The sequence below is a fragment of the Schistocerca americana genome, chromosome 10 (assembly GCF_021461395.2).
Source record: "Schistocerca americana isolate TAMUIC-IGC-003095 chromosome 10, iqSchAmer2.1, whole genome shotgun sequence".
NCBI lineage: Eukaryota > Metazoa > Arthropoda > Insecta > Orthoptera > Acrididae > Schistocerca > Schistocerca americana.
The window spans coordinates 192,238,586-192,482,378 of NC_060128.1; the positions used below are offsets into that span (position 1 = coordinate 192,238,586).

General features: G+C 41.4%; 2 protein-coding genes across 2 annotated transcripts; one reads left to right on the forward strand and one right to left on the reverse strand.

The window, feature by feature from the left end:
• Positions 1–122,889: 122,889 nt before the first annotated feature.
• Positions 122,890–142,104, reverse strand: LOC124552551 (phosphopantothenate--cysteine ligase). Its single transcript, XM_047126869.1, has 6 exons — positions 141,870–142,104; positions 141,665–141,795; positions 141,477–141,574; positions 140,380–140,594; positions 126,936–127,121; positions 122,890–123,379 (listed from the first exon to the last, which is right to left on the reverse strand). Exons 1-6 carry the CDS (start codon positions 142,014–142,016, stop codon positions 123,197–123,199), a joined length of 960 nt encoding a protein of 319 aa, XP_046982825.1. The 5' UTR covers positions 142,017–142,104; the 3' UTR covers positions 122,890–123,196.
• Positions 142,105–142,367: 263 nt separating this feature from the next.
• On the forward strand, positions 142,368–243,254 carry LOC124552544 (protein unc-45 homolog B). The gene is made up of 15 exons (XM_047126861.1): positions 142,368–142,982; positions 144,230–144,406; positions 146,524–146,691; positions 152,367–152,504; positions 159,786–159,940; positions 173,702–173,911; positions 188,907–189,009; positions 196,940–197,137; positions 200,156–200,366; positions 210,357–210,619; positions 218,441–218,713; positions 219,934–220,128; positions 225,801–225,971; positions 234,401–234,529; positions 241,778–243,254. The coding sequence occupies exons 1-15, from the start codon at positions 142,707–142,709 to the stop codon at positions 241,976–241,978; spliced, it is 2,868 nt and encodes a 955-aa protein (XP_046982817.1). The 5' UTR covers positions 142,368–142,706; the 3' UTR covers positions 241,979–243,254.
• The last annotated feature ends 539 nt before the right edge of the window (positions 243,255–243,793 follow it).

A 243,793-nucleotide genomic window follows, 5' to 3' on the forward strand; every position in this document is an offset into this window, starting at 1 on the left:
CCCCTCCTACATGCACTCGCCTTAATATTGCGTATCACATCACTGACTGAATGACTGTCAACCACTATAAAAATGAGCCCACAACATGGTCTCTCCATTACTCACATGAATAAGGGAAATGAATGTTTTCATTAGGAAACAATTTATGTCGGTTACACAGTCAGAACAGAAGCATCATTTAGACTACTGGCCATTAAAATTGCTACACCACGAAGATGACGTGCTACAGACGCGAAATTTAACCGACAGGAAGAAGATGCTGTGATACGCAAATGATTAATTTTTCAGAGCATTCACACAAGGTTGGCGCCAGTGGCGACACATACAACTTACTGACATGAAGAAAGTTTCCAACCAATTTCTCATATGCGAACAGCAGTTGACCTACGTTGCATGGTTAAATGCTGTTGTGGTGCCTCGTGTAAGGAGGAGAAATGCGTACCATCACATTTCCGACTTTGATAAAGGTCGGATTGTAGGGTATCGCGATTGCGGTTTATCGTATCGCGACATTGCTGCTCGCGTTGGTCGAGATCCAATGACCGTTAGCAGAATACGACGCTGCATCATAGACAGGAGCGCCTGCGATGGTGTACTCAGTGATGAACCTGGGTGCACGAATGGCGAAACGGATGAATCCAGGTTCTGTTTACAGCATCGTGACAGTCGCATCCGTGTTTGGCGACATCGCGGTGAACGCACATTGGAAGCGTGTACTCGTCATCGCCATACTGGCGTATCACCTGGCATGATGGTATGGGGTGACATTGGCTACACGTCTCGGTCACCTCTTGTTTGCACTGACGGCACTTTGAACAGTGGACATTACAGTTCAGATGTGTTATGACCCATGGCTCTACCCTTCATTCAGTCCCTGCAAAACCCTACATTTCAGCAGGATAATGCACGACCACATGTTGCAGGTCCTGTACAGGCCTTTCTGGATACAGAAAATGTTTGGCTGTTGCCCTGGCCAGCACATTCTCCAGATCTCTCACCAATTGAAAATGTCTGGTCAATGGTGGCCGAGCAACTGGCTCGTCACAATAGGCCAGTCACTACACTTGATGAACTGTGGTATCGTGTTGAAGCTGTATGGGCAGCTCTACCTGTACACACCATTCAGGCTCTGTTTGACTCAATGCCAGGGGTATCAAGGCCGTTATTACGGCCAGAGGTGGTTGTTTTGGATACTGATTTCTCAGGATCTATGCACCCAAATTGCGTGTAAATGTAATCACATGTCAGTTCTAGTATAATATATTTGTTCAATGAATACCCGTTTATCATCTGCATTTCTTCTTGGTGTTGCAATTTGAATGGCCAGTAGTGTAAAATACAATACAGTTTACGTATAAGTGTGGTGGCTCCCTGAAATCATACATGAAGAAGAGAGCACTTCCCCAATGACACCTGTGTGTGGTACCTGATCTAAATTATACTGAGCATGTATCTTCCCAGACATATTTCCTTTAACACTATCCAGTTGGCTTTAGTTCTTTGTAACTTTCAGCGCCCAGATAAAAGTTCAGTTACTGGTCACTCTAATCTCAGATCTGTCACACGGGTCTTACTCACTAATTCACATCTTGCAAAATCTCATAAAATATCAGAGGACTTGTACAGGTACGATATTAAATGCTTCGAGGTGACCATTGGTAGTTTATATATAATTGTAAAGAAGATGCAGTAATGAAGTGCTAGTGCACCAAATACTTACCAGTACTTGAGAAGTGAGTCAAGCTGCATGGCCATCTCTAACACTGGTGGATAGGATTACATCAGATGCCGGAATTCTTTAACAATGTCGGAACTGCTCTCAGCATAATAACAGGTGCAGCAGCAAAACAGACAATTTTTAAACCTCCACCAGTGATAAAAATTTATTCACATCAATATAAAAGAAATACAACACCAATTTACAAAGCTTGCAATTTAAAATACCCATGACCCAAAAATGATATCACATAGGTGCTCGCCATTTTATTTTTTTCATACACATTTCAAGCCTTTTACAGAAGTCAGCAGTCACATATTGTAGGACTGACACCAGAATTCCCTTAACTTCCTCCCGAATTTGATCCCTCCGTTTCTGGATGGTGTGTGATACGTCAGACTAGCAGATCTGTGATTTCAAAGGCCCCAAAGGAAGAAATCACATGCTCAAAGCTCAGCGTAGGAAATATCACCACTCTTGTAGGTGATGCACATAGCGCTGTCTTGTTGGAAGAATGTGTCTGCAGTTACAGGAAGCTCAGCAGGTTGTCGCACTAGGAAATGGTTCAATATGTGAACGTAATGTCCTGTAGTTGCAATAGCAGTGTTGCCACAATTGTCTTAAAAAATAAGGCCCTATGATTGCAAATGATAATACACCAATCCACACTACCACTTTGTGACTGTGAAACAGCGTTTCATGAAGCATTTCAGGATTTTAATGTGATCAGTATCTAAAGGTTTGCTTGTTAACAAAGCCTGACACACAAAAATTGTTCTCATTGCTTATGATCTGACTGTTGTACATGCCTCAGATGTTGTTCACAATTTCCTACAACTCCCAGCAAAAAAGCAGTTTTTTATGGGAGGTCATCCACATTCAGTCTTTGCACTGTCTGAATTTTATGTGGGGTGTATTGCAGTTCCTCATGCAATATTTGCCATTCACCATACAATGTGATCTGATATGTCAAGTTGCAGTGCATGCTCACGTCCAGAACACCTGGGACTTTGGCTGAAGACAGTATAACAGCTTCTATGCAACTCTTGGACCTTCGGCAACATTTTTCTGTCCGGCACTCCAACACAGAGACTTTTGTCGAGTGCCCGATCGTGATGCCTTCTCAAAATACCAGAAGGCACCCCTACTTAGGCTCTTTTGAATCATCGGGAGCCATTACTATGAATTGATTTTTGTCTCAAAATACCTTAACTAAAGTTCATTTGTGCACTTTGCCATTTCTTCTGTCCTCCAACTCCTACCACAGTGCTTGAAAAGTATAAAAATTTTGCACAATAGTTTGCATCTTCCAGCCATCTGAGTTATGCACAGTCCCAAATTTGCAGTAAAAGAGTACCCATGCAGAGAATCTGCCGCAATCTAAAGGGCACTGTAAATGAACAATGTCAAACTTCACTAGTATTGTCAAATTATTTGGCAGTATGCAGCTTTGTCTGACGTGGTTTTTGATGATGATGATGATGATGATCGGTTTGTAGGGCCTCAATGATACAATTATCAGCACCTGTACAAATTCCCAATCGTTACACAGTCTGGCCTCACCATTTCCCTGAATGATGAGGAAATGATGAAGACACGACAAACACCCAGTCCCTGGGCAGAGAAAATCCTTGACCTGACTGGGAATCAAACCCAGGTCCACATGAATCAGAGGCAGCAACACTAACCACTAGATGATGAGCTGCAGACTCCAGTGTGTTTGTCAGACTTTTGTGCTTGACCGTTTGAGGGATCGAAGTTGTCGGTGTTAATGTTTCGCTGCAGATGTTTAGCGAGAAAGAGTTTCTGCCACAGCGTAGTGAGTTTCCGTGATTGTGGAAGTTATGGTCGAAAGAGTACCAGTATATAGAAAAAAACAAAAGAGCACTGGCAGTTAGCAAAATGGTAGAGTTATTGCATCTTTCCCAGCCATATATTATGCAGGAAGATATAAGAAGATAATCAATATTCTATGCACAATATATAAGTGAGAGTGCTATAAAATAAAGAAATTGAAGCTCTCTGGTTCTTCCATGGATGATGTATATATTTTTATGCTGTGGTTTTTTAATAAACTATCATTACAGTTTCCTGGATACAATTATCTCTCAGTTTCAAAAATTCCCTCGACCAGCATCTTGTTTTCTTTTTCTTCTTTATACACAGTGCTACAGTGAAAGCAAGAAATGCTTAGGCTACATTACCAGCCCTTCCCACTAATGTCAAAACACTGTGCAACATGATACACATAGTTTGATGGCTCTTTCAACAGTGAGATTAAATTTTACAGACTTTGATGATACGCGTATGTGCTTGTTTGACAAACCAGTGATCAGAAAACAGTGAATCCGACGAACATGTTTGACTGTTACCATACCGCGGGTGTTAAGAATTTCACAGAGGTAACGATGTGTCAATGTTCTTCTTGACATGGAACTCGCTGTAACCAGTACCCCCTGTGGCACCAGCTAGAAATCTTGCCACCTGTATCTCTCCAGCAAGACTTGCAGTAAAGGTGCCCATATTGACTCTCACTGCTCATACACACTCCTTTTGTGCTTAATTCAAGCTCACAGTAGCTCATAATATCAATTACTTAAACAGAATTATGCAATAAATATTTTTTCCTACATCATTCTTCATTGTCTTAACCGGTATTCGTAATCAGATTAATTACGCAATAACTATCGTGAAGGTGGAATGAGGGCGGCACGGAGTTTGGATTCCAACCCAGCGTCACCCTAAAAGCTGATGATGAACTTTGATAGGAGAGTCATTATGTATATTAAAAAATTTCATTGTAGCCTTAGTTCACACGCCACAGTAGCCATTTTAAGTTACTGAAATATGCCAGCTGTCCTTTCATCATGGTGGTGTGTTGGTACTGGTGGTACACGTAGGGCAATCAGTGGTGCGGCCATCAGCACCTGTACTAAACCAGTTGTAATTCTCGGCCATCTTTATAATTCACTACTATTCTCATCTCAAAATGGTTGTTTCCGATTCGATTTTTCTTTGTACCATTGAAAAGAGCTCATTTTGTCTGATCAGGAAAAGTTTGTTTCATTTTTGAGACAAACCAGTTAAAAGTAATAAAGAAAATACATGTCTTGACTGCTATTACCAGTGAAGTATATGTGGACTTTTTGAATATGCACATTTGAGAATGATGTAAAATCTGTTGGAACTGTCATTAGTTGTCTTTCTTTTTCTTCAAATAAAAATTAAATTGTGCAGCCTTTGACATTTAGAAGTATTCATCTGTTCATTTACGTTGTTTCTCGCTGCATGGGAATTTGTCACAACACTTTTCACAATCTATAAACGTACAATTATTTTCTGGTGAAAATGTCTGGTGAGTTGTGTGCAAAGTCAAGTGGAAGTAAGAACCAAACTGTACCTTGATGGATGTTCAAGCCAACATTCCAATGCAGTGTGGCATTGGTGTTTCAAACATTTCTGTGAGTCATCTGACAACAGTTTACCTTTCTTTCTGAGCCACCAAAGCCCGTGTCATTCTTTTATTGTCCAACTTCTCAGGTGAAGCATCTTTGCTACAAGTGTACAAAATAAGTAACAAGCAAAAGTCTGTTATGCCAGTCCCAAGCCCAGGGCCTCATCGTGCAAGTGATGAGGAATTAGGGGGGGGGGGGGGGGGGGGGAGGGGGAGGAGTAACAATTTCGTAAAAAAACCAGGGCTCACCTGGCCTGAGAGATAGCACCCTGTGAGTGCTCCACACTAGGATTACAGTGATGACTTCAATGGTAGCAAAGACAGAAAGAATGATTCTGGAATGGCAGAACTAGCAAAAAAAGCAATACGAGGAAAAAATGCACAATTCACCAGAGGTGCAGCTGGAAACATATTCCACAAGCTAACATCCCTGAGTAATATTTTTGTTCCCCTAACTCAACACGTAATCGACAACGGAGACACATTTTGTAACAGATTTTACCCCAGGGAGCTCCCAGTCTCCCATTTCCAACCAAATGAAAATTAGACATATTGATTCTGGGGGCCTATGGCATCATACAAAGAATAAGTCAGAGGATTCTGAAACCTGCTTCAAACAACAAACCCACACAATCAAACAAACAGAATTTAAACCAATTAATGAAAGACTTTCCACAGTAACATTTAAAACATCAAAAAAATTTTACATTATTTTAAGTATGCATGCACCAGCAACTGAGAAATGCTTAACACAGAAAGAGCAAACAGAAAATTTTTGGGAAACTGTGTCAAACACCCCAGACCACATTCCATCAAAAATACAGTATTATACTACTTGGAGACTTTAATGCAGAAACTGGCATAGAATGTCAGCATAGATCAGTAGTAGGAAAATTACCTGCACATAGAAGAACCAACACGTAGCTGAGTGGCAGATAGGCACAACAAAAAGACTTTCACACTTGAAGCTTTTGGCCAATGACCTTTGTCAGCAATAGACACACACACACACACACACACACACACACACACACACACACACACACACACCCGCGCGCGCGCGCGCGCGCGCGCGCGTGGGCGAGTCGTGTGTGTGAGTTGCGTTTGCATGTGTGTGTGTGTGTGTGTGTGTGTGTGTGTGTGTGTGTGTGTGTGCGTGTGCACGCGTATGTGTGTCTATTGCTGACGAAGGACATTGGCCGAAAGATTTAAGTGTGAAAGTCTTTTTGTTGTGCCAATCTGTGACTCAGCATCTCCGTTATATGATGAGTAGCAACTTTCCTTTTCTTAATATTGTTACATTCCATCCTGGATTTTTTATTGTTTGAAAGAACCAACACAAATGGAGAAAGACTGTTAAGCCTATGTGGGCAGCATAACATGGTACTAAAATCTACATTCTTCAAAAAACTTCCTAGAAAACAAACTGCATGGGTATCACCAATTCCAATCTGTGGTGAAAAACAACTCGATCACACTGCTATAAGCAGATATTCTGCAATGGAGTCACTAAATATAAAAGTTGCCAATTTAGATTCAAACCCCTATCCATCTATCATTAAGTTCAAGGTTAGACCAATATTTACAAAAAAGAACCAATAACAACTCAGAAAGTTTGACATTCAGAAGTTATCTAGAAAACATGATTACAAAATGCAGTTTGCAAAAAGAGTTCCTAAATATTGGGAACAACTTCAAAAAGAAATTATTGAGACTGCAGATGAAACTATTCCTCATAAAACGAAATAGAAACATGCCTGCTGGAATCATGATTGTGATGAGTTAATTATAAAGAGACAAGGAACTAGGACTATCTGGAATGCAAATAAAAATGATAAGAACTGGAAAATTTTTGTAGAAGCAAGGAAACATGCATCAAAAGGTCTCAAAAAGATCAAAGTATGGCATATATCAGATCGACTAACATCAATTGAGAAAGACTTCAAGTAGAACAACACAAGTAACTTCTATAAGACATTCAAAAATAGTTTAAAAAAGTATACACCACCAAGCTTACAGTTTATAGATCAGAAGACTGCATATTATAACATGGAGAACTGAGGAATATTTGATGGCTACTTGAAGGAACTACACAATTGTGATACACCAAAAAAATTTCATTTTGATAATGTAATCCAATTACAATCAGACTCAAAGCCGCTAACAACAGAGGAAGTCAAAGAAATCATAAATTAACTTAAACATAGCAAAGTGTCAGGAGAAGATAACATAGTTGCTGAATAATGGAAACACTCTAGTGACAGCGTTATTATAAGTTTAACAGATGATTAGCCTTCCTACCACGACCCTCACACACTTGTTCCATTTTGTATCACTTTGCAACACTATGTCCAGATATTTAAATAACGTGACTGTGTCAAACAGGGCACTATTAATGCTGTTTCCAAACATTATTGGTTTGTTTGACTCTCTTAGAGACCTCATCATATGCAAAATATGCAATGTGCTAAAAACTGATGCAGAACTGATTTTCACATTTCCCACATTCACTTGAATTTGATACACAGGTCATCAAGCACTTCTGTTGCCGTTTCTGCTTCTTAACAGACAGACAGTGCATCACTCGGTTCTTTGCCAGTCGTCTCGTTCGACCGCACCGGAGGCACCTCTGCCTGTTTCTGTACTCTAGCTCGTCAAATGGTGACTCCAAAACTAGCAAGTTTTCATTCTTTTGTGCGTGCCTATTGACAAAACGTGAATTGTGCAACTCTATCTTTCAATGTGATACTTACAACTTTATGACTACCCACTTGTTCCAATCCTTTCATTTTCTTCCGTCATCTATCTGCAGGCAACTGTTTACAGACAGGAAGGAAGACTAGGACTGACACCTATCTGCCACTGCAGTTGATTGTGGCACTTCAGTCGATTCTGAACGTATATACTGAGGTGGAAAAAGTAATGGGATACATCCGAATATTGTGTCAGATCATCTTTTGCCTGGCACTGTGTAGCAGCGTGGTACGGAAGACTCAACAAATCTGCAAAAATACTGAGCACTGCTGCCTCTACAGCCACCTACAATTGTGGAGGTGTTGCCAGTGCACAAACTGACCTCTCAGTTATGTACCACAAACGTTTGACGGGATCCGTGTGGGGTGATAGGGTTGGCCAAATCGTCCACTTGAACTGTCCAGAGTGTTCTTCAAACTGATCGCAAACAATTGTGGCCCGGTGAGGTGGCGCAATGTCATCCGTCACCGTTTGGAAACGTAAAGTCCACGAATGGCTGCAAACGGTCTCCGAGTAGCCGACATAGCTGTTTACAGGCAATGGTTGATTTGGTTGGACCAGTGGATCCAGTCCACTACAGGCAAACACAGCCCACACCATTACGGAGTTACCACCAGCTCGCACAGTGCCTCGTTGAAAACTTGGGACCGTGGCTTCACGGGACCGACACCGCAACTGAACCCCACTATCGGCTCATACCGACTGAAATCCAGACTCGTCTGACCGGGCCACAGTTTTACAGTCATCTAGGGTCCAATCGATATGGTCATGAGCCCAGAAAAATCACTGCAGGTTATTTCATTCTGTCAGCAACGGCACTCACATCAGCTGTCTGCTGCCGTAGCCTACTGACACCAAATTTCACCACACTCATTTCTGTGGTTATATCATGTATTGTCACTCGTCTGTTACCACTGACAACTCGGCACAAACATCACTGCTCTCAGTCGTCGAGTCGAGGCCGTCGGCCACTGTGTTGTCTGTGCTGAGAGGTAATGCCTGAAATTAGGTATTCTCTCTGCCCTTTTGACACTGTGGACTGTGGAATACTCAATTCCCTACCAATTTCTGAAATGGAGTCTCCCACGAATCTAGCTCAAACTACCATTTCATGTTCAAAGTCTATTAATTCCTGTCGTGAGCCGTAATTATGTTGGAAGTCTTTTCACGTGGATCACATGAGTACAAATGAAGCTCCACCAGTGCATTGTTCTTTTACACCTGCCTGTCTCGGCTTTGCTCATCCCTTCCCAGAAGTACTCAGTACATTGCGACATTTTCTAGGCTGGCACAACTCTCTTCAGTTTGTCAGAATTGTGGTGTCAGCGCTGTTTACCTTCCACTATTTGTTCGTGGTGTGATGGACGTTCGCAGAGGCAGTCTAGAGATATATCGTCACGAGTTTTTAAAAATGGTTGGGGGATGACAGAAGAGAGGGATGATATTATATGGTCATGTAAAAGACAGATACTGCAAATTTGCTATGAAATGATACGAAAATAGTATACACAAGCCATTTAAAGGTTTAGTTGAGAATAAAAGAGCAAAAAATTACAATGACCGACAGATGGAATTGGTCATTCAGTAGGTCGAGAATCACTCTGTACTAAATTTGCCAAGATGCAGCATGTGAAGACATTGGTGGTACAAATAGTAAATTTTCTGGAATTGCATGCATTATTACACTGTCAGTTGCAACAGTTTTGTATGGAACTGAACAAAGAGTGTAGAGACTTTACATATTACTGCAAAATATCTTGGTTAGTCCAAGGGCATGCTGGAACAATTTTTTGATTTGAAACTCACTATTGTTCAATTTATGAAGGAAAAAAGGAGTGCAGGAACGAAAATTAGAAGATTCAGAATTGATTGCAAGCCTCACATTTTAAGTGCACTTTACTCACACTGCCCACAGTAAGACTTGCAAGGTGAGAAACAACTTTATTTGATGGGGTTGCATTTAAGAAGAAAATCACTTTATGGAACACATTCTGACAAACACAGTCAGTTTCCTAAGCTCACTGTCATTAAAGGAAATGCAAAATTTGAAGAAACAATTTTGGCCTCAATAGAATTACAAGGATATTTTCCGAAATGTTTCCAGGACACTACCATTCTTACATTTGTTTTCAAATTGTTTTTAAGATTGTTTGCCATTCAGTTGAAAGCACCTTGTGAATGTGCACATGTAACTGGCTGTCCTCCAAGATGATTCCCATTTTAATCACAAATCCTTTTCTGTTAAAACTGTCCAGGACACCTTCATTGCTTTCTTCAGGTAGAGTTTCCATGTCACCACAATGAGGTTACAAAAGTGCCACAATATTTTGACTAACATTCTTGTGAAGACAACCGTTTTTATTATAAAACTAAATAAGTCATCATTAAATGGCAACTTCAGTGGGAACATCTGTGAAATTGTCTGCATCTGTCCATATACCGACAGTTTGTACCAGGTAAAAACTATATTACTGAAAATTTGTTTTTTTATGATCCACGTCCCCCCCATGAACTGTGGACCTTGCCGTCAGTGGGGAGGCTTGTGTGCCTCAGTGATACAGATAGCCGTACCGTAGGTGCAACAACAACAGAGGGATATCTGTTGAGAGGCCAGATAAACATGTGGTTCCTGAAGAGGGGCAGCAGCCTTTTCAGTAGTTGCAGGGGCAACAGTCTGGATGATTGACTGATCTGGCCTTGTAACACTAACCAAAACGGACTTGCTGTGCTGGTACTGCGAACGGCTGAAAGTGAGGGGAAGCTACAATAATAATTTTTCCCGAGGGCATGCAGCTTTGCTGTATGGTTAAATAATGATGGTGTTCTCTTGGGTAAAATATACCAGAGGTAAAATAGTCCCCCATTCGGATCTCCGGGCGGGGACTGCTTGGGAGGATGGCGTTATCAGGAGAAAGAAAACTGGCGTTCTACGGATCGGAGTGTGGAATGTCAGATCCCTTAATCAGGTAGGTAGACAAGAAAATTTAAAAAGGGGAATGGATAGGTTAAAGTTAGATATAGTGAGAATTAGTGAAGTTCGGTGGCAGGAGGAACAAGACTCCAGGTCAGGTGAATACAGGGTTATAAGTACAAAATCAAATAGACATAATGAAGGAGGAGGTTTAATAATAAATAAAAAAATAGGAGTGCCAGTAAGCTACTACAAACAGCATAGCGAACACATTATTGTTGCCAAGATAGACATGAAGCCCTCACCTACCACAGTAGCACAAGTTTATATGCCAACTAGCTCCGCAGATGACGAAGAAACTGATGAAATGTATGATGAGATAAAAGAAATTATTCAGATGGTGAAGGGAGATGAAAATTTAATAGTCATGGGTGACTGGAATTTGACAGTAGGAAAAGGAAGAGAAGGAAACATAGTAGGTGAATATGGAATGGTGGAAAGGAATGAAAAAGGAAGCCACCTGGTAGAATTTTGCACAGAGCATAACTTAATCATAGCTGACACTTGGTTCAAGAATCATAAAAGAAGGCTGTATACATGGAAGAACCCTGGAGATACTAAAAGGTATCAGACAGATTATATAATGGTAAAACAGTGATTTTGGAACCAGGTTTTAAATTGTAAGACATTTCCAGGGGCAGATGTGGACTCTGACCACAATCTATTGGTTATGACCTGTAGATTAAAACTAAAGAAACTGCAAAAAGGTGGGAATTTAAGGAGATGGGGCCTGGATAAACCGACAGAACCAAAGGTTGTATAGAGTTTCAGGGAGAGCATTAGGGAATGATTGACATGAATGGGGGAAAGAAATACAGTAGAAGAAGAATGGGTAGCTTTGAGGGATGAAACAGTGAAGGCAGCAGAGGGTCAAGCAGTTAAAAATACAAGGGCTAGTAGAAATGTTTGGGTAACAGAAGATATATTGAATTTAATTGATGAAAGGAGAAAATATAAAAATGCAGTAAATGAAGCAGGCAAAAAGGAAAACAAAAGTCTTAAAAATGAGATCGACAGGAAGTGCAAAACGGCTAAGCAGGGGTGGCTAGAGGACAAATGTAAGGATATAGAGGCATATATCACTAGGGGTAAGATAGATACTGCCTACTGGAAAGTTAAAGACACCTTTGGAGGAAAGAGAACTACTTGTATGAATATCAAGAGCTCAGATGGAAACCCAGTTCGAAGGAAAGAAGGGAAAGCAGAAAGGTGGAAGGAGTATATAGAGGGTCTATACAAGGGGGTTGTACTTGAGGACAATATTATGGCAATGGAAGAGAATGTAGATGAAGATGAAATGGGAGATATGATACTGCATGAAGAGTTTGACAGAGCGCTGAAAGACCTGAGTCTAAACAAGGCCCCGGGAGTAGCAACATTCCATTAGAATTATTGATAGCCTTGGGAGAGCCAGCCCTAACAAAACTCTACCATCTAGTGAGCAAGATGTATGACACAGACAAAATACCCTCAGACTTCAAGAAGAATATAATAATTCCAATCTCAAAGAATGCAGGTGTTGACATATGTGAAAATTACCAAACTATCAGTTTAATAAGCCACAGCTGCAAAATACTTACATGAATATTTTACAGACGAATGGAAAAACTGGTAGAAACTGACCTCAGGGAAGATCAGTTTGGATTCCGCAGAAATGTTGGAACACATGAGGCAATACTGACCCTACGACTTATCTTAGAAGATAGATTAAGCAAAGGCAAACCTACGTTTCTAGCATTTGTAGACTTAGAGAAAGCTTTTGACAATGTTGACTGAAATACTCTTTTTCAAATTCTGAAGGTGGCAGGGGTAAAATGCAGGGAGCAAAAGGCTATTTACAATTTGTACAGAAACCAGATGGCAGTTATTAGAGTTGAGGGGCATGAAAGGGAAGCAGTGGTTGGGAAGGGAGTGAGAGAGGGTTGTAGCCTATCCCTGATGTTATTCAATCTGTATATTGAGCAAGCAGTAAAGGAAACAAAAGAAAAATTTGAAGTAGGAATTAAAATCAATGGAGAAGAAATAAAAACTTTGAGGTTTGCCGATGACATTGTAATTCTGTCAGAGACAGCAAAGGACCTGGAAGAGCAGTTGATCGGAATGGACAGTGTCTTGAAAGGACGATATAAGCTGAATATCATCATCATCATCATCATCTTGGACAGTTTCCAGCCACTGGCTGGGTCTGTCGGGAACACAAGCCTCTCCATCGTGTTCTGTCTTTCCACCATTCCCCCTCTTCCACCTTCGTCCAGTTCTCTCCTCTTCTCGCTACACATTCCTTCACTCCCTTCACCCATCTATCTCTTGGTCTTCTCCTGGGCCTTTTCCCCTCCAGTTGCAGGTCAAACATCCTCTTTGGAATTCTTCCCTCATCCATTCTCTTCATGTGTCCATACCACTGCAGTCTTGATTTTTCTATCCTGTCCTGTACTGGTTCCTCCTTTAGTCTTTCCCTCACATACACATTTCACAATCTGTCTCGTCTTGTTACACTCAACCTGCTCCTCTGGAACTTCATTTCACTAGCTTGTATTCTACTTTTGTCGCTATTATGCATTACCCATGTCTCACTTCCGTATGCCAATATGGGGACAAAGTAGGTTCGGTATATAATTCCCTTGGATTTCTGTGGCACCTCCTTGCTCCAAATAAGCCCCCTAATGCATTTGAAGAACTGCCCTGCTTTTCTGCACCTTTCATTTATTTCCATTGTGTTTCCCCCCTTACTTTCAATCATGCTTCCCAGGTACTTGAAGTTCTCTACCACTTGTAGTTTTACCCCTCCACAAGTTATATCCACATTTGGCCTATTCTTCTTCCTTGTTGTGACAATTATTTCACTTTTCTTTGCAGAGAAATGCATTCCATATAGTGCTGCCGTTGCCTCCCATACATCTAACTGCTCTTGCACCTCCTTCTCGCAATTTCCCCATAACATCAGGTCATCGGCAAAAAGCACTGCTTTCATTTTATGATCTCCAATTGCATCTGATACTTGCTGTAGGATTTCATCCATAACAATCATAAACAATAAAGGTGAAAGTGCACTTCCCTGTCACAGCCCATTTTCCAGCTTGAACCATGCAGTACGTTCCCTCCCCACTTTCACACAACTCTCACTTCCCTCATACATTTTTCTGACTTTTTGTGTTATCTCTTGATCTATCCCTTTTGCTTTCAGCACATCCCAGAGCTTGTCCCTATAGATACTGTCATACGCCTTCTCAATATCTAAAAAGGCCATGATTAAGTCCTTCCCGTACTCATAGTGCCTTTCCTGCAGTTGCCTTACCGCAAATATGAGGTCCGTTGTTGATCTTCCCGGTCTGAAACCATACTGCTCCTCTTGCAGTCTACTTTCAATACTGCTTCTTATTCTCTTCTCCAGGATCTTTTCGTAGATTTTTCCACAGTGGCATAGCAGGGTGATTCCTCTGTAGTTCTCACATCTCCTTTTATCCCCTTTCTTGAAGATCGGGACTATAATTCCTTTCTTCCAATCCTCAGGAATTCTGTTCTCCTTCCACACCACCCTCAGCACTCTGTATAGCCACTGGGTTCCTACTTCTCCTGCTGCTCGTATCATATCCACTGTTACTTCGTCCCAACCTGGTGCCTTGCCCCCTTTCATCCTCTTTATGGCTTCTTCCACTTCATTCCAAGTTAGATCATCAATTTCCCCACTATTATAATCGTCTGCTGCCTTAGGCTCTCCATCGCTGTTAGTTACCCGCTTGGCGGCATTCAACAGATCTTCAAAGTACTCCTTCCAAATCTTTTTGAGCTCATGCATTTCCTCCACAACTCTTCCATTATTATCCATGATCCTCAGGCACTCACTTCTGTCGTTCCTCTTATTTCTTACCATGGTGTAAAGTACTTTTTTGTTCCCTTCACTGTCCTCTTCTAACATTCTTGTCCATTTTTCCATCCACTTCTTCTTCTCCACCCTTACTATGGTCTGTGCCGCTTTCTTGCTTTCCTTATATTTTACCCTAGCTTCCTCTGTTCAGGTCTGGAACCATTCTCTGAAGGCTTTGTTCTTTCGAAGTACTGCCTCTTTACATATGTTGTTCCACCATGGGGTTTCCTTATTTCTCCTCTGTGCTAGTTCTTCCGCACACAGTCTCAGCTGCCTCAACTAGAGCCCTCTTAAAATCTCCCCATTCTTCTTCCACTGTTCTCTGATCTTCCTTTGGCAGCTTCTTCCTGATCAGTGTCTGGTACTGGGTCCTCCGTTCATCCTCTTTCAGCATCCATGTCTTCAACCTTTTCTCCTGTATATCTGTTGCCCTCCTATCTTTTTTCTCTCTCAGGGTGGCTACCAACAGCCGATGGTCACTGTCTAAAGCCTCAGATGGAATGACCTTAACATCTGTGAGGCTGCTCATCATCTGCCTATCCACTAGTACATAGTCTACTACTGAAGTTTGGGACCAGTCTCCACTGTACCAAGTTATTTTGTGGCTACTTCTCTTCTTGTACCAGGAATTTGCGATCGCCAGCCCATTCCTCTTGCAGAATTCCAGCAACAATTTTCCTTCTCTATTTCGGTTCCCCCAGCCCTCTGGTCCCATTATCTCCTCGAATTCTTTCCTGTCTGTGCCAACATGTGCATTGAGGTCCCCTATTATAATCTGATTACCTCCATTTAGCTGCTTTTGCATGTCATCTTCAAATTCCTCCTTCTCCTTTTTTGTACACCCCACCTGTGGGGCATATGCTTGGATGATTTCAATGCTTTTTCCTTTCACTCGTACTCTGGCTTTTATCGTTCGATCATTGATACCTTCCACCTCCTCCTGCAGACCCTCTCTGACCACTATTGCCACTCCATTTCTTCCCCTCTCATTCCCTATCCAGTACAGTTTACATCCTTTACTTAGTGGTTTTTCACCAACTCCTCTCCACCTAGTCTCAGCAAGTCCCAAGATGTCCAATTTCCTCCTTTCCATCATTTCTACAATTTCTTCTAACTTCCCAGTTAGAGTCCTTACGTTTAAGGTGCCCAGTCGTAAACCATCTCGTAATCCTTTTCCATTGCTTGGTCGGTTTCCTTCAAATCCGTTCCGTGATCCGAGGCATGTTCCCTTTTTGAAAGCAGTTGATTTATCCACTACTGGCTTGCTAGGCCTATCGCAGCTTCACCAGAGCCCCGTTAGCCGTCACGTTTCAGGGTTCCCATAGGGCCTTCCCAGCTACTGTAGCGGTCCTGGGGCACACGAAGTCCCCGCTGTACATCGCCCCTATAGGCAGTCCCCTACTTTGTGCCGTTGCCCATGTCCCACGACTTGGACGAGGGGTTGGACTTCTGGGAGCTGAATATCAACAAAAGCAAAATGAGGATAATGGAATGTATTCGAATTAAATTGGGTAATGCTGAGGGAATTAGATTAGGAGATGAGACACTTAAAGTAGTATATAAGTTTTGCTATTTGGGGAGCAAAATAACTGATGATGGTCGAAGTACAGAGGATATAAGATGTATACTGGCAATGGCAAGGAAAGCGTTTCTGAAGAAGAGGAATTTGTTAACATCAAGTATAGATTTAAGTGTCAGGAAGTCGTTTCTGAAAGTACTTGTATGGAGTGTACCCATCCATGGAAGTGACACTTGGATGATAAATAGTTTAGACAAGAAGAGAATAGAAGCTTTCGAAATGTGGTGCTACAGAAGAATGCTGAAGATTCGATGGGTAGATCACGTAACTAATGAGGAGGTACTGAACAGAATTGGGGAGTAGAGGAATTTGTGGCTCAACTTGACTTGAAGAAGGGATTGATTGGTAGGACACATTCTCAGAATCCAAGGGATCACTAATTTAATATCATCTAGGTTGGAGGGTAAAAATCGTAGAGGGAGACCAAGAGATAAATACACTAAGCAGATTCAGAAGGATGTAGGTTGCAGTAGTTACTGGGAGATGAAGAAGCTTGCACAGGACAGAGTAGTATGCAGAGCTGCATCAAACCAGTCTCTGGTCTGAAGACCACAACAACAACAACAACAACAACAACATGATCCACATTGTTGAGAAATATGAAATACAAAACCAAGTCACATGCAATGAGTTTGTGCTGCCATTTAAACGTGGTTCAATGTTTCCTCTTCACCCCTCACTGACACTGAGGTTTGGTGGTGGCTTTTCTTTTTTTAATTTTTTTCTGCAGGTATTCATGCTGCTTCTTTGGACTACCACATTTACTTCACCCTTCATATTCTCCTGAAATGGCCTCCAGTGATTGCATCTCTTTGATTGGATGAAAATGGGTCATCAGAAGCATTTTGACAATGATGGTGCCATTTTTAAGTGGACTGTTACTGAACAGTCAAAACAAAGATTTCTGCTGAGTGGTTATAATTAACTGATAATGTTCCAAGTGCTGCAGTGTGGGCTGTATAGATCACAGGTTGTGGGCTGTACACAGTACAGGATGCTGAAATGTCATAGGTAAGTTCATTAATAAATGTGCCCGTGGAGATGCTGAAAAAAAAAGAAGAAAAAAACAGTTCCACATTTTGACACCAGGTGAAAATAGGGTGCTGTAACCAGCCAGAATCTGGTGTTGGTGCAGGAAAATGCAAGGAATGATCAAACACACGATAACCATTGTTTTGACACACTTATTAGGATACAGTCACATGTTATAACATGTGTTCTATACTGCCTCCCAACTCAGCGAGACATTGTATTTGTTACATGGCACAGTTGACAGTTGCTTGCAGTGTATCCAGTGTAATAATCACAATATCTCATCCTATGCTATCTTTCTGATTGGGATGAGATCAGATATGTCCCATACAGCAGACAAAATCTCTTAGATATCCTTACAACCAGAATCACACGGGTTTAGGTTGGGGAATCTGGAAGGCCACACATCTTGAAATTGCCTAGACATGCTACAGTTGTTACCATAGGTTTCTGTAAGGAAATCTTTTGCCTGACAAGCAGCATGTGCTGTTGCCTCATCTTGCATGAAAATAGTGGTGAGGACACAGTTGCTTTTTTTCTTTGATGCGGCCAGCCACGAATTCCTCTCCTGTGTCAACCTCTTCATCTCAGAGTAGCACTTGCAACCTACGTCCTCAATTATTTGCTTGACGTATTCCAATCTCTGTCTTCCTCTACAGTTTTTGCACTCTACAGCTCCCTCTAGTACCATGGAAGTTTTTTCCTCATGTCTTAACAAATGTCCTATCATCCTGTCCCTTCTCCTTTCCTCTCTGATTCTGTACAGAACCTCCTCATTCGTTACCTTATCAGTCCACTCAATTTTCAACATTTGTCTGTAGCACCACATCTCAAATGTTTTAATTCTCTTCTGTTCTGGTTTTCCCACGGTCCATATTTCACTACCATACAATGCTGTACTCCAGACATACATCCTCAGAAATTTCTTCCTCAAATTAAGGCCGGTATTTGATATTAGTAGACGTCTCTTGGCCAGAAATGCCTTTTTTGCCATAGCGAGTCTGCTTTTGATGTCCTCCTTGCTCCGTCCGTCATTGGTTATTTTACTGCCTAGGTAGCAGAATTCCTTAACTTCATTGACTTCGTGACCATCAATCCTGATGTTAAGTTTCTTGCTGTTCTCATTTCTACTACTTCTCATTACCTTCGTCTTTCTCCGATTTACTCTCAAACCATACTGTGTACTCATTAGACTGTTCATTCCGTTCAGCAGATCATTTAATTCTTCTTCACTTTCACTCAGGATAGCAATGTCATCAGCGAATCGTATCATTGATATCCTTCACCTTGTATTTTAATTCCACTCCTGAACCTTTCTTTTATTTCCATCATTGCTTCCTCGATGTACAGATTGAAGAGTAGGGGCGAAAGGCTACAGCCTTGTCTTACACCCTTCTTAATACGAGCACTTCATTCTTGATCGTCCACTCTTATTATTCCCTCTTGGTTGTTGTACATATTGTATATGACCCGTCTCTCCCTATAGCTTACCCCTATTTTTTTCAGAATCTCGAACAGCTTGCACCATTTTATATTGTCTAACGCTTTTTCCAGGTCGACAAATCCTATGAAAGTGTCTTGATTTTTCTTTAGCCTTGCTTCCATTATTAGCCGTAACGTCAGAATTGCTCTCTCGTCCCTTTACTTTTCCTAAAGCCAAACTGATCGTCACCTAGGGCATTCTCAATTTTCTTTTCCATTGTTCTGTATATTATTCTTGTAAGCAGCTTCGATGCATGAGCTGTTAAGCTGATTGTGCGATAATTCTCGCACTTGTCAGCTCTTGCTGTCTTCAGAATTGTGTGGATGATGCTTTTCCGAAAGTCAGATGGTATATCACCAGACTCATATATTCTACACACCAACGTGAATAGTTGTTTTGTTGCCACTTCCCCCAATGATTTTAGAAATTCTGATGGAATGTTATCTATCCCTTCTGCCTTATTTGACCGTTAAGTCCTCCAAAGCTCTTTTAAATTCCGATTCTAGTACTGGATTTCCTATCTCTTCTAAATCGACTCCTGTTTCTTCTTCTATCTTCACGCTCATAGAGGCTTTCAATGTATTCTTTCCACCTATCAGCTCTCTCCTCTGCATTTAACAGTGGAATTCCCATTGCACTCTTAATGTTACCACCGTTGCTTTTAATGTCACCAAAGGTTGTTTTGACTTTCCTGTATGCCTGAGTCTGTCCTTCCGACAATCATATCTTTTTCGATGTCTTCACATTTTTCCTGCAGCCATTTCGTCTTAGCTTCCCTGCACTTCCTATTTATTTCATTCCTCAGCGACTTGTATTTCTGTATTCCTGATTTTCCCAGAACATGTTTGTACTTCCTCCTTTCATCAATCAACTGAAGTATTTCTTCTGTTACCCATGGTTTCTTCGCAGCTACCTTCTTTGTATCTATGTTTTCCTTCCCAACTTCTGTGATGGCCCTTTTTAGAGATGTCCATTCCTCTTCAACTGTACTGCCTACTGCGCTATTCCTTATTGCTGTATCTATAGCGTTAGAGAACTTCAAACGTATCTCGTCATTCCTTAGTACTTCCGTGTCCCACTTCTTTGCGTATTGATTCTTCCTGACTAATGTCTTAAACTTCAGCCTTAAACTTTATCACTACTATGTTGAGATCTGAGTCTATATCTGCTTCTGGGTATGCCTTAATATCCAGTATCTGATTTCGGAATCTCTGCCTGACCATGATGTAATTTAACTGAAATCTTCCCGTATTACCCAGCCTTTTCCAAGTATACCACCTCCTTCTGTGATTCCTGAACAGAGTATTCGCTGTTACTAGCTGAAGTTTATTGCAGAACTCAATTAATCTTCCTCCTCTCTCATTCCTTGTCCCAAGCCCATATTCTCCTGTAACCTTTTCTTCTACTCCTTCACCTACAACTGCATTCCAGTCCTCCAGGAGGATTATATTTTCATCTCCCATTATCCACTGTATTATCCTTTCAATATCCACGTACCTTTTCTCTGTCTCTTCATCTTCAGCTTGCAATGTCGACATATACAGGTATACCTGAACTATCGTTGTCGGTGTTGGTCTGCTGTCGATTCTGATTAGAACAACCCGGTCACTGAACTGTTCACAGTAACACACCCTCTGCCCTACCTTCCTATTCATAACAAATCCTACACCTGTTATACCATTTTCTGCTGCTGTTGATATTACCCGATACTCATCTGACCAGAAATCCTTGTCTTCCTTCCACTTCACTTCACTGACCCCTACTATATCTAGATTGAGCCTTTGCATTTCCCTTTTCAGATTTTCTAGTTTCCCTACCACGTTCAAGCTTCTGACATTGCACGCCCCGACTTGTAGAACGTTATCCTTTCGTTGATTATTCAATATTTTTCTCATGGTAACCTCCCCCTTGGCGGTCCCCTCCCGGAGATCCGAATGGGGGACTATTCCGGAATCTTTTGCCAATGGAGAGATCATCATGACACTTTGTAACATTACGAGTCAAGACAGCTGTAACGGAACTTGAATAGCGTAAAGTTATTGTTAAAAACGCACGCCGCGCGATTTGTTACGATTTGGTCGGTCATAATAGTAGTAACATGCTTTTGAATACAATTAAAATATAACGGCAATACCTGTTTAGCGTTATTGGAAATAATATGTAATAAATTAATGATTAAGGTAGCCAATCCTTTAAGAAGAGGTAAAATTGGGCATATTAAGGTGTTTTGCTTTATATCGACTAAGCCGATGATACGGCGTCTTTTTTTTCCGTTGACTCTTAGAAGAAAAAAAAAAAAAGAAACCAGTAACAAAGTGCTATTTGTGCGTTGTGAAAAATATAGGGGCGAATCTTAAATAGCTACAGTGTATAATCAGACTAATGAATGGACATTCAGTTACGCGAAATAGCGGACAGTGTAGTGTGGCCATTAAATTGAGTACACCTACAGGGCGGTCAATTCCAGGATAAGTCTATTCGCGTCTCACGAGGCACGCGGTATTGAGACCGGTTTTTTTTATTATATCACGGAGAGCGGGCTTCAATTTATAAAAAGGAGAAAAGCTGTATTATTATCATTGACTGTTGGTGTTATGCAACCAAAACTGTTCATCAAAGGGTTTCGGTGAATGAGTGGTGAATGCGAAATGAAACTGTGAACGAAGTTATGTTAAATAAAGCAGACGAGACAAGACAGTTTGGTCGTATCTGTTATTATTCCATAAACCGTAACATTTATTCTCGTTGTACGAAGCCTTTATAGACGATCGTTACGACAATTTGCTTTGAAGGGATCTCGTTACGAGTTAAGTTTTGGGGATCTGGTCAACAGGGGATAGTTCGTAGATCTTAACTACTGCATCTATTCAGGAATCAGGTGCTACCGTGACCGTTGTGTGTTGTCAATGGCTTAAGGTCATCATATCTCATGCTCTAAGATCGACACGCCTTTCCTCTTGGTATAACGGTGTCTCACGGTAACCACGACAACGCCGACGGCGAAGGAAGATACGGTAGAAGTGGTGCCACAACGTGCGGCTCGATCGAGGAGGATTGCTGCATCGAGTCGAGTGTCATCCGGATTCACGAACCCTCGAGTTGGAAAATATTGTAGCAGCCAGTGAGTCTGTCCAATGAAAGAGGTATTCTTCAATAATCGCTAAAAGTGAGCGATACTACCAGGTATGATTAAAATAACTGTATAATTATAAAACAAAAAAGGAAGCTGAGACTTGTGATTTCGGTAGATAAATATATATAAATACATAGTGAAAATAAGTGTATGTCTTGGTAGTGAATAATCATGTCAAAACAAACGAAAAGAATACATGATAATGTGCAGTTGAGTAGAGTAATGAGTAGAGAGAGAGAGGAAAGTGAAGAGGAAAGGGATGATGCATCCCATGAGCTCAATGTGGGACAGGAGACATGTACAGATAATAATACAGTTATTGATTTAGAGCCGTTAGGAGATTCAAATACAATGATAAGTAAGGTAAGCAGCGTGGGAGAACATAAAGATCTTGAGGTTTCGCAAGTAGATCAGCAAATTTATCCTCAAAATGGAAATATTAATCAAAAAATGTTTGATATGCTGGTATCAATAAATACTCAAATGGATGTAATGAATGGAAGACTTGGTTCACTAGAAAAAGATAATAAGCAATTAAAAGAGGACAATCAAAAGTTAAATGAAAAATTTGAGGCCAAATTTGGTTCATTAGAAGTCAAAATGGATTCTTTGGAAAGCAAACTGAACACCTTTGATTATATACTGGAAAATACTAAGAAAGAATTAAAGGCGGACTGGGAGACTCAATTAAATGCGAAATTTGGAGAACTAGATGTAGAGTTTCCTAACACCTTAGAAAGGCAATATAATAATTTAATGGGAAAACTTCATGACGTAGAAAAGAAATATGAGGTAGTTTCGAAGAGTTATGATGGCCTGTCCAATAGGATGGTTAAGTGTGAAAGCAGCTGTTTCAATGCTAGCACACAGATAGAAGAGCTTTCGAAACAAATAGTCGAGTTTGAGTCTGATGCTCGTAAGGGGATTGACAAGTATTTAGTAGATCAAACTAAAAGACCTGACGAAGATCTATCTGAATGCATAGAAATAAAAGGAAATGAAATTGTAGACAAGGTTAAGACTACTATTGGATCCCAGCCAAATGAAAATATCAATGAGCACCTAAGTAGAAATGATGAATTAATTAAGCTCTTCACTAGCGAATTTCAGAAAATAAAATACAAAATAGTTGATGAGTTACCTAAATGGCAAAAGGAAAACAATCATAAATTGGTGGAGTTAGAATGAAAGTCATCACAAAATTTGTTGACAGAGGACGAACGTTCGGAGAATAGGTCGAAAAACAACCGAACATGTGATAATACGAAGTACAATTATGGTGAAAATTTGCATTGGGAAGTTGATGATTCGGTTGGTAAAGATGATGATTCTTTTGGTCAGCGAGGATATTTGTCTTCTTTAAAGGTGGAGAACAGCATTTTTAAAAGTAGACAATTCCCAACATTCTCCACTGAAAAGTACAACCTGCATCCGAAAATCTTTATCAATAATTTCAAAAGAATATTTCCGCGTAGCTGGTCAGAACACGACCGACTTCAATTTATAGTATCCAAAATTACCGGAGAAGCCGCATTATGGGCTGCCGAAGTAAGTGAAAGTTGCCATACTTGCGCTGAGTTTGAACAACTTTTTTTGGCTAAATACTGGTCGTCGAGTAAACAAGAGAAATTAAGAAAAGAGGTTTACCAACTTGAGTATTTTAACAGTAAAAGGAGTACTTTAAGGCAATATTTTGAAAAGTACATAAATAAGACACGTTATTGGAGTGATCCAATTTCTCACAAGGAAGTGATCAGAATTTTGAAGGGAAGGTTGCCCATAAATATACGTGAAAAGTTAATAAATGTTCCTGACCACGATGTAGAACAGTTCTTGTCGGTGATTGACTCTATAGATATGATTATGGAAGACGCAAGACAAATGAGTAGTAATCAAATGTCGACTCACACTCATAGTAATACGAATAATTATAATAATAATTTAACGTATGATAATAATAATACCGAAAACCAGGTCAAACCCGCATCACAGGAGCGTGGACAATCTTCATCCTATGGTTGCAATAAAAACAATGATTATAATAAATATAGAAGAGATACTTACTGTGCTAGAGGTAAACCTCGATATGGTGACGCGAATGTGCATAGTAGTGATATTAATAAGGGTAACAGGTACCCAAGTGATGAACCCAATTGCATTCGACCTTGGGAAGATAATTCGAAGCATAATGTTCATCGGCAGGATGGAACAAATGCCTCGAGTCCTCATCCAGCACAAGGAGTTATACCAATGGGTGAAGGAGCCTCCAATGTGCGACGGGGTGAATACCATAACTCGGATCATACTGTACGGATTGTGGAAGTTCATGAACCCCCACCGATGACTCAACGAGATAGATTAAACTAATACCAGTCACCAAATGCCTTCCTAGGATGACTGGAAAGGAGAAGGAAGGCAGGCATCAATTTGAACTGAGAGTATTAAGGTACAATAATGATCAGGATATAAGGAATGAATTAATTGAAGAAAAACCTGAAGTTTCTAATAAATGTGGACAAATTTTACAGGCAATAATTCCAACAAGTATAAATAATGTTGATGTTGAAATATTAATTGATACTGGAGCAACTATTAGTGTCATGATGTTGGACTGTTTAAAACAGATAAGCCGAGGGGTAAAAATGCCCACTTTTCCTATCACAGGATGTACCGTGTCTGGCGCGTTCAGCGCAAAAATGCAAAAAATTGTGAAACAGGTACGTGTTGACGTTACAATACAGGGGGCTCAAATAGAAAGTACATTCCTGGTTGTTCCTAAAATGACAGTACCATGTATCTGGGGTTTGGATTTTTTATGTGAGACTAGTGCAATCATTAATTTAGAGAAAGGTGAATGTATATTTAATTCAAATGGTAATGTTTTGACAGCCACCCTGAGAAAGGGCCGATTAATTCCAAATCAGTTGTGTATGAATCTAATGGTAAAATATGTCAGTATTGATGATGAAAATGTGTATGATATATGCCTTATTGAATGTTCTGAAGAAATGATTGATAAAATGTCAATGCAGGAAAAGGTGTTAGAATCAGAATATTTATCTGTTATCCAAAGGGATGAACTGTACTACTTGTTGGAAGCACATCAGTCAATTTTTAGTAAACGTCCGGGTATAATAAAAGACTTTGAATACCATATAAAGACGTATGCACATAAACCCTTTTGTCGTACTTCCTATGGACAAAGAAAGAAGTAGTCAGAAAGGAAATCAATAAAATGTTAGAATGGGGTATTATTGAGCCCTCAGATTCTGAATATTGTAACCCTCTTGTGGCGGTAATTAAACCCAATGATGACATCAGATTGGTGTTGGATGCCAGAGAGATCAATAAGATCATTATACCTGTACAAACGCGACCGGAGAACCTAGAAGAGTTAGTACAAAAGTTTTATGGTGCCCGCTTCTTAATTTCTTTGGATATGCGTAGTTCATATTGGCAAACTAGAATATCGAAAGAATCTAGAAAATATACTGCATTCGTTTTTCTGGGCCGAAGTTACCAGTTTACTGTCATGCCATTTGGGTTGAAAATAAGCGGTGGTGTTTTCATATCGGCATTAGATACCGTACTGGGCAGAGACCTTTTGAATGAAGTTACTTTATATGTGGATGATTTGCTAATTGCTTCTGAAACTTGGGAGGAACATTTGGACTTATTAAGAAGAGTTTTTGCGAAATTTTTGGAATACGGAGTTACTGTAAATTTGAGCAAATCCAAGTTTGCTCATAACCAATTGAAATTTCTTGGACATATAATCACTCCTGAAGGGATAAAACCAAATCCTAAAAAGATGGATGCGATTAACAGATGTGCTTATCCAAAGAATAGAACGGAATTAAAGTCATTTATCGGCTTAGTTTCATTTTTTCGACGATTTTTACCCAATCAGTTAGGAAGCCAAGACAGTTTGTTATGGCTGTTAAGAAAAAATGTCATGTGAGAGTGGAATTCCGAATGCACGCAAGCTTTTGATAACATCCGCAATGCTTTGACTAATGCTCCACTGTTACATCATCCGAGACTTGATCAAGATTTTTATATTGCTGCGGATGCTTCTGAAACCGGATTGGGTGCCACTCTTTTCCAGATGGACAATCCAGAAGATATCAGTACCATCAAGATAATTGGGTTTGCCAGCAGAACACTCTCTAGCTGTGAACGTGCATATTGTACTACTGAATTGGAAGTACTGGCCGTGGTCTGGTCACTTAGAAAGTTTCGCTATTTTGTATATGGAAAGAAGATCATTGTATTCTGCGACCACAAAGCTTTATCTTTTATTTTAACAGGAAGGATGTTCCATTCACGTTTAACCCGGTGGGCCTTGCTACTGCAAGAATATGATATTACGCTCAAATACATCAGAGGGAAAGACAACATCATAGCCGATGCTCTTTCAAGATTACCGAAAAGAAAGAATGCTGACGAGTGTGAAGAACGGACTATTGACTTTAAAGTCATGAATTTATCAAGGCAATATTGTGAGAGGCAGATTTCACAGCCATCTCGAAGTCTTCCACAACTGCAAGAAGATGATAAGTTGTGGAAAGCCATTAGGCATGCTGTTGAAAGCAAAACACTAAGTCACTCTCAAGAACAGTATCAATTAAAATCCGGAATATTGTATCGGAGGAAGGATGAAGAAGATGTTTGGAAAGTTTGTGTTCCAAATAAATATTTAGAATCACTAGTATGGTACACTCACTTGAATTGGGGTCATTTTGGTGCCGCTAAATGTACAGCCAAAATAGCACAATACTGCTATCATCCAAATTTGGGACGTATAGCTACAAATATTATTAAGAAGTGCAAAATATGTCAGAAGGCGAAACCCATAAACTATTGTCGGAAGATAGAATTACATCCTATCATCCCACAACAACCTTTAATGTTGGTGTCATGTGACGTCTGTGGGCCATGTCCCATGACACGTGGACGGTTCAAATATGTATTGGCTTTCTATGATCTCTTTTCAAAATATGTGAAATTATATCCTTTGAAAAATCTCCACGTTCGACCCATGTTACGCAAATTTATCAACAACTATATAACTGAGCTTGGCAAACCTATAATGATCTTGACAGACAACGCTGCTTATTATACAAGCAAAGCATGGAGAGACACTATGAAAGAACAAGGAATCCAGCACATTTACATCTCAAGATTTTACCCTTGTGGAAATCCGGTTGAAAGAATCTTCCGAGAGTTGAACCGATTTTTACAGACGTACATACCCAAACAACATTATAAATGGATCGATTGGATTTATGAATTTGAGAAAGTGTATAATGACTTACCACACTTATCGACAGGTTATTCACCTAACCAAATAGTATTTGGTGAAAGTATTGTGCCAGAATGGATGAAGAAATTACCTGCAATAGAACAAAAGATTACCAAGAAAGAAGATATGGTGAAGAAGGTCTACGAAAACCTGAAGCATCAAGCACAATTGAGAAAAACCCGTTTCGATAAAAATGTGAAGAAAGTAGTCACATATGATGTAGGGGAAGAAATTTTATTGAGAAATCACCCAAAAGCATCAACCAGGAAAAGACTGAATAAGAAATGGCAATATTTATATACAGGTCCATATAAAATAATGAAAATACCTCATGAAGGGCGCTACCTCCTGACAGATTGTGATACTGATGTAATTAAAGGCTTGTTCCCTCACATGGACCTGAAGAAGTATTATCAATAATGAGCAAAATATAGATTCAAGAAACACTGAATGATACCAAGACTACACTCAGTGGACTAAATAAAAGCACCAATGGATAAATACGTACTTATACTAACTTACAAAGAAAATTAAAGAATGTACCGACGATTTCCATGAGATACCTTCTTGGTATCAGCAACAATGACGACGCTGAAATACGATTTATCCTCTCACCGAACAGCGAGGATGGATGATTTAAAAGTAGAATTAAGAGGAAAAGAAAAGGACCAAATCCTCTCTGGTTAAACAAGTGGCCTGATAAGGGTTTTGGCCTAGGATGCCAATCGTCGAACCCGGCTGTGATCCCTGCCTTGCACAGTCGGTTGAAGAACTGAGGGCTTCATCCAAAAAAAAAAAATGTGGTGTGAATATGAAGTGATTAGTGCGAAGTGCTTCTAAGACAACCTATAACCAAATGTGGAATTTAGTTAAGGGCATTTTGTCTAGGCCCATTAACTCAACTTAAATATTGTAGAATGTATGTACTGACTTGTTGAGTGAATCTGAGAGTGAGTGTATTCGCCGAAACAAATACCCTCTCCTGTCACAGTACACAAAAAAAAAAAAAGCCTGTTCTGTCTGGAACCCTCTTCAAGACATCACAGTCTGGGGGGCCGTGTAACATTACGAGTCAAGACAGCTGTAACGGAACTTGAATAGTGTAAAGTTATCGTTAAAAACGCACGCCGCGCGATTTGTTACGATTTGGTCGGTCATAATAGTAGTAACATGCTTTTGAATACAATTAAAATATAACGGCAATACCTGTTTAGCGTTATTGGAAATAATATGTAATAAATTAATGAGTAAGGTAGCCGATCCTTTAAGAAGAGGTAAAATTGGGCATATTAAGGTGTTTTGCTTTATATCGACTAAGCCGATGATACGGCATCTTTTTTTTCCGTTTACTCTTAGAAGAAAAAAAAAAAAAAAAAAACCAGTAACGAAGTGCTATTTGTGCATTGTGAAAAATATAGGGGCGAATTTTAAATAGCTACAGTGTATAATCAGACTAACGAATGGAAATTCAGTTATGCGAAATAGCGGACAGTGTAGTGTGGTCATTAAGTTGAGTACACCTACAGGGCGGTCAATTCCAGGATAAGTCTATTCGCGTCTCACGAGGCACGCGGTATTGAGACCGGTTTTTTTTATTATATCACGGAGAGCGGGCTTCAATTTATAAAAAGGAGAAAAGCTGTATTATTATCATTGACTGTTGGTGTTATGCAACCAAAACTGTTCATCAAAGGGTTTCGGTGAATGAGTGGTGAATGCGAAATGAAACTGTGAACGAAGTTATGTTAAATAAAGCAGAAGAGACACGACAGTTTGGTCGTATCTGTTATTATTCCATAAACCGTAACATGTACTCTCGTTGTACGAAGCCTTTATAGACGATCGTATGACAATTTGCTTTGAAGGGATCTCGTTACGAGTTAAGTTTTGGGGATCTGGTCAACAGGGGATAGTTCGTAGATCTTAACTACTGCAGCTATACTGGAATCAGGTGCTACCATGACCGTTGTGTGTTGTCTATGGCTTAAGGTCATCATATCTCATGCTCTAAGATCGACGCGCCTTTCCTCTTGGTATAACGGTGTCTCACGGTAACCACGACAACGCCGACGGCGAAGGAAGATACAGTAGAACTTCTTCAATTACAGGTCACATGTCCTGTGGATACACGTTACGTGTCTTTAATGCAGTGGTTTCCATTGTCTTCTGCATCCTCATGTCGTTGATCATTGCTGATTCTTCCGCCTTTAGGGCCAATTTCCCACCCCTAGGACAAGAGAGTGCCCTGAAACTCTATCCGCTCCTCCGCCCTCTTTGACAAGGCCGTTGGCAGAATGAGGCTGACTTCTTATGCCAGAACTCTTCGGCCGCCAATGCTGATTATTTATCAAAATTTAGGCAGTGGTGGGGATCGAACCCGGGACCGAAGACGTTTTGATTATACCCCTAGACCACGGGTACCCTCCCTCATCCCTCATCCAAACAATATTCTCCAGCTACATGTCATCCATTTCTGTGTGTGCCAAAAATAAAGGGCAAAGCCACAGTGACATAGTCTAATTTGGGACTTCATTCGGTGCACATTTTGAGTCTCGAAGGGACACTTGCGTAAAATGTGTCACAAAATCATTTGAACTATTGACCGTGCAATAGGCAGTTCCTGTGACACAGCACAGGCACTGTCTGCAGAATCTGAGGCACGTGCTGCACAGTCGGCTAAAGCTACACGAACTTTATCGACAACTGGCACGGCTATGGGCCACCTCCCTCTCCCTGGTCCACCACCTAATTCATCTGTTTCTTAAAATTTTGTGATCATATTCTTTAGCCTATTTATTGATATGAGGCCTCTACATAGCTGTTTCTGTCAATGCAGCTCTGCAATTGCTGCCATTCTGGTAAAACAATTTTACCAGGCATGCACTGTCTTTCTTCTCAATAGCCATTCCATTTTGTATTTTGGAAGAAAACTTGAAGTCACTTACAGCACCTTATTTTCACCTGGTGGCAAGGAGTGAAACTATTATTTTTTCAGCACATTTCACGAACATATTGATTAATGAACATACCCGTGATATTTCAGAATCCTGTGATGTACACAGCCCACACTGCAGCACTCGGAACGCTGTCAGTTTAGTGATAACAATCGAAGTCTCCACTGAGTCATCCACTGTCGAGAAAAATGTGCGGCACCGTACGACGAATACAGAGAGAATGTCTATCGCCGTCACCGAGCTTCATGATCGCAGCTTAATTTTTTTTGAGGTGGTAATTAAAACACTGTTAGACTGCCTCGCCACAATAGTAACACCGGTTCCTGCCATTTCCTGAGTTAACTGCTGTCGGGCTCGGCTAGCTCTCGAACAGATAGCTGTCCGGTCTGCCGAACACTGTCTGCAGTCAGGGTGCATTCGTCCCCCGCGAGGTAAATCGAGGACTACTCGGCTGAGAAGTAGTGACTCCAATCTCGTAAACTGACAGAGTCCGGGAGAGCATTGTGCCGAACACACGCCCCTCCGTATTCGCATCCAGTGACACCTACAGGCAGAGGACGACGTGGCAGTCAGTCGGTACTGTCGGGCCATCCGGTGCCCGTTCGGATGGACTTCAGTTTTTTATTAAAAATTTGACTAACCCTCGCAAGTGCGGTTTGAGAAGGGGTAGGAAAGAGATTCGGAAGTAGGCAGCTCTGAGTGTCAGTGGAAAAATTCTGACTAATTATTGTAATGGCCTGAAAATAGAGGTCAAAATGACAGGAGGAGAAAGAAGAGGAGTACAATATAAGAACAGTGCAGAAAGAAGGAAAGAGTGAGGCATATGGGGGTACAGTTGAGGAATGGAATGACAGTCGACCCTTCACAGTTCAAAGAGGAGAGGCCCAAAGTGCACAAAAGCAGACGTTATTGTGGTGTTTCACAACTGGGAAATCAAATTGGCAGTTACATACAGTTTTGTGGTGGCCTTACAAGTACACGGCTGTCAATCTGCTACTTGCACGTAAAATATTATACTGAGCGGTGGAAAGTTCAGGTTGGAATATCAACAATTTTAAATAAATGATAGATTACTACTTACTGTAAAGATGACACTTTAAGTTGCAACAAAAAGATACTTACACATTAGCCTTCATCATAAAAAGAAACACACAAGCAAGCACACCTCACACACATGGCCATCATCTGCCTGTCCAAGCAGCTGGAGAAGACGGTGTGTGTGAGGTGTGCTTGCTTGTGTAAGGACAAAGGCTAATGTGTAAGTGTCTTTTTGTTGTGTCCATCTGCAACTTAACGCGTCATCTTCACAATTTGTAGCAGTCTATTTTTTCCTTATATTGTTAATACAATACTGTAATTACATCAGAGTTGGTGTACAGTTTCCCTCCTAAGAGTCATCAGGCTCATTATCCCTGGTATTTCAGCAGATATTTGCAATTTCATTTCTGCAATGATTAGCTGGACTCAGCCTAAAAATATACTGTTCATCACATTTTTCACATGATGCTCGGTAATGATGGAAAGTTTCAGTTTGTTTCCCATTACAGCTCTGCCCTGGATCGTGCTGACCGCTGCTGCCGTGTACCGACACTGCTCGGTTATCACTGGAGCACTCAGTATTGTTCGAGTTTTACTGTTCCTGATAGTACGTACTGATAAATCAGATATTGTTTATCTTTTACTGTTCCCGATAGTACATACTGATAAAACAGACATTGTGCTACATTAATTAGGAACTGTACTCTCAAATGGGCATGTAAAATTCTGCTTTAAATATCATTTTGATTACAATGGGAAACAAATTGATGCTTTCCATTGATAATGATGTGAGGTGAAAGATGTGATGAGCAGTATTTGTCTGGACTGACTTCAGCTGCTTGTGACACATCCTTCTATCGGATAAGAAATTCCTGTGACTGGACTGCAGAAGCAGGTGGTGTGTGGACAGAATGGACCCACAACGTGCGAGATTGGGAGTGAGGACCGCAGAGAGATAAACTCAGATAATGTACAATTTGGCTCAGTTACAGAATACCACTTTACAGTATGAGGACGGCACTTTGAATGGAATATCTGTTATCTCAGGGTACGATGAAAAGTTAGTCATAAAAGTAAGTATGTAGTCTGTTTCTTCCCGATACCTGTCTTTAAGTCGAAACAATTCTATCTGGCATGTTTTTTTTAAAAAAAAAGAAAAAAAAAATTTATCGTATATCATCTGATGAATGACTGGCTGTAACGAATTTGCTTCTGTAGGTGACTAACAAAGTCATTAATAAAATTCCTGAAATAGATCCATTCACACAACATAAGAATGACATGTTCGTACTTATTAAATAATTATTTTCTTTTCCATGCTTAGGCAGATGAAAAATTAAATACATCAATTCATACGTGAAATAAATTAATGTTATCCAATATTTTTTTTTTACAGAAATTAATCACCGTGTATTACTGTTACCAAGATATATTTACCAAAAAATTTTCAATTTTCCAAATATAATAGCAATCATTATAAAAGTTGAGTCGCCACTCTTAAATAATTTTCAGCACGTGTACGGAACCGACAATGTTGCTGCATGCTTCTTAAGGAAATCTTTGACTTTCTTTACTGACAGCAGTCTCGCCATACAGTTGTGGAGAGTTATAACCTACAAATAATCAAATATTCCAATATGAAAAATACCTTTACTTCAAAAACATTGAAGCATTTTATAGTTAAAGGTTACATTTTAATGAAAGTATATTGTTTGCAAAAGTAATTACAATTACGAGGTTCAAGGTGTTCTCCCCCCGTCCACCCCACCCCCGCCCCTACTTTTTTTTTAAGTCTCCCATTTGTCCATAGTAAGAGTATGTTATAAACAATAAAGCTCAATATACCCTGCCAGAATAAAATAAATAGTACTCCCTTTTAGAGGTTTCCAGTTCACTCAAGATTTATTGTTGCAACAGTGCATAAAAAGTACTCGAAATATTTACATTTAGAGATGAAGAGCATAAGCAGTTCTGAGGTCCGGGCACTGAAACACCCATATTAATATGTGGTGTAACCTCCACAGCTGGCAATGCAGGCACTGACTCTGCATCCAGTGTATCATACAGATGGCAAACACTGTGCCAGGATACGTTACACCACATCTGCTCGACCTGTTCACGTAGTTCCGTAAGAGCTTTCAGTCGAAGAGTCGCACGAATCACTTCTCGTCCCGTCGTATCCCACACGTGCTCAATTGAAGACGAGTCCAGAGATTGTGCCGGCTAGGGAAGTTGCTGCACGTCTCGCAGAGCACAGTGAGCTCGTCGGCATTTTACGGGCCAGTGTTATCCTGTCGGACTGACCTGTCACCTTCTTGTTGCGAGAATGGCAAAAGAATGGGTCTGACAATGTTTTGCAAGTACAGAGTCCCAGTTAGTGTCCCTGTCAGAAACATCAAAGGTGAACAAAGTTGGAGCTTATTGCACCCCAGATTGTGAGGCCCGGGGTGGGGCCAGTATGTCTCAGATGAATGCACTCCACGAGACAGCACTCGCCAGGTCTACGTCATACGCACAAACGACCGTCACTCGCATGCAGGCAGAATCTGCTTTCATTGCCGAAGACCGCGGCACACCGTTCCATCTTCTGAGTGATCATCTGACGGCACTGGTCGAGCTGCACGTGTTGGTGCTGTGGTTTGAGTGGAAAATGAGCTAGATGTGTGTTTGCCTGTAGTCTTACTGCAAATAATGTTTGCAACATCTGTACTGTGGTAGCTGTACGATCTGCCACTGCTGTCCTTACAATAAGACGATTCTGTCTGGCATCTGTGCTTTGTGGACGTCTGTAACCTCGTCTACAGGTGTGAGAATGTTGACGTGACCACCGGTACCAGAATCGTCGCCCTACTGATGCAGCACGTCCAACCCATGTGGCAGTTCTCCGAAAGGACCGTCCCGCCACTCGTAAGGCCACAATTTGATCCTTCTGAAACTCGCTCAGTTGGCTGTAGGAAGCAAGAGTGCATCTCTGTGGCGTGCTTGCCTGGTTGTGTCACACATTTACACCACACTGGGCCTTCTGTTTGTGATCATTCCCTATTAAAGGGTAGACACGGGTGGCACTCTCATCGCTGTGCCATTAGGCTATGTGATGGCGGATGATGTCGAAACCGTTATTAGTACATCTCCTATCCCCCACGTGGCATATGCCACATCAGATCAAAATCAGTGTCATCTTTCCAGGTGTACTAATTTTATTTCTGGCAGTGTATTTCTTGACAAGTCCAAAACAACAGACACCACATGGAATCAGCAGCAGTGAAACAAATTATGCAAATTGAAGGAGGAGGGGGGAGAAAGGAACGGAAAGGGAAGGGATTACTGAAATCAGCTGAATCAGGAATTTGTGCAGCATCGGTGGCAATGAGTGAAATGGCAATGAGTGAAAATGTGTGCCAGACTGGGATTTGAACCCATTATCTCCTGCTTACCGGGCAGTTGTGTCACTCGGACACAGTGTTTATTGCAACTGTGCAGACTGTTTGCGAATGCCTCTCACTCAACCCACAGTCTCACTGAGTGCTACCTATCTGCAGTCCCCATCTGTGTTCTCCATTTTGCTGTTCTGAGAGTTTCCTGCAGGAGGTCAGACGTAACTGTGCATCTGCACGGAATGTAGTAGATTTGATCGTGGCGAATCAGTTATATGAATGTGTGGTGTCTGTCCTTTCAGATACGTGGGTCAGCTGAGACGCTTGCCGAGATAGTCTGCACAGTTGTAATAAACACTGGGTTCAGGTGGCACAGTGGTTAATGCAACTGCCTAGTAAGCAGGATGTACCCGATTCGAATCCCTCCGGCACACATTTTCACTCGTAGCTGCACGAAGTGCTGATGCAGCTGATACTGATAGTCCATTCCCTTTCCTTTCACCCCCTCTTTCAGTTTGTACAGTTTAACTTTTCCCTAATGGATAACAAGTTAATCAAATTATGAGGCCTGCCTTTCCGTGTCACTAGGGTGTAGAAAGCTGATAGTAAGATGAGTTGAAGTGGCCTGACAGGAAAAGTGTCCTTTAAACATTTTTTTTTCGCTTCCTGCCAAGAAGTGGTGACACTAGTGCTAGTACACTCATACATCAGTAAGTTTGACAGAGAGAGCTGGTCCTATTATTTTTTAATAAGAACTTTTTTGATTTCCACTCATACGATGTAATGTAAGTCATTTATGTTATTCTTCTTACTTCACTTAAATAGAAAGTAATAATTTTATACAATACCAATGTGTAAAACAACATCTTTTGGTTAACATATGTAGTTCCTTATTGTTTCTTTCAGTCTGTGAGCCGCTAATGGCGATGTGGCACAAAATCGGGAAACTTGCCCACACAATCCGTCAGTTCAAAAATGGTTCAAATGGCTCTGAGCACTATGCGACTTAACTTCTGAGGTCATCAGTCACCTAGAACGTAGGACTAATTAAACCTAACTAACTTAAGGACATCACACACATCGATGCCCGAGGCAGGATTCGAACCTGCGACTGTAGCAGTCGCTCGGCTCCAGACTGTAGCGCCTAGAACCGCACGGCCACTCCGGCCGGCAATCCGTCAGTAAAAGTGGGCATCCTGAACAGTTTATTTTTAATTTATTTACCCCAGTGAAAGTTGTTACACACTGATAAGCCAAAACATTATGACCATGTGATTAATATCTTGTTTGTCCATCTTTGGAGTGAAATAATCACTGATTCTGCATATCAGGAATCCAACAGTTTTAAGCAAGTTTCTGGAGGTATGTGGCATTAGAAGTTTATGCACAGATCACGTAATTCACACAAATAACAAGCTGCCAATTTGCATACGCAGTGACGGTGCCCGATAGTGAACGAGACGGTCTCCGTAGGATTTACGTGAGGCAAATTTGGTCACCGAGACATCGAAGTGACTTCATACAATGATCCTCGAACCGATGTACCACAGTTCTGGCTCCGAGACATGGACAATTATACTGCTGAAAGACGACATCGCCATCGGGGAAGATGATGAGCATGGAAGAACGCAGGTGATTTCAACTGTGTCTCCGACTACTACCGCAGGCCCCGTGCGAGTGCAGGAGAATGTCTCCCACAGCATAATACTGCTCCCACCGACCTGTGTCTGTGGCGCACTGCACATTTTGAACCATCATTTCCCTCAACGGTGGCATTCGTGTTGACGACCCTCGAACTAGTGTAGCAAAAATGTGAATCATGTGAAGAGCTGACACGTTTCCGTTAATCCCGACAGTCTCGTGCCTGTCACAGTTGTAATTGATGATGTCGTCAGGTTAACGTGTCAATGTGTGGGGGATGATCTGCCACAGAGCTCCACATTCGACAGTGTATGATGAACTGTGTGTTCTGAAACACTTGCGGATGCACCGGCATTGTGCTCTTTTGGCAGAGATGCCGCAGATCCACAGAGCAGACAAATTTCCAAACCCCACATTTTGTGGAGAGGTGTGGATGTCCAACCATTTAGCACCTAGTGGTAGTTTCACTGTCATTCTACCTCTTTCTGAAGATGCTCACAGCAGTAGCATGTGAACATTTGGCCAGCTTCACTGTTTTCGAGATACTCGTTCATGGGATCTGTGTAATAATAATCACCCTGTTGTCAAAGTCACTTATCTCAGTGGATTTCCCCATCTGCAGCACATATCTTCACTAGGGTAGTTCCCCGTCTGTGTCTGCTCTGCTTACATACTTTTGTTTCCACATCACCTGGCCGCAAGGCCACCAGGCAGCATCCGACATCGCTGTGGGCACCGGTCATAATGATTTGGCTGATCGGCAAATATCATTTATACACTGACATGAAAAAAGTCACAGGATACCTCCTAAACAACTCAACAAGTTGCTGGAAGAAATATTGAGACTTGCTGCCTCAATACCTGTCCATAACTGCAAAGGTGTTGCCAGTGCAGAATTTTATGTCCCATAAATTTTGGATGGGATCCAGGTCAAATGATGTGGGTGGCCAAACTGTTTGCTCAAATTGTGCAGAATGTTCTTCCAATCAGTTGACAACAATTGCGACTTGGTGACACTGGCACTGTCATCCGTAAAAATTCCATCGTCGTTTGGGAACGTGATATCCATTAATGGCTGCAAATGGTCTCCGAGTAGCTGACATCCAGAGGACTCAGTCCATTCCATATAAACACAGCCCACACCATTAAGGAGCCACCATCAGCTTACACAGTGATTTGTTGACAACTCGAGTCCACAGCTTCACGGGGTCTGCACCACACGCAAACACCACTGTCAGCTCTTACTGACTACAATAGGGACTCATCTGATTAGGCCACTGTTTTCCAGTCATATAGGATCTGAGCAATACAGTCACAAACCCAGGAGATGCACTGCAGGCAACGTTGTGCAGTCAGCAAGGTAATTTCATCAGTCATCTTCTGCCAAAGCCCGTGCCAAATTTCATTGCACTGTCCTAACTGACACATTTGTTGTGTGTCCTACAGTGATTTCTGTGATTATTTCACACAGTGTCGCTCGTCTGTTAGCACTGACAACTCTACGCAAATGCGGCTGCTCTCGGTTGTCAAGTGAGGACCTTTGTCCACTGCATTGCCTGTGGTGAGAGGTAATGACTGAAATCTGGCATTCTCTACCACCTTGACACTGTGGATCTCAGAATATTGAATTCCGTAATGATGTTATTTTCATCGTGCAGCCACAATCACAGCGGAAACCTTTCCACGTGAAACACCAGAGCACAAATGACAGCTCCACCAATACAGTGCTCTTTTATGCCTCGTATACACGATACCACTGCCATCTGTATATGTGCATATTGCTATCCCATGACTTTTGTCACCTCAGTGTAATATTACATGTTGACTTCTAAACCCTTTCACATACAAAGCTGTCATGTGTAATTCCATTTCTTTGTGGCAATTCTGAATTAATTAATTAGATTTAAAATCATCTCTGTTTTGTTTGGGGTAGATACAAAAACTTGATTGAAAACAGTCTACTGCAGCTGTTCAGTACTAGTTTAGATATGAGGGCATCTAAATGTCATTAAAAAATGCAATTCACATGATGAAGAGTGATAATGTGGCTTTTTTTACAGCAACAACGCAAGTTAATGTTCCGTGCAACACGTTGAGAAGCAGAGTTATAGGGAAAAAATTGGTATACAGTAAGTGGTAAAAAGGTTATGTAAAGCTTAAGGAGGGTGTCCAAAGAAGAACAAGAATGCAAAGTCCTTAATAATATTTTTGAAATTGAAAATAGATTTTATGGATTTACAGTAAATAACCAATGGAAATCAGTATTTCAGTTGGCACAGCAGAACAAAATACCATATTGTTTCTGTACTAATATCCTGTCTCAAAAAGTTGTGAGGCACTGCCCAGGTTGCCCGATTAGGTAGGGAAAAAGACTTCAGAAAAATGCATATAGTTCCTTTCCACTTTAAAATATCTTGTGTGATACCTTATACTGTGTAGATTCAAAATGTGTAAGTGGCAAGCTCCCGTGAATAATGATGGTTTGGTGAAAATTCATCCTTAAGAGTGGCTGCTTTACCCTACACTTAACGATTCAGATATGATCAAGTTTTTATTCAGTCCGAGCAGTCTGGCAAACTGGACAGTTTGCACGATGGTAAAAGCCCCAATGTTAAGCACTCAGATCTTCCAGTAAGGGCATAAGACTGATCTGCTCAGAAATTGGGACAAAAGTAGGCACTACTCACATGTGGGTCATGAGTTACTCTTTACCCGTAAGTAAATACAAGGGTGATTCAAGTGAAAACCTAAAAAGTGCTGTAATATTTTTAGTTGTAACAATGAACAAAAACTTACAGTCTCCCTGATATTGAATGCACATATTCCACCATTTTGGAACTGCACAGATTCCATGACAAAAGAATTCTTACGGTCATGTGTGTAGGCAGTCATACATCACAGTTTTCACCTCTTTGTCACTTCTGGAAATGCCTGCTTCCCGTTGCTTCTTTGAATGCACTGAGCAGATGAAAGTCATTAGGAGTCACTAGTCTGGTGAATAAGTAAGACGTACCAGCCATTCAAATTTAATTCCTCGAATAATCTCACCATCTTACGGGCTGTATGCAGTCGGACGTTGTCATGCTGTAGCAATACTAAGAAGTCAGAAGTCCTCACAATTTACTCCTGATTGCAGAGCAAAGTAGATTTTTCACCATGTCTCAATAAGAAGTACGGATTACTGTCGCTCCCCTATCCACTAAATGCTCCAAAATTACTCTACTTGCATCCCAGAAGAGAATAAGTGCAACTTTTCCACCACACAGTCGATGCGGAATTTTTTAGGTTTCGGTGATGAGCTGTGGCACCTTTCCTCGTTTGACCTTTTCATTTCTGTTTGGTGATAGTGGACTAGAGTCTCATTACCCAGAACAATTTTTTCCAGAAATGCATCACCTTCGATGTGGAAATGGTGCAAAAGTTCCTCACAGGCACCAATACTACGGTCTTTCAATTCAGCAGTCGACTGATGTGGCGCTTATTTTGTGTGCACCTCACTGAAGTGCAGTACATTGTGAACAATATTATGTGCTGATCCAGTACTAATCTTCAAACTTGTAGTCATTTGGGTCAGAGTTACACAACTGTTCTGCTTTACAAACACCTCCACTAACACAATATTCTCGTCCGTCACTATGTGGTGAGCCTGACCTGGTCTTGGAGCATCCTCCACAAAAGTTACACTGTTTTTAAACTTCCTACACCACTCACACAGTTGCTGCAATCACAAACATAAATTACCATACTGCACTGTCATTCACAACGAATTTTGATCAGCTTGACACCATCACTGCACAAAAATGCATCACAGATCGTCGCTCGACTGCAGTGCATGCTGACAGTGGGACGGCCATCTTGTTGTGGATGCTGCTGCCTTCTGGTGTGTTGTAGCACCAGTCTGCCACCTCTTGATCACTTTCTTAACCTCAAGGAACACTACTGCTGCCTACCAACTCCATCACACAAATTTTTGAAAAGAAATGGAACTTTTGAGGTTTTTATTTGAATCACCTTCGTATTTTAGGAATGTATGGCTGCTGCGTTTGTACGGCTATCCTGCATACGTGCATCTCACTTCTGAGGCACAGGTGAATGTACCACAAAGTGAGCAGATGAGAAAAAGAATTTCAAAGTGCCGGTTAGTCCAGTGAGACAATGTTCTTGTCAAGTGACTACTACTGCCCAGAGTGCACTTTTTTCCCTCGACAAATGCTAGTCAGTTGGAAGGTCCTCATTTAATTTCTGAACAGAGTGGAGTCCCAGAGTTTAGATTCTCCACAACATAAATTTATCTGCCAAGGCTACCACCAAATACGGAGAGGCATTTCCACTGTTTTCGAGAGCAGAGTGTTGGTGAATGTCAAAGGTATCACTCTGGTACAGATTCCAGTGCACCGGCAATGTATTTTGTCTAATTTGACAAGTGCGAACTCGATGACACTGCAGCAGAAGATCATACCGTAATCTAATGACATCGTACCAGTGACTTACACAGGGAGCACATTGTCACAGAGTTGTACCCACTAAGTACGGGCTAGCACAGGAAAATATGACTGCTCATTTTATAGCTTGAATAAAATAACTGTGATTGACAGCTTGCAGTGGTGGTGGTGGTGGTGGTGGTGGTAGTGGTGGTGGTGGAGGGGGGGGGGGGGGGGGGAGGGGGGCCACTGTTGCCACATTGACAAGGTCTTGCATGTACCTATGAGACAGGCATTGCAGTGAACATGTGATGTTCAAGAAAGCTATGAGATTTGCCATAACATACCCTTTAATTTACTGGCATGTCAGTGGTAAAGTTATTTGAATCAAAGTATATCCACATAAGCAGATACAGGAAATGAATTTGCAGTTGCAAATACGGACAACCATCAGCTCTATAACAAAATGGCGACAATGAAAATTTGTGCCGGACTGAGACTCGAACCCGGATTTCCCACGTATCGCAACTGGCTGCCTTACCGTTTGGCTGTCCGGGCACATTTCACAGCCGAACCCAAACTTCTGTAAGTCATCAGCCATGTGTCTACAATCTGCACTTGTACATCGAGTATATATAATCTCATACAGGAAAGACATTTTAATTGACAATCGCTTCCCTGGTGTCAGTGGGATAAACAGTACAATATGCGCGCATGTTTGAATGAACATTGCACTGTACTTTTGAAGAACACAGGCACTGCAATATCATGAAACTTCCTGGCAGATTAAAACTGTGTGCCGGACCGAGACTCGAACTCGTGACCTTTTGCCTTTCGCGGGCAAGTGCCCTACCGAGGTAGAAAGGCAAAAGGTCCCGAGTTCGAGTCTCGGTCCGGCACACAGTTTTAATCTGCCACGAAGTTTCATATCAGTGCACACTCCGCTGCAGAGTGAAAATCTCACTCTGGAAACATTCCCCAGGCTGTGGCTAAGCCATGTCTCCGCAATATCCTTTCTTTTGGGAGTGCGAGTTCTGCAAGGTTCGCAGGAAATCTTCTGCTAAGTTTGGAAGGTAGGAGACAAGGTACTGGCAGAAGTAAAGCTGTGAGGACGGGGCGTGAGTCGTGCTCGGGTAGCTCAGACAGTAGAGCACTTGCCTGCGAAAGGCAAAGGTCCCGAGTTCGAGTCTCGGTCCGGCACACAGTTTTAATCTTCCAGGAAGTTTCATATCAGTGCACACTCCACTGCAGAGTGAAAATCTCATATTGCAATATAATATTTATCTCCCCTGTACGGGACTGCTGTCAGATGATCGGCAGCTGCTACGAATAGGTGTGTCGGAAGAGCTCCCGAGAGTTGTGTACCTCTGATACTGGCACCAGAGATACCCTCTCCCACTCGAGTGTCAGTGCCCTGTCAGTGGTAGATCCAGGCATCCGGTACAGGGTGGACAGGCACCAGTGAGGACTCGGGGTGTTGTACCGATCACTCTAACTGACGAGTTTGAGGTACTGTCTTTTGCTGAAACTGGAGGAGCCAGTGGGACTCACTTCACCTGTTTTGTGGAGGAGGCAAACACAAAAGGTCAGGAGCCTATTAATCGTCAGCAGTTCAGACGTACAGCGAATTACGGTACCCCTCAGAAAAATGGCAACGAGGGACGGGGAAGGACACCAGATGTGCTCAGTGTGTATGCTGGGGGTCGGTCTAATTCGACACGTTGGAGAGGCTCTTACAGCAGCCACTGAGGGAACAGGCTGCAATTGACTGCAGATTCTGGCACTTGTCGGAACAAATGATGCCTGTCGTACGAGCTCCACAGTCATTCTCGGGTCATTCCAGAGACCAGCAGAGGAGGCTGAAAAGACCAGCCTCGCGCACGGAGTCACCGGAGCTCTCAATTTGCAGCACTGTCGCCAAAACTAATCGTGGCCCTGTGGCTCTGAGTCGAGTGGAACAGCTGAACCAGAGACTCTGAAGGTTCTGTGATGAGCTAGGCTGTGACTTCCTGGTCTTGCACCATAGGGTTGAGAACTGTAGGGTCCTTCTAAATGGGTCAGAGGCTGCTACTCAGTTAGCTGACTGTGTATGGGGTGCAAACAAGGAATTTTTAGATTAGGCAACTCTCCATCCAATCCAGATAATGATAGCTGTAGGAAACCCAGAAGTAGCAGTATGAGATCAAAAGAAATTCCTCCCACAGGTGAAAGTATTAAAATCCTAATGGTAAACTGCCAAATCATTCGCAACAAAGTGCCAGAGTTTGAAGTAACTTTGTGTGTGCCCCAGAGAAGTGTGTTGGGACCCTTGCTGTTCATATTATATACGAATGATCTTGCAGACAATATTAATTACAAAATCAGACTTTTTTGCAAGTAATGCGGTTATCTACGATGTATGTCTGCAAAATAAGTTCCGTTTGGTTATATAAAACAAACGTGTACAGATACAGAAAAAAAATATTTATTGTACAAAAATCTACAGCTGTTACCCTACTTTTCTACGTAGCTTCTGAAATTTTGTAGGCCCTTGACATAGTGTGGCACAAGTTTTTGTATGCCTTCTTCATAGAAGTGTATTCAACCGTGTGGTAACATGTTCTTTCAGCTCGTCATCACCGTTGAAGTGTTAGGTGTAAGAAGAGATGAAAGTCGCTAGGAGCGAGGTCCGGGCTGTACACATGTCCCGGTGAAATTCCCGTAAGAATTGTTCGGTCACATTCGCTGTGTGAGGTCGGGCATTATCGTGGAAAAAAACAACACCTTTTAGCAGTAATCCTCGGTGCTTGTTCTATATTGTGCGGTGCAATTTATTAATGGTCTCACAGTAACTGTGTGCACTGATTGTTTGGCCTCGTGTAAGGAATAGATCATCAAAATGCCTTTTCTGTCCAAAAAAACTGTGCACGTGACTTTTTGAGGTGTCAGGATCTGCTTAGGCTTAACCTTTATTGGGGATGAAGTATGCCTCCATTCCATTGATTGCTGTTTTGTTTCAGGGGTGTCATACGATACCCGAGTTTCATTGCCCGTGACTATCTGAGAAAGAAAACCATTGCATTCTTCATTGTAGCACGTCAAAAACTGAAGTGCACTGCCCAACCGTTGATTTTTGTATCGTTCAGTAAGAATTTTGGGTACCCAAGGTGAGCAAAGTTTTCGAATTTTCACTTTTTCAGTAAAAATTTCGTGAATTAGTGATCGTGAGATTTGCGGAACTTCCATAGCGAGGGCACTAAGTGTAAACTTACAGTTGTACTGAACCTTCTCTTCAATTGTGTGAACCAGTTCATCAGTAACCACAGACGGGCATCCACTTCGTTCATAATCGCACACTCGATCACGTCCTTCATCGAACAGTCTGACCCATTTTCTAACCATCGAATCACTCGTATCATTTTGTCCGTAAACCTCGCAGATTTACTGGCAAATTTCCTTCGGTTTAACTTTCTTTGCATTTAGAAAATGAATCACAGATCTGATTTCACATGCGGCGGCATTTTCAATTATGGCTGACATTATAAAGAAGCACTACAAAGAACACATCGGTGGCAGCGATCTGAAAATGGCGTACACATCTTCTCAAGTCACAGTAACTGCCACGCATGCTTGGAACTGCGATCGTAGCACTGCCGCAGATAGAAATAGAAATGGAACTTATTCTGTGGACGACCCTCGTATAATTAAGTACTATCGGAAAAAAGCTGCATAAATATTTAGTCACATCTTGATAAGATCTCAAAGAGGTGCAGAGATTGGTAACTTGCCTTAAATGTTGAGAAATGTAAAATTTTGCACTTTACAAAACGAAAAAAATGTAGTATCCTATGACTATAACATCAATGAGGCAGTGCTGGAATCAGCCAACTCATACAATTATGTGGGTGTAACACATAGTAGGGATATGAAATGGAGTGATCATATTGTTTCAGTTGTGCATAAAAAAGATGATAGACTTTAGTTTATTGGCAGAATACTGGGGGAGTACAATCAATCTACAAAGGAGATTTCTTCCAAATCAATTGTGCAACCAGTTCTAGAACACTTGCTCAAGTGTGTGGAACCTGTACCAGATAGGACTAACAGGGGATACTGAGAGGGGTAGCACGAATGGTCACAGGTTTGTATAATCCATGGGAGGGTGTCACAGAGATACTGAAGGAACTGAACTGGAAGACTGTTCAAGATAGACGTAAACCATCCTGAGAAAGTCTGTTAACATAGTTTCAAGAACCAGCCTTAAATGATTACTCTAGGAATATACTACAATCCCCTATGTATGCTCACATTTGGTCACAAAGATAAGATTAGAATAATTACTGCACACACAGAGGCATATTCTTTCTGCACTCCTTATGTGAATGTAACGGGAGGAAACCCTAATAACTGCTACAGTGGGATGCACCCACTGCCATGTGCCTGACAGTGGCTTGCAGAGTATAGATATAGATGTAGATGCAAATGTAGGTGTTGAAATACACGTAACGGATGTACAAATTCATGTTGTAGACACACAGCCGATGACATGGGGAAGTCTGGGCCTGGCCGTAGTGATGCTCGTGCGGCCTAATTGTAAGGAGACTACTTACAATAAGAGGGAAATCCTGGTTTGAGCTTTGGTCTGCCACAAATTTTCATTGTTGTCACTCCATTTTACAGCTGGTGGTGGTCCATATTCTCAACTGCGAATATATTTCACGTACTTCGTAATGGCTATATAGTCACTGCAGTGCCCGTCCCTTCGGACGTGCGTACATGTCCTAAAGAACATTCCGTCATACTTCCGAATGACAAAGGCAATGGAATATTGTAACTTCATAAGCAGATGTCTGATGTGGGCACACCTCGTCTGTCATAGTTTAGTCACAGTGGCCGTACTGTTGAGGTTACTGTTATTGTACAGTCCACCAATTTCAACTGCAGAGCAAGATGCTGCACACATTTGGGTGTAAATAACACTGATTGTTTACAGAATGAAAGGAAAGTAGGAGATGAACTACCAGTGGAAGTAAAGCTGTGAGGTCGGGCCGTGAGTCACGGTCGGTTAGGTCAGTCGGTAGAGGACTCGCCTGTGAAAGGCAAACGTCTCAGGTTCGAGCCCCAGTCTGTCATTTAGTTTGCCAGGAAGTTTCACCACTAATTGTGATTTGTTAGGTGATGTCACTAGCCCATTTTTTACCAGCACAGTCTACAGCAGCACAATCTAAATTAAGTCATGTATCGTGGAGAGCTGTTGTCATTTAGTAGAGGCATATATTGTATGTATATTTCAATAGCTTAAGAATCATTGGGAGAGAAGTTTCAGTATCAGCAGTATTTATGGAATATAATATCGGGCTGCGGAATGACCCTCGAGGTACACCTCGTGATTGCGATATTCAGTGTGGGCTGACTGTCTCGTTGCTTATCCGAATGTAAGCGCAATGAGTGTGGAGTATCTTGCAGCTAAAATCTGTGAAGATATCTGGCATTCTAAGGGCACAAAGCTGATGTATTAGTATAGGAACTTCACAACATGTACGAGAATCATTCAGTAAGTAATGAAACATGCATTTTTTCTCAGCCAGTTTCGGCTGAAAAAATGCGGAATATATTGTGGGACATCACGGAATACTTCCACTTTAGCCTCTATTATTTCACGAAGTTCCAATACGTGGTGGCAATACAGTAGCCTTCAAAACGGTATACGTAACGGAGGTGCATTCTGAGCAGAGAACTGTCACCGAGTTCCTTTTGGCGGAAAACCACAGTGTTGCAGATATTTTTAAGTGCTCGCAGAACGTCTACAGTGACCCGGCAGCGAACAACGGCACAATCGGTCACCGAGTGAGGCACCTGTCGTCGCCGCGGCAATCCGTCGAGTGGCGCCACTCCGTCTCTCTCGAGAAGTAAAAGTCCAAAGCCGCTCCTGCTGCCGGTAAAGTCACGGTGCCGATCTTCTGCATATCTGAAGTGGTTATTTTGTTCAGTGTCCTCTCTCGTGGTGCAGTGGTCAACTCACAGGTGTATTGTGCTACCACCAGGAAATTGAAATCTCTGTCACTACAAAAATGCAAACGAACTTCCCCTTCTCTGTGACAAAGCGAGGCCTCACGTAAGACGGCATACCTGAGAAGGGCTCACTAAACTTCATCGGGCTGTTCTACCTCGTCCACCCTACAGCCCAGTGACTAGCACCTTCCTACATCCATCTGTTTGGCCCAATGAAGGATACACTCCACAAGAAGCAGTGCATGGCTGACAGGGAGGTTATCAGTGCGACAAGACCGTGCCTGTGATGTCGACCGATAGAGAGGTACCTCGTGGGCATACACACATTCCCACTTAGGTGGTGTAACGCCTTCCCACCGAACAGAGATTATGTTGAAAAATAGGGTTTTGTAGGCAAAAGAGTGGGGAACAATACGGTATATCTGAATCCCAAATAAAACCGCCCCGCTTTCAGAAAAAATGTGTTGCATTATTTATTGACCACCCCTCATCTGAAGCCAAGAAACTGAGGAAAACTACAATGAAGGAACTGTGCCAGGCAAATATGGGCAATACATCAATTTCTTAAGTCAGAAATGCCGTGCGGTTAGGGCCCCCCGTCGGCTAGACTGTTCGCCCGGTGCGAGTCTTTCGAGTTGACACCACTTCGGTGACTTCCGTGTCGGTGGGGACGAAACAGTGATGGTAAGGACGACACGACACCCAGTCCCCGAGCGCAGAAAATCTCCGAGCCAGCCGGGAATTTTACCCGGGCCGACGGATACGGCATTCCGTCGTGCCGACCACTCGGCTACCAGGGGCAGACAATTCTTTCTGTTGCGTGATAGCCTTATGTCCTCGTTCCTTTTCTGAACCCTTTTTAGGTGATCGACAGTAAATAATTGTGTCTCAGTCACAATTACAGCTGTGCTCTAACAATCAATTCCAGGGGTCTACTGCCGGACAAACTTAGTGCCATCGGCCTATAAGACCAGGTGTCACTGGGCTCATTTCCATGCTTCAGAATCGGGACAACGACCCGTAGCACTAGTAGTGGCTCTGCAGGCCACATTTCGTAGCAGCTGTCGTAATACCTCCGACGGCAGATTTGGGATCATTAGGCGACACATTTTGTCGATTGCAGGGGCAGTATTTCAGATTTGGACGATTACCGGTTGAAGTTCTCTCATTGTTATGAGGGTATAGGGAGAGCAATCCTCCTTTACCACAAGATCAAATGAAATTCCTCAGAGATTAACAGATGTTGCAGACATTGTGTTTGTGTTTTATCTTACCTTTGAATGTATCTCCAAGGTTATGAACAAATTTTTGTCTCCAAATCTCTTGACTTTCCACCAGATGTTTAAGTTAGCATCACAAATCACTCAGGTACAAAACAACTTCCGAGTGACACTTTTGCATCTCTACGAGAACCACTTCACCCTGTAGTCATAATGTTCGTATTTCAGTTATATTTCTTCTATAGGCTGTTCTCAAAGTTTTATCGATGCTGACCTTCTTAGAGCAATACTCTCAGAGCTTTTCAGTTTCTACCATCTCGTGGGCTCTTTATTGTGCAGTGAGGGACAGTTTCTTTTGAAACCGTTGTGAAAGCCACTTTCTCCAGCTGATCGACAGGCCAGTAATATGCGATACATCTGGTGAGATGGTGTGTGAAGTGGTTCACTTCCTGTTTTATGCAATCTGAATAACCTTTCCAGTAAGATTTATCGCAGTTCCAGTGAAGAAGGTGAGTTTGCTGTCAAATGGATCAGAATGGGAAAATGATGTGACCCCACAGAGTCTTTCCAGATTTCGTTGACATATGTCAGAGTGATATGATGTGGTGAATACATGAATATATCAACTGCTCTGACAAGGTCAAGTGTGTGCTTAAGGTTGTTTCACACTACAGCATTTTAGTTTTCTATTAGTGAATAGCCACACTGTTTTGTCTGCTGCCTCATGGCCCCATGCTGTGCCCAGGCATAAGGTTGCTGCAATAAGTAATGTGGCCAACTCTGTGAGAAGATTTCCTGCAGATGTCATTTTAAATGACTGTTGTTGGAGGGTGGTAAAGTGACATGATTGTAAATGAGACATCTGGTAGTTTTATGCATGCTGTCAAAAGCTGGAATGATGTTAGCAAAATATGTAGTGCCATTAAGTGCTCATATGCTACAGTTACATAAATGAATGGGGCAGTCTTCTCAAATTATGTTGTAAGTTACATTATATCTGGAGAATATAAATTGGGAGCTGGGAGTTGGGCCTGATCTATGCCTCTGCACCCGTCAACGAATGAATGAAGCTTCCTGGCAGATTCAAACTGTGTGCTGGACCGGGACTTGAATCTGGGATCTTTGCCTATCATGAGCAAGTGCTTTATGTACTGAGCTATGCCAGTGCTACTCACAATTTTACTTCCACCAGTATCTCATCTCCTACATACGCTGCAGAGTGAAAATTCATTCTGGAAAGAATCCTCCAGTCAGTGGCCAAGTCATGTCCACACGATAACCTTTTTCCAGGGGCCCTAGTTCTGCAAGGTATGCAGGACACCTTATGTGAAGTTTTGAAGGTAGGAGATGAGATACTGGCAGAAGTAAAGCTGTGAGGGCAGATCACGAGTTATGCCGAATAGCTCGGTCAGTAGAGTACTTGCCCGTGAAAGGTAAAGGCCCCAGGTTCGATTCCTGGTCTGGCACACAGTTTTAATCTGCCCAAAGTTTCATATCAGTGCACACTCTGCTGCAGAGTGAAAATTCATTCTGGAATGGATGAACAGTATCCATCACACGGAGCATACTTTCTCCATCAGATGTCACAGATCACCCATTCTATCGGAACCATTTGTAGACACAAAGAAATGCACGATTCTGCCTCAAACAGATAGTGTGGCATTTTTATCTAGCTGGCTTCAGATAGCCTAATGTACAACAGCAGTGGTAGTCAATTTGTTGCCTACCGCTCTCTAGTCGGCATTTCAACTTTCGTGGTGGGCAGAAGGTTGTGGCCAGTGGTGGTTTAAAAACCATTTTCCTTAGGTTTTCATAAAATTTTGTCATACAGTATTTAGTGACTAAATATTATTACATGCTTTAACTTGCTCTACCTCTACTTTATAAATTTTATGAAGTAAAGTTACTTCCCTACTTTATAAATCACCATCACTCTGCAACCACTGGGCTGTTAGAAAATTATACCACTAACAGAGATACGAGGTGCAGTACACTGAACCATCTCCCACAGGATAGATGGATGTGAAGAGGCACTCAAAAGTTCACAGAATAGTGCTGCCCTGGGTGGAGATTGCACGGTAAGCATTTTTCTCATCAGGTGCATGTGCTGCAGCTTGTGAGTTCATTACTACCTGTGGTGTCAACCAAGTACATTTTGTTCACCGATAGTGAATTTTGTCATCACAGTTGTTCTGCCATCCTCATTTTTTATGATTTCAGGTGTAAGTGAACAATGGGCAGCTTTGTAAGTTTGCATCCTGCCCGAGAAAAGATGCCAAAGACACTGTTGTGTTGATGAAAACAGCTTACAGACTTGACACTATTGGAAAAACTCACAGGTACAACAAATCTGTAATTTTATCATTTCATAAAATACAACATGCCGACTGATGACAAAACTCATTCTGGACACCTGTTAACTGCCCCAACCGGGAAAAATATTGAGAAAATTTGTGAAATCGTGTCCGAAGCTCGACAAATGCATGAGTGCCATTATCTAGCTGAACTCCACAGGCAGTCGGGATATGAGCCCGTACACTTGGGTCATCTGGGTTCAACACAGATTGTAATTTACGAGAATTCTCTATAATTTTCAAGATTCTTAGTTATCATGTTACTTCATTCTCTGAAAGTTATCTGAAGAATTTGGATATTGGCAAATGTAAAAATGTAAATGCTTTTTTTGTCAATTTGAGGCACGCTGCCACAGGACGGTAGGTCTGCAGCTGTTCAGTACTGAGGAAATTTAATGATTTCTTCATTTTGTCCATCTCAGTCGCACGAGTATACAAGTTTTGCTGCAGTGATTACCGGTTTCGAGCTGACACGTCCGTCCTCAAACCGCACACCTCGTTGTTAACTGTAATTAGTCATACAGTATGGTGCTGAAAAGTATGAATAACTTCTGTACAGAAAGTCAAACTGTGGGCAACACTGTCATTGATATTAGCCTATGTGTCTACTGTTGCACCTGACTGACTTGGTTGTGTCAATCAGGTGCAACACTAGACACATAGGCTAATATCAATCAGAGTACTCGTTGCTCACAGTTTGACTTTCTGCACAGAAGTTATTCATGCCTTTTAGCACCATACTGTACGACTGGTTATGGTTAATAACAAGGTGTGTGGTTTGAGAATGGTTGTGTCAGCCCGAACCAGGTAACCACTGTAGCAAAAATTGCATATTTAAGCAACTGAGATGGACAAAATAAAGAAATTATCAAATGCCCTCATATGTGCTTCACCTGCCCCCACCTCATACAAAGCTAGGGCCACTCATTTTGACATTCCAGTCACTGGGCAACGTACTGCCGAAACCAGTCCACGAGTCCTCTCTTACCTTTGGAGCCTCTCAATTTTGCACTGTGTCGCTTGGCAAGATTCTCATTCTGTCACTCTAGATTCTGGTCTTCTGGGGTCGAGCGAGACACAGTGATGTCCGTGGCACCCCTCAGTGGGAGACTAACTTGCCTGATGCTCTCCAGTCAGTTGACAGCTTTGTGGGTCTCACCTAATTCTTTCACTAGATAGTTTCAGAGTGTCCCTGCTGATAACTGTTGCGGTGAAAGGAACCTCAGATCAAAGTTTACACCCTCCCCGTATCACACCAAACATGGTGCATTGTTTCTGTGAGTTGTGGTGAGCTGGCTAACAGAATGCACTCAGGATTAAAGCACACCCTAACATTTCTTGAATTTATCCATATGTAAGAAGGCAATTAGAGCAGCTAATTTCTGTAGTACCTGTATCAATGTTGCACTCATGTGTGTGTGTGTGTGTTTATGAAAGAGAGAGAGTGTTGAGAAAGAGAGAGAGGGGGGGGGGGGAGGGAGAGGGGGAGAGAGAGAGAGAGAGAGAGAGAGAGAGAGAGAGAGAGAGAGAGAACACTAATTTTTTGAATAGCTAGACTGTCAGAGGGGTCCTAAATCTAAACATGGTCTCCACCTTACTCTCTTCAATTTTGATGAGGCTTTTTTCCAAGATATATACATAAACCATACCAAATTATAAACTTATAAGTAGCATGTTGGAGCTACTAACCATACTTTCGATTAAGGCAAGTTCTTCTATACACAGAGGCGACAAAAGTCACAGGATGGCAATATGCACATATACGGATGGCAGTAGTATCATGTATGTGAAGTATAAAAGAGCAGTGCCTCGGTGGAGCTGTCGTTCGTACTCAGGTAATTCACGTACGAGGCTTCTGACACGACGATAGCCACACAACGGGAATTACCAGACTCTGAACGTGGAACAGTCATTGGAACTAGAAGTGTATGACATTCTATTTCAGAACTCATTAGGGAATTCAATATTCCGTGATTCGCAGTGACAAGAGCGTGCCAACAATATCAAATTTTAGGCATTACCTCTCACCACAGAGGTAAGAGCAGAGGCCAACAATCTTCACTTAACAACAAAGAGCAGAGGCATACGTGTACAGTTGTCAGTGCCAAGAGACGAGCAACAATGTCTGAAGTAACTGCAAAAATCAATGTGGGACACACGACAAACGTATCCATTATGACAGTGCAGGAAAATTTGGCGTTAACGGACTACGGCAGCAGAACGACTGACACGAGTGCCTTCGCTAACGGCACGTAGTCACCTGTAGCAGTTACCCTGGGCATGTGACTGTATCAGTTGCACCCTAGATGCCTGTAAAACTGTGGCCCGGTCACATTAGCCTCAGTTTCAGCTGGTAGGAGCTGACGGTAGGGTTCGAGTATGGCACAGGCCCCGTGACACAAGTTGTCGACAAGGCACTGTGCGAGCTGGTGGTAGCTCCAGAATGGAGTCGGATGTGTTTACACAGAATGGATTGGATCTCTGGTCCAACTAAAGCGATTCCTGGAAATGGTTTTGTTCAGCTACTGAGAGACCATTTGAGCTATTCATCGACTTCACGCTGCCAGACAATGGTGGACTTTTTACAGATGATAATGTGCTATGTCACTGGGCCACAATTGTTCACAACTGGTCCAAAGATCATCCTGAACAGTTCGAGTGAACGATTTGGCCACCCTTCGAACATTTACAGGACGTAATCGAGAGGTCAGTTTGTGCACAAAATCCTGCACTGACACTTCCACAGTTGTGGATGACTGTAGGGGCAGCACGGCTCAATATTTCTTCGAGGGGCTTCCGACAACTTGTCGGGTCTGTGCCACAGCGAGTTGCTGCAGTACACCAGTCAAAAGGAGATCTGACACAATTTTAGGGGGTATTCCGTGACTTTTGTTACCTCCGTGTATTGTGACAAACTTGAAAAAATTAAAAAGTTTTGCTTTACTGTTGCACATGATCTAAGGGGACTCCCAAGATGAAACTTGTTGATTCAGCTCAACTTTTGAAGTACAACAGCCTGGTTGCTGAACAAGTGCTCAATATACTGCCGATTTGTCACAGTTTGATGTCAAAGTACTTCATAACTATATTCGTGCCAAATTTGGATCATGTTTTGGCAGCTTGTATCGTATGGCAGAATAACTTTCTGATGCTACATATTCAAAACATCAATACATTCTTCACTTGTAATAGCAGTCAAAGCATGTTTTTAGCCTCTTTATTACCTAAATAAAGTAGTAAATACTTGGGGATTTTAAAATTTTCCCGGCCTTTTGCAGCCAAGCAAGTCCGCTATTGCTGAACATTGTATTTCTACTGGACATTCAATGGAGTATGAGAAAACAATGATTTTGTCCACAGCAACGTCCTTCTGGGACTCCATTATTAAAGAATCCATAGAAATACGACTGGCAGAAAATCTGTTAAACCGTGACAGCGGCTGCCAGCTGGACAGTGCATGAAATCCCATCATCTCCATGATTTGCTCAAATCGAAGACAACAGAGTGCGTCGACGGCCATGGCAAACAGCAACGCAGAGGGCGACTGAGTTCCGCTATTCCAACAGCGAGGGCGCTGCCGGCGTGCAGTGTGGTTCAACTATCAAGTTTTCGACGCGTGCGTAGAATAGTTACAGTACGCTATATATTGCGGAGCGGAGGACGTTATCGCCAGTCTGCGACGGCTCACCTGAAGATGACTGGCAGGTGCCCAGTTGAAATATCGTGCGAAGTATTGAACGACGACTGGCTGCAAGCTAGAAATTTGTTTGAATAGTAAATACTTCTCTGAAAACCACCTCCAACAGATAGTTCAGAATTCCACTCGTGATTAAAATATATTGGATCTAATGACAACAAATAGACGTGGCCTCTTTGAAGATGTCCACATCAAAACTGGTATCAGTGACCGTGACACAGTTGTGGCAACAGCGGTTATAAAAGTACAAAGGACAACTAAAACAATCAAAAAGACATATATGTTCAATAAACCAGTAAAAAATCAGTAGTGTCATACCTCAGTGAGGAACTTGAAACTTTCAGCACAGGGCAGGAACATGCAGAGGAACTACGGCTCACATTTAGAAGAATAACTGATGTGTACCCAGCAGAACAGTTTACAAGGGGAGGGACCCTCCATGGTATGCAGCCACTGTAAAGAATATTTTAAAGAAACAGAAGCTACTGCATAATATGTCTAAAACAAAGTATAGGACTATCGATAGAGAGATGCTGGATGAAATGCATCTGGCTGTCAAAAGAGCAATGCGTGATGTCTTCAGAGATTACTGTAGCAGAATATTGTCAAACAATCTTTCGCAAAACCTAAAGAAATACTGGTGATATATAAAGGCTGTTAGTAGCACTGAAGTTAGTGTCTAGTCCCTAGCAAATGAGACAGGAACTGAAATTGATGGTAGCAAAGCAAAAACTGAAATGTTGAACCCCATTTTCAAATGTTCCTCTACAAAGAAAAACCCAGGAGGAGTGCCACAATTTTATTCTTGTACCACCGAAAAGATGAGTGAAATAAGCATTAGTGTCAGTGGCTTTGAGAAACAGCTGAAATCATTAAAATTGAACTAAGCTTCAGGGCCCAGTGGAATCCCTACCAGATTCTGTACTGAATTTGTGGTTGAGTTAGCCTCTCTTCTGATTATAATCTATCATATATCCCTCAAACAAAAGACCATCTACAATAAATGTAGTAGAAATGATCCACAAAACTACTGTCCAATATCTTTGACATCGATTTGTTGTAGAATCTTAGAACATATTCTGAGCACAAATGTAATGAGGTATCTCAAACAGAATGACCTTCTTCAAGCAATCCAGCATGGAGTATGAAAACAACTCACACTTTTCTCACATGCCATACTGAAAGCTTTGTATCTAGGCCGTCAGGTAAAACCAGTATTTCTTTATTTCCAAACAGCATTTGACTCAATACCACACCTACACTTATTGTTGAAAACATGATCATAGGGGCAATCAAGTGAAATTTGTGACTGAATTGAGGACTTTTTGGTAGAGAGGACCAGCATCTAATCTCAGACGAAGAGTCACTACCAGATGTAGGTGACGATGTAGAAGTAACTTCAGTTGTGCCCCAGGAAACTGTGCTGGGAGCCTTGCTGGTCTGAAATTTTGCCGATGATGCAGTTATCTATAATGAAGTACTATCTGAAAGAAGCTGCATAAATATCCAATCAGATCTTGATAAGATTTCAAAATTGTACAAACATTGATAACTTTGTTTAAATGTCCAGAGATGTAAAATTGTGCACTTCACAAAACAGAAAACATAGTATCCTATGACTATAATGTCAAAGGGTCAGTGTTGGAATCAGCCAACTCAAGTGAATACATTGTAGGGATATGAGCAGAACCACCACATACGCTCAGTCACGGGTAAAGCAGGTGGTGGACTTTGGTTTATTGGTAGAATACTGGGTAAGTGCAATTAGTCTACAAAGGATATTGCTTACAAACGTCCGGCACTGAAGGCGGTGAGGGAGATGGCAGTGAAATGACGGGGACGTCCACCTCCAGAGGTTGTAGCAGCAGGGACCACTACGGGAGGTTGACACGGAACTCCTGTCGGTCGTGTGGGTGGACGAGGCGTCGGCTGCATGTGAGGACGGAGCGGTGTGGGGAGGGACTGTGTCCCCTGTGTGATCGGCTGGCAGTGCTCGAAATGTAACTCTCCGTAGGTGGGTTACCGTAGCTCAGAGGTGCAAGTGGTCGACCCTGCACGGGAGCGGGCAGGAGCCGGCGATCGACTGATGAACCGGGTCCCCGGTCGAGTGGGGTGAGCTACCTTGCAGCAAGATGGTGACGTCCTCTCCGTGTTCATGTGGGATGCCAGTTTGCAGAACCACCAGAGAGGGTAAGGGGGAGGAGGTAGAGAGAGAGGGCAAGACTCGAGGAACGGTGTCGATCGTGATGCAGTAAAGCAGACGAGTGTTCGGGTGAGGGCTGCACCAGCAGCTCTGAGGGTTCATAGCTCGAGCACGAGTGCTCAGTGCTGGGAAGCTACATAACATCTGTGGGCGTGAAAGACACTGGGTCGAGGTGTGCCGGTTTCACACGGTGGAGAGAAACAGTGAGCGGTGAACCTTTAACTCGGATGTCTGTCGTGTTAGCGGTGTGGTTTACGACCTCGTATAGGCCTGAATATGGTGGGGCAAGTGGGCCCCAGATGGTGGTGACACAGAAAGAAACGAACTTGCACGAATGGAGATTCGAGGGCACACAGAAGTGGGGTCCAGGGAACAGGGAAATGTTTGCAAAATACGTTCAGATCCGGTTTACGAAATTGGGAAGTGGGGTGAAATTGTCGGGGGAGGTAGGTTGTAACAGCTACCCAGGGAGGACAGGGTTTTTACCGTAGACAAACTCCCCGTGGTGCCCTCGATATCTGGTTTGTACGACGTCCGTAGGCAGAGGAGTAGCCGAGGGAGGGTCTCAGTCCAAAGACCGCAGTGCTGTCTCGAAAGTGCAATGCCACCATTCTACAAATCCGTTTGTCAATACCGCACAGGCAGTAGAGTTGGGTGAAGGGTACCGATTTGGACCGCCGGCCCTGGTCGGTGGTGACAGTAGGGGGGGGGGGGGGGGGGGCAGCTGAAGTGGGAAATCCAGGAAGAAACAAAAGCATTAGCCAGGGTTTCAGCAGTTACGTCGGTGAGAGGCACAGCCTCTACCCACCGAGGTAAAAGATTGGTGCAAGAAAGGACACAACGGAAGCCCTCTGAGGGGGGAAGGGGACCAATGAGGTCCAGGTGTACGTGGCGAAAGTGGCCAGATGGAATGTCGAATTTGCAGAGAGGTGGTACAGTGTGCCCGGTGACTTTGTTGCGCTGGCAGGTGGTGCAGTTCCGGGCCCAGGTCTGACAATCGCACTTCACGTCTCGCCACGCAAATCGTTCAGACACGAGGCGTGTCGATGACTTAATTCTGGGGTGTGCTAGAGAAACCGATGTGTCAAACACTGAATGGCGGAGGAGGGTGGGGACGAGGGGTCGGAGGGTTCCGGTGGAGGAGTCTCACCAGACTTCCTCTCAGACACTGGCAAATTTTGCTTCGGTGAAAGACAGCGAAATGCAGGTGCTGTCGAGAAGTGCTGCGTATCCTCGACCCGGTCCCGTAGGGACGTGAGGTCGGGAAGGTTGACGACCGTCGAGATGGTGCTAATGCGGGAAAATAAATCTGTAACGATGTCGCTGGTGCCTTTGATATGGCAGACGTCAGTAGACAACTGAGACTTGAAACCGAACTACTGAAAGCGATGGGAGGGTTGGGGGGGGGGGGGGGGGGGGGGGGCGATGCGTACGGCATCTGCTACTGGTTTATAGTCAGTCAGGATGTGGAAAGATCGACCCTCGACATCGGGGCGGAAGTGTTTCACTGCCTCGTAAACTGCTAAAAGTTCGCGGCCAAAGGCTGAGTATTTTTGTGGAATACTTGAAAGTTTCTTTGAAAAGAACTGAAGTGGCATGACCACGTCATTGTGCTGTTGTTGTAGGACTGTGCCTACCACGGAGTCACTGGCATCTTTGGTGACGAAGAGTTCAGCATCCGAGATTGGATGAGCGAGCGTGACGGCTCGCGCGAGAGAGTCTTTCGGGGCCACGGAATAGGGCACGTCCCTGAAGCTTGTTTGCCAGCGAGAGCATTAGTCAGGGCAGCCTGGGTGTCAGCTGCTGCAGGAAAATGATGACGGTAGTAGTTTATTATTTCCAGGAACTGACGGAGCTCTTTGTATGTGGTAGGGAGTGGCACGGATAAGATTGATTGCACCTTTGATTCAGAGGGGTGTATACTGGTGGCTAAGACTGTGTACCCCAAGAACTGAACAGATTGTTGGCGCAGTTGCAGTTTGTCAGTGTTGATCTCGACTCCATTTGATGAGAGAGTGTCCTTTACTATTGTGATGCCGCGTTCAAGATCTTGTGCGGATTTGCCGAAGATCAGGATATTGTTGAGATGCACGTAACAGAAAACGAACTGGAGCAAGAGAGAGTCAATAAAGTGTTGCCACGTCTGGGCGGCATTTTTTAACCCAAATGGCACGAAATGGTACTCGTATAACATGACAGGTGTGATAATCACCATTTTCGGAATGTCTTCGGGTGCGGGATTTGGTGACAAGTGCCTTTTCAATCCAGTACGCTGAAAATTGTAGCAGCCGTGAGAAGGTGTTTGAAGTTGGAAATGTTCAGTATAGGATAACTGTCCGTCACAGTTCTAGCATTCGAGTGTCTGTAATCGCCACACATATGAAAGGGGCCATCCTGTTTAAGGGTGAGGTGTACGGGTGACAACCAGGTACTGTCAGAGGGCTGTAAAATTCCTGCCTCAAGATGTTCCTGTATTTCCTGGTGAGCTGAGTGTAACTCGGGTGGGTCAAGGCAGCGAACCTTGTGGCGAATAGGTGGGTCCACGGATGTGATGATCCGACAAACAGTTCCGTTCGCAATGGTGAAAACCGAATGTTCGATCACTGAGCACGGACAGGTCACGGTGTCCGTCCGTTTATTACGGTCGCACGGCTCGGAAGCGGCGTAGTCATCTCCTCGAGAGGGGAACGGCAGCGAAAAAGTAACATTTTGTTACGTTTGTGCCGGCGTGGATGGCAGTTTGCGAGTGCAGAGCACGAGGCAGGTGCGAGCAGTGCGCGTAGAGACTGTCCATTATCCACAGTGTGCGGGAGAGATGCGCTCGGCAGTGACGGTGCTGGTGGCGTACGTGAAGCCCCGGAGCGAGCCGTGCGAGGAGGCGCCAGAGGGGGTGGATGTTTACCGACACACCGGGCAGATGCACGCGTGGCGGCAGGGAGGCGCGGTCGGAGCCCAGATGGCTGGATTGTCACGAGGCACGAGAGTGTCAGTTTGCAAAACAGGTGAGAGAGACATCGAGCAGAACACACTTGACGGGGGCGGGGGTAACACTGCGTGGTTGAGACTGGAGTTTCACGAGATAGGTGTGTCGTTGCTAACCTGTGTGCTGTTGTCGGCAGAGCTTTCAGGTGTGGCAGACGGAGGTTCGGGTGTCGGTGCTGCCGAACAGTGTGAACTGATCGGGCAGTGATCGTGGCAACCTCATCCTCGGCGCATGCAATGCGATATTTCAAAACGGCATTCTCACAGCGGAAGGCACACGTCTCGGCACTTCCCGCCAGGAAGTGATTCACAGTTGCACAAGTCCTGCTCGTGAGAATCGTGCACTGATGCACTAAACAGTTAATGCCGTTTACACTCGGAGCAGGTGGTGGAGCACGGTCACACGGGATGTGAGAGTTAGAGGTGTGGTGAAACAGAGAACCTTGAACGACGTTCGGAGACAGGTAGTGGTGTGATAAGAAGTCGATTCCCGGGATCAGTTTCGTGATGTCTCCCACACAGAAGATCCGAGAGGGAGAGGCTGTTGGAATGGCGGGGCTGATGCTCGACGGAGCCACAAGTCTGGAGTGTAGACGAGTTCACGGCTCGCAGGAGAGAGTGTGTGCGTGTGAGGGGGCGTTTGACCGTCGATTTATGTACGACTGAGACGTCGGCGCCGGTGTCCACGTGGAAGTTGCAGCTCGAGGATTAGTCTCTGGCGTAAAGGCGGCCATTCAGTGGGACAAAGGCGTGGACAGAATGTAGCGTGGGTCAGCACTTATCGGACAATGGGCTTTTCGGACGCTCGCATGGCAGACGGCACTTTTTTTGTGTCGTCACTGAATACGGTGTGGTACTAACAGTGAGAGTATGTTGGGAGAGGAGGCGGCGGATCGTCCTCTACGTGTTTGGGTTCGTACACCGGGACGGTTGGCGCAGGTGCAATATGCAGCAGCTCGACGGGCAGAGAGTACACGTGCTGCATTCCAGACGGCCCAGCAGTCTGGGGGTCGGAGGGCGACCTACCCCTGCCTGCGGCTGGGCGAGCTACCGGTGCAGGAGTGCCAACCTGTTGCGTGAGTGAATAGACCTGGTCAGCCATCTGCAGATGTGAACTGACGGATTCCAAGGTGTGGCAGAGGAGATGAACCTGGAGATCTGTAGGCCACAGGGTTTCGTTCGGCATCGTCTGCTCGCTGACCAGGAGGCGTAGCCAGTGCCAAAGCTGGGACGAAGTGCAGTCACCGAGCTGTTCCTCTGACAGTATTTGTAGAATAACCTCTTGTGGGGAAAGCGAGAGGTGCTCGACGATAGTCTGTTGTGCGAAATTGAACTTTGAAGTTAGTGGCAGTGTCAGAAGTAGGTCGCAGATCAGGTCTGTGTGCTCGTGCAGTTGAGTCACGAGGCACACGAATTTTGGATATTGTCGGTGACGTGATACAGTTTGGACTAGTTCTCCACCAGTGCAAACCACATTGCTGGGTTGTCCTCGGATAGTGGGGGGCTGGGTCAATAAGTGGCCTGGTGGTGGCAATGAAGGGGCAGCTAGTTATGTATCTGAGTCCCTAGTATCACTCGTATGACGTGGATGCCGGACCGGCGTAATCGACGCATACGGAACTGCGTAGGGTGCGAGCGAGCAGTCTGTCGGAGCAGATGAGAACGGCACCGGAGCTCTAAGAAATGATGTTGCAGAACTGTCTGATAAAACATTCACGGCACAAAAATCCGACGCACATGTCATGAGCGGCAACATTTGACAAGTGAGTTGGTGAACGACTGCAGCCGAAACTCCCTGCAAGTTTACTTGTGGTGGTGGGGTGAGTGGAAGAGCAGGCACGCATGGAGCAGCACAGTAAAATGTTCCCACTGGGCTGTCAATGTGACGAGCCGGAGCATGTTCTGAAGGGTGGAAACCACAGTTAGTATCACTACATGGCACATTGTTCACATCAGGTGGGGGCCCGTAAAGTACACTGAAGGCCCGAACAGTCACTGGGGGTGGCATCTGGCCTGGAAATGTTCGTGATATACACTGGGCATTGTCCACTTTATAAACTGATGAAGTGGTAAAGCACTCGGGTGTCGCGGAAGCACTATCGGTACACATGGTCTGTTCTAACAAATGCGAGGTTGCACACGGCACTGTTTTAACGGACACCCCGGCAGCCAGTGCCTGATAAATAGTTTGTGCACGAAATGCAAAATCCATGTTAGCATGATGAAATGCGGGAACCTTGCTCTGCTCGTTATTGTTTTCAAAATGCACATGTTGAAGCACATTTGCTGGAGAGGTTCAAATGGCTCTGAGCACTATGCGACTTAACTTCTGAGGTCATCAGTCGCCTAGAACTTAGAACTAATTAAACCTAACTAACCTAAGGACATCACAAACATCCATGCCCGAGGCAGGATTCGAATCTGTGACCGTAGCGGTCGCTCGGTTCCAGACTGTAGCGCCTAGAACCGCACGGCCACTCCAGCCGGCTGCTGGAGAGGCAAAGCCCGGGTCTGCAGTCACATGTTGCACGTCGAGTGGTGAAAGCGTTGAGGTGACGAAACTGCAGGAAATGTGTTGTAGAATCCAGGTGCTGGTGAAGTGATGAAATGTCCCATTGTAGGTGCAGGAGCTTTGATATCCACATGCTGGACAGCACAATACACGGCCAAGAACTAAGGTGTAAAAAAAGCCGGTACAGTAGCTGCGAAAATACTTGCACTACGAGGAAACAGCACACGAATTCTTACTTGGGGTCACCACTGTGTGATTTCTGTTGGGTTGTAGCCCACAGAAACACAATCATTTCTGTAAGACTGGGTATATTTCATGCTGACATATCCACATCACAACAAATCATACAGCGAACTAAACGAGCAAGGTGGCGTGGACTGTTAGGTTACACAGTCAGAGAACTTGTGACAGCAGAGATATGTCGTCTGTACTTGTCGATGCCACAAACTGATTTGCCTCAAAAATGAAATAAACATTTCCCGATCAAATGAAATGAGCCCTTTTCAATGGTGCAATGAAAATTCAAACCTGATACAACTGTTTTGAGATACGTATAGCCTTTTGGAAGTCTGACAAAACTGATGAACAACTTTTTTGAATAGACACTAATTTCGGATAACTCAGTAATTACCTTAGTAATCAAGACACCACTAACAGGGCATTATGGTATGCTGGCTGTCTGCAAATGAAAGGAGAAATCAGTATCAGAAAGTCATTCTATCATAAGATACAAGCTGCCAAAACATCATCCAAGTTTGTCACAACAAGATTTTTGAACTACTTTGACAGCAAATTGTGATAAATCAACATCTACATCTACAGCCATACTCTGCAAGCCACCTGATGGTGTGTGGCGGAGGGTACCTTGAGTAACTCTTATCAGTTCTCCCTTCCATTCCAGTCTCATATTGTTAGTGGAAAGAAAGATTGTCGGTATGCCTCTGTGTGGGCTCTAATCTCTCTGATTTTATCCTCATAGTCTCTTTGCAAGATATTCGTAGGAGGGAGCAATATACTGCCCATCTAATCTTCAGCATTCTTCTGTAGCATCACATTTTGAAAGCTTATATTGTCGTCTTGTCCAAACTATTAATCGTCCATGTTTCACTTCCATACATGGCTACACTCCATACAAATACTTTCAGTAATGACTTCCTGACACTTAAATCTATACTCAATGTCAACAAATTTCTCTTCTGCAGAAACGCTTTCCTTGCCATTGCCAGTCTACATTTTATATCTTCTCTACTTCGACCATCATCAGTTATTTTGCTCCCCAAATAGCAAAACTCATTTACTACTTTAAGTGTCTCATTTTCCAATCTAATTCCCTCAGCATCATCCGACTTAATTCGACTACATTCCATTATCCTCATTTTGCTTTTGTTGATGTTCATCTTATATCCTCCTTTCAAGACACTGTCCATTCAGTTCCACTGCTCTTCCAAGTCCTTTCCTGTCTGTGACAGAATTACAATGTCATCGGCAAACCTCAAAGTTTTATTTCTTCTCCATGAATTTTAATACCTACCCCGAATTTTTCTTTTGTTTCCTTTACTGCTTGCTCAATATACAGATTGAACAACATCGGGGAGAGGCTACAACCCTGTCTTACTCCCTTCCCAACCACTGCTTCCCTTTCATGTCCCTCGACTCTTATAACTGCCATCTGGTTTCTGTACAAATTGTAAATAGCCTTTCACTCCCTGTATTTCACCCCTGCCACCTTCAGAATTTGAAAGAGAGTATTCCAGTCAACATTGTCAAAAGCTTTCTCTAAGTCTACAAATGCTAGAAATGTAGGTTTGCCTTTCCTTAATCTTTCTTCTAAGATAAGTTGTAAGGTCAGTATTGCCTCACGTGTTCCAACATTTCTACGGAATCCAAACTGATCTCCCCTGAGGTGGCTTCTACCAGTTTTTCCATTCGTCTGTAAAGAATTCGCATTAGTATTTAGTATTTTGCAGCTGTGACTTATTAAACTGATAGTTCGGTAATATTCACATCTGTCAACACCTGCTTTATTTGAGATTGGAATTATTATATTCTTCTTGAAGTCTGAGGGTATTTCACCTGTCTCATACATCTTGCTCACCAGATGGTAGAGTTTTGTGAGGACTGGCTCTCCCAAGGCCGTCAGTAGTTCTAATGGAATGTTGTCTACTCCCGGGGCCTTGTTTCGACTAATGACTACTCCCAGATAATTTATGGAATTAACTGCTTCCAGTTGCTGACCTGTTATTGTAGCTAAATGATAAAGGATCTTTCTTTCTATGTATTTGCAGCACATTACACTTGTCTACATTGAGATTCAATTGCCATTCCCTGCACCATGCGTCAGTTCGTTGCAGATCCTCCTGCATTTCAGTATAATTTTCCATTGTTACAACCTCTCGATATACTACAGCAACATCAGCAAAAAGCCTCAATGAACTTCCGATGTTATCCAAAAGGACATTTATATACATTGTGAATAGCAACGGTCCTATGACACTCCCCTGCAGTACACCTGAAATCGCTCTTACTTTGGAAGACTCCTCTCCGTTGAGAACGACACGCTGCATTCTGTTATCTAGGAACTCTTCAATCCAATCACACAATTGGTCTGATAGTCCATATGCTCTTAGTTTGTGCATTAAATGACTGTGGGGAACTGTATCAAATGCCTTGCAGAAGTCAAGAAACACGGCATCTACCTGGGAACCCATGTCTATGGCCCTCTGAGTCTCATGGACGTACTGTTGTGGACTGACAAGGCAGCCAGTCCACAGTGACAGGTAACCGAAAGGCACGCGTTTAACTCACGCGGATGGCGTGCGGTCTGAAACAGGATACGTAATGAATGCTATAAAGAAAAGTACGTAGCTTCTGGAATACTTAACTTTAATCCATCATTTGTATACATCGTTCTTGATGAGACATGCTTCATACGATAACTATCAATTGCTATGGCGCCTTGCTAGGTCGTAGCCATTGACTTAGCTGAAGGCTATTCTAACTATCTTCTCTGCAAATAAACGAGGCTTCGTCAGTGTTGCATCGCTAGCTAAGTCGTCCGTACAACTGGGGCGAATGCTAGTAAGTCTCTCAAGACCTGCCGTGTGGTGGCGCTCGGTCTGCGATCACTGACAGTGGCGACACGTGGGTCCGACATGTAGTAATGGACCGCGGCCGATTTAAAGCTACCACCTAGCAAGTATGGTGTCTGGCGGTGACACCACACGTACAGCGCGAGCTGGGTTTCACACGATCATCTTTTTTGAAACCTATGCTGATTCCTACAGAGTAGATTTCTAGTCTCCCGAAAAGTCATTATACTCAAACGTAATACGTGTTCCAAAATTCTAGAACTGATCGACATTAGAGATATAGGTCTATAGTTCTGCACATCTGTTCAATGTCCCTTCTTGAAAACGGGGATGACATGTGCCCTTTTCCAATCTTTTGGAATGCTACGCTTTTCTAGAGACCTATGGTACACTGCTGCAAGAAGGGGGGCAAGTTCCTTTGCATACTCTGTGTAAAATCGAACTGGTGCCCCATCAGGTCCAGCGACCTTTCCTCTTTTGAGCGATTTGAATTGTTTTTCTATCCCTCTGTCATCTATTTCGATATCTACCATTTTGTCATCTGTGCGACAATCTAGAGAAGGAGTTACAGTGCAGTCTACCTCTGTGAAATAGCTTTGGAAAAAGACATGTAATATTTCAGCCTTTAGTCTGTCATCCTCTGTTTCAGTACCATTTTGGTCACAGAGTGTCTGGACATTTTGTTTTGATTCACCTACAGCTTTGACATAAGACCAGAATTTCTTAGGATTTTCTGCCAAGTCAGTAAATAGGACTTTGCTTTCGAATTCATTGAACGCCTCTCGCATAGCTCTCCTCACACTAAATTTCGTTTTGTGTAATTTTTGTTTGTCTGTGAGGCTTTGGCTACGTTCATGTTTGCTGTGAAGCTCCCTTTGCTTCCATAGCAGTTTCCTAACTCAGTTGTTGTACCACAGTGGCTCTTTTCCATCTCTTACGATCTTGCTTGGCACATACTCATCTAATGCATATTGTACGATGGTTTTGAACTTTGTCCACTGATCCTCAACACTATCTGTATTTGAGATAAAACTTTTGTGTTGAGCTGTCAAGAACTCTGAAATCTGCTTTTTGTCACTTTTGCTAAACAGAAAAATCTTCCTACCTTTTTTTAATATTTCTAGTTACGACTGAAATCAACGATGCTGTAACCGCCTTATGATCGCTGATTCCCTGTTCTGCGTTAACTGTTTCAAATAGTTCAGGTCTGTTTGTCACCAGGTCTAATATGTTATCGCCACAAGTCAGTTCTCTGTTTAACTGCTCAAGGTAGTTTTCAGATAATGCACTTAAAAAAATTTCACTGGATTCTTTGTATCTGCCACCTGTTAAAAACATTTGAAAAAATTTCACTGGATTCTTTCTACCTGCCACCCGTTATAAACGTTTGAGTCTCCCAGTCTATATCTGGTAAATTAAAATCTCCACCCAAAACTAATACATGGTTTGGAAATCTACTCAAAATATCTTCCAAATTTTCCTTCAGGTGTTCTGATACAACAGCTGCTGAGCCAGGGGGCCTATAGAGACATCCAATTACCATGTTTGAGCCTGATTTAACTGTGACCTTCACCCAAATTATTTCACATTTCCGATCTCTGTCAATTTCCTTCGGTACTATTGCACTTTTTATTGCTATAAACGTGCCTCCCCCTTCACTGTCCAGTTTGTCTCTGCAGTATACATTCCAATCTGAGTTTAGAATTTCATTACTATTTACATCTGGTACACTGCTGTACAATGAGGACATCTTCAGCAATTAAATTATTGTGCATAAAAAGTTGAGCAGAGCACCAAGTTGCAGCATACGGGTCCCCTTAGACCATGAGCAACAACACAGAAAACTTATCAATTTATTCACAACTGTATACACTACTTAGTGGGCTACAATTTTGTATGGGTTCATGTAAGACCTATATGAACATCCTGCAAAAATTTCATCAAAATTGGAGAGCATCTAGTGGGGATCCTTATGTTGGCTGACCAGATGTCCTCGTTATGCTGGGACAGTCCCAGTTTTTACATAAATATACTGGTGTCCTGAGAAAATCATTCGGAACACATAATTGTCTCGGTTTTTAACCGAGAGACAAAATGTGTGCAATGATATTTATCATTTAATTAATTTTTTTTTTTTAAACAAGTTTCATAGAAGTAGAGCGTTATACAAATATGTATTTTCACAATACCACTCTTTAAATTTTGTTATAAACAGAAATAGAGGAAGAGATTTGTTGAAAAGAAAAGCGGGTATTACTTACCCCCACCTCTAACTTGCCAGCCTTCTACTTTACAGTCCTCAACACAAGTAAAACATAAACCGAAGGAGGTATAAAGGAGCACCACTTAAACTATTTGCCCTTAACGGGACTGCACCCATACGGAATGTGAGCGATGTAGCATATGTTAGCACTGCTAACTAAATATTGTTTGGCATGTATGTACGCATACCTTAACACTCTACAGTCAATTGAAATCTTAAATTTTAGTATGAAATATATAATTTGTATCTGATTACTGATTAGTAATATTATACTGTTTTTAGAATTAGAAACTGTACCTAAATACCTACTAAGTGACGAAACATTGCTGAAAATATATCCAGGCTATTACAATAAAAAATATACTCGTATCTCAGTATTTTATCACTTCTAAAGAAAAGAATTTTATTTACATGTGACATACCTACACGTTCCTTTCCAACTCACAAAATGAAGATAAATTCTCGTTGTGGGGTTTTCTGCTGCTGCATCGACACAGGTGTATTATCGATTTCAAAATATCACTATAACTGAGAAGAAATGCAGGCATAAGTGTAGAAATGAAGTTAAGTATAAAAGTAAAAACACAAATGTCCTGGTTTTCTCTCTTTGAAATCTGGTCAGCCTATCCTTAGCCCACTTGACACGAAATGTCAAATAATTTCCACTGCATGTACCGCAGGGCTGACTGACAAACAAATGTCGTTAATACAGCTGCCAGGATACACTATTATAACTGCAGTTGTTATTGCTGCATTTTATGTACGACTGAAATATTCAGAGCTACGATTTAATGAGCCTGAAAATAATGATTTTAACATACTGCCTCTATGTATATAAGGGATGGTCAGATACAGGATGATATAAATATCCTCACTATTATAGTGGCGAGCAAGTAAGAAGCTGGTCGTGTGTCACGTTCTGCACAGAGGTGGCCGCAGCGTATTCAGATGGAGTGCTCTCGTTCCTATCACACACCACAGCATCTGGCAGGTGTGGGTGGAAAACTGGGCTACTGTTTCTGCTTCCGAGTTTCCCGAGAAAAATCTAAATACTCAGAAAACTAGTGCCAGCACTTGTAAACATAATGGACACCGTGTCTGTTTTACGTCACCCGAAACGAATGCTGCGTCGGGTGACTACCTTCACCGTACCTAAACTAATATAAAAATTGCTGCTAAATGTTTGAGGCAGAACAACACTATCAGCTGAAGTGTCGTGTAGTACACTGCTCACACCAGCCACCTTCTTACGTTTAAACTGCTACAATAAGAAGTTACAGTACTGGTGACTTACCGGAAGGGTTTTAGCAGTCCGATTTGCACGTCGGGGGACAGATAACTGGCTTCGGACAGGGGCCGGGTCTTATTTTCGGGCAAGGATCGTCTACTCTACAGTCACTTTTCTTCATTTCTTTCTTTGGGCATTTTTCCTTCTCCGCACAGCCAGTTTTCGGACACTTTTCTTTCTGCAGGCAGGGGTCTCCTGCCGGCTTTCTGCAGGGGTCCGGTTTGGGTTCCGGTTGCTTGGGCGGCTTCGAACAGGGCGGAGGTCTCGCACAGGGATCGCACGATTTTGCTGGCGGGGGCTTTTTCGGTTCGCACGGGTCTTCCTTTGGGCATTTATTTTCCCTCTTCTTTTTGGGACAGTGTTCGGGCTTCTTCTTAGGACACGGTTTCTGGGGTTCTTTCTTTGGGCAGCTGGTGTCCTTCTTTCCACATCCGTTTGCATAGTGAGCAGTTTGTGTGTTGGTGACAGCCTGAAAAAAGAAGGTAATACTGAATTTATTGTGTTTATAACACGCTTACAACTACTCAATCAGTTTGATGCACGGAATACTAGCTCGTGTTTGGTATGCCCTTAGAAATATTTCTGATTATGTTGATCTAAAGAAGAGGTTCCCCTCCCCCCTCCAACTGCCCATCCCCCGCCATCCTCCCTCCCCACAAGTTGTTGTCTTACAAAATTATTTCCTGGGGCAGCATATTTAAAACAAATAAAGTGTCTATTAAGCTTAAGTGAACAGTAAGAATACTGTGTAAAGTGGGTAATTGTACATCTTGTGAAAGTCCTTTTAAGAATCTTTGAATTCTCAAACTCATTTCCCAATTCATTTCTTAATGGTTTTGTCGACAATAATAAAAACTGGTTTCAGGTAAACTGTGATTTGAGACACAAGAACAATTTTTGTATAGACTTTGCCTCCCTGTCTAGTGTTCAGTCTGCAGTTATGTACCATGTTGGTAAGATATTCAAAAAACTCCCATCAAACATAATGCAAAAAATTTTGAGCCCTTCCCAGTTCAGAAGGATATTAAAAAGATACCTCATTACCCACTCTTTCTACAAATTATCTGAATATCTAGAATCAGGGATAGAAAAGCACTGTTGTATGGCAAATACTAGCATCTGTCACGAAGCTCAAGTGCGAAAGTAATGTATTGAAAATAGGACTCAGTATTTAGAGGTATAGATTATTATTATTATTATTATTATTATTATTATTATCATTATTTTTGAAAATGCCAGTGTAATTGAGTAAATGTTGAGCTACCAATATCAGATAAACAGCATCTTTATAGCATAATTGAGGATACAGTAACTTTTATCAACATAGTGGCTTTGTTACCAATTTGCTTCATTAAATTTAGCTGGCATAAGCACGAATAGTACTAGGCAATATAGTCACAGTTTGGTGTTAATACAGCAGACAACTCAAGTTTCTGTGATTTCTTTGTCTTTTGTTAATGTACGTCTTGACTTGTTCCACCTCTCTGAAGGTTCTCATTTTCGGTGAATGAATTAAATGGAGCAGTGAGTGAGAGGGGATCGAACAAAAAATTACAAAATTCTAAATTGTCAAAGATAATTTTTTTTTTTCAGTTGATTTAACACAGAATGACTCAATGGCAACGTTCTATTGCAAAACTGTATTGATGTAAGTGGTTGCCACGTTCATCACTAACAACACAAGTTTTGTGGGAAAAAATTGAGGTTAGAATGTAAAACAGAGTAATTTTAATAACATTCCACACCCCACCTTTTTATATTTATCAAACAATTCAGTTACTATAAAAACATAATTCTCTTCTCTTTCGTTACCCAAAAAGTGACACACACTAGCTTCAAAAGAAGTACAAGTATGTAACTTGAGATTCGTGAGCTAAGCATCAAACATCTTGTAGATTACAAATTAAAAATCACATGTGTGACCCATTTTGGAATATTGCTCGAATGTGTGTGACCCATACCAAATACAACTAACAGCGGATATTGAATGTATACAGAGGAGGGCAAGCACAAATGGCCACAAGTTTGCTTGACCCATTGGAGAGTGCCACAGAGATGCTGAAGAAACTGAACTGGCAGATTCTTGAAGATAGATGTAAACCATCCCGAGAAAGCCTACTAACAAAGTTTGAAGAACCAGCTTTAACTGATTGCTCTGGGAATATACTACAACCCCCTATGTATCCCTCACACAGGAACTGTGAGGACAAGTTTAAATTATTTACAGCAACACACAGAGGCAATTAAACAATCATTCTTCCTGTGCTCCATACATGAATGGAATGGAAAGACACCCTATGACTGGTTTATTTATTTTTATTTACTTATTAATTAAGTAATCCATCTGTAGACATTGTAAATTTTATGGTTGTCATCAACACATAAATACATAAAATACAGACACAGAGATACATTAACATACAGAATTACAACCATATAGATACATTCATTTCTTGTCTACTGGGTTATGCATTTGGACATTGTATTTCACTATTCTATTGAACATACTGTAAAATGCCTCTTAATTGCAGTAACTAATCATTAGCACAATTGGACCAACAAAATTTACACATCAGTCTAGGTCATCCTTTACAGTATAAAAACACTTTTTTAACAAATAATTTTTAGGGTATTCCTGAAGGCATGTATTTCACTTGTCTTTGATCTCTTGCGGTAGTTTATTGTATAGTTTAATTCCGTTATATAAGACACTATTTTGGATTTTTGTTTTGTTTTTTCTATTGAGATGTAAGTGGTGCTGGATTTGGTTTCATGTTCATGTAGAGACTTGTTTGTTGGATACTGATCAATGTCTTTTTTAATGTGGATTCTGTTTGCAAAATGTACTCCCACGGAACAGTCAAAATTGCCATAGATTTACACACCTCAGTGCAGAGAGTTCTCTTGCTACTTTTTGTCACAGTTCGTACAGCCCAGGATAGATGTAGATGTTAATGTAAATGCACAGATCAACAACTTTGTGATCTGTGTTCCAATAAACATACCTTTTTTCGACACGGATCCACTGACCTCCGAAAAAGTTCTTTCAAACGATTGAAAATCTTAATCCATTTATCAAGGGCATTTCCAAAATTCTCTGTCACACATAACTTAGTATGAAGCAAAGGCAGTATGACTTCATTTGCACAGATAATGACTTGTCCGTAACATTTTCCTATCCTGTAATAGACATTTGTCTCATATGTCATTTGTACCAAAAATATGTAGAAACTGATACTCCCGACACCAGCTGCAAAACGGTAATTATCAACAAAGTTACAAACCGAAAAAATACACAGTCATTTAATATATTAAATTAGACAAAACTTTTCTCCCTTGGGATAAACTAGTTAAAATATCAGCAGTGTCACATCTCAGTGAGGAACCTGAAACTTTCAGCACAGGGCAAGAGCATGTAGACAAACCCTGGCTCAAGTTTAAAAGAATAATTGATCAGAGAGATACTGAATGAAACATGTTCGGATGTCGAGAGAGTAATGTGTGATATCAAGAGAATAATGTGTGATGCCTCCGGTGGTTACTGTAGCAGAATATTGTCAAATGACATTTCACAAAATCCAAAGAAATTCTGGTCGTATGTAATGACTGTCAGGGGGACCAAAGTTAGTGTCCAGTCCCTTGTGAATGAGACGGAAACTGAAGCTGAGGGTTGGAAAGCAGCAATTGAAATGCTTAACTCTGTTTTCAAATGCTCCCTTACAAATGAAAACCCAGGAGAACTTTCCGGATTTAATCCTCACATCACTGAAAAGATGAGTGAAATAAGTATTAGTGTTAGTGGTGTTGAGAAACAGCTGAAATCGTTAAAATTGAACAAAGCTCCAGGGCCCGACGGAATCCCTGACAGATTCTATACTGAATTTGTGGTCGAGTTAGCCCCTCTTCTAACTATAACCTAACATAGATCCCTCAAACAAAAAACTGCGCCTATTTCTTGGGAAAAAGCACAGGTGACACCAGTCTGCAATAAGGATAGTGGAAGTGATCTACAAAACTACTGTCCAACATCCTTGACATCGATTTGTTGCAGAATCTTAGAACGTATCCTGAGCTCAAACATAATGAGGTATCTCGAACAAAATGACCTCCTCTGTGCCAACCAGTACAGATTTCAAACAGGTCAGTCGTGTGAAACACAACCCGTACTTTTCTCACAAGGTACACTGAAAGCTCTGGATCGAGGAAACCGTGTAGAGACTGTATTTCTCAATTTCTGAAAAGCATTTGACTCAGTACTGTACCTACATTTATTGTCCAAAGTATGATCATATGGGGTATCGAGCAAAATTTGTGACTGGATTGAGAACTTTTAGGTAGGGAGGGTGCACACAGATGGAGGGTGATTGTCAGATGTAGAAGTAACTTGGGGTGTGCACCACAGAATTGTGTTTGGACCCTTGGTGTTCATGTTGTATATTAATGACCTTGCAGACAATATTAATAGTAAAATCAAGCTTTTTTCATATGATGCGGTTATCTATAATGAAGTACTAAATGAAAGAAGCTGCATAAATATTCATTTTGATCTTGATAAGATTTCAACAAGGTGCAGAGATTGGCAATTTGCTTAAAATGTTCAGAAATGTAAAATTTTGCACTTGACACAATGGAAAGATGTGGTATGCTATGATTGTAACATCAATGAGTCACTGCTGAAATCAGCCAACTCATACAAATATGCAGTTGTAACACTTTGTAGCGATATGAAATGGAATTATCATATAGGTTCAGTCGTGGATAAAGCAGGTGGTAGACTTCAGTTTATTGGTAGAATACTGGGGAAGTGCAATCAGTCTACAAAGGAGATTGCTTACAAATCCTCTTGTGTGACCAGTTCTAGAATATTGCTCAAGTGTCTGGGACCCATACCGGATAAGACTAACAGGGGATATAAAACATATACAGAGAAGGGCAGCACAAACGGTACAGGTTTGTTTAATCCGTGGGAGTGTCACAAGGATACTGAAGGAACTGAACTGGAAGAATGTTGAAGATAGATGTAAACTATCCCAAGAAAGTCTACTAACAACATTTCAAGAACTGGCTTTAAATGATCACTCTAGAAATATACTAAAATCCCTGGTATTGCTCTCACAGGGATCATAAGGATAATATTAGAATAATTACAGCACACACAGAGACATTCAAACAATCATTATTCCCACACTGCATACGTAAATGGAATGGGAAGAAACCCTAATAACTGGCACAATGGGATGTACTATCTGCTATGCACTTTATCGTAGTTAGCAGAATATATATGTAGATGTGGAACCGAAGCATATTTGAAACTAGCATTAAAGTAAAACAACTGCCACACGATGGATGCGCAACTGCCAGTCATTACCAGACCCTATCACAGGTCAGACATAACTGAAGAAAGGGAAAATGAGAAGAAGGCCCAGTGATCAGGCCCTGAAGACTGTGTACTAATCGACTGACCACCGTATCGTCCTCAGCTATTCGTCACCGGTACGGGGGAACGCAGTCAGAACACGGCACTCCCAGCCGTTGTCGACATTCCGACCTCGGATTCACTACCTGTCAGCCGGGCAGCATCTCGAGGCCGAGTACACCCACTCTATCATTCCACCGAGGACCGATCCCTGACAGTACCGAGAGTCGAACCCCGGTCCTCCGTGTGAGAGTCTGTTGTGTCGATCACCCACCTAAGGTGGGGGACAACAGAAGAAACAGAAGAAATTTTATAACATATTTATTCCCATTTCACAAAAGGTGTCAGTGGTAGAAAGTGCTAACCCTCAGTTTACAGAGAATTACTGTGAGTACACTAACTGTCGTGGTTTCAAATGCATTACGTGCTAGCAAAAAGTAGTTCCATTTGAACTGCTAGAATCATTTGTTGGCTATATACATTATTTTATGACCTCATTCTTTGGAAGAAAACAGTGTCATGCCACAATGTCAATACAGCAGTGGCATCAAAAATTGTTAATCGAGTTAGAAGATGACTGCTCAATGGCACAACGATTTCGAGACATCAGAGAGAAACTGGCCACGTTACAGAGAGGAGCAGAAGTTGCAGGCCTCCAGATAAATGGTCACAAAACCAAAGAAATGCGGATAAATTTGACCGTCACGAATAGGCTGGCCATTAATGGAACGGACGTAGAAACTTAGGGAAGGTGACTAACCACATCAAAAACCAGCTCCAAGTTTTAATCCACCACTGTCTCCGGCATATTTTAAATGTGAGATGGCCATATATTATGACAAATGAAGATCTTTGGAGGGAGACAAATTGGCAACCAATCAATATACAAATCAAAGAAAGAAAATGGAACTAGATCGGGCATACATTGCGGAAACCAGATGGAGCTTTTGAAAGGATAGCATCGGATCGGAACCGTCGAGGAGTCAGAAAATGTGGTCAGCCCAAACAGAAGTGGAAAAGGATGATCGAGAGAGAAGCTGCGGAGGATGGGAAAACCTGGAGTAAAGTGAAGAGACTTGCTACAAATCATACCAGGTGGAGAAATTTTGTCACGGCCCTACGTTTCAGAGTGAACGACAGGAACTGAGCTGAGCAAAGCTAAGAAGATGACTGTTTGGTTAGGTTGGTAACAACAATAGTGATCCAGTTTTTTGTATATCATGACTACACATGTGGGAACACTGCTTCACAAGGTAACACCGCCAGTGAGCAAATCTGAACATCGATCGGTCGGATGACTTCACTGTGTTCAGATGATTGTTTGTATACACTTGTATCATTGTTCTTCAGAGTACTAGGATCATGTAATAATTGCCTCCTATACCCCATGGATCCATACACAAGAGAAAATTCAGCAGATGTTAAAAATACTGCAAGTGTGACTTAGCAATGTATTGCTACCAAATGGTTTACATACGACATTTGTTAAAATGTTGGGGACTCCTTTAATGTTAGTAGCGTATGAATTTAATTTAATGTATATCAGTGAACTCATAAGGTTGTTACAGTCACTGTTTCATTTTACATTGTAGCGACAGGAAAACCTAAAATAATCGTGTTTGAGGGTTAGCATTATTTTGGCTCTACTGTTGAACATCTTTAGTCTCTTTGATTTTCCTACAAATGCTCGTGTGTGTTTATAATTAAGAAGGAGCAATTCCACGTCCACTGAAAGAGAAGCAGGAGAGAATGTCACCAAAGGCGAAACATCAAGTGAATGCAGATTTTGTAAATTTTTCATTACAAAAAAGAAGTAGAAAGGCAATTTCAATTACCTCGGCATTAGCGAGAAAATATGACGGACCGCATTCTGTCGACAAAAAGTATGTATTTGTTATAGTCCTCCTGTGAATAATTACTATTTGAAAAGCCTTCGAGTGAATAATGAGGAAAACTGAGATTCAAAATTGCTTTATTAATGTTGTGACTTCAGTTAACCATAGCTCACATAAGTTCCTCTTTAATGTCTTACACATGTTGAATTATACTTTATTTACACGTACGTTTATTATGTCGTATCCTGTTTTCTAATGCACAAGAAAAGAAACACGAGGGTTCAGAAATATGTGGTGTATTAAATCAGTCACTGACATTCAGAACGAACATCGTTACTTTACAGATGTTACTATAATTTTCCCCCTTACATTTATTCTCTCTAATGTAGGAAACAAAGAGTCACATATTTGCTCTCAAAACTTTTCTAGGAACTTTGTGGTAAAGACAGTGCTAACCCACAAAAGCAAAGACAGTGTTACAAGTAAATAATTTTCTGTGACTTACTAACAATTTTGCTATACGTGTGGCAGATTACATAGCTAAAGAATGGTGTAACAATCTGTAGGAAAAAAATATTATGAAAAGGATTGGTTGTTACTCTCTGTAAAGATGACATGCTGAGTTGCAGACAAGTACAATTAAAAAACTGTTACAACTGAGCTATCAGCCGAAGACTTCTTCAGAAAAGAAAAGACACACATTCAGACAAGAAGGCACACCTCATGCACACATGACCATTACCTCTGGCTACAACAGCTGGAGATTGTCTGCAGCTCAGCATGTCATCTTTACAGAGAGTAGCAGTCTGCCATGTTCATAGTATTGTCGATATTCCAATCTAGATTTTTCATTATTTAATTTGTAGAAAAAGTTACCAATAAGTCCACCTCAATTTACAATTTACAGATTTAACCAAACAGATAACACGTAATATGTAAAAACTATGCTCTCATGTGTTAGCACTTTCTTCCACCGTCACCTTTAAATATGTTACTACATATATGGACACAATAAAAAACACACAAACACACACACAGAATTTCAAGCTTTCGCAACCAACGGTTGCTTTGTCAGGATGGAGGGAAGGAGAGGGAAAGACGAAAGGATGTGGATTTTAAGGGAGAGGGTAAGGAGTCATTCCAATCCCGGGAGCGGAAAGACTTACCTTAGGGGGAAAAAAGGACAGGTATACACTCGCGCACACACACATATCCATCCACACATATACAGGCACAAGCAGACATATTAAAAGGCAATTGCCTTTGTGTGTGCGCGAGTGTATACCTGTCCTTTTTTCCCCCTAAGGTAAGTCTTTCCGCTCCCAGGATTGGAATGACTCCTTACCCTCTCCCTTAAAACCCATATCCTTTCGTCTTTCCCTCTCCTTCCCTCTTTCCTGACGAAGCAACCGTTGGTTGCGAAAGCTTGAAATTCTGTGTGTGTGTTTGTGTGTTTTTTATTGTGTCTATCTAGCAGCGCTTTCCCGTTTGGTAAGTCATGGAATCTTTGTTTTTAATATATTTTTTCCATGTGGAAGGTTTCTTTCTGTTTTATTTACTACATATATGGGTCTGTATAGAATTATCTAAAAGAAAAGAATAACAATAAATGTGAAAAAACTGGATGAGTTCTTGAATCCGTGTCCACCAAATTGATCTTTGGTGCTCTTACACAAGAACTACCACATATAATAAGTTGTGAGGTAGACTCACTTACCTTTAGGAGGTGAATATACGACATTGCCAATAGACCAGAATAACATTGCCGTGGGCGGAGCCCGTGTAGTACGCATTTATACTGCTAGGTGCATACAGCACAACTCATTGCCAGTTCGGTGTCATTTGTGTTATCGACCTGGGTCGTTCTGTTTGTATGCAGTGATTGTTTCTGCTAACACTGTTTTATTCTCGTTTCATTTTTTACGGTGGCAAGTTTAAGTGAACAATGTGCAGCATTGAAATTCTGTTTTCCGCTCGGTAAAAATGCTGCCAAAACTGTTTTAATTTCGAAAACAGCTTACCGAGATGACGCTGTGGGAAAAACTCGAATGTACGAGTGGTTTGCTCAATTTAGAAATGGTGATATGTCGAACGATGACAGACCTCATTCTGGGACATCCATTGACTGCCTAAATATTCAGAGTTTCTTCCCCCCAGGTCAGAATGTCAATCGAACCTTTTATTTGGAGATTTTGAGAAGATAGCGCAACAGTGTCTGTCAAAACAGACCCATTTTTTGGCAGACAGGAGACTGGTTCTTCCACCATGACAATGCACCTGCACACACAGCCGTCTCTGTCAGGCAGTTTTTCGGCCGAAAACGGCACCGTTCCACAGCCCCGTGCACCGTACTCACCTGACGTGGCTCCGTGCAATTTTTTGTTATTTCCACACACGAAAAGGGCCACAAAATGACACCAATTTGACAACATTGATGGAGGAGCTGCCAGACATTTCTAAAGATGACTACAAAACATGTTTCGAACAGTGGAAGCACTGATGGTACAAATGTATAAGTTGTAATGGGCAGTATTTTGCAGGAGACAAGATAGTCAAAATATACCTCTCTGCTCCACAAGGACTAACTATAGTTCTGAAAGCTAGAATAGTATCCCTTTCATTTTTACACATGTCCACCAGCAGTACTTTATCTTCTATAGTAAAGTTCAGAACATTATTTCTGTCTCGTAATTTATTAGTTTTCTCAACTGAATGTGCCTTCGATGCGTACGATATGTTGCTATTTACACTGCCTGACTGAAAAAGTGAAGGACACAAAAGGGGAGGAGGAAACTAAATGAAATTGCACAAGTTGAGAGGGGTCGTGAAGTTATCCCAATGATTAAAAAACTGAGCCTACTTTACAAAGAACTAGGAAGTACGAGCCCACTTATCGATACGACATTGCAGCTCCTCCGCTCCGGATGCACGAACTGATTCTGTCAGGAAGGGTGTCATAAATCTGCTATATCCTCTCCTCTCCTCAGCATCACAGAGCTGGGCACTGTTACAGATTTGATGTGAGGGCTGGTCCCACACGTGTTCTGTCAGGAGCAGAACTGGGGATATCACCGACCACAAAAGTACGTCAGCACCGTGCCGTGTGCGGACGAGTACTGTTCTGTCAAAAAATGACACCACGATGCTGTTATATTAGAGGTAATGCAGAATGTCCGTGACATACCACTGTGCCACCAGAATGACCACCAGCTGTGACCTGAAGTCGTATCCGACGGCTCCCCATGCTACGTTGCCAGGAGTAATGTACTGTGCCTCTCTGAAACATTGCGAGACTGGGACCTCTCCACAGGTCACAGCCACAGTCGCTGATGAAGTGCATCCGGGGCAGTGCAGGCACGCAGTTCATTGCCGAATGCGGTGCGGCACCGTTCGTCAGTGGCCCGTGCTTCCCGGCCGTGGCAAAACTCGGAATGCCTGTGTCTGTGTTGTGGTGCCTGTGCTGTGTTGCAGCCTGCACACAGGAAGGTAATTTCACAGTCTGGCTGCTGCCACTCCCTGACTGATAGTGCGGGATGACACAGGTGTTGGAGGGAGTGCATTACTGGTTCTCGGACGGCAAGTGCAGTACGGAGAGGTTACGGTACATTCGGTGCACGGTACGGTGACGGTCCTTCACTGCGGTCAGTCGGAAGCTCGGTGATGAGTACATCCGACCTGGCGTTCCCAAGTGGTCTGACACCATGCCACTGTCACCTCTAAATACCTCGTAAATGTGGATATTGCACAAATCGACCAGCTGGCCGAATGGAGACCAACGATGTGGCTCCTTCCAAATTCTGTCAGGTGCCGAAAATGCCGTCTCGACATCTGAAGCTGTTCGCACCCCTCGTATATCCTACCGGGGGTTTTAACGATATCCACAGCTGCGTCTATACTCCGCAAACCACTGTGAAGTGCATTGTAGCGGGTACTAGTTGTTGGGTTTCTTCTCATTCCATTCACATATGGAGTGTTGTAATTAATCTAATCTTCTTCTCACAATGTAGAGGGTTGTAGCAGGGGAGACAGGGGTGGAGTGGACTACCAGGCAGAACAGTCTCAGTCATCTAACTTTGTCCAGAGACTCCAGGGTGCACTCAGACAGACAAGTATTTAACAATCTGACTTCTGTGACAGTTCAGTAAGGTAGCAACTGTTGTTGCATATGAATTATGTAGTCTGCCTACAAAAGTGAGTGAATTCACTGTTCTATTATAACTTTCCAGACCCATTTTCAAGAAGGGTCATAAATCAGATGCGAATAATTATAGGCCTATTTCGCTTACGTCAATCTGTTGTAGAATAATGGAACATGTTTTGTGTTCTCGTATTATGACGTTCTTAGATAATACAAATCTCCTTCATCATAACCAACATGGATTCCGCAAACAGAGATCATGTGAAACTCAGCTCGCCCTATTTGCCCAAGAAATTCACAGTGCCGTAGACACTGGCGAGCAGATTGATGCCGTATTCCTGGACTTCAGGAAGGCATTTGATACGGTTCCGCACTTACGTTTAGTGAAAAAAATACGAGCTTACGGAATATCGGACCAGGTTTGTGATTGGATTCAGGATTTCCTAGAAGAAAGAACACAACATGTCATTCTTAACGGTTCAAAATCTGCAGATGTAGAGGTAATTTCGGGAGTACCGCAGGGAAGCGTGATAGGACCTTTATTGTTTACAATATACATAAATGACTTAGTTGACAACATCGGTAGCTCCGTGAGGCTATTTGCAGATGACACGGTTGTCTACAAGAAAGTAGCAACATCAGAAGACTCGTACGTACTCCAGGAGGACCTGCAGAGGATTAATGCGTGGTGCGACAGCTGGCAGCTTTCCCTAAACGTAGATAAATGTAATATAATGCGCATACATAGGGGCAGAAATCCATTCCAGTACGATTATGCCATAGGTGGTAAATCATTGGAAGCGGTAACGACCGTAAAATACTTAGGAGTTACTATCCGGAGCGATCTGAAGTGGAATGATCACATAAAACAAATAGTGGGAAAAGCAGGCGCCAGGTTGAGATTCATAGGAAGAATTCTAAGAAAATGTGACTCATCGACGAAAGAAGTAGCTTACAAAACGCTTGTTCGTCCGATTCTTGAGTATTGCTCATCAGTATGGGACCCTTACCAGGTTGGATTAATAGAAGAGATAGACATGATCCAGCGAAAAGCAGCGCGATTCGTCATGGGGACATTTAGTCAGCGCGAGAGCGTTACGGAGATGCTGAACAAGCTCCAGTGGCGGACACTTCAAGAAAGGCGTTACGCAATACGGAGAGGTTTATTATCGAAATTACGAGAGAGCACATTCCGGGAAGAGATGGGCAACATATTACTACCGCCCACATATATCTCGCGTAATGATCACAACGAAAAGATCCGAGAAATTAGAGCAAATACGGAGACTTACAAGCAGTCGTTCTTCCCACGCACAATTCGTGAATGGAACAGGGAAGGGGGAATCAGATAGTGGTACAATAAGTACCCTCCGCCACACACCGTAAGGTGGCTTGCGGAGTATAGATGTAGATGTAGATAAGCCTGTCTCTTTTTTTCTTCACAATCGACATTTAGTCCACCTAAATCGGCACGGTCACCTTTTATTCTCCGTTTGATGAATTCTACCACATGGTTTACCTGTCTTGTTTGCAGATGGTATGCCATTATGTATGGAAAATGGAGAGACAAAAGTTTTCCACAAAAAAAAGGACCAAGCTGTTGAATCAGTAAATTTGACTGTTTTAAAATGATACATAAAAATGAAAATGTACAGTCCCCTTTCAACAATTGATAAAACCTATGGAAAATAAGGAGCAAAAGTCAGAACTTTTCAAATATCTTACAGACATGCAAAATTGACATTTTGGTATGACTATGGAAGAACTACACAGATTGACGTATCAACGCAAAGAATGACATGGATGCCCACACCTATTTCACAATGAAATGAGAATGGCTGCAGGAATTGGGTCCTTGGATTTCTGCCTCACCATCCAGACTTAAGTTTCAGGAAGTAGTGCAAGCAGTGGGCTCATAACTCATGTGCTGACATAAATACGGAGGACGACGAAGCCCAGCTTACTTGTAAGATGTTTCATGGGAGAGGGGGTGGGGGGTGGATGGAGTCCATTGAGCCGATCTTCTTCAGGACACCATAATGCAGAACAGTACTGCACCTGTGTTCTGGAGCCCTTCCTAAGTGAACTGAATACGGACAAAATTGAGAATGCCTGGTTCCAAAAGAATGGGGTGACTGCACATACCGCATACAAGGCAATGAACATTTTAAAGGACATCTTCAGTGACTCTGGCCTCCACTTCACCTGACTTGGCTCCACTGGATTACTTTCTATGGGATATGTTGAAGGGAAAGGCCTATGAAGACAATCCACACACTATACAAGAAGTCCAAGCTGCACTGACATGTCACATTCAGAACATCACTCCCAATGTTCTGTGCAAAGCCTTAAAGAACGTGCAGAAATGTGTGCAACTGTCTCTTCAAATTCAATGGGATCGCTTCCAGGATCTCTTATAACTTCCATGACTTTAATATGTAAGAATACCAGAGAAGGAACACACACACACACACACACACACACACACACACACACACGCACACACACACACAAGCGCGCGCGCGCACGCGCAAACGCAAACGCAACTTGCACACACGTCTGCATTCTCAGAGAACTGAAAGTGTGGTTTCACTTCTCTGAGACTGCAGACGTGTGTGTGTGTGTGTGTGTGTGTGTGTGTGTGTGTGTGTGTGTGTGTGTGTGTGTGTGTCTACTGCTGACAAAGGCCTTAATGGCCGAAAGCTATAATTGTGTAAATCTTTTTGTTGTGCCTATCGCGACTCAGCATCTCTGCTATATGGTGAGTAGCAACATTTCTTCTCTGGTATTGTTACATTCCATCCTGGATTTTCGATTGTTTGATTTTTGCATGACTTTAATATGGCAAGTTACGAACTGCATTGTTACTTATTGAACACCCTGTATAATGTAATGGATAGATAAAAAATTTGCTTACCAAGCAGTGGTCAGTTTTTACAACCTTTTGAAGCCAATGGCTCCTTCTTCTGGCAGAAGAGTTGAAGGGGAAGCAAGAGGGGCGAACGAAAAGGACCGGAGAGGTTTAGGGAAAGGGGAATAGTTAAGACAGGTCACCCAGAACCCCAGGTCAGAAGGGGAGACTTACCGCGGGAGGTGAGAAGGAAAGACTGATTCTTGGGGACTGGACCAGACAATATTTGAAAACCTGAGAGCTTAAAGGTGGAAGTGATAAAACACAAGGAGCAAAAGGCTATTTACAGAAACTAGATGGCAGTTATAAGAGCCAAGGGGTACAAAAGCCTGTCCCCAATGTTATTCAATCTTTAAGCAAGCTGTAAAGGAAACCAAAGAAAAATTTGAAGTAGGAATTAAAGTCCAGGGAGAAGGAATAAAAACATTGACGTTTGACAATGATATTGTAATTCTGTCAGAGACAGCAAAGGACTTTGAAGAGCAGTTGAATGGAACGGACAGTGCCTCGAAAGGAAGACTCCTGCCGTCTGGGTTCAGAGGTCATCCTCAGTTCGTACAGGCGGTTGGCGGAGTTGGTGAAGGTGGAAAGCCTCACTCGTGGGGTGGAATCAGAGCTAACTATTTGCAGTATCGTTCCCAGAACTGATCGCGGTCCTCTGGTTTGGAGCCAAGTGGAAGGCTTAAACTAGAGGCTCAGACGATTCTGCGGAGATCTGGGGTGCAAATTTCTCGACCTCCGCTATCGGGTGGGGGAAATGTAGGGTCCCCCGGGATAGGTCAGGCGTGCACTACGCGCAGAGAGCGGCTACGAGGGTAGCAGAGTACGTGTGGAATGCACGTGTGGGTTTTTTAGGTTAGAGAATTCCCTCCCTAGGCCCGACAAGAAGCCTCCTGAGACGCGACAAGGTAGTACTAGGCAAAGAGCAACAGGGAATAACAATATTAATGTGCTAATAGTAAACTGCAGGAGCGTCTACAGAAAGGTCCCAGAACTGCTCTCATTAATAAACGGTCACAAGGCCCACATAGTACTAGGGACAGAAAGTTGGCTGAAACCATATGTAAACAGTAATGAAATTCTAAACTCAGATTGGAATGTGTACCGCAGAGATTGGCTGGACAGTGAAGGGGGAGGGGTATTTATAGCGATAAAAAGTACAATAGTATCGAAGGAAATTGAGGGAAATCTGAAATGTGAAATAATTTGGGTGAAGTTCACAGTTAAAGCAGGCTCAAACATGGTAACTGGATGTCTCTATAGGCCCCCTGGCTCAGCAGCTGTTGTGGCAGAGCACCTGAAGGAAAATTTGGAAAATATTTCGAGTAGATTTCCCGACCATGTTATAGTTCTAGGTGGGGATTTTAATTTGCCGGATATAGATTGGGAGACTCAAACGTTTATAACGGGTGCCAGGGACAAAGAATCCAGTGAAATCTTTTTAAGTGCATTATCTGAAACAGTTAAACAGAGAACTGACTCATGGCAATAACATATTAGACCTTCTGGTGACAAACAGACCTGAACTATTTGAAACAGTTAACGCAGAACAGGGAATTAGCGATCATAAAGTGGTTACTGCATTGATAATTTCAGCCATAAATAGAAATATTAAAAAAGGCAGGAAGATTTATCTGTTTACCAAAACTGACAAAAAGCAGATTTCAGAGTACTTGACGGCTCAACACAAAAGTTTTGTCTCAAGTACAGATAGTGCTGAGGATCAGTGGACAAAGTTCAAAACCATCGTACAATATGCATTAGATGAGTATGTGCCAAGCAAGATTGTAAGAGATGGAAAAGAGCCCCCATGGTACAACAACTGAGTTAGAAAACTGGTGCAGAAGCAAAGGGAACTTCACAGCAAACGTAAACATAGCCAAAGCCCTGCAGACAAACAAAAATTATGTGAAGCGAAATGTAATGTGAGGATGGATATGCAAGAGGCATTCAATGAATTCGAAAGTAAAGTTCTATTTACTGACTTGGCAGAAAATCCTAAGAAATTTTGGTCTTATGTCAAAGCGGTAGGTGGATCAAAACAAAATCTCCAGACACTCTGTGACCAAAATGGTACTGAAACAGAGGATGACAGACTAAAGGCCCAAATACTAAGTGTCTTTTTCCAAAGCTGTTTCACAGAGGAAGACTGCACTGTAGTTCCCTCTCACAGATGACAAAATCGTAGATATTGAAATAGACGACAGAGGGATAGAAAAACAACTAAAATCGCTCAAAAGAGGAAAGGCTGCTGGACCTGATGGGACACCAGTTCGATTTTACACAGAGTACGTGAAGGAACTTGTCCCCCTTCTTGCAGTGGTGTACCATAGGTCTCTAGAAGAGTGTAGCATTCCAAAGGATTGGAAAAGGGCACAGGTCATCCCCGTTTTTAAGAAGGGACGTCGAACAGATGTGCAGAACATAGACCTATATCTCTAATGTCGATCAGTTGTAGAATTTTGGAACACATATCAGGTTTGAGTATAATGACTTTTCTAGAGACTAGAAATCTACCCTGTAGGAATCAGCATGGGTTTCGAAAAAGACGATCATGTGAAACCAGCTCGCACTATTCGTCCACAAGACTTCCGCAAGGTGTTCGATATAGTTCCCCACAGTCGTCTAATGAACAAAGTAAGAGCATATGGACTATCAGACCAATTGTGTGATTGGATTGAAGAGTTCGTAGACAACACAACGCAGCATGTCATTCTCAATGGTGATAAGTCTTCCGAAGTAAGAGTGATTTCAGGTGTGCCGCAGTGGAGTGTCGTAGTACTGTTGCTATTCGCATTATATATAAATGACCTTGTGGATAACATCGGAAGTTCACTGAGGTTTTTTGCGGATGATGCTGTGGTATATCGAGAGGTTGTAACAATGGAAAATTGTAGTGAAATGCAGGAGGATCTGCAACGAATTGACACATGGTGCAGGGAATTGCAATTCAATCTCAATGTAGACAAGTGTAATGTGCTGCGAATACATAGAAAGAAAGATCCTTTATCATTTAGCTCCAATGTAGCAGGTCAGTAACTGGATGCAGTTAATTCCATAAATTATCTGGGAGTAGGCATTAGGAGTGATTTAAAACTGAATGATCATACAAAGGTGATCGTCGGTAAAGCAGATGCCAGACTGAGATTCATTGGAAGAATCCTAAGGAAATGCAATCCAAAAACAAAGGAAATAGGTTACAGTACACTTGTTCGCCCACTGCTTGAATATTGCTCAACAGTGTGGGATCCGTACCAGATAGGGTTGATAGAGGAGATAGAGAAGATCCAACGGAGAGCAGCACACATCGTTACAGGATCATTTGGTAATCGCGAAGGCGTTACGGAGATGATAGATAAACTCCAGTGAAAGACTTTGCAGGAGAGACGCTCAGTAGCTCGGTACGGGCTTTTGTTGAAGTTTCGAGAACATACCTTCACCGAGAAGTCAAGCAGTATATTGCTCCCTCCTACGTATATCTCGCGAAGGGACCATGAGGATAAAATCACAGAGATTAGAGCCCACACAAAGGCATACTGACAACCTTTCTTTCCACGAACAATACGAGACTGGAATAGAAGGGATAACCGATAGAGGTACTCAAAGTACCCTCCGCCACACACCTCCATGTGGCTTGCGGAGTATGGATGTAGATGTAGATGTAGAAGATATAAGATGAACCACAACAAAATCAAAACGTGTATAATGGAATGTAGCCAAATTAAATCCGGTGATTCTGAAGGGATTAGATTAGGAAAGGAGACTCTGAAAGCAGAAAATGAGTTTTCCTATTTGGGCATCAAAATAATTGACAATGGCTGAAGTAGAGAGAGTAATTGACTGCCAATGGCAAGAGAAGCATTTCTGAAGAAGAGGAACTAGTTGCCATCAAATATAGACTTAAGCGTCAGGAAGCCTTCTCTGAAAGTGTTTGTATGGAGTGTAGCCACGTATCGAAGTGAAACACGGACAAATGGACAATAAGCAATTTAAACAAGAAGAGAATAGAAGCTTTTGAAATCTGGTGTTACAGAAGAATCCTGAAGACTAAATGGGTAGATCATGTAAGTGATGGTACTGAATAGAAATGGGGAGGTACTGAATAGAAATGGGAAGAAAAGAAATTTTGTGGCACCACCTGATTAGAAGAAGGGATCGGGTGATAGAACACATCTGAGACATCAAAGAATCATCAGTTTAATATTGGATGAAAGTTTGGAAGGTAAAAATTGTAGTGCAAGATAAAGAGATGAATACAGTAAGCAGATTCAGAAGGATGTAGACTGCAGTAGTTATTCAGAGATGAAGAGGCTCGCACAGGATAGAGTAGTGAGGAGAGCTGCATCGGGCCACAACAACAATGTAGGTGTCCACGAGGCAGCACTTATTCCCTCCTGGAATTTGGGTACCTACACTATTCGTATTCATTACGTAATTCTCAACAATGTTCTGAAAAGGACAGATTGCTATTTACCGTAAAGAGGAGATGTCGGAGTTGACAAAGATTTAAAAATAAAAAACTGACACGATAAGTTTTGACCCCACACCTTTCGTAAGTGATGACTCTACATTAACCATTACACTACACAACCACTCTGTGCAACTATTAGTTCTTAAAAAGCTGTAGAGCATCACGTGAAAGCCTGAAAATTTTTTCGGCGGTTAGTCAAAAATGAGGGTCCACCAGAGTGAATACTGCAGGGTGGTATTCCTGTGACCTTAACCTACATTACCAGATAAATGGTTTCAAAAAATCAATCCCACAATTGGGGACCTCTCCCTATCAGCCCAGGTACGGCCACCAACAACTTATATTGGGTGGAACACATAGAAAATGTTGTGGGGAAGGCTAACCGAATACTGCGTTTTATTGGCAGGACACTTAGAAAATACATTACTGGCCATTAAATTGCTACACCACGAAGATGATGTGCTACACACGTGAAATTTAACCGACAGGTAGAAGATGCTGTGATATGCAAATGATTAGCTTTTCAGAGCATTCACACAAGGTTGGTGGGTGTACAAATGGCAAAACGTCATTTTTTCGGATGAATCAAGGTTCAGTTTACAGCATCATGACAGTCACATCAGTGTTTGGCGAAATCACGGTGAACGCACATTGGAAGCATGTATTCGTCATTGCCGTACTGGCATATCACCCGGCGTGATGGTATGGGGTGCCATTTGTTACACGTCTCGGTCACCTCTTGTTGGCATTGACGGCACTTAGAACAGTGGACGCTACATTTCAGATGTGTTACGACCTGTGGCTCTACCCTTCATTCGATCCCTGCAAAACCCTACATTTCAGCAGGATAATGCACGACCGTATGTTGCAGGTCCTGTATGGACCTTTCTGGATACAGAAAATGTTCGACTGCTGCCCTGGACAGCACATTCTCCAGATCTCTCACCTATTGAAAACGTCTGGTCAACGGTAGCCGAGCAACTGGCTCGTCACAATACTCCAGTCACTACTCTTGATGAACTGTGGTATCGTGTTGAAGCTGCATGGGCAGCTATACCTGTACACACCATCCAAGCTCTGTTTGACTCAATGCCCAGGTGTATCAAGGCCGTTATTACGGCCAGAGGTGGTTGTTCTGTGTACTGATTTCTCAGGATCTATGCACCCAAATTGTGTGAAAATTTAATCACATGTCAGTTCTAGTATAATATAATTGTCCAATGAATACCCGTTTATCATCTGCATTTCTTTTGGTGTAACAATTTTAATGGCCAGTAGTGTATAACAGATACTAAGGACACTGCCTACACTACGCCTGTCCGTCCTCTTTTAGAATACTGCTGCACAATGTGCAATCCTTACTGGATAGGACTGATGGAGTACATTGAAAAAGTTCAGAGAAGAGCAGCACGTTTTGTATTATTGCAAAATATGGGAGAGAGTGTCACGGAAATGATACAGGATTTGGGCTGGACATCATTAAAGGAAAGGCATTTTTCGTTGTGGCGGAATCTTCTCACAAAATTCCAGTCACAAACTTTCTCCTCCGAATGAGAAAATATTTTGTTGACACCGACCTACATAGGGAGAAACAATCACCACAATAAAATAAAGGAAATTACAGCTCGTACGGAAAGATATAGGTGTTTGTTCTTTCCGCGCACTATACGAGATTGGAATAATAGAGAATTGTGAAGGTGGTTCGAAGAACCCTCTGCCGGGCACTTAAATGTGATTTGCAGAGTATCCGTGTACATGTAGATAGGCGTCCAGACACCTCATTGAAAATGTTTCCAGCTGAGTTCCAGCCTCCAAAAATGTTAAGGGTGAACATGTCCAATGTTAATGTCCACTAACACGTCTCCAGATGCTTTTAATGAAATAGTGTGTATCTTAGTATTTTTGCTTACCACACTATTTATAATAAATTATTTCCTTTTTTGGTGTGACGGCAGATTCAATGAAGTACTGCAGCTGAGACGGATTACAGACCAGTGCTGAAATAGAGTCCTCAATCTCCTCAGCTACTTCTTCATAAAGGTCTTATTGAACTGCAGAAAGGAACCAGTCCTACACCTCTGTGCACAGATTCCAGTTATAAACCACAGCACAATATAAACACGGTCGCAGTACGAGTGCCGACCACCTGTCTCTGATTCTCACAAGCACACTCTCTCTGCTTGATATGGAGTGGAATCGTAACAGTTGTTTCCTGTTTATATGTGGACAAAGAACACTCACAATGGCTTGCTGATTCTAAATACAAAAATCAAAAATTTTTGAAGAATGGAAATCTTTTTTGAGTACAGGTTACAGCTCACCAATTACTAGTATTGAGAAATTGGCACGGTTATAAATTAGACTGGAAACTTTGGTAGCCTTTGACAGCTCCTTCTTTGAGTTTCAGTGCACATACATAGGTACAGCTACACCTTTCTGTCTCACAAGCTGGTGTGCATTACACTGTACGAGCAGGTCTGCATTCTGAATGTTTGTTGTAAATGTTGACGCATTCAAACGGTCAAAATTCCCTTAATTACAGATTCAGTTTACAAAAGCTGTTTTTCATAATTCAATAATTATTTTACTGATGTGGGATGTACAGGACTTCAACAACTCAGAACTGCATGAAAACAACAAACTGTTGCTATTGACCTGATATGCTATTGACGTGTTAGTACTGAACAACTATTCAGTGTTCAAAAGCATAGGCGTGGGATTTCAGTGAAGTGGTCAGAGCAAAGTGCACTATACAATAAACTTTCTGCACCAAAGTACAAGCCTACATTACACTATGCTCAGTTATAGGCAGATTATGATATTGACACACCAATAGCATCATTTTAAAAAAGTAATTAGTGCGGCATTTGATAATGTACTGCTCGATCGTAGAAGTGATGTCGAATGCAAAGAAGTGGATTTAGTTAGATGTGCCTGTTGTTCTGTTCCACTTTGCTTTGACCGCTCCAATGAAATCCCACATCTGCACTTTGAAGACTGAATAGGTGTGGCAACACTATCAAGTCAGTGGAAAAAGTTTGCTGCTGAGGTAGCACAATTATTTTAAGTCTACAGAAAGATAATAACAAATCATAACATTGAAACATGTTTGTTTTCAGTTCTATTGTATCGATATTTTTGTTTCTTTGTGTTATCAAAGTTACTCCCTTAGACTTTGAATAGGTGATATTCAAATATTGCTCAAGGTAAAATGCACAGTTTTGCATCTGAATGGCTCATCTCACTGTTTTTTGAAATGAGCGATTTGTATTCTAAGCACGTGTTCAGCCAGTTCTGAAATTCAGTGTCATGCTCTCCCCATGTGAGTAAAAGCCCTGTTCCATTGAGGTTCTATTTAATGGTATTTCTATACTTCTGTTTTAAATCATGATTAAAGTTATATAGACTGATTTCAGACTTCTGAAGTTTTAGCACAGCAAACCATACCACAACTGATGTGGTTTGGAGAGGTCTTTCATGTGATGTATCATTGGAATTGCATATTTTCATAATATACTAGTATAAACACAAGAACCACTAATTATGGCACATTTGCTTTGGAAACCATGAAATCAAAATGGCAGCTGCTCAATTTGTATCTGACAAACAAATCGAATCGCAACATCACTTTATGTATACAAATGTTATAGTAAGTGTCGCTTATGGACCGTGACACAACTTGGACATTAGTTCTTTCTATTGTCCTCCTCAGCGTGTGAATCACATATAAACCTGACAATGATTCTTTGACTGTGGAGCTAGTAAATGGAGAGATATGAGAAATTGTGTCTTCCTGGTGAAATCATTGATGCCTATGTCCTGCATACATCCACACAAGACCAGCTAGAATTCTTATGTTCAAAAAGATTTTGGGCATGCAGCCAGTCGTAATAAACTTTACGTAAAGTTTACGATGACCAGCCGCAAGTCCCAAATTTTTTGAACAGTTGATTCGCCGGGAAAATTTCAAATTAGAATTCTTATGTCATCTGTGGGATCATATCACTCAGATCTGGCCTTCAAAAACTTCCTGTCGCGGCACACCACCTTCGTATGTGCATTGAGATCTAGACAGCTGTCCACATGTCACGCTCTGTACCAACACCATGAAACCACCATTCCAACCACCGTACACTGGCCCATACGGTGTGTTACAAAGAGTTACATAGAATGTTGGACATCTCAGTGAATGGCAGCAAGACAACTGTTTCCCCCAACAGAGTCAAACCTGTCTATATGTTCCAAGAGGCATCACCATCCAAAATGCCACAAGAGGCATCACCATCTAAAATGCCAAGAAGACATTGGATTCTTCCAGAGCCTGGCAAGCAATCTCTCGAGTGTGAGGTCGCAAAAGGCCAGCGATGCTTGCAGCATTTGACACCCTACATATTGTCTTCTGTGCAACCACAATATTGGTGCTAATGGCAACGGGGGGTGAGACCGGGGATATCCAATGGTGAACACATCATGAAGCTATGGAATGTAGTTGAACTGTTTAGTTGATGACTAACCCACGACAGTGCTAGAGTGGTAGTGGTGTTGTTACAAGGCAGAGCAATGGCAATGATAAACAAGCAAACATTACATTATATCTACTTAACAGTTGCTGAAGTTGACATTTCATCAGAAAAGAACCCAAGGAATTTCACAGAGTGAGAAAGAAGTGGCAAATGAAATATTAGCATTTCTACAAGTTGAAGCAGTGGAATGGGTGTCGTCATATAACCTTGACTGTGCGGACAATATACTTGAGGAGTACAATGACGACGATACGTGCTTAATAAATGAAAGTGATACTGAAACAGGTGTTGAGCCATGTAGTTTATCAAGCTTGTCAGACAGGGAACCACAAATCCTGTTTCCAGTGGACTGTAGTAAAAGACAATCATTGTCCAAGTAGCGGGTACTAAACATAACTAAATACATGGAAGATCATTCGCACCATAGTGAAAAGATAATTATGAACAGATTTCAGATAGCTCCACAGCAGTACAACAATTGAATGGGTAAAAAAAACTATGGATATTCAAGGGAGGACATGCTGCACTTTTTACAAAAACTGGTGTTTCCGTGTTTCAGGGGTGCTCGATACAATTTACAGGATGTGTATAATAGTGACCTGATTCATTATGCACATCAAATTGCACACCATATAGATTACAGCAACCTCAAGGGAAGCAGTGGATGATTGCATAACTTCAAAAAGTGCTACAGAATTAGAACATGTAAGATAAAAAATTTTCAAATAAAGTGTCAACTTAAGGATGCACAACAAACTGCAGAATCAGTCCAAAAATTTGTTGATGAAGTAAACAAACTTATCTTATCATTCAGTAAGGAATTTGTTTTCAACTCTGACCAATTGGAGTTTGAAGAGGAGATGCATATGAAAGGAACCCTGGAAATTAGAGGTACCACGAAAGTTTTATCAAGATTAAATACCATCACTTCCTTAATGCATTTATATACAATTACGCCGACTGGTAATCTGGATGGTAAATTGGCTGGAAGTTATTTGTTGTGCTGTGAGAAGTTGGAGGTGCTCTGCTTCCTACATTCTTTCTTGTGTGCACGATCTAGCAAGGGCAGTTGGGAATATTTATGTCACAGCAAGCAAGAGTGGAGAAATGGGCATAAGAAAACTTCAACTATGGTATAAGACTTGCTTTTGGCTAGTACCTGGTCAAAATAGCTTGCTTTTGCCTGATTGATGGTCTGAGTATAAAAATCATACTCTGTAAGGACAAATTATCCATCCTGAAAAAATGTGTGACATTGCAATTCGTACCACCTGGATCCACTGGATGTTTGTTTTTCCATGTTTATAAAACATATTATCGCACTATCTGCAGCTACATCTTAAAAGATAGCCAGTTTCACAACAAGTTCCTGGCAGACTATTTCACATTCAGTTGCATATACTGTCAGTTCTCATCACCCCGTTACACCAATATGATTCTATATGCATTCCTTAAGAGTGGATACCTAGCTGGCCGTCCTACACGGTTTATTACTCCCGAGGAGCTCATCTTCGATCTTGACGGTGCGAATCTCTGCAATTACTGTGGCACACCATTTCTCATTTGGTATTCGTGGTGTAAGTTAATGGTCTATTTTGAACATTTCTCGAATGTCGACACTGTCCATTTCGTGAAGTGTAATACGTACACCCAAAAGATTAATCTCTGCACCCCCTTGGACACTCGTTTTCTGTCACCCTCCTGATGCACATGGTGAGTCATTAGCAGCTAGTATTTTTCCAGTCAAAATTGTTAACACAACACTTTCAAATGAGCCTTACTAAAAACCAAACTTGTGATTGCACTCAAGTACCACAGAGTACGCAAACTCCCAACGCAGAATGATCACCAGTGTGGAAAACTTGTTCCGGATGATGTGTCCATTTCTCTGTTCCTTTCCTCAACACTGACATTCTGCTTTCGTCGAGTGTCATCACACACTAGTGCAGGATTAAGTGTTCGCATAGCGCACGTGGTGGAGTCCTGCGTGATGTAGTCCAGTGAATTGCGGCTGCCGAAACAGTCCTGAGCTCAGCCACCAAGGAAGCTGTTGTTTTGTTAGATATTATATGCTTGTTCAATGTATTCCTTGTTTTTGTGAATTTATTGTGTTGTGTTTGCTCATTGCTAATTAACTGTTGCTGTGTTACTGTGGGTTACTTGTTCCCTTTCAGGAGCAGTTCTGTCTTCTGCAAGGGGATCAGAACATTAAATTACAACATCTCTCTTCTATCGATTAGCGAGGGTGTCGGTAGACAACACATTCGTAATAAAACTCTTATACCCACAGGCGAGTGTTTGAGTCAAGATATGGTGTGATATGTAAACTACGCTCTTAACTTACCACAAACACATACGATTCCTATACACGCTGAGATGACAAAAGTCACGGGATAGCGATATGCACATATGTAGATGGCAGTAGTATCATATACAAGTGGCACAAAAGGACAGTGCATTTTTTGGGGTGTCATTTGTACTCAGGTAATTCACGTGAAAAGGTTCCGATGTTATTATGACACGATGGGAATTCGTAGACTTTGAATGTGGAATAGTAGTTGGAGCTAGATGCACGGGACATTCCATTTTGGAAATCATTAGGGAATTCAATATTCAAAGATCCACATGTCGAGAGTGTGGTGAAAATACCAAATTCAGGCATAACCTCTCACCACGGACAACACAGTGGCTGACAGTCTTCACTTAATGACTGAGAGCAGCAGCATTCGTGCAGAGTTGTCAGTACTAACAGACAAGCAACATCGTGTGAAATAACCACAGAAATTCATGTGGGACGTACGTCGAATGTATCTGTTAGGAAAATTTGGCATTAATTGGTTACGGCAGCACACAATTGACACGAATGCCTTTGCTAAAAGCACAACATTGCCTGCAACCCCTCTCCTGGGCTCGTGATCATATTGGTTGGACCCTAGACGACTGGAAAACTGTGGCCTGGTCAGAAGAGTCTCAAATTCAGTTGTTAAGTGCTAACAGTAAGGTTCGAATGTGGTACAGGCCTCACAAAGATGTGTACCAAACTTGTCAACAAGGCACTGTACAAGCTGGTGCTGGCTTCATAATGGTGTTGGTTGTGTTTGCATGGAATGAACTGGGTCCTCTGGTCCAACTGAACCGATCATTGACCAGAAATGGTTATGTTCAGCTAATCAGAGATCATTTGCATCCATTCGTGGACTTAATAATCCCCCCCCCCCCCCCCCCAAAAAAAAAAATGGAATTTTTATGGATGACAATGCGCCATATCACCAGGCCACAACTGTTCACAATTGGTTCGAAAAACACTTTGGACGATTCGAGTAAATAATTTGAGCACTCAGATCGCCCGACATGAATCCCATTGAACATTTATGGGGCTTAGTCGAGAGGTCAATTCGCGCAGAAAATACTGCATCGGCAACACTTTCGCAATTGTGGGCACCTATAGTGGCAGCATGGCACAATATTTCTGCAGAGGGCTTCCAACGTCTTATTGAGTCCATGTCACGGTGAGTTTCTGTACTACGCAGGGCAAAAGGAGTCCGACACTATGTTGGCAGGTATCCCATTTTTTGTCACTTTTGTTTATTTCAATAAATTCATCAATGAACTCCCTATTGCAATGGCGCAGTTCGGCCACTTCAGAATTCAGTGTACTGAAGACGAGGAGGTAGACTGAATAAGTAGCCAGTGCAAACGGGTTTCACCGACAGATTTGCGGTGCTCTTCTGTTCAAATGCTACGATATAGCTGCGCAGAGGTGAATCGCGCTCAGCAGTTGGAGCGATTTTGCTCACACCTCCGTCTAGCATGTCTGCAAACGTGTCATACCTGCGCCAACTGTCGAACTATTCGCTATGATCTGCCTGCACAGATATGTTGGGGGGCACAGATCATTCCGCATCGACCGGCCAACGTTTATAATCTGATTTTCTAGGATTCTTTCTATTTGTTAAGAGGAACACCATTAAGACCGAATCAAACAAAAACGAATGCCCATCGCAAAAAATGCCCAGGGGATGCGCACTATCTTAATTGTACCTGCGAATAAGAATTTACGCTGAAGCGAAAGAAAGACAATGCGAGGGAACTAAGATCATAGCATATGCTGTGCATTGATTTTTGACGCTAACGTCGCGGTTAAGTTGCTTAACTTACAAGCCGTACAGGGCATTGTCGTCGCAATGGAGAAACGAAGCGTGCAACTTGGCGCAGCAAAGGAAGAATTTAGGTGTCTCACTTTGTACGTAAATGTGAAATATGTGGCGATAAACGTAGTGGTCAGAACACTGAATTGCAGTTCAAGTTTTCCTTAGCATTATTCGTCCAAAACTTTGTATATTTTTTCGATTGATGCTTTTCGCCGGCTTCTCATTACAGCTGAGGAGAAAATTCAAAAGCATAACACTGATTTCCGAAGACCAAGACAACCTGAAGATAGGTTAACATTTGCACTGTGATTATTAGCAACCGCAGACATTTACGTTGGTGCTGTTTCGCATTTTAGTACTGTAGCTGATTTGTGTAAGTTGGTTTCTCGTCTGTAGTGAAATACTCGAAGCACTTCCAGGGTTTTATTAGAAATACATATAAGGAAGATAATGTCAATAAAATATGATTGATGAAATGTGAAATATGCATATGATTTGTCGCACAGTCTAAGCACTTGATAAAATCTGCTATCAAATTTGTTAGAGGGCAGATAGCGTGATCGTGGGTCATTTTATCAACGGTTTGTAACATATATGGATAGAGATAGCAACGAGGATGATGAGGCCTTTCGTTATTTTAATCTGCATAATTGCACATGTTTACATTCAAGGACATATTCCCACTTGTTTACTTTCAAGAAAATTCACTGTATTTTTCTCTTTTAATATAAAGAACAACGAAGCTTGTTCTTATTTACTCCGTTCCCGCCTAATACAAGCATCTAATAATTTGTCGTCTTTCCCGTGTCTCCAGTAGGAGCTTTTGTTTGATTCGGCAATTTTTCACTAATCATTTTTCTTTTCCTTCGGCATTTGTGCTGTGAATCTCTTAGATCTGAGAAGGGCGTATGAGCAACATTGTTTACATTCCCCTCGGACCTCAACATCGTTCGCCCAACTCATGACATCGATAAAAAAAAGTAGACGAGATAACAGAGTAACAGACGGAAGTATGTGTGTTTCTAGTACCGAAGCGGAGGTGGTTCGCTGAAAAACTCGACAATTTATTTACAACAGATTACTGGTTATCCGTCAGAAATGTCGTATATAGTTCTAAGTCTTACAGAACATTGCATAATACTGAATACTCATTAAAAAGGCACAAACGAATTAAAAATACTATCACATTCCACCCTGTATGAAAAAAATCATATGTTCGTAATCCACTATAGCGTCAAGACCAAATATGATGAGTTCTGTAATACCGATACGGAAATCTACGTCACAATTGCACTCTAATTTTGTGTAATGCATTCTGTTTATCCACTCCGACTGTAACCAAACTTCTTATCAACAAAAAGGCGAAGTAGTGCAGTTACTATGCGCTATTTCGCGAAGATAGGAGTTAAAGCAAATGGAATATCGAATGCCGTTCACAGCGCAGATATTTCTAGTAGAAATAAATTCCCTTTTCATCAATTTTGAAGACGAAGTATTCTCTTGTACTTGTAATAAACACAAAGCAAACTAAAAATGGTTCATAATATAAAGGAAAGTCAAACTCACCTCTACAAATACTGGTCTCAATTTAGAAGCAAAACCAAAAAGTTTGTTCATTTTTTGGTTTAATTCCCACAAGAATTTTGATGTAGGCCGAAAATAAAATGTTACCAGACGCCGATAGGCGTTTGTTCCGCCCCTCCTCTATTAAACAATTCTTGGAAACTCTATTTACTGCTATAATTTCCATGTAGCTGTTGCCCAGGAATTTGCCTACATATGAAAACTTGGTGCATGCTAAACTTTATTAGCGGTTAGAGATATTTGCGGTTAATAAGTTGCAACGTTGCACTTCGAATTAGATACTAAGTACCAGAAACCTATTTGTTACGCAGTAGTAGTTATAAGTTGCGGTTATAAGCTTCCCTGTGAGTGATGAATTACAATTAAACCAGCGACCTAGTTCATTTTACTGTATTAACATTTTCTGTTTCATGTCGTTAAAAATCATTGTGAATGTTGACGAATTTAAAACCTAAAATGATAAACTAAACTGTAGAACTTTCTAAATAAGGTATTTATATTTTCTTCAAAGAGAGAGAGTGTGGTGGTATTGAACACCCCCTCCCCCACCCCAAAATATTAGATATTGATATTGGTGACAAATTGATGTTAGTGTAGCCCGAGGTCTAAGGTCAGGTGGAAAATTCTAATTTGATTGTGAATTGTGAAACCAATGGCTGTGAGAAAAAAGAATCATTTCTACATGCTTTGTGGTTTACTTAACATTGCTGTGGTATCTTATGTTTACACAATAAATGAAAAACTACTTTTTCGCAACACTCTAGGAGCTGTGAACATACCATAGCGAAACAACTGCATCATGGCATTACGGTACTAATGGCAATCCTCTGTTGTCCTAGCTGATAGGCACGATCAGTACCTTAATGACTTTAATATTTAATAAATGTTTATAGTCTGCAATTTTTCCTGATTCCTCTAAAATCTGAAAAGTGGTTCCAAAATTTAGAAGGAAGGCAAACATCTATGCCAAGCTATCACACAGTATCAATTATTTCAATAGAGAATACTGAAAAATGTAATGCAACTCGTCAACTTTAACCAATGACGTACGGTAACGGTCAGTCTGGATTTTGGCACGGTAGCTTCTTTATTGATGAAACATTATCAGCCTTTGAAAATAAGAATATAATGACACTTGTATTATGCTATCTAAGGAAAGCACTTGACTGTATTTCCATTGACATTCTAATAACAAACCTGAAATTTTAAGGTGTGTATAATCCTGCTTCAGTACAAATTATGGTACTTCTCATCTTAACAGTAGGGAACAGTTTTGCGTCAGTAAAATGTGAATCTAGGACTATATTGGACCATGTCTTAATTACTTTACTCATTTCTTGAAATTGTTACACAGGAAAATATTCAGCACTGATGTTTAGTAAAAGGTGCCTGAAACCTAATGTTAGATAACGATAGAAGTCGTCACAGGTATGCCCCAGAATTATTACTCTCACTGATTAATGATGGTAATGTATATTTCTTACTAAAACAAAGGAAACACCAAGTAGGAATATCAACAGTGCAGGAAAAGATAGATTGCTTCTTACCGTAAAGAAGACACGTCAAGTTACAGACAGACGCAATTAAAAGACACTTACAAATAGCATTTGGCCACAGTCTTCATCAGTAAAATAAACACACAAATACCACTCACACCCACAAGCAAGCACACCTCACACATATGCGACCACCAACTCCAGCATCTCAGGCTAGAGTGGAACATCACGTGGGATGCGAGCAACAATCTGGAGGGGGCAGGGAAGCGGAAGGGATGGTGCACGGATGGGTAGAGAAGCGAACCCTGTTTGGTGGAGTGTGCAGGGACTAGAATGTCAACAGGCACAGCGTCAGGAGGTTGTGGTGCAGGGAGGTTGAGAAAAAATGAGCAAAAAGGGAGAGGACCAGGGAAAGATGGGGGATGCGTTGGTAGAGGACTGCAAATAAATGTATGGGATATGCGATGAGAATGAGAATAGAGGGAGTGGAAACTGTCGAGTGGAGGGTGTGGGTACAGCACGCTACCGTAGGTTGAGGTCGGAATAATTACGGGAATGGAGAATGTGTTGTAAGGATAACTCCCATCTGTGCAGTTCAGTAAAGCTGTCGGTGGAGGGAAGGATCCAGATGGCTCAGCTAGTGAAGCAGCCATTGAAATCAAGTGTATTGTGTTCAGCTGCATGTTGTGCCACTGGGTGACACACTTTGCTCTTGGCCACAGTTTGGCAGTGGCCATTCATCCTGGTGGACTGCTGGTTGGTAGTCATACCAATATAAAAAGCTGTGCGGTGATTGCAGCAGATCTGGCAAATGGCACGGATGGTTTCGCAGGTGGTCCGGACCCTGATGGGGTAGGATAAACCTGTGAAAGTACTGGAATAGGAAGTGCTGTGGGGATGGATTGGACAGGTTTTGCACCTGTGTCTTCCACAAGGATACGACCCTCGTGGCAAGGGGTTGGGATTGGGAGGGCATAGGGATGGTCTAGGATGTTGTGTAGGTTTGATGGGCAACAGAACATCACTTTAGGAGGGGTGGGAAGTACCTCGTGTAGGATGTCCCTCATTTCAGGGCACAATGATACGTAATCAAAGCCCTGTCGAAGGCTGTAGTTCAGTTGTTCCAGTGCGGGGTGGTTCTGGGTGATGAAGGGGACATATCATTATGGCTGGTTCTTGGGGGTGGTGGGAGGACTGGGGGGTGGGGGTGAGGGGAAATGGCATGGGAGATCTGTTTGCAGACTGGGTGTGGGGATAGTGCCTGTCTGTGAAGGCCTTGATGAGTCCCTCAGCATACTGAGCAAGGGAGTTTTTGTCACTGCAGATGCACCATACCCAGGTAGTCAGGCTGTAAGGGAGAGATTTTTTTTATGTGAAAGGAATAACGGTGGTCAAAATGTAGGTGCTGCTGGTGATTGGTGGGCTTAATGTGGACAGAACTGCAGATGGAGCCATCACAGGGGAGGAGGTCAACATCTAGGAAGGTGACACGTTGGGTTGAGAAGGAACACGTGAAGCAGATGGGAGAGGTGTTGAGGTTGCGAAGGAACAAAGGCAGGGAGGCTATCTTGGCCCTGAGTCCAGATCATGAAGATATCATCAATGAATGTGAACCAGACTTGGGGTTTTGGGAGGCTAGGAAGGTGTCCTCCAGATGGCTCATAAACAGGTTGACATAGAAGGGTGCCATGTGGGTGCCCGTGGCTGTGCCGCAGATTTGTTTGTATACATTCCCTTCAAATGAGAAGTAGTTGTGGGAGTTTGGAGAACATTCGAAAAGGTAGTGTTCAATAGCGGTAAGACTGTGGGCATGTGGGATGTTGGCATATAGGGAGGTGGTGTCAGCAGTGATGAGTAGGGGGCCAGGAAGTATAGAGGTGGGGATGGTGAAGAGCTGGGGAAGGAAGTAGTTGGTGTCTTTGACATGAGAGGCTAGATTATGGGCAATTGACTGGAAATGTTGGTCAATGAGGGCCACAATTCTTTCAGTAGGGGCACAATAATTAGCTACAATGGGGCATCCAGGATTGTTGGTTTTTTTTTGGGGGGGGGGGGGCATGTAGAAGGTGGATTTGTGGAGTGTCACAGAGGTGAGGAGGGAAATGGATTCAGGAGAGATGTTCTGGGAAATGACTAAGCTTTTAAGCAGGGATTGGAGTTTGTGTTGGACTTCTAGGATGGGATCACTTTGGCAGAGATTATAGGTGGAGGAGTCAGATAAATGGTGGAGGCCTTCTGCAGGTAGTCATTGCAGTTCATAATAACAGTGGTGGAACCTTCGTCTGCAGGTAGGATGATTAGATCGAGATTTGTTTTCATATTGTGTATGGCTGTTCTTCTACTGAAAGGTTGGTGTTCTGAGGAAGGGGCTGGAGAAGGATGGTAAGGCTAAGCTGGAGGTAAGGAATTCCTGGAAGAGACCAGCAGGTGGTTAGGTAGGGGGAGGGGGGACAGGGTAGGGGGAGGGGGGGGGGGGAGATCACAGTTGGATGGTGGTATGAACTGGAAGAGGCAGGATTCATTGTTGGAATTAAGGTGGTATTGGTGGTTGTAAGTTATCGCTACAACACATTCTCCTTTCCCGCAATTATCCCAGCCTCAGCCTACTGTCCCCCACACCATTGACCCAGCAGTTTCCACCCCCTCTACCCCTGTCGTATCTCCAACTCTGCTTATTTGCAGCCCTGTACCAATGCATTTGCCTGTCTCTTCCTGCTCCTCTCCTTTTTTGCTCCTTCTTTTTCCCCATCTCCCTGCCCCAAAACCTCCTGATGCTGTGCCCGTTTACATTCTAGTCCCTGCACACTCCACCAGACCCATACACCATCCCTTCCCCTTCCTTGCCGCTTGCATCCCACGTGATGCGACACTCCAGCCTGAGATGCTGTAGTTGGTGGTCACGTGTGCATGAGGTGTGTTCACTTGTTTGTGTGAATGGTGCGTGTATCTCTCTTTCACTGATGAAAGCTGTGGCCGAAAGCTATATGTAAGTGTCTTTTAACTGCAACTGTCTGCAACTTGACATATCTTTTTATGGTGAGTAGCAATCTGTGTTTTCCTACATTATTCATATTTCATAGTAGGAACATAAAACTGGCTGAAACAGGAAATGAAGGGCAGTGACATATTAAAGTCTGAATGGAATACATACTTTCCAGTATCTAGGATATACACCAATTATTGAAATGTCTTTACTCGCATGAAAAATCTCATAGTGCATCACAAGGTAAATACAGAATATGGATGTGAGATACTTAGGGGGAAAGTAATCTTCAAGGTGAATATAAAACAGTATTCAGCATTTTCTTTTATACACCTACATCAACAATCAAAATGTTGAAATGTTTCACAGAGAGCTTGAAAAACATTGGTCATACTGGTAAGTCCTCAAATCACACCACAGTAATCTGGGGAGATTACAATCTGGCATCTACAGATCATGAGAAGCACACATTTAGAATGGAAGAAAAATCTCATTATATTACACTGAATGTATTTACCAAATGTTATTTTAAGAGACTGGTGAGACAACTCAACTGCAAGGGAACAAAACGAAGAGTTAGCACTGGATGCTACTACGGGACTAGATCAAATAACTACTTATTTCCAGGATCAAAGCTTGAAGGTTAACATCAGCAAATCACGGCTATTGCCATTTAAACTTCCAAATTTACACTAAAACTCTTTCACTATTATGGGTGGAATTGAAGCAGTAGAAGACTGTAAATTTCTCGATATTTACCTAGATGAAAATCTACGATGGGAAACCGTATCAATTTTATATGTAATAAAAGCAGTAGATCACTACATCTGATTAGCCAGCTATCAAAAGTAGTTTTCTGAATAGACACTAAAAACGGTCTACTGTGGGACAATTTTTACATAAATTAATTATGGGCTAATGATAAGGGGCAGTGCTGCTAACATACATTTGAGCAGAATATTAACCCTGCAGAAAACGGCAATCAGGATTATTGGTGGAACAGGGTACAGTGACTTCTGCAAAGAAATCATGAATACTTCACTGTCTGCTCACTGTGTCTTTACAAATTAATTACATTTTTTGTGATACATAAAAACAAACCTATAATACAAGAAAGAAAGACTGATACTACAGACAAAGAACTAAGCTGAAAACAACAGATCACAGTCCACACATTAGCGTCCAAATACGGTACAAGAAAGCGTCGAGCTCTATAAGGTGTCGCAACGGGAACTTATTCAAAGTGAAACTGAAATAATTCTCGATTGATATGTGCTTATACTCTTTGAGTGAATACTAGTATTAAACTCAATTGAAATCTCCATATATTTTGTTACATAAAATTTGAACATTTGCAATAATTATGAAGTAATAAATGCATCTACTCTGTTTGTATGAAACTTGTAAAAAATTTCTACATTTGCAAAAGTCACCAGTTCATGGTTCCACAAAAAAAAGTACAACAAATAAGTAAATAAATGTATTTGATCTGCTGATGACATACAGTTCTCAAATTTTCACATTACTAATTTTAGATATATGTATCAGCAATAATGAGGCTCTTACAGCACCATCAATCACTGGTGTTGAATGAAAATTGAAAGAAGATAGAAACACATTTCTCTCAATGAGTACAACATGAAAATGAATAGAAACAAACTGAACTATCAACGGCCAACATTCAGCTCTGGGGAGGTAAACGTTGGGGATACATGCCACAAATTAGGCACATTGTAAGCTAAGTGTTAGTGAGAGACAGGAAGGCTCCACGAGGGTTCAATAACAATATTAGAAAGTTTCTAGAAAAGCAGATCTGCATGGCAGGTGAGAATGAACTCAAATCCTAGCTGGCAAACAAAAGCCGAACAAATTCAAAACTAGTGTCAACACATCTGTGCAAGAAGTTGTCAGTGAATTCAGAAAACGAGATCTTACATACCGAGATGTCAAAAACACATAAGAGTTTTGATTGTGTGCGGAATCAGTCAGTAGGACAAAGTCATCTATATCTAATATCTTGTATACAATGGGATTTTCACAAACCAACCTTCTGAAGGTGTAACATGAGTACCGAAAATCCACCACTGCTGCTAGTGGTAGTAGTAGTAGCAGCAGTAGTAGTAGTTAGAGTTTTATTCATCCATAGATCATTTTTGCAAAGATATCGGACATGTCTTGGTATTAAAATTTAAGACCAACAAAAATAATGTAATACATACACGGAGCTGAGAAAAGTCATGCGATAGAAATAAGCGCATATGCAGATAGTGGTAGCATTGTGTACACAAGGTTAGAAGGGCGGTGCATTGCCAGAGCTGTCACATTTACTCAGGTAATTCATGTCAAAAGATTCCCAACGTGATTATGGCTGCACAACGGGAATTATCAGACTTTGAATGTGGAATGGTAGTTGGAGTACCTACTGCAGCCTACATCCTTCTGAATCTGCTTAGTGTATTCATCTCTTCGTCTCCCTCTAGGATTTTTACGCTCCACGCTGCCCTCCAATACTAAATTGGTGATCCCTTGATGTCTCAGAACATGTCCTACCAAACGATCTCTTCTTCTAGTCAAGTTGTGCCACCAGCTCCTCTTCTCCCCAATTCTATTCAATATCTCCTCATTAGTTATGTGATCTACCCATCTAATCTTCAGCATTCTTCTGTAGCACCACATTTCAGAAGCTTCTATTCTCTTCTTGTCTAAGCTATTTATCGTCCACACTTCACTTCCATACATGGCTACACCCCATACAAATACTTTCAGAAACGACTTCCTGACATTTAAATCTATACTCGATGTTAACAAATTTTTCTTCTTCAGAAACGCTTTCCTTGCCATTGCCAGTCTACATTTTATATCCTCTCTACTTCAACTATCATCAGTTATATTGCTCCCCAAATAGCAAAACTCCTTTACTACTGTAAGTGTCTCATTTCCTAATCTAATTCCCTCAGCATCACCCGACTTAATTCGACTACATTCCATTATCCTCGTTTTGCTTTTGTTGATGTTCATCTTATACCCTCCTTTCAAAATACTGTCCATTCCGTTCAACTGCTCTTCCAAGTCCTTTGCTGTCTCTGACAGAATTGCAATGCCATCAGTGAACCTCAAAGTTTTAATTTCTTCTCCGTGGATTTTAATTCCTACTCCGAACTTTTCTTTTGTTTCCTTTATTGCTTGCTCAATATACAGATTGAATAACATTGGGGATATGCTACAACCCTGTCTCACTCCCTTCCAAACCACTGCTTCCCTTTCATACCCCCCGACTCTTATAACTGCCATCTGGTTTCTGTACAAATTGTAAATAGCCTTTCGCTCTCTGTATTTTACCCCTGACACCTTCAGAATTTGAAAGAGAGTATTCCAATCAACATTGTCAAAAGCTTTCTCTAAGTCTACAACTGCTAGAAATCATTAGGGAATTCAATATTCTGAGATCCACGAGTGTGCCGAGAACACCAATTTGCAGGCATTACCACTTGCCACAGACAGTGCAGCGGCTGACCGCCTTCATTTGGTGACTGAGAATAGTGGCATTTGTGTAGAATTGCCACTACTAACAGACAAGCGACACTCCATGAAATAACTAAATAGATCCGTGTGGGCGTACAGTGAACATTGCCAGTAGGATAGTGTGGTGAAATCTGGTGTTAATAGGCTAGGGCAACAGATGACTGACAAGCATTTGCTAACAGCGTATCACCTGCAGTGCCTCTCCGGGGCTCGTGACCGTATCGGTTAAATCCTAGATGACTGAAAAACGGTGGTCCGGTCAGGTGAGTCCCAGTTTCAGTCGGTAAAAGCTGCTGACGGTAGGATTTGTACATGGCGCAAGACCCCGAGAAACCTCGGACCCGAGCTGTTGACAAAGCACCGAGATAGCTGGCGTTGGCTCCGTAAAGGTGTGGGCTGTGTTTACACGGAACAAATTGGGTCCTCTGGTCCACGGACGTTGACTGGAAATTGTTATGTTCAGCTACTTGGAGACCATTTGTGGCCTTAATGTTCCCAAACAACAATGGACTTTTTACAGATGACAGTGTGCCGTGTCACTGGGTCACAATTGCCCCCGACTGGTCTGAAGAACATTCTGGAAAACTGAACGAGTAATTTTGCCCGACTCGAACCCCGTCGAACGAGTCGGACGTAATTGAGAGACCAGTTTGTGCACAAAATCCTGCACCACACACACTTTCACAATTACGGACGGTCGTAGAGGCAGCTTCACATTCGACGACTCGTCGAATCCATGCCATGTCGAGTTGCTGGACGACGCCGGGCAAAAGGAGGTCCGACGTGGCATTAGGAGGTATCCCGTGACTTCTGTCACCTAAGTGTATACAGACATTTACATCTTTACAGGTCTAGTTTGACAAGGAGGGGACAGGTAATTGGCTGTGGCCCGATAGTAGGGGCCATCCCGGCATTTGCCTGAAGTAATTTAGAGAAACCACATAAAACTTGCCACCAGATGGTGACCGGTGCTTCCACCCTTCCGAGTGCGAGGCCCATCTGTTTCAAACAGTGCTACCTCTCTAGGTTTGTACCTAGTCCACAATACCGTTTTGCGAAGAAGCTAAAAGGCTAGTGCTACACCATCCATTCATTTCTCACTCGCAGTGACTGCACACGCTACACACACATTGCTCCACAATGTAACACTACACAGCCTATTGGGCTGACTTCAGATCCACAGCACTTATGTTTGGACCCCTTTTGTGTGCCATAACTTCCCATTTGCTAGCCTGAAAAAGTGAATCAGTATCACTATATAATGAGTGACATGTTGAGGTCGGAAATAGGATGTGAGGTTTTAGTATTATTATTTGCATAGCATAAGGAATAAGTTATTCGAGAAAAAAAAAACACCATAGTGTGAAAGTGTTACTTGAACTTACAGGTGTTTTATCATCATTTTTGGGCCACAGCCATGTAATAATGTTTGAATAACATTTCTGCCATTTGGCTGTACAAAGTTGTTTAGTTTATATTACTATAATAATTTTAGCCTTAAGATATTATGTGTAAATAAATACAAAATCACTGAAATGTATGTCAGACGGCTAGCAAACATGTCAGACAGCTAGCAAACATGTCAACCAGTAACTTCCATAGTTTTCTTAAGCATCTGACTGCAAATAATAGGTTGCCCCAGTCACAAGTTCTGATATAGAGAAGGATATGTCCATACAGTGAGAAAGTACTTAATTCATTAGGTAACAATTTAGAGGCTACTGGCATTTTCTATGTACTGTCAAAAGTCTTTAACTTTGTGAATCACAGCAGTAAATTAGAATATTATGGTGTCACTGGCAGTGCTGCAAAATGCACCTAACACAAAACATAGAGCGTCATTGCAAAATACCCATCGAGTAAGCAATCAGTCTACATCTGATTGGGAATTAATTGCATGTGGTGTTCCTCAATGTTCCATATTGTGTCCATTGCTTTTTCTTGTTTACATTAATGACTTCTCGTGTGTTACATTGCAGATGCTAAGTTTGTTTTGTTTGCAAATGATAAAATCACTGAAATTAATAGCAAGTCAAGAAATGGCTGATAATCAAAGTTTCTCTGGCAGTAATAAATGGTTTAAAGCTGTTTCACTGTCATTAAACTTTGAAAACACCAACTATATGCAGTTCAAGACCTGTAAGCAATTTCGTTCCAGTATGTGTATAACAAAAGACGACAAGCAGATTGAAGAGGTCGAATGTGTTAAATTTCCAAGATGACAACTCAATAATAAATTCAATTGGGAATTGTATACCTCAGAATTGCTGAAGCGCCCAAACAAGTCTGTTTTTGCAATACAAATGATGTCAAGTGTAGGACTTATATATATATATAAAACTTGCACACTTTGCTTATTTTCATTGTACTATGTAATTTGGGATCATATTCTGCGATAACTCGTCAAACCATGCAAAAGTTTTTAAGAGGGCAAAAATGTGTAATAAGACTCATTTGTGGTGTAAATTCAAGAATATCATGTAGAAACTGTTCAAACAGCTGGGTATTGTAACTACTGCTTCTCAGAATAGAATAGAATAGAATAGAAGTTTATTGTCTTATAACATACAATTTCAAGCCATTGGCTTAATGTACAGGAGACTCGTCAAAACACGAAAACTGGTTTACAATTTTCCTTATAATTCCAGTAATATAATACACGGTGTTGCATAATTACTTAATTAAGCAATTAATATTTTTTCTTCCAAAGTAACAATCTTTTATAAATTAACAGTCCTAAGTACTTGCTCTCTCCTGAGTAGGAAGGAGTGATTCACACTATCAGAGGCCTTTGATAGGTCACAAAATATTCCTGTGGCATGCAGTGAGGTGTCTAGAGATGAGCTAATTTTATAAACAAAATTATTTATAGCAGATACTGTGGTTTTGCCTTTTTTAAATCGATACTGATTTTTTGAGATTATTTTAATTTTTTCTATGAAATTTTGCATTTGTATAGTGACTACCTTTTCAGATATTTTTGGTAGTGATGGAGGAAGAGAGACTGGTCGATAGTTTCCCATATGTTCTTTTGCGCCATTTTTGAATAGTGGCTTAACTATTGCATACTTCAGTATGTCTGAAAAGTAACCTTCTTGAAGGGACTGGTTAACTATTGTAGTTAGTGGCTGCACAATTATTTTAGAGACTGTTTTTAGCACTTTGGTTGGTATCCCATCTCATCCTGCTGATCTTTTACTTTTTAGTGATAGTATCACATTTTATGTATCTATTACAGAAGTTTTGGTAAATGTCCTGAAAAATTCAGCTTCAGATTGCTCACTGTTGAAGAAATTTACCTTATCTGGGTACTCTGCTATATTGATGTTACATTCATAAAGAATTCAAATGGTTCAAATGGCTCTGAGCACTATGGGACTTAACATCTGTGGTCATCAGTCCCCTAGAACTTAGAACTACTTAAACCTAACTAACCTAAGGACATCACACACAACCATGCCCGAGGCAGGATTCGAACCTGCGACCGTAGCAGTCGCGCGGTTCCGGACTGCGCGCCTAGAACCGCTAGACCACCGCGGCCGGCCATAAAGAATTCATTAAATAATTCAGTAATATGAGCAGGATTTACAATAGTTTTATCCTCTATTTTGATTTCGGAAATATCATGGCCTCTACCTGTGGTACCTGTTTCAGCTTTGATCACTGACCATAATGCCTTTGATTTGTTTTCACCATCCAATATAAACCTATTATTTGACAGTTCTTTGGCTGACTTTACAAATTTTTTAAAAATATTTTTGTTATCTTTTACATAGGTAACAAAATCAGGACTTTTGTTATGTTTTAGTTCCCTATGTAGCCGTCTTTTTCTTGCACTAGAGATTTTTATTCCTTCAGTAGTTTACTTCACTTTATTTCCTACTTTTTTATGATGTACAATAAGGGGAAAGTTTCATTAAAATATGTAGGAAGTTTTCCAAGAAAGTAGCAAAATTTTCAGAGCATGAAATACTGTGATCTATAGCCCACTCCACATTATTTAATCTACGATAGAATAACGTTGTATTTTCATTGCTGAACTGACGTTCGCTGTAGGATTTTTTTGACTCAGGTTCTATTGCTTTTTGGTAACTCCATAAACAGAGCACAATGATCAGAAAGTCATAAATCTAAACAAAACTTCTTTAACTCGTTATAAGTGTAGTTGGTTAAAATATTATCTATATGTGTTGAGACATTTAGTTTACTCGACTAAAATCAGTGAAATTTGCACTGAAACCCAGTATCTGAATCATATCAAGGAATTTATTCAGTTATTGGCTTTCCTGGCTAGATCTATGTTGAAATCAGCAGTTATTATGACTCTTATTTTGGTTTCTTTTTGAAGTTTTAGCAATAGTTACTGGAATTTCGACAAAAACTGTTATGTTATTTCTGCACCTGTAATTCTATACACAGATAAAAACCATTAACAATTTGCTTTCAAATAAAGCAGTATTTAAATAGAGTTTTAAAGACTTTTCGGAAGGCAACTCTTCCTACCCTGTAACTGAATATCATAACAGGGACTGTTAGACAAGATTAAGTAAAAACGTCTTGTAGGTTTCAGTTCTGGCAGTACTTGGCCACAACAGTCAAGATTAGGTACTTAGTGCCATAGTGACCATATGTCACCTCTGACTGACAAAATAAACATCACTGTCCTGTGCAGTAGAGTGAACAAAAATATCTGTGATGGTTTAGTATGTGTCAAACTGCTGACTAGTGCAGACCATGATGTAATTCTGTTGTATACCGCACACCATGTACTATTTATTACATACACATTCCTGCCGGTTCCCCATTTCCTACAGCAGTTACCCTGTCTGCCATTTTGCGTTGTGATTTTGTGCAAATCTGTCATGCCAGACAGGTACCTGACACTGCTGCCACCATTCGCCGCATCGTCTCACCGTGACAATGACGGCTCCGAGAATATTCCACAAACAGTACCACAACCCGATACGAACATTTGATGCAATAATTTAGAAAGTAACATTTGACCTGGACTAGAGGAACTTCACTGCAATGACTTATACAGAAACAATGCCGAGTGGTGTAACGAACACTGGCACCCAGTTTATCCTTCAACTCTTATCTTGTGTGCTCCTAGGTTTTCCTTTGTTGCAGCTCCTGCACCTACCTGTGGACTTCCGAACCTTTCCAGTGACTTCTTGAGCGATATTTTCCGGCCACAATGCTATACAGGTGCATCAGCAATGGACTCTGTGAAATAATCGTGCCGTTATTTTGTCTGCCGCACATACAGACGGCAAATTACGGTGACCAAGCCTGCCACAGTGTCCAAGTCTCATGTCACAACTATTTCCGCACCATTCGTTTCCCCGCATTTCACACCTCTCGGATGCATTCTGCAGGCCTGGACTTTTGCAGAATTCACTGCTTCAGGTTCCATCTTCATTGCGCCAACCCACGTCTGACATCATATCTGTGCCACACAGTTTTGACCTCTCATATGCCACTGACTGAGATGGGACGCATCCATCTGATTACCGAGCATTATAAGTCTCGTGACTGCCACGTCGGTTTTCGAGTCACACTTCCACGACTGCCTCATCGGTACAGCGTGACGCCCGAGGTCTACGCTCCGTACCACATTATGTCTGAGCGTCTGCATCGCACGCTTTGTGTTGCTGCAAGACGGGCATTTACAAGAGATGCAACAACTGCATACCACGTGCTCTGTCGCTCCAGCACCAGCCCCGTCAGTCGACACCGTGCTCTGACGCATTCTGCGTATACAACTGACGGACAGTCTCCACATCACCCATTGTGTACCGAGATTCTGGTAATTTGGTTTGCTCTATGCAGGTACTCAATGCTTGCACACGGGATTGTCGATGGTGACATACGGTTTATGACCTTACTCAGCCACCTCGGTGACGACACAGATGTGACCGGGGACCTATTCCTGGCAGCACCCACTCACAATAAGTACGAGACGACTACGGCTTTGCTCCTCTGGCACCTTCATGCTCTCTGGAACAGCAACTACATGTAGTTATGCACAAATAAACTCTAAAAGACAAACCCCCCCCCCATCCTTACTCTGTTGACACCTACAGACACAGATCGATCCTACATTGCTGCCTGACCACGTGCTCTGGACACTGTGGCTGGCAGAGCTTCCCACACGTGACCAGACTGTCACACAAGGATGATTCTCCAATGCCATACTTTGTCTTCCTGCCCTGGCACAGTATTGTACTCTCAACAAATTCTCAGACATTGGGAAGGCCATCATCCAGCTCGAACTCGAGATGACTGAGGCTAACTGACTACTGCCGCCCGAGCTCCCCCACTCGCCACTGGCTGACATCACTGCCTCTGCTCCGTGCAGCCGTGACACGTCCGAGGTCAACCGCCTCTGGCCGATTCGGCCTGGGCCCCCTCCCACTGCTGTGCTGCACAAGCTTCACAGCACCCCCTTCCCCCGGCACTGTTTACAAAAGATGCCACTTAAGAGAACAATGCTGCCGCCTCTGCCCCTTCCATGGCCGAGCAATACTGTCAGTTGCATAGCAGATTCGGACAGGAGGCTAGCAACTGCAGAGCACCTTGTGCTTACCTAAACTAGCACGGCAGTCTGCCATAGGCACACCGAGTTCCCCTACGACAAGAAGATGCCTTGCCTTAATCAACCGCACCTGCACAATTCTGCCACATCACGTTGCCCTTCCGATGGCTCACGCTTATTTGTTTACGGCTATCTGATGCAAACCTACTTCCTTGTCAACACAGACCTTGCCCGTGGTTTGTTATTACGCCGTGACAGTCAGCAGCCGATCATTGAAGTTATCGGCAAAGTTCTCACTAAACATTCCCATCCACCTCTCACCTCTTCATCACACGTAGATACACTGCTGGACCTCCTCCTAAAGTGCTCAGTGCCCTACAGTGAACTTCATTCTCTGATGTCTGACTGTTCTTCAGGAACACCACAAATGACATCACAAGATACAAAAACACCGATTTTGGCAGCGGATTGCTGACACTGCAGCACCACTTCACACTGCCAAGCATAATCTTGCCATCCTACAACGTTCGCAACAACCACGCAGCACGTCTGCCTCTTCAGTGGATGCCGACGTACTTCCAGAGCCTTTCTGAAAGGAGTACCCAACTTCAGTGTGTGATTCTGACAGTGTACCTAGAGGAGGCAGGCATCGTCTGCCCCCTGGACGGTCCCTGGGAGTCCCCTGAGGAGCTCGTTTTAAAGAAAGACAAATTGTGGCGGTAGCACAAGCGTAGCAACATTTTATTGAAAAAGTTATTGTGAGTCTACCACTCTGTTATGCCTACATAGACGATGTCCTTATATTCCCTCCCATCAGTGGAAGAGTATGAGGCTCACTTACAAGTCCTTGGCAGACTAACTGCCCGTGGAGTTGTCATCAACGAAGACGATTGTCAGTTACGGCAAGCCCGTGTGACATTTGTCAGCCACCACATAGATGCCTCAGGCATCCGCCTGACACCAGAGAAGACCGACCAGATATGACTCTTGCCACTGCCCTCCACCTGTTAACAGTAACACTGATTTTTAGGCATCATAAATTTCTAGAGGGGAGACATCCCATGTGCAGCTGAGACTCTCCTTCCCCTGACCAAATTCTTGTGCAGCCGCAATGCACTTCATCTTTGATAAAATTGAGGACGAATTACTGCATACGGCTACACTGGCTCATCCGTCTCCTGATGCCCACCTTATTATAACAGCAGATGCACGCGACCTCGCTATCAGTGCCGCGTTACAACTGGAGATAGCTGGCGTTCCCAAGCCTCTGCAGTTTTTCTACTGTAAACTTTCAGGTGTGCAGCATAAGCGGTCCACCTTTGATCGCGTGTTACTTGCCATCTACGAAGTCATTCACTGCTTTCGAGAAGCAATAGAGGGGAGACCTCTTACCATTTACACGGATCGCCATCCACTGACTGACATGTTATGCAGCCTGTCTGAGGACCTCTGCCCCAGGCATTTTAGATACCTCGATTTCATTTCACAATTCACAACTGATGTGTGCTACATCAAAGGTGCCGACAACACTGTTGCGGACTATTTGTCGTGCATCACCCGGCTCACTTACAACTGGATCGTCAAGGCGCAAGACTTAGATCGAGACTTATAGAACCTACTCCGTGACCCGTACACGTGCTTCAAACTTGAGCAATGTACCGTTCCTGCCTTCATCAAACTGGTTTGGCAAGAAGTGTCACGGGACCGGGTCCAACCGGTCGCCACAAAATCTTTTCGTAAACAAATCTTCGATCTCACCTACAAACTTGCACACACTGGGGTACAGTCCTCTGTACATTTAGTGACAGAACGTCTCGTGTAGCCCCACGTGCAGAAAGGCTTCACCACTTGGACCAGAGCGTGCATCCCGTGCCAACAGAGCAAAACAGGCCACCACACTCAGCCCCCTCTCGGCAAATTCCCGATCCCTGAGGGGTTACAACATGTGTATATTTACAAAACAGGACCATTTCCAGTCTCAGACAGACAGCATTACGTTATATCACTGATCGATAAGAGTTACGTGTCGGGTCGAGGCGACACCTACTGCCGATTTATCCGCCGAGACTGCTGCCGAAGTTTTCGTCAACATGTGGATTGTAGGTGAGGGCTGCCACGTGTTGCTCACTACTGACCAGGGCAGACAAATTGAGTCCTCTCTATTCAATGACCCGTGTCATCTTCGCGGCTGCCACCGTTTCTGTACCATCGCTTATCACCTGCACCAACCAGTTTCGTCGAAAGATGGCACCGCGTGTTAAAACCGGCTCTAATGTGCCATCCCGAATCATGGGCAGAAGCCCTTCCCTCAGTATCGCTCGGCGTCTGCATCGCCCATAAGGAAGACCTCGACGCATCTTTAGCCGAGACCCCATACAGCGAGACATTACCTCTTCCCGCCGACTTTGTCGAACAGACTACATCCCCTACTCGTCGTGACCTGCCACATCTCACTGCCCGTGTCGAGACGCCGCATACAGAACCTGTATATACCCGTCACACCGTGCAACGTTACGAGTCTCCATCTGTAATGACCTGTCCATCTCCTCGCACGTGCTGCTACACATTGACACTGTGAGGCTGGCCCTGCACTCGCCTTATACGAGCTCTCAGAAAGTAATTACTCGCGGCACGAACACGTTCGACATCACGAATGGGGGAAAATTGACAACACTGTCTGTTAATAGACTGCAGCCGGATCGCACTATCGCAGAATGGCCTCTGCAGCCCCCATCTGGCTCTGCACCTGCCCAGTGGTCTTCTATCCGTTTCACACTGCAGCTCAATCTCTCCGACATTCTCCCCGAGGATATATCTGTGATGCTCTTACACCGAAACCTGGGCACCTTCGCGCAGTACGAAGACGGGAGATCTGGGACCGGCACGATTTTGTACCGTTACCACCACGCCTCGCCTAGCTGGGAAAGTTGCCCTGTAGACCGGGGCAGTTATGACGAGGGAGCCCTCGGTAGTGAATTGGGACATCAATTCCACCGTGGTCACATTGGTATCTGGGCTCTCCACTCGACATTTTCACCCCCTCTGTCATACTGTTCTATCTCCTCCTCCCTGTACTCGTTTCCCAGCTTCTTTGTGTGCTACCCAATAGCAACACACCCGCCCATCTTTAACTTCACTGCTCTTTTCCTTTTTCACTCCCAGTTCCAGTCCCTCTTCCCACCTCCCTGCCACACAGCCTCCCAATGCTGTGCCTGTTGCCAGTATAGTACTACACACTCCACCCTGTAGCTCTCTTCTCTCCCTCTGGCCGGTATTCTGCTATCTGCACAACCACCCCCCTCCCCCCTCTTCCTCTTGATCACTGCTTCCATTCTATATAACAGTTGCATTCTGGTCCGAGCTGCTGGAGATGGCACTCATGTGTGCATGAAGTGTGCTTGTTTGTGTGAATGTATGTGTGTGTATTTCCTTTTCTGATAAAAGCTTTAGCCAAAGATAATGTGTAAGTTTCTTTTCGTTGACCCTATCTGCAACTCAGTATGTCATCTTTAAAGTGAGCATCTGTCTATAATTTCAAGGCTTACAATTTTTTTCCCACAATTATACCATTCTCTTGCTATCGTTAATGTGATGAGGCCTTATTTTGCAAACATTTTACTTTCGAGCCTAAACATTTTTAAAATCCACACAAGTGCGATTATAAGGTAACATTGCACATAGCAACATCTGGAGCACACGAACTGTCGGCACGGCAGGCTTCACCGTGGCTTCCCTCGACACGGCAGGAGAGAGACGCACTGATAACAGTGCAACTGATCGCAACACTGGACACGATACCAGCATTGTATCCCCTTTTTGGACGACTCTCAGTTCTGTGAAAAGCACCACAAAGGACATGTCACCTATCTGTGGAGGCTCTAAGGAGAATAAATATGGTTAGATTGCATTTGTCACCATTGTACGAGCCCAGTATCTGGTGTGACGGTACAGAGGTTCCAATACAATAAATTTCCTGGAGACCGTGAATCTCGTGTCCACGAATCAGTACAGTTTTAGAAAACGTCGCTCATGAAAAACTCAGCTTGCCCTTTTCTCGCATGATATACTGTGAACTTTGGATGGAGGGCAACAGGAAAATTCTAAATTTCTAGATTTGCGGAAAGTATTTGAAACGGTGCCCCACAGCAGACTGTTCATGAAGGTACGAGCATACGGAATAGGTTCCCAGATATGCGAATAGCTCGAAGACTTCGAAAGTAATAGGACCCGGTACACTGTCTTCGATGGTGAGTGTTCTATCAGAGATGAGGTTATTGTCAGGAGTGCCCCAGGGAAGTGTGATAGGTCTGTTATTATTTTTTGTATACATAAATGATTAGGTGGACAGGGTGCGCACGAATCTGCGGTTGTTTGCTGACGATGCTGTGGTGTACAGTAAGGTGTCGAAGCTGAGTGACTGTAGGAGAATGTGAGATAACTTAGACAAAATTTCTAGTTAGTGTGAGGAATGACAAGTTTTAAATGTAGAAAGATGTAATTTAATGGGATGATATAATATTGTCTTTATTCCAGCCTGGATTTTCCATTGTTTAATATATCGTACAGTTGTCGAAACACTGTGTGCTGTTTGAGGTATCCAGAAAACAGGGCAGTGGAGAATGAGCAGTGGTAGGTGCCGAGTCCGTGGGAGTGGTGAGGACAATTAAGCCCTTCAAGGGCACTGAAAACAAAAAAAAAAAAAGCTGCAATTCTGTACAATCAGACAGTACGACATGTTTTGTTCAGTTATAGGAGTGAACTGTAATTATCATTGTAAGATCACTCTCAGACTGTTATGAATCCCATGTTATACATTAATCTAGAAAAATTAAACTGAAAGATTATTGAGAGTATGGATTTATAGCCCTTTATTCCAATAACTTTCAAATTAATTTATGTTTGATAAAGATAGCATTTATAAAAATTCACTAAAAATGTGGGAAAGCTTCCACAGTGAAGAAGCAATAAAGTAAAACACACACGTAGGAGTATGGGCAGCTATGGCCACGTATGTGTGTGTAAAATTCACACAAAAAAGGAGCAACTTTGATACACTGGTCTACGGCACTGGGCCTCAGCGTGACACTAGATCTAAGATAACTGGGCAGTAAATGGGTTAATAATAATAATAATACTAATCACATACAACAGGTGAACGAATGTATTTACTTATTTGATTCTGACTGACTTTCTTAGTACTGGTTTACGGAAGTATATCTATTCTGATAGTATAGCTGGAAAAACAGTGACATATAATAAAAGGATGAAACATGAAATTGCTTTGCAAAAGTAGAGTAACAAAAATGAATTCTTTGTTATTGGCGATTTTATATTAAAAAATGTATTTTCATCAAACTGTGAAATTGACATTTGCTCTGGTATCTGATCTCATTGACTCAACAAACATTTTGAAAATCTCCTCAGTCTACCATTTACAACTAAAAAGGAAATAATCCAAAGAGTCTGGGATGAAGTCAATATGAAGCAGCAGTGAGGAAGAAATTGTCAGTGGGACCAGGAACATCATTCACTCTGCTATGCCACTGTACACAAACATGAGACTGGTTATAAGAAGAATTCCACACAGAAGGTCAGTAAGTAGTTTCTACATAAACAAAATAAACAGTAGTATCAGGGAACAGTGCGATGAACTCGGCACAATATTTGTTGATCCTAACAAATTTTTAAGTGACAAATGCCTGGGAAAAGATGGTGTGAATTTAAACAGACTAGGCTCACTGAATTTTAGTAAAATCATTACAGACATCTGTAAAATCATTAAGAACAAGAAAAACTGATACCGTGTGAAGGGGGTGAAAATTCAAAAGTGACAAACGAAATTAAAAATTATATCCCAGACAGAAATTCCAATGTAAATATAAGTATTAAGGATAGTAAGTTTCAGAACTCAGATTTAACTCCAAATATGACAGTATTTCCATCAAAATCTACAACCGCTGTCCAACAAACCAAATGAATGGCATATTTTGTTAGAAAATGACATGAAAAACACTTCTGCATTATGTTTTACTTAACAATGCCTTGACAAAGAGAAACTTCATATGGTATCCATTCCAAATTTTGTATCAGGTAGTTATTTTTGCAGGGTCCGCCCTGATAGCTGAGTGGTCAGCGCGACGGATTGCTGTCCTACGGGCCCGGGTTCAATTCCTGGCTGGGTTGGGGATTTTCTCTGCTCAGGGACTGGGTGTTGTGTTGTCTTCATCATCATTTCATCCCTATCCAGTGCACAGGTCACCCAATGTGGTGTTGAATGTAATAAGACCTGCACCAAGGTGGCCGGACCTGCCCCGCAACGGGCCTCCCGGCCAATGACGCCAAATGCTCATTTCCATTTCCATTTCCATTTCCATTTTGGTAGGAAGCTATATAAACATGGCATAGTTGCAATTGTGTTAAAAATGGCATACATTTTACATGTATACCTTACTTAGAAAAATTACCCATACAGGAAGATATTGAAGTAAATGGAGATGAAATCACTGATGAAAAAATAGCTGTAATTTGCCTATCTAAGGAATCACCTGATTAACATTATGTTAAAAAAATCTTGAAAATATTTTACATAAGGCTACATAAATAATAGAAAATAATTATATGTGTAGATTTCAATATTAACTTTGCAAGCTAGTCCACACTAAAAACTGTTTTACTGAACCTCTTAGCAACTTTCAATTTAAAGGCTACTGAAGAAGCAACAACCCACATCACAGAAACCCCAGTCACAATCTCTGATCAAATATTTATGAATGTGCCCTTGAAATATTCAACACAAATGTTCAAAACACGTTTTGGAGACCCCACAGCCTAATAAATTAATATAGATTAGGAAAACAGCTTAGTTCAACTGAATTCCTAACAACTACACATAAGAAGTATAATGACCAGAACATACAGCCATTTCCTTCATTGTCTGAGTAAAGAAACTTGGGAAGAGTTCTATGAATGTAAAAATACAAATGATATTTTCAAAAAATTCTCAAATAGTTTTAACTATTATTTTGTAATTTGCTTTCCACCCCATAAAAAGACAATCACAAAAAGCAATTTGAAGCTAATATGGATCACAAAAGGGAAGCAAATATCTAGATAGTACACCACATCTCCAGAATATGATTCCCACCTTAAGAATTACAAAAAGATTTTAATTTAAAATGTAAAAGAAGCAAAAAGAATGGCAAATAGTTCCTTCATAGCAAACTCACCAAATAAAATGAAACCACATGGGACATTATAAGACAAGAAACAGGAGTAAAACAGAGAAAATACCATAACATCAGACTGAAAGAAAACTCATCTGTAATATCAAATACTCATCATATTTCAAATAATTTTAAGTCGTATTTCACTAAGGCAGCCAAGATTCTGGTGAAGCAAAACATTCAATATGCTCCCACCGCACATCAGATAAAATCTGTCCATCTTTACACAGCCCCTGCTCCCAACCCATTACCTCATTGCTCATACCCCTGTAGTAGACCTAGATGCAAGACCTGTCCCATACATCCTCCCACCACCACCTACTCCAGTCCAGTCACCAACATCAACTATCCCACCAAAGGGAGGGCTGGCTACCTGTGAAGCCAGTCACGTGGTGTACAAGCTAAGCTGCAGCCACTGTGCTGCAGTCTACGTGGGCATAACAACTGACAAGCTGTCTGTCCGCACGAATGGCCACCGACAAACTGTGGCCAAGAAACGAGTGGACCACCACGCTATGAAGCGTGATACCGTTCATACGGATCCTTCCCACCGACACCAGCTTTTCTGAATTGCACAGGTAGGAACTTTTCCTGCAATACATCCTATGTTCCCGTAACCCTTCTGCCCTCAACTTTCAGTAGTCATTGTCCTCACCCATCCAGCCCCCTTCCTGTTCCCATTCCAGCACTACACAGCCATCGTATCACCACCACACCCAGTCTTTTTACTTCTCTCCTTTTCCGCTACTCCTCACATCTCCCCTGCCCTCTGTCTAACCTGCAGCACTTCACCATCTGCCACCCCCAACATACTATCCATCCCCCTCCCCACCCCAGCCTCCTCCTTACCCCCACCCATTCACCACTCCAATCATGCCATCATGCTCTGGTGCTGCTGCTTGCAGTGTGATTTCAGTTACCCGAGACTGCAGTTGTGTGTGTGAGTTGCATTTGTGTGTGTGTGTGTGTGTGTGTGTGTGTGTGCGCGTGCTGACAAAGGCCGATGGCCGAAAGCTTTAATTGTGCAAGTCCTTTTGTTACGCCTATCTGTGACTCGACATCTCCGCTATATGGTGAGTAGGAACTTTCCTTCTCATAATATTGTCACGTGCCATCCTGGATTTTCCATTGTTGGATTAAAACTGTCCCTCATAGCAAGTCTCTCTTTTTATACACTACAGACAAATGGAAAATGTTAAAACAATATCTTCCTTGGTACTGACAATATACCATCCCACATCATTAAAAAATGAGCACCCTAGGCAGTTAGGCCCAGACTGACATATGCAATAGCTCACTTTCTGAGGGAATCTTCCCAGAAAAGCTAAACATAGCTAAAGTGAAGTCACTGTACAAAAAAAGGTGAAAAATAAATGTAATAAATATGGGCCAGTCTGTAATATCAGTTTTTTTCTAAAATAATTGAAAAAACCTTTTACAAGAGTCTCACAGATTTCGCTGAAAGAATTAAACTTTTCTCGCCCAAACGGCACAATTTTCAGAAAGGTAAATCCACCGAGACAGCTATTATCGATTTCCTAAAGGAACCTATGAACGTGTTAGACAAAAAAGAGCATGTAGCAGCAATATTCTTGGATCTTTCAAAAGCCTTTGATGTCATTAACCACTGTCTATTGCTAAGAAAGCTAGAAAATACTGGTGTCAGAGGCCCAGCCTACGAATGGATAAAGTCATACCTACAAAACAGACAACAAACAGTTGAAGTCTTTTACATAGAAGGCGAAAATTTAATTTCCTATCACCCAGAAAAGCACTCTGATAAATACGATGTGCCACAGAGTTCCATTCTGGGTCCGAGCTTGTTCTTGCTGTTTGTAAATTACTTGAAACCATCCGACCCTAACTATAAGTACATTAATTATGCTGATGATACAAATATTCTTATCAACAGACAGACCCCATTAGAGCTCCAAAATGAAATAAAAATGAGCACTTCACATACAGCAGAAGGGTTTGCAATGAACAACTTAATAATACACACAGAAAACAACCAATATGCAATTACACACAGCACAGAACAAACAGCCTCTAGCTGCAACCACAGAACTTTCAGACAAAAGACTTGAAACCGGGAATAACACCAAATTTCTAGGAGTCGGGATCTGAGAGGGCCTAAGATGGCAGAACCACACACAATAAAATATGGCATTTCAGTCTTCGATCGCTATACTGAAACGCCATATTTTATTAATGAATGATCGCGGAATTCCCATTGAGACAATTATGTCTAGTTTTGAGAACCGCACACAACTACGTAGAAAATTATATGCCATTTGTTGTTTGTTGTTGTTGTCTTCAGTCCAGAGACTGGTTTGATGCAGCTCTCCACGCTACTCTATCCTGTGCAAACTTCTTCATCTCCCGGTACTTACTGCAACCTACATCCTTCTGAATATGTTTAGTGTATTCATCTCTTGGTCTCCCTCAACGATTTTTACCCTCCACACTGCCCTCCAATACTAAATTGGTGATCCCTTCATGCATCAGAATATGCTCTACCAACTGATCCCTTATTATAGTCAAGTTGTGGCACAAATTTCTCTTCTTTCCAATTCTATTCAATACCTCCTCATTAGTTATGTGATCTACCCATCCAATCTTCTCCATCCTTCTGTAGCACCACATTTCGAGAGCTTCTATTCTCTTTTTGTCTAAACTATTTATTGTCCACGTTTCGCTTCCATACATGGCTACACTCCATACAAATACATTAAGAAAAGACTTCCCGACACCTAAATCTATACTCGATGTTAACAAATTTCTCTTCTTCAGAAACGCCTTCCTTGCCATTGTCAGTCTACATTTTATATCCTCTCTACTTTGACCAACATCAGTTATTTTGCTCCCCAAATAGCAAAACTCATTTACTATACCATTTGTTACAGTATTAAAATTTTTGCTGAATGCACATCAATGCAAGGCATAAAAAATGTGTAGTATGCCCGAGCAGAATCGCTACTAAGATATGGTCTGATTTGGGGAGGAGGAGGAGGAGGAGGAGGAGGAGGAGGAGGAGAAGAAGAAGAAGAAGAGCCATGGAAGGCACAGCACATCAATCTTCGCACATTCATTTAAAACGCTTCATATTCTTCCATTACCGTGATTATATATCTTAGAAACTACAATGTTCACAAAGAAAATAATAGATGACAACAGCAAGATTGCTTCAAACAACCAAAATATCCATTCATACAACACAAGGAATAACAACGATTTACATGTGCAGTTTGCACATACGGTACTAAAACAAAAAGGAGCCCCTGCAAACAGAAAAAGAACTCTACAACAAAATACCTAAAAAATTAAGGCAACAACTAGCTCGCAAAAATTCAGAACTGCAGTCAGTGACTACCTACTACAGAATAGCTCCTCAAGTGGTGATGGATTTTTATCTACTATGTAAATATGTGAAAAACTTTAAATAGTTTATATTAACAGAATCTTCCGTCGGTTCTTGGTAGAACAACATTATAATAATAAATGAAAAGCACCAGTTTGTTTTTGTTCTACAATATTGTAGAACAAAAGCAAACTGTTGCTTTTCATTTATTATTAAATAGTTTATACAACTAAGGCCAAAATAAGAAATGTGTATGTATAAATTTATTTGTGTATTCTGCAAATGTGTAAGCTGTCATACCTGTGTGTGTGTGTGTGTGTGTGTGTGTGTGTGTGTGTGTGTGTGTGTGTAAAATTTATTTGTGTATTTGTGGACTGTGTTACATCCTGTAAACCATACAACAGTTTCTGTTCAAAATTTATTGCAATTTTTGGACTTGTCCTATACCACTATGTACCCCTGTACAATGTATGATGCACAGAACCAATAAATATACAATACAATACAATACAATAATACATCAGGTAAACATTTGTATGCTAACCAACAGGTACGCCATAGCAAAAAATAGCTTGTAATTTTTCCAGTTTTTTAACATTATGAAACATTCTGATTTATTTTGTAGGCAATGTTTTATCCAAAATACATCATTCTCACAAAAACTAGGCACATTACAAATGACACCAAAATTCCCCAAAACTGCATCTAATGACTGCATATTACATCAACTGCTAGCCGCAGATTCGATGTGTGCGCTATGCTTATCCGCGAGCACGGCCACTATCTTGCTCTCTATCTCGACACCGGCCGACTGCTCCTCTGGTGAGAGTAGTATTTCCTTTTCACTGTCTGGTGTTATAATCAGCACTCTGTACTTTCTGGTGTTCAGAATATTTCCAATCACCATCTGAAACAATGTGGAGACTGTATCAGGGCTCAGGACATTTAACAGCTGAGAAGTTATCGTTTATTGCACATTTAAGATATGTGAAGTGTACAACAGGGATCGTAGTACATCTTATTATACGTCTACAATGCTGTCAGTTCTCAGGATGAGGAACCATTGTAAAGTAAACTAATCAGAGTCTGTGTCCGTATGGGTTAAAGGTGCTCTGAACTGTGCTAAGATTAAAGTTGTTGGTGATGTCACACATTATTACAGGAACTGAAATAAAGTATTTATCCTTTCCTTATCTCATATATAAGTGCATTATAAAAGGTATCTGAACTTTCAAGCAGTTTCTTTATGTAATTGTCCTGTAGTAGGGGTAATATAGTAACTGCAAAGAAATACTTTTCTTGAAGCTCAGGGAAAAAACAATTTTAATCATCATAAATAACCTGTACCGTTCTTACACACAATATTGTTCCACAGATTTCATCAAAAAGTAGAGCCTTCCAGTACGAAAAACAAGTCAAATTTTACATTAATAGGCAGAAGGAGCTACTGCAGTATGCTTCTCTGAAGTATACTAATTTATTTATTTATATTAATATAATAGAGGGAAACATTCCATGTGGGAAAATTATTTATTTATTTATCTTACAGCTCGAAACATGTATTTAACATGCATGGGCAATGTTACAACAATTACATTTAGATTATTGATACACAATATATATAGATTACATGCTATTAAGTAAAAGATTATATAAGTATATTTAACATAGCATTCCTGAGGTCAAATCATGTCAGCACCATACTGTATGGGCACTTCAATATAAGCCATTTTTTTATCTCATTTTTAAAAATTCTACCAGACAGCTGTTTCAGGTTGTTTGGCAGAGAATTATAAAATATTGCTCCCTTAATGAATGGGGTATTTGTTGTTAGATTCAATCTTCTACTCACCATATGAAAGTCTGATTTGTGTCTTGTACCGTAATCATGGCTTTCCATATTCCTGTTTGTCCCTTTTTTGTCTTTTTTCACTAATAATATTGATTGAAACATATATACTGCATAGACAGTCATAATATTAAAATTAATAAACAGGTTTTTGCATGAAGTTCTGGGTCTTACTTTTGCCATAGTTCTTATTACTCTTTTCTGCAATACAAATACCCTTCTTATATAGTATTGGCTACACCCACCCCACAATACAATTCCATAAGATAGATGGGGATACACCAACCCAAAATACGCTATTTTTATTGCTTCAATATCTAGATATTGAACTAATCTCCTAAGTAAATACAGACTAGATGTTATTTTACCACAGACATGATGTATTTGCTGATTCCACGAAAGTCTGTCATCTATATATATCCCCAGAAATTTACATTATGAACAGGTATTTTCCTGAATGTCCTCATTTACAACAGTATTTTTATTTGAGCCACTTGTCTTAAAATAAATTAAATTAGTTTTGTTAATATTGACACTCAGGTTTTCTTTTTCAAAATGTGTTTGGGCTTTTTCTAGGCAATCATTACTACGTGCCCAGCAAACCCCAGAGATGTCATCAGCATACATAGTAATACGATGACTGGTGTCTAATACATATTATCACTCGTGGTAATGTGCTCACATTACTTAATTGCTCAGCTGATTTTTTTACATAATATTTCATACTAAGCATTTATATAACTTAACAGATTTCAGATAACATCATCAGCTGCCTGTGTGCAGAAAAAGATAAACAAGAAGTTCAGGTATGTTTGCTCTTTGTATAATAGCTGGTCCTGGAAACAAATGACTCAACCTGCTGAAATATTTTGCATATTTCCATTGAGTAATGTCTTATGGAATAGTTTTCTGGGGTAACTCATCACTCAGGAAGGAACTATTCACTGCACTAAAGTGAGCAGTGCAAACAATGTGTGGTGTTCCCCAGCAGTTGTCACATAGGAACCTCTTCAAGGAGATGAGCATCTCAACTGCACTGCCACAACACAGATTCGCTGATGAAATTCATCATAAATAATCCATCACAGTTTGAGAAGAACAGTGATATTCACACCTACAACACTAGAGGAAAAAAAATGACCGTTGCTACCTATTATTACAGCTTCCTGTCCGGTAAGTTTCCCTGACCTCGGGGTTCTGGGTCACTTTACCATACCTCTCCCAATTTCCTAAACTTCACCACTCCTTTTCCTTCATCCAACTTCCTTCGACTTCAACTTGTCTATCAGAAGGACCCACGGTTCCAAAAGCTTGCATACTTCCTTAACTTTTGTATGTGTTTGCTCCTGCCACAGTCTGTTGAGTAGATTTCTTTATCTGTTCAATTACACTACATTTAAAAACGTACACCACTAATGACATTCTGATAGCTCAAAGGCCCATTTACACTGAGTTCGAAACATGTTCTGCAACGTTTGCAGCTACTACTGGGCTATCGACATTTCCAACGTGCTGCGACCACGAAAATGGCGTCCCGTAGCTGCGTCAGCACAGATCGAAGGAATATCACTCCCGGTCTGCTACTACTAAATGCTGCTACGCAGTGCTAGTGTTTGTTTCTGCTATTGTGTGTAGTGTTGCACGTCATCTTACGTTGCATCGTTTATTCCTATTTGAAAATGGAGTGGACGAGAAATAAAATATAAGAACTTGTCACACACTACGGACCAGAAGAGTGCCTCGGGAATGTATGAAGTACCATTTACAAAAATACTCAAGTCGTGCGTTATTATCTACAAAAAATCACTGCACTACTTGGAACCAGTAATAGTGATGTGGATAGTAAAACAGGTGTTTTATATTTAAGTACAGACACAAGAAATGAAAAATTGAAGATAGGAAGAAAACTGAATTACCTTCACATATTTGTTCAACCAAAGCTCACACACTACAGGAACTATATGAGATATGGTTGGCTTGGAAATGTGGAATACATATGCAAGGCTTTCACTGGAATCTGCAGTTGCCAAAAATGAAGAGTAACAGCAAGTCTTTGCTTCACAGGAACTGCTTTTCTGAAGTTTGTGTCTTTCTTTTAAAAAAACTGGCTCCATAACATTCATTAGAATTTCAGAATGAAACGGCAACATCCTAGTGAAGTCGCAAAAACTAGAACCATCTTTCAAATGCAGCTCACACAGCCTGTCATTCTCACCACGTCTTCTACAGTACGTTACTGTCCGTGGAAGACAACTACGCTTCTCGGTCCGCTTATTTCGTCAAGTATTATTAATTACCATTAATTCTTCCTCTTCACTTGTTGTAGTATAGCTCTCGATGTGAACACACAATGTGAAACTTCGAACTTTGGTACCAGTTCAGCGTAGCAGACGCTCCAAATACATATGTAGAAATGTTTGTCACTAGAGAAGACGGGAATGTGAAAAATTAACATTGCTGTCAAAATATAGCAGCCTTCAATGGAATAATATTATGAACTGAAACATGTTTTAAGTTCAGTGCAAATGTGAGTTAAGGCAGCACAGTTTAGTCATCAAAGAAGCAATAGAGTCAGCTTCTCACCAGTACACCCTCCTCCACTGCATCGACTCACCTTGTGTTTGTACCTCTCCAGAGCATTTTTCGCCTTTGGCACCAGCAGCCCCTCATCGGTTTCCAGCTTGAATGAGACGATGTAGGTGCTCACCGCCCACTTTGTTGCCACCTCTCTCAGAATCTTTGGGGCTACACGTAGCTGGATTTTTGGACTGCCACCAGATGACTGAATTTTATGTTCGGGCTGCAAATCAAAATTATATTCCAATAAATTTCTCTGTAAATCCACTAAAAGGTATTTTCCTTCTCTTTGGAAAATTATAAGAATGTTGAAAAAAAAAACAATGTCACAGGAGGAAAAGGGAACATTATTTTGTCTGGTGTGTCCCTTATATGTGACTCAAAGTACTCACATCTTCTATTAGTACCATAATTTAAAAAAATAATAGTATCCTGTATCCAAGACGATAATCATACCAGACAAAGTAAGCAGGCAAGAATGTTACTTTTTTGTTGGAACAGACTGCAAACAGCCACGATAAGAAATATATTTAATGCAACTGGAGCTGTTATTTATTTAAAATGAATATTCCAGAAAGTAAAAAAATGGGTCGTAATGTCGACGTATGCGCTACTCCAAATATTTGCAAGATAAGCTTTCAATGAGGTGCAAAGATTGGTATAATGATTATAAGTGCGTCAAAATGAAGCACTGAGTAGACATTTCATTGCACAAGTTATCACTAAAAAGTAACAGATTTTCACTAATGCAGAACACACGAATACAGTGAGCATTTACAATTTTTAGCAAGTTTGCTCCTGTTGCTATTTGAGAACAATTTGAGGATGAACTTTACTTCGGGCCATCCGTGCGCTGCTCTCGTTCACGGTATAGCGCAAAAGTTGTCAACGCCTGTGCTCGTACCTTTAATGGTGGCCAATTGGATACAAGCATTTATAGAGATAATGACTTAGCCAGAAAATGAGAAAATACAAATGGATTGCTTTATTTTTACTCAAGTTTTGGCTGGATGTCTATGTTTCTGATGTAAATATAAGTCGGAATACGAAATTTCATTTGTGGTGACGGACACACAAGAGTTATTTACGTTGTGTAGATGGTCCTTTTTTTTAAATTTTTACTATAGGAGCATATTGTCGTTTCTATCATTGACATATCTAGCAATTTGTATGATGAAATTTCACAAATAATTTTTTTTTCTTAAATGTGGAATGTTGTGCTGGTGACAGACAGCAATGTATTATTCGTGTTTTATAGACGGCCCTTTATTAATTTTCTACTTATGCTGCATTTTGTCATTTCTATTATAGATGTATATAGGCAGATTGGCATTTCTTATGTTGAAGCAGTTATTACTGAGCCTGTCTAAATTACGGAAATTTGTTTTGTGACAGTCTGGCGGCAAGTATAGTGAATTCTTGTTCCAATGAGAAACAAATTCCATACGTAGTGTAGCCTGTCGGCTTCTGTCTCAGATTCTTCAGCCGACATCTGTCTGATGGTTTTCTGAAGTTTCACCAGAAGAGTGGCTGGCATTGTCAAAGCTTCAGCCTCATTTGCTAGTGGCAGACCGGAGCCAAGCTCGAGCCACAGACTATATGTACCTGGTGTGCCAACGTCCGAGGGCTTTTCCGTGGTCATTTTCCGTGCAGTTCTCCTCTTGCTACCTGCAACAGTAGTTTGTTGCTGCACAGGAATCCAGGATCTGTTTACCTTGAGGCTTCTTTCAATTTTGATGAAGCTATTCTCGTGTTTGTGTATTTCTATAGCTTCTCTGAACGAGCGGGTGTGGTATCTCTTCTCTACAACTATAACTTTCGTGTCGGCGAATTTTACTATGTGGTCAGCCTCATACAGTGCACGCTATGCCATGGCCCATTTCTCCACCTGCCTCAACCTGCAATGTCACTTATATTCTGTTATATTCTATGATTCTCACATTGGTTGACCGTCCAGTCACTCCGACATAAACATTTCCGCACGTGCATATGTGGTATATTCTCAACATTGCAAGTGAGTTCCTTTTCTTCTTTGCTGATTTGAGACAGTCTTTGATCATCTTTTTCAGTTCGTAAATAGTCTTTACACGGTGTTTGCGCAATATACAGCTGATTCTTTCCATCACTTGGGGAATGTACAGCAGAAAGGCCGTACCTGACATTTCTTTTTCCGATGTGTCACTCTGCCGAGTGTTCGATTCCGTTATACTTCTAATATAGCTTGTGCATTTTCCAGGTGTCGCATTTCGCATATGACGTGCTGCGGATTTGTTTTACTGGTTCGGTTGTAGATACGGGCTATCGCACCCGGTTGTCCACAGAAGCTATAGAAATACACAAACATGAGAATAGCTTCAACAAGAAAGAAGAAAGCCTCAAGATAAACAGATCTCGGATCCCCGTGCTGCAGCGAATGACTGTTGCAGGTAGCAAAAGGAGAACTGCACCAGAAATGACTGCGGAGAAGCCCTCGGGCATTCGTGCATCACGTATGTATGTTATGAGGACCCGAGTTCGGCTCCAGTCCACCACCAATAATGGAGGGTGAAGCCTGGACAATACCAGCCACTCGTGCTGCCAAAAGGTCAGAAAAGTCGTCAGAAAAATGTTGGTTGAAGAACCCAAGACAGAGGCCAACAGGCAGTTTGCAAACAAAGTGTCCACGAAAGCCTTCACAATTTTGTGTTTTGTAGATGGCCTGTTCTTCAGTTTCTGCAACTATGATATGCTGTCATTTCTATTATTCATATATATAGCACTTTATATGGTGAAATATTATTAATACCCGTGGAATGTGGAATGGTGTGTTGGTGATGAACTGTTACAAACAATTCACATTTTATAGAAGACCCATTATTAATTTTTTACTTCTGCTGCATTTTGGCCCTTCTGCTGTCTTATAATTTTCAGTGTGATAGGGTCCGCAGCTGTGATGAATTTTTTGAATGATTTCTTAAACAACTGCTCGAAAGTAACGTGCTCCTAAAATAGCTTGAAACCTCTAATTTATAAGCATAACATGATGTCACAGGAGCAACGACATATATAACAAATTTGCTACCAAAAAATCATCTATGAAATACTTGAAGAAGGCCTAAGGCCGAAATTGCACAATCTTACAGGAAATAAGTAAAATGGCAGCTGAAGGCTTTTTAAAAAATCTGTTATGGTTGTATATACGCAGTTTGGTGTTTTTTATGTTGAACTTGGTATGAGATATGTCTAAATTACAGATATTTTTGTTTTGTGACATTCTGATCAGAAGCAAATTGTATACAATAGTGAATTTTGATTGTGATGAAAGATGAATTACAAGCATTGTGTAGATGACCCTTTCTTTATTTTTTGATGTTACAGCTTACTAGTATTTCTATTACGACCTGTAGCCTATTGATGTCTATATTATGTGGGAATGAGACATTTTGGTTGTGGAAGCAAGAAAAACTGGTTGTGGTGACAGACTCACCCATAGTGTAGCTTGAGGTCAAGGTTAGGTTGGAAGGCAACAGTTTGGCTTTGTGTTGGTGAAGCCAATGAATGTGAAAGCAGAAAAATTAGTTGTGGTGGCAGACTGACCTGTAGCATAGATTGAGGCCTAGGTCAGGTTGGAAGGCAACAGTCTGACTGTGAGTTTGCAAAGCCAATGAATATGGAAGTTGGAAAACTGGTTGTGTTGTCTGACTGACATGTAGTGTCACCCACGGTCTATGCAAGAGCAATGTGTCTCAACCCGTAACAATATTGGTACCGATAAATAGATACTAATGTAGGTTCCATTCAAAGTTTATCTTGTAGTGCACAGATTATTCAGATTGGACCATATCAAAATGGGGTGTGTTTGCATAATGGGGGATATTTCGCCCTAACCAAAAGAAAAATTTACTCGGGCATATTTATTTCCAGAGAGAGTACCTTTTAATTTTCTGACATGAGTGTCTCTCATCACCTTATAACACAACCGTAGACATTAATGCTGCATTTGGTATTCTTGTAAGTAACCTATGATGAGAAATACAAAAACAGATGACTTCAGCCTCTTTTCAGCGAATAATTCAATTTGACTCCACTGCGTTTTCTCATATGGCCTCTGAATGACTTTGCTACAGGAACCTCATCTTTATGGAACATGAAGGCACTGTAGTTAACTGGTGTATGTTGCACGGTTTTATAGTCAGTCTAGGAAGTGTCCAAAGTGTGGTGGGAATGTGACCTTTACTTCTTGTACAAAAAGTACAGATGGCATACAGTGGAGCTGCAAACAGACTCATCGCAGAGTTAGTTGCTACATTAGAAAAAAATTCTTGGTTTCAGGGAAGGAAGTAAAGTATTGTAAAAATTCTACAGTTAACTTATCTCTGGGTCAAAAGGTGCACACACTTTTTTACTGCCAGTGAACTACAATTATCCGAGAAGACAGTAGTGGACTGGAAATGCTTCTTCATAGAAGTAGACCTATGTGGTGAAATGCGCTTCAACAAAAGTGAGAAACTCAGTGGCAATGGAGTCGCTCTTCAGATCAATGAGGCTATGTCTGGAAGAAGAAAATACAGCAGATTGGGGGGGATGAATCCAAAGAGAAACCCACAAATGTTTTTCCAAAGTTGTTCCCAGACATATGAAGAAGGTGCTGCTTCAGGGTCATCAGGAACGACTGTCTTTCCAACTGTTTTAGGTCGTACAGTTGCTTGAATGAGGAAGGATTTGAGCATTTTTCAGTGTACCGAAAAGTGACATTTAGGGATCTCGAAACATGTGGACATGCTAATAGTACTGATGGCACCTGGTCAGCCACGACATCTCTTCACCACATCAGACAGTGCAAAAAACTTTCTGACAGTTACTTGTTCATGTGGCACAAACAGTACTCTCAAAAGCAGGATTTATTTATGCATATCATGAAGAGTGCAGCAGCAGTGTACAATGGTTATTTTCAATAAAATCATGGTCTTATTATTTTTATGTTTTCCATAATTCCTTTGTTGTTCCTATATTTTTATTTTGTTGGAGATGTGGTACATCCATATAACTGCATAAAAGGCTGTTTGTTTTTATCACATGTTTCACTTCCTTTTATTTGTGAAGTTTCATTAGTACCTTTTAACACACAGCCTTTCTTAAATAAAAGGAAGTGGAACCTGTATGTGATAAAAATAAAATATTGTTCCCCTCCCCACAGACAGGTCACATCTCCAGGTTATAATGATACCACTTGTGCTAAATCTTTTATTTGTGTTTTTATGTATCCGTGTTTCTCTGTAAAACTTAAGGTGCATTGTGTAAACAACACGTACAATGCTAATGGATGTTGTGAAAAATGCAATATTTGTTTTGCCCACATTTGAAACCCAAACATCATTCTTATTGGCTACACAAATCAGCCCTTCCACCAACTTACATTTCCATCACCACTCGGGAAGGTATTACCAACATACGCTTTAAGATAAGAGCACTGACAGCCCTCTGTTAAATTTTACCCAATTTGAAACTTTTGTAACTTCGAGTAAACAGTTTTTAATTTTAACACATTGTTTGAAACTGGAGGACTGATTAATGAATGCTTCATGTGAATGAGGAGTTGAACAGTATGTAAAGAAATGTTGTGTTCTCATGATCTACAACAAGCCCACAACAGCTTTTGCACTTACTCACATATGGAAAACATCCAGAAACCATCTTGATTTTGGAGACAGTGCATAATAACTTCATTTTAGCATTGTGTGGTCCATGAATGCACTACAACAAGCAATACAACATGTTCTGACAGTAAAAATGTGCACTGGAGTTGGTTGTAGGGCATTTGAAAATTTGTAGCAAACTGTTTAAAATCAATTGTGAACTTCTGTAAATTTATTGTGGGCCGTTAATGATGTTTTCTGAGCTACTGGAAATATATTACTAACCAACTACATGCTTGTAAAATGGCAAATAAATAACAGCTTATACATGAAAATAAGTAACAAAGTAAAAGCATTTCAAAATGTTGAAACATTCATGTGCATTTTTAATTGAAGTAAAGCATATGTCTGGCAGCTTTTTTTTTTCTTAAATGACCTGTTCTGTTGTCTTTCAGAGAATTGATCTATGTTTCTGGGACACACGTTATACAGATGTCAATACAAATTGTCTTGAGAAGTCAACGTACATGCAGAGGATGAATTATATTATTGGCTTATAAAGTAAACTATATAACTTCAAATGAATCAAAAAACGTAATCGGCATGTTAATACAATCACAATGCTGTCATTAAAATTAAAGCTCTAAAAAAGTTGTGAGCCATCTCAAATAAATTACTTGATAGAGTTCCCATCAAACGGAGAGGGAAATGACTATAATAGCAGCTCTCCAGAATATACAGAATAGGCATAAACTGGTATTATGCAGTCACGCTGTAAGGGGCTGCCACAGATTGAATCTGGTTGTCTATAAGGTATACTCATCCATCCACCCATACATTTTTCATGTTCTGAAGGTCATTAATGAAAGATAAACTTCAGGCACTCACAAAGCTAGACCTCCTCCTGCTTCTGCACTGCAACTATCAGCACATTGTGTGCATCTGCCAATAGTGTGGACAGCTGTTGAAGAGAGCAGTGTTAAATGTGGACTTTACCGCTTCTGTCTCGAACTGGCAGATACGTAAATTCTTCTGTCGACAGACTGAAAATGACCCCACCCCACTGACACTATCAGAGCTCCCAACCACCAAATAAAATGGGAGCAATCAGCCCACAACACTGTGGTGTGGTGCTTACAAGCAGACAGAATCTGTCTGTGCCTATGACAGTGGCAATGTTGTGATGGAAAAGTCACAATTGGTTAGACTGATCTGAATCTGGACTGCTGCCACTTGTTAATGTGTGACGGATCACATTTTCTGGCTCACTGGTACACGTGGGTGCAGCATGTTTGGTGAGAACCACACTGTGCAAAATGAGCATAGAACACCAGCATTATTGTTTGTGAAAAGTTTGCACGCTATTCTCTAGGAGAATTATTCCTTGTGCAGTACACCTACATCCGTACTCTGCAAACCACAGTGGAGTGCACGGCAAAGGATATGTAGCACGTTAGCAATCTCATTTGAAGTGTGGTAAGAATGATTGCTTAAATGTGTCCGTGCAGTCTGTAATTAGTCTAATTTCATCTTAACGGTCCCTACGGGAGCAATATGTTGACAACTGAAGAATTATCTCCAGATTCTTCACATACTACTGGTTCTTGAAACTTCACAAGTAGCCTTTTACAGGATAATTTGAAGCTATCTTCAGATTTTTCAATATCTTTGTGACACTCTCTCGTGGGTCGAACAAACTTGTGGCCACTCCTGTCACCCTTCTTTCTGTACATTCAAATCCCCTGTTAGTCCCATTTGGTATGAGTCATTTACACTTGAGCAATATTCTAAGATAGGAAGCCCAAGTAATTTGTAAGCAGTCTCCTTTGTAGACTGGCTGCATTTTCCCAGGATCTACGCAAAGAACCAAACTCTGCCACCTGCTTTACCTAGAATTAAGTCTATGTGATTGTTCCATTTTGTATTCCTACAAACTGTTACACCTGACATTTGTATGAGTTGACCAATTATAACTGTGACTCACTGATACTGTAATCACGGAACACTACTTTTTTGATTTTGAGAACCGTACAATTTTACGTTTCTGAACATCTGAGCCAACCCACCAAGCTTTGCACCACTTTGAAATGCTACCAAGGTCTGACTGAATATTTTCACAGATTTTTTTCAGACAGTACTTCATTACAGATAATTGTATCATATGCAGAAAATTTGGGGTTTCTATTAATATATCCATTCAAGATGACATTGCTGCATCCTCCCTAGCAAGAAATCCTAAATCCCTTAACCAATTTTGTTCAATACCACACACAATCGTACTTTTGATAATAAGTGTAAGTGTGTTACTGAGTCAAATGCTTTTCACACATCAACAAATACTGCATCTACATGACTGCGTCAATCCGTGACTTTCAGGATGTCGTGTGAGAAAAGTGTGAATTTGGCTTCACTTGACCAATGTTTTCTGAATTCATGATGGTTTGTACAGAAGATATCATGCTGTTCAAGATACATCAATACATTTGAGCTCAGAAGAGAGATTCTACAACAATTGGATGTCACGGATATTCGATGGTAGTTTTGTGGATCACTCTTGCTACCTTTCTTATAGATGTGTGTGACTAGTGCTTTCTTCCCAATAGTGGGCACAGTATTTTATCCGAGGGATATATAGTACACTACTGGCCATTAAAATTGCTACACCAAGAAGAAATGTAGATGATAAACGGGTATTCATTGGACAAATATATTATACTAGAACTGACATGCGATTACATTTTCACGCAATTTGGGTGCACAGATTCTGTGAAATCAGTACTCAGAACAACCACCTCTGGCCATAATAACAGCCTTAATATGCCTGGGCATTGAGTCAAACAGAGCTTGGATGGCATGTACAGGTACAGCTGCCCATGCAGCTTCAACACGATACCACAGTTCATCAAGAGTAGTGACTGGTGTGTTGTGACGAGCCAGTTGCTCGGCCACCATTGACCAGACGTTTTCAATTGGTGAGAGATCTGGAGAATGTGCTGGCCATGGCAGCAGTCGAACAATTTCTCTATCCAGAAAGGCCTGTACAGGACCTGCAACATGCGGTCGTGCATTATACTGCTGAAATGTAGGATTTCGCAGGGATCGAATTAAGGGTAGAGCCATGGGTCATAACACATATGAAATGTATCATCCACTGTTCAAAGTGCCGTCAATGCGAACAAGAGGTGACCAAGACGTGTAACCAATGGCACCCCATACCATCACGCCGAGTGACACGCCAGTATGGCGATGATGAATACACGCTTCCAATGTGCGTTCACCGCAATGTCGCCAAACACGGATGCGACAATCATGATGTGCCGTAAACAGAACCTGGATTCATTCAGGGGAGGGGTGAATGCCGTTTTGCCATTCATGCACCCAGGTTCATCATTGAGTACACCATCGCAGGCACTCCTGTCTGTGATGCAGTGTCAAGGGTAACCGCAGCCACGGTCTCCGAGCTGACAGCCCATGCTGCTGCAAATGTCATCAAACTGTTTGTGCAGATGGTTGTTGACTTGCAAACGTCCCCATCTGTTGACTCAGGGATCGAGACGTGGCTGCACGATCACTTACAGCCATGTGGATAAGATGCCTGTCATCTCAACTGCTAGTGATATGTGGCCGTTGGGATCCAGCATAGCTTTCCATATTATCCTCCTGAACCCACCGACTCCATATTCTGCTAACAGTCATTGGATCTTGACCAATGCGAGCAGCAATGTCGCGATACGATAAACCGCAATGGCGATAGGGTACAATCCGGCATTTATCAAAGTCGGAAAAGTGATGGTATGCATTTCTCCTCCTTACACGAGGCATCACAACAATGTTTCACCAGGCAATGCCGGTCAACTGCTGTTTGTGTATGAGAAATCAGTTGGAAACTTTCCTCATGTCAGCACGTTGTAGGTGTCGCCACCAGTGCCAACCTTGTGTAAATGCTCTGAAAAGCTTATCAGTTGCATATCACAGCATCTTCTTCCTGTCGGTTAAATTTCACGTCTATAGCACATCATCTTCATGGTGTAGCAATTTTAATGGCCAGTAGTGTAGATCATGGCTGAAGGGGACTAACTCAGCTGCAAATCTGGTAAAGAATCTGACAGGGATTCCACTCTGTCCTGGATCTTTGTTTAATCTTAACGATTTCAACTATTTCTCAACACCACTGACACTAATATCTACACCACTAATCTTTGCAGAGGTGCGAGACAAAAATTGGGACAATACCCCTCGAGTTTCAATTGTAATGGTATAATTGGACACAGAATTCAGCATTTCTGCATTTTCTCTGCTAGCCTCAATTTCACTTCCTGTCTCATCTGTGAGTATCTGGACACTAACTTTGGTACCACCAACACCCTTCACGTATGACCAGAATTTCTTTGGATTCTTTATGAGATTTGTTCAAAAATATTCTGTTACAGTACTCACTGAAGGCTTCACACATTGCCTTCTTGACAGCCAAACATGTTTCATTCAATATTTCCTCTGTTTTACACTTATGCTATAGTCTCTGTTTCTTTAAAGTGACTGCATACCATGGAGGGTCCGTTTCCTACAATAAATTGTTCTTCTAAATGTGAGCCATAATTTTTTTCCACATGGTCCTCTTAAGAGCTAACTTTTATGAGTTCCTTACTGGGATACAACACTGCTGCCTTTTTACAGAGTTTGCTGAAAATATGTGTCCTTCTACTTGCTTTAGTTGCCCTTTGTCTTTTTGTACCCATTGTCGCTACAATTGCCTCACAGTCACACCCACCATTCCCTAGTTTCTATGAAAAGAGCCTAATAACTGCTAATAAATCCAACAGATTCCCATACCCGCCAGTATAGCTGTTTGTGGGATGGTTAGGTGCACCAGCCCCTGGCAGACTAACGGTGACAGCTGGTGCGCCAGTGACCTGGATGTGTAGCGTAGGTGGTTTCCCACATCCCACTTTGTGAATACTGAGCTGCTTCTCAAGTCCCATCTCAGTTCATGATTTGAAAACTTTTGCTCAATTTTACATGAATAACACTACACATAGGCAGTTGGGGTGGCAACAGGAAGAGCATATCAACATCCCTTAAATTAAGCATGTCAAATCCGTAAACAACCGTCCCAGCCCGGTGCCGATATGGCTCAAAGGAACAGGGAAAGAAGAAGAAATCCAATATAATTCCATCAAGAGAGCACTTATGAACCACTTGTTCTAGATAGTGCTCAGAGAATGCATTTAATAATGTTTCGCAGATCACTTAAGAAACAGAATTTTTTTTCCAATTGATTGTTGGCCAATAAAAGTCTCTTCCGATATGACAGTATGGTCGGGTACTTACACACTAGCAAACTGAGGTTTTCTCTAAAGTTTTTGATTACATCAGGAGTTGTGTTCTGGTGGTCGCCTGAAGGCTCCAATTACCACGTTGTGCCCACCCCTAACATTGAGTCTTGCCCAAATTATATCATATGCAGCTTTAATTTCTACCTTGGTGGATTTGAGTTTGTCTACTGCAAAAAAAAAAAAAAAAAAACACCTCTGTTTACCATTACCCTATCATTTTAATATATACTTAAATTTTCCCCAAAAATCTCTCTGCTGCCAATTCAACAGCTTCCTGTACCTCATATCCTAGTATAATACGAACTCCACATCCCTGGCACTTTGTTGTGGATTTTTTAGCAGTTAACCATTAGGATTTTGACACAATTGATCGTAGAGGGCATTCTCACACTGCCCGGTCGCCTACACCTATTGTTATCAGCACTGGACAGAGTTGCCAAATTAAAAAAAACCTCTTAGGTGCAACCCCCCCCCCCCCCCCCCCCTCATCACCCATCTCACACACTCTAATACAAAAAAATATATATTATAATAAAAACTAGTGTGTGTGGCTTTTTAGATATACTGAATTAATGAGATTATTTTTTCGGCACTCAGACAAGTGCAATAAGCTGGGCAATGCCTGGTAACGAGTAAGGTATCCTTTTATATTAGTTTCAAATAAATGAAATTGTCTTTCTCTTGTGGTATATTTATGCTCATCAATTAATAATATTATGTCCAACCGCCGCATTCACCTACAAAATCTACGTTAATCGGATCTTCGTAAATTTTCCAAAGTACACAGGTGGGCTTCAGTTACCTTTATTACATTACTACTTGAAATAATAACTTGTACAATCTTTCAGTTAATAAAATAATACTATATTCTTCTGTTCGATGCACACAGAAAATACATACTCTTCACTTATTCATATCGCCCAAAATGGCTACCTCCATTCACTAGCAGAGAGCAAGTCCTTCCTCCTACAGAGGGAAAGGAAAAACATCTGCGTTTTTAACATTTGAAAATCAAAAATATACGACAGTAGCCACAGTCTCTATGCTGGGCTACCGCTTCACCTTTTCTCTTTGTCTTTACAGAAAACGAAAAGAAATGCATAAGGTTCATCATAAAACACACACACACACACACACACACACACACACACACACACACACAGAGAGAGAGAGAGAGAGAGAGAGAGAGAGAGAGAGAGAGAGAGAGTCAGGATATCAGCCTCAGCCTCTGATGTGTAGTGCACACCCAGCCTAGTCAAGGTTGTCGCAACCTAGCTTGCTGCAAACTTTTGAAGTCTCTAGTCCAGTCCTCAATTTAGAGCTGTGGGAGCACGATAACTTCTGGGGACAATGCTGCAGACTGTGAGCTTTCTCTACTAGTCTCTGGAATGGTCCACGTGTGATCTCAGAGCCCAGACAACAGGAATCATATGTTCCAATGTGCACCACATTCTTCACCTGATTGCACCCCCTTCTCTCAACGGCTGCCAATCACAGTCTATGCCGAATAACAACCCCAGGCATAAACATTGATTGTATCTGGTGTTCCTTCCCATCCTGTGCTGCTATTTCCGTGAGGAGTATCATTATTTGCTGTATATTTGAACACCGGTGATTATCATATTAACTAATCCCACAAACAACCTGTGTAATAAACAAAAGCACATAAGTTCTTTTGGAAATATGTATTACGTGTTTTAGTTTTGCAGGCATGTCCCACGTCCTCCAGGATTCCGTCAGTGTAAGTCTGTGGAACAGACAGTGTACTTTATCTAACCTGATCAACAAAAGACCATGATTCTTTACAGATATACCTATTAAAGGGGCATGATAGTGCCATCTCCAGTTGTCTATACTCCAGTACAGCACAGAAGGGCATACACAAGAGCAGTGATGGTATTACAATAATTCAACAGTACAAATTTTTCAGATGTGAGGTAAAGAATGTTATACTTTATCAATAATAACTAGTGGCATTTAACCACTTAAATCGTATGTTACACAATTCAACAATGCACTTTGACAGATCTTGCTCTCCTCATCAGGTTGTCAACACCTGACACATATTATTAAAACTTGAACAACAGCTTTGTATCCTTCACAAAATAAAATACACAGGACTATGAGTCCTTCTCTTATACTAAAATCATTCACTTCTGTCTTCGTCAGTCTCGTACACACGGCTACTGTGCATCGGACAATGTCCCCTTCGTCAGCTGTGCTTCCAAGAGTGTTCAGTTGACACTTATCATGGCTTAGTTGTGAGCTGCTGTGCCCGACGTATCACTGCATGGTAACAGAGTGTGATGAGGACAGAAGTGTACAATTCTAATGTGACTAGGAACTGTAGTCCAAATATTTTTTAACTTGATAAATACTGTTGATTTTTCTTAAATAAAGTGCTGAATGCTATCAATTATATCTGATTACAAGGACTATATTCATGATATGCTACAGCAAATTGGAACATCAAAAAGAAAGAATCAGTAGCTCATTTGACCAGTTTACTGTTTCATAAATCTTTCACCCTTACCATCTCTTTCGCAGGAACATAGAAGTCAGCCACAGCAGCAGCCATATACAACATCACACGGTTACCGAGAGGTTGTACAGCATCACATGCAGCATGGACCAACCAAGCGTAGTCAGAGAGGGTTTTGAACTGAACTCCCAAAAATCTGTTTGACTCTATTGCATTGTGGTAGTCTTGCAGCACTGGCAACAGCTTTGGTATGACCTCCGTACGCACTGCGTAACACATTCAGAAACTAATTATAGTGAGTCAGAAACCTGTATTCATTACTGACTGTTTGCACTGAGACACTTACTGATACATAATAATACTACAGACAATAAACGCACTTAAAATCTTAAAAAATCAAAGAAAATGTTGTGAAGTGGAGGCTAAAACAGTTGCACGAAAGCTGATTGTATATTTGCACTAAAATATAATCAACAACATAAGCAAACAGAAATGTCATAATTTATTATGGACTAACAGCATTCACTTGTGTATCTAGTTCCTGGTAGCCAATAAGATGAATGTATCTCTAACTTTATGTGCTAGTATGAAATCACAACTATGTACATTAAAGTTACTACTGTCGGGCACTAGTTAATCTGGGAAAGAATGGGACAGAAAATCAGTATGGCTCTTTTGAGGAAAACATTACATTTGTCTGAAGATATATGGGGAAACTGCAGTGAGCATTAAGCAGGATTGGCAGACTCTGATTTGCAACCGGCTCTTAAAATATAAGTGTTACTGTATCTTAATGACGGTGCCATTTCACAGGATACTTCTGTTATACCCTTTCCTACTTGTTACATCATTTATATTAACACTGGACAACTTACAATGCACACTTCAATAAACTGAGATATGTAACTTGTGTAGTATGACGGTGGATAACAAATCACAATGAATCGTGGAGTAGGAAAAATAATGTAGCCTGAGAAGTTTTTGTATGCCTCTCACACACGAAAACGTCTATAACAACTGTTCTTTGTTACAGTCTCCCATGGTTTTCAGTTTGTCTGAGCATACATTATTCATTGTTCCTGTAGGTAAAAAAAACGGCTTAAAAACGTTGCAGATCACTATCACGGATGAGAAGTCAATCAACTAACCTGCTATATTTGTGTTTTCTCCTTCGTAAGAAATGTCTAGTGCATCAAGTAAGGTATGTCCTGGGAAATGTCGAGTAAATGGTTCCAAGGAGCCTGACCTAAACAGAACAAAATAAAAACTGTTGCACTTGAAACTGCCGGAGAAAAATATTTGATCTTTGAATTAGCAAGTTATGATGCTACACAACCTGTACAAGAAAATAACAGCATATCCGCTTTTCAGAAAGTATTCAGCAGACGATGCCCCTCTAGTGCCGGCGCTAAAATTGTCAACAAATCGGACGGTATTTTGTTCCAGCGGCACCGTTGTACCCCCAGACTGCAAAATAAAAGTTTATCTGAGCAAACACTACGACAAATACTATCAGTGTCAATATTGGCCAGGTCCCGTACCGTGATCAAAACAATTTTTGTTTTCAAATTGGTGTGGTGCTGACAGAAGTCTTTCATTCGTTTCGATTGCTTATCATAATCGGATGGCTTGGGATTTGTCGCGAAAAATTCATCGCAGGTATCGACGCCTTCTACTTTATCTCCCATTATTGCGCAACTGTCTTCACAATTTATATCTCCACCCAAACGATACAACCCACTTGAGGCAACAAACTAGTGCGAATTATACGTTTGTAGTTTGTACCTTGCTCGCAGCATGTTGACATAACAATTAACAAGAGAATACCTACAGTACCAACATAGCGACACTAGATATCAAAACATGCTAGATATCAAAACAAGTAATTTAAAAATATGTGCTACTGTCAACCATCTTAATTGGCTTGTAAATACGTAAAATAACAAGTACTGCAGAGGAGTATCTCATTTAGAATTACAATTTGATACAATCAACATATACCTAATAATAACCCACATTTGACAACGTTGGCTGCTGGATCCAAGTGTCAGGGCCCAGTTGTGATTGCATTAGGGTGCAGAGCTTAGTAAGTGTTTATTTTGCCCTGGATATTTACAGTGTTGTGTTGACATACGCTAAAAAATATTCCCCGACATTAATATGCGTTTCTCTAATTAGTTTATCGTGGTTTATATGTCTCGAGAACAAGCTAAGTGTTGTACGTGCCGTGTTATGAAGACGCCGTAGATCCGAGGATGCTCAATTTAAGTGTTCAAAAATAGAACAGAAGCGTGTTTGGAGCCAGAATATTCTAGCGTGTCCGAAGCGTCGATCGCAGAAAACAGTCGTTGCGTGTTTGTTGAAACGGAATCTTCAAAATGACGAATCTACCGGCAACAGAAAAGAAAAATAGCGCGGAAGACGAGAAGCAGGCGAACCAGCTGAAGGAGGAAGGCAATGCCGCTTTCAAGGAAGGCGAATGGGATAAAGCAATCAATTGTTACACTAGAGCCATCAATTTAATAAAAGGAGAAAGTCCCGACAAAGCTGTCTATTACAAGAACAGGGCTGCAGTCCACCTGAAAAAAGAAATGTTCAGAGAGGCGATGGATGACTGCACAGCATCACTCGAAATTACCCCCAACGATCCCAAGGTAAGTCAGTCAAAAATCTATGAGGGGAAAACTTAATAGAAGGCCATCAGTCAGCACTATTATTAAGTCTTCTCTTGCGGTGCTGTAATATTCCTGGATATAACAGTGCTCCACTCAGAAACTCAGGTTCTTTTGTCAGCACCATTGACTGTTGAGTGCACCTCTTTACCTAATCCAGTGTAAACAGTGTTTGATTGGTAGCAAATGTGTTTACCTTGTACCATTTTTGTGATCATGGGAAGCCTAAAAATATTTATGTTTGGCCGCCCTCATTTTTAGGTTTGTACCATTTTTGTTGACTTCTTCTAATTGCTATAGTAATGTTGCTTTCAACAAAATCATGGTTTCATTTTTTCTCCTACCTTTGTACGATTAGTTTTAATAAGAAACGTTTGTGAGTAAAATTGAATGTGTGGCTAATGATACAGATAGGCTGTGTATGCTGCTGGGGTACACATAGAGTTGTACCATCTTCTTATTGTGTATGATACTGCAATCACATTTTAATCTTAGATTACATTCGCAGCCTGGAAACTAATCATATGAGCGTACACTAAACATGCGCAGCTAACTCCTATTGGGTGTGGTCACAGCAATTGAGACAATGGGTTTTTATGCAGAAGGTATGGTTTCAGATTCCTGTCCTGTAGTTCGGATTCCTGTTGTCGGTAAAAAAACAGTTTCGGTGAACCTGCACCCTCCATTGCATGCTGCATTTGGTAACCCTGCAATGAATTATTGGAAGTGAACATGAAAATATTGTTGAGATTCGTTGGCTTCACCACCTCACAGCCAAGTTATCCCATTCTAACCTAATCTCAGCCTTGGGTTTCATTACAGGTCAGTCTGTCACCTCATCAAGTTTTCTTCCTGTTCTTCATATAAAATGTTATTTAAACTGTTTCAGACCAATTTCAATAGGTAATGGTTCATTTTCCTCCCTACACTTTTCCATCTTGACAAGTGTTGCAGCCATAATAGCTTCAGTCTTCTCAGGACATTAAATTGAGACCATAATTCCATTTTACAAGTTGCTGGCACCACTTTAAGAACCTTGACATCTGTCACTGGGAACTTATATTATAACTATGCTTTAGAAACTGTTTTTGGCTTGGTGTGTCTCCTGTATTTTTGCAAATATTGTGTCATACAATATGAGAGGTGTCTGCAGAGTGTACATTGAGACATAAATACTGAAATGTATGTTACGTATGTATACTGGTTAATGTGTGTCTTACTGATCACAGGCCCTTTTCCGACGCTGCCAGGCATATGAAGCATTGGGACGGTTTGAGGAGGCATACAAGGATGCACGACAGGCGCATACAGTGGACCCGGGAAATAAAGCTCTGACCCCAGTCCTGGAGAGGTTGCACCGCATTGTACAGGACCGGCTCAGAGAAAACGCTCAAACTAACAACAAGGTAATTTTGCACATATTATGTTAATGACGCTAACACAGGGAGTAATGAAAATGCGTTACAGTGCATCAGCTTCGACCAGTGCATCAGCTTCGACCAGTGACTCTTTCAGCAAGGCAACTATTCAGCAGCACTGTGTAACCAATATGGTTACTTCATACAATTTTGCACACTTTAACAATCAAAGTATCAGGATCTCTGTGGGAAAGAGGGAATTTTGGGCAGGGACTTCCTGGTTGGTAACATTTCAAACAAAAGTTGAAAATCAGACCACAGTGGGGAAAATTGAGATTTTCGTTGGGGACACAAATATAACTAAGGTGGGGGAAGGGGGGGGGGGCAATAAAGAAAAAAAAATTACTGCCGTGGCACATTCATTGGCTTCACAATTCACAGACAAACTTTGACTTTCCAAGTAGACCACCACCTTCATTTCTAAAAACTAGTGTCGGTGGTGGCATCACTACTCTAAGCAGAAGGACAGCTTATTAAACTTTACATTCAGTGAGATGTGTGTCTGTTTAAAATAAATCTGGATTTACAGTGAAAATTCTGTTTGTATGGGAACACATAGCAGAGTTACCAACTGTATTTGCTTTCTGTTTCGTGCACAATGTTTCCAAAAGTCATGTACTGTGAGTACTGAACATGGAATATTGTTTTTGTGTAAGTTTCTTATCGTAATGATACTGAGGGAACGCACTTAGATGCAGTGAATCTACTTAGATTGTTCATTGCTCTGTCAGATTCTTTTCACATCATCATATCTCCCATAACATCATTCTCTGCTGCTTTCACTTTCACCTCTCAAAGCTATGCATTCATCTTTATTGCATTCCTTTCCCATGTTTCAATCATTCATTTGCTAATACCTCATTTGAAGTTCTCAACAGCCACTGGTATTTTCAATTTATCATGCTCTACTTTTATTAATTTTGCACCTTTTTGACGTTTCTTAAGTTTTAATCTGCAGTACACAACCAATTAATTATGGTAGGAGGCCACATCTGCCCTTGACATGTTTAGTGGTTAAAAAAAAAAAAAGAAAAGGAAAGAGTTTTCAAATTGGTTATATAATGGCAGGCCAGAGATTTTGCAGCCAAATTTTAAATTGTAAGACGTTTGCAGGAGCAGATGTGGACACTGACCACAATTAATTGGTTGTGAACTGTAGATCGATACTGAAGAAACTTTGAAAAGGCAGGAAGATGATGATGATGATGATGATGATGATTGGTTTGTGGGGCGATCAACTGCTCAGTTCAAATGGCTCTGAGCACTATGGGACTTAACATCTGTGGTCATCAGTCCCCTAGAACTTAGAACTACTTAAACCTCACTAACCTAAGGACATCACACACATCCATGCCCGAGGCAGGATTCGAACCTGCGACCATAGCAGTCGCGCAACTGCTCAGTCATCAGCGCCTGAAAAAGGTAGGAAATTAAGGAGATGGGATCTCTATGAGTCGAAAGGATGAAAGGTCATTGAGAGTTCAGAGGGAGCACTGGGCTGTGATTTACTAGAACAGGAGAAAGGAATACAGTACAAGGTCAATGGGTAATTTTGAGAGATGGGATAGTGAAGGCAGCGGAGGATTAAATAGGTAAGGCCTATAGAAATCCTCGGATATCACAGGAGATATGGAATTTAATTGAGGGAAGGAAAAAATATAAAAATTTGGCAAATGAAGCAGGCGAAAGGGAATACAAACATCTAAAAGATGAGATCTCATATAATATTTTTTTGCTATATGTATCCAGTATCCATGTTTCCCCTAGTGGTACATGCTTCTAAATCCTTACATTTGTCGTCCAGCCTTTGCTGCGTAGCCATTTCGCACATCCTGGCAGTGTCAGCTTATTTCCCCCATCGGACGGGTGGATCACCACTAACAGTATCACCTGCCCTCACTTCATGAGACACTGCAGGAAGGTTCAGTATTTAAACCAGGAAACTGATGCAAAGCCAGATGATCAGGCACTCTATGCCACTGCTTCTCTACCTCTTGCAGCCCAAACACTGGCAGTGAAATTTTTTTTCCACCACCAGGATTTGAACTGTTTTACCCCAGGGTCCTGGCAGGCAGATATTTAGTCACGTTCCGACAATATTCCAGGTGTCGCAGATGATGAACTACGTGTGTGATACGGGCACCGAGAAGGAGAAGCGCGAGACGGCCGCCAACAACCTGGTGGTGTTGGCGAGGGAGCGGGCCGGTGCCGAGTGCCTGTACGCGGCCGACGCCCACCGGCGCCTCGCCCAGGTCGCACACTCGGAGCCGAAGGTCAGTACGTGGCACGGAAAGTTAAGTAGCTACGAAAAGCGGTGCCGTCTTCGACATTGTATTTGTCCGATTATTATTTATTTCTACTCGTTGACAAAAAAAACTTAAGTACCTAAAAGGAGAGGAGAAAATGAAATGAAATGAAGTGTCAAGTGGTCATAATGTCGTGGTCTCCGGCCCGAAGACTGGTTTCGTGCAGCTCTCCGTGCGAGTCGATCCCGTGTGAGTCTCTTCATTTCTGAATAGCTATTTCAACCTACATCAATTTCGACCTGCTTACTGCAGTCTAGCTTTTTTCTCCCTCTGTAGTTTTTACCCCCTGCACTTCCTTCCACTACCAAATTGGTGATCGCTTCACATCTCAGAGTGTGTCCTACAACCGATCTCTTCTTTCGGACAAGTTCTACCATAAATTTCTTTCCTCCCCAGTTCGATTCAGTACCTCCTCATTACACTTATTCGATATACCCACCTAATCTTCAGCATTATTCTATAGTATCACATTTATAAAGCTTCTGTTCTCATCTCGTGTGAACCGTTTGTCATTCACAGGTCTTTTCCACACGAGTCTACGCTCCGTGCGGTATACTCGGCTGGCATCCACACCGCAGATACCAATTGCACGGCGAGCTGTCCGTGCCGTACCTGTAGGGAGGAGGGGCGTAGTAACCGTGACCGGTGTCTTTCGAGCTGGCCACCGACCGCACGTCAGTGTGCCGAGTGTTGCCGCCTTTCATGTCCCGGGGCGAGGGAATGAGGGACTACGGACAGAAGTGTCGAGTGCCACAAAAACTGTCTGTTATCGATATTGGAACAGAACTCAAATACAGAGTCTGTGGATGAATGTCCACACATTGTACACTGAGGTGACAGGGTCGAGGGATACTATCTAATACTGTGTCGGATCTTGTTTTGAGTGGTAGTGCAGCAGTTTAATATGGCACGAACACAACAAGTCGTCAATAAGTCCTCAGCAGAAATGTTGAGCCGTGCTGCCTCTATAGCCATCCACAACTGTGAAAGTGTTGCCGGTGCTGGATTTTGTGCACAAACTGACCTCTCGACTACGTCCTATTCTTGAAATGGCTCCAATGCAGACACTGTGCTGGTGTGGTTTACAGGACACTCTGGAGAACAACAGTTGTGTGTTTTTGCAAATCATACCAAAGTAAGACATACTGCACAAACTTTCAAAATTCCGCAGCTGATACTCCTGTGAGGTGCTGACATCAGCGATAACCACTTTCTGTGTGCCACTTTGTGACCCTGTTATTTAAAGTTGCTTAATGTCTTTCATTCCTCCCTAACTGTACAGAAACAGATTGATTCACGAGTTTCGGGAACAAGTTTGCAGACTCCAGTATTCCCGCCAGCAGAAGTCCTGACGGAGACCGATGAGCTGGCACCCGTGTAATGGCGGAGTAGTTCAGAAACTGTTCACGGAGGGTGGGCAGAACCACTGACAGAGCTGTTTACTTGTAATCAGCAGGTGCAGTGTTAAAACACTGTGGACGTAGCCTCGTACTCGTACCGAGAGTTGTCGTGTGCTCAGCCGTTAAGATGCCTGCAGCGGCCACGTGCCTATTTACGCGTGTTCGAATGCTCCACTTCCTGTAGTTCAGTTAGCGTGCCGAGTTCGTTCCACACACGGTGTTCTGTCCACTGGTCGTTACAAAGTCACGGTCGTCCCGTATTGTACCTGTGCAAACTGTGTCGATTAGGGTGTTGTGACACATACTGCAGATAGTAAACAGACTGATATTTCAGTTACGGTATATTGATAATTTTTACTTGTGGACCATCAAACTGCAATTGAATGAAAAACACACACACACACACACACACACACACACACACACACACACATACACACACAAAATTGTAATGATAATAATAATACATAGCTCACCAAAACATGTACTGTTTCTCTCTCTCTCTCTCTCTCTCTCTCTCTCTCTCTCTCTCTCTCTCTCTCTCTAACACAGATACACACACCACAAATATCTCAAAACTTACCCTCGAATGGTGGCAATAACACTTGATCTTTGGCAATAACATCCGCCAGTCAGCAACACAAACCAAAACATTGCATCAGAAACAAGTGTTCAACCCCTAGTACTGTGAAATGTGGAAAACAAAAACCCCAAGTGGCAATTATAAGAAGAGTTACAGCACCAAAAATGGAACATAAACACAACATGTAGAAAATTGACCATGCAACCTGTAAGTAGACTTTAAAATATTACTAAGTCATAGAAAAAAACCAACTGCCAGAAGTGTTTGAGGTACATTGTCCCAAAATGTAAACTAAATAGTAAAAATATGTACATATTCCAGGTCACTGAAGATGCCTTGCAGAGAATAAAGACGAAACTCATATGGCAAAAACAAAAAAAAATAATAATAATTAATAAATAAATATTGTGTTTCATTCAGTTGTTGTTAGATGGTCCAAAAGTAAAAATTGTCAATATACCCTAATAATACCAGAGAGGGAAAGTTGCTACTCACCATATAGCAGAGATGCTGAGTCGCGATAGGCACAACAAAAAGATTCACACAATTAAAGCTTTCAGCCATTAAGCCTTTGTCAGCACTACACACACCCCTTGCACACACGTCTGCAGTCTCAGAGAGCTGAGACCCTACTCTTGTGTGTGTGTGTGTGTGTGTGTGTGTGTGTGTTTGTGTGTGTGTGTGTGTGTGTGTGTGTGTGTGTGTGTCTACAGCTGACAAAGGCCTTAATGGCCGAAAGCTTTAATTGTGTGAATCTTTTTGTTGTGCCTATCGCGACTCAGTATCTCCGCTATATGGTGAGTAGCAACTTTCCTTCTCTGGCATTGTTACATTCCATCCTGGATTTTCCAATGTTCAATATACCGTAATATTACATGCAACTGAGAAGAACAGGATACAAGTTGAAGATGTTGATATTTCAGTGTTTGCCACTGTGACTTTGAGCGAAAAATGTAGTAGGTATGTGATAAGTTGAAAGTGTGTTATCAGGTTTGTGCGGTAGCTGGCTTTCAGAGGCAGTGCCGTTCGAACTGAGCAGGTTGCCAGAATGTGCAGACCGGCTCGAAGTTTTGAGCTGTGAGTGGCTCTTCTCCGTTCCTTCAAAGTACCTCGGACATCATCGCATTATGCTGTGAGACTAATCCCCCTGGGACGGGGTGTGTGGTTGGTAGTGTGGCTCAGTCAGTGCCTCAGTGGTTTTGCTATAGTTATCTGAAACCAGCACACTGCTTCAACTTGACACAAGAAATCGTCACATTAAAGTGCTTCTTATGTGAACAGAATGATACTTTCTTACTGAATGCTACAATTAATGCAGCTGCTGCAACTGCTGTTGCTCCTTTTCATATTAGTCAGGAACTAGCAGGGAAGATTTCATGTTGCCCTGTAATTTGCAGTGTTTTTCAGAGGTTTGTAATTTAATTTGTCTGCATCGGACTTCAGAGTAGTTCGATGCAACATCATAACTATGAATTTATTTCCTTTTAGAAGTAATGTTATTTTTCTTTGCTCGTAAAGTATTTTTCGTATTCTTTGTAGGTTCTTATAATGATGTTTGCTTTTCCTCCTAATTGAGCGAAGTAGAGAACAGGATGTTACTTCAAGAATTTCAGGTTCATGGATGTGAATAATATGTAGTGCTCGCGAAATAAAAAATATGATAACCCTAATATTTGTTTTCCCTAAATCTTCTCACATTATAGTTTACCAAATGCACAATAGATTGGTCAACTGCTCTCTGACAGTGTACAATGCATGTAATATGAGTATGAATACCATCAACTGATTGAATGAACAGTGCCATTTACATTAAGCTAATCACAGAGCTCATTTACAAATTGGTTAAATTTCATTTATTGTCAATATTATAGTAAATTATAGCAAGGCTGTCATTGGTGCAGATCCCGTCTTCTCACAGTCTCTGGGCATCAGCTAAAATATCGTGACGAACAGGACTGTAAAGACCCGGATCTGCAGAGAAATACAGTGACACATTATTACAGTCTCATTATCTTTACACAAAACAGAAAACAAACAAATTGTGTGATTATTTTGAAACATAGCTAACACAATTTTTGTTTAAGTCATCAGTCTTGTGACCGGTTTGATGGGACCAGCAATGAATTTCTCTCCTGTGCGAACCTCTGCATCCCAGAGTAGCACTTCCATTCAATGTTCTCAATTATTCGTCAGACATATTACAAATCTTTGTCTTCCCCAAGAGAGGGGCTCCTCCTATACCACAGAAATTATTCTCTGATGTCTTAATGCATGTACTATCATCCTGTCCCTCTGTGTTTTCCAAATATTCCTTTTTTGCCAATACTGCAGAGAGCATGTTCATTCCTTATGTTATCAGTCTGACTAATTTTCAACATCATTCTGTAGCACCACATCTCTTCTTTCCTGGTTTTATTGCTGTCTACGATTCATTGCTGTACAATGCTGTGCTGAATTGTACATTCTCAGAAATTTCTCCCTCAAATTAAGACATTCGTTTGTTACTAGTAGGCTTCTTTTGGCTAGAAATGCCCGGGTTTCCTTGCTGTGGTCTCTTCTTATGTCCTCGATTTGTCCCTTGCGTATATTTTTCTGCCGAGATAGTAGAATTCCTTCACTTTGTCTTCTTTGCGATCACAACGTAAATGCATCGCAATATAAATTTGTAAATACTTACCTGATGTCGTTCGGGTTGGTGTCAGTATTTGATCTCTCATGCATTTCTACAGGGGCACCCTGCATACTACAGTGAACTCATCCCGCCGACAAAGTTGTGAAACTGATAGGAATTGGAAAACATTACCGTGCCTCACACCTTCTGTAAAATAAGAAATTTTGAAAAATCCCGTAAACAGTAATGTTTTAAATTTGACACTGGAGAGAGCAGGTTGGAATATAAGCCTTATTATGAAAAGGATACATTGCTACGCACCATAAAGATGACACGTTCAGTTGCATACAGGTACAACAATTAGGCTGTTACACATTGTGCTTTTGCCCAAAAACTTCTTCAGAAAGGAAAAGGAAAACATATAGCACATTCAGACAGGCAAGCAAACTGCACACACACATGACCACTTTGTCTGGCCAGGCTGCAGTGGTAAGGCATCAAATGGAATGGAAGTAGCAATCCAGAGAGGGACAGGAAGGGATCATGGACCCTTCTATCCCTGCCCCCCCCCCCCCCATACCCCCTTGTGTGCACGCGTGCCGCCCCCCGTCCCCTACTCTCTCTCTCTCTCTCTCTCTCTCTCTCTCTCTCTCTCTGTTTCTCTCTCTCTATTGCTGCTTCCATTCAGTGCCTTACCATTGCATTCCGGTTGGACATAGTGGTCATGTGTGCGTGAGATGTGCTTACTTGTACAAACGTGTTGTGTTTTCCTTTTCCTTCCCATAGAAGGCTGTGTCCGAAAGCTCACCGTGTAACAATCTTTTCACTGTGCCTACGTGCAACTCAATGTGTCATCTTTACTGTGAGTAGTAATGTATCCTTTTCATAATATTGTTAATGTTTTAAAACTTGTATACTTACACCTACGTCTACTTGTTTCTGTCCAAGTGACGGACAACACTCCTATTTCATCTCCAATGCTATTGACAGTTTTGTTTGCACTCGTGTTTTTTGCAGCCAGTTTACGAATCACGTTCTGTTTACGCAGGGCAGTGCCGTGTGCCTGGCGATAATACGCTGCATCGGCGAGCTGTGCCGCAACCACGAGGACCGGACGGATGGCATTCTGAAGTCGCTGGGTGTCCCCTGGTTCCTCGACATGCTCAACTCGGCAAAGGAAGAGCAGGTATTTGGAGTGGCGATTTGTGCAGTGCCACAATATATCGCATTTCTGTACGTGTATCCTCGATGTCCCCACACCGACGCAATTGTAATATAGCTTTTTATAAACACTGACCTGCATTAGTTGGCAGATAGAGCTGGTTACTGGGCCAGAGTGTTATCAGAGAGTTAGAGGTTCTTTATTTCCAAAGACGCAAAAGACAGTGGCCAATGCAATCAACAACAGTTTGTGGAGAAAATTAACGGTGTAAGTACACGTAAAAGGACTACTGCTGTAAAGTTTTGTGTTCCAAAAACATAAGTATTTAGTTATTGTCAGCCTCAGTATACTCTACTCCTCTATCCCTACAATACTCCGTGCGAATTTTCTATTGACGGAAGCAGTGCTGGAACTCTTCCTCTTTGAGCTCCTCGATGATGCGAGGTGCTTTTTCTTTCGCCGTTTCAGTGGACTGAAATCTTGTTCCCTTGAATGCATATTTGCCCTTGGAGAATAGACAGAAGTCACATGGGGCTATGTCAGTTGAATAAGGCAGGTGGTCTAACACTGCAGTGCTGTAGTAGGGTAGAATTGTTGATTCATAGTTTGACCTTGAGGAATCAAGATACAAAAGTCTGCGAATGTGAAAAAAATCGTCATTGCTTTCAATCTTGACATGCTCTTTTTTTCTGTCTCTGTGAAATTGGCCCCTTTGAATGAATGGACTAGTGCTTAGTTTCTGGATTGTAATTGACAAATCAAGATTTGTCATAAGTTACCACTCTTTTCAAGAAATTAGCATAATTTTCAATGGTATTGAAAGTGTCAGTACAAACATTTTTGTGAGCTCCTTTTTGTTCAATAGTGAGAGTTCTTGGCACCAGTTCCACACAAACTTTTCTCATATTGAACTGGATATGCAAAATTTGCCTTACACATTCTTTGTCAATTCCTACAGTTTCAGCAATTGATCAAATATTCGATGACAGTCAGATCAAATCGTATTACCAACTTTTTCAATATTTTCATCTGTTTCTTATGTTGAAAGGTGCCCTGGGTGTGAGTCATCTTCTGCTGCCTTCTCAGCCACCTCAGAAACACCTTTATAAACTCATGTATGTAATAAACATTCCTCACTGTACACTTCTTTTAGTAAAATATAGGTTTATGAATCAGTTTTCCCAAATTTCATGTGAAACTTCGTAACAATTCATTGCTCTATTATTATATTTTTCATCTTTCCAGCAAAACAAAGTAACAGCTTTTACACAAACAAAGGCCATGGCCACAATGATTTGTCTAGAGGCAACAGATATGCCGCATTTGACTGAAAAGGCTTCATGCTTCACAGTTGTTGGTCATTCATCTGTGGCACGTGCATACTTATTCTGCTATAGCATCAGTCCTATTATTTTATGGCCACACCTTGTATGTGAAGCATTTTGCATTTTACTTTTCATAAGTTTATAAATTTATGTATAAACCAGAACAAATTTACAGGTTTGTTCATACATTTTCACAGAAATCTGAAAGAAATGACACGAAAAACCTCACACATAAAGTTTTTCAGTAGATTTGTAATTCCAGTTCTGACGTACGGAGGTGGACCACTTCTATAGCTGAAGGATTAGTGTAAATGCCTTTGGCGTGGAGGGACCCAGGTTCAATTCCTGCTACCTCCTCAGGTTTTCCTGAGATAGAGAGGTGTGGAACTCGGTGTAGTCAGCATCCGGGGGCCAAACACATAGCTGCCCGAAGAAGAAGCGGCGGCATTGTCAGCGTTCACCTGATAGCAGTAACATCTCGAGGGATCGGTGACGTGCCGATCACAGTCCCACAGTCACTGATCGATCCTCGCACTGCCCTGTAGGCAGCAGTCGGCCAGTCGGAACGAGCCCGAGGTCTGATCTGTGAGGAGTGCTCGTTTTACATATGAGATCGAAAGTGGAGTAATAAGTGCTAAAGCAGAGACTGGAATCGAGGTGTCAGATACCACATTTGTCCGTACTTACATGGATAGGAAAAGAAGGAAAAGAATCACTCGCATATAATGTACCTGTAAACAACATAAGACGGTTTTAGTGTAGACTTCTGTGGCCGATGTTGTTTTCAATAGAAGTTATTTGGGTACATTTCCGTGTAGTCGTATTGTTTTAAGACCGATCTCTGTGCGTTTCATCGGTGTCGAGTATTTACTGCTGGGCCAAACCTGCATTCAGATGATGTGTAGGGTAATGCCCTTCTGCTGTGAGATGCAGTTTGTCAAAAACATCAGTGACCTGTGTTTGTGATCAGTGGCAGAAGTGGGGCACGTGGGAGGGGCATAGGGAGGGACTGACACATTTGCTGGCAGTAGTTTTCATTTTAATCGTATTGGCTCGCATTGATAAATGAGCGGCGAGCCGTTGCAGTGACGTGATGTCACATTCCACAGTGCTCGGCAGCAGCTGGGGTGACACGGTTAATTACGTGCCTTCGGCAATGTGTCGGTTTGGCTGCCACCTGCCACTGTGAGAACCACATAATACACTGTCGGAAAAAATATTTCAACACCAAGAAAGACTTCTGTGCCATAAACAGAAAGTTGATATGCACGTTTCTGTATCTGAAAGATGGTGTCTTTTCAAATTTAACGCCAGTGACACGAGAGTGGCACTAGTAGTGCCACTATTAGGATGGAAATCAGTTTTTTTCTTAAAATATATGCTGTAATGGTCGTGAGCACTAGTTACCTCTGAGACTGGGTGCGGTGTTGTGACAGTAGTTTAGAATGCCTCCAAAGCCATTATCACATCTCACTGGCTTCGAAAGATGTCACGTAATAGGGCTTTGAGAATCCGGATGTTCTTTTTGTGATATTGGCAAAGGGCTCGGCGGGAAGGTAGCCACTCTTTACGTGATTGCTGGCAGTGGTGGTCACAGGAACGTGTGGCTGCGAGAGGACCGGGCTGCGAGAGGACCGGGCTGCGGACGGCCACGCGGCGCTACCGAGAGGGAAGAGCGTCGTGTTCGGCGTACGGCTCTGGCGCACCGAACTGCATTCTCCGGAAGCAATTTGAGTAGCAGTCGGCACCACAGTGACACTACAAACTGTAAACAAATCGGTTACTTCGAGGACAGCTGTGAGTCGGACATCCTGTAGTGTGCTTTCCAGTGACCCTAAACCACCTCCATTTTGTGACTTCGGTAGTGTCGAGCGAGATCTTTTTGGAAGGCAGGGTGGAGGTCTGTCGTATCGTCTGACGAAAGCTGGTTCTGCCTCGGTGCCAGTGACGGCTGTGTGTCGGTTAGGAGGACACCGCTCCAGGACCTGCGACCGACCTACACCTGGAGTTACAGTCTGGGGTGTGATTTCATATGACCACACGAGCACCATCGTGGTTATCCTGTGCACGCTGACTGCAAATGTCTGAGTCCATCTACTGATTCGACCTTTTGTTCTGCCATTTGTGAACAGCAATCCCGTGGGTGTTTTCCGACAGGATACTGCTCACCCACACGTCGCTGTCGTAACACGGTGTTCTCTACGGTGTGTCGACGTATTGCCTCGGTCTGCTAGATCGCCAGATCTGTCTGATCGAGCAGGTACGGGACACCGTTATGTGACAACTTCCGTGTCGTCCACAAACGGCATTAACCGTCCTCGTATACACTGACCGAGTGCAATAGGGACGGAAGTCTGTCCCACAGACGGATATCCGGCAGCTGTACGTCACAGTGCATTCACGTTTGCTTGCTTGCATTCAACATTCTGACAGTTACACCAGTTATTAAGGTACTGGCATTTCACATTTGCAACGGCTTATCGGCCCCTTACACTAACCTTTGATCTCGCTATGTTAATCGTGTAAATACTTTACCTAGGTAAATTTATTTCCAAAATTTTGCTACCCTTCATTAATTGTTTTTTGGTGTTGCAGCTTTTTACTGTCAGTGTATGTTACTGAAATGGTTTGCCACATTATTTGCCTATACCAGTCCATAAGAATTTAAATAAAAACTGCTATCAGTAGGGAATGATGTCTGTTCCTATCTGCCAGGCATCCCCATCCTGCACCTGCACCCTCATCCACTCCTACCAGTCGATCAGAGATATAGTTTATGACGTTATTGACCGAACGACTCTAAAGCAGCGTGAAATTGTGCTGTACGAGATGTTAATGTGAAATTTGTTCAGCAGTAAATACACTACTGTGAAGACAAACAGCTGCAACTGCGGCCAAAACATTAGTCTGTGTAACATTGTGGCAACACACTCGCATATCTGGAACATTATGTTGTTGGCGTGCCCACCTGATGCACTACTGCAGTGTCTGTATCTGGCACCGGTGGCAACCGGACAGAGTGAGCGCTCCACCGTCACCCACAGTCAGTGCTCGGCCGTCAAATACGGACACGTTGGCCTACTGCCGGCTGGGCCTCACCACTTGCATTACTCTGCTATACGCATATGTTCTCAACTCGAGCCAGCTCTGTGGTGGAGTGCATCCTGTTCTCAGTGATAGAACTCTGCTCAGACGGTTAATAGTCATGGTAGTGTTTCCCTAACAGAGCGAGATGGCAGCACAGTGTTTAGCACACCGGACTCGCATTTGGGATGACAGAGGTTCAAACCTGCATGCATCCATCCAAATTTAGGTTTCCAGAATGAGATTCTCACTCTGCAGCGGAGTGTGTGCCGATGTGAAACTTCCTGGCAGATTAAAACTGTGTGCCAGACCGAGACTCCAACTTGGGACCTTTGCCTTTCGCTGGCAAGTGCTCTATCATCTGAGCTACCCAAGCATCACTCACACCCCATCCCTCCCCCCCCCCCCCTACACTCCCCCCCCCCCCCCCCCCCCAAGCTGTGGGTAAGCCATGTCTCCACAATGTCCATTCTTTCAGGAGTGCTAGTTCTGCAAGGTTCGCGGAAGAGCCTCTGTAAAGTTTGGAAGGTAGGAGACGAGGCACTGGCAGACGTAAAGCCGTGAGGATGGGGCGTGAGTCGTGCTTGGGTAGCTTGGATGATAGAGCACTTGCCCCCGAAAGGCAAAGGTCCCGAGTTTGAGTCTCAGTCTGGCATACAGTTTTAATCTGCCAGGAAGTTACACATCAGCACACACTCTGCTGCAGAGTGGAAATCTCATTCTGGAAACATCCTCCAGGCGGTAGCTAAGCCATGTCTCCGCAATATCCTTTCTTTCAGGAGTGCTAGTTCTGCAAGGTTCGCAGGAGAGCTTCTGTAAAGTTTGGAAGGTAGGAGATGAGGTACTGGCAGACCTAAAGCCGTGAGGATGGGGCGTGAGTCGTGCTTGGGTAGCTCGGATGATAGAGCACTTGCCCCCGAAAGGCAAAGGTCCCGAGTTCGAGTCTCGGTCTGGCACACAGTTTTAATCTGCCAGGAAGTTTCAGATTTAGGTTTCCGTGATTTCCATAAATCACTCCAGACAAATGGCGGGACGGTTCCTGTGAAAGGGCACGGCCCGTTTTTTTCACCTTCGTCGACACAATCCGAGCTTGTGCTCCGTCTGTAATGACCTCAATGTCGACGGGACATTGAACCCGATCGTCTTTCCTTCAATGTTTCTCTGACCTTTCATTATTCGGCATGCAGTTACCGGCCGACAATTTTTGTAAATGTAGTGGTTGTCAATAAAGGGATTCCCAATAGAAGTCATAAACTTTACTGAAATAGAGGAAGGGAAACGAAAGAGGAAGAAATAGGTGGGAAACTGTGACTCCCAGCTCCACGGGGCATTGCAATATTCCAGTGGCAAAAGTTGAAAATTTGTGCTGGACTGGGACTCGAACCTAGATGCCCTACTCCTCTAGTACGGCTTCCTCGACTGTCTCAGCCACCCAGGTACACCTCCCGTCCGACCAAAATCTCAACTTATTGCACATTGCAGTGCAGTGTCTTTTGTCAATTACACCTCCCAATCGCAAATTCACGATTCCTGTAGTGGTTCTAATGCTGTTTGTGTGTGTCCACTCCAAAATATACCTCGTGGAGCAATCACATTTGACTACATTAATGTAACTGCACATTTTCTGTTCTGTCTGTACGACAGAACAGAAAACACTGGTTTGCATTAACAAGTCATGAAGTATGCTCCAGAACGGACCTAGGAAACCTAGGAAGATAGAGGTAGGGATTGGAACAGGATTTTTGTGCTTAATGTTTGAATGAAAGTAGATGGAAAAGGAAAAATGTAATGTAGGATGTGTTAACAAGTTTGTCTGATTGAATGTCATCCTGCATTTGGACATTCAAAATATTAAGTATTGTGGTTTCAGTTTCAATGTATACTCATTGTGAATCACCCTGAAAGCAGTCACCAAATAAAAGGAACACATTCACCTTAGCATGTCACGTGCATGATATAAAACATCACCTGTGTCTGTGTGTGTGTGTGTGTGTTTTATGCATGTGGACTGCTGCCTTTAATTTACAATTAAGATTCTTGACACTGTTACATTTGTGTTTTAAGATGTTGGCAAATCACTTCAGTTTTACAGTATGATGCGTCATTTAAGATGTTCTTATGTATGTGCCTACTTTTAATTTATATTCTTGGTATCATTTATTCCTTTTACAATGAGTATATGCATCTGTCACGTACATCCTTTGTGTGTACACATTCTACAAACCAAATGGTATTTGACTCCTTAGACTAATATCTTTGTACTTTCAAGCACAACTCTCTGTATCTTTACACCTTCGCAATTTTACCACCATTGTAATCCACCCGCAATGTCGGCTACATGAGTGGTTTACTTTGGTGTATGTGATGGTGTTTGTCTACACTTTTACACTAGCTGTTTGCTGTTGTTGTATTAGTTGCACGGTGTGTGGGGTAATGTGTAGATTTACACCACCACACACATTTGGTTTCAGACTGCTGGGAACTACGTTCTAGTATGTCACACTGTAATGTTGTAGAGTGGGCTAAACATCCCGTGTAAGTACCCTGATGTTTCGTGTTTCAAAGATATGCTACTTAATTTTTAACTGTAGCGTATCATATTTAGTGACTGTTTTCAGGTTGCTTGGCAATGACTGTGTGTCGAAATTTCCGATCACAGTAGTAATATTTTCAACAGCCAAAAGCAGAATGGCTCCATTCGATAATTACACTAAAGCTGTTGACCCAGTCCTCATCAAAATTGTAAGGTTGTCCAATATGTCACATTCGTTTACACTGAGAGCAGGCCCCCAGTGAGTGAGACCGTCACGATTCTCTCTCAGTGCGGCCGGCTCCCCTCGGTGAGAGTGCAGCAGTCACCTTCCACGTCTGAGACTGCATATGGCCGGTGTTCCAGGTGAATGCGGCCCAGTACATGATCCAGACAGTGCTGAACGCACTGTCCGGCAATGCAGGGGACCTGGGCTCGAACCCGGAGCAGAAGACTGTGGACCGGCACAAGCAGCAGCTGGACACCGTCCTCTCGTGCCTCGTCTACAGCACCACCAGCAGGTAAGCTCTTACGCAGAAGCTACACTGCAACCACAAGAATAAATGCAAACAGTCGCCAAATACAGTGGACAGCCCTCGTGCACTCTGAACAGTTGTGTAGATAAACACAGTCCAGTCACACTGATGTGATGTGCAAATTTTATATTTAAAAAAAATATAATATAATTAATTAAACAAATTGATATTTTCTCGCTTTTATCATTTTGATTCCTTATAGAATTTTAAGGTAATGCAATGTCCTTCACTTTTCACTTACATCAGTTCTTGTATAATTAGCTCTCCTTCTTGTCTGTGTGTACAATATTGATTCTTAATCGTGCTTCCTGTTCAGATGCAGGCAGCTAGTGACATGACATTAGCATAATGCGCGGAAGGAAATGACAACTTTCGTGATTTTGCACAAATAAGAGTCCTCACACTTCATATTTTCATAAAAATTGCCATTCAGATAATACAATGTCAACTACACACTTCTCACAAGAATATGTCTACTCACCACGAGAACTAACAACAGATTCTCTGTAATAATTGTCAAAAAAAAAAAAAAATGAAAAATGTTTCCATCATTTGTATTTTGCCTTCCGGCGTAGCAAAATATCTCTCTGCCGACGATTACGGTGGCCACGCTAGTGTTTATCGTAGCATGTTGGGGCTTTTCCTTTATGTACCTATACAGTGACCGACATCTGTGTTTGACATCTACATGCAATAATCACTCACAGACAGCAGGTGGCATACTAGTAGTGGAGAGTATATAAAATGTGAAGGGGGGGGGGGCATGGGAAACAATGCAGTCGTTACAGTAAAGGAGCGATTTATGTGATGGCTGAGAAGGCGTGATCATTGCCTTTTGTGTCAAGGTTGGAAGCATTTCTGAAGCAACTAAGTTTTTAAACCGTTCACGTGCTGTCGTGGTTAAAGTATACTGTGCACGTTAAAATGCTGCCATCCGAAATGTGCACTGAGGCAACTGCGGTACACGGCAGACTGTAGATGACGGGGATGAACAACGGGGGTGGAGATGTGTACGAGCGAATAGATGTGCCACTGACTACCCAGATAAGGGGCTCCCTGCAGTGTCTCCTCAGTGATCGATTGGTGAACGTCGCTGCGTATGGCCCTCCACGGCGGTTGCCCGGTTCTTCCACCCGTGCTAACTGCGGTTCGTCAGCAACGGGGACTGGAATTTGCACACCAGTACAGCTACTGGGCATACGTTGAGTGGCAGAAGGTGGCCTACTCAGACAAATCCGTTTAATACTCCATTGTGTAAAATTCCAGGAAGCAGACACACTGCAACAATCCTCGGAGGGGTCCGAGCTGTAGACGGGAGCATTACGCAACGGGGAATGTTTTCGTGACATTCCCCGTGTGATTTCATCATTCTGGAAGGCACAGTGGTACAACACGAGTATGCGTCTATCCTCGAGGATCACGTCCATCCCTACATGCAGTTTGTTTTTCCCCAGCACGATAGCATCTACCGGCAGGATAGTACAACGTGTCGAGCAGCTCACATTATATGTGCACGGTTCAAAGAGCAGCAAAATCGAGAATCTGTGAAACCTCCTCGATTGGCCTGTCGGCACTGTGGATCGTCAGGCGTCACTGCCTCTGGATCGCAGGGTTCTGGGTTCAATTCCTGTCCGGGTCAGGGATTTTCTTTGCCCGGGGACTGGATTCTTGTGTTGTCCACATCATCTGAGTATCATCATCATCATCGTCCTTTGTGACGGTGGCTAGATTGGATTGTTTAAAACTTGGACTGTGTAAAAATTGGGACTTTATACGGGCGCTGATGACCGCGCAGTTGAGTTCCCTACAAACCGAACATCATCGTCGAGCGACAAAACTCAGTGTAACTGGCCACAACACTGGATTTGGCGCGGCTCCACGTGCCTGTCGATATTTTCCAGAACCACACTGACTTCCTTCCCTCACGCATTGCAGTGTTCCACATTGCAAAAGTTGATTATTCGGGCTTTTGACAGGTGATCACATTAACGATAGTGGACAGTGTATTTGAAATGAATTAAATACACTGAAATGATGTGAATTTATTGGTAGGGATGAAATTCGTGAAAATTCAGTGACAAATGATATCAGTGTAGACCATTCAAAAACTCTGAACCTGCAACGCTTTCATTTCGATTAATGTGATTTAGTTTATGATAATTTAGGCTGTTTTTTTATATGACTCTTAATTTCAGCAAAAATGAAGTTATATCAAATTAAAATAATTTTACGGCGGATACTTAAGAAAATCGAGTGATAGGATCCTGTCACCAGTTGATCACAGTACTTTCTTGACAGTTCTTGTTGCGCAGGCGGAAATGGATTACAAATACCTTTAATTAGTCAAAAGTTGTTTGAGATGGAAAAAGTCTTTCTGTCTATGTGAATGTATTCACTTAAGTTTATCAGTTTCCTCGGAACAGTGGCCTACCCTGAAGCTTTGTATAATGTGCTTTAGCTACGGATAGCTGTTTAAAAGACACACTATGCTATACGTATCGGCAGGAACACGTAAATGTTTTATTTCCCGATGCAAAGGAGGCTTATTGTAACGGGTCTGGCTGAGGTTGCTAAATAAAACAAGTTTTGTCTAAGTTGCTGTCCTGTATTCTCATCTTAACAGTCCACATGCTGCTACCGAGTCGACTCTTAACACACAGTTCTCGATTTAAAAACATATAATAGCTCATAGTTTGCACTATCACATTCACTGACATAGCATATTTTCTCAGTAGTAGCCAGGAAAAGTAAGTAAGTAACTCGTGACCTGATGTCCGGAGGATCACAACTTTTATCTGTCAATAAACAGCTGGAAAGTTCACACAGTAGTTACCAGTACTGTGTGCTCGCTCAGTACTACACAGTTCACCAGTATTCGGTAACCTGAAATTTCAGAACTTCAGCTACACAATACGTCACATGAAATTACACTGTCCTTTCACTTTAATGTGGTGGCCTGTCAAAAGCCTCGATAATCTCCTTTTGCAGTGCCGATTGTTGCGAGATGCACCGGAAGTGTGTCAGTAAAGTTGCGGAAGGTACTGACGGGGGCGTTGAGCCATGCCGATCCCGGCGCCACGGCCAGACGCACTAGATTTGTCGATCGAGGATCCCCGGCGCAAATGGCCCGGTCGAGGTCGTCCCGCAGATTCTTGACCGGATTTAAATCTGGCGAGTCGAGTGGGCGTGGGAGTATGGCAAACTCGTCCTGCCGGTGCTCTCTGAACCGCGCACACACACACTGCGAGCTGTGTGACATGGAGCGTCGTCCTGCTGATGCGTGCCGCAGCTCCGAGGAAAAATAAACTCCTTGTAGGAGTGCACTTGGTCCCCAAAGGTGGAGGCATACTTGTCTCGATCTGTTGTGCCTTCCAGAATGACGAGATCACGCGGGGAAATGCCCTGACTCTCCTCCGACCTGGACCCTTCCGACAATTGTTGCAGTTTGTTTGCTTTCAGATGTTTTATGCTGTATGTGCCGACAGTAATTTGTCTGACGGTGCATAAAACGTGATTTGTCTGAAAAGGCCACCTGTCACCACCCGGTGGATGTCCACTTGTGGTGCTGACGTGGCAGATTCTGACCTTCGTCACCGGTGAACGGCAGTGAGCGCGACTGCACGAACCGGGCGACTCCTGCGGACACCCGTATGCGGCGACGTTCGCCGGACGGTCATTGAGGAGACACTGTCGGTAGCCTCTTCCTCCGTCTGGGCTGTCAGCTGAGCAACAGTTGCACATCTGTTTGCCCGTACACTTCTCTGTGGCCACTGTCGGCCCCTGTCATCTACGGCCTACGGTGCACCACATTTGCCACAGTGCCTGTTTTGGATTGTGACATTTTGCCGTGCGCAGTGTATTTTAACGGCAGGGGCACACAAACAGTTTAGGAAATGATTCCACCCTTTGCCGGCAAGCTGACGATCGTGCCATTTTGGACATCTGATAAATCACTCTGTTTCTGATGTATGACTATTACTGAACTGTTTTCCGCATCCCCCTGACACTCTTTTTTTTTTTTTTTTTTTTGCAGATGATACATTGTAATAAGCAGCAAGTCGAGTACAGATTTAGAAATAGCTGTTAATCAAATTTTCAATGACATTAATATGTGGTTTAAAGGTAATTCACTGTCTTTAAACTTTGAGAAGACCCACTATATGCAGTTCAGACCCTGTAAAAGTTTTTCTTCCAGTACGTGTATAACGTACAAAGATGTGCAGATTGAAGAGGTCGACAGTGTTAATTTTCTGGGATTGCAACTCGATAATAAATTCATTCGGGAAGGGCGTACTGCAGAATTGCTCAAGCACCTAAATGAGTGTATTTGCTGTGAGAATGGTGTCAGATGTAGGAGATATAAATATAAAAAAACTTGCATACTTTGTTTACTTTCATTCTATTACGTCATATGGGATCATATTCTGGGGCAACTCGTGAAACTGAGCAAAAGTTTTTAGGGTGCAAAAGCATGTGATATGAATGATTTGTGGTGTGAATTTGAGAACGTCACGTAGAAACCTTATCGAGGAACTTTGTATTCCTATCTACTGCTTCTCAGTATATTTATTCCTTAATGAAATTTGTTGCAAGTAATACATCTCTATTTCCAACCAATAGCTCAATACATAGTATCAGTACTAGGAATAAGAAAAATCTACATAAAGATCTAAAATCACTTACCTTGGTCCAAAAAGGGGCCCAATATTCAGGAACATATTTTCAATAAGTTGCCAGCAACCATTGAAAACTTGGTTTCAGATAAAGTACGGTTTAAACAGAGTTGAAAGACTTTTTGATAGGCAACTCCTTCTACTCCATAGATGAATATCTTAACAGAGACTGTTAAGCCAGCTTAAGTAAAAATGTCTGTTAGATTTCAGTTTTGACAGCACTTCGTCACAACAGTCAAGATCAGCTATATTTTGTGTATGATAAATTTTTCATTCTGACAGCATGTAAATTCTGTAAATATTAGCTGTCCCAGTTTACTGCACTGTATTCACCTATTTCTACAATCTCCTGACAAATGATCAGGGTAGTATTCAAATGTTTTATGTTATACTTTCTGACATGTTCCACAGCCGCAAGAATCACCTCATTTTTTGGGCCTACGGAACAAAAATTGAACCTAATCTAATCTAATCTAATCTACCCTGTAGTGCTAGTCATGACACCTGCAGTCTGTCAGTGGTTGTTGGACGTTGACACTGAATGTGGGTGGTGGTCACATTAATGTGACTGGACTGTGTGTTTAATCCATTGGAAGAAAGTCGCAAAATTCTCTGAAAATTCCAAAACTTCCAGAAATTTTGTTTACACCTGATCTCATTACTTACCAAACATCTCAACTTGTCACTGGAAGCAAATTACAACATTTTACTAAATTACTGAAACACCAAAAAATAGGACATCACGTTACTGAAGCTAAGCTGTGACTCCTGAAGGTGAGCACACACGAATCTCACTCTTTGCAGAACATGTCAAGTTTCCCCTCTCTGAATGGCTATAACATTTTGTAACTAATCAGCTTTGTAGCTGTTTGCAGGCAGTGCAGTAATTTTCGTATTTGACCGATGCCCGACTGAAAATTTACTTTAATGATTTTCCTAACACTGTATCTTCCAAAAAGCAAACGAATTGCAATCAACTGTTGTCAGCGGTAGTGTGGCTGGAAAACCTGGGACTTAAACAGAATGTGAAAAAGTCTCAAGTAATTTCACTATCCCATCAGAAATTAATAATTTCTGAATTTCGTGAACAATTGCCTCCTATTTCTCTGAGTGCCATGCTGATGCCTTATCAAAACACCACTGAAGAACTTGAGTATAAAAAACTTCCTGGCAGATTAAAACTGTGTGCCGGGCCGAGACCCGAACTCGGGTCCTGCAGGTTCGCAGGAGAGCTTCTGTAAAGTTCGGAAGGTAGGAGACGAGGTACTGGCAGAAGTAAAGCCGTGAGGACGGGCTGTGAGTCATGCTTGGGTAGCTAAGTTGGTAGAGCACTTGCCTGCGAAAGGCAAAGGTCCCGAGTTCGGGTCTCGGTCCGCCACACAGTTTTAATCTTCCAGGAAGTTTCATATCAGCGCACACTCCGCTGCAGAGTGAAAATCTCATTCTGAGAACTTGGGTATAACTTTTGACAAGAATCTCTGCCGGGCAGAAATACTGTCGCAGAATGTCGGAAGATTTCCATTCGCCTCTGTGTCCTTTCCACAGTAAGCGAAACTAAAATTTCGGAGTCACTCATCCTATCCGACCTCCACTATTTTGACGTAATCCGATACTGCACAGGTAGGGAGAAAGCTAGACAATTAGAATTAATCCCGAATGCTCGTGTGCACTACTTCCGCAATATCCATCTGTGATATCCTCGTGTATGACTGTGTTGGTGCTTCATATACCCAGTTAGATTGGTTGTGGCTACACAATTTATGTGAGTACCATATGCTGTGTCTACTTCATCTCCTCAGTGCAAGATTACCCCAGTACCTTGCATCTTATCACAACTGAAACACAAGGCCTCATTTACCTAATACCCTCCACGTGCCCACCTGAAAGTAAAAACATTTGCAAATTCCTCCTCTGTTTCAGCTGTCTGACTCTGTAACAATGTACACTGAACTCTGTGCCCAGTGAAATGCCCTGTTGCTTTTAAGAAGACACGAGTACATTTCATGTGGTCACCCTCACAACTATTCCACCAAAAATTAACACATATGACCAGTTTTCCTTCTGTCAAACACTAAAGTCAATGGTCCCATAGTCTCCCTTGTACACTTAATGTCCTTTTCATTTCCAGTCACTCCTATTGCTTTCCTTTCCCCTATCATCATACAAATGAAACCCGTTTTTACATTTTCATGCAGTCCAGACGTAAAAAAAGGCAAAATTGAGGAAAAATCAAAATCACGGAAAATGTTAAAACCCCCCAAATATGAGCAAAAACACATGTAATTGACATATATGACTAAAAATTGCAATTCTCTCCAATACTATGTATAAAATCTGTATAAGTGAAGGAAATGAAATTTACAATACAGTGTTCATACAGTAATTTGTACTGAGCGAGGTGGCACAGTGGTTAGCGCACTCGACTCACGCTCAGGAGGACGACGGTTCAAACGTGCGTCCGGCCATCTTGATTTAGGTTTTTCGTGATTCCCCTAAATTGTTTCAGGTAAATGGCAGGATGGTTCCTTTGAAAGGACACGGCTGATTTCCTTCCCCACCCTTTCCTGATCCGAGGTTGTATTCCGTCTCTAATGACCTCATTGGCGATGGGACCCTAAACACTAATCTCCTCCTCCAATAATTTATGCTAATGAATTTTTGTCTCTTGAATTACTTATATTTCTGTAGAGCCTATTGAGTTGTAAAGCTTAGCCAATATTAACTTCATAACTTGTAACTTAGCAGGTTACTTAACATCATAAATGTTGAGCACTGTTTGTCAAAGGACAAAAGTTTATCCATTTGTGGGTTCTATTTTTGTAAAAAAAAGTTACTGTAGAAGCAATGCGATGAGCCGGACTTCAGCGGGAAGGAATTCGTCCGGACACAGAAATTTTGAGCAGCTACAAACTGTCTTTGTCAGTTTTGTAAAATAAGTTAGGAGGTATAGTAATTTTTATTTTATGCACTGTCTATTACTGAAATAAAGTAAAAATATAAAATATCACAGCAGCTCCTCCTCAGTTGACACCGCCTTAACGAAAAATTGTCTATGTGGGTAAGGGGGTCTGTGTGATCCAATGAAGTGGAGGGCTTCACTGACAGTCGTCTAACTACTGGCAGGGCCTCCCAAGTCAGACAGGTCTCCATAGGTGATCCAGACAAAGTGTGTCTCACATCCTGTCTAGTGTCCTGTCCTGTCCTATCATATCATATCCCATCCTATAATCTCCCTTCCTTTCCTTTTTCTCTCTGTGACTGTGTGGCAGCAAGCACATTCCCCTAATGTGGACAGCGGAAGATCCTCAGAAACCAGGACAATTACGAAGGGATGGCTCATGTTCTGTAGTTGCGGTGAAGACGAGCTGTCTAAGGGGTGAGGCCCTGAAATAAAATCTTGGCAGGTGTCCGAGCCATGAGGTGGCAGCCCCACCAGGACACTCGGGGGCTGTGGGCTGATAACCCGCATCACCAAAAACCACGTATCTCAGAAACTAAAAGGAGAAACAGCTGTATGGATCTTAAGGATATGACCTTTGGCCTGAAAAGGAAAACCCATATTGGTTTTTGGAATGTAAGGATGTTGAGGGAGGCAGGAAGGCTAAGACAGGTTGAAAAAGAGAAGGAGAACTGCTGACTAGATATATTAGGGCTAAGCGAAATAAGGTGGCCAGAATCTGGGGAATTCCAAAAACAAAATGGTGGAGTGCATCTGTATGTGGGTCAGACAGGTGAGGATGCAATGTGTAGGAATGGTGTAGGGTTCTTACCATCTAAAAGCAGCAAGCAAAGTTTACTGGAGTGGGAACCGGTCTCGGAATGGATAATAATTGCACTCTTTAAAACAAAAGTGCAATATTTCACTGTAATTCAATGGTATGCACGTACTGAAATAGCTAAGGCAGAATTAAAAGATGCATTTTCTACAGACCTTAACACTGTCTTTAGACAAACAAATTCTGGGGACATAAAAATTTTCATAGGTGACTTGAATGCAAAAGTTGGTTCAGAAAATGAAGGGCTTGAACATATCACGGGTGTGCATGGTATGGGGATCAGAAATGTAAATGGCAAACTGTAGATAGATACGTGCGCAGAACGTGACCTAGTCATTGGAGGAACGTTGTTTCCACATCTTAACTGCCATAAGATAATGTGGGTTTCTCCAGACCATGTTACTGAAAATCAAATAGACCACATAGCCGTAAGCTGCAAGTTTTGACACTCTCTATTAGATGTCAGAAGTAGAAGAGGAGCAGAGTTGGAAGTGAGCACCACCTAGTTTTGGCGGAATTCAGACTGAAGATACTGGCAAATAGAACTGAGTTCAATCACAGAAGCGAGAAAATAGATGTGGCAAGGTTAAAAGACCAACAGATCAAAGAAACATTTGCCCTTGAGCTACAAAACAGACTCCAGGTCCTCTCTGAAGAAAACTTTATGGAAGAGGGAAGTGAAACAGGTTGGCAAAACATCAAAGACAGTTATTTAGATGTGGGAAAAAAATCTTAGGATTTAAGGCCCATGAAAGGAAGGAATGGATCTCCGATGCTACACGGAATGAAATCAGCCACAGGAAAGAACTAAAACGTAAGTTAAATCTTTGTAAGACTAGAGTGTAGAAGAGCGAGGTGCATAAAGAATACACGGAGGCGAAAAAAAAAAAGAAGATATAGCTAAGTCGAGATAAAAGGAAATGGATAGGTGAGCAAGCAAAGTTAGCAGAAGAGGCAGCAAGACCAAGAAATATGAAAGAGCTCTATAATATAATCAGATGGCTGTCAATGAAGAACTTAGATGTGAAGGACCAGTTAAGAACAAGGATGGGATGATGCTTACAACTCTACAGGCATACCTACAGAGATGGGAGGAGCACTTGAAGGAACTGTTAAATTATGGAGACAACCAAGAGGAACAGGTAAGAGATGTTCCAGAAGAAGTTGAAGAAGACCGAGATACAAATTTGCATTGCCCCACAGTGGATGAAATTAGGATTGCTTTGAAAACCCTAAAGAATGCAAAGACTCCAGGCCTAGGCAATATAGCCCCAGAGCTCTTAAAAGCTGATATTGAAAGTACTGTTAAAATGCTCCATCCCTTGCTGAAGCATATTTGGCATGAAGAGAAATCTCCAAAGGAGTGGAGAAATGGTTTGGTGGTAAAGCTCCCAAAAAAGGGAAATTTTTCAGACTTTAACAACTGGTGTGGTATTACATTGCTGTCAGTGCCCACTAAGGTCCTCATCAGAATTATTTTAAACAGAATTAAAGAGTCTCTCAAAAATCGACTGCATAAAGAACAGGCTGTTTTTAGGGCACAATGCACTTGTGTTGATCTTATTAACACTCTTAGGAACACTTTAGAGCAAAGCAAAGAACTCCAAGCAACTGTGTATCTGGCATTCATTGATTTTCAAGAGGCCTGCGATTCCGTGAAACATAAAGTGCTCAGGCAGGTGTCGCAGGAGTGTGGTGTACCACAGAAGATCTTAAACATCATAAAAGATCTGTACGATGGCTACAAATGTTGCATACTCCACAAGGGAAATATGACAGAGTTCACAAAAGTAAAAACTGGAGTCTGGCAGGGTTGCATTTTATCACCAACACTTTTCTTACTTGTTCTAGACTCAGTTACGAGAAGAGTCACAGTAGGCAGGAGACGAAAAATCCGATGGGGGATCGGTGAACATCTGGAGAATTTGGATTTTGCAGACGATATAGTTTTATTAGCTCAAAGGCTGACTTATATGCAAGCTAAATTAAACTTGTGACAGAAGAAACAGAGACTGTTGGCCTCAAGATAAATATAGGCAAAACAAAGGAAATGAGAGTAAATTCAGGGAACATGGAGGTGCCACTATTAATAGGGGAGCAGCGGTTGGAAACTGTCAACTCATTCCTGAGTCTGGGTAGTATAATGGGGGAAGATGGTGGATCTGGAGATGATGTGAAAAACCACATTAAAAAGGCAAATGGTGCCTTCGTGCAGTTGTATCCAATATGGAAAAACAGAAATGTCAGGTACAAAACGAAAATTCGTATTTTTAATACAAATGTGAAGGCTGTCCTTCTGTACGCAAGTGAAAGCTGGAAAATGGATAAAAAGATATCATCCCAGTTACGAAGCTTCTCAAATAGATGACTCCGAAGCAACACGATTATCTGGTGGCCAGAAAAAAATATGTAACGAGAAGCTCTGGCTAATAAGAAACCAGATAACTGTAGAAGACCAGATTTGAAAGAGAAAGTGTGGGCGGTAGGGGCACACATTGAGAAAACGAGACGGAGCTATCGAGAAAAAAGCATCGGAACGGAATCCTCAGGGAATGAGGAAGAGAGGAAGATACAGGAGCACACGGAAGAGGACAGTGGCAAGGGAAGCAAAAAGAGTTGGCAAGACCTGGCCAGAATTGAGGCAAGAGGCCAATGACAGAGACAGATGGTGAGTATCCTGGATGCCCTATGCCCCCTTAGGGGCCAAGGGAGTTAAGTCAAGCCACAGCAGCTAAGTGGTTAAGTTGTAAGCATAAATGTGCCCATCTGCTTAATGACGAACTTTGTCACCACTGCCATTATTGTTTAACATTTTTCTTACGAGCCGCACTTCATACGCTCACCGCACTTCATATGATCAGATCTGTCAAAGTATTATTTTTGGCTCAATGAGAGAAAGAGAGACGTGAAAAAATGACTTTACTTCTTCAGTTGATGTTACAAATATATTAGAAGTCAGCTTAGGGAATTCCTGCACACTGTGTAAAATGTAAATTTAAAAGATAGCTGAGTGCTATAGTTTCGCTTCATGCCTTCTACCACTGCTGCCAATCTTTATGATCTACAGTGTATGGTGCAAAGTATATACACGAGTAGCGTATGTAGTACCGTGTCGTGGTGTAACAAGTCACCTGCCAATAACAACTCACTTGCTGGAAATGGCTGTCATTTCTTTGATTCTGACTGAGCATATTCTTTGAGGCTCACTGTTTGAATGTAAAAGGTTGGCGTTCAATGTTGTTGCTGAATATAGTACATATCAGAAATACATCCAAAAAGATGAGAATGAGTTATAAGTGGCACAAGAAGAAATTGTGGCTGCTCCCCTCTGTCACGTAATGGCTCGATCCCGAATACTTTTCGTCAACTGTCCCGGTTTTCCGTTGCTGCCGCAACCTGTCAGTTGTTGTATTGTAATTGTAGGATGGAGTTAAACCTTGCAAGTTGTGCTGGCAATGCCGGTCACGGATTATGTCAGCATTTCCTCTCTCACGTCGGCCTAAAATATTCCCTTAACTCTGCCACCACCCGCAGCGTGAACTGTCTGTTTTTTGTACCACTTATAATTTGATCAGTCACATCAAATGGCAATAGGAAGAAAATGAGATGAAGTCGAGTGAGACATCAATTAAGAACATAGAATCGAGGTAAGCCTTACTAGGAATAAATGTAAAATCAGGAAATTTTTAACATTAATCTTACGGATTTTTCACAGAGCCCTCGAATTTATGGCATAGAATTGCGAAAAACATAAAATATTAGTTCCAGTGGACTATGTTTTATCATGTCTCATCTCAATTGCTATGTGGCAAGGGGCTTCATTAATTCACAGGTTGTGCTGTATGGTTTAGTGACCTGCAGTAGTGCACACGTGTGTTCGTGCCCACAATCCCGATTGTCCTCACACCTTGATACGCCACAGTATGACCCTGTATAGACATGTAAATAAGCATCAACCTGTATTAACATGCAAAGGACTATAGCTAAACCATACATGGCGTCAGCAAAAAGTAAGGGGAATTTTTTAATTTTGTGGGATTTATACACCCGATTTAAAAAAAATTTTCTAGCTTTTTGATACCCATGTATCTGATATATGTTTGCATTTTCAGCTGTTTTTGAGTGCTCAGCGAATTTTTATGTTAAAAAAAGATGGATCATAGTATCTGCATTAAATTTTGCTTGAAAAATTGAGTAAAGTTCAGCACCGCATTCAAAATGTCGGCTTTGGGCTTTTGGGGAATCTACTTCGAGTAAGACGAGAGTCTATGAGTGGTATAGATGTTTCAAAGAGTGTCGAGAAGACAATGACCATCCTGAAACACCCTAATGTATCAACTGCTGATGACAGTGTGGAAGAATTAAGAAAGTGGCTCTGGAAAATTGCTGAATCACCATCAGAGGCATTGCTGATGAGCTCAAAATTGTTGGATTTCAATGAAAGATGACGACACATAGATATCACTCAGGAATTGGTGAATGAAGTAGACAGTGATTCAGAAGTTTAAAAAAAAAAAGGTGACAAAATCTAGGCATACGGTTATGTCAAAACCGAGGCCCAATCATCCCAGTGGACACTGCCTCAAGAGCCAAAAAATATTTGACAAGTTCGAGCACGTGTGAAGGTTCTTCTCATTGTTTCCCTTGGTTACAGTGGAATAGGGCATCATGAGTTCTACATAGGGTCATATGGTCAATAAGGAATACTGCCTGCAAGTTATGTCCCACTTGTGTGAGGCAGTCTGAAGAAAACGACCAAAACTGTGGCAGAACCACTTGTGGAAATTCATTCATGGTAATGCTACCACATATGCCTCATTGTTTTTTTTTTTTTCCGCAGCCGTTATGTTGCCTCAGCCACTATATTCACTGGACACAGCCCCCCCTGTGACATCTTTCTATTCCCTGGACCGAAGAGTACCACTAAAGGATGCATTTTGCCAACATCAATGAGATAAAAACATAATCGCTGAAGGAGCTAAACACTGTGACAAAAATTGTTCTTTGAAGATTGGAAAATATACTGGCAGAAGTATATTATAACTGATGGGGATTACTTTGAAGGGGACAGAGTTGACGTTGATCAATAAATAAAGATTCCTTAAGAAAAACAAAAATTCCCGTTACTTTTTGATCATACGTTGTGTAGGTTGATTGTGGAGTAAGCAAAAGTCACATGCTACTGGAAATTACAATAGCAGTTGGAGAATTCTGAAATATATTCTGTCTGTGTGTGTGTGTGTGTGTGTGTGTGTGTGTGATTTGTACAGTTTATTTGAATGTCTCCTCTGTGACAGGTCCATAACAGGGCAAGCCCGGGATGCGACGATAGAGCTGCTGACGCGGAATGTCGACTACCGGGCACTGGACTGGGCGGAGAGGCTGGTGTCCATCAAGGGTCTGCAGCGGCTGCTCGAGGTGGCGTCTGAGGTGCCCGAGTGTAAGTACGAGTCGGCCATGGACATCACGCCCAACACCCGCACCGTCGTCTCCGTCTGCCTCGCCAAGTGAGTGCACCGCGAGTTCCGTGAGACAATTGTTTCGACAGAACGTATCTAGAATATCATTCTTTCGTAAATGTAACATACCATAAACTTACATGCTTGAATAATTATCTCTAATCAGTTTGAATTTATTATTATTTTTAACATTGCTTTAGTCATTTTTTGTAAGAAATTTTAATACTGCACAAATAAATTCTTACTTTTCTTGATAACCCCCCCGAATGGTTGTCTTCAGCTCAGCAATGGTTTTATGGTTATTGCTGTAGACAGCAGAGTGTGTAAGTAATAAATTGTGTCCTGAGCTGAACACGGAAAGGAGGAATAAAAACTATTATGTCCTGCTAGGTTCATTGGTATGTAAGTGTTGGCTTTGCCTGATTTTCTTGTTCCCAAATGGGATTTAGCATTATGGAGCATAATATACAGGGTGACAATTATTGAACTATATGATTAAAAATTTGAATTAGTTACAAACTATGGCGTGCACGTACTTTATTCAACATGTAAACTTCACTACAGACATTCGGATTTAGGTTATGACGTGTTATGTATGCCTGCCGTCATCGGCAGTGGTGTAGCGCAGACGAACAGCAACATTCTGTGTGACCTGCTGAAGTGTGAAAACGTGAATGCTGTTGATAACCCCCCCCCCCCCCCCCCCCCGAATGGTTGTCTTCAGCTCAGCAATGGTTTTATGGTTATTGCTGTAGGCTTTGTCTTTAATATACGACAAGGAGTCGCATCCCCAAAGTGCTCCTCCAGAACATCAAACACTCCCCTGCTTCAATTGGGTCGAATTCCGTCACGCACGAACTACAGTCAGTCGAAATTGGGGTCACTTTGAATAGTTGCTATGAAATCATTTTCCAAAACCTTCACGAGCCGTTCGGTAGTCATTGTGCCGTCAAGGAATATCACACCAATTATTACGTAACTGGACATTGCACACTGACGTGCACTCTCAGTCCCCCAAATGCGCCAATTTTGCTTATTGACAAACCCGTCCAAATGAAAGTAGGCTTCATCATGTGTGCACATCCCGTCGTGCCCCACGGCCGACGGTGCAGTTTGAACATCCTAACGCAAATTATTCAGAAATTATGGCGATTTTATTTCTCATATAGTTCAATAGTTGTCACCCTGTATGTTCCACACAAGAGGTGTACTACCTGAAGGGAACACAGTGACTGTGTTGTAAACAGAATTTTTTTAATTGAATGATTCATTCTCAGGCCATAGGAAAGGTACTGTGATCTGTTGGTAGTAAGTCACCATCAGATCTACTTCTACAAATACATCCAAATTCTGCAAACCACTGTGAAGTGTGTGGAAGAGGGTACATCCCATTGTACCAGTTACTAGGACTTTTTTTTCATTCCATATCAGATATGGAACATGGAAATAATGATTGTTTAAATATCTCTCTGCATGCAGTAATTTTTATAGTCTCATCCTCACAATCCCATTGTAAGCGATACATAGGGGACTGCATTTTATTCCTAGAGTCCTGATTTAAAGCCGGATTGTGAAACATTGTTAGTAGACTTTCTCATGATAGTTTATGTCTGTTTTCAAGAGACTACCAGTTCAATTTCTTTAGCATCTCTGAGGCACTCTCCTAATGGTCAGACGAACGTATGATCACTGTGCTCCCCTTCTCTGTGTACTTACAGTATCAGCTGTTAGTCCTGTTTGATATGGGTCCCACACTCTCAAGCAATATTCTAGAGTGGGACACACGAGTGATATGTAAGCAGTCTCCTTTGTAGACTGATTGCACTTCTCCAAATTCTACCAATAAGCCAAAGTCTACCCCTGCTTTATCCATGACTGAACCTATGTGATCGTTCCATTTCATATCTTTCATATCGCTACAGAGTGTTACACCTAGTTATTTGTATGAGTTGGCTGATTCCAGCAGTGACTCAGTGATCTTATGGTCATAGAATACTATGTTTTTTCATTTTGTGAAATGCACAGTTTTACATTTCTGAACATTTAAAGCAAGTTGCCAGTCTGTGCACCACTTTGAAATCTCGTCAAGATCTGACTGGATATTTATGCGGCTTCTTTCAGACAGTACTTCACGTGTATCTCAACAATATAAGGAAAAGATAGATTTTTACTTATGATAAAGATGACATGTTAAGTTGCAGTTGGGTTCAATTAAAAGACACTTACACATTAGCTTTCAGTTTTGACCAAAGCCTTCGTCAGGTGCCTCGGCTTCCGTTACAGCTGTACTGCTCACCAAATAGTGGTGCCTGTGCTGAGAGACAGCATTCTGGCCAACATGAAATACTTATAATCCAACATTTCAAAAACATTAGGTGAAAAAATTCGATTTTTGCATATCTTACAGTCTGATATCTTCACTCGTTTAAGGACTGAATTTCTTTTCATTATCCATCATACTTACTGCACTGCATCAAATTAAGTATGTTACATACTATAAGATGCACCTTAATTTTTAAGAATCTTTTTAAAAATAATGTTTTTACCATTTTTATTATTAGATTGCAAAGGCAGACTAAAAAAAATTCTTAGTTTATAAAACTGAACTGACCTTTAAAATCCCTGAAAATTGTCATATGAATGTTCTTCTTCTCTCTACTCCTCCTCTTGCTCCTTTTCATCATCATCTTTTCCTCCTCATTTATAAGATGGTCTGCAATGCCATTGAAAGCATTATGCTGCACTTCTTGAAACATTTAACAGTAATGTTTTCTCTCACGCTAGCACGCAACTACTTTTAACTTCTGAGACACTTGTTTAATTGTACGTCATTTTAAAGCTCCCTTCGGCACGAATTCGTGTTGTGTTCCATTCATCATCGATTTGTTCCATTCGTCTCTCACATACACTTTGAATGGTTTATTTATCAGAGCATTGAGAGGTTGCAATTATGAAGTCAGTCTCAGAATAACAGCAAGCTCTGTATTTCCCCTGTCTCAGTTTATCTTTCACAGAATTCTTCAAGTGACTACAAAACTGATATAGCTCAAGAAGAGAACATTTCTTCAATACATCACCTTTCCTTCTCTCCCACACTCTGTTAATCCATTATCTCATATCAGTCTTGTCCACCGAACCCTTATCTTGTACATGAACAACAGCAGCAGGCAGTATTTCAGAAGGTTTTGTCATTGTTTTGTGCTTGGAAATAACCTTTGGATTAAGCTTAGTACAACGAGCACAACGTGAAAGGACAACAGTGTAGTGCACTCTTTCATGTCCACTTGTCTTTATAGTTACAGTTTTAGCACCTTTCGTCGCAATAGTTCCTTCACTCGGCACAACAAATGTCTGAGGAGTCCCGTCCGTATTCGCTACTCGACATAGTTCCACATTGGTTTTCAATGTTCCATAACAAAGTGGCATTTCCGAGACATTTTGGTTTCGGTTGGCATGCTACGTCCACGATGCTTCATAAACTTGTAGCACTGACCAACTCTGCCCTTAAAATCTGTTAAGTTCAACTGTAGTGAAAGCTTACAAGTGTGTATTTGAATCATTTTTGTATTAATTCCATTACCATTTTGACAGTGTATTGAAATCCGTTTCAGTATGTCATCTTCTATTTTTGGCCACTTTGCATTCAGTCCTCTATTTGCACATTTAGTCTTTCTCATTTTTTTCAGTTCTTCTTTACCAGCCTGCCAATTGCAAATGATTGTTTCCGTCAGTGTAGGGCCGAAATGCTGCTCAGCTGCTCTGTTTGCATGTTCTTCTGCATATGCCATTACTTTCAGTTTATAGCCTGCATCATACGAATACCTTTTCTTTTTTCCATTACAAAAGTAGCTATTAACAAAAATATTGTTTTGTTACTGATAATGGAAATCACTTTCAGTTCGAGTTCACTGGCACCATAGATTGCAATGATGCAACACAGTCTAGACAGTGTTTGGGATTTGTGATGGCGGGGTAGGAGGGAGACAGTGTTATCGAGCTTGTGAATCCCCGCAACTCACGTTCGTCGCATTGGTGCACTGTTGCTGCCAGTTGAATCCGATTCGAATATATAGCCATTTTTAAGACTCGTGGGTATTTTAACTCAAACACCGGACATTTTTATATTAATTTTGAGTATAAGACTCACTCGAGTTTTGGAGGCAATTTTTCGAAGAAAAAAGTGCATCTTATAGCCCGTAAAATGCAGTTGAAATTTTGAAGAGTTTACAGTGGTGGAAACAGATTCTGCATTAAGATCTCTCATTTCGTTCTCGAGTGACTGGGTTCCATATTAGAAGCACAGTAGCGTGAGATGCACCCGTTCGTGTCCTCGTGCACTGTGAATTGTGGTCGTAACAATTGTCATATGTAGAGATATTAAAAAGAGGTTTCTCGCAAATGATAACACGCAATGAGACACGTATGTTGTATGATAATTGTAACATTTCTGTAGTAAGTACTAAGTGCTGTGTGAGGTGGTGTAAAGAGTGATACCATCAGGCAGTGGATAACTCGAAACGAGTGCTTCGGAGTAACGAATCGTGCTGTACCTCGTGAAATTCTGTTGAAGGATGTGGGTTTGGCAAATGTCTGTCCTCGCGTGTATTGCCGACAGTGGAGGATCGAGGAGGTGGTACAATGGAATTGAAGTGTTTTTTGTGGTTAGGATGTGGAACCGTGTTGCACTTTAGAAAACTTTTGATGCGGTAGGATACGAACACCTTTTGCACAATTGTGTACTGTGTACAGTAGAGCAAAAGTTTGGAGATGATGACTGTGTGAATCAGCACAGCAGTGCAGCCCGTCATAAAGCAGCATCTGTGAGACAGTGATCTGAGGACAGTAACACTCCTGAAGTGGACTGGCCTTTCCAGAGACCCAACCAGAGCCAAAAGGAACACATTCGAGACGAATTAGAATTTTGACTTCGCTCCAGACTCTAGTGTCCGACATTATTACCTTTCCTGCTTTTGGCTCTTGAGGAAGAATGGCCTGCACTCCTCCAAAGACATTCAGACACCTCACTGAAAGTGTCCCCAGTAAAGTTCAAGTCCTCATAAAAGCGAAAGGTGGACAGCCCACATCCCTCATTAATATCCATTAACAAGTGTCCAGATACTTTACTACATCTACGAGGGATTTTCGGTAAGTAATGCGACACACCTTTCTTCTGAGAGCAGGTCCGTTTTATTCCAGATTCCATTAAAGCCTATTATTCCCACTCATTGGGCTACAAAACCCTATTTTCTCAACACACTCTCTGTTCAGTGTGACTTCCTTACTAGGAGGGCCCATATACCCACACGGTACCGCTCTACTGGTCGATGTCAGGACCGACACCTTGTTGCATCGGTAACCTCCCCATCATATGTGTGTTGCTTCCCGTGAAGGGCATCCTTCACTGGCCCAAACAGATGGAAATAGGAAGGTGTGAGATGTGGGCTGGGAGTGGACGAAAAAGAACAGTCCAGTAAAGTTTTGTGAGCACAGACTCGTGTGAGGCCTTGCATTGTCACAGAGAAGGAGAAGTTGATTAGCATTTTTGTGGCGACAACACACCAAAGTAGGTTCTTCAGTTCCTCGAGGTTGGTCGAGCGCAGCTGGCCGACGTACGGAAGATCGGACAGGTCTGCACAACCTCTGCGCAGTGATGGCAGATGCCTCACCCGACGACTCGCCATGCTTTTGTTCACTGCTAGGTCTCTCTAGACATCTGTGAGCACCAGTCAATATCTACAGTGCTCTAATTTCCACTGAAAAAAACTCGGAGACATTTTGAAGGCTACAAATAGTCCCACCACCCATCAGAACTTAATCAAACTACCGTATTTACTCGAATCTAAGCCGCATTCGAATCTAAGCCGCACCTGAAAAACGAGACTCTAAATTGAGAAAAAAAATTTTCCCGAATCTAAGCCGCACCAGAAATTTGAGACTCGAAATTCGAGATGAGAGAAAAGTTTTAGGGCGCACCTCCAAATCGAAACAAAGTTGGACCATTATAATATGAGACATAATTTAGGTCGAATGAATGACGATACAACTACAGTAGTTTGGTTCGAGTCGTAAGCTTAGCAGTTAAGCTTTACCAGGTAGCCATTGCTATGCGTCAGGCGCTCCGTCTGTATTTATACGGGTACCCTTCCTTTTTCACGTGCTTCGTCTGGTTTGAATTGATTGCTTATTTTTCTTTGATCTGATAAGTGCCGTTCTCTTTGATATAGGTGTTTATGTCACTCTAATCTGAAAATGCATTACTGCATTGTGAAGAGAGAGAGAGGTGGGGGGCGGGGGGAGGAATCGTCTTATTAGCGAAACAATGGCAAGAGACTGCTATTTGTTGTTACAAACACTGTTGCTTTCTTAGATAATGATCAACAAGAACCAAATAATAGACTGCGTATGATAGATGATGTTCTGAACAAGAGTTTAGCGAAAAATTTTCTCCGTTTGAAAATCTTTGCAGATGCCTCTTTTAGTACATTACATTCTGCACCGAAATTAGAGTCATCTTAGATTTAAAAATCTAGTCAATTGCTGTGCTTCATTTCTGACTATATCACTATTAGGCATAAGAATAATACGAATATAATCATGACATGATATGTGTATTCTTCCACGTTTGCTGTTGTCTCCCTCTAGTTTCGTAGTTTATTAGGCAGACAGGATTTAAATGAGATAGCTGCAAACACGAAAGAATACATGACAAAATGTTTATATTCGTATTATTCTTATGGTGAAGAGAATACTGCATGTTATTCACAATTCATAAAAGTTCCTGTTAGCAACCATCTCTTCTCACAGGTAGGAAAAAATTCAGAACGTAGGGTTTCCCATATTGACAAACATCCCAAACAGTCTTGCCAGTCAGATTTTCGTAGTACACCGAAATGCTGCTACATTTGAAGATGAACAATACGAAATTTATATTTCCTTCATTGGATAATGTATGAAAATGTAGTGTGGTCGAAACTCGGGGCAGAGAAAAAGCTCGTCTTCCACTTTTTTTTTTTTTTTTTTTTTTTTTTTTTTTTTTTTTTTTTTTTTTTTTTTTTTTTTTTTTTTACTGACACAGAGGTTTTGGCGCCAGTATTTGTCTTTGTGCCTGCAAAGCATGCCTGTGTAGCGTTACATATATTCGACCGCAGAAGTTAGTTGTGGCAGCACCTACCAACATTTTTCAGAACTTCTGCTTACTCTGCACTCGATTCTAAACCACAGGCGGTTTTTTGGATTACAAAAACAGGAAAAAAGTGTGGCTTCGATTTGAGTAAATACGGTATAGAGGCTGAAGCAGGAATATTCTACAATGTTCCACAACAAATTCTGAGAGGGTTCCCTGTACTGCTATTATTCGCTCCCATTCCTGTTCCACTCATAAATAGAGCAAGGAAAAAATGGCTGTCTGTATGCTTCTGTTAGAACCCGAATTTCTTGTGTCTTTTGTGGCCCTTATGCAAATGGATGTTGCCGGCAGTAGAATGGTTCTGCATCAGCTTAAATATCACTTCTCTAAGTTTTCTCAGTACTTTTCTTTAAGAAGAATGTCACTTTCCCTGCAGGGATTTCCATTCGATTTCCTGAAGCATTGCCATACCAGTTGTGTGTGTTCGAAATTACCTATAACGAATCTAGTAATCTGCCTCTGAATTGCTCGAATATCTTCCTTTAGTCTGACCTGGTACAGATCCCAAACACTCGAATTGCTCGAATGTCTTCCTTTAGTCTGACCTGGTACAGATCCCAAACACTTGAGCAGTACTCGAGAGTAGGTCACACTAGCATCCAAGCTAGGGCACCTCTGATCAGACAGTGTATGTACGATCAGACATAATACATTGTCAAATCTTACATGGTGTCAAAACAATCCATGTAAGATATGACAACATATTTTCTCCAATCATATGTGTAGCTGAGTAGCTTTTAATTATTTTGCGATGTGGTGTTCTACATCGTTTCCTCACACCCTCAGATCCTTAGAACATTTTTTATTTTTAAATTATCATGTGACAGTCTCTGTGTTTCGAAAGATTCTTTGAGAGTGGCCATATGATAGAAACTGTCCAATAGCAAAAAGTAAAATGTAATATAAAATACAGTGTAACTGTTGTATTGAAGCTAGGATTAATTTTATAACAATTAGTTTGACCGTGTACCTCACACATCAGTGTTCCAAGTAAAATGTAATATAAAATACAGTGTAACTGTTGTATTGAAGCTAGGATTAATTTTATAACAATTAGTTTGACCGTGTACTTCACACGTCAGTGTTCCAGACTTTGACACTATAGCTCCTCCTTTAACTCCAAGAAATATGTTACGTCAATTACTCTACTTTTAGGAATAATTTACACGCTATTTGTGACTTAACTTGCGACATATTTTTGTTCACTTTGAATAAGTGGGCATCACATACTAATCGAACGTGTTAATACTAATATACATGAGATCGGTATTTAACTCAAAACCTTATCTCAGTTCCGAGACAATATAAGAGTCATTATAAGGATACTTAAGGAAATCTGAGCATCTCCAGCACGGGATGATCATCCACAGAGTACTAGCTTCCACAGCCGATCAGGTGTTACCTCTCACTCCATTACCACGATTGCTGGCCCGTGCTGAAGATTAGCATCATTTGTGAGACCTGAGTTTCTCCTGGCGTATACAACTTTCAAATAACTTCCGGTAATTCAGCCAAGTAACACTTTCAGCGACCGCCGATATTTCGGCGGGAGAACACCCCGCCATTTTCAAGGCAAACTGCAACGGACAGGCGGCGTACATGCAGATTTAATACCTCAGAAGCAGGAAAGATAACACACACACACACACACACACACACACACACACACTGAACACTAGTGCCACCAAAGATGACCAAAGTCAGAGCTATCGATAGTGAGACTATGAGTTCGCAGGTGAGGCAGCATTGACTCTGTTCCTCTGTTTTTTGACAAGGGAGAGAGCCGGATTCCAAACAGAGTTTAAACAGAAACCTCCATCCCTGTTAACAAGGTTGCTCGCTAATTTAATCTCAACTGCCTCCCTAATGACACTGTCCCAATAGCTGGACGTGCATGCCAATATCTCGGTGTTATTATATAACATGGGGTGACCAGTATCCAAGCAATGTTCAGCAATAGCAGATCTATTTGGCTGCTGTAATCGTGTGTGCCATTTATGCTCAGTACATCTGTCCTCCACGGTTCTGATAGTTTGACCAATATATGCCATGCCGCAGCTACAAGGAATACGATATACACCCGCCTTACGCAGTCCAAGATCATCCTTAACGGAACTCAAAAGTGCTCTAATTTTAGATGGAGGTCAGAAAACACATTTCACATCGTATTTCCGTAAAATACGACCGATTTTATTGGACGTGTTTCCTACATAAGGCAAAAAGGCAGTAGACTTAGGTGTTGACTCAGAATTATCATCAATCACCCGATGTACAGTTGGTCGATAGCGCAACGCACGTTCAATCTGTCTATCACTAAAACCATTTTGACGAAATGTAACTTCAAGATGGGACAGCTCAGCTGGCAAAGTCTCAGCGTCAGAAACGACATGTGCCCTGTGTACCAAGGTATGAAGTACCCCTTCACGCTGAGCCGAATGGTGACAACTATTAGCTTGTAAGTACAAGTCAGTGTGAGTACGTTTCCTGTAGACTGCATGTCCCAATGATCCATCATCCTTCCTCCTAACCAACACGTCGAGAAAGGGAAGGCAACCATCCTCTTCCACCTCCATCGTAAAACGAATGTTCGGGTGGATCGAGTTCAGATGTTCTAGAAAGACATTCAAATTCTCCCTACCGTGAGGCCAAACTACGAAGGTATCATCAACGTATCTAAAGAAACAGGCGGGTTTTAAAGGCGCCGACTCCAATGCACATTCCTCGAAGTCTTCCATAAATAAATTTGCGATCACAGGAGACAACGGACTACCCATCGCAACTCCATCTGTCTGCTCGTAATACTGGTCATTAAATAAAAAGTAAGTGGATGTCAACACATGCCTAAAGAGATTAGTTAAATCAGCACCAAACCTGGCTTCAATTAACCGCAACAAATCAGACAGAGGAACACTAGTGAAGAGAGAGACCACATCGAAACTCACTAAAATATTAGAGTCATTCAGCCTCAGTCCCTCCAAACGACGTAAAGAATCAGCTGAGTTCCTGATATGATGTTCACACCATCCTACTTGTGGACTCAACAGAGAAGCATATGTTGACATCCACTTACTTTTTATTTAATGACCAGTATTACGAGCAGACAGATGGAGTTGCGATGGGTAGTCCGTTGTCTCCTGTGATCGCAAATTTATTTATGGAAGACTTCGAGGAATGTGCATTGGAGTCGGCGCCTTTAAAACCCGCCTGTTTCTTTAGATACGTTGATGATACCTTCGTAGTTTGGCCTCACGGTAGGGAGAATTTGAATGTCTTTCTAGAACATTTGAACTCGATCCACCCGAACATTCGTTTTACGATGGAGGTGGAAGAGGATGGTTGCCTTCCCTTTCTCGACGTGTTGGTTAGGAGGAAGGATGATGGATCATTGGGACATGCAGTCTACAGGAAACGTACTCACACCGACTTGTACTTACAAGCTAATAGTTGTCACCATTCGGCTCAGCGTGAAGGAGTACTTCGTTCCTTGGTACACAGGGCACATGTCGTTTCTGACACTGAGACTTTGCCAGCTGAGCTGTCCCATCTTGAAGTTACATTTCGTCAAAATGGTTTTAGTGATAGACAGATTGAACGTGCGTTGCGCTATCGACCAACTGTACATCGGGTGATTGATGATAATTCTGAGTAAACACCTTAGTCTACTGCCTTTTTGCCTTACGTAGGAAACACGTTCAATAAGATTGGTCGTATTTTATGGAAATACGATGTGAAATGTGTTTTCCGACCTCCATCTAAAATTAGAGCACTTTTGAGTTCCGTTAAGGATGATCTTGGACTGTGTAAGGCGGGTGTATATCGTATTCCTTGTAGCTGCGGCATGGCATATATTGGTCAAACTATCAGGACCGTGGAGGACAGATGTACTGAGCATAAACAGCACACATGATTACAGCAGCCAAATAGATCTGCTATTGCCGAACATTGCTTGGATACTGGTCACCCCATGTTATATAATAACACCGAGATATTGGCATGCACGTCCAGCTACTGGGACAGTGTCATTAGGGAGGCAGTTGAGATTAAATTAGCGAGCAACCTTGTTAACAGGGATGGAGGTTTCTGTTTAAACTCTGTTTGGAATCCGGCTCTCTCCCTTGTCAAAAAACAGAGGAACAGAGTCAATGCTGCCTCACCTGCGAACTCATAGTCTCACTATCGATAGCTCTGACTTTGGTCATCTTTGGTGGCACTAGTGTTCAGTGTGTGTGTGTGTGTGTGTGTGTGTGTGTGTGTGTGTGTGTGTTATCTTTCCTGCTTCTGTTGGAGAACCGAGGTATTAAATTTGCATGTACGCCGCCTGTCCGTTGCAGTTTGCCTTGAAAATGGCGGGGTGTTCTCCCGCCGAAATATCGGCGGTCGCTGCAAGTGTTACCTGGCTGAATTCCCGGAAGTTATTTGAAAATTAGCATCATTTGTCAGTACGACTCTCCACTTGCACAATAAAAATAAACTGAAGCACAATATCTGCATATTTATAGTAGATATATTATTTTATGTACAAAGAACTTTTGTTGCAAGTCTCATAAGAATATGTAGATATACAAATCACTGCTCTGGAATAGTATGTGTCATTACGAGTCTCTGCAAAACAGTGCCATCCTTTGAAGAATCGATGAATAGGTATGAAATGGCGCAGTTGTGACTAAAGCAAATAGCAAGTATCGGTTCATTGGTAGTGTGCAGGAAAATCACTGTTAGTGTACAAAAGCCATTGTTTAAAAGGCATTTTTGCAACACCTACCAAAATAGTTCTCTAGTGTATGGGATCTGGAAAAGTGAGATAAATGGGGGAGGCTGACTCTACCCAAAGGAGACCAGAGTGAACAGTTGCGTGCTCGTTTGACTGGCAAGCAAGTCTTACAGAAACATTGAAAAATATTATGTGGCATACGCTCAAAGAATGGCAATGTATATCTGAAAAAGAAAACTGTGTCAGAAAATGTTGAGAACCTGTGTGAATTGCTGAAATTCTTCAGCTTTGTATGAGGTGTAATCAAAAAGTAATGGGAATTTCTTTTTTTCTTTATTTTTTTCCTCAAAGAACCTTTATTTATTCATCATCGTCAGCTTTGTCTCCTTCAAAGTAATTCACCTCAGATATAATACACATGTGCCAGTGCTTTTTCCAGTTTTGGAAGCGCTTATGACGCTTGCTTTGTGAGCTCATTCAGCAATTTTTATCTTGTCAGTGGTCGCAAAATAATGTCTTTTTATGGTTCTCTCTAGCTTCAGGAATAAAACCATGTTCAGTGAATATAATGGCTGAGGCAACATAACAGTTGTGGTTTTCATGAAAAAATCATGAACAAGCACTGAGGTGTGAGTGGGAGCATTATCGTGATGCAATTTCCACAAGTGGTTTATCACTATTCTGATCTTTTCCCCCCCCCCTCCCCCCCCCAATAGATTGCTTCTCACAAACAGTGCATAACTTCCAGGTAGTACTCCTTATCGCCAGTGCAACTGTAAGGCAGGGACTCGTGATGTGCTACGCCATTTTAATCGAAGAAAACAGTGAGGAGAACCTGCACATGTGACTGAACTTTTCGAATTTTTTTTTCTTGGCTCTTCAGGCACTTTCTATTGCAACAACTGGGCTTCAGTTTCAAAGATGTAGGTGTTTCATTGCCTGTTATAACTTTTTGTTTAGAATTTCTGGATCATTGTCGGCTTCATTCAGCAATTCGTGAGCGATGCCTACACAATGTCATTTTGGGCAAAATTAACAATTTTGGAACAAACCTTGCTGTTCCTCATTTCGTGCTCAAAAAAAAAAAAAAAAAAAAAAAAAAAAAAAACTGCTTGGCATGAAACGAAGGATAAGGTGACATCCCAAGCAACCTCTCTAATGGTGATTTGGATATTTTTGCAGAACCATTTTCTTCTCTTACTACATATTGTCGTCAATAATTGATGTGCTAGGGCGTCCAGGGGAGCTGTCGTCTTCAGCATCTTCTTGGCGCTCTTTGAAACATTTATATCACTTGTAAACTCTTGTCTTGCCCATAGGAGATTCACCAAAAGCCACAGGCAACATTTTCTATATGGTGTTGCACTTTATTCCATTTCACACGCAAAATTTAGTGCACATTATTTGATCCATCTTTTTCGAAATTAAAGCTTTGCTGAGCACTCAAAAACACAAATAACTTAAATATTCAATACAAGTTAATCTAAATATTCAAATCAGCTGAAAATGGAGACATACGTCTGGAACATGTGCACCAACAAGATATTTTTTTTTTTTTTTTTAAACTGAATGTATAAAGCCTGCAAAGTTAAAAAAAGCCCCATTACTTTTTGATCACACTTCATATTTATTGATACTTTAAGAACCAAGATTATAAACATGAAGCAATGTGGTGGATAAGGCATTCGACTGGCAGGGTTTAAATCCCTGTTGACAATCTTAATTCAGATTTTCTCTCAATTCCCTAAACTGATTAACAGAAGTACTGTGATGGCTGTTCTTATTTTCTGAGCTGTTCTTATTTTCTGAGTTTGAGTGTCATTTCTTAATGACTTCTTCATCAGTGGTATGTAAAATCTGATCTCTCTTCCTTCCTGCTTGGAGATAAAATTGCCATAACAACAGCTTGTGCAGAGGCATACACACAGTCATTCTTTCTTCACTCCATTTGTGGCCGAAATGAGAAACATCAATATTTGGTAGCGAAAGATGACATACAGACACCACTGTAAGAGAAATTGAGTTTTCAACAAACCACAGTTCACAATAGATGCTTACACATTTTGAATCTGTTTTGAGGCATCACACTAGTAATTTTAAGAGAAAAAGAAAACAATATATAGGAACTACATACTTTTTCTGAAGGCGTACATAGTGGAAATTTTTCCCTACCTAGGGGAGTAATGCAGCTCCTGCCATTACAGTCGTATCACATGTTTGTTGTTCAGATTTCTGTACATATTTTCTAGATATCTTGATGCCCTAATGTCTGAAAAAGTACCAAGTAACTACAGCAGACCATATTCCATGAGTTTCTTTTAGTTAAGTAAATTAATTAATTCAAAATGTAGTTTTCCCTGTAAAAGGGTTTACAAGTCAATCAGATCCTTAGTACTATGTGTGCTATGCGGAAATAACTATTCCTTATTGGTGTAAACACGTCTGCCACTTTTCCCGATGAGAAGTGAGCCTATTTTCTCAATTGGATGCCATGTTGGCATTAGTGGTTCACAGCTGAAACTACCAAAATAAAATAAAGAACAAGGAACTACTTAGGCCAAAATACATTGTTTAAACATCAATATTGTAAAAAAAAATATTACCCTACATATAAAGTGAGGCAACGAGAATAATGTAAATGGCTTACCTTACCTCAGACAATTGAAAAATCAGAAAAGTTTTTACTGAATAACAATGGAAGAGATTCCTCTGTCATACTCACAGACAACAATGGTGATTATATTAGAACTAGTGTACCACTTTTTGGCAGGCAGAAGCACCATTCAGTGGAAAAAAAAATTGCTGCCCTGGACCCTTTATGACGTGTCCCTATACAGTACTCTCTGCCACACACTTTATAGTTATTCCCCAGTCTAGATGAAGATTTGCTTATGACTCATTTAAAACACCATAATAGTTTACATGTTGAATTTCAATTTATAAAATTTGACAAACTGTGCAATTATACTGAGAATGGAAATATTGTACTATGTTTGTATTTTATGTTATTTCATGCCTTTGCCACGATATTTTGTTGTTTTGCTATTCTTATCTTCATCATCTTCCTTTTCGTTGTTTTTCATTGTGTTATTCAATATTATTGTTGTTGTTGTTGTTGTTAATTGCTATCTTCATTATATTTGCAGAATCTATGAGAATATGTACTATGACCAGGCCAAGGAGCGATTTTTAAATAATGTTGATGACTATATAAAGGACAAACTACTAACCCCAGACACAGAATCAAAGGTGAGTACACAAATATTACAGTTAAATATGCTATGATAGAAGGGAAAAAAGAATATTTCAGCATGTTTAGATTAGATTAATTATACTTTTGTTCCGCAGATTCATAGTGACGAAATTCTCGAGGATGTAGAACAGTCATAAAACGGTAATACATAATACATATTCAAACAGGAAAAAAAGCTGTGTTAACATCCCTTCCACAGATCCTATTTGGACTGGTCTTCATGGACATGGAATAACTCAAAAAAATTTTAAACATCTTTCATTTAAGAGGTAATAACAAACTTGTCACAAAACATGTAAATGCACACTGCACCACACCAAGTAAGACAATTTTTAAACTATTGTAGCCACTCACTATAGAACAGAAAATCATTTTGGAACTCTTATGTAGATTAATGACATTAGTGCATGAAGATGTGCAGATGTTATTTGATATTGTTAATGATATATACATTAGTGTGTTAAGTTATATATAAAATCAAAGATGAGGTGACTTACCGAACGAAAGCGCTGGCAGGTCGATAGACACACAAACAAACACAAACATACACACAAAATTCAAGCTTTCGCAACAAACTGTTGCCTCATCAGGAAAGAGGGAAGGAGAGGGGAAGACGAAAGGAAGTGGGTTTTAAGGGAGAGGGTAAGGAGTCATTCCAATCCCGGGAGCGGAAAGACTTACCTTAGGGGGAAAAAAGGACAGGTATACACTCGCACACACGCACATATCCATCCACACATACAGACACAAGCAGACATATTTGGTCTTTAAATATGTGTTCTATTTCGGAAACCATTCGGAATTGAGCATGTGTCCATAGGAAGGTTTTTGCTCAGAATCACCCCTCAAGCAATGTACCTTTCTCCTGACTCACCCTGTATACTAAGAAGCAGTAGTTAGTATGAAAGTGTGGCTCCATGCCACAAAGAGTTAGTTCTGCGGGAAGCTCGTGTCTCCCACATTTTTTTTGTTCTGCTTCATTGTGCAACCTGGCTCCAGAGACAGCAGCTTAAAGGGATACAGCACTGTAGATATCTCAGCAGTGTCTGCAATCAGTTTGTGACAACCCGAAAGAAAATTTTTATGGAAGCCGATAATACTATAGTTAGATTAAAATTACTGTTGTTAATGTGTGACATGGAGCAATGTCGGAAGTGGCCACTACAGGGTTTGATAAAAATGGGAGATGCTGTACCAATGATTGAACTGTAGCATACAACAAGCTTTATACCCCTAAAATTAAATGCAATCAACAGTCTGCACCAGAACTAATCACGATTGCTTTGTTCGTGACACTTAAGACTAACATCTATGAGCAAACTCAAAACAAAAAAATTCAGTTTCAGCAGTAAAAGCAAACTGTCATCTCTCACTGTCATTGGTTACTACAAACTATCACTACACTAGCAACTTGAGCTGCTGTGTTATCACACGATGAGCGGTCCCAGTTGGCACTCGGTTGCAGATTATAGGCGACACAGGCAGATTCCAAACAGAAAAAGAATGAGAGGAAGAAAAATAAGGGTAAATAAAAAAGTCAGTCTGATGATGAAAATGATGTGGAAAAGTATTAGAAATAAAAAATTACATTTAAATCAATTAATTGAATAAAAATAATGATCAAAGTCTTCAATTAGATGTAGAAATAAAGAGAAAAATTTGCTGCGTTTAACAAGATTCGAACCTACGACCTTCCACACCATTACTGTGTTCCACCATTGAAGGCTGTTACATTGATGACTATGTTCACCCAATCCCAATGATTAATTGCAGCTTTCAAAACTCTGGCTTCACGCAATGTCATGTGAAGCTTATCTAATGTAAGCTGATCTCTGAGATTGTAACAACTGTATATGTGATACTGAATCACATCTTGTGCAAAAGGATCCAGTAGCGTTAGGTTAGTGCTGCGTATGTGAAACATGTATTTTAGAAATAAAACCAGACAAGCATTTTTAAGTGAACTGACTAAATGTTGTGGCAGTTTGGCAACAGCGAACGGTTTGGGCGTGACACTGAGCGGTCTGATTTGAGGAAACCAGCTGCAACAAGTGAAATGTCAAGTATCAAGTAATTTTAATTGGACTATCATGTAAAAATGCTGTGATTATGATCGAGGAATAAAGTTGTGGCCCCTGCACTGTGCTGCTCGCTCTCAGGTATGCGGTTGCCGCTGCTGACCCGCAACGTGGATGGGGAGATTCAGAAAGCGGCCACACTAGTTCATTGTGAAATGTAGGACAGGTTAAAATTTGAGAAACATGTGTGCCAAAGGTGAAGAAGGTGACAATAATTACGTCGTGCTTTTCGAGACTATCCCGGCGTAGTAGCTGCTCGAGCATCTGTTACATCAGATGGTGCTGTGTAAACTGTACAGTATTTCCGTGAGTCAGCTGCTCGACCCCTTCACACCTCGTACAGCTGTCGTGGCTTGCCGACGGTGCGCCAGCTCACTAGAGGAGGGCAGTGCTGAGGGCTAGTTCTACGTCACCGTCGTATGAGGTGTCACCGTCCGGAGGCCACTGCCAAAGAAATGACGCACAGCCTCCACTTACGTGGTGCACGAAAGTGCAGCTGCTGGCCACAGACCCAGCGTACACACGCAGGTGATCCGTCGGTGCTCGTCTCGACTGTCGTAAATCACATTCTGCATCTCTGTTTACTTGTCTCGTTCGTCTGTCTGCTGCTGACGACGCTTTAGTGCCGCCAGTGCTGGTCCCCTTGCTTTGCCGAGTTGAAATCCCGTGCCTCTATTAAATAAGCTGTTAGTCGTATGTATTTTGACTTATTCTTTAATGAAAGAGTCCCAATATACGGAGACAGATGAGAGGATCTCGGTCTCTCCTAGTCGACGCCGTGTCCCGGACCGAGACGGCATTTGGCAGTGACAGATTTTTCTGGCTGCCTGAATCTGGTGTGACGCCTGTGTTCGTTGCATCCGTCTGCAACAGTGTGACACGTCTGGCCGGTAGAACAATTTCCACACTTGGGTGGGATTTTATACGTTCCTGATTTAGACCTAGGCCATCTTTAACAGAACCCAGTGTAATTATATTGTCAACTGGATAGTTAACAGTGTGCTTTTTAATACATTGTGAAATGAATGTGGTTAAAAGTTCACACTGCTATATTGAAGTTACTTTTAGATCTGACTTATTCACAGTGGAACTTGCTCATTGACACACACGCACACACACACACACACATACACACACACACACACACACACACACACACACACACACACACACATGAAAAAAACACTGTTTAAATTTTAAAATATTGTAATGATATTTTCTTTCTAGCTCAAATAACAGAGAAGTGAGGAAGAAAGGTTGTTCTCAGGGATTGTAGCAAATGCTGGATCGTGGATTCTGAGTGACTTCCACAATTCTCCCCACATGCCAGTGCATCGAGGCTGTGTCTTGCCCATAATGCTCCTCAGTCAAAAGGTTGCTTTGAATGTGATACTGTCCTGTCAGAAGTGGGAAGCCGTCACTTTCCTCCGATCTGTGAACAGACTTAAGCAGCCACTTAGCAGTTAAATGCAGACTCCTACAGCGGTGCAATTCGTCATTTTTCACATACAAGTATCATTTCTGGAGGTGAAAGATGGGGAGAGTGAGTGGGAAAAATCCTAGAACCACTCGAGGATCGATCCCCGGTCCTCTGGAAATGTAATCTAGTATTTACCCACTGACAAGGAAACGTTACCAATTAGACCTCTTATTTTAAGAAGGAAAAAGTACACTCAAGCTATTAGCCCCAGGAACTGACACTCCATAAAAATTAGGAACGAGTGCATCATTAAAGAAGTTACACAGCACTATTCAGTTATAATTGTTGTCGTGTGCATTATTTTCTTCAAATTTTAAAGTTGACGCTGTTAAAGTGAAGTACATTTGCAGGATTCGCGCTGCTGCTCGGCACGATCGGATTGTAAATCGAAAGTGATTAACTTCATTTCGTAACAATTCTTAAGTTGGTTAGGCTTCTTCAGTTTGATTTAAACAGGGTGGCAATTCTTCTGGAATATCTGGAAATATCGGGAAAATTGAGGGAAATCTCTGGGAATTCCAGGAGTTTCATAAAATCTCAGGGAATTCTGTGTTTTTAACCTAACACTGAAATTGGATTTTATTGAGTTTTATAAACTACAAATGTGAAAATACCTGATATTTCAAGCTGTGTTAACTATGTGAACATTGTTTCACATAAATTAGTCGTATCTAAAAACTGCAGTTAAACTAGTGCTTATGGCTGGTATATAGCTCAGCTGAGAGAAAAAAAAAGTTGTTACTGTTGTATGCTGCCTCTCCCACCACCCTCTGGTCACCAGTAATTTCTGTTAATTTAACGGGAGCTCCTTGACACCATCTTCCTCCTGACACCTGGAATTCTTGGGGAGGTTTTTTTTCCAAGTTTGAGTATCCACTCTGCTAGAAGTAAACTGCTGCAAAGTGCCAGTTCGAGAATATTGTTAAAACAGTATTGAATGTTTATATGTGTGACATTAACATATTACATACTAATATTGCTCACCTCTTTTTCACGTGGAATAACATACTGAAACAGGATTGCAGAACACATTCGGTAAATGTAATACCCTCCCCCTCTTCCTCCCTCACCACTGACGTTCCATATTACACGGTTATCACTCCGCTGTACAGTACTTTGAACTCGGGCATTAACCAGCTGCTGCGGGGTGAGTGAGTGACAGGTGACTGGTGCACGTCAATGTTTAAAGGCTGTGTACTATCAGAACTGAGGCCCAGATTTTCACGTGGGGTCGATTTCCGGAACCGGTATCTTGCGAGTGTGCTTTTTTCTCTGTGAAATGCGAAGTCAGATTGACGATGTTCCTCGTGAGCCACTGAGCCAAATGTTTTAATGTTTTTGTATACTTCGCTTAAAATAATGTAGTTACTGACAGTCGAGTGATACGGGTCGCATATAGCCTCCGTTACCTGACCCTGTTCGTGTGATTTTGTGTTCCCTGTTGTGCTACTTTCAGTACGAAAGAACATAGGGATACTACAGATCGTCTAGCAAAACGACCTTCTCCAGATCTCGGATGTAAATAAGGAGACTGTTTTGTGACAATTTTACATTATTCGGCCAAAACGTTACGACTGCTGCCCACCGTGAGACGGAATGCTGCCTGGTGACAGTGCGGGTGTGTGATGTGGTGAGCAAAATATATAAGCAGAGAATAAAAGAAGGGGGAATTGTTCTAGTGATGATACAAGGAAATCCACACCTCGTCACAGAATGTGGAGGTCAGAAGCTTCCTGGCTCTGTAAAATGGGAAAAGTGGCACTCTGTGGCCGATCTGATGACAGAGAACAGTGCTGGTGTAGACACGGGTGCTCAGGACCTCACCATCCGGAGCACATTGTGAAACTCGTGGCTTGCAGTGGACGACCCCTACGTGTTCCCTTCTCGAACTGATGACGTCACCAGTTACGATTGGAGTGGGTGTGGGATTGTCAAAATCAGATTTTGGATCGGTGGAAGTCTCTTGTATGGTCAAGGGAATCACGTTTCTTATTATGCCGAGTCATTGACTGTGTACAGATGTGCTGTTATGCAGGCGAATGACTGCTCGAAATATACAGCGAACTACAGATGCGGGCCGGTGGTGGCAGTATTATGCCACGGGGTGACACTGACTTGGGCTTCCGTGGGACTTGCAGTAGCAATCAAAAGCACCGTGACGGCCACAGACTCTGTCAGCATTATAGTGGACCACCTGCTTTCCTTGATGTCTTCCCTGATGATGATGGTGACGGCATCTTCCAGCAGGATTACTGTCCGTGTCACAAGGCCAAAATGATGCTACAGTGATTTGAGGAGCGTGATAGTGAACTTATGTCGACGTCTCGGCCACCGGATGTGCACGATCTGAGGCCGACGGAACACATCTGTATCTACATCTACATATTCTGTGAGCTACCATACAGTATGTGGTAGAGGGTACCCTATATCGATACGAGTAATTTCCGTTTTTGTTCCACTTATAAATAGATCAAGGTAAAAACAACTGTCTATATGCCTCTGTACAAACCGTAATCTCTCTAATATTGTCTTCGTGGCTCTTACGCAAAATGTTCATTGGAAACAGAAGAATTGCTCTCTAGTCAGCCTCCAATGCTGGTTCTCTGAACGTTCTCAATAGTGCTCCTCAAAAAGAATGTCGTGTCTCCTGGAATAATTCCCACTTGAGGTCCTGAGGCGTGTCTGTAATATATAAATTGAAGGTGTTGGGGTGATAAAGGAACAGAACACGAAGGAACTAATTGTAACAGCTGCATCAGGATATAACGCGGAATCAGTGGCGGCGAGTGAAAATGTGTGCCAAACTGGGACCTGAACCCGGGGTCTGCTTCCTAGGCAGTCGCATTAACCACTCCACTACCCAGACACAGTGTTTGTCACAAATGTATGGACTGTCTTGCCACTCTTTTGGACATGTCCAACAGAATGGACACTACGGGTTCACATAATTGATTTCCCCGATGGGCAATTAATCCGCAATCTTCAGTACAGATGTACATTCACACTCGACCTACAGTGGGAATCTCGAACTGGCGAGCATAGAGGACACAGGTGAGGACTGTGGATAGGTGGTGCTAGTTGGGACTGTGGATCAGCTGGGAAATGTGCCAAGATAGACTGTGCATTTGTGATAAACAGTGTGTCTGGGTGGCACAGTGGTTAACGCAGCTTCCTAGTAAGTTGGAGGTTCTGGGTTTGACTCCTGGTCTGACAAACATTTTTCAAACATTCTACACAGTCTCGATGCAGCTGACGTCATCAGTTCCTTCCCTTTCCTTTCCTTTCCTTTCTCCCCATTCCATCTACAGTTTACATACAATGTATCACAACTGTGAATTCTGCGTGGTGTCTGTTCTTCCGGACGTGTCTGAAAGAACAGACACAATGTTGTCATATAGTCTCCATAAAATGTGCATGTTGTTTGAAGCTACAGGTAACAAATTTAGAAGCTCACCTCTTAATTTCTTCGACGTCTTCCTTTAATCCGACCCGGTGCGGATCCCAAACATTCGAACAGTACACGACAGCAGAGAGCACCGGTGTCCTATATCGGGTCTCCTGTACAGATAAACCACACTTTGCACATTCTCTCTCAATAAACCAAAGTCGACCATTTGTTCCTCTACTACAGTCCTTACGTGCTCGTTCCGTTCGATATTGTTTTGTAGCTTTATGCACAGATATTTAATTGGTGTGACTGTCGAGCAGCTGACTACTAATACTGTATTCGAACATTAAGGGCTGCCACGAGGGGATGTCGCCGGGCACTGTCTCTACTCCCATAAATCGCCGACCCGTACCTTACGGGAACTGCGTGATTTGCACGTAGACATCTGGTGCCACACACCTCCAGAAACCTGTCTAGAATGTGTCGAATGGATGCCACGCAGAATCGCCGCTGTTAAGCATGTGGTCGTACTGTTTTGATTCACCAGCATTACATCAGTGCAGCAATCAGCCGCAAGTATGGTATAAAAGGTATATTCAAATTTTATGCAATACTTGTGGCTGGTTGCTGAATTTAAGTTATATTCCACATAGCTCTACTACAACCAGATTTATAATTTCTCACAAACTTTGTTTTCAACAAGATACCAACCTTTCAGTGATACTCACAGTCTCTCTCTCTCTCTCTCTCTCTCTCTCTCTCTCTCTCTCTCTCTCTGTGTGTGTGTGTGTGTGTGTGTGTGTGTGTGTGTGTGTGTGTGTGTGTGTCTCTCTCTCTCTCTCTCTCTCTCTCTCTCTGTGTGTGTGTGTGTGTGTGTGTGTGTGTGTGTGTGTGAGAGAGAGAGAGAGAGAGAGAGAGAGAGAGAGAGAGAGTGATATTTGCAGCTCTAATACAAAGTATGATGTCTTCTTTGTCGGCAGGTTCGTGTCGTAGTAGCGCTGACATGCTTGCTTCTTGGACCTTTGGATATTGGAAACACAATTATGGGCCGGGAAGGCATTCTGCAGATGATTCTGGTCATGGCAAATACAGATGACGTCCTGCAGCAGAGAGTAGCTTGCGAATGTATTGTCGCCGCTGCATCCAAGAAGGACAAAGCCCGAGCTATAGTTGCTGAGGTATGTGACGTACTAGACTTGTAAGACTGCGGCAGGCGATAAGTACACAATAGTAGAAAGCCCTAGAAAGGAGACATTTATGTGTCGTATTAATACTGTGATTCTATTTGAGAATAAGTTATAACAGGTTTTTCACCGTATGAATGACAAAGGTTACTTTATTTATTATGAGCAATTTCACTTCACTTTGAAAATGGTCATCAGGCCTGTGATAATTTTATATAACTGAAAAGTGGTATAAAGCAGAATATATGCTGTAATATGCCTATACCAAAATGCATTGTGTAGACAACATAAAGTAAAGGTGGGGACACAAAATACGCCAGCAGAATTGGAAGCAAGACTTTCGCAGTTGATCTCTCTGTGCTTCACTGTAGCAGTGTAGTGTCTGTTCTCAAGGTGGCAGGTTGTTGTCATAACTGCCTGCCCGACTGGACAGATACCGACAAAAATTATGCTGTGAACATATATGTGGTAGACTGCTACTCGCCATATAGAGGAGACGTCGACTTGCAGACAGGCACAAGAAGAAGACTGCTATAGATTTGAGCATTCAACCAAAAGGCCTTCTTCTAAAGTAGAAAACACCCACACATTCGCACAAATACGACCTCTATCTCTCAGACATCAGGCATTCACTTCAGGATACCATCATAAATGTTGTAACATCCATGACAGGAGAACTCCAACTGTAATTTCTTTAGTAAACACAGTCACGGTTGCATATGAGCTGTTATTTTTTATCTTGATGACGGATTTCAATAGACTACAGAGATCCTCATCAGATCTACATTCCGTGAACAGGAATAAAACATACCGCTTTAGTTACAGTCGAAATGGACATTAATATAGAAATATGTATCCTCGGTAGGAATCGTTGCCACAGGGAACACTTCTGATTACTGGTTGTATTCGTATCGAGTCTGAAATCAAACACGCCGTGGCGGCTCCTTTATACACTGACCGTGGGTTCACCGAGCGTGAGTGAACGTAACTGCCCTCTAGCGACAGGCATAACAGCGCACCGCAAATTTTAAAGAAATTTGATATTAAAAGTGTACTCCGTTCACCAGCCAAGACCAGAGCCCTGTTGGGCTCAGTGAAGGATGATTTGGGTTTGAGAAAGCCCACGGTCTTCAAGATTCCCTGCCATTGCGGGAGAGTCTATATTGGACAAATGATTCGTACGGTCCAGGACCGTTGCGTGGAGCATCATTGCCACACGTATTTGTTTCAGCCAAAAAAATCTATAGTGGCGGAACATTGTCTTACTGAAGTACGTAAAATTTTGTACAATGAGACACGAGCGGTTGCTTGTTCATCGCGGTATTGGGACTGTGTAGTGAAAGAAGCCAGTGAGATCTGGCTACCTGACAATATTAGAAACGGAGATAAGGGGTATCCTTTAAGTAAGAGTTGGAGCCCTGTTCTGTTTGATATTAAGAAGCAACTGTCCTCATCTCAGTCTTCAAAAACTGTCAGTAGTGTTTGATATCGATTTATCGTTTCCACGAGCTTTCACCACTGGTGCGCTGTTGTGCCTGTCACTAGAGGGCAGTTGTGTTCGCGCACACGCGGTGGACCCACGGTCGGTGTTTAAAGGAGCCGCCACGGCGTGTTTGATCTCAGTTCCGGTGAGACACTGTGACGGCCTACTCACCTGAAGATGGCTGCCAGGTCGACCGCCAAAATATTGTGTCCAGATGGCGATACGGTCTGGCTGGAGACCCGATATGAATACAACCGATTATTACACCAGGAAAGGTTACGGAGGCACTTCTGAATACTGTTTGCCTGTCGGTAGCAAAGTAGCGGAAGCCCCACCCATTGTCCGCGCCGTAACTACACGGGTAGCCAGTGGCCGTGGGAATTGATTACATTGTGCAGAGAACATGTATTAGATATATAATTATTAGGAGTTGGGTGTTTGAGAAAACAATGAAAGATATTTTGATTTTATAAAGAATAAAATACTCAGTAAAACTGGCAAAATAGAAAAACAGTCATTATCCGATGACAGGACTCGTTTAATCGTGGGCTGCCCTCTGCCTGACCTAGTAAATGTAAATGTACCAGTGGTGATCAGTAGGACGCCAGCTCGGTAACCGAGGAGACGTATATGTTCCGCCATCTATCAAAGATGTTATGGCTTCCCATTGGCAAGAAGAGTGCCAACTGGTAACTGTTGAAGTGATGTGTGATCGATAAGTACTGTCATCTGCTAACAGATGTACATAACCGTCTGCAGCTAGTGTAATAGTATAATTAGCTGCTTGTTATGTTGCTACATTTACCTAGATGTAATTGATCTTTGTTTCAGTGACTGAGTCACTGCTTACAAGGAAGATGCAGACCTAAAGCAGAGATTACAAGACATACAGCCACTTGTCCTTTTTAGAATATATTTCAGTTTCTCAACTGCATGCACAAAATAACTAATAAATACAGAATGCAGTGTGTTCATACTGCAACTAATGTCTGCAACAGTGTGCTTGTATGTAAATTTGTAGCTTTTTTTACTGTAGATCTGATGACTGTTTCCAAAGAGAATCATAACCAATCATAAAAAATGAAAGAACATTTATGATCTAAACAGTGAAGATTCTGTTATCCCAAGACACTGTGTTCTTCAATATTTCATATGATAAAACTGTGCAATTGTAGTACTGTTGTGAGGGGAATGTTACATCACTACTTGCAGCACATGCCTTTTGTCTGAATAAGATTGCTGGCTAATGGAAACAGGTTACAACAAGTGATATGCTCATAAAAATATAAAAAATTAAATAAACAGTTATTAATCAGTTACTTAATCTCTGTGGATTGTATGTCAGTTTTTCCAAGACACTGTGACACTTCACAATAATATAATAGCTATTGAAATAAATCCCCATAATGAAATGAGTGTGAATGAAATCAGTGAAGATGCAATAACAGAAATTGATATCTGTGAAGAAAAATTATTACAGACGGACAGCTATAAAATACTGATAACTTACGAGACGCACTGACTCACAGGGAGTCCCCATTCTGAAGAAGCTGTACCAAAGCAAAGACCTGGGAGTGCGTGTGCGTGCCCTGGTCGGCCTGTGCAAGCTGGGCAGCAGCGGCGGCACCGACGCCTCCGTCCGGCCGTTCGCCGAGGGCTCCACCCAGAAGCTGGCCGAGGCCTGCCGGCGCTTCCTGCTCACTGCCAAGAACCAGGATGCCAAGCGCTGGGCCGTTGAAGGTTCGCTTCTCATTTATATACTTCTACAGTAGTGTTTTATGTCCCGGATAGTAGTAATCGATAAAGGTGCTCGAACACTTTTTAAGTAACGGAACTGAGTACTTCTCCTCGACGGCGACTGTCCGTCAGAAACGGTGGGTTGTTCGTAGGTTTTTATAGTGAATATGCTTCTCGAAATTCTCTCAAGTGTGCAGCCAGATTGATTGATCGTCGTAGAAGGAATTTTCGACAGCACGTGCCGGCCGTCTCCTCCCACCACTGACCGTGCGTATGGACCGCACGATGTGCCAACTGCATTGGTGGGGGCAGCTGGTGCTCAGTAGTTGAGTGACGGTCCTCAGTCTGCAATCAGCCTCGACCGTGCTCGGTGTCCCATTTCTGCTGCATTTGGAGAATTTCCAGTGCCAGAGCACACACTCGACTAAGTTGAAATCCACTGTCCTCGTCTAAGAGGTTCTCGTGTAGCCCAATTCTGGTAGCTTCCGTGTATACACAGTCCCAATAGTGGGTTGTGTTGTGCAAAATTTGTGTAGCTTTCTATCTCATTACATAGTTGGTTTCAGGGCAGCATTCAGCATTTGATGATGTTGTAGGGTGCTGTAGATTGGTCTGCCATTTGTGTTACATCCACCTTCCTTCAATTGTGTGAATGGTTTGTCTGATGTATGTGATCCGTTTGCGGCTCACATTGGTGCCGTTGATAGGTTGGCATCGTGTAACAGGGATAGTTGTGTCACGGTTTCTTCTTCTGTTTACTGGCACCATTACATTTTCTAGCGTTGTCTGTCCACGAGTGGCAGCAGCAGCATTTATCGATATCTAGTAACCGTACTATTTTTGGAAGGACAGGGGTGTGTCAGTAGTTCGGTTGGGATGGAGCAGCAGAGAGGTCCGGCAGCGCGAGGACGTGCCGGGACTGCTGGTGGCACGCAGGCATTGCCGGATCGAGGGACTGTAGTTGCGAGGGCGACAACCTCGTTGTCCACTGGACCCAGCACATTAAGTTGAGTGAACATTAATCCAGTAGTGAAACCTCCACTATTTTGAGATCGTGCCGTTTTTTCGTGCATTGCTGCTCGCAGGGTTTCCGTGAGACGAACAGCGACAAGTGGAATGTGTCGAGTTGGCAGAATCTATTAGCCGTCTTGTACTGCCTGTTATTAGTTTTCGAATTTTGTGTTATTATTTGGAGAAGTGCAAGCAGCAGTATTTTAGTGCTTAGTGGCCGCTAATGCCCCAGTTACCTGCCCTGGAGGTCAGTGTGTTTTTGCAGCAGTGTACTTTTCTTCGTCTTGCCGATGCTGTCCGGCACGATGTGTAGTTCGACAGCCCCTGGATTGTGGTGTGATTGTGGTTTCTTTTGTCTACCTTCGTTGTAGTGGTTCCTTCTGACTTTCAATGTTTTAAACACCAGATTCTGAAGGCGCAGCGCTGTCTGTGACTTCGCCCTCCCTTCAATTATTATATCGTCGTACCGATTATCACACGTCGGGTGGATTTGGTAAGAGGATCGATCGATGTTTAAACTGTCCCTAGTTTGAGTTGCCATCGTGTTAGGTGAACATAACTCGTGGCTGCCCGTCTCACCACTTACGCAGTTGTAGGGACTTTTCTCAGGTCGATCCTTGGAGCACTGTCTGTGGATTACTCCCTTTTTTTATTTCGTCTGATTGTGTCAGTTGTTTAAAAAATAATATTTTGTTTAAATTATTCCCATTGCTCGTGGCCTTCAGTCGTCAAATAATTTTGAATTCTTTCGTAACGAGGCCTTCGGACGTCAGCGAAGCTCATGTTACAGTCAATTTTTTAAATTATTGTCTAAAAAATTATTTTGGTATTTTTAACGAGTAATTGTCTCCCTCATTTGTGATTCAGGCCTTCAGCTGTTGATTGTTCTGAAGTATTGCTTGTGGCCTTCAGCCGACAAATAATTTTGAATTATTTCTTAATGAGGCTTTCAGCTGACAGTGTAGCTTGTGTTACAGTCAGTTTTTAAAATGATTGTTTTTAAGAATTATTTCCTTAAATAAAGTGTACGTGTTTACTGTGCAACTGACAGTAACTGATTAGGCCCCGTCCACACCTTTTCCTGCTTTTCCTAAGTCCCGTGTCTCAGAATGCATTCCTGCACTCACACAGGATTTAATACTCTCCAGATTTCTGGAGTCACAGGTCGTCTTTTACTGTTCCTAAAAGGGATATGGCCTTTGATGGCAGGCGATACTCACATTTGATATGTAGTCGTCATAAAATTCTACCAATTTCTCCAGATCCGTTGCCCACGTGTGGAATGTCGGCCATCTTTTTCAGTCGGTGTTCATTGCGTGTCGGCTGTGGCACAGTCTTCTGCTGGAAGGTGCATTAAATTTGGTGGTCGCTAAAGCTATTTTTCTGGAACACGTCCCTGAGGTGGTTCAGTTCCAGGTTTGGGCTTTCATCGTGGGAGATCACAAGAGCTCTGCAGACCAACATGCACAGCACTCCTTCCCTCTGTGATAGGCTATGACAGCTAAACTGAACATACTGGTCTGTGTGAGTTTTTTTTCCGATAAACACTGTGTCCCAGTGTTCCCTCCAGTTTTCTCTGGACCAGAATATCCGAGAATGACAGCTGGACAATTTACTCCACCTCCATCATGAATTTAGTTTGGTCATGGATAGATACAAAAATTTTGCATGACACATCACACTGATAGGAGAGTCTGTACTCGAGGAGGCTATCCGAAATGCGTCCACGTGAGAATCTCCTCGACGAGGACAGTGGATTTCAACTCGAGTCTAGTAGCTTGTCTATAAAGGAGACTGCGTCCTCGAGTGACTCAATCTGGAGTACTGCTAGAGTGTTTGGGATGCCCGTCAGATCAAATTAAAGGGAGACATCTCGACAGTTCGTAGACGTGCTGCTAGATTCATTACCAGTAGTTTCGAGAAACACCTGAATGTTGCAGAGATTCTCCGTGAAATCAAATGGGAATTCCTGAAAGGAAGGAGATGTTCTTTTCGTGAAATGTTATTGAGAAATTAACTAAACAAGCACTGTTGTTTGCCTTGTTTCACAAATTTTATTACTGTTCCTGCACGACCTAGGTTTTTGTGGAACAAGGCAAAAACAGTGCTTGTTTAGTTAATTAGCAATGTTTTACCAAGAACCCACTGTTGATTCAATTAAAATGCTATTGAGAAAACTTAGAGAATCAGCATTTACAACAGGCTACAGAATGATCACTACCGTCAGCGACATATATCTCAATTAATGACCGTGGAGGCAAAAGAAGAGGAAACGGGACTCAGAAACGTATAGACACTTGTCTCCCCTTGCTACATTTGTGAGTGAAATGGGGAAAGAAAATGATTAAGAGCGGTACGAGGTACCCTCCTGTCACACACCACGTGACAATCCACCGGGTATAATTAGTGTAGTCCAGTAGTGGTGATAGCTACATTTAAAAGTAGAAAGAGCTGTTCACAGTTTTCAGAATTCTTAGTTCCTTTCTCAAGGAGGTGAGGGGGATAGATTTTTGAAGGTTTGGGTGGAGTGTCAGGTTACTTGTGCCACAGCTTGGGAAGGACCGAACTGTTGTGATGATGTGAGCAGACAAAAATCGAGGGGACGGATTCTGTAAGAGTAGGAGGTTGAAGGTACTACATTGTTAAGAACTGTGTCAGCCCCAGTCAAGAGTTGATGTAAGAAGAAACTGAAAAGTTTGCGAGTAAGTGGAATGAGAAGTAGAATGAATAGTGCCTTTAAAAACCGAGAGGAAAGCAGTAAAGAAAATAGGCAGAAAATGAAAAGAGAAAGAGTGAGAAAGATGAAGGTAAGGGGGAAAAAATGCCCACATCCAAGTACAACTTGCACATTGAGGTTTTCGTATAAACTTAACTATGTATGTGGACAGTTCACCCATTCCGCGGATTGAGAATCTTGACCACTTTTGCCCGGTACTGACATAGATGCGGGCAAGATATTAGTCTGAGAAATTCCACAATTTTTGAGAATGTTTTAATTTCAGTAATGTAAATGTGACATAAAGTGATGTAGGAGGCAGGCGATCACTATTATAATAATCAGTAGTTCTGCATTCAGGCGTCACTATGGTAGAAATCAAACATGAGGCAAGGAATGACTTTACTGCTCATACAACACATTTTGGAATTTATCTGTCGTCAGATTTACAGGAGCAGTATGGCATTTCAAGTTGTGTGTGAAAAGAACATTCACAGACTTTAAATTTGATGATGGATAAATTTCGAAACATGTCATCTGAATAATAAAATCACTCTGTGCATGATGTTTGACTTTTACCATTGCAACACTATCAGCCTGAATGCAGAAATTTTTTGTGGAGTATAAAAACAACTTAACAAATTTCAGATTCCCCCCTCCCCTCCCCCCATCTGAACAGCAGAGTCCTGCTAATCCAAACCCCGGTAATCCGAACGTTCGGATAATACGAATATGAAAAATGTTAGTCTAAGTATGAGAAACTGTGTGGTAAACTGCTGTATGTACACACTATTTTAATTTACACAGTACAGTAAACATATATTAGAAAAATTGGCAAGAAAACATTAGGTTTAAACAATGCATAACAATGAAAGAAAAGCTGTCAAACTTACTAAAATACAACGGACATTTTATCCCTACTTTTTAGATGACAAAAACTCTGTCATTGTTTTTTGGCGTAATGAAGACAGTCTGTTTGAGACCTTAACTTTTCCCGGCGAATCGAATGTTCAAATAACTTACGGGTTTTTCTGCCAGGTGACATCGTCGAACACCGCCGATATTTCGACAGGAGCACACCCTGCCATTCTCAAGGCACAAATGCAAGGAAGAAAAAATGTGCAAGCAAATTTAATACCTCGGTTCACAGAGGAGAAACAAGGAAGACACCACACACAGAACAAGTGTCAACACAACCAAAGATAACCAACATCAGAAATATCGATAGTTACTATTAATCAGCAGGTGAGGTAGCACTAATTCTGTCCCTCTGTTGTTTGATGAGAGACAGGGCCGGATTCCAAGCAGCATTTAAACAAAATCCACCATCTCCGTTAATAAGGTTGCTTGATAGTCTGATTTCAACAGCTTCCTTAATAATACTATCCCAATAGCTGGACGTGCAAGCCAGAATCTCCGTGTTGTTGCATTCCATAGGATGACCGGTGTCAAGGTAATGTTCTGCAATAGCGGATTTGCTCGGCTGTTGTAAGCATGTGTGATGCTTATGTTCAATATACCGGTCTTCCACATTCCTGATTGTCTGACCAATATATGACAGGCCACAACTGCAGGGAATACAATAGACCCCAGCCTTACGCAAACCAAGATCATCTTTTACGGACGCCAACAGGGCCTTAATCTTAGAAGGTGGTCGAAAAACACATTTCACATCATATTTCCACAAAATATGGCCAATCTTGTTGGAAATGCTTCCTGCGTAAGGCAAAAAGGCCGTAGACTTAGGTGCCACTTCATTGCAATCGTCACTCACCCGTTGCACAGACGGCTGATGGCGCAACGCACGTTTGATCTGCCTCTCACTATAACCATTCTGACGAAAGGTGACTTCGAGATGTGCTAGCTCAGTTGCCAAACTTTCAGGGTCTGAGATAATGTGGGCCCTGTGAACTAAGGTGCCAAGTACCCCTTCACGCTGAGCTGGATGGTGACAACTATCAGCTCGCAGATACAAGTCAGTGTGGGTGGGCTTCCTATAAACAGAATGTCCCAATGTACCATCAGTCTTCCTTTTGACCAACACATCAAGGAAGGGAAGGCATCCATTCTTTTCCACCTCCATAGTGAACTGAATATTCGGGTGGATTGAATTCAGATGTTCCAAAAACCGGTTTAAATTCTCACTACGAGGAGGCCAAACAAGAAAAGTATCGTCTACATATCCGAAAATACACGCAGGTTTCAAGGTCGCTGACTCCAATGCACGTTCCTCAATGTCCATAAACAAATTGGCCACAATAGGTGACAACGGGCTTCCCATTGCAACTCCATCAGTCTGTTCGTAGTACTGACCATTGAATAAAAGTAAGTGGAAGTCAGCACATGTCGAAACAAATTTGGTAACTCGACACCAAACTTAACCTCAATTACCTGCAACGAATCAGAGAGAGGAACGCGAGTGAAAAGAGAAACCACATCGAAACTGACTAAAATATCAGAGTCATTCAAATGCAATCCCTGCAAGAAATTTGCAGAGTTCTTAATGTGGTGTTCACACCTACCTACTAGTGGGCTCAACAAAGTAGCAAGATGTTTAGCTACACGATATGTCGGAGCACCAATATTAGAAACAATAGGCCTCAACGGGACAGCCTCTTTATGGACCTTAGGGAGGCCATATAATCTAGGTGGTACAGCACAGTAAGGTGAAATAATGGGTGATAGTTTTTTTTTTTTTTTTTTTTTTTTTTTTTTTTAAATAAATCATTATTGAAGAATTACTGCAGCATTTATAACACTACATCTATGAAAATTGGTATTTCATTTCTCAATTAGAAATTAAAAAAAAAACATGTTTCATTTTTTTGGAACTTTGATCTCCTAAAGGAGTGAGATATAGCGGAGATGCTGTGTCGCAGATACGCATAACGAAAAGACTCTCGCAGTTACGTTTTCGGCATTGGCCTTTGTCAACAATACACACATGTACGCAGACACGTACACTCGTGCAAATGCAGCTGACACACATGACTGCAATCTGAGGCAACTGAAACCACACTGCCTTTGTTGTGCCTATCTGCAGCTCAGCATCTCAGCTATATGGTGAGTGGCAACTTTCTTACTCATAATATTGTTACATTCCATCCTTGATATTCCATTGTTTGATTGTATTATGAAAGCATATTCAAAGCTAAATCTATGAAATTTTGTATGTGGTTTCTCTGTTATAAATAGAAAATACACATCTCACTGTTTTTGGAAAGTTGACCCCTAGGGGATGAAAAATTTTAAGAAAATATTTCGTAATTTTTTTAAAAAAAAAAAAAAAAAAAAAAAAAAAACCTTAAAACTACATCAATGAAAACTGTTATTTCATTTTTTGACCAGATGTAAAGAAATATATGTTATGGTATGAAAGTTTCTTTGAAAATATCACCAGAAGAATTTGAAAGACAAGAATAACAAAAACGTTGGACACTAGCTACCAGCATCACTTCTTGGTCAGAAGTACATTTGGAAAAAAGAAAGGTCATGCCTCTTTGGCCTTAATTAGTGTGAAAGGTTTGGAAGGTGGCACAATTTGTGAACAACATAAAAATTTGCATTAAAAAAAAATGTGTGCAAACCACACAGTCCACGTGAGCAAAGCAGTGGACGCTAAGTTAGTTATTGTTAAGTACAGTAAGATTGTCAAGCTTCACAGCAGTTTCTCTGAAAATATCACTACAAGAATGTAACAGACATGATTAACGAAAACGTTGGACTCCACATACTAGAATTGTTTTTTGGTCCGAAGTACATTTGGAAAAGAAAAAGATCATGCTTCTTTGGCCTTAATTAGTGTGAAAAGTTTGGAAGGTGTCCCATATGTGATTAAAAAAAAGTGTGTGCAAACCACACAATCTACAGCAAACAAGTGGACACTAAGTTAGTTATTATTAAGTACAGTAAGATTGTTAAGCCTCACAGCAAGGAGGTAAATTCTACTTGAAAATTATTATTTTGTTTTTTATTGCAGTTGCATAAATCGTAGTTTAGCTGGAACTGATTTTTTATCGTTGGCAACAAAAACCCCTAAGAAGTAAATGTATTGGGAACAAAGATCCTTAAAATGGCTTCTGCAGAACATAAGGCCACCTGCCTTGCAAAATTTTCTCACTTCTCAGTCCTGCTGAACAATCACTTTATTTACTTTAGTTGCAGTCCTCCAGAAAATAATTCCGTAAGATCTCAGGGAATGAAAATATGCTACATAAACTGATGCCCTTTTCTTTAGGTCAACAGAATGGAAGACATTTCTAAGGGCATAACGATACATCGACTCGTTTTAACCCGAATCGAACCCCACGGAAATTTACATACTGCGTTTCATTCGATGTGTGACCGTTAATATCTACTATTAGTGCTAAACATCTACATTGGCATCCACATACGTACTGTGCAAGCCACCACACAGTGCATTGCAGAGGGTACCTTTCACCACTGCTTATCATTTCCTTTCCTGTTCCACTCACAGATAGAGCAGGGGAAAAATGACTATCTGTGTGCCTCTGTATGTACCCTAATTTCTCATATCCTTTCTTCACGGATTATGCAAAATGTACATCGATGGCAGTACAATTGTTGTGCAGTCAGCCTCAGATGCGAGTTCTCTTATTTCCTCAATAGTACCTCGCAAAAAGAAAGTCCCCTTCCCTCGAGGGATTCCCATTTGAATTCACGGAGCATCTCCGTACTGCTCGCACGCTCATCGAACCTACCGGTAACGAATCTAGCGTTGTGCCTCTGAATTGCTTTGATGTCTTCCTTTGATCTGACCTGGTGGTGAGCAGTACACAACTATTGGTGGCACTAGGGATCTGATGCAGCCTCCTGTCTAGATGAGCTGCACTGTCTTAAAATTCTCCCAGTAAACAGAAGTCGACTATGTGCCTTCCCTACTACTGACCTGACATGCTCGTTCCATTTCGTATCACTTCTCAATGTTACACCTCGATATTTAATCGGTGTGGCTCGCGACACATTACTAACGCTGTGTTCGAATGTTACAGGATTGTTTTTCCTACTCATCCTTATTAACTTACATTTTTCTACATTTAGAGCGAGCTGCCATTCATCACATCGACTAGAAAATCTGCCTAAGTCATCTCGTATCCTCCTACAGTCACTCGACAGTGACACCTTTCCGTACTCTGCAGCGTCCTCAGCAAATGACCGTACATTGTTACTCGTCTCTTCTGCCATATCATTTAAGAGTGATTCTATTGCACTTCACTGGAGCACTTCTGACACTACCTTTGTCTCTTACGAGAATTCACCGTCGAGGACGTACTGGGTCCTATTACTTGAGAAGTCTTTGACTAGCTCACATATATGGGAACCTCGTACATACACTCTTACCTCCATTAACAGATGACGTTGGTGATCCATGTCAGATGCTTCCGATAATACAGAAATATGGAATCTGCTGTCGGCCTTCATCTGTAGTTCACAGTATATTGTGTAAGAAAGGGGCGAGTTAATTCCACACGAGTGATGCTTTCTAAATCCCTGCCGATTTGTGGACATAAGCTTCTCAGTCTCTGGGAAATTTATTATATTCGAACGCAGAATACGTTCGAGAATTCTGCAGCAAACCGTAGCTGAGGATATTGCTCTTAATTAAGTGGATCTGTTCCTTTAGTCTACTTATGTACAGGAGTCACCTGCACTTTTTTTCTGGTCGCTCGGGGGTTTTCGCCGGGCGAGAGATTAGAGATAAATGCGAGCTGAATGAGGGACCAGTGTCACGTGATACTCTCTTTAAACCAAATTGGGATTCCATCTGGACTTAGTGACTTATTTGCTTTCAACTCTTTCAGTTGCTTCTCTACATCAGAGATGCCCGTTTCTGTGCCCTCCATGTGGGAGTCTGTGCAACAGTCAAATGACACTACGTCTGTACCGTCCTCCTGTGCGAATGATTTCTTAAACGTGAAATTTAAAACCTCAGCTTTATTTTTCCTGTCTTCTACTGCCTCCTCAGACTGGTTGTCGAGTGGCCGGATAGAAGCCTTCAATCTGCTCAGTGATCTTTACGTGTGGCCATAATTTTCTCAGGTTCTCGGCAAGATCTTACACTGAGGTACGACGGTGGACGTTGTCGTTTTGTGCGTCGATCTTCTTACAGACACATTAATTTCTAACTTTTGCCTGTCGACATTTGTGCATTCTTTTTTGAAGAAAAAGACATCTGCTTAAGACAGCAGCAGTATGTGTTTCTTTACATTCCTCACTAATTCTCAGTGTTTTTTGTCCCGCAACAGGTCTGTCGTACCTGACTCTGGACGCAGACGTCAAGGAGAAACTGATCGAGGACCGAGAAGCCCTCCGTGCCCTGTTCGACGTGGCCCGTTCCGGAGACCAGTCGGTAACATTCTGCTCCGTGACTGCACTGGTCAACCTGGCCAACGCGTACGAGAAGCAAGAGGTCATCCCGGAGATGGTAGAGCTGGCCAAGTTTGCCAAGCAGCACATACCACAGGAACACGAACTGGATGATCCCGACTTTGTTACTAAGCGTCTGCTGGTAAGTAATGCGCACTCGATTAACTTGCTGTGACACACCTTACTCTTGTGTCGTCGTGCTGGAATTCTGTGTACATCGTATTTAGATATACAGTATAACAGTGTACTTGTGTATTTTCTCTTTACTTGCAGGTTCTTTACAGGAATATTTACTACTAGCATCAGATATTGTCACAATTTTTACGATGTAGGATATCAGCTCTTAACAAGTTATTTATGAAATTGCTATAGGATTAACCAGAGGTGACCTTTGTAACTCTGTGCTAGAGATGTTCAGCTTCAGGTGTTCATTATATTATTTTTGCAGTCATCGATATATTAGTGCTTGGTTATTCTTTCTCGCTTTCCTTTATTTAAACTTTGTGAAACCTTATGTAAGTGTTTTAGGGGGTAGGTCGTTTCATGTTAATAGTCCAATAACAGTCTTTGAGTCTTTCATATCAGAAAATACTTTTCTTTTTTAATCAGTTGTTTAAAGCATACAAAAAAATATGGGAAAGTTGACAAGTCTCCAGACATCGTTTATTTGTACACTTCCCAGAAAGATATTTATCTTCCTCTTTTATGATAGTGCTAATTTGCAGTGTGTTGTGTTGCTTTCGTGATCAAATTTATACGGTTTTGACAGTTTTTTGGTACAAGATATGATATGTGACTGCATATTGCAAAAGTTAAACTTGTACATTTTTGTGTACTTCGTTTTACAATTTCAATAATAAAGGTCACAGGAACTGAAAACAAAATGGCAATAACTTCCCAAAGTCACCGGGCTTCGGCTAAATGTGTTGTTCTGCCCAATAGAGCCATGATCCGCTCCCAGTGAAGTATACGAAGCCTTGTTGCTCTGATTGCCACTCGTTCGAGATTAAACATAAAAATTAAACATTTTGTAATTATAATTTTTCACGATTAATATGGAGGCATTCTTTATGCTAAGGATCTGTTTTTTATTCGAAGCATCTTGTATTTAATTCAGAAAGTGTTATGTTAATTTTTGAGCTGAGTTCAGAGGCAGTCTTTACTGCACAGTAGGGAACTAGCAAATTGTTGTGCCAAAGAAAGGTTCCCTGTAACAAAAGAACTAACTGCTTTGTAATATTTGTCAGTTTTTAATTTTTTATTGCTGTTTAATGTAGATACTACGCAGCCATCACTTTGTTACTACGTGGTAAGTGTGATGCCTTAAAAAAAGTTAGCAAACACAGGGCACACAAATACAGAAACTGTCCATGGAAATACTCTCAATTATATGTGCCAGTTAGTCAGTTAAAAAGTCCACAACCAGGTTAAAAAGTCCACAATGATTCTAGGAGTCACCATATTGTTTGATGTGAACATGGTAGGATGCTAGTGGAAAGTTGGTGAATCATCTTGCTTAATCTCTTGCATAATGAAACTTACTAATCACGATACTGCTCACGGAGAAAAATATGTGATTTGAATCACCTTCTCATGATGATTGGCACAAGCTAGGTGGGGAGTGTATGATGTCTGTCCCATGGATGTAAGTGGGAAAGTTTCCTTGATGGAAGCACGTCCACAGAATGAACGTTACATCAGGTGCTGCATGCCATACATCCAGTCGATAAAGCACCACATTCTGTGAGGGGAGGGGGCAATTTTCACGTATATTACTGGCCGCTCTAGGCCGTCATGTTTGTTCCCATATTTATTTCCAAGTATTACATACCATTGTTTTAAGTTTATACATGCGGTGGGATGCATTGAAAAAGACGACACACAAATGCACGGTGTATGTTGCCTCCTGTGTGAAGATCTTCATGTACTGGTTTTGTTGACTGCCTCTGTGTTCTGCTCGTCATAACCCTCACTTATTAATGTATACAACACCTGTAACAGGAAACAGTCCTTGAAGAAATGTTGGTCAGTCCCAATAGAACCTACAGTAAAACTCCCTTTTCACCAGCAGACTGACCCAAAGAAGTGTAAAATGCGGGGAATGGTAATATACAAGAACACATAGGAAACACAAGAAGCTGCAGATTTTGTGCCTATTGTTGTCTGTTTACGACGGCTGCCAACTTTAGTGTTTTAACCAGTATTGTGTTAAAAATTTTATTTACCACAATTTTACACTGAAGAGCCAAAGAAACTGGTATACTTGCCTAATATCACGTGGGGCCTGTGCGAGCACACAGAAGTCTCGAAACACAACGTGGTGTGGACTCAACAAATGTCTGAAGTAATGCTGAAGGGATGTGACACCATGATTCCTGCAGGACTGTCCATAAATCCGTAAGAGTACGAGAAGGTGGAGATCTCTTCTGAACAGCACGTTGCAATGCATCCCAGATATGCTCAATAATGTTCATGTCTGGGGAGTTTGGTGGCCAGTGGAAGTGTTTAAATTCAGAAGAGTGTTCCTGACGCCACTCTGTGGCAATTCTGAGTGTGAGATGTCGCATTGTCCGTCAGAATGTACAATGGACACGAATGGACGCAGGTGATCAGAGATGATGCTTATGTACATGTCACCTGTCAGTCGTATCTAGACGTATCAGGGGTCCCATACCACTCCAACTGCACACGTTCCTCACCATTACAGAGCCTCCACCAGCTTGAACAGTCCCCTGCTGACATGCAGTGTCCACGGATTCGTGAGGTTGTCTCCACACCAGTACGCGTCCGTCTACTCAATACAAACGAGACTCGTCCGACCAGGCAACACATTTCCATTCATCGACAGTCCAGCATCTGTGTCGATCTGCCCAGGTGTGGCATAAAGCTTTGTATTGTGCAGTCATTAAGAGTACACGAATGGGCCTTTGGCTCTGAAAGCCCATATCGATGATGCTTTGTTGAATGGTTCACATACTGTCACTTGTTGGTGGCCCAGCATTGAAATCTGCAGCAATTTGCAGACTGGTTTCACTTCTGTCATGTCGAACAATTCTCTTCATTCTTCATCGGTCTCTTTCTTGCAGGATCTTTTTCCGGCAGCAGCGATGTCAGAAATTTGATGTTTTACTGGATTCCTGATATTCACGGCACACGTGTGAAATGGTCGTATGGGAAAAATCCCCACTTCATCGCTACCTCGGAGATGCTGTGTCCCATTGCTCGTGTGCCAACTACAACACTACGTTCAAACTCAGTTAAATCTTGATAACCTGCTATTGTCGCAGCAGTAACCGATCTAACAACTGCGCCAGACACTTGTCTTATATGGGTGTTGCTGACCACGGCACCATATTCTGCCTGTTTACATATCTCTGTATTTGAATACACGTGCCTGTACCAGTTTGTTTGGCATTTGACTGTATAATGACTATCAGTAATAAAGCTCACATTTGAACTTGATTATCTTTTTAATGTAGTTTCACAAAAGACTTTTGCTTCCATGTTTTATTTAAACCATTGGACATGATCAGAGAGAAGAAAAGAACTCACACTTGCGTGTATGTTAGCACTGGGCCAATGCCTTCATGATAATCACAAAGACAGTGGCTGAGTGCTGACACACAAATGCGAGCACAGGTTTTCCTGTTCACTCTGATCATGTCAGATGGCGTAGATAAAATCTGGAAGCAAAAGTCTTATGTGAAACCACATTAAAAAGATATATATGTGTTCTAATGTAAGACTTATTAGTGATAATCATAATAAAATTACAGTAAATAAAACTTTTAATACAATATCGGTTAAAACACTAAAGTTGGCAGTCTTCATAAATGGAGAACAATAGGCTCAAAATAAACAGCTTGTTGCTGAGAAGGAGGTCACTCAGTTCAGGGACATCCCAGGTGAGAAAGAGGGCAGAAATTGTCACCGAGTTACGGAACATCTCGAGGAAGAATGTTTACATCTGACATCAGGTTGTACCGACCTAAGACTGCATACCAAGTACAGATTAGCATATTTGACGCTGAAGTAGCAAAGATTTGTGAAAGCCCATTATAGAGATGGCTGTCTTCAAAAGCACTGCTTATTTGTATAAATGACTTTGAAAGCAAATTAAAGCTGTTGTAATACAACACAGTGAGCAGAAGGAATGCTACTAATGTCAGCATCGTCAGATTGTGATTATCATTAATGCAGTGACTCAGCGTACTTTCCCACCCTTTCAAACACTGCAAACCTATAACACAGGCGACCGTGGGCCAACACACCAACAATGAAAATCTCCAGAATGAGATTTTCACTCTGCAACGGAGTGTGCGCTGATATGAAACTTCCTGACAGATTAAAACTGTGTGCCAGGCCGGGACTCGAACTCGGGCCTTTGCCTTTCGTGGGCAAGTGCTCTACCAACTGAGCTACCCAAGCACGACTCACGCCTGGTCCTCACAGCTTTACTTTCACCAGTATCTCGTCTCCTACCTTCCAAACTTTATAGAAGCTCTCCTGGGAACCTTGCAGAACTGGGGATGTTTCCAGAATGAAATTTTCACTCTGCAGCAGAGTGTGCACTGATATGAAACTTCCTGACAGATTAAAACTGTGTGCCAGGCCGGGACTCGAACTCGGGACCTTTGCCTTTCGTGGGCAAGTGCTCAGTAATTCTGCGTAGAGTCTGTTTTCTGCTTTGTTCCCAGGCTTACTTCGAGCAGGAATATGATGCACTTTTTGCAAAAGTCAGTGTTAAAAGCTGTGATAATGTCAAAGAAAACTTAAAATGTGGGAAATTTTGAAACACAGAATCATTAATTACAGGAAAACGTGGTACTGAGAGAATAGGGCTTCTGTTGGGACGAGCAAAAATGAACATAAAAAGGGGGAGCACATAAAGTGCAGGAACATAAAAATGAGATTTTTACTGTGAATAGAGATCACTCCAGAGTAGAAATATCAGTTTTCATCACTAGTCGGTCAGTTAAGATGTATTTCACAAGTAAAGTTCCAGGTGGTCAAGGGATGGTGAAGACGCCAAGTTCACAATCTTTTGCACTAAAGACAAAGTAAACTGTGAAGTTTTCCCTTTTAGAGGTGGCCAGGTAATGGCAAACTGAGGCAGAGCCTGTCACAATGGATGCTCACATGACCGACCTGCAATTGTGCTCATGTTTCCACTGTCATTGCCCTTACCAGACGTATGTGATGTTACGTGTATCCATTAATTGTCTGCACATCCCACCCAGAGGAAATTCGGTTGAATCTCCATATCACACTGGCTCAACTACTTTCTGCATTACAGTCATGAAATGAACGTTGTTGGCTTCTGTTGTCGTTATGGTAAGAGCCGATAGTACACTTAATGGGCCAAATATGACAGGCATCTTTTTCAGACCAAATGACGTAAGAAATTGGAGAGCTTGCATGGTAACCACTGTTCTGAGGGAGGGATAATGACTGTAAAAGACCAAAGAAGGTGCTAGCCACACACGGTCAATCCATTGTTTGTGACCCATCAGTGAACGTCATAATCACATCTGCCTGTCAAGATATTGTTAATGGTTGATATTTCACATTTGAGGCACAGACAGATCTTGCATGAACTGGATAGCATAGAAGAGATATTTTGAAGGGCTAGTTTTCCTACTTGACTTAGTATTAAGAAATTGTTCGTATGTGGCAGTATTTGCCATTTAGCAGTTGGCTTTAGGTTTCATTAATAACAATAATCGGTCCATATCATTTATTATGCACTCCTCTTGTGCAAATATATTACTCACAGCTCCTTGCCAAATATTTGGATGGCACTGAAATATGCAATTGAAACCTAAATTGCAGTTACAAATGTATACTTCTTGGAAATTACGTCAATGAGGAATAATTTCATTTGGATGCCTCATTTTTTTGCTGTTTCTGTCATTCAGTTTACGTTACTTTTGACAGAATAGTTGTTTTAGGATTGGTGGTACCATCTTCAGCTGTGTGTGTTTTAAAAAATCATTTATTCATTGTAATCAGTTTTGGTGCTATATCATCAGCCCCTATATGCATCAATGTGATAACACCATTAGTCATCCAAGACACATGAAACAATGTTACAAAAAATGTCAACAAATATTCTTTCATTAATAAACACAATATATACCTAACATTATTTAAGCACGTTATCATTAATTAAAGTAAATCACGTATAGCTACAAAATAATTGTGTTTCGTAATAACTGCAGCCAGTCATTAAATAAATCGACCTTCGAGAGTATGTACTAGCAGAAATTGTGAGGCCACAAAACAAGACTGTTGCTCAGTGAGAGTACTGAAAAGTATATTTTGAGTACATTAATCAACCATATGAACATGTAAACAGTCTCTTACCATCAGTATACACCCTGTAGTTAGCATTAGTTAGTCAAAATGAGCTCTGTCTATGAAGTTCCACTATCTGTGTGCAATATGAGTAATGTGTGTGAGAATGGTTCTTAAATAATGACAAGTGTAAACTTGTAGACCCAATAACAGTACAACATACAAATTCTTATGGGGTGTCCTCCCCTCCATAATAAACCACACGCTCTTAGCTCACCACAAAAGTGAAGTTTGTAGACACTGCAAAATAGGATCACAAACCGTAACTAATCTGTAAACCCTGTAATGTCACTGCTCGGACATGACCAAACAGTTGTCCACATGATATTGGTAGCACATAAGACAGGCAAATTCGAATCCACCTTGAAGCCTTGTGTTGCCTTTCTAAACAAGATACCATTACAACGTAGAACAACTACATTCAATGTCCAAGCGTTAATAGTAGTCATGTGGCATAATAACCCATACATAATTATGCTGCATGACTATTATTAGGCTTTAATACTGAATGTAGGTGTTCTGGCTATGAATGGTATCTTGTTTAGTGAAACACAACATACAGCTTCAAATTCAGATTTGCCTGTCTTCTGTGCTATCCATATCACTTGGAAGCTGTTCGATCATGTCAGACATGTGATATTTGTGTGTGGGGAGAAGGTGGGGGGGGGGGGGGGGTTTGCAAGCAGGTGGTCTCTCTATCTCGTTAATGGATTCCTCAGAAATCCAGCAACTTTTTTATTATGTTTTATGTGCCTCTTCTCCTGTCCTTTGAGTCGTCTCCTCTACTCCTTAATTATTTCCATTCTGCAGGAACTTTTGTTACCATATAAATTATTAGGTAATTGCTGGTAGCTTAGAACATAGCGTAAAAGATCCTTAATAGTAAGCTCCCTGGTTTGAATCTTGCGAATATCAGTATTTTTTTAATCCCATGTGCATTGACAATTAGAAACTTAATTTAACAAATGTTGAATCTGTTTTTAAATAAAAATGACACCTTTTTATTTTTAATTACTGTTTCCATAGAAATAAATTAAAATTTGTTACAGACAGGCAAAATTGCTTATTCCTAAATGAAAAAGTATTATAAAAAGATGTTATTTGTATTTAAAAATATGATTGCATGTTTGTTAGTTAACATTTCTGTTTTTTAATGTAAAACAAGTTGATGTTAGCAAGATTTGAACAAACAATCTTACACTTGCGAGACTCAGAAATTGCGCACTAAGTTACTGGCACCTGTGTTAATAATTTGCAAATGGTTTTACTCTTAACAGTGCAAAGAAATCTTCTAATTTTCAAAGCTGTCTTTTTTTTTCCAGCTTCTTGAGAATTGCATCATACTGCTTTAGGATAGTGATGTCTGGGCATTCAGCTTCAAGTCATTTAAGTGTGAATAAAACCGAAGAGGGCCAACATGTAAGGTCCGCTCATCAAAGTATATATGAACTTTTGTTCGGGCTCGGACTGTATTTGCAATATGTTACATGTTTATTCTACCAGTTCCTTTTTTTAACTATTATAATAGTACCTCTGTGGTTTGTTTCTCACACTGGCAAAATACACTGTCGACGAGATTCACAGTTACCGCTTGCCTGTTTCACAGGTCCTCGGAAAGGAGGGCGTGACTTCGGCCCTGGTAGCTCTGGCGAAGACGGACAGCCACAATGCGCGGGAGCTGATCGCGCGCGTACTGAACGCACTGTGTGGGGAGACGGAGCTTCGTGGCATTGTGGTGCAGCAGGGCGGTGCCAAGGCGCTGCTGCCGCTGGCGCTCGAGGGCTCCGAGCGGGGCAAGCGGCAGGCCTCGCAGGCACTCGCCCGCATCGGCATCTCCATAGACCCCAAGGTCGCCTTCCCCGGCCAGCGCTTGCTCGAGGTGAGTGAAGTGTAAACCTTTCTGTTCCACCTGGAGGCAGGGTTGTGGTCGTTGTGTGTAAGAGGCAGTCAAATAAAAACCGAATACCCGCCACAGTAAGACTGTGGAATCGTTCCACACACGTTGCAGACATTTATCCCACTGGGAGACAGGGTGATCAATTCCTGTTTCATAGAATGCCGTTGGCCACTGACAGATCCACAGTAGCATCCATTCTTCCACTTTCTCGCATGACTGAAACCGATGTCCACACCTCATTCTTCAGGTTACTAAAGATGCGAAAACTGTAAGGTAAAATATCGTGGTTATACAGAGGATGTTGCAGTGTTTCTCAATGAAGTCACTGAAACGTAGCCGTCATCCGATTGGTAGTGTGGATGTGGCCATTTGTATTCTGCAACACTGCACATTTTATGACCGCACAATTTGAACAGAAACAACCAGTAATACGTCTGCTTTCTGTAGCCTCAAAAACACCTTAACTTCCATCTGCAACCACTTCCTGCTAAATCTGTACACAACGGAGAAGAACAGATATACTCTACACAGAAAAAAAACATCTTCGTCAGAGGTAATTGCTGTTATATAATTAGCCGAATTAATAGAAATTAATTTACAAAATTTTATGCAAAATATTTAAAAATTGTTTTAAATACATGGAATATAATTATTTAATCATGAAATAATAATTCTTATGACCATGGATTTGTATGAATTTATTTTATGTGAATGAAGATCATAGGATTCCTAATGTATTATCGACTCAGTCACATTTCGACATTCACAATAGTAACCTGCACTACCCAAAGGGTGCAACCAGTAAATGATATGTTTCAATAATTGTGAATGTATACTATTTTGATAATGTTGCTTCTATATGCAATAATAATTAGTTGTATTTGTCTCATATTGATAAGTTTGACTATATATGTTATATTTACCACATTAGTAATCTGTGCTGGAACAATAGGTTGTATTTGCATATGTACAACATTTCAATAACTGTGCTTAAGTGTCTCACACTGAAGCCATAAAAGGCTTCAAAATTGACTGCAAATAACATAAACATAAAAAAACTGTTCCTTGTTTATTCACATACTGCATATTTGGAACGGATATTGGTCTCGCAAGTGGCAGTTAATTGCTAACGTGATCAGGATTCACTAATACTGCAGTGTCCTCAGCCTTTGTATTTTTCTGATCCGATTTGTCCTTCATAGGTGATAAGGCCGCTCATATCGCTGCTGCACATGGAGTGCTCAGCTCTGGAGAACTTCGAAGCCCTGCTCGCACTCTGCAACCTGGCGCAGGTCGCGGAGAATGTGAGGGCACGCATTGTGAAGGAGGGTGGGATCCAGAAGATCGAGCACTACATGTACGAGGACCACACGATGCTGAGGAGAGCCGCCACGCAGGTACGTGCGGCGTAACAGAGGCTGGTGCAAAATTGAGATTGTGTTACGTGATTGAGCAGTTTATTTGTTTCCTTCCAGTGTTAAATATGCAAGTGTGAGAGTTGTTTGATAAGCCCGGTAAAAACACAAGAAAAAATGTTTTCTTTTTTTGTAAACAACTCATCTCACTTCTCGACATAGTCTCCTTTGAGAAATATACACTTGGTCTAGCAATCCTCCAGCTTTTCCATCCCATTGGAAAAATAGGTTCTGTCAAACTCTGCAAAATAGTCATTGAGTGCAAATATCACTCCCTCATTTATCAAAGTTTCTTGCCAGCAAGCCAAAGTTTCAAGTTAGGGAACAGGAAAAAGTCCCTTGGCGGCTATGTCTGGTGCGTAGGGTGCGGCACTTTCACCATTGTTATCGCTGATATGTGGGATTGTGCATTATCCTGATGAAAGAGTACTTTTTTACATATTAACATGGGCCTTCCCAGCTGACAAAATTATCTTTCCCTTCGTCATTGCACTGTGACCAGCCTTTGTCCATCATTTTGACTGTCGTTTTGACTCTGGTATGTAATGGTGGATCCAGATTTCATCAACAGTCACAAATCAGCCCAAAAATCTTGCGGATTGCAATTAAACATCACTAGACATTGTGTTGAAATGTTGTCCTGGATGAGCTGTTGGTCGACTGTGAAGAATCGTGGCAACCATTTCGCACATAGCTCCTTCGTAACTAATTCTCTGTGAGGGATATTGTGCACTTGCTCTATTGATATACCTACAGTCTCAGCAATCTCACAAATTTTTATTTGGTGGTCTTGCATTACCATATCATGGATTTTGTCAATGGTTTCCTTTGTGGTGACCTCAATTTGGATGGTCAGAGCGTGCTTTATCTTCTGTGCTTATCTGGCCACGTTTAAATTCATTAATCCAAAACTAAATGGTTTTCAATTGTGGTGCAGAGTCTCTATGAACATCATGCAGTTCTGTTTTGATTTATGCGGCAGTCCAACCCATCAAATGAAATTGTTTAAAAACAGTGTGAAATTCGATTTTCTCCATTTTCAATCTCAGTTGACACACTGACCAATTCAGGTGTCTGTCAGCAGTGAACTGTACGTTGTTGAAATTTTTTATATGATCCTTGAAATAATCTAGCTTACCACCCGTGAAGAAGTAACAAAAATATTCCAACTCTTGTGGAAACTTAATAGACTTATTGGACCATCTGCATAATAGTCCTCCCTGGCTATATTTGTCACACAAAAATTAATGTACAGTAACATAGAAAATAAACATTTATCTTGTCTTCAGCGATCTTCTGTGTTATGTAATCTGTGATATGAATTCTTTGAACAAAATTATAACTCTCCCTACCCACCCACTCTAGCTATTCTCTCTTGCGACCCTTTCTAGCAATCCTCCCTCAATGCCCTCTCTTTTCTCTTACCTTCTACCCTTTCTCTTTTCCTCTTATATTCTACCGTTCTGTTCCTCTCTCTCTCTCTCTCTCTCTCTCTCTCTCTCCTCCTCCTCCTCCTTTCCTTACACATATTCCCATCATTTCTCTCTCTCTCTCTCTCTCTCTCTCTCTCTTTCTCTCTCTTTCTCTCTCTTCTTCTCCCCTCCCCTTTCCTTTCCCTACTTCCTTCCTCCCTTCCCTCCTTATCTTAATCCTTAAGACATTGGCACTGATGGACGTACTCGATATGTGCACTGTGTTTTAACCATAAAATCTGACAGACGTATGTCATACTTTTTCACTCCCGAGTTATTTATTTGTGATTTAAATGCATATTTTACATTTATAAGTGGTGAGACAAATTATTTGGCTTGTTGTAAGTGCTTTGTTGACGGCTAGTGCATGCCAGTCTCTTGTGAATGGTACTAGTGTTACGTGAACTGCGTGCACGCTTGGAATATTGTTGAAGGTTATTTTGTTCTATGTCAGCTGCCGTGTTGTGCTATTGTGTGCATCCTTCCCGTGTGTAAAAACATATAAATAGTGAATGTCGCTAACAGATATTGCTTGTCAAACTTAGAGATTGAAGAACTCTTGAACAATGGTTCAGAACATGATGATCTTTCGGACGACATCAGTGATTTTTCAGAAGACGAGAAACCTGTGCTGCTGATAGAAATAATGGTAGTGAGTACGAAGAAGCTAATGCATAAGTTTCTATTGGCCAGGTTTGTCTTTCAGTTCAACAGTGTGCCCTTCATAATGAATGGTGTCATTTTGATGCACTTCCTGAATTACCTCTGTTTGAAGAAACAAGTGGAAATCAGGTTCCTGTTGATACATTATCTATAGAACTAGATAGTTTGTTGCAATTTTTTGATCATTGCATGCTTCTAAAGTAAAGTCAGAGAAAAATATATACACTACTGATACTAATTAAGAACTTCGCTATCAGAACATAATCAGACTAAAATCTGTATGGAAGAAATGGGGAGTAGTGAGGACATATGAAGTATATCAATTGTTTGCAATCATTTTGCATATGTGTTTTGTAAAGAGACCTAAAATTAGGGATTATTGGTCTGAAGACGCTGTGCTTGCTTCATCGTTTGGTTTTCAGCTAATGTCATGGGACAGATTTTTTGCCAGATTCAGGATTGTGAACAATAATGCACTGTGGATACCTCAGTAAGGCCCAGGCAATGACCCTCTGCATAAAACAAGATGCAAAAAAGTCTTTTATCCATCATGAAATCTGACTGTGGATGAAGCAATATATTTTTCAAGGAAGAATTGGATTCTGTATTTGTATGAAAGACAACCCAGAGAAATATGGGATAAAACTGTATGTTGTAAGTGATGCTCAAACAGGTTACATGTGCAATGCTGAAGTTTATACTGGAGGAAAAGGAAATGTTGACAATTCTGTCAAATCCCTGTTGCTGAGGCTATGTTCCTCTTACTTGGGGGAAGGAGTTGTGGTATACATGAACAGATTTTATTCGAGTCCTGCAGTCTTTGAAGAACTATGGGAAAGCAATATATTGGGAGTTGAAACTGTGATGAAGAACAGGATAGGTTTGCCTAGAGCCCCAATATACGAGGGCTATTCAGAAAGTAGAGAACGTTTAGGTGTTAAAAACAAACTAAGAACAAGAAATACATTTTATTATATACATCTGAAAGAGCGACTGACATACTGCTTTTCCACATAGTCAGCAAACACAATGAGGCACTTATCATAGCGGTGGACAAGCTTTGAAAGACCATCGTCGTAAAATTCTGCCGCCTGAGACTTCAACTGGCGAGTCACACCCGCCTGGAGTGCCATGTCATCATCAAAGCACTGTGTTGCAATCTAGTTCTTCATCTTGGGAAACAAGTGGAAGTCATTTGGTGCAAGATCGGGGCTGTAGGGCAGATGAGGAAAAATTTCCCATTTGAATGAATTAAGGAGTTCTTTAGTGTGTTTTGCCGTGTGAGGTTGGGCATTGTCGTGCAAAAACAAAATTTTGGATGTCAGCTTTCTTCAGCATATGTTTTGAACTGCTCTTCTAAGGCTGTGCAAAGTTTGACAGTACTGGGCAGAATTTATGGTTGCTCCAAGTTCGAGAAAATCAATAAGAAGCACACCTTGCCTATCCCAAAACTTTGTTGTTATCAACTTCTTTGCTGACAAGGTTTGCAAACATTTTCTTGGTTTTTGGGGGAGACCTTGTGTGGCCCCACTCCATGGACTGTAATTTTGTCTTGCAATTGACGTGTTTAACCCAAGTCTTGTAAATGGTTATGATTAGATCCAGTAATGAATCGCCATGTTTACATTATGCCTCCAGAAATGTCAACAGTGCCCCCATTTGCTGTTCTTTATGGCGCTCTGTAATGTAAGCATTTTGGGCACCCATCGTGCACAAAATTTGTGGTAGCCTAGCTTTTGAGTGACAATTTCAAGCAACAAAGTCCATAAAACTTGTAGAAAAGAAAGCGAAAGCTCCGTTATTGTGAAGTGATGGTTTTCACAAATCGTTCCATCAACTTTAGCGACAAGATCGTCAGTCACATTGCTCGGGCGTCCACTCGTCTCTTCATCATGAACATTGGTTCGACCATTTTTAAACCAAATGCACCATTTCCGGACAGAACATTCACTCATTACATTGTTCCTGTACACTTCGCACAGTTCACGATAAATTTCTATAGTTTTTAGGTTTTTTGTCAGCAAAAACAGTATCACAGAGCGCACCTCATAACTGGTGGGATTTTCGATTGCAGCACACATTTCACATTTGAATATCGGAAAAACCAGACGTGTAGAGACATTCCAGCTGTCATGGATGGATGCCAACTGAGCTGCCAAGCACGCACATACCAAAATACACGCAATCGGCACGCGTCTAGTGGCGTCAGACGGAAACGTTCCCTACTTTCTTAATAGCCCTTGTATCAAAAACTAAAGAAAGGAGAACTGACATTTCGTCACAAAGGACACCTTTTCTGCTTGAAATGGAAAGACAAACATGATGTACGCATGTTGTCAACACAGCATAAGATGACTGCTTCACACGTCAGTGTAAAATCCAGGAGTGGATGTGTTGAGGTAGTAAAGCCAGACGTTGTACTAATCCCTTTCTGCCTGTAGCTTGCACCATGCAAACTGCTGCATTTACGCTTTTCAGCGGTTCGACAACCCTGTGGCCTCAATTCTATTTCGCAATCGCTGGTCATCGTAACTTACTGTCAACACGCCCGTGCCTGGCTGTAACTTGTGCACTCAGAATATTGCACAAAACTAACTTTCCCTAACCTAAATAGTGGTGCCACTACATTATTCACAATATCAAAAAAGTGTGGATTAGCAGATTTTATCTGTAAATTAGCAAAGCAATTGGTTCAAAAAGGTGGAGCGGAACTAAATAAAGACACACATTCAGTTTATGGAGTTGCAAGTGTGAACACACTCACAGCACGTCATTTTCCTGAGAAACTGCCACCAACAGAAAGAAAACAAACCCAGCTAGAAGATGCAAGGTCTGTTGGGAACAAGGGAAAGCTGCAGGAAAAGTATTGAGAAAAGAGACCAGATACTACTGTAGGCCATGTAACACAGGCCTTTGTGTTCGCGAGTGTTTTGAAAGATTCCATACCTGCATGTTCTCAAATTTGTAAAAACGAGAAAAAAATTTCACAATAAAACACTTTATCTATAAATGAAGCATTTAATATTTCCTGCTGACAAGTGATTTTAAATCGATGGCCTACCATTCCCTATGACTTATGAAAATTTTTTACACTTCAGGGAAAAATAAAAATGCTGAAAAACAGTAAAGTAATATCTGAAAATCCATGTAAAATTTATTTGTGCTAAACGTATACATATTCATAAAGAGGAAGGAAATGGAATGTTAACCTGATATACTGCGTTAAGAAGTAAGTGGATTAGAAAAATTTATTTAAAAATTGTAAATTGTAGCAAATTTCCTCAGGATCCGGGTATTAACTGGATAGCTGACCCATTATGCTCCAGTGTGGTAAATCCCTCCTTACCCTACCCCTTCTCTCTCCTGTCATTCTCCTCCTCCTTTCTCTCCCCTCTTCCATCTCCCTCTCTCCTTCTGCCGTTCTCTCTCTCTGTTTTGTGGAGTAGCAAAATGCATTTGAATCTTTGTTTCCATCTGTCTTTGTACTGATCGTGTTTGTAAGATATTTTACTTTTACAGGTAATGACAAACATGGTGTCATCACCCGACGTGGTAAAAATGTTTGAGGGTGAAAATGATCGTGTCAAGTTCATGACGCTGCTGTGCGGGGAGGAAGACGAAGAGACAGCAGAAGCAGCCGGGGGTGCCCTAGCAATGCTCACCTTTGCCAGCAAGAAAGTCTGCGAGAAGGTTTGTGATCCAAAAAGTGCAAAAATATAGGTGTATATCTTCAAATAAAGTTTCAGTACACATTTGGCAGCTGTTATTCCTTTTGGCTGATTAGTTCTTCTACATTGGACTTTGTAAGAAACGAAGAGAACTCCATATAACTGAAAAACTTTTTCGTAGTAATGATTTAAAATAAATTGTAGTAGTATTGCTCTCCTCTTTGTTATTAATTATTTTCATATGCAGGCATGAGTCAGTGTAGGAAACAGGATAGTTCCTTCAGATCAATTATTTTCACTTTTACTAGAGTTCCTTGCCTTCTACATCATAGTTAAGTACAGTTCAGTGGTGATATATTTGAAGTCAGGCTGTATCTCTGAAAAACATGTGTTAAATGTGTTTAGTATTACCCATTTGGGTGAATTCTAAATATGTTGACATTCTCGGATCCAAATTATTTAATGCTCTTGGGGGGGGGTGGGGGGGGGCAGAATTCTCTAATATTTGGTCCTATAAATCTTCTTGCATTAACTTTTATTAAGTGTGTGATACATATGGTAAACCTTTTTTACTACTGCTGATACAATCTAATGTTAATGTACTATGTGCATCGACAGTCAGGTTGAAGACAAATCTGCTCATTTATAATTCTTCAGACTTTCTCTTTTTATGTAATAATTGTAGTATAACACAACGGGCCTCTCGACAGTGCAGATCCCACCTTCTTGCGGTCAGTGGCCATTGGCTGAGCTGCTCCTGTAACATCACACCTGAAATGCTTTAATTCTCTTCTGTTCCAGTTTTCCCATAGCCCACGTCTCACTGCCATTCAATGCTGTTCTCTAAACAGTACATTCTAAGAAACTTATTCCTCAAATTAAGGCCTGTATTTGATATAGTAGACTTCTCTTGGCCAGAAATGCGCTCAGTGCCCGTGTTACACTACTTTTCATGTCATCCTTGCCTTACCCTTCATGTGCTATTTTCTTTTCATGGTACCAGAATTCCTCAATTTAATCTCCTTCATAGTCTCTGATTTTGATGTTACGTTTATTGCTAATCTCATTTCTGATCTTCCTCAGTACTTTAGTCATTCTTCGGTTGACTCTCAATTCATAGTGTTGCATGATGCAGTGGTCTAAATACATATATATTACTAGGAGAGACTGTGATTGTTACCTGGAAAGGCAGATGTAGACAATAGCTCCTATTACATGAGGGGCAAATTTTATGACAATCTTCCAAAAAATTCAAAAAGCTCAAATAGAAACTGCCTTGAAATGGATTTGAAGGAGTTTCCTACCAATAAATGAGGCATATAGTATCAAAACTGGCCAGGTCTCTGAAGACATATTTTTCAGTATGGTTGAAAAACCTCTAGCGACAAAACATCAGGGTCACAAATGTTTTCCTCTTGTAGTTACGTCCTTAATGGTTTAGTATTTAAGTTCTATTATTTTTTAATCTGATTCATAATGAACCCTTTTTCATTAATTTAAGTTTTGACTCTTGTGTAAAAAGTAGTTCAATGAAAATAAAGTGACATTGTAATTAATTTTTTATAGCAGTGAAAAAAGCATTTCAACATAAATTGGATAATAACATATCAAGAAGAACATTGCAAAACTGATGAGAATGTAAAATAGGATTTCTCTCGCTAAAAGTTTGTAGTTCACCTAGATTCAAACACATTAAAAAGAAAATGATATGCAACTAACCATGTTATTAGAATCATTTTTATGGTAGACACTGCTGACATATACTGAATAATACTGTTGTTTTAAGTCTTCAATTTTTCCTCATTTGGATTACAAAATTAGGCATTTCACATGAACCACTGATGCAGATTTTGGAGACAACATTGGAACTCTCATTACGAGTGCAAACTACTTTTATTGTTTCGTAAAACTGCAATGATTGAAGACCTTCCAGTGTTGGACCAAAGTGTTCCTGCAGGAGATTTTTATGCCCTTCTTTAGAGAGAGAGAGAGAGAGAGAGAGAGAGAGAGAGAGAGAGAGAGAGAGAGAGAGAGAGACGAAAGGCAGTAAGAGGAACGCCTTCCATCACAGTGTGAGATATCATATAAGTCAGTAATTTTCCTCATTTACACTGAGTTTTGTACTTGCCAATATAATTATTTTACATGGACAAAATTCTGTGCCTTCTCTGCTTCCTTCATGATAGTTATTTTGGTTTTAGCTAATGGAAAATGTAATTGAGAAGAAGGCTTGAGTACATCAGCAGCTTGTAATGTCCAGTCACTCAGCTCACAAGCTACATCCCGATGAAAAACAGTCCCATGATTAGACAGCATCTGTTCATATTCATCAGTATCTATAAATATGTCATACCTCGTAGCTTCTTTTTCAGCTCTGCCAGTACTTACTACTCTCAATTTTGTTGTTGTATTACACTTTGATGAGTCGCATGTCTGCTTTCTTGCGATTGATGTGTGGGTTTCATCTATCGATGTTTCCATTATGCAGCACAAGATAAGAAAGTCAATTCTTCAGGTCCTCACTCAGAACAGTATACATGCTACACTACACAATAATGACAAAGTACAGGCGCACAGGAAGTAGAGTTGCTTTTGCAGCAATTACAGTAAGAAGCCTGGGAATACGGAAATGAGTGCAAAGATTAGGGTTGCCAACAGACAAATGATATATTATGGCTTCAAAGAATATGCAGTGTAAGGAATTATTTTGCCTGCTGATATGAACACATTGTTGTGTACACAGAGAACATAAGATACCAGACAAAAATGCTGCAACTTAAAAGATTGTTACTCATTCCTTGACACGGCTGCAAGATTTGGGCCATTTTGTTACATGACCAAGAATTCAGTGCTTTGTAACACTAAGATATGGTTGAGTTTGAAGGATATTCTTGTTTCATGGATAATGACATACTTCTACTCTAAATTCATAACTTGAACTCATTTTTGTAAATTTTGTGACTTAGCTGCTCTTGATGCTACGAAGGTCATTCAGTAATTAAAGAGACAATAGGTCTGGGGAAAAAACTGTTTGTAGGGCAAGTCTGGTATTTTTATGGCTTTAACTTGGCATCATGCTGAAGGTTGTATGAATCATGCAAATTTTTACAAGTGGGTAGAGCAGTTCAAAAGTGGTCGCGACTCAGTGACTGACAATCACCGTTCTGGCCGACCAGTTGCAGTTTCAACTCTCTCACTTGAAAGTCGAATTGATGACAATATTTGTGCTGACCGCCGTGTGACTATGGAAATGGTTGTCGATAAGGTTCAACTTAGTACTGGTACAATTCATAACATTATCTGTAACAAGCTGAAGTATCGCAAACCATGTGCAAGATGCGTCCCAAAGGAGTTGACGTGGCTACACGAGGAAATGAGGTTGGGAGTGTGCACAGAACTAAAGGAATGTTATGAAAGAGAAGGTGAGCACTTCCTCAACAAAATTGTAACTTGTGATGAAAATAGGGTTCACTATGATGAGCCAGAATCAAAAAGACAAAGTGTGGAGTGGAAGCACACCATCTCACCTGTCAAGAAAAAATTCAAAACCTAAGCATCAGCAGGAAAAGTGATGACGACAATGTTAAACAAGGTGGAGCAAGCCACGAGACAGAGACGATGTGGATCTCAGAGGAGAGGTGTGACTCTCCATCAAGACAATGCTTGTCCTCATATTGCTCAACTAACCCGTGAAACTATTGTCAAAATGCGGTAGAAAGTACTGCCTCATCCACCTTACATCCTGATTTAGCACCTAGTGATTTCCATTTGTCTGGTGCACTCAAGGAGGCATTACGTGGCAAGTGGTTCCAGGGCAATGAGGACGTCAAAAAGTTTGCAGTAAATTGGTTCAAACATCAAGATAAAGAGTTCTTTGCAGCCAGAATAAAATAGCTTGTAGCCCATTGGAACAAGTGTATGAATGTTCAAGGTGATTGTGTTGAAAAGTAGAAAAAGTATTGTTTTGTAAAAATAAACGCTTTTTCCTCCAGACCAATCCGTCTCTTTAATTATTGAATGACCCTCGTTGAGGCCTCAAATGTTTTTATAATATTAAGGAACTCCTTTCAAAGGAGTAGAATAGCAACTATCAATAGTACTTAAATTTACCACCACAAAGTTATGACATGAAGTATTTGTTTCAAGAGAATGAATAAATAAATAAATAAATAACTCATTATACTGTTGTTTCCATTCAACAGGTGGTGCACTTCCTCCTTTCACTGAGAGTAGCAATCTCATCAGTGTATATTATCATTGATACCCATTCGCCCTCAATTTTAATCACACTCATAAACCTTTCTTTTATTTCCACGATTGTTTCTCATTGTCAAGATTGAACAGTACGAATGAAAGACTGCATCCTTTTTTACACCCATTTTAATCCGAACGCTTCATTCTTGCCCTTCCATTCTTAAGTGTTCCCTCTCGGTTCTTGTACGTATTGTATATTATCTGCCTTTCCCTGTAGCTTACTCCTGTTTTTATCGGAGTGTCAGGTATTTCACATAGTCAAACACTTTTTCCAGCTCAACAGACCCTATGAATGTGTCTTAAATTTTCGTTAGTCTCGGTTCTGTTATCAATCCCAACATCAGAACTGGCTCTCTGGTGCCCTTATCTTTCCTGAAGCAAAACTGATCACCGTCTAATAAATCTTCAATTTTCTTCCCCATTCTTTCGTATATTATTCCCATCAGCAACTCGGATGTGTGGACTGTTAATCTGATAGTGCAGAAGTTTCTTCCCTCACTGTCTTCGGGATTGTGCGGATGATAATTTTTAAAAAGTGCGACGACATGTCTCGAGATTCGTACATTCTACATACTAATTTGAATAGTCACCTGATAGTCACTTCCCCAATGATTTCAGAAATTCCAAAGGAAAGTTGTCTGTCACTTCTGCCTTTTGACTGCAAGTTATCCAAAGCACTATTAAACTCTGGAGGCCCTATGTGGACTCATGTTTCTCAGTCACACCACCAGACAAGTCCTCCCCCTCAGTGTACTCTTTCCACCTAACCACTCTCTTCTCTGCATTTAAAGCTGGAATTCCCATTGCACTCTTAATGGCGATGCCCTCGCTTTTAATTTCACCTAAGTTTTTTGTATGCTGAACCAGTTTTTTTGATGATCATTTCTTTTTTCAATTTCTTCACATTTTTCCAGCAGCCATTTCTCATTTTCGTCCTTGCACTTCCTATTTATTACTTTTCTGAGTTACTTATTTTTCTGTAATTTTTATTTTCCACCACTGTTTTGCGCTTTCTTCTTTCGTCGATCGATTGAAGTATATCCTCTATTTCCCCAGGTTCCAGACTTACCGTCTTGTGTTTGTCTGCTCGACTTCTGTGATTGCCCTTTCCTGAGATTTCCATTCTTCTTCAGTTGGAATGCCTGTTGTGGTAGTCATTATCACAGTACCTGTAGCCTCAGAGAACTTTAAATGCATCTCATCATTGTTCAGTACTTCAGTATCCCACTTCTTTGTAGATTGATTCTTCTGGAGAAGCCTCTTAAACTTCAGCATTCTCTTCATCATTACTAAATTGTGATCCCAGTGTATATCTGTACTGGGCATGTCATACTATCCAATATGTGATGTGGGAATCTCTGTCTAACCATGATGTAATCCAGCTGTGATCTTTCTGTGTATCCAGGCCTTTTCCAAGTACACTTTCTCCTACTCCAATTTTTGAATTACTGAATTTTGTTGCAGAACTCGGCTAGTCTTTCTACTTTCACATTCCTATTACCAAGCCTATATTCTCTCATAACTATCTTCTGTTTCTTCCAGTTCCAGTTTTTTCTGCTTCTTCCAATCTTCCAGTCCCCTATGATTATTAGATTATTGTCTCCTTTCACATACTGAATTACCTCCTGTTCATTGTCCTCGTATACTTCTCCATCTTCCGCTTGTGATCTCAGTTCTCTGTGGCATTGGTTTGCTGTTGATTCTGATGAGAACAACTAAATTCCTGATCTCTTTGCAGTACTCACTCTCTGCCTTACATGAACATCTAAATTTTCATACCTAGTCCAGAGGCTGTCATAAGTTATGTGGCAGGAATATAACTACTAGTCATTCGCTTTCCTTATCTAGTTGCAGATAGAGTGAGGAAAAAATGACTGTCTAAGTGTCTCCATACAAGCCCTAATTTCTCTTAACTTATCTTCACGGTACTTACTGTTGTGTCTAGACAAGACAGCCTAGACACAATGAGAGGAAGCCGAAAGGCACGCGCTACGCTCACGCAGATGGGCGTGAGGTCTGAAACAGGATACATAATGAATGCTATAAAGAAAAGTACGTAGCTTCTGGAATACTTAACTTTAATCCATCCTTTTGGTACATCTGGAGATTGTGGCGATACAAGTGAGACTCTTTAGATACATGCAATGTTACTAATGGCGCCTTGCTAGGTCGTAGCCATTGACTTAGCTGAAGGCTATTCTAACTATCGGCTCGGCAAAGGAGCGAGGCTTCGTCAGTGTAGTCGCTAGCAAAGTCGTCCGTACAACTGGGGCGAGTGCTAGTCCGTATCTCGAGACCTGCCTTGTGGTGGCGCTCGGTCTGCGATCACACAGTGGCGACACATGGGTCCAACATGTACTAATGGACCGCGGCCGATTTAAAGCTACCACCTAGCAAGTGTGGTGTCTGGCGGTGACACCACACTTACATAAAGTGTACATTCCCAGCAGCAGAATAGTTCTGCAGCCAACTTCAAATGCTGGTTCTTTAAAGTTTCTCAGCAGTGTTCCTTGAAAAGAACATCTCCTTTCCTCTGAGGTTCCCATTTGAGTTCCTGAAGCATTTTCATGATACTTAAATGTTGTTTGAACCTACCGGTAACAAATCTAGCAGCCTGTCTCTGAATTGTTTCAATGTCTTACTTTAAACTGACCTGGTGTGGATCCCAAACACTCAAGCAGTACTCAAGAATGGCTCGCACTAGTGTCCTATATATGATCTCCAATACAGATAAAGCACACTTTCCTAAAATTCTCCCAAGAAACCGAAGTTGACCATTCGCCTTCCCTACTACAATCCTTACGTGCTCCTTCCATTTCACAGTACTTTGCAACATTACGCTTAGGTACATAATGCCATTTATAACAACTACAGTATTATGAAAAGGATAGATTGCCACTCAGCATATAGTGGAAATGTTGAGTCACAGACAGGCACAGCAAAAAGACTGCTAAACAAGTAGGTTTTCAGCCAAGAAGCCTTCTCCTGAATTAGACAAGAGACACATTCACGCAAATGCGACTCTCACATTGTGTCTAATTCAGAAGAATGGTTTTTGACCAAAAGTTTACTTGTCTAGTAGTCTTTTTGTTGTTCCTGTATGCGGCTCAACATTTCCACTATATGGTGAGTAGCATTCCATTCTTTACCTAACATTGTCATTATTCCACCCTGGATTTTCCATTGTTTTATTTTTAACAACTCCTACTTACATTAAACTGTTTGATGCTGCTGTTAATGTTACCCTATATTCATCTGACCAGAAATTCATATCTCCTTTCCGTTGTAGTCCAGTGACTCCCACTATTTCAAACTGAGCCTTTGCATTTCCCTTTTCAGATTTTCTAGTTTCCATACCATGTTCAAAGATCTAATAATGCACACTCTGTCTGATAGTTTGTTACCCTTTCATTCTTTATTCAGCCTTTTTCTCGTGGTTACCTCTCCCTTTGGATATGAATGGGGGACTAATCAGTAATCTTTTGCCAATGGAGAGATCATTGTGACTACTTTTCCATTACAGACCACATGTCCTTTGGACACAAATTGTGTGTAACTGTTTATACTTGGAGTCTTCAGGTGCTATTGTGCTGATGATTTTTATTCAAACTTTAAGTAGTGGCTGGGTTTGCACCTGGGATCCAGAATGTTTTGATTACTAGTCAAAGATGCTACCCCTAGACCGTGGGGCTGAAATAAAACCATTGTAAATAGATTGCTTTATCAATTTATAAATGTATACCTGGTTTCACTCAGGCACATGCATCACCTTTGATTCTGGTAACACTTCATTTTTTTTTGTTCTCATTTGTAGCCACTTTTAAGAAGTGTATAGTAAGACTGTGTGTGGAGGGTTGATATGGTGGGGCAAATGAGGATAGGAGGAAAAATGGAACAGCTGAAGGCCTATGTTTTTTCTGTAAATATAACAGCTGTAATTAACTGTATTACCCTCAATTTCATGTGTATACACACATTTATTTGTTTAGCATAGTGAATATTTTTAGTGCCACTTTGACGGTCACTGTTGATAGGATATTTTACAAAATGTCAATTTTCGTTGACATTGTTTAACAATTTGAGCCATCTTATCAAATTTGGTACACAAATTTTTCTTCATAAGCAGTAAAATGCAAATGTATAACCAAAATAGGAAATATGAACAAAAGATTACTAACAAATTCCCATTTTTTGCAGGTATTAAAGGTAACTAGCTGGGTCGAATCGCTCCAGCGACTTCTGGGAGATCAGAAACCGTCCATGAGGCTTCGTGGCTGTGCAATAGTGGCATCGCTTGTCGAATCATCCAAGGAAATAGCTGAGAAGGCAAGTTTTTCTGTTTGTTGCCACCGAGAGTGGTTATCCGTACTGTATAAAATTCTGAGGCAGAATTTCTGACCCATACTTAGGTTCAGGACAAATGTCGGTACTGGTGACAGATACATAAAAGTGACACAGTACATACATTTTGGAACTTTTAAAAACTTTGTTGGGGAGAAGAGAGGGAGAATTTTATAAAGAAATGACAGGTCACTCAGAACCCTGCGTGAGAGTGACCCACTTTTGAGGGTAAGGGGAGACAAAGATATGCCCGTCTTTGTCTCTATATGTGTCTGTCGGCAGTAATAATAATTCTCCTAAGAGTATTCTGGGTAGCAAAACTGTGAAAATCTTTATATGAGCATATTCTTGATACATTAGTTATTAATCAGTCTTCAATCTCAACTCTTGATATAAATTGTAGGTAGTACATGTAACTGTGATCATTTATTATGTATCGGACTACAGATATCTGTTCAGAGTGTAGACTTAATTCATGACTGATGTTAAGGCATCTGTTGGTGAATTCTGACAGCTGCATGCTGCCTCAGGACTACCTCAAACAAATAATACAACACAAAATAAATATTTGTACTAATGTGTAATATTAGATTGGTGAATAAGTTTGTAGTTTTTTCCGTGTGTTTAATAAACACACATAACAGAGACTTTAGTCATCAATGATATATTCTCCTTCACTGTTTATAACAGTCTGCCAATGCTGGGGTAACTTTTAATTCTGCGACAGTACAAATCACGTAGTCTTGAGTTGAAGAACTCGTTGAGCCATGTACGGAGTGAAATTTCATCCGGAAAGGAAGTTCCTTGAAGGTTTTTTGATAGAGACCAGAAAAGGTGAAAATCTGAGGGTGCAAGATCAGATGAATAAGGTGGGTGCATAATGACTCCCCAACCCAACTCCTGATAGTGTTTTTCTTCAGTCTAGCAGAAGGCGGGTGGCTGTTATCGTGGAGCAGCATCTTTTCACACCCTCTTCCTGGTCACTGTTCTCAGATTGCGTGTGCGACACATCTCAGTTGTTGACAATAAATGTCAGCAGTGACGGTTACACCTCAGCGAAGCAATTCGTAGCACACGACACTGTCGCTGTTCCTCCAGATGCATAACATTATCTTATGTGGATGTTTCCAGGTCTTTGTACTGGAAGTAGCTGCTTTATTTGATTCATTCTTTTCCTTATGTGAGCATAAAGACACCATTTCTCATCACCAATAATGGTACAGGATAGGAATGCTCGGTGTGGTTCACGAGCCAATTGACGACGAGCAACCAGAGATGCACATGTGACCACCTGCTGATTTTTTTTGTTTTTAGCTTAGAGCGTGCAGTATCTATGACCCAATATTTGAGTCTTCCCCACTGTGTGCCAATGTTGCGCAATGGTGAAATGATCACAGTTCATCACATTTGCCAGTTCTCGAGTACATTGATGTGGATCATCGTGGATTAATGTCTTTAAATGATCCTCATCAAACCTCGAAGTCTTCCTGAACGTGGAGAGTCACTAACGTCAAAACAATCCTCCTTAAAACGAGAAAAACATCTTCTTGCCGTGCTCTGTCCAGTGTGGCATTATCCTCTTACATGGCACAGATGTTTCTGGTTGTCGTCACTGCTGTCACTATTGAACTCAAACAGAAGAATATGCCAGACGTGTTCTGGTTTCTCCGCTTGGCACTCCACTTTCTAGCATCCACAGAATCACTTAATATCTCCAAATGACAAAATGACAATATGTAAACTCAAATAGCAACAATGAACTACAGTATGTAAACTCAAATGTCAATAGTGAACTGCAATTAAAAAAAGACCATCTATAAATAAACCCATAGCAATCGGAATACCAAATGTAAAACAAAAACATTATGAACTTACGGACCAACCTAATATTATATGATGCACCTGCATATTATTTAAATGGTGGAAGTCTTAACTCTTTGGAGACAGGCCACTTAGAAGAATAAAGGGTCTACACTTCATTCATCATAAGAATAAACCTGATGTAAACAAACACAAGTGTGATGATTGGTCAGCAGCCGTAACTGTCACACACAGGTGTTGTTCCGCTATTAGAAGTAGGTCCAACTTATGTATTAGATATCTTGTCACTATGTCATTCTGAGGTATTTAATGGCCATCAACATTTTTGTTAATCATACTTGAGCTGCATAATTTTTACTTCAAAAATTGTGTACAGTCACAGTCTCTGTAAACACTACTTGTGCTCTGACTGTCTCGCTGTTAATATGTACTGTGAAAATTGAATGACACTGCTTCTGGCTTCATTGTGAAATGTGCATGGAACACCATTCATGTTGAGAAACAAGTTGTTCTTAATGTTTTTCACAAGCCAGCAGAGAAAAATCTGCTCTAACATTTTTTGAGAAACACCATGTAATAAGTAAAAGATCATATTCTAATTATATGTGTGGCGCAATGGGTAGCACTGTACAATGAAAATGATGTACGGTTACGGACGACGGTTCGAATCTCGGTGTGGTCTATTATTTTTTTCCAGTTTGAAAACCTAGATCATTTAAATATGAAATTCATCAAATATACATTAATTAACTCATACTCGACCATCATTTTTCAAGAAAAATACACGTCTTCTACTGTCTAATTACATATTGCATGAGAAATTCCAGTTTTCGTTGCCTATATAAATTCGTAATTATCGATATTGTATAAAAGATTGTTAAAGGTTGCTGAAGTTAAGAAAACATTACACAATCATATGTTTTTGAAGAAAAATGAAAAATCAAATCCTCTTTATTTGAATATGCCCATTGTTTTGTAGGAAAGATGTGGTCTCTCATGAGCAGAATGATAAGTGGCGTAAAAACACAGAAAACAATCATTTGCACAGTGTCGAGTACACTGTACAAATGCCGCATTTTTACAGTTGTCACCGCATCCCTGCTGTCTGAACTCAATAGAACTGATCTAGAACCAAATTAAGGGATTTGTCACGAGAAATGACGAGATATTTAAGCTGTCAAACATACTGCAGCTAATGCATGAAGCTTCAGGTCATTGCCAAACAAGGGCAAAATGCAAAGCAGCGTATCATGAAATAGGAGGAGGAAATGTGGCCTCTTTGGTGGCTTGAGATTCTGTTGCTGATCGTCTCATTATCAACATAGCAGTACTGAAATGTATTCCCCAGAGTCTGGTGTGGAAGTAGTTCAGAGATTACCAAATGACTGACTGTAATATTTTCAGTGGCTTCAATATTTAACTATTAAGGGAAATCAGTAGTATGCTTTTATGCCACGCATAGCTCATGCAGAAAAATTAGCAGTGTTAAAGTAAGAAATTTTCATCACTTTTTTTTTAATTACAGTACTGGGTTACCTAAGATCTAGCACATGTTATGTTTTCTGTCAGGTCACCTAAGAAGTTTATTGCCTGAGTTTTGCCATACATAATTTCTTTCTGTTTAAAAATTAAATGACATTCAAAGCTGTATTGTTCTCTGCCATCTCTTTTTACTTCCTTACAGCGACTGTGCGGGCTAGTCGGATCACTTGCCCGGCCAGTGCTGTCCCAGTTCAATGTGCCAGGAAAGCTGTCGACCTGTACTGTCGCCGAGTTGACATATGCGTAGTGCACAGCATAAAATGTATCGTCATTATCTTATTCGACTATACTCGAGACAGCTCGGTTTCTAGTCCGTGTGAAACAAAATCCAATGAGGTTCCAGCAAATGCGGAAGAATAAGTAGTGTAATGTTCATGTGCGGTTTATTCTTATGATGAAAGGGGTATAGGAAACTGGTGATTTATGCCATTATTTAAAGCGTTACTGGCGCATCTGTAATTTATGTGTCTTCGAGAGTGATACATACTAAAAAAGGGCCAAACTTCGAGATTTATTTGTGATATTTACTTTAGTTCATTGATAGATTACAAATTTTAAAATAATGATGACAGAGAGTATAATTATTCTCCAAAGAAGAGAGTGTGAGGTGAGTTACTGAGCAATTTCGTCTTCTCGAGCTTCTGATATTTCTCACTCACTTGACAGATGTGATGCATTTGTAGTGGAACTACAGCAAATTGAGAAACCTAATGAGTACACGGGCAAAATTACTTCAGTGCAATCGTATTTACTCGGCCATTCGCGACAGCAGGCGTTACTTTTACTGGTGTTCCTTTCAAAATAATTTTAGAGATTGAAAACGGAAGACATCCCTAGTCAAGAGGCAGATTAAGAGACGTCTGTAGATTGTTCTCGTACGACACGTGTCCAGTTTTCGAACGACAGGCGAGTCGAGTGTCGAGGAATTGACGGCCCAATCTATACTCGGGCACGGTCTTCTTAAAACAAAGTTGTGACTCAAGCTATGCTCGTGCTCGGTCTCAAAAGTGTTAACATAAAGCTAATTACTGACAGATTTATTAATTTATAGGCGACAAAGGTACAGAAAACTTTGGGCCCCTGGCACTCGTCGGAAAAATTCCAAATTTAATTCTGCAAAAATCCTGTACCCTCACTCTCCTAAAGGTAAATACTGATCAGCAGTTCTGCTACATAGTTTTATACTTTTTTTTGACAGAATTTTTCTTTTCACACAATTACCCATAATGTATTCTTTTTGTGTGAAAAAGTTTGTCCATTATAGTGCATTTGTATGTTCTGTGCTACACATGTCTACATGTATCATTTGAAACATAGTATTTGCATCACTGTTGAGCAGGTAAATTAATTGTTTGATCCATTTTCATCAGGTCACTTTAGTCTCAGAAAGCAGTACGAGTAATTTTGACAACAGTTCCAAATCATATCTAATTAGCAAACAGTTATCTACAGGAATACGAAATTGCGAATGCTGGTGAGCATTTCGGGACTCCGTAGCTGCATTAGTGGTTCTTCGTGGGAGCAAACTGTGTAACAGCACCAGATATTTCATTCTCCTCTTGTCTTTCAAGCAAGGCCATAGCTTACGGTAGAGTTCAAGTGTGGCACAGACCCCACAAAGCCGTGAGCCCGATTTGCTGACGAGGCACTCTTCGAGCTGGTGGTGGCTCCACGATGGTGCGGGCTGTGTGTACGTGTATCATTGACTGGAAGTGGTTACGTTCAGCTACTCGGAGACCATTTTCAGCCATACGTGGAATTCGTGTTCCCAAACAGTGATGGAATTTTTATGGGATTACAGTGAGCCGTGTCACCAAGTCGCAAAGCATTCTGGTACGAACTGCCGGAGTTGGCAGTCGTGTGTGCATGAGGTGTTCTTGCTTGTGTGAATGAATGGTGTGTGTTTCTCTTTCTTCTTCTGATGAAGGATGTGGCCAAAACATTGTAAGTGTCTTTTAATTGTCCCTGTCTGCAACTTAACATTAACGTATTAGATTAACGTGATACCGAGAGCCGGCCAGAAACAAAGTCCGTACGAGTCCACGATCGCATGCGAGAGGTATCGTAAGATAGCAGCCGGTGCACTGAATGTTTAATGAATACAACTCCGAGAGAGTGTGATAAATCTGCGTTGGGGAACACAGTTAACTGCTGCGGGCGGGCGCGGATACCGGCACGTGACATGAGGTTCAGAGGTGTGGTGCAGGACGAGGGCCCACATGCAGTGAGTGCTCGTCGGTCATGGAACCGCCATTGGTGAAGGCTGCGAGTGCAGTCAATCTCTGACAGCTGTGGCAATTCTTTATTGTTGTCAGAGTCAAGTTTCAGAAGAAAACTGTCACGATTTTTGTTGTCTGACCGTATGACGTGCATAACCAAACTGTGTATGGTGTGATGTGTACCTTACTATATACTGGACTAATGCAGTGCAGTAAGAATATAAAGGTTGTAAACCTAGTAAAGTGAATTCGTCTTTTTTCCAATTTGAAGGACTTCTGGCACCCTTGTTGACCAGTACTTCGTGAACTGTCCGTGTTTAATCATTTAATGTTGCTTATATGATCTGAGTGCATTGTGGCTCCTTGACTGAATTTGTAACTGTTGTTTTACATTTCTTTTTGAGTGTATCTCTTTAGTTTATATGCGTTTACTGCTTCATAAAGAGCATTCAGAAATTCCCGTTACAGACTTTTAGGACCTGTAGAGGGGTGTGAGTACATATCATTTTGAATAGGAACTCACATTCAGAAATGTACCATTTCCAATTTACAACAGTTTCAATTTGGGTGTTTTACTCGTGTGTGCATGAGGTGTTCTTGCTTGTGTGAACGAATGGTGTGTGTTTCTCTTTCTTCTTCTGATGAAGGATGTGGCCAACACATTGTAAGTGTCTTTTAATTGTCCCTGTCTGCAACTTAACATTAACGTATTAGATTAACGTGATACCGAGAGCCGACCAGAAACAAAGTCCGTACGAGTCCACGATCGCATGCGAGAGGTATTGTAAGATAGCAACCGGTTTGCTTAAGAAATCTAATTAGGTGTGATGCAGTACAATTATTAGGTAACAATTTGAAAGGAAGTATAACGAAACATCCATTTATCACTTATGCATATTTGTTTGTATTAACACTTAAACATTATGTGTGCATTATTCCAGAAGAAAAAAGAACCCAGCATACTGTACATACAGTACAGTACTGATGCATTACAACAGCGGTTCAATGTGGCAAGCACTAACATTGTTATAGACTTTATACCTATGAAGCATGTTCTGGTACACACTCTCCATCCCACCTGTTGGCTCTTCATTTTCTACTCCAACGACCAGCAGATCTCCCTCTGCCTCTAAAGGAGTCTCGTAAATTAAACTTTGCATATGATCCCTCAAGAAGTAGGAGTTAAATCCAGCAATCATAGCGGCCGTGCGGTTGGACCCATCTCGGCCTATCTATCTTTCATCATATCATCTGCTGAGATGTCTCTGAACCACAGTTGAGAAGTGAGTTCGTTCACCATCGTGCTGAAACCGCGTTTCCTGACAGACATTCAGGTGACCGTCTGACGTAGTACACGTCATCCTGTCTACCCTACTGCATATCAGGACAAGCAACTCTGAGACTTTTGTCTATCCCTCAGCAGACGTGGACACATTACACATAAGAATTGAAACCCTCGTAGAACGGAAATGGTACTTTTCTGGATGTCGGTTCCTATTCAAAATATTATGCACTCACCGCTCTCTGCGAGTCTTAGAAGTTTGTAACGGGAATTTCCAAACACCCCATATTCGCAGAAAGCGCTAGGTTCTCTAAATTTCTGTACGCGAAATGAGCAGCTCGAATGTGGGTTTTCATTGTAATTTGACAGGTAGTGGAGACAACATTGCTGGAGGTGCTGATGGCTTTCTCACAACTGGAAGGAGACTACGGAGCGGGCAACACCGAGGAGGGAAAGAAAGTGCGAGCCGTCGCCACGGACGCACTCAAGACCATCGAGAACTGGGGCCTCATCAGGAAGCCCGTCAGCGAGAGGGACGTGGGAGGCGAACCCCCGGAAGAAGACGACTGAGTGGGCTGTGATACCGACAGGGTTGCTACTGATCTGACTCTGCCGCTACAGATTCTTTTGACATTGAGGATGCAAATAATAATAATATTGTAGTCACAGAAGTTGAAGGCAAATAGAAGGCACACAGCAGACTGACAAATTGAGTTATGTAGAAATGTCCACTTCATTTCCACATGGGACATACAATAGAATATTCCACTGTTGTTGTTTTTGTTGTTATTCATAACCCAGAAAGTTGGTTTAATGCAGTACTCCATTCCTGATCACTCGCCTATACTCTTCATTTGAACACAACCATCACATCCTGCTGCATTGACAGTTTATCTGCCTCGTACATTCACATCTAGGCCTTCCTTCAACTATGAGTGGTAGTCATAAAGTTATTGTCGATAACTGTTCACAGAGTCATCGTAAAGTTTTACTTATCTCTCAAAAAAAGTTACTGATAAGAAATTAATTTCTTTTTTTGTTTAATTGGAAGTACATATCTGCAGCTCTAGCACACATTGAAATGGCGCAACCCAGTGATAAAGAGGAGATAAGCTGTGCCATTTTATTTTGCACCTCTAGCCGGGTGTTACAGTTCTGTGATACAGGGATTTGAACATGTATGAGGAATGCAGACTGGACCCACAATCAACTGAACAAACAAAGAAATTAATTTGAATGAGGACGCCATCGGAAGTTGTGTGCATCGTGATCACCAAACCTGTATTAATAACAAGAGGTTATTGGTCATTGACATAGAAATCTTTATTTCTGTTGCACTTCTATTTCAATCACTGTCTGACCGTCATCAGTGTTGTATGTGGAACAAGAGTAAAATAATTAGACTGCACTATAGCATACTACACCTGCCCAACTAAATGCGTAAGAACATACAGGAGAGATTGTTTGCATCAACATACTTGGTATTAAATCCCTGTGGACTCATAAATGCAAGCAGTAAAATTACAGTGTCTGCACATATCAATGAAGAGTACTTGTCAGACCAAAAGGTACAAATGCAACTGGGATAGCTGCTTATGGGGACCTACGAAGGTATGCTCATTGCAATACTTGGATGCAGCAGTGCCCTCTTTAATGACCATTATTATAGAATCTTTTATTAGTAAAATCAGAAGACATAGTGAAATTTAGTATGTAATCCGTGCACACAACCGGAACCTTCACTGTAATAATTTCTAGGATTAATAATAGAATCATAAAAATGACAGTGCTCACTCTCTGGCATGTGTTTTCAGGAATCGTGTCCCAACGTATGAGGTATAGTATGAACCAGGCTAGAATATAGTATTGCACCCATTATATTAATGTAATGTTGAAATAATTCCAGCTAAACCGAAAGAATTGTGTTACACTGTTATGCCCTTTGACATTAATTTTTATACTTGCACAGTTCCAAATTCCTGTTTGACAGAGAACGTTTAAAATACAATTTAGGTATAAAAATACACATTGTGTAAAAACTTTTATAAAACCAAATTACAAATTTGTCAGAACTTATATTTAGGTAGAGCTACTGTACACACATCCTTTGGCATTAATTTTGACACTCATATACTTTTGAATGACTTACAAAAACCATGTAGATATAAACATATATACACCATCTAAAAGCTTTTAAAACAAGCATAGAAAATTCTAACAATCATAGTTACGTAAAGTGACGTTGAGATCATCTATTTCTGTAAGCCGCTCTTGTTGTTTGAACCTGAAGCATTATTATTCCCTTTTACTGCAATTGAGACTTAATCTGCAATAGAACATTACAGCTTGTTGTTATGAAATGTTTCTTATCCAAACATAAAAGGA

Excerpts from the sequence above, each read along its gene's own strand:
- LOC124552551 (XM_047126869.1), bottom strand. The coding sequence starts at position 142,016 with ATGGGAGATAAAGTAGAAGGCGTCGATACCTGCGATGAATTTTTCGCG. Across the intron at positions 141,575-141,664 it reads GCTGTTATTTTCTTGTACAG|GTCAGGCTCCTTGGAACCAT; the intron begins GTTGTGTAGCAT and ends TGTTCTGTTTAG. Across the intron at positions 140,595-141,476 it reads AGAAAACACAAATATAGCAG|TGCGTACGGAGGTCATACCA; the intron begins GTTAGTTGATTG and ends TGTGTTACGCAG.
- LOC124552544 (XM_047126861.1), top strand. The coding sequence starts at position 142,707 with ATGACGAATCTACCGGCAACAGAAAAGAAAAATAGCGCGGAAGACGAG. Across the intron at positions 142,983-144,229 it reads TTACCCCCAACGATCCCAAG|GCCCTTTTCCGACGCTGCCA; the intron begins GTAAGTCAGTCA and ends TACTGATCACAG. Across the intron at positions 218,714-219,933 it reads CCGGCCAGCGCTTGCTCGAG|GTGATAAGGCCGCTCATATC; the intron begins GTGAGTGAAGTG and ends TGTCCTTCATAG.